The following is a 229483-nucleotide window of genomic DNA, read 5'->3' as shown; positions in this document are numbered from 1 at the left end:
CCACACATCTAAAAAAAGAAGTAAATCCAGTTTTAGCTAAAGCACACGACGTTGCACTTGCTTTATGTGGTCGTTATGCAGCAGAAATCGATATGAAAATTGCGTCTAGATTCTACAAAAAATCACTCGGTAATAAAGCAGCCGGATCACTGGTAAATCCAAGGATGATTATAGAAGAACTTCTCGTCCCGGCAATCGACACATTTTTAACCAAATAAAAAGAACGACACTATTCTGTCACTTGGACATAACAGACGCATATACACATATTTCGGGGAGAAAAGATTAACTTTTCACTTTCTGGCATCGGGAGATCAATGGCATGGATTACAGACTTGGACGGTCTTCATCAGGAAGTATCAGGTACTGGGACGCCGTGTGGTCCTCCTCAAGCCGGTAGGGGTTCCTCCAGACGATTTCGTAGTACGGCTCAAATGCGGATCGGCAACACACCGAGTTGCGCGTATGTTTGTGCTGTAGGTCCCGTGTTTGTTGACTCATACGACAGAGATGTTTCATGTCACCTTGAAATCGTATCAAACTATCGTTGGTATACGGTATAGGTGGAAGAGGGCAATTATGAGAATAAAAATTAAAAAGGGCCAGTTAAATCAGTGTATTGATAGTTTTTAGAAAGGTGTATACGAGGGACATATAGAGAAGGTCGTGGCTTGCCAGTACATCTTGAACCAGGGCATTGAGTGATTTTCATTGGGCCATTAGGGAATCCAATAGTTGAGATGTGGCAGAACAGTACTCGGTGCACGTTCAGACAATATGTTCGATATCGTGACAACCGTCGCCACAAACGTAGATACCGCCATTCGCGAGCACAATACGTCGAAGATGAGCGTTTAACGTGTAATGATTGAACATGTGCGGAGACATCACATTAATGAAATCATGACCCACATCCATTCCTCTGACCAAGGTTTCTCCTAACTCTCCATTGCTTCAAGATGCTTGCCAACTTTCTAGCGTCCTCTGACGAGAGATATTGAAAAATTCATTGAAGCAGATTGGTCTTTCGCAGATGCCACCTTCTAAAGCGCCCGTCTTAGCTGTTGAGTCTGCTTCTTCATTACCCGAGATGGAGCGGTAACTTCAATGCCTGGTTTCGAGGGAAGGTCGACTCGATTGAAAGAATAGCGCCCTTTGATCCCCTTTGAGTACTCATCCGTAAGAGTCTTTTAGATCCAAACGAATAAGATTGAAATCGTGAAACTTGAGATCTATTTCTGAAGTAAGCAATGTTTCACATAATGCAAATGTATCACATTTCAAATTATTTATTAAATTGCTTCTGCAATTCCACTGTACAGCAGTAGTTTGTTTCACGAAGCCCTTCTTATTGCCCAGTAGTAAGCCGACCCGAGTCTCTTGCTCTGTGAGCGAGCGTGTTAGGCAGAATTTGTCGCAGAAGAGATTTTAAAACATTCTATTGACTGCGCTTATTTATTAAACGGATTATTCAAACCTAATTTCATTATATTCATCTATGTTGATGTCCTCATACGAGAAGTTGCGTCAAGGGAGCGATCTTTGTTGGTCATTTTTCCATCGCTACCCTATTTGTAGGTTTGTTTAGTGTAATCTGTAATCCTTCCGGGAATCCTCGTAGATGACACGCTAGCGTTATTTCTTTGATCGTTGGTTGCGACCATATCCACTAGTTGGATGTATTGGCGATATTGTCCAAAATGCCGGGGTTGGAGGGCATGGTCCCATTGCTGGATCACATGGTCCATTGGTTGGATGCCATGAGTGATTCGGCGCTGGAGTATAACCCGTATTGCCGTAGCCGGTCGAAATCGGTGCTCCGTTATGATGGCGATGAAACGTATGATTCGGATAATGAACCCCGTTTAGGCTAGTATTGACTAGATGAACTTTGGAACTTTTGCCTACAAATAATTCACGATCGATTTTTTAAAGTATATTTAGATATGTTTATGTGTTGTTATGTCTTACCGTTATCATAGCAATAAACTGAATATAATCCCAAGACGATAACTGTTATCCACTTCATTGTCACAGCTCTGCGTCAATATTGCCGGGATCTGTTTCTCTTATACGGACAGAAAACCAATAAACCGTATTCCTGAAATGTTTTCTCTAATTACGATACATTCCTCTAGTGATTTGGTATTTTCTCATTGATATAGTAACCATTATGCACAATAGCAGATAGTATCAAATTATCCTCATTATCGTTTCGAAGCAACCAAAACAGGCGGTCACGCTATCGAGGCCTTTATCAAGTCTAAAGTGATGTTTTATATGCTGCTGAGTACACTGTCTGCCCAACAACTTTTCGAACGCAGACCAAAATTTTTTAAGTGTGGAAAGTTCACTCTATTAGCTATGATCTTCTGATTCATGTGCCCTTTTTAGGCTCAGAAACCACTGACTGGGTTGGTTCCGATAAAAGTTGGTGTGTATCTTTATTACCCACTGAATTCAGCTCGGCTATTTCCCAACAGCCGTGTAGTCAGTAAATTTAGAAGCTGATATTTCAGTAAAGTGCGATTTGTTTGCTGGATTTCGGTGAAATATTTTCCGAGTCTCAGCTATCTAATGTCACGTTTATTGAGATCTCAACAAAAAAATTGTTTACTGATATCTTAGCTGTTGAGATGTTGCGAAAAAAGCTGAGATTCGGCAGAAAAAATTAAGCGTGTGTGGTGTCTGTTGGGCGCCTAATATTGTTTGACTAATATTGGTCGCACTCTGAAAAATTTACAATCATTGGTGTCTGTCGTTTTGTCTGTCTATTTACTCCTACTTTATTCTTTTTCTCAAGAATTTCTCATTTTATTTTACCGATTTATGCTTAATCAAAAGCTGAAACTGTCTTCTGCCATACGCATTGAATTTATTTGCATTGAAATGGCGGATTCGGAGATGTTGGTTGATGTAGGTGCTCAGGCATGGAATCACTATATAATGCTTGCTTACTTAACATTTATTAATGTGACTTTAAATTTGAACATTAAAAATGTCTTGCTCCACTATCTGGGGCTAGGTTTCATTATAAAATCTAAAACATCTTCTCGAGGATAGTTATACCTTAAATACGCAATATTGTACCAAAGCTATGAACCAATTTTTATGAAATTTATGAAAAATAAATTTGCGGCTTTAATGATTAAGTATCGCTATTATATTACTCTGTCCATTCTTAGCTCTCCTATAACCCTACACTGGGATTTAAGTCCGTTCAAAAATGACTTTCTCTGACAATGATTCGCCTGAGTGTGATGAATGTCGAAATAAAATCGACTCCCCGGCTTAAACTATATGTAAGCTTCTAAACTGGGCCCTTTGTGATTTTTTTTCCGGGCAAGACACAAAATGTTTGAATCTCTCTGAATTTCTCGAGTTCTGATGGATCGACATTCGGCCGTGACAGAACTATCGAAAATTTGCCCTGATAAGCACAGGGTGGTTGTAAATATTTTGGAGCAGGGAAACGGTATTGCTGGTTATGGACCTTTTACGAATGAGTACAGAGTCTAAATACCAGCTAATCTAGTCGAAATAGATGGCGTCGTTTCCGAGTCGAGTTTGAATTGCGTGGATATGCTGAACCACGTGGTTGGCTGTTTTAAAGACCCCATGTTTCAGTCAGCGAATATACTGGACTGCAAACGATTGCATTCAGCATCAGTCGCAGCTGACGGGAGGTCCTATGTGAACTCAGATTCTTATCGTGTGATTTTCGCCGGGTCTGCTTAACTTAACTATTTTCTCTTTGACAAAGTTCATCTGCCTGTTCGCCTCTTTGTGCCGCAGGTCATAAACCGTAGTAATTGCAAACAATTGAAACACAGCACCCCATCGTAGCAATGAGGTTCGGAAATGTGGTGGGAATCACGGAGGTGATTCTTGTAGAAGGAATGTCGTTAAGTGTCTCTACTGTGGGGGAGTGCAAGGAGAAACTGAAGCTACGCCACCGGCCAAGACAAATATCTATACTAACTTGTCTATTGACGAATGGGACTCTGATGACCCCGTAAAAGCCGGAAAGTGTCTCTTCTAGGTCCTACAAATATATCAGCAACGAGGAAGTAATGGTTCAAAACTGAAGCAAATAGCTCCTGATCTTAGAAATTTGAGTTCAGAAAAGAAGTTCTTAACACTTTGACTTTCCAGGTTATCGATCATCACATCAGGAACGTTAGCAAAGTTGAATATCCATTGCAAAAAATGCAACATGCATATCAGTGCAGGAAATCGACGATCGCTCTGTTTTACGATGTTGTTTACAACATTTAAAAGGCCTTCTCGTTCAAGAAATCTAGCTTGGGGGTATTCCTAGATGTTGAGGGTGCGTTTGACAATGTGTTCTTCCAGTTTATTCTGGAAGCGACGCGTGGTTGTACAGTATTTGCATGTATCTCAGGTTGAATAAACGCAATGCTTAGTAACCGTATTTTTTGCTTATCACTGAAACAAGCAGAGATAAGGAAATTGAGCACTTGTGGCTATCCTCAGGGTGGCTTTCAGTCACCTTTGCTATGGGACCTGATTGCCGATGACTTCCACTTCCACTTCGTGACGGTAATAGTTAAAGACTGTGCCTTTGAACTACCCGACCCCCTCGACTCAATTTAAATCGAAATCGTTTCAAATATTAAGAAGTGTCGTATTACTTTATAATTCAATTATAATTTCAATGGTTTTCACGAAGAAGCGAATAACAACCGGGGTCCTTCCTTTGCTCTTCTTTGACTCTGAGCTACTGTGTGTGGATCAACTCAAATGCGTTGGAGTTATATTGGATTCTAAACTGAACTGGTCTGCTCACATTGCACAGTGGTCCAGAAGGTGAATTTATCATACTTCCCACACTTCCAATTGCAGTTCCTCCTTCTTCTCGTTTCCTTGCAATCAGGGAAATGATTAGAAGACGCGACAAGGCACAAGCTCCCGACTACATTGGGAAAGGTGCCATTAGAGCCAATAGGGGAATATGGGGAGACTTGACTAAGCACAAAATTCTATTTTTGGCTATGACGTCTTCTATTAGGTTCTTAAATTTTTTTCAAAAATATTTTTATACTTGTTTCGGTCCATTAAGGTAATTTTAAAAGATTGGAATGAAAAATACTTTCCTTACAGAAAATATTCCGTAATTAATAAATTTACATTAAATGATGTAAATTTTCATCAAAATTTCTATGGACATGTCTACTCGACTACTAATTACTATTAAATTACTCATATATCATCTTATTCCTTATGAAGCAGTGAAATGATTTTACATAAATCGGAACATTGGAATAGTTATTACTAAAAATTTGCATGACATTGAACGCAATAACTAATTTTGGGGAGACTTGACCAAGATTTTATGGGGAGACTTAACCAAGTAGCAATAAGCTGAAGAAAGTTTCAAAATTCCTGATTATTTACTACTGTCAATGTTAATCTCGCCACAAAAAAAATCCCACCTCAAACATCAGTTTATATATTTTAGTATTAGTAAACAAAGTTAGCAGTAATATAACTGATTTCGTGACGTGTGAACATGCAATGTAAGCAGTACAGTTCATGCTTAAAAAGAAATGCATTAAAAAATAACAATTTATGAAATGCAACCCTTTTATATTTTTTACTGCTTCCTAAGGACATCGACAATATGAAAAAAAAAAAATAATTGCAGCATGTTTATGTCCATATTTTTTGTTATGATTTTTCAAAATTCTTTTGGTCAAGTCTCCCCAGGCTTCGGGAGACTTAATCAAGAAAAACGATCAAACTTTTATAACTTTTGAAAAATTAAATTCGAAATTCTGCAAAAAATCACTTACACTCACAATAGATTTGCACATTATAACTCAATGACTTTTGAGGGATTGAAGGCATTTTTAGAGATTTATACAGGTTTAGCTTAAAACCTGGTCAAGTCTCCTCATGTTCCCCTATATCCGTTTTCTGATTCCTGACGGTATAGCTGCTGATAAAAATCCATACCAGTTGTGCTAAAAGAATTTCCTTCCAGGACTAGTTCAGTTGTTTGTTCCGAAACTCGTATGAACTTTCTCCTTTTAATACCTTCATGTTCATGTTTTTAATAAAAACAACTTCTTCTAATAACTATAACTTTTGGGTTCGACAATAAATGTTTGCAGAAACTAGTATGGCTGACAACAGGGGCTATTACATTTCATTTGAATATTAACAGTTACAAGTTCAGTAGAACTGAAGTTATTGCAAATAATCAGATTGGATCTCATTGGAGCTGTGTTACAAGTGATAGTTCAGTGTTAATAGTCCATGTAACTATTATGCATATCCTAGGAGAATTGTAATGAAGGTAAAAATGGATTCTTGCACTGCGCGAGAAGCACATATCTTGAACAAAACAAATTCTTGTTGTTTCTTAACCCCAAAAGTTTTCAAGAAAAATAGTTTTGGGATCCTATAGGTTTTAGAATACAAAATGGATATGAAAGGGTAAAATAAAATAGGTTATTTTGTGGAATGCGTTTATTTGAGCTGCTACGTAATCATGACTTTGTTTTTTTTATTTAGCTGTCCTCTAACTAGGAGTTGTGGCAGTGGAGGGATCTTTATCGGTCATTTTTTGTCGCAACCGTACTTGTAGGTATCCGTTGGTTTATTTGATGAAATTATTCCAGTTGAATGCTGATCATTTTTTGCGACCAGATAAACTAATTGGAAACATTGGCCATGATCCCATGGGTTGTTGCCATTGTCCCGTAGATTGATGCCATGATCCTGCGGATTGATGCTCAGCCAGTCCCATGGGTGGGTGATTCATTGATGGACCATGTGCAGCCTCACTGTCATGGCCGTTTGAAATTGCCATTCCAATTTGATGGCTAGGAATCGATTGTTTTGAATAATGATGCCCATTTATGCTAGAGGGGTCTGATCCGGTATGTAATCCATGATAGCTGTATCCTATTAAGTTAAGAGCGAAGTTTGCTTCAAGTATGTACAGATAAAAGCATTTTTTACCAAACTTACCATTATCATAGCAATAAACTGAATATAGACCTAAGACGATAACTATTATCCACTGCATTATTAGTGTTCTGTCTCAATATTGCCGTCGTCCGCTTCTTTTATTCGAACAGAAAACCCATAAACCGTCTTCGTAAAATGTTTTCCCTAATTACGGTACATTCCTCCAATGATAAGGTATTTCCTCATCATGCGTACAAGCGAGCCACAGCATCGACAGCATCGTTGTTTCTTTTCTGTCTAGAACTTTGTTTATAAACTTCGCCAGTAACGTTGAAGAATTAGTCGCAAGTCGACTTTCTTTTCAAGGCAGCTGTACAGAACACATTATGTTATTTTTGTACGACACTTCGCCTTATTAAAAATATTTTAGGCCATCAGAATCGGGAATCAGGATATACTGGCTCGAATGGAACGTATCCCGTTGGTAGTCGAGGATTTGTGCCTAACGGCAGCGTGCATTTGATGTGTTTCCGAATATTTCGACTGTACATGACTGGTATTGAAATGACTTTTTTAATTTAAATTTTTATTCATTTATGTTTAGGTTTACATTTTGTATAATATTGCAGTCTAAGTGATATAGTATTTGCTTTTCGCCTTTGATGAGCTTCATTGGTAGATGGTTGTATTTCTGCTTGTGGCTGATTATGAATGAACTGAAAATAGTTATGGTAGTGATTTATTGAAATGAATAGTTACTCATATTGATAGGTTCGAGTAATATCGATGTTCGTTTACGTTTACGTTTACCATCATCATCATGCATGCAAGAACATTATTACACTTTTATTTTTTATTTATTTTTATTTACGTGACTTTAAATTTTCTTCATTCGTCACGTAACAAGAACATTATTACACATTCTGGGGTGTCTTATATAAACAAACTAAGGGTGCCTGAATGGATATGACACTCTCTCCATTTCTTTGTGAACTATTCATGGGAAAGATGGCGTTTTAGATTTCGTGAAGGTTGGACGGTAAATTAAATATTTTGGACGTGACTCACACATAGGCGAAGATTTAACGTCAAAAAGCAAATCGAACACTCGAGTAAGATTACATTACTCAGTCTATCTGGAAGGGTATGTGGGTAGTAGCTGAGTGATCCGCCTCTCATTCTGCTTAGGGTGAGCAATGCTGAGCATGTCAGGAAAGTAATAACCCATGGCAGTCGAAAAAGTATTTCCTCCATTCTCCCGTTACATCTCGCTCGAACGTGGCTGCCTGGCGAAATTCTCCCCAGTAAATCTGATTACTTGCCCTGCTATAGCAGCGGAGCGATTTCTAGCGTCTGAACTGAGCGAGATGAGAAACCGAACTGAAATTTCTAATGTTCTAACAGGCAGAAAACTGCCAGAAAGCCTTTCGTAAGAATTCGACTACCGAGCACTATGTTGGATTTGTGCACACATGCGAAGATTTTAAACTATTCCTCAATTCAACCCTTAATTAAGCAGATTAGACGAAATATTTTTAGATCGTCTGTGAAGAATCAGACAGAAGTCTTCAGCACTACATGCAAATCATCGAAGTAAAGCAGAAACATCGACGGTCTCAAGTAGCTTCCTTGGGATATTCCTGACATTGAAGTAAAAGTGGGTGCCTGAGAATTCTCCATTTTAGTATTTGTTATATCGTGATTCACTCTATCAAATATAGATATAGATGGGTCGGTGTAATTAACATTAGTTTAAGCGCGACCGTCCACACTCCTTGTTATGTAGCATGATAGACACGACAGGTTAGTCGCTGTTCAACGTCCAAATGTGAAGCCATGTTGATCATTGAGTGCTTTCATAACCATCAGCTTAAGACAGCATTCATTAAAGCTATTCCACGATAGTTATTGATTCTACGATATTCCATGTCAGTCGTTGATTTCTCATTTTATGGAAAAGTATTCTTGAATTTTCAGCTTTGCGTTGCGTTGTATTACATAGCGTTGTGACGAGGATCGTGGTTGATTGCTCTGATTTCATCATGTTTGACTGCTGAATATCTAATAATAGTAATAATAGGAAATGGTAAGTAGGGAGTCATGCCAAACCACCCCATATCAAAACCTCTACAAGATGATAGCAACCATTTTCGACCGCCCCCATCTTCATCGTTCATGGAGACGGATAAATGATAAGATAGATGGAAAATATTGATGGTTCACCTACTTAACGGAAGGACGACGACTCATCAGACACTTCCATAGGTGTCGCGGAGTTAGAGGTTTTGAAGAGTAAAAGGTCTTGTATTCGCTCTAAGTAAGCGACCTGAAGTATGACCTGAAAATCATAGTTTATTGGGTAGATGCTAAGTTAGTCTTTGAGTACACGATGATCCTAAAGAGAAAAGATCTTGTTTAGTATTTGGTTCTTTTTAAACTCTAAGTAGCCGGCTACCAAGAGTTTTCTAAACAAAAGCAATTTGAACACACAGCCGACCGTGGAAGTGTTGCCAGGAAAAGCTAATCTTATCTGCGTAAAGGGCCGGATCACTATTTATTGTAACAGTATTTAGACACATTTCGCTATTTCTTTTCTACGATATATTTATTGGGTTGAAAACTACCGAGTGATAACACGTTATACAAAGAGTTATGATACCGTGAGATAGTATAAATCAAGGAAAGTATTTCCAATTTTTCACATCGGATTGTTTGTGAAATACACGTATACGAGTGATAATAACAAATCTTGATGGAAAATACAACGAATTGTTAACCTGATGCCCGGGATTGTTAGCAATAATGGAACTTGAAATTGGATCGAGAGAAAGAGACGCGGCGAATTCTCAGTACGTATTGACCCGTGATCATCGATACTAGTTAGATTAAAGTCATATTGGGGCTAATTTCCGATCAACTATTCATTTTTACGGTAATGTTTTCTCGACTAGATCTGTTCGCACCTTCTCATTCTGCTACTATCTGCAGAAGGCTGGTAGCACCCCGTCGTCGCCTGTCTGAGTACCAAATGCCATCAATAGACTTATACTCGTGTGGAGGCATGAGATAGAAGGTTTTGAGAGCTATGTTATCTCACCATTTGACGCCCCATCTTCAATTTTATATCACTAAAATTTATGCCTGATGATCTACCATTTTGACACCCAGTTTCAGGTTTTGGTTATTGAAACACAATATAATTTTAATCGAAATCTGGAAAGGTAATCGCGTACTATGTAGTACCCTTACGTTGAAGCACTTAACTCCGCTTAAAAATTTAACAACATATAATGGATTTCGTATATAATTGAACTGTATAAAAATGACTTCCGCAAGCTTCTGTTTCAATATCACCTTCCGATTACAGAAGGGCGGATACGACAATATTGAAAATCAACAGATAGCGTATTTAACCGAAGCTTGCTTCTCTTTTACTGCGAAGTTTCACTCATATAACAACAAACAAACAAACGATCATCGCAAAAAAAAAATCAACAGTGTTTTATTACTCACGTCAGATCGTGGCGACTTTTTATCGATTCTTAACTTTCCTATAACACTAGCTTGAGCAGAGATAGAATGTACACTGGTGTGCATTTTTGGTTGCTGCTATTGCCATATTGCATTTAAAATCGATTTATTTGCATTTATTTATTTGTTTGAATTTATTATATTACAACTGACCTATTAGAGAGTACTTCAGCTCTGAAATGACGAATTAGTGGGAAAAGTTATTAACAAGCAAATGGGAGGCTAAAAAACTGTTTGTCTCACTAAGTTTTACGGTAAATAAACTTGGAAGTATTTTCCACCGGAATATATGGAAACACTAACAACCATAATATTTATTGTTCTACGATTGTTTGTAAGGCTAATAGTATTGTTAATTTCTATCTGGTTCATTATTAAAACTTTTAGGAGTGCTTGGATTTCTGTTGTACATATTTAATCGATAGTGCAATTCTCGACAAACATATGATTATGGCGTAAAAGCCAACTGTCAAAATTCTCTTTGCAGGCAAATTCCGCTCAAACCGTTACTGGCCGAACACAGATCACAGCAGTTTAGGAAAGAGAAAACTTTTTTATTCTGTTTACTACCAACATCTGAGATTGGCGAGTGACGGTTTGTCCGGAATATTCTCTCAAAGTGGATTTTGACAGTTGGCTTTCACGCCGCAATCATACGTTTGTCGAGAATTGTAGTGAAAGTAGACTGCTATCCTATCATTTGATATTTTATCGATGTATGAGGTTAGTCCAGTTGAATGCAGCCCGGTTTTTGCGATCAAGTTAACCATGTGGAAATATTTGCGGTCAATGAAATGACCCTGTCATGTTTGATGGTTGATTCCGAGGTAGACCATGTGCAGTATGACTAGCGTGGCCGTTCGAATGTGGCATCCCGTTTTGATGATTTTGATTGGATAGCTCTGGAAACCAACACCAATTTATGGTAGTGTCATGTAAAGAAATTTTGACGCCATGTCCTATAACAAATCTACAATCCTGGAATCCTATTATGTTGAGAGTTAATTTTTCTACTCGTGAATATGTAGATGTTGTCATAACTTACCATTATCAAAACAGCAGTTTATGGTAGTGTTGTGTATAGTCTCTTTGGAGCCATGTTTTACAAATATACCGTGATCGTTGTACCCTATTATGTCGCAAATATTTTTTTCCTTTTAGAAGTATACGCATATTAAATAATAACTTACCATCATCACAGCAAATGTTTATAATCGTGTTATGTAAAGAAACTTGGGCGCCGCTTTCTATAATTAATCCGTGGTCCTTGTTACCTATTGTGTCGAGAATCAGTTTTTTAATTGTTAGTATATATACATATTTTCACATTTACTTACCTTTGTCATAACAATGAACTGATTGTAGTCCCAGGGCGATAATTATTATCCACTTCATGATCAGTGTTCTGTTTTAATTCTACCGGGATCTGCTTCTCTTATATGGTTAGAGAATTAATAAATCGTCTTTTTGAAATATTTTTCTTAATTGCGCTGCATTCCTCCAGTGATAAGGTATTTTCTCGTTCCTACTACAGACGCTTTATACACAGACTTGCGGAGAAAAAACCCGTAGAACTAGCAACAATGGATCTTAACTGGCATCACGGAAGATCCCATAAGCTTTGCATGGGTTTCCTCCTCTACTTCCCCTCACAAAACCGTCATGCTTGTTTGTCTGCACTTTTTGACAGTCCGTTTGCTTGCAATTTTTGACACTTCGCAAGTCAGTGCATAAAGTGTCTGTAGTTCCTACCATTTACCTATTTGACGTACTAGCACACAACAGTATCAAAATTGCCGTTATATCAATTCGAGCCAACCAGTACAGGTTGTCACACTGTCGAGTACTTCATATGGAGTTTAGAGTGGTGCCTGGAATGATACTGGAGTAGCTGCCCGATAACGTTTTCAGAACATTAACCAAGATTCTCGAGATTTAGGGAGAATTTGGAATTCAACGGAGATTGTTCCATATAGTTAGGTTAGTAGCGACACTGTATAGATTGATTAGTAAATTGGCTATAGTTATCGAAAAGAACCAAAGTTTTACTGTACAGTGATTAGATAGGGTTATGAGGCTATGGCTAGGGAATAGAGAAGAATATTTTAACAGCTTCGGTTTATTACAAAGAAATACACAAATATGTTTAGTCATTGTGCCCATTTTATCAACTTACAATACACCAAGTGGTTTGCAAATTTGTGAAAATGGAAATGTGATCTTATGTGTGAAAGTGAAGTGAAACTTCGAACGAGCACCCCCTCTTCTTTCGTGCTATTATTTAAGTCAAAGTATCAAACTCTAATAAATAGTCACAATAGAAGCATGACTGAAATATACTCAACGCCCTTGTTTCAAATCAATCTCATTTGTATTTAGGTATGGATAACACACATGCATGTTGCAACTGTCCAAGAATAAAATATTTACCTTGAAGAACAGAATGAGGTTGATTCTGAACCTTTAAGACCCTCCCTCTGGATCCGCCTCTGCGTAAGACAAAAATTTAAAATTCGATCCTCGTCACGTAAATGTGGCATAATTTTAAACGGTTATCGATTCAGAGAAATCCAACTTCCATCCTTAAACTGTTTGCAACTTCAATTTGGTATTTCAACTGTACACTATTCAAAAATCCGCATTATTGAAAATATATTGTAAAATGTGAGAAAACAGTCAAACTTTTCGCTTAATTTGACCACCATTCGATTCAGTCAATTTCCAATAAAAAAAGTTGTCCAGTTTATTTGTTTGTTTTAATGGTACACTTATGAAAAATCTTTAAAATTGCAAAAAAGGCAAAGCAAATACAATTTTTGCAAGACTTTTTGGTAATATCCAACGGGAAAAATTGAGCGAAATGGTGAGTTAAGCGAAAGCAATTATGTGAAAAAATCCCTCCAGAGGCAGGATTCGAACCTGCAACCCATGGGACTCCGGCACAAACTCTTATGCTATTCCTGGGATATGATGACGTTATAGAAAGAACACATGATTATCGCATTGGCGACAGCGATCGTGCCCTACCTCTAAAGCACAACACATTTGATCTATTTAATTTCCCCGCTAGGTATCAAGACCCGAATTTCTATTATCGTCTGGTGTCTAATTTTTCTAGCTCATTACCCATCGTACTTCGGTGGGTGACAGAGCTAATGAAGACTGTCGATTTTAGGTCCCTTGCCCATTTAGCATGGTTATGACAAGAACGAATCCGCCTTTAGAATTAAGCAATAATTCTTTTTTTTTGTTTTTTGACATAAGTGCCGATACCTTTTTTGAGATTTTTTTGGTGATATCGAACAATAGGATCACTGTCGCCAATGCGATAATCATGGAGTTTTTTCTGAGACGTCATCATATCCCATGGATTGCATAAAGGTTTGTGAATAGGGCCGAAGTCCCAAGGGTTGGTGGTTCGAATCCAGCCTCCGGGGGCATTTTTTCACATAATTGCTTCCACTTAACTCAACATTCCTGTATTCCTCTTTGGATACCACAAAAAAGTCTCTTGGCGTGAAAAAAAAACAAAAAAAAAGAATTATTTGTTTAATTTTTGTAAACTTGCGCAAGACTTTCCCTAACATGGACCTCATCATCTTCTTATAAGCGTCATACAAATCTCATCGCTTGATATAAATTGAATATTTCTGCCTGAATTTCTTCATTGCCATGCCTTGTTTGTTGGCAGCTTGAGCAAGGTTATTTGTGTTGCAGCTGGTAGGGGATCGTAGTGATAGCGATATGCCGACTTGTTCTTCCATCTCTCATTTGTCATGTGCTCCAGAAGAAAAACGGTTGTCAATGCGTGCTGGAAGGATTGCGCCGCTCGTAGGCCCCAGTAAAGATTGCAGATAGCGAGATGCCGATTATCTGGTTTATACCGTGCGTATGAGTCGTGTCGACAAGTTTTAAATCAGTGTCAAAGGGGAGTGGGCGTAGCGTATTGGTAAATCGATTGCCTTGTACGCAGCGCACCTGGGTTCGAGTCCCGACCCCGCACATAGGGTTAGAAATTTTTCCTAAGAGATTTTTCTAACCCGAAGAGGCGAATGACCTTAAGGTTAAAACCTCTATAATTGAAATAAAAAAAAAAAAAAAAAAAAAAAAAAAAAAAAAATCAGTGTCAAAGTGTCTTTATTAGAATGAATATGTAATGGAAAGTGAGAACTTTACGCTCGGTGCAACGAAAATTATTGACGTTCAAAAGCTGACGCAGCTCTACTTCCGATATTTTGAAACGGGGCCCCTATATTGAATGCTAAAATGCATTCTACTTTAAAAGTTGGTTGCAGCGAGGCGAGTAAAACTTTCCACCTGCTTGATCAGTGCGTCACGAATCGGAACACAGCCTGAATTCCTAGAAATTTAAGAGTACAGAGGAGTTCCCGACGAAGGGACAGTGACAACATAGAACACCAAAAAGGTTAATTTGTTCTGGACTAGAATCAAATAAAATTTAGCATGTAACCTGTAGCATGGTTCTTTATGTTCTTTAATATACACCGCTAAAGAATCGTGACTTTATGTTTCATCTTTGCGGATTTGTTGACATAAGAAGCTCTGGGTCGCTGACAAGTTTAAGGAAACGAACTCTTGTCTTTTTGCGTGAGAGCCAAACGCCTGAGAGTATACAACATTAAATTTGACCATAGGAAAAAAACCAATTGCACATAAGGGCACAACACCTGACTTATAAAAGTAGGGTTTGACTGTTTCGTAATCCACTTGTCAGTAATTGACATCACCTTGCTGCCAGTTAGACGATATATACAAACTTACACCAAATCGGCGCCGGTTGGACACTAAATCCAAACAGTTCACACAACATCACAACAATTTTTTTTTCGTTGAAAAAATTAAATGTTACATACTTTCAGGTGTTTGGCTTTATAAGTTAGGTGTTGTTGTGCCCTTATGTGCAAATGGAATGAACCAATTTTTTCCTTCGGGAAAATTGAATATTGCAAGCCGAAGCTTGATTCAGAGTCGAGGGGCTAACCCTGAATCTACAATACGTCGCAGTGCCAGAAGTTGTACTTAATTAGTTATCTTAAGTACCATTAAGTACCATAAAGTACATAAAGTACCACTTTATTAAAATTTAATTACGTAAAGATTTTCTGTTCAGCTCATTCGTACTAAAAATACCCATTTTTTATTTTATAAATCGAAGTCTGCATGTGTCTAGAACATGTTGGTAAAATGTTTTTTTGATCCGTGAATTAGTTCCGTCGCTACACGGCTTTGAATGGACCTATGTCCTGAGCGTTGATGGACGCTCAGAAACAAGTATTCCGCGCGCTCTAAAACACATTTCTATACCGACCGAAGGTAATTCTGATAGTTCACATTAATTCTATAGGTAGCAGTAGTGTTTCTTCGTGCAACCAATGTGTACAACGAGGGCTGGTTTAGTGTGCTGAAAGGAATGAACACATTGAAAATTTCCGTTGGTCTGACAGCCTACAACTACGCTGAAACCATGAACAACTATGGAATCAAGAAGGCTGAACAGCGTTAAAGCAGCGCCGCAAAAGCAGCGATCATTGCTAACCGAGAACAGCGAATCCAGGAGAACCAATGGTTTGAGGAAGAGGAAGGATTCATGTATGCACCCGGAATGACGGATTAATTGTAAGTTGATCCTTTTAATTCTTCGAAACTAATACTAAATTGTGTTCATTCTTTTAGAAAAAATATTGAATCCGACATATGAAATTTTTCAAATCTCACCTCAAATTCGTTTTCAGTGACTTCAAATATCATTATATTCAATATTTCATTGATATTAATAAAAATTCTACTTTTTAGTCCGCCAAATTGGATCTGTTATTTTGAATTTTCCAAATCTAACCTCAAATTCTTGTTTAGGGACATCAGAAACCTATAAATTATCTTATTCTTAGACAAATAGATCGAGTAACTTATATTATACTTTTTTCAAACTTTGGCACGCATTGTCTCGGAATAAGATTTTTCGAATCTACGCGCATTCTCGTTTTGAACCATTCAACAAATCAACTTCGCGTTTTGCCCGCATTAAAGAAGACAACATTCTCCGGCGCTATAACTTACAGAATCGCAATATTTTGACCATTAACATTTTTTTACAGCCGGCCAAAGTGGAGAAAAACTTACGAAAAAGTGATACTTTTCTTTCAAGTGGCCGGCATTTTGTTTTCATGTTTTTTAGGTTGGGGCGCTGTGGAATGTAATCTTCAATATCGTTTTTGGTTTTCTGCTTGTAGACGGCGAATTGCGACCTCTATCGTGCCCGAAGATGAAAGCGGTTTTCAGAACACCTTTTGCTGGAGCCGCCTTTTTGGACGCCATTTTTGGAACCTTACACTCGAAAATTTTGATTTTATAAATGAATCCTTAATAAACATTTTGCAGAATAGTGTACCAATCTAGTGAGCTTTACGTCATTTTGTATGGATAATATGTGCAAAAACTTCAAGTGAAAGCGATCACGATGGAATCACGATATCCTGATTGCCAAACTGAAAAAAACTTGGCTGCACGACTAGGTTTTTGTGAGTGGCTTTGATCGTATCTCGTTCATCGTCAAGTTGCTGTTTGTATTGGAACTGCTCAGTCTGATTACTTTTGGAACAGCACTGGAGTTCCTCAAGCTAGTACACTCGGACCGCTGCTGTTTTCGCTGTTTATTACTGACGTTGCTGGTATTTTAAATCCTGGTGGCAAAGTATTTTTCGCTGACGATGTTAAACTATATTACGTACTTACACAGTTGCGTTTCGGCTTCGCCTCATCAGAAACCGACACTAACTTTTTGTCGGAATAGATTAGCGCCGGCTTGACGCAAATCCCTTAAAACTAAAACACACTTTGTGTTTCAATCGAACGACTGATCAAACGTGATGTCCCGTCCGAGCAGAAGTTTTGTTTATGCCGATGAGACACAGTCACTGTTAAACTCATCGGCATAAACAGAACTTCTGCTCGGACGGGACATCACGTTTGATCAGTCGTTCGATTGAAACACAAAGTGTGTTTTAGTTTTGAGAGATTTGCGTCAAACCGGCGCTAATCTATTCCGACAAAAAGTTAGTGTCGGTTTCTGATGAGGCGAAGCCGAAACGCAACTGTGTAAGAAATGAGGATTTGTGCCCTCAAGTTCAAAGACTGGTTTTACCAACAAATTTTCACCCTAGTGAGAAATTTTGGTGTTTACCAAATTTTCATCCTTAGGGTGAAATATAGCATAGTATATTACGTAATTCGTGATCAGTCCGACTGTCTGGTACTGCAAGACGTTCTGGATGCTCTTAACGACTGGTGTGTGTGGAATATGATGGTTTTGTGCATTTCCAAATGCAGTGTCGCCAGCTTTCATCGCACTAGGAACTTCTTCCCTTTCGATTATAATATTTATGGAAATCAGCTACAACGTGTTGGCTACATCAAAGACCTTGAGGTAATACTGGATTTTAAGCTAACTTATCCTATGGAGACCGCTGTCGTTCGCTAGTCTTGCACACCCTTGCTGAAAGGAGAATGACATCGCATGCAGTCTTTGTGGCCAAAATACTGCTGGATGAATACGATGTTCCTGACCTACTAGCACAAATGCACTTCTATACGCCACCTCGTACTCTTTGCCAGAGTTATGTTTGTTCCTGAAATGAGACCAACTGACTATGCTGCCAACAGTCCGGTCATCGCAATGGTTCGGAAGTTCAACGAGTTCTCCGAACTATTTAATTTTAACCTCACCGCATCTGGATTTAGAAGACGAATTGAATCACACTAGTTTTAGGAAATTTCATTAAGACATTAAATGTTGGATGAATAATTTTTTTACAAATACAAAATACAAAATACATAGCTTAGTCATTTTACTTGTTCAAAAACAAATTTATCAAACAGGTACTTTTTGCACAACCATATGAGAGGACCCCGTTAAGCACTTGCACATCGGTATTAATTACATCAAATGTTTTTAAATGTATTCATCAAGTACTTTAATTACAGTTGAAATACGTCTGTATTTTCAATACGACGCACTGAAACCTGCTAAGGCATAGTCCCTTATTCAGAATTCCTTTTATGAAACCGAATCCAACTCAGAACTAATCATTTCATTAAGGCTGGAATTCTGGCGGAAATTAGTACGGATTTAATCGGGTCCTTTCTGTAGAACGATGCAAGTACCGTGTCATACAATCATTGCGAACAAGTTAAACTATTCCGTTGTATCGAACATTGCTTGCAAGCTTCAGCGGTTTATGTCCCAGTATGTATCATTGAAGGTTGAACAGCTTCGGGTACGCACTGGTTGTGGAAAACACGAGGCACGATAAGAAGGAAATCATGTAAAATACGGCTATAGTTAGCTTTTGTACGAGCGCTTCATCCAACCTATAGCCGATACTGAACATTTTTCCGACCTAATTTACAGTTTCTTTAAAATATATTGTGTGATTGGAGTTGGGGTTCTGTCTGGAACCAGCTGGAATGCCGTCCAATTTTCCGGCTGGCTTTACTGTGCTTAGGCGAACAAATGAGTAGGAAATGTGTGTATATAAACGATTGGTCGGATGATGCCCTTTTTGAACACAAGAAGTAATTACATTTTTGACCTAACTTCTAGGTAATGGTTAAGTCAACTGCCATATACCTACTGAGGCGATGGAATCGAAATGTTGAACTCAATTTAGGTATGGTATATTGTTATGGTCTCATCAGGATAAGAACTTCTGTTATAATGGGGAACCGTTCGTTACCAGTCTTTTTATGCGAATACAAGTTGTATTGTAGTTGTCTTTTTTGGACTTAACGTCTTCGTATTGGTCAAATCGGTTATCTTATACTGAAGAAATGAAACCGAATCATCTAACCCACAATATTGTACCCTTTCAGTACCGTTGGGAGAGATGTTCCTAAATCACGATTGAATTAAATTTAATATATTTTATTGGTTAATTGTACAATAATGTCGGATTATCCACTGATAAAAGATTCTCCAAGAATAATTTTTGCATCCCAAAGGATGATGAATGTTAAATGCCATTTCACGTGCCAACATGTTTTGTAATCTAGCGTATTTGGATATAGCTTAAGAGTTTTGTCATGAGTGCAAAGAAAGGCGGAAAAATAGTCTTTTTATAAGGACTTTTTTACTGAAGTAAAAATCTATGACTTTCATAGAAATTAGTCTTTTAACAGAGAAAAAATCCGTTATGATGCGGAGTTTCTGGAAACCTTTATTTTCTTATTACATTTTGACAATTTTGTACGAGTTTGGCTTCTTATCGATTTGCTAAATTGATTATAGACGGGTACAGATCAGAGGTACACACCGACATGCACCCTTCATATTGTTGGAATTGGAATCATTGTGCGGTTTGGCTCTGATCTTTCTCCAGCTGATATTGTGGGAACATTTATTAAATATTATTTGAATAAACTTTTTAAAGGAGATTTCCAGCGGAACTGAATATATAATATACTGTTTACATTATTGAGTACTAATGTGTGTATTTAAGGGGATGATCTTTTTCTTTGGGACAAACATAACGCAAAGTTTGTTATTTTTGTGGAATAACTGAAATGGGTAAGAACTTCCGATTTTAATGGTTAAATACGTTTATTATTCAAAACTTCGTAAAAATCGTAAATGTCTGGGTGTAAGTCAAAATGGCGACTTCAATATGGCGATATCCATCTGCCTCTGTGTGCGAAGCACGGATCGAAACTACGAGCCTACAGTCTCATTTATAAAACTGAAATCCAAAAATCATAATTTTTAAAAGGTAATTAAATTCTGTACGACTTATACCTAATTGGAATGAGTTTTGAAGGATAATTAATTGCATAATAAATATTTGAACCTAATAAATATTTACCTTATTTTCGTCCAAAAGAAAAATAATTTACTCTTCAAACGCATCTTATAATTACATCAGTTATATTCGCTACATTTTGCTCTCGAGTGCACTTTGCAACCGATTCGACACCAGATAATTAGTGCCATGGTTCAACTGGATTTATCAAATGCATCATCTTCATTGTACTGGAAACAAATGGTTAGTTTTCGTTATCATACAAAATGCATCGCTATCTATTCGGTTCTGGATCGGCAGGTGGAGCTTGGTCGTTGTTGTGAGTTTTTACAAATTAATTATTTAACTTTTAGACGTGGTGTTCATTACCGTTACACTATCAAACAAATAGTATTAGTTTGCAATTAGTTTTACAAATCAAAACTGATCATGAACTGCGGAGAGATTTGAACCGGTCACTTTGAAATTCTAACCACTTCAACGGTATTCTTCTGATAATCTTAATGACGAATCTTCTCTGTCATTATTGCTATTTTTCACTGTCACCAATTCCGGTAGCCCACGTGGGGAATTCCAGCAATATAAATATTGCTATTCGCACAAGAAAAAAACATTGTTCAACCAACCAGTGCCGGTCTTGTGAAAGTAGTATTATCAGCACTCGTCCCATTTTATTACAAAATGAGAAACTTCATTGCTGTTGTTTTGACCGTATTTTGTGTCATACTGCTGACGGTAAGTTTTATTGGCAATAAAACGCCTACCCTAACCCGGGTGACTTGTGTTCTCTATTCTATTCCGTCAAGGGCGTCTGTCAAGCTCACAGTGATGACCACGATGACCATGATGGAGACAACCATGATCACCATTTCAAGGAAATTGATGCAATTTTGAATCAAGCCCTAATGCACGGGCTTCACCAAAGTCCACGGTTCCGTCGCGCCGCCGATGAAGGGGGTCCCGCTGGTGAAAAAGGACATGGTGGACCCGGTAACGGTCAGGGCGGATCGGGTGGACCGGGAGGTCCGCAGGGTCATGGACACGGTCAGGGACAAGGCCAGGGAGGTGATTCGGGGCACGGTGGAAACCATTAACTTTATGCCGACAATTTGGATTTGAGAGTTCTGAGCCATAGACAGATAGAAGCACTTGGTTTGTTGCGTTTTGGATTGCTTGGCAAATAGTATCATTATGTTTCTTAATAAAAAAGTTAAACTGCAATGTTGATATTTTTCATTTTGCTGAAAAGTAAAAACCTAAATCCAATATACATTGTGGTGTGGTGCAAAACTGATCTTAATCTCAAAATTATTAGCAAATTTTCGCGTTGAGCAAAAAATAAAGTTTTTTTTGTTGTGATTGTTACTATCTCTTGTAGTTTACCAGTCTTATAAAACAATGGTATAAAGCCCGCCCAAATTTTGACCAGTTATTTTGAACGTTGATGTTAAGTTTCCAAAATATGGACAATTGTATGTATATCCAAATACATATTTTTCCGGTGTTTTTGTATTTGACTCCAACATAAACTTTAAAATAAATAGCAATTTGTTTTTGTATAGTTTGTATCTATAGGATAAGAAAAATGTGCTCAAGAAAGGATACACTCAAATTTGGCTTGGTTTGTCTGCTGAGATCATCAAACCGATTTCCATGTGAGTCAGACAAAATCGCCAGAGTTTCACCTAATTGAAATACATTGGGCAATCGTTAAGCGGAAACACAGCAAAGCTCTGAAAATGTTTCAAAGTAAATTGGACACAGCAGCGGTACAAAATCTGATGGAAAGTGTGAGACATAATGCCCGACAATTCGCAATGGGGACATTGGAAGCCCAACTACATGATATTTGTTGTCGTCATTGAATTTACAATAGAAATATAGTTAATCCATTTATGTAGCAACATAATTAGTATGAACTTATTTTTAAACTTAAACTTTGACCAATATGTGGCAGTTTCACCCTTTATCAAGCACATTATAGAACTTTTGAGAATGCATCAATTTTATGAACGGTTTATGGTTTATTTGATGACTATCTCACACTTACAGCGTATTTGGTTTTATAATAAATAGTCTTTAAATGTGTTGTTAGGATTTATGACTCGATTACTTTAACTTTAAGAGCGTATTAAACTCACCAAAGTTGTGTGGTTTGCCCTACTATAATAAATATTATCCACAGCAAATAGTAAAACGTGTTCAGTGAATTAATTTGAAGACAATCAAGAGGTTAGTCTCGCAATCTATCGTACTAACCCCACCAGAAATTGATATTAGCAGGTGTTTCACATTATTTGTTTATACATAAAAATGTTTACGAATAGTTTTGGGATGTGATAAACTTTCTTTGTAAAAAAAAAGCAAAGCATAGAATTGGTACCACCATCCGTAGTGGCCTTTTATTTAATTTTGACGGACTTCGTACTAGCGTTCAGGGCTAGTGAAACAATCCCACTGAACTCGAAATCTTTCCGGGCCGATGTCCAAAAATATTCCGTCTTTTATCTACATATGGGCAAAGGAAACGTATGGCTATTTGTGCATTTTGTGTTTATTCAGAAATACCAACTGTTTTTCGGAAACAACTCAACTGCATTTCTGGCACCGATTGTATTTAAAATAGTTCGGATTATTTATTATTATTTTTTTAACTACTCGAGATTCAAGTAGTTGACTCAATTATGGAACTTTAAGATTCAAGTTGAAGATTTATTACCTGCTTCAGCAGCTAAAAAAATAAATCCCATTGATTGCAGCACCATATTTGCCCGAACATTTTGATGACGTACGATGTCATGAAGGACGCCAAAGTGCGAGTTTGAATGAAGGCAGGGGATTTTTCTTTTTGTCTTTTCCGCACAAACAAAACCAAACATCAAGCCATCTGCGCACGAGATGCGAGGTCCAAATGTGTGACGAAGTTTGCGAGTAGTCAATTAAAAATTGCCTTTATTTTAAATACATACAGAGCCGGTCATATTGATGGTAAAAATTTGCAAAAATTAAGTACTCTGGGTTTGCCGTTGAGCAAATACAGTGAACGATAAAAGCCGGTAAATGGGTTTGGGTCAGACACGGAGACGGCGGCCGGTGAATGTGATGTGACAAGGTGCGCGAGAGTGTAAATATTATTGTTTGTCAGCCGTTTTAACGACCCGAGTGAGTAGATGGTGGGAATTCCGAGTCGGACTCTGATTTTGCGGTTGAGCAAATATTACGCGGGCGAGAGATTCCAAACAATTCGCTGGAAGAAGCAACGCGTACTGAATAATGTGCTGAGCGTTAATGATTTGTTGCGGTGAGTTGTAAAGCAGTCGAGGTGGTTTCCCTATAACGGTGATGCTGTTTAGTTTGCTCTAAATTTGGGAAAATTACTAGAACTAGTATCTGGGTATGAAAAAGCATAAACATCATAATAACTCGTGTGAGACTGATTTATGACTATGGCATGGAAATGTACGCACCAACACATTTTTAGATTACGTTTAGAGTTGTTTGCAATAGTTACAACGAGATTTAAATTGCGGGCGTTCTAGTGCTTTAGAAAAAGTTTACTTGTGTAAATAGTACGAAAAGCGCTAATCAGACAATAGGACGGTTACCCATGGGAACTAGAATGGATGCGGTGTGGGAAAATTGCACAGATGTCATTTTTAAGTTACGTACACTTGTGAAAGAACATTCACGTTTGTAGACAATTATTTCAATGTTAAATAGTAACTGCATTCTCCAGAGTTGGCACTGATCTACCTTGTGCCGTTTCGAGCTGCTACTGCTACAACACATTCTGTACCGTTGTCGGAAGCTAATTTACGGTAAAAAAGTTTTTAGCCCTTTTGAATGGAAAAGTATTGCAATTGTTCTGAAAATCGACTCCTTAACTCAGGCACGGAGGGCCGAGTGTCATGCATCTTTCGATTCAGTTCGTCGAGTACATCAAATGTTTGTGTGTGTGGTAGGTACGAAGGTACTAATTTTCGAAGACTTTTAAAGCATCCCCTTAGATCCCCTATGAGTTATACATTTATTGATAGGGCATATATTTATTGCAGAACAAAATGATAGCAAGCTTAGCTGTTACTATTTGCTACTCTGCAAACTGTAGTCCCTCAAAGATAGAGTAAAATATCCCAAAAAAGTATCAGGAATCCTTAGAACTCAGAGTCAGCGAGTTGTTTCACAAAAAAGTGACTAATATAATAAATATTATACACCAATCCCCAAGATTTTGGAAGACACAACTATTTTTGTCTATTGTTTCCCCAAAAAAATAGCTTTTGCATATTAGTGTAGTGCTACTCGCGGAAACAAATGTAATATTGCATAATACTTAGCAAAATATCTGTAGTTTTGAAGAAATTTGTCATATGTTTGTATTATGATAAAACTATAACTAATTTGTGTTCAAACCTGTAGATGAAGGAATAAGTCTTCGAAACGTTGCACTATGTGACCAAACTACAGCAACTCCAATTTAATTCAATTCCATACTGAGCGTTTATATATATTATGCTTAAGGAAATTCTTAGGTATCTCAGAAAAATATTTGACTTAACTGGGCAATAAGGATGGATATTTTGATAAGAGATATTGCACGAGTGTTTTTGAAAACTCTTTGTATTTTCAATCAAATATATGTTCAAATACGTCATTTGAAAACTAAGGATATCTGTTTTGTGATGATATTGTTGAAAATGCTTATTAATTGAATTGATATGAAATTTTATGAAAAATATCGGATATATGTCCAAAAATATCCACAAATTAGATTCAGGAGAAATGTCTGCAAAGACCAGTGAACTCTCGGTAGGGGGCGCAGGTATAATGTTCTTCTAACTTATTGCAAAGGTTTCAGTACCAATATTTGCTCTATGCTGAGAACGCTTCAATTGAAGTTTGAATGGCAGCCACTAAAAGAGAGATGGATAATTCAGTCCTAGTTTATGTATTGAATTGATAGTTTCTCTACCTACATTCTTGTCATACACACTACTATGTAGCAACAAATGACACTGATTTGTACTGAAATTAAAACTTGTAATTTGAAGAAAGTTTGCGTTTCAAAAGCAATTTTTATGTATAGGGAAACTTTCAATGGCCACTTGGTTTTACAAAAATTGAAATAATTCTTCGGATAGTTTGTACCATTTCTTTTTAATGGTATTGGTTGTATAAGACTAATTAATCCATATCTCCGGATCGAAAATTCCGAATGAAACAATTCGCAGGCTATAGAGAACACTGGAAAGAGACCACACGGTTTTTGTGCTATCGACGACACTATAATCGTAAAACATAGCCGACACACATCTTACTACCTTATTTGACCTTATCTCAGTTTACTGTTTCCAAATACACGCATTTATTCATATCTTTCACTTAACTTATTTTGTTCACTGTTTTAATTTGATTCATTTTATTCATTTTTTAAGTTCATATATTTTATTCAGTTCCTTCGTTTTAATAATATAACTAATATTTTTCAGTCATTAATTTTATTAATTTCATCCAAATTATTAATTTGACACAATTTAATTTATTCTATTAATTTTAAAAAGAATCGCTTAATGTTTCATTTTCATCTTTTAATTCTTCTATTGTTTTTCTTTCTTCTTTTTATTATTTTTAAGCAATTCTATTCATTTCGTTTGCTTTTTTCAATCTATTCATTTTATATTTTTTTATCTATTCATTGTTTTTACTAATATTTTTTTATTTTATTCATTTCATTTATTTTTTATTTTGTTCATTTAATTTGTTTTAGTCATTTTATTCGTTTTATTTTTAAGTCATTCCTTCTATTCATTTCACAAACTAACAGATTGAGTTTGTAGCAATAATTTTTTTCTATTAATTGATAACTTTTTTTAAAAAATGTCTTATTTTATTTGATAAGCTGAACTAATTTACTCATTTTATTAATCTGATTAACAGTTTTCTTTTTCTTAATTTTTCAACTTCGTTTATTTTATTAATTTTTTATAGTTTAATCAGTTTATTCGAAGTTTTCTTCATACAGGACTGGAAACTGTTCTCATTCCACCCTAGTTAGATACATACTTTGCATGAGTTCCGAAAACTAATGAATGATCCAACAGCGATATGCGTAAGAAATGTCTCATCTCACTGCTAGGTGGATTAAATCGGTTTTTGTTTAAAAGTCATGGGTAATAGAGCCAAAATTTCACGAACGGGCCACCCAAATTAAGCAAAAATACAGCTTTGATGGAAGATACAATTTTTAGGTAGTATTTGGCATTGTGATCTACTAATGTGTTTTGGACTCTTTTTTTGTTCGAAAACACCACATACACTACTTTTAGTACCTAATAAATTGCCACTGAGAAGAAAAATAGACTGAGTAGGCTTATTTAGACCATAAAAGAGAACACTATTGTTGTTTTCGGAACAGTATTAACGAGTAGACGAAAAATATGGATGTCTGAGACCATTTTTTAAAATCAAGATGGCGACTTCCGTGTTCGCGGAATTCTCTAAAATCTAATCAATATGGGTATTTTTGGAACGGGCTGGACGAGTAGACGCCAGATATCGATGTTTGTGACCTTTTTGAAAACCAAGATGGCGACTTCCGGTTCAGTGGAATTCTCCAAAAACCATCACTATGAACATTTTTGCAACGGGTTTGACAAGTAGACGCCAAATATGGATGTCTGAGGCCATTTGGAATACCAAGATGGCGACTTCCAGTCTAACGGAATTTTCTATAAACCAATCAATATGCTTATGTTCAGAGCGGGCCTTATGAGCGCGTGATAGAGATCAATATCTGACGCCATTTTGAAATACAAAATTGCAACTATAGGCTTAGCGATACTTTGTATAACTCATACAACGTGGAGTGTTTTGGATCTTGATTGACAACTATACAGTTGCCAGAAGTCTGGCGTCATTTGCTTTTAGAAGATAAGAAAAATGTGTTCATGAATGGATTTACTCGAATATGAGCAGATTCGTCTGCTAGAGCTCATTGAGCGTATATTCGAGGCTCACAATCGAATAAATAAAAATGATAAAACTAGGGGGAATAATAAAATCAGGTCTTCGTTGTATTATTAAGATGAATGAGATGTCCACTGAAATAGAAGTCATCATCTTAGATTAAGACATGGCTGGCCATCTTGGTTTTCAAAATGGCCCTAAACATCGATATCAGACTCCACTCATCAATCTCGTGCCAAAAAAAAACCCATATTGATGGGGTTTTAAAGAATTTCACTGAACCGGAAGTCGCCATCTTGATTTTCTAAATGGCTTCAGACATGCACATGGAAAACTTGATCAATAATCGTCTAAGTCTTTTGCCTTCAAGAGGACTTAGAGTACTTTTGTTAAAACCGTGTTAATTGCGAAATCAGCGCAAAAAAACTTGATGAGAAATCATCTTTTGCCTTTAAAAGGACTTAGAATCTTTTTGCGAAAATCCGTGCGAAAAAACTTGATCAAAAATCGTCTAAGTCTTTTGCCTTTAAAAGGACTTAGAACATTTTGCGAAATCCGTGCAAAAAAATGATGAGAAATCGACTAAGTCTTTTGCCTTTTAAGGAATTTTTTACGAAAAACCGCGTTGATTGCGAAGACCGTGCAGAAAAAAAACCGTGCTAATTGTGAAAACTGTTTAAAAAAGCCGTGTGAAAATATCATGCAAAAAAACCGTGAGAAAAAAAACCCTTAGTATATAAACATTGCTTTTTGTGGCTAAAACTGGGGTTTATAAATAATTTTGGGACACTAAATCCATTTCACCTATCAGTTTTTGTGATATTTTTGTGATCAATTATATGTAAATGATTTTTGAAAAATATGGTCGTTAAATGGGTAATATATTCGTCGATATTAGTGACCAATACCTGAGAGCAGAAATTGTTTCCTGAAACTATCGAAAACAAGTAATTTTCAAACATGAACCCATTAAGGTAGCTCATGTATACACAGATATATGAACGATTGGGCGCCTCCATGATGGCATTTTTAAAAACACGCATTTAATTGCGCAAGATGATGCCCAGACAACAATCAGATGGAGCAAACATATAAAAACGCTATCGTTTGTGAAGTATTTAAACTATGTATAGTGGAGCAATTTGTTGTGGAATTACAGAAAGAGCAACGGGGAATAGTTCTGCAGTGTAAGCGTATATTGGAAATGAATATCTCATTAATGATGGATGAACTTTAAATATAACATTTAGAATTCGCGTTTTTGTTGGAAAAGCCTTTGCACTCCGGAACATAACGCCAATTTTTAGTTATTTTTATCTCATGTTCAAGCTTGATTTTCCAAAAGTTCTTTTCAATGACTTTGGAGATATTTCAGCCATATGTAAAACATCAAACAGTTTCAAATTTGAAGTTGCGTGATCGTAGTTCTTGAGTGTAATTCACAAACGGTGTAAAGTAACCCCCGATGTCGGTAATTTTTATTTAGCTTTTTCGTAATGCATAGTGCACGCTAATTACTGGTGTAGGAATAATTGTAATGTATAATTTAATAAAAATATTCGCATTTTCAAACAATTCATTGTTTATTTATTGAATATATTTATACAATACCGGCATACCTGGTGTAGTGGAAGGCGCGGAAAATCATAGAATTTAGTGTCATAGAATGCCAAGGTTATGGAACGCTTCCCAGAATTGTCGAAATTAATGGCATGTCCTTCGAAATAAAAAAGGTTGGTTACCTCATATAATATATTAATACGGGTGTTCATGCGAGGTGCTCCTTGGAGGAAAAAGATTTCATACTAGATCAAGTGGTGAAAATACAAAAAAGTGCATATTCTCCGTATAAATTTATGACATGATCAGTGACAATGAACTTTGAAACGCGTTTCGATATATTTGTCTGTTACAATTAAAATGTGTGCAACTTATTATTTGGGACAGCCTACTATTGTACATATTAAAAGAGTCAATTTCAGTAAAGCGCTAACACAACTTTGGCAAGAGAAACCAATTATCAGCACGTACAGAGAAAATTTCACCCCAGCTTTTGATTTGTCAACCATGAAAACCAACAACAATTTTCTCCCAACTCTTCAGTGTCTCCTGTGCCAAAAGCCAATATGGCGTTCCTGATGTGCATAATCTCATCCACAAACATCCGGCCTCATGTAAGCCAAACAACGACTCACAGCCGAAGACTTCTCGGAATGAGATTTGAAAAAAACCAACCATCCTATGCTCTTGATAACACAACGATGCTCGCAGCAGCGATGGAATCGATCGGAACCCGAGCAATGTTTCGATGCCATCGAAACGCACGGTGATCCTCTCGTCGCCGACCGTAGCCAAATTTCGCGAAGGGATATGTTGGATGGTTATGGCTTGGTTGGCGATATTTACTTTGCCGGCATACTAATATTCGTTTCGCGTCCGTTCTTATTTTGTCCCGCTCTCGGCAGCTGTACCCACCTACCCGCACTGAACCTTTGACCATTCTGTCTGCCAGCCCGCCGGAGCCGAGCTGATAAAGTATTTAAATGAATCGAACCGCCCGATCGGCAAATCAGTAGGCCGCGTGAAGTGCTACAGTGAGGATCAGTGGTTTGTGTTACACACGAAGAAAAAGCCGGTATTGGGGCGCGAAAACTGTTGTTTTTCTTAGCTGATTGGTGACCGGGGTGGAAATACAGGAAGTTTTTCCTAACAGAAGTGGCAAAATATAGTGTGTATTGGTAAACGGGTGCAATTAGGAAGTGCAGTTGTGCTCAGATTAGACAGTTTTTATTTGTGTGTGAAGCTTCGTTGGAGTAACGAACTGTCGATGATGAGATCATTACTAATAATTACGACGTTTCTCGTCGTTGGAGGTACGATAATTGGCGTTATATATTCATGTTGCATGATTAGGGTATAGTTTGGAGTAGTTTGATAAGAGGAAGCTGGGGAGTATTCGTGAGACACGCTCACAGCACTGAATTGAATAGCGAAATATTTACCGATTAGTTTATATTTCGCAAGGGAATAATTTAATGTGGGCACATCTTGTTTTTGGAACTTTTGCATGCACCGTACCCCTTATTATTCCACTGTATTCTCCATATGAATCCATAATTTGTACGTTTAATTCAAAATTTTGGGTAAGGCTTGACTTCTTCGTACTATTATCAACAAACGTTCAGAGGAAGATGCATACTATCATTTTTCTTTCATTCCGGGAGACACTCATAGAAAAGAAAAGTTTATACCATGATTGAGGATCCACCCTCCCCATTTGGTTCCATCACATTCATATGTCAATATAAACAAAGCATTGTGCTGTTTTAAGTAAACATTTTATTTAGCAAGTAACGGATACAACGCTCCACAGATGAATCACACTTACCGAGCACATGGCATTTTGACAGAGTTAATCGTGGAATTCTCAGTGATGAAAGCATATTTTCACGCTTGCGGATTTCCATGCTCATGCTTAGAACGCATTAAATTTTTTATGACCAAACAATAGCCTGGGAAACTGTTGATTTGCATAAATGATTGTTTAGCAATGAAATGTTTATAGATCGTGACAACAAATACATAAATAGAGGGCACTTGGTTGTTTGAGGCCCGTCGGATGAGTAATTTCTGAGTGAGATAGTTTACTCGGATAGATAGTGAACTCGGGTTTTACGGCTCAAACCCGAAGATTTTGAAGCTGTAAACCGAATTTAAAAATTTGGGAAAACCGGAGGTGGCAATTGGGGCAATTCGAATAGAGCGACTATGACTTTTAGAAATTGTTTCCACATTTTGTGTCGCGTTCGACCAAGCGTTCGAGTTTCTTGGCTGGCGGCTCTAGATTTTGATTATATTTAGTGATTTAAATATTTTTAGTTATTGAGGAATTCCACGAAGATCCGTCCGAAAATATTTAAAATCGTGACCGATCATCTTAGATTCCTATGAAACTTTACACGTTTCAATGGCATGGAAGACAAAACATTTTCCACAATCAGTAACATTATTTTGATTCAGGAATATGTTTTTAAAAGAGCGTAAACATTTCTACGTGCATAAATTTCATATTTTTGACGTAGGACTACGTCTTTGTTTTCGATATGGGGGTGCACTCTGCAAATTCTACAAAAATGGTATGTAACGAAAAGTGGTCCAATTTTAAACGTATATAATTCAGCCATCTCACGATAAATTTTCAAATTTTTTGCACAAATCGCTCCGAAATACTTCTAAGAATAGATTCCAATAGATAAACCCAAAGATTTTTGATATCATAGCATTAAAAAAAAATAAATAATATACAACCTTGTCAAAATATCGCGCATTAACACACAGAAGATAGCGCTTCCCAAGCCCTGTACGACGGATTGCAGTACCTAGCGCGCAACGCTTCTATGAATGACGTCATCATCGACTATTTAAAGAACGGAATTGGCCAGACACGCTCAGTTCACTGTTGAACGGCTGGCGAAGCAGATCACTGCGCTGTGTTTTTTACAGCCAGTGTAGCTGAGCTAGAAGTCCGTTACACTGGCTGTGGAGGGACGCTACCCTGAGTCGTCCAACAGGCGACCGCTCCAACTGCTTCCTAAATGCCGCTGTAATGTTGCCAGTAAATTTTTGGTTTAACTAGCACATGTATTTGCTATTTGCGCTTGAAATTAAGTAATGTAGTGGTAGTAATAAGCTTCCCATTTTGGTTTAAACGCAAGGACAGTTTTTAAAACAGGATTTGATTAATTAGTTTAGCTCATCTAAGCAATTTTATCAATTCTGTAATTTAAAATTAATTTTACGGAACTTGGTGAATTTGGCCCCACTTGCAACTGGTATAATCAACCTGCACAAAGTGTTGCATAACGCAGGGCTGTTTTTGGAACAAAATGTGTTATCATTCAGCCCTTCGCTATGCAAAGTCACGATATTATGACAGATGGGCTAAGCGCGGCCGTTCCTTTCAATCGGGAAAGGCCGCGTGGAATTTTGGTGAAATGCGCTAATAGTGTCGTGGTGGTACTAGTTGTCTCTTTCGCTCTACCCATCATCATCAGCGTTGACTCATTTTGCATTGTGCGCTTGGGTTCAATGTTTGGGGCGAATGTGTTGGTAGGTAGGGGAACTGGCGGTAAAATGAACACGTTGAGCTAAGTCATTATTTTCTAACTAATAAGTGAATGAGATATTACAATCACCTTATATGTTTCTTGTTAGACATGTTTTGTACATATCTGGTAAAAATACTTCGTCATAAACACATTTTTTCAAACATGATTCTTGATTTCTAAACATGTCCAAAAATGAGACATGTTTATAGCGAGTGGGTAAAATGAACAGCTTCTGGTGACCTGCAAAATGGCCTGTATGTATGCAAAGCGCAGCGTTGGAAAGCATTTTCTGATCAATGCTAATATCCCAACAAATCATGAGCTTTGCATACACACAGGGCATTTTGCAGGCAAAAAAAATTGTCACGGAAGAATTGAATTTTCGTGACGTAATATTAACCATTTTACAATACTGTGGCATCGAAACACATCTAAAAACTTGGGGTTATCCATGGGTGTTTGAACTTTTAGGATCTGTTTGAGAGCAACTAGAAAGCTTGTTCTATACATGAGATGTGATTATATTGTCTAAAATTTGATTTTTCTTCACCGGTCCGGGTGTTTTTTCCCACACACTAAGTACTAAGAAAATAAATATTTCACATTAAGTAGTATAGTCCTACGTCTACAGTTCGTGCAACCCCATAGGGCTGCCTCTTGTAGTTTTTTGTTCGATTACTGTATTTTATACAGCAAAACTTTCTGAGAACGAGTTTCAGGGAATAAATATTTATGCAGTAAAAAATATACAATGAAAAAAATGTTGTGTCGCTTTTCACAAAAACAAAAATTTGTGTTAAAAATTTAAATTGCTGAAAAACCAATTTTTTGTATTTTTTTATATTTTGTCAACAAAAACCTAAGGAGAAAAGAAATATTTTGAATGTGATAGTATGACGGAGAACTTATCGGTAAAAAAGTTTTTCTAACAATAACTTTATACATGTTTTAAAATTTCACACTAATTGGCATACGAAACTGTAATTTTATTATAGAATATAATTCTAAATATCATTTTAAATCAAAATGCATTTCACAAAAATCTTCCAAAATGCGATAGTTTTCGAGATATTTGGAATTTTGTTCCAACAAAAACAGCAATTTCGTGTGATTATGCCTTTTTTAAAAGTTATTCGCGTTACCCCATCATAAAATGTCAAAAATGAAATGTTTTCGTTTTAAAGACGTGAAGGAAACTTTTTCAGTGTATGTGGATCATGGAGAAGCTTTCAATAAAAAAGTTTTCCTAACATCCTAATTCCTAACTTTTACAATTCATATTATTTGTAGTCAAAAATACAATTTTCTTTTTGAATATGATTCTAAACGTTATTTAAAATCACAATGCTAATAATAAAAAAAATCTGAAATGTGGTAGTTCTCGAGATATTTTAAATTTTGTTTTAACAACACAATTCTTTTGTTTTATTACGACCTTTTCAGAAGTTATTCGTTTCTCCATCAACAACAATACGTTTTTCGAAAGGCCCGTAATATTTCCTGTAACTTTTTCTTTGACATCAAGGTGATGTTCCAGATCAAAATCATCACAAGGTGATGATTCTTTATAAGAAAATTTTGTCGATCAATGAACGTATTTCCTGTCCATGTTGTCGAAAGTCAAATTAGCTGTGACAGCACAAATATCGCAAATTGCAGAGTTGAATATGAGACATGCGTCATTGTCATTATTCGAAAGTAAAGTAAGCGTTGAAAAGACAGTTTTTTCAACAATTTAAAAAAATAATGAAGGAAAAATCCATATTGCCAACAGTCTGCCATTTCATGCCACGTGTTCTATTTTGCAAGATCTACCCACATAAAACTGGTAACAACTGAGAGCACCGTCAATTAACCACAGTATCACCTAAACCAAATCAACTAAAAGTTAATATGGTTTAGGTGAATGATTAAACGAAGTTCATGATTTCAGGAGCTATGTCGCGATTTTCGTAATTTCTCATCCCATTTCCGTAGTATTTTATTCATGTGTTTACCATCGAATACCATGGCAGAGTATAGCGATTTATGTTCATGATTTCAGAACTTTAGTCATAAGTTTTGAAATTTACACTCACGTTATCGTGATATTTTATTCGCGAGTTTCCGATAGGTTTTTACTGGTAGAGTAGTAAAATTTATGTTCATGATTTCTCATGATAATAAATTTTTAATATCTGCTACTCGCACTTATTATTAGTAGCTAGAATCTGGACAAAACTATACGATACTTCATGAAAAAATCCAAATATTGTGAAATAGTTCCCGTGAAAAATTCACGCCCATGTGCAGAGTTTCATGAAATTGAAAATAATCCTGGATACATCCTAATAGGAACTGGACTAGGAACTAAATCATGAACTAGGATTCATGAACCAGTTCACGAATCCATGAATTATATTTTATAATTTTGCGAACTATTTAACGAGCATGAATGATCAATCGTGATAATCATACTATGAATTATGAACCAGTTCACGTTCCTAATAAGATTTCATTATTTTGTCATTTATTTTACGAGCACGAATGGTGAATTGTGACTAATATACTAGGAATCATGAACCAGCTCACGAATATATTAATATTTTATGGTTTTGTGTACTATTTCATGACTAATTTACTGAGAATCATGAACAGTTCACGTACACATTAATATTATTTTCCGATTTTGTGAAATATTTCACGAGCGCGAATGGTCAGCCATGACTATTATGCTAGAAACTATTTCACGAATACAAGAGTTACTGACTTGGATGATATTATTCGTTACTAATATATCATGAACCTGGTCACGAATATATAAATATTTTTTTTTTTTGCACTATTTCACGAGCACGGATATTGAATCGTGACTAATATAAAAGGAATAACAAACTAGTTCACGATGATTGAAAGTGTTCATGAATAATATTCCGAACTTCGTGAAATAGTTCACGAGAAAATATTGTTTGATTTTTGTTAACTATTTCACAACCACGTAAACCATGATCAAGATGTAATAAATCATGATTCACGTCGTATAGTCAGACACAGGATAATGTAGGAAGATCTAGGAATAAAATCGCGAGTGCACCTTTGGTTTAATGAAGACTTCCCATGAACATAGACAAGTTTGTACCTATGTAAAAAATTATGCGCACGCGTTCAACCTCAAACAAGCTTCGTCTCGCTGCACAGGCTCGCCTCGATTAAGGTTTGCAGTACCGACCCTTTTTGGCGAGAACCGGTACCACGGTACTGAAGCCCTCAGTATCGGTAAAGTACCGGTACTCGATTTTTTTTTAAATTCGAAAAAAACTTTAAAGTGAAATTGGATGCTCAAACTGATGACCTTATTCTCAGATGATTGATGTGTGCTGATCAAAAAAACATGTTTATAGTTTTTAATAGCTTCGAAATGGCATGACTCATTTCAACAGAAGATATTTTTTGTATGCGGCACTTTTATTTAGAAACCTAGGCCACTTTGAAATCAATAACTGCTAAGCGGTACGACTTTCGTCGACTTCAACAGGTGGCAATTGTAAGAAACCCTATTAACAACAGTAAATCACAGCAGACTGCCACTAAATCCGGGCAGGTTGCTCGCATTTCCTCTCTTGCTTTTATGTAAATTGGTTTCGACCTTTATGTCGTTTGCCTACTATTCTCTAATATATACCAAGGCTCCTTGCTTTCCTGTAAATTAGAGAGTTTTGCTGAATTTTCCGATAACCAATAATTACAAATCGTCCCATTTGAAGCTGTTCAGCAAGTGTAAAATTGTTAGTTACTAAATCGCTGTTCGTTCGTTTATAGATAAAGGTTTAAGAACAAACCAAATACAAACATGACTTAGACCATAGTCTTATTACGCGCCACCCAGTGAATAATGGAAACCAATCAGAATGTCGCTAATAAAAAAATCAGCAAATTTTTACGTCTCTTACGCTAGAAGTGAATATTTTGAAATTTAATACAAGTTCGTTAAAATCTAATTTCGACAAAATAGTGCAGGAATTTAAACATGCCGTTCAGTGCAACGGGAACTAGTAATGTTTAATTTCTAGAATTATTATGATGATGGCCCCACCTCATTTTCCCACAAAGGTGTTAGCTCAACTATTTATCTAGAAGGTAATTAATATAATTAGAAGTCATCTTGCAGACCGATATTTTGAAACAGGTTCCCCTAGAGAGTCCACATATTTTTCACAAAAAACTTGTATGGTACCGAAAATACTGGTACTGGCTTTTGTTCAGTACCGGTATTACGGTACCAAAAACGGGTCGGTATTCCCGGAATTTTCGGTACCGGTATTACCGGTACCACAACCCTAGCCTCGATCATCGAACCCAAGCGAACGATGTTCAATTTCTAGTTCAAACATCCGTGTACGTACACCGGGTGCGTACACGAGAACGATTCGCATAAGGCAACAAGAGTCAACGCTAGTGATGAGAGTGAGAAAGAGAAAACTGGTGCCACGAAACTATGTGTAGGCACACTGTGTACATACATGGGGTTCGGTTGTGCAGGTGAACGTGTGCACGAGTTTTGGTATGAAATAGCGTGTTTGAGTTTAATATGAGCACAGAACCAGAGCAAACATTGTGTACGACGTTCATTTGGTTTTATGAATTATATTCATAAATTGCGAGAGGGAAATTTGCTGACAGACAAAACAATGGTGGCTGCCAGATGGAAGGAGTATTTCCAGGTTTTGTTGAATAGCGTAAATGAAAGGGTATCTAGGAACAGGATAGGCATTGAAAATGACGGACAAGCGTGGATCCACCTACACTAGATGAGGTTAAGAACGCTATACGTGAGCTGAAAAACCAGCGAAGCTGATAGGAAGGACGACATCCCGGTTGAACTTCTCAAACACGGTAGTGAGCTGCACCAAATAATTCCCCGCATTATTCTAAGAGTATGGGCGAGCGAAGAATTGCATTCTAGTTGGCTAGATGGACCTATTTGCCCCATCTACGAGAAAGGGCACAGGCTGGAGTGCGCTAATTACAGAGGGATATCTCTCCTGAACTCGGCGTACAAAATACTGTCGCGTATCCTGTTTAGCAGACTGAGACCGCTTGAGGAGTCCTTCGTCAGCAAATACCAGGCTGGTTTTCGCTAGGGCCGATCAACGACGGATCGGATGTCCAGCCTGCGGATAATCGTAGACAAATTCCGGGAGTACAACCTGCAGACCAACCATCTGTTCATTGATTTTATGGCGGCGTACGACTCAGTGAAAAGAAATGAGCTGTGATAGATTAGGTTAGAACATGGTTTTCTGGAGAAACTGATTAGACTGGTACGTGGATCAAAATGAAGTATTCGGATTGCAAATGAGATCTCCACCTCTTTTGTGACCTTAGGTGGACTGAAGCAGGGCGATGCACTTTCAAATTTGCTGTTCAATATTGCTCTTGAAGGAGCCGTCAGGAGAGCTGGTGTGCAAAGGAACGGAACTATCATCACAAGATCGCATATGCTCCTTGGTTTTTCGGACGATATTGATGTAACTGGAATTTATCGTAGAGCAGTGGAAGAGGCCTTCGTCAATTCAGCCAAGACAAAATGCATGGTCGCAGGTAAAGAAAGAGGCAGGTCTAGTGGTGTTGGTTCCGAAGTAGTGCTTGATTGTGACGTGTTTGAAGTGGTCGAAGAATTCGTTTATTTTGGTACATTTGTGACTTGCGACAACGATGTTTCCGTCAGGTAAAAAGACATATTGTAGCTGCCAACAGGGCCTTTTACGGTCCACGTAACCAGCTTAGATTCCGCAACCTACAAAAGTCAACAAAATTCGCCTTATACAAGATACTGATCCTCCCTGTCGCTCTTTATGGCCACGAAGAGCGGACGTTAAGGGAGGCAGATAGGTGAGCTTTCGGAGTCTTCGAACGTAAAGTGCTGCGTACAATACTCGGCGGGATATTCGAAAATGGAGTGTGGCGCAGACGCACGAATCACGAGTAGTACCAAGTATACAAAACTGCAATAGGCTGGTCATGTGGAACGAATGTCGGAAGAAAGAATCGCGAAAATAATATTCAGCAGGGAGCCAGTATAATGATGCCGGTTTTGCGGGAGGCTACGAACACGTTGGTTATACGGAGTGGAAGAAGACTTGAGATCCCTGAACGTGCGGGAAAACTGGAAGGAAACCGCTCAAGACCGACAAAGATGGAGCTCTACGATATGCTCGGCATTGGCGAGATGACGCTGTAGCCAACAAGGAATAGAAGAAGGATTCATAAAGTCGTGAACTAGTTCACGTACAGAAAATCGATCTGGTAATGACATGGTGGAACACGTGACTGAAGTTCACAAAACAAAACGAAATGTTTCCGCAAATAAAAGCGGCATGTAGGCGTTGCTGAAGGGAAATTAAATTTAATTATAGAACATATGAATTTAATTCTTGGTCCAGAATTCATGGCACTTTATTCACGACTTTGGGGACATTTTTTCGTGGACGCCCATATAATGAATCTAATGATTTGTAATGAAACAAACGACCACTATGTCTAAAATGCTTATGACACATCAAGGCACGGCTCTTGATACTCTATTCGCGACCTGCATATTGTAGTTCTTCTAGCTCTTTCGTTCTTGGTTTGGAGATAAAACTTGACTTAGGGACTCCTGTTTTCGTTAATAAGTTACCATATTTTACTGATAAATGCAACATTGGGCAACGGACCATATCATGGAATATTGTGTGAATCGACGAAGGTCGTTTCCAATCGAAGTGCCCACCATCGCTCATTAACTAAAAATAGTCAAGAATCTCAGGAATCATAAGATCAGAAAGTAAATAAAACAAATTGTGAGTGTACTCCGTTGTGCTACATTTTGAACTTTGTATTTGATAATGAAAACTTGTTTCTTAAGGAGTATCGTCTTACAAGCCGGCATTCCTGTTATTTTATTTCTATACGAAATACTATTCGTCATCAAGGTCAAGGCAGCTCCGGCCCGAAAAATCACCCAAATCACTTCCGAAATGAATTAAATTAATTACAATACACTCATTCCAAATTCTGAACTGCCTTGACCAAATCCGAAGGCGGACGCATTTTGATGCGCAAATTTTCCACACACGCAGTATTGAAGCCAGCAAAGTTTTGTTCCTACCACACTACACCACATTGGCACCAAAGGGGAAGCCGGCGTGTGGTCATCGTCTTTCGGCGGGGCGATCTGGAGTGCGGCATTGCATGGTGTTAGAGGTCAAGTTCACGACTCAGTAATTGCCTCCAATCGGGCGAGTTGCTGATTGTGGTGTTCATTGAGCATTTGCAGCTGTGCTTGCGACGGCGGACGCGGATGCGGCGACGTTTGTTTCGGTAGTGGGCATGTACGTGCAGTATCTACATAGACAATGTTGTTCATCTGGGTCACTGCATATGTAACTCACAAGAGAACGCTTATCAGCTTATCACCAAACCAGTTGGCATGGTTTTCGGCTTTCGGCGTTATTGTGTCGTTCGTTTTGTACCCTGCAAGCTACTGTATAGTCTGCGATGAAGATTTTCTCGAACCGAGCATTATTTTTACAAGCTAATCTATCACAGCACAGGAGGTACCACTGAGCATATGCAAACAGAAATGAGAATCGATTTTTTTTCTTTCTGAGCTACCACCCCAGCCTATTCCCAGGCTGAACATTTGAATTTACCATAGTAACTATCGCTGATAGTGACTTAAATGACTATTTAAGCGAAAAAGAGAATCAACTTTGAAACTATTACATTTGTTTTAATATACTTTCTTTGCTTCAGAATTAATGTGTTGATAAATCTACTATTTTACCCCTTCCAGCGTTGGCACTGCAGGATGGCCAGGTGTGTGAACCGGGAAGCAACTTCAAGGTCGATTGTAACGTGTGCCGATGTTCCGCGGATGGGAAGCTGATGTCGTGCACGAGAAAATTTTGCCTGCCTGATGAGCAATCTGATGATCCCAAGGTGCAGTCCCCTGAACCCTCCAGCGACATTAGTAATGGAGCCGAGAAAGAGGAGGTACATGTACAAACCAACGGACAGGTGTGCACTCCGAATGAGGTGAAGATGGTGGTAAGTTGATTGACTTTTGATGAGAAACTGGGAAAATTATACCAGTTTTTTTCGTTCCAGGATTGCAATCGATGCAAGTGCGCTGCCAATGGTATTGGATGGTTCTGTACACGCAAGGGTTGTCAGCCAAGAGAAAAGCGGGATGCCAGTGTTCAGAGATCGACTCAGCACTGTACTCCGGGAACCTCGTTCAAAAGTGCCGACGGCTGTAATGACTGCTTCTGTACGGAAACTGGAATCGCTGCTTGTACTATGAAGTTCTGTTTTGGCAAAGGAGCTCTTCGGAAAAGGCGAGATACTCCACAGCAATGTGTGCCTGGAACTTCATTCAAGAGTGCCGACGGCTGTAACGACTGCTTTTGTACAGAAACAGGCATCGCTGCGTGTACCTTAAAGTTCTGTTTTCCCAAAAGTGCACTCCGAACAAGGCGTGAAGCACCGAAGCCATGTGTACCCGGAACTTCTTTCAAACATTCCGATGGTTGCAACGACTGCTTCTGTACGGAAACGGGTATCGCTGCATGTACCTTGAGGTTCTGCTTCCCGCAAGGTGCTCTTCGAAAAAGGCGAGAAGCTAACCAGCAGTGTGTGCCGGGTACGACGTTCAAGGACCAAGACGGATGTAACGATTGCTTTTGTACCGAGAATGGACTAGCGGCCTGTACGGAAAAATTCTGCTACAACGAACCACGAGTCAGCCGATCACCGAATGACGAGCTGCCGCATTCGCTGATAGCACCCGGATCTCCTGGATTTTCCTGCGAGCCCAGCAAGAGTTTCAAGTACCAGTGCAACACGTGTCGCTGTGATTCGAGCGGAAAGCTAGCAGCGTGCACGTTCAAATTTTGCCTACCGGATGAATATTGATGCCGAGAATGTGAACTAAGTGTGAAAACAATTTAATTGTTAGGTTATTAGGTTATGCTTGTAGGTTAACTTTTTGTGAGACATGTCAATCACCAAATAATGGAACTCTGTTTGAAAATGACAAATACGTAAACCGATTTTGAAACGGCTCAAGGACGTGTGACGTTTAGATTTATGATAAACAAAAGCACCAGATAGATAGATTCTAGGTACTGTCATAAGAATGATTTTCGTTCAATGCGTTTGCATATTATTTAATCAGTGGCGTACCCAGAAATTTGGCTAAGGGAAGTTTTGGTTCATATGTTAGATGATGAGAATGCGTAGTTTAACAACATATAATTTTGGCCAAATCAGTCGTATATGCTCGGTCATCTTAGTGAAGAAAACATAAAATGATTTTGGAGCCTTGTAGAGATGCCGAGGGGAGTTAAGATTTTTTAGTTTTATAATATAATTTTACAAAAAAAAGACGATTGATGCATTTTTTTATTTCAAACACCCTTATACCTGTTCTCCAAGAACTGAGATTGAAACGAGGATCTAGATTAAACATGGTTATAATATTTGTGTAAACATTTGAACGAATTTACGCTAAATCACTAGGTCTGTCATGCCAGCCTATCTCAACTAGAGGCATAAGTATGTCGGCCATTTTTAAATTTTGTGAACAACTTTCAATTGAGAAAAAATAAAAATAAAAGAAGAGATGCTTTTCTTTTTAATTCCTCCAGGTATTTATTAAATTGAACATATACGTATTTCGTCGACGTCTTGCCGACTTCTTCAGTGTTTGTACAGTTCAGTTAACACTGAAGAAGTCGGCAATGTTCAATTTAATAAATACCTGGTGGAATTAAAAGGAAAAGCATATCTTCATTTATTTTTATTTTTTCAGCATTCCATAAAGACGTTTCAATTCAGTCAAACTCACCTACTAAGCCACATTGCGACAGTAGATCACACTACTTTCGGGCCTTGTTTGGATTTCTAGTCCCACCTGGACTATATGCTACAAATTTTAACCAAATCGGACAAGTCTAGCAGCCTGAGCAACGTGTTCGAAGTTTGTATGGGTTTTTTTCAACACGAAGAAAACGCACTAGCTCACATTCTCAACGCTAGATGGCTGTATACGTCAGCGTAACACTGCAAGGGGCCATGCATATATGACGTACCATTTTGGGGGGTGGGGGGTATACTAAATTTGAGACGAAGTGTGACGAGGGGGAGGGTAGGGTCAGAAGTTGCGCGACGTAGAATTAAGATTTTTTTACGGGAATTAAAGCCCAGTGATTAGAAAAAACAATTTGATGTTCCTCCATTCCCAAGAGAAATAAATTTAAATTCACACAAGTTACTTTTCAGTGTGTGTGAATTTATATTTATTTCTCTTGGGAATGGAGGAACATCAAATTGTTTTTTCTAATCACTGGGCTTTAATTCCCGTAAAAAAATCTTAATTCTACGTCGCGCAACTTCTGACCCTACCCTCCCTTTCGTCACACTTCGAAAATTGTGAAATTTTTAATGTGGTAAGTTTGCGTGTATGCGGATTTAACTTGCTACATTAGTTAGCCAATCTTGCTAACTAGTAACTTCTCTTCGGATAGTATGATGTAGTTTTGTTGAATGTATGCTTCTTAGAATCATGGGCAGCTGCAGCATCGTGAACTGAGAGAGCTTTTGTTCATGTTCCATGACATATAAAACTCAAAATAAAAATATTAACGCGATATTTGTAATGAAATTAAAAGAATTGTAAAACATATTTAATTTTTTTTCTTCCCCCGGTCACGTTGGAAAGGTGGGAGGGGGGTTGTCAGAAATGCTACGTTATTTACAAGGGGGAGGTTAGAGTTTTGTGACAAAATGCTACGAGCGGGGAGGGAGGGGTCGAAAAACGCCCAAGAAAAGCCACGTCATTTGTGTACGACCCCCAATTGAAAATAAGAAAGACAATTTTATTGCCTACAATTTTGTCAAAGGGGGTTGGGCGTAGTGTAGTTGGTAAATCGATTGCCTTGTACGCAGCGCACCTGGGTTCGAGTCCCGACCCCGCACATAGGGTTAGAAATTTTTCATAAGAGATTTTTCTAACCCGAAGAGGTGAATGACCTTAAGGTTAAATCCTCTATAATCGAAATAAAAAAAATTGTCGAAGACTACAAATCAACCTAATTTCCTTGGGAGCAGTTACTAAACTTTCAACGAAGTGTTATCCGATCCAGTTTTCCCGTTCTAAATGATTTTTTAACGTGAATATCTGCCGTTGTACTGAATGAAAAAATAAGATTTATCTGATTGGAAATATGTACAGCAATTTTGTATCCAATTCCGTAGAATGTATGATTACTAAAAATAACGGAAATAATAGATTTTATGAAAGCAGTAATCAACTGATCCATGATTGGCCGGTACAATTCGCCCAAGCAACGAGCGTTGCTAGGACTGCCCCATTGTCATCCAATGAACCTCGGCACATAAGCAAAATTCGTTAGTTAGCGGTAATAGCATTTCATTCCAATGACGCACTGGCGTAGTGGTGTGCCAGTTTCATGCATACACAGAAGATGCAACGATGACACACCACAGAAAAAGCAGAAAGCTCTTTCATTCGAAGCCAAATAAATGGATTGGCGATGAGGTGGTTTGGTGCGGGAGAACCACGCTCTCTTGCTCTTTAAATTATATGAGGCGTCATGTGCGTGCACAGATAAATTCGTCACAGCGCGCGTTCCAGGGTGCACCGCGGTGTATACATCGAAGTGTGAACTGGCCTGTGCTTTTTGGTTCATTTTTCTCTGGCAAGCGGTAATACGGGTGACGATTTGATAAGCACTGGTTGTTTCGTTGTGTAAAGGAAACGGTGTTGGCTTATTGGATGCTGATATTATGATTTTCTGTTGATGATTTGATATGAGCTACTTCGTATAGCTTATCTACGAGTTTATAGAGCATTCTACACTATCCGAGTAAAAACTTAAAATATTAGGTCCTCGGGGCAAACTGGGAAAAAGTTTTACATATCATCGTGCTATACACAGTTAAACAACTATCCGTAAAACCATACTATTTGTATAACAGGCTGTTGCATGACGGGATTTTTTTAAATCCACATTAGGACTGGCTTATTTTATAAGTGAAAAGCTCTATTAAAAGTAATGTCCTGGTGCTGCATTCGTTGTCGATTGTCATACGTGACAATTGCGTTCTATTGCGAAAATTTCTCTCCAAGAAATCTCTCTCTGAGCATATTATTATTTAGGAAAAGAAGGGGTAAAACGCTTCCCCTAAGGATATACAGGGTGTTTGGTTCTCTTGAGTGGTGGTTCACTGTCATATTTGGAGAAAAAAAATCGTTCTACACATACCATCAAATCTCAACCGTTCCAGAGTCATTGAACTTTTTGTGTTAAAAACTTATTTGTCTTCTAATACCTCTAACTCAAAAAGTATACATTGTATTTCAAATCATTTAGATCCATTGGGAAGGTGAGAAAATTTCCCATTGAGTGATGCGCTCACATGTTTCAGCTAATGAGTTTAAGTAGCCTTTTCAAAGTAATTTATTTAAAATTTAACAATTTTGATCGATTTTTCGTTGATTTTTCGAAAATCTTTATACTTAATATTATCATTTTATTAATTCAGATTATTAGTTTTGAAGAGCTACATAACTCGTTCTTTGACATGATGCACTTATCTTTTCTGGTTTTCATGTGTTTGGGTTATTGAACTTGGCTATTTTTATCTCATTTTCACTAATACTAGCTCTAATTTAAAAAGTGTAGCACTTATCGTACTTTTTTTCTTTTCATTCGAAAGCCAAGAAAATTTTACAGAGGAAAATGTATTAGTACATTTCAGTTAAGTGAATTTAGCATTATTTTAGAAGTAAATTAGTTTAAAGTTAGTGTTATTATTAGCATTTTCGTCAATTTTCTTAAAATAGCAAATAATAAGGGTAACTATTATTATCATGTAAATAATGCATCTCAGCAAGTTCTACAATTCTTTATTTGACTCCATACAGTTACCTCTTTTTGTTTCGACGCAAAATCATTTTTATCACATCGTTACATATGCAAAAACGATTACGAACCCACTACATATGTGGTGAGATCATGCTGTGTTAACTATTAAATTGCAGCGAAATGAAAAGAGATATGGATAAAATGTCAAATAACAAGTTATAGAGAATGTTAAGGGGCACCAAATGAACAATAGTATCGATTAATTTTGTGAATTAATAATTAGAATAGTTACAAAACTCCTCGAAAAACGCTAATTATGATCAATTTTACTAGTAAAAAGTCATTTAGTACTAAGAGATATTCGTGCATACATCGATAGAAAATTTTCTCAGCTTTCCAATGAAACCTTGCAAATAACGATATAAAGTATATTTTTTAGATTATAGTCTTTTAAGCACTTGCAAGTCAATCACAGGAAAAGTTTAGCAATGAAATTAATAAAAGATGAGAAGAGATAGGAATATGATGTTTAAGAACAAATTATGAATCGTCCTTAAGCCCTACTTTTGGATAATAGATATTGCTATAATCATAATTCATTGTGTTAAGAAAATTAACGAAAATCGCCTCAAAACACTAACTTTTAATTACTTTACAACGAAAAGGTAATTAAAACTAATTAACTGAAAGATACGAGAACACCATTCAATAGGAAAATTTCTCACTTTTCGAATGGAACTAAAAGATTTAAAATACAAAGTATACTTTTTGAGTTAGAGGTATTTTAAGACAAATAGATTTTTTACACAAAAATTTCAATAACTCTGTAACGGTTGACATTTGATGGTATGAGTAGAACAATTTTTTCCTCCAAATATGACAGTGAATCACCCCTCGAGAGGTTCTTAACCATGAACCAAACACCCTGTATGATAATAACTTAGCTATAGAACATTAATCAGGAGAATATAATTAACTTTTAGCCTACATTTTCCCCTGTAATCGCAATCATAACGCTTTGCAAAATGTTCAAAAGCATGAAGAATATGCAATGTTTCAAAATCATTTTAAATTACATTTTGAAAAATGGGCGGGGTAAACGCACTTGTGCGGGGTTACCCGAATACAAATGTACAATAACAAAATCATGATTTTCACTGTAACAGTACAGTAATTTTACAATAATTTACAGTAAATTATAGTGTTATGCTACAAAACAAAAACAATAAACTTTAACGTTTCTACAGTAAATTTCAATTTAAAATCGACTTTTACAGTAAAAAAGGTGGGTGGTTTGGTTATATATCTTAACATTGAAAAAACCGTTTTTTCTCCATGAATTTTTTTCTCGAAAACAGTAAAATTTAATATGGATTTACTGTATCAGTTTTTTGCTGAACAGTAAAATTGATTGTTACATGAAATTTTGTTGTAAATCTACTGCGAGAACCCTGCGTCGAACAATGTTGTTATAATATTTATTGTTTTATGATTTTTGGTAGGGTAAATGCTGTTGTAAAATTCTATTCGGGTAAACGTCACCACAACAAGCGGCCATAATTTACTACAGCAACGGGACAGAAAGCACGTTGGACAAACACTTAATTTTTGTTTTCACAAAAGTGTAGCTTTAAATTGCCTTAGGTTATGCAGTTGTGAGGTTTCCAGAACAATTTTTCTATTTTAGATTAAAAAGATGGGTGGATAATGTCAGAGACATAACCGAAATGAAGTAGTATTGACTTTAGGCTTTTAATGCGAACGCTGCAATTTTTACTAATTTCTGAAAGGTTTTATTAAAATAAGTAATTTCGGTATTTATAGTGGAAATACCGAAATAATGGTCTCATTAAATGCTCTTTTTAGGGTTACCATATGGTGATACATATGTTCGAATATTTTAGACTTCGATGCACCCGTACTGTTATTTCGGTCTTTCCTTCAGAAATAACTACATTACTGGTTTTAATACAACCTACCAGAAAATAGTCAAAATTGTTGCATTCGTATTAACAGCCTAAATTGTATTCTACTTCATTCCGGTTATGTCTCTGACATTAACCACCCTTCTTTTTTGCGCCTAAATTGAAGCTTTACTTGTATTTGTAATGGTACCTTGAGTTTCGTTAAACTAAGTTCGCATGTACAACGCTTTCTGGCATTCAGTTTCTCCGAATCCATACCGGAGTTGAAAATCACCAAACTACACTGAATTTGAGAGGCTTTATCGTATATTGATATAATACACACATATCTTCAGAAAACAAATTGGCAAATATTTTCTCTCTCCGTCGGCCGTGGATTATAATTCTGAACCATTCTAGACATGAGATAATGTTTTCACATCTGGAGTTTGTCCACACTGTTATTTTCACAGAACCCCTGAAGCAAAACATAGCAATGCTACTATTCCAATCCTTTGTAAAAATTTAACTTTTTGTTTTGACAGGCCCCCAATCATACCGAATGGATGGCAGAAAACACAAAAAACTCGCTCTATGAAAACGACCATTTCAGCTTATATTAAAAGCTATGCGTAGCCACTCAAAAGTCGGTTCGTATTGCCTACCATTTATTCCGGAATTGCGGATTTATATGTAGGCACTCATTTAACATGACTCGTTACCGCTGAGGTATATATACAAACCAACGAGAAGTATCGCCGTACCTCAGTTCATTTCGTAGCACAGGACGACTGAAATTAATTGCATAATTCCATCAAATTTTCCGGCCCTCCCCTTAAAACCAATCCGAAACAGTCACAAGTTATTACTACTGAATAAAGCATTGCTCGTTCGCAATGGCGGGAGCCCTTCGCGGTAAGTACGAATGCAATATTATCAACTAATTAACTTTCAAGCAGTGAACCGCTCTTATCTTACTGCTTTTGTGCATCAAAAACGTATTCATGGATGCCTTTGCTGCGCATATCTGGGATCATAGTTTCATCGGTCATAAATTACTACGTGCCCAGTTGGAAGCATGGCTGGAGCTGATCTCTGCTGTGCTGTGGCAGAGATTTTCCGCCTGAAAAGCACACTCGTTTTTCCCGTGTTTGCACTCGCAGCTGATACCATGAACCGGCGCACATTATCCGATTGGTTGGGTGGGGGGTGGTGTGTGTTGAAGTAAAACATCGCAACAACAAAAAACAGCTGATTATTCATCGAAACGAGAGTCGAGCGAATAGCAGTAGTCTAACGAGAGTCGGAAAAGCGCGGGAAACCATTAGTTGGTGGAAAGGCCTCTCAAGCACTCTCTTGATTCTCTCGCTTGCTTCGACCGTTACGGGATTGGGGTGAAGAAATGTTGTGAATAACTTTTCTGGTGGAAATGGTTTTGCAGCAGAGGCCACGCGGTTCAACATCTGTCTGGAACTGGTGGACTCAGTCGTTTGTTGACTGTTGCCGGTGTTGGACGCGAGTTTAGGCGTGCGTTTGTCTTTACCCAATCTACGGTCTGTTGTTCAGAGAAGGTCAATACACATTGGTCATCAGAGTCTGTCGGTCTACCAAGTTCTCGAAGCTGGAAGCTGGAAATGGGGTGCACGCTTGCTGCAAATGTCATGTGCTATAAATTGTGACATCATTGTTGCCGGTGTTGGCTGTCCCGCAGCGGAACCGAAAAAAAGAACGGAAATAAACAGTTCCTCTGATCACCCACCCGCCACAGAGGGCAGTTTTACTTTACCATTGGAATTAGCTGGATCTGTGCTGCAGAGTGTAGTGTAATCCTTTGCAGAGCAAATGAATTATGTGTAAGTTTGCGAAGTTGGAATCGAAACCACAGGAGAGCGAAGAAGGCAAACGAAAAAGCTTAACTGTTGTCGGTGTCGTTTGTGTGGACGAAAGTTTTTCGGCTACCACTTCGCTTGGGTCAAACTGTTAGTGGGCGTCGGTCGTTTCCACTGGCAATGACACGTGGTACGTGGTTAGTTCTGATTGCATTCCTGCTGGTTTGATGCTATTAATGCCCTGGAGCAGAGGTGACAGTTGGCGGGTGAGAGTAGTCACTGAGGATCGTGCTAGCTGCCATCTACTTTCAAAAAGCGCTTAATTATTAGTATTCCAATGTTGCCGCCGCCGGTGTTGTTTCTGAAAAGTGGATGAAATTGAAAAGTTCCCTCTTGAAAGAGGAAATTGTGAACCAACGCCCCGAAGCGTTTGCACACGGTGACACTGAGTAGTGATGACAAATTGTGGGACATCAGTTAGTTTGTGAAGAAGTGTAAGTTGCTGGAAGGCAAAGGGGCGCTTACCGTTTAGTTCTATTTCAACGGAAGTGAAGAAAAGAGGGTGAACATAGTGCTGAAATATAACTAGGCCAGGTTCTCAGGGTGAGAGACGGTAAGTTAGAATTTTTATCGATGATATGCCATTTTATTTGCTTGTCCTGATACTAGGTGTAAACTAACACGATACCGTATTCGATAAAATTACAATTACAATTACAATTTTAGGGTAGTAAGAAATTTGAAATCTGAGATTTCTTTCTTCAAAACAACCAGGTGTGGTTTTGTTTTATCGAAAATTATGGGCAAAGCTGTGTGAATGCTTCCCAAATCGCTTATTTCGGTATAAATTCAGTGCTAGAAAAATTCGGGCCATGGAATGATTCTGCATACATATATCTCAAAATAACAAAAAAAAAAAAACAAAACAAATGTTTATGGTATTGCTGTGAGTTTGAAATGATAATTTACCCAGATCTGAATATTGATAATTTTAGCAACCTATCAGTCTTACGAGTAAGCAAAATATTCTCGAATGTTGCATTTTCTGATTTATTCCATATTGTTTTATGTTATATTTCATATGCTCAATGCATGGATTATAATGTATAGATGATTTCGTAATTCTGGATCTGTTCAATATAATATACTTTAATGAGCCATCAAAGTATTAGTTGTTACTTAGGTTTGGACTAACCTGTAGCGTAGTCTAGTCGTGAGCGGATATCTCAGTAAGAAAAATGGAATGATGAAATTTTCAAGAACTGTCTTACTTGCTCTTGATGTTCAAAATATAATGGATGCGATGACGGCTTTTCAAGAGGAGCACTGGAATACCATGCAATAGCGTTACTATGCTGTGTACCAATTTAAGGCATATAAAATTTTTTGTGGATAGTTTTTTCTATTACACCTAGCAGCATCAAATTTAGAAGTGGAATACTCGCGACGTTTCAATACGAGGGTTTCAACATTTTCTGCAGGAATAGCGTCCAGTTTTTGAATGCAATTAACTGCCGTCGTACCGAAATCCGAAATAATTGCTAGATTATTAAGCTGCAAGGTCGGAAATACACGCAGCAATTTTGTTTTCATTAAGTAAAATGTACGACTACTATAAATGACGCAAGAAAAAGGATTTTATGAAAAAGTCATCATTAGCACCGTGATTAATCCGTGCAATCAGACCGGCGTGCGAGCATATTATTGTGTTGTTAGCACCGCCCTATTGCATAACATGAATGAACGATTGCATTAAAGAAATTTCTTCTATGAACATAATTCCGCCTGTGATTTGTTGTCGTGCCGCACGGATATTGACAGCAAGAACTGGTCGGATCAGGCTATTAATAGTTTACCGGCACAAAATCACATCTGTTGTCAATAAACATATATCGACCATTTTAGGTTCTCTATAAAGAACACAAAGAGTATTTTTACGATGTTTACCATTATTAGTATAACATTTTAGGTTACTAAAAACCGATATAATTCTTCTCTTTTCCCCAATATTCTGTATCGTACATATTTTTGCGTATAAAACTGTACCTTTTAGATAAATCTGTAGGGGACGGTGGGGAGTTGTGAACATAGTTTTGTTTTCGGAGCATAACCACCTTAAATGGTCGATTTTCAATGTTAGACCTGGTATTTGTTAAGCACACCTTAATACATCCGCAGGCTGAAGCAATTCAAAAAAAATCATTGTCTTGTTTGAAATATGACAGAATGCGTAAAATGCGGGGAATCAGCACTTTTAGTTTGGTGGGGAGTTGTGCGCCATCGTAGAAGAGATGAAATATTTTTGTGATTTATTTTTATTAGTGCTATAGACGATAAATTTTAAGATATTTGTAAACTTAAAATGAAATGGAAAAGTGATCTGATTCGCAATGAGTCGGCGATAACATGATTCGCGCCAAGCCACATGAATTCGTGGTTGTGGCACGGGAAAATTAGAATTGTGGCAGAATCCTGGTCTTCTCATAAAATTGATCATTTTTATATCATAATGTGTATGATTCATCCCTGATTTTAGAATTATGATACTGTTCTACTTAAAAAATATTATAACCCACTGAAATGTACGGTTCACAACTCCCCACTAGGGGTGGTTCACAACTCCCCACTTTACATATCTTCGAAAAAAACGTATCTCCATCGATCGACACACTAAAGGTTCTTCCAATTTTTGTTGTCGATGAAAGCCAATTACCCAAAGAATGTTTTGCGCTAATTTACTTTGAAATCAATTACATAACGGGACTCCACATACCACAAATAAAACCGAGTAAAAAAAATTTTTGGTTGGTATATTTCGTCGCTAGTTACCTAAACATAAAGAACATGAACACTCGGAATACCAAGGGGGTAAAAAGTTACGCGGACTACCAAGGGGGTCTAAAAAATGGGAACGCTTACTTTGACCGGTCATATCTCAGCCGTTACATAATCGATTTTAAATCTGTCTTCACCAATAGAAAGGTATGTCTTTTGTGAATTAAAAAAAATAAAAGAATAGAGTTGTCTACCGTAAGTTAGAGTAAAAAGAGTATAACAAAGTCAGTGAGAAAAAAATGGGAACGCTTCTTTGACTTGCCATATCTTAGCTGTTTGCTCACCAATTTTAATTCTTTCTTCGCCATTGGATAGGTAAATCTTTTATAAAATCAGTGAACAAAGAATGAGGGAAAACAAATTTGTATATCTGAAGTAATTGTAAAAACAGTAATTGAGAGTCAGTATAGACGAAATGAGTTTTTCTGTTCAAACAATCGTATCACGACCATTTGTCAACCAATTTCAATTTTCCTTACACCAATGCAATCCTTAGAGTTTCTAGACTTGTAATATATGCAATAAATAGTAGATTTTCAAAAATTACTATTCTTTTTCGAGTTTTTAGGAGAAAGGATTTTTACAATGTACGTGGCATACGGTTGATTGAAATTCTTTGCGACTTGTTAGTTTTACGGTTTGAAAATTACCTGTTTACTCAATAGTCCTACATATTATACATGGATATTATTATGTCAAAATGTTTGCACAAACGTGGAGAAACACAATATTGTGTGTAAGTTACTAAATAATAGAGTGTGTTAGGACGATTCAGTAAATACGAAGAAGTTCAGAATTTTAAAATATTCGTCATATAACTTTAAATTTGAAGCGATAACCTATACATTTTAATATACCAATCGATTGTAATTGATGGCGGCTACAATTTCTGAAAAAAACACATTTTTATATTTTCTCAAAAAATACCCAAAAGTACGTAGAAGTACAGAAATTTCATTTAGTTAGCAAATAACGTTGAATTCAAAGCGATGGCCTATACCTTTTTATATACCAATCGATTATAATTGCTTTTGGTTACAATTTCTGGAAGAACAACTTTTATATTTTCTCAAAAAATAGACAAAAGTACGTACAACTACAGTAATTTCATTTAGTTGACAAATAACTTCAAGTATTCAAAGCTATCACCTATGCAATTTATACACCAATCGATTATAATTGATTTTGGCTATAATTTCTAAAAGAACAATTTTTTATATTTTCTCAAAAATAGCCAAAAATACGTAGAAGTACAGAAATTTCATTTAGTGTATTTGAGGGGAAAATCTGGACATACTGTTATCTCAGCTGTTGATAGTTAACCCTCGGGAAATCGCGCAAATGGCTCACTGAACGAGCACCCGCTGGCGCCCTAAGACGATTGTCGAACAGTAGGCAAAGAGAATCTCATCATGGGGATCGAATGCCTTGTACGTAGCTCAACTGGGATCGATTCCGTACCCCGTACATAGGCTTTGAGATCTTTTTAAAATGGAATCTTCTAACCCGGTAACAGAGGCGAATGATTCTAAAGTTAAAACCTCTATAAACAAAAAAAATCCCGCCATGAGGTTCTATTGAAAATTTAACCCAGAATCACAAAAATGGCGATGCCACAAATACAACCGAATAATTTAACATCTATGAAACGCAAGACTGCCAGGTGGCCACATTTTTCTATGTATGAGTACGATTATCATTTTCCTTCGATAAAACTGCTTTATCGGAGAACATGAAGAAGAAAAACATAAACAAATGACATAATTGGCTTTGTTACCGATCCTGATGTCAGAAATTTTTTAAACATACTCGTCCGGATGGTTATGTTTACTTCCAGGGTCCCGGACACCATGTTTAATTTAACAACTAAAAAAGCTAATACACTTAATAGTGACAAATGCTCCCATCTTTGTTTCTCTTCGTCTTGGATGAAACGCATAATTTTTCAATCCAGTTGATATGATACTTCTCATTCTCGAAGACCGAAGATCCATCGGCGACCATATGGAGGGTATTATTTCGATGAATTTTTTCCTCTTAGAAATGACTACAGTGATCAAAAATCGGAGGGAGTAAGGTCTGATGAGAATAGTGGTTAAGACAGTATTTCCCAAATTATGTTACATGAATTCAAAGTTATATGCCAACTATTTGAAATTGCTGTACTTCTTTGTATTTTGTCAATTTTTACAATTACAATCGATTGGTGTATAAAACAGTATAAATCATCCCTTAGAATTCGACGTTATTTACCCACTAAATGAAATTTCTGTGCTTATACGTATTTTTGGCTATTTTTTGAGAAAATATAAAAAATTGTTCTTTCAGAAATTGTAGCCAAAAATCAATTACAACCGATTGGTGTATAAATTGCATAGGTGATAGCTTTAAATACTTGAAGTTATTTGTCAACTAAATGAAATTACTGTAGTTGTACGTACTTTTGTCTATTTTTTGGGAAAATATAAAAATCGTTCTTCCAGAAATTGTACCCAAAATCAATTATAATCGATTGGTATATAAAAAGGTATAGTTCATCACTTTGAATTTGACGTTATTTGACGTTATTTGCCAACTAAATGAAATTTCAGTACTTCTACGTACTTTTGGCTATTTTTTGAGAAAATATAAAAATGTGTTTTTCAGAAATTGTAGCCGCTATCAATTATAATAGGTTGGTGTATACAAAAGTGTAGGTCATCCCTTTGAATTTGCATTTATGTGCCAATCAGACGAAATTTCTGTACTTCTACGTATTTTTGTCGTTTTTTAGGGAAAATATGAAAAGTTTATCTTTTTTACGTTTTAACGACATTCAATTAGCTAGAGATTACTGGGTAGGGAAAGTTATGAAACTTAGAGCCATAGTACTCAAGTGAGAGCAAGGATGTGAAGTAAACAGATCGGAAAACTAGAAGTGGCAGGGTCATTAGAACAGGCTTAATATCGTGCGGGCTTAATTTTTGCCTTCTGATAATGAGGGTCGAGCTTAGGCAGAATAACTACGAATCACCTGAGTTCACTATCATGTGTCCTTGATAAAGGTAGACGTATCTATCTTTACCGTGACAACCGGAAGAAGAAAGAAGAAAATGTGACTAACATAGTCGAAATAAAAAAAGGAAAAAATGAAAAGTTTATCTTGCAACAATTGTAGCCAAAATCAATTACAATCGATTGGTATATATAAAAGTGTATGCCATCACTTTGAATTTGACCTTATTTGCCAACTACATCAAATTTCCAAACACACTCTATTATTTAGTAACTTACATACAATATTGTGTTTCTCCACGTTTGTGCAAACATTTTGACATAATAATATCCATGTATAATATGTAGGGCTATTTAGTAAACAGGTAATTTTCAAACCGTAAAACTAACAAGTCGCAAAGAATTTCAATCAACCGTATGCCACGTACATTGTAAAAATCCTATCTCCTAAAAACTCGAAAAAGTATAGTATTTTTTGAAAATCTACTATTTATTGCATATATTACAAGTCTAGAAGCTCTAAGGATTGCATTGGTGTAAGGAAAATTGAAATTGGTTGACAAACGGTCGAGAAACGATTGTTTGAACAGAAACACTCATTTCGTCTGTACTGACTCTCAATTACTTTTTTTACAATTTCTTCGGTTATACAAATTTGTTTTCCATCATTCTTTGTTCACTGATTTTATAAAAGATTTACCTATCCAATGGTGAAGAAAGAATTAAAATTGGTGATCAAACAGCTAAGATATGGCAAGTCAAAGAAGCGTTCCCATTTTTTTTTCTCACTGACTTTGTTATACTCTTTTTAATCTAACTTACGGTAGACAACTCAATTCTTCTATTTTTTTAATTCGACGTGTTCACAAAAGATATACCTTTCTATTGGTGAAGACAGATTTGAAATCGAATTTGTAACGGCTGAGATATGTCCGGTCAAAGTAAGCGTTCCCATTTTTTTACCCCCTTGGTATTCCGAGTGTTAATGCAACATTTACTAATGAGAAAGTGACGTCATGACAGTAGCAACATTTAAAGGAAGTAACCATATTTTTATAATCTATAGCTTAGCGGGAATTGAAGGTGTTCACAACACCCCATGGTTCACAACTCCCCACCGTCCCCTACTTGTGGAAACATTGTTTGCATTAATGTTCATCAACCGAAAGATGGGTTGAGTTATGATGGAAAATCCCACAAAACAACGAAAAAATCGTGTTTTGTTTTGCCAAAATTATAGAGCAAATCTGTGTGTATGATTTCCGAATCGAATGTTTTGAGATTATTTTAAGCACCAGGCGAGCTCCAACTGATAATTTAACCGCAACAGAATATTGATAATTTGAGCAACCTAGCGGGAAAAATATCATACCTGCATTTAAACTAATGGTTGTAGTTGAAATCGTCTCATCCAGTATAGACACACGTGACCCAATAGTGTTGTTGTCGTTACAACTATTGGAACACTAGAGCGACTATAGGGGCAAAGGAGCTCACAATGAACTACAACTGACGAGCTCCAGTTGTAATCCATCGTTGCATGAAAAGCACCATTGATGTTTTATTTGGATTAACTGATAGTCCACCATAAAAACACTATTGCTCGACAACTCATAAGATTTGTTGCATCAAATCAAAAGTGTGTTTAATGCAAATACCGGTCATAATTATACGATAATCATCGGCGAAATCATATATAGGAAACCCAAACCCAATTAGTTTCCTCAAAAAGCCATTAGCGACAAGGTGTCATAAAAGTGGTGACAGCACACCGCTTTGAGGACATCCGCAGACACTCCGTTTCCTTATTTCTACAGATATTTGTTGCCAAGCATTGCGTATATCCTGTTCGTAATGCACTGAAACCTCCATTTACGAACTCTTTTTGTACGTCATATTCGATTTACGTAATTTTTTTACGAAATAAAATCGAAATAACGAACTATCTTTTTTACGAACCAAGCTTGTACAAAAGTTAGAATTCGTGCAATACAGTATGAAGCTGTATAAAATTTAACATATTCTTAACTAACTGTTTCCCTAACAAAAGTTGGGTAATTTTGGAACAGGATTGACGAGTGCATAACAGAAATATCGATACCTGAAGCTATTTTGAAATCTAAGATGGCGGGATCCGGTTGTGATAAATTCTCGATAACCTCAACAATATGAATATTTTTGGAACGGAGTGAATGAGTGCATGACGGAAATCAATGTCTGAAGCCATGTTGAAAGACGGGGACTTGCGGTTTAGATAAATTCTTGATAGCCTCAAAAATATGGGTATTTTCGGAATGGGGTTGACAAGTAGATGATGGAAACCAATGCCTGGAGCTATTTTAAAATTCAAGGTGTCGATTTTCGGTTCAGATAAATTTTCTAGAACTTCGACGATATCGATATCTTCGGAAAGGGGTTGACGAGTAGATTACGAAAATTAATGCATAAAGCCATTTTGAAATTCACGATGGTGAATTTTAAGATATCTCTATAACCTAAACATGTTGGCATTTTGGAAATGGAATAGTTATAGAGTAGATAGAGGTATAGTGATTAGTGATTCTGATGATATGGTTATAGAATTTTTTACTCAACTAGATGACGCTATCGTGGCCTTCAAAATGATGTCACTCATCGATTTTGGTTATCTATTCGTCAAGCACATTCAAAAATGCCATTTTTTGGGGTTATACAGAATTTCGTTCAATTGGAAGTCGTAATCTTGGATTTTGAAATAGCTCCAAACATCCATTTTCATCACCTGCCTCTCAAGCCCGTTCCAAAAATACTCATATTGTTAGTGTTATCGAGAAAATTGCTTAAGAAACGAGTTTTTAAAAAAAATGTGAAGCAAACTTTTTTCATGAGCTAAATCAATTTACGAACCCCCGGTTCAATGTTGTGCACAACATTGTGTAACAGGGTGGTAGTAGACTTCCCGATGTGCATGTTGCATTCATAAAATGGGTGCTCGCCCAAACTAACGACTCGAATGTAGCAGTCGATTAAACGTTGCACTGATTTGAGAAGGAAGGAGGTCAGACTCAGGTTGATAAATTATACGAGCAAATAAGTGCAGGTAAAAAAGGCAGTTGAGTACTTCTCGAGATCTTCGTCAGACGTGTATTCACCATTAGCAGTTCTAATTGAACGGACTTGAAAGAGTTCGTTGAGACTTCGAACATTTGCCCAGAAGCAACCACTTTGCCCAGAGAATCGAAGGACATTTCTGTGAGCCGTGAGGGCCCACTTAAATGCCCTCGACCCGTCTCTGTAGCAGCGATTCCAAAATCTTCAACACAACTTTTTGATTATAAGAAGTTCGGCATTCCACCAAAAGGTTTCTCTAGAAGCACGCACAACTCGAAGCGGAAAACCTTCTTTGTTGGCTGTGCTTTTTATCCACGATGTCACTCAAAACGCTTGGAGAATCAATCGTGGGAAAATACCCATAAAACCTAGTCACCAAACCCTCTTTATAGTTCGTAGCTTTGGGATTACGATACGGAACAATATCTAACGAGATATTTAAATGATTAAAGATTGTATATTCAGGATCCGATAACGACGGTTTGAGTTCGTTGAGTACATGCTAGTTTGCTAAGTCATGCGTAATACTGTGGGAGCCGAGAGTTACATCTAACATCTTTTTTTTACCAGATCGTGCAAATGTTAAGGAACTTCCTACGTCGAGAATACATATACATTCAGCTCGGTAATTTTCAAACAGTGGTTTGGTCAGTGAATTTGGAACCCAATATATCTGCCAAGGTAAAATTTGATTACTGTTTTTCTGCGAAATATTTTCCGAGCTTCTGTTATCAAACGTCACAGTTACTGAGATTTCAGCAAATAAAAATTGTTTGCAGAGATCTCGTCTGTTGATATCTCAGTAAAAGATGAATAAAAATATCAAGTTCGACAGCCAAAAATAAGTATTGCACAGTGGTTCCATTCTTCAAGAGTGTTTATCACAAATGCAATTAGGTTTTACACCAACCGACATAACCCCACAAAATGAGCCGGGTGAACTTCGTTTGACAATTCTCGGTAGTTTGTTTACATGGAAGTTACTTGAGTTCGAATGTAACAGATGAGCGCCCGTTGCACTCGCACTCATGCACCTGACAAAGTAAACAAACCACCAAGAATTCTCGAGTACTTTTTCAAATGGACGTAAGTAACATTGAGAGCCTCTCTTTGTTTACTTTCTATTTCGTTTATTACGACGTCATTACAACACTTTGTACTAATTTTCCAGTACATATCGAAAGCCGACGGTTTTTACTACAATATTATGCAAAGAGTAGAGTAGTAAATGTTGAAATGGCCGAGTAATGAACAGAAGAGAAAGACCTCAAAGAGAATCTCTCATTGTTACTTACGTCCATTTGGAAAAGTACTGGAGAATTGTCAAACATGAACTTCATTCATTATTAGTTCATTCGTGTCGTCATCTTGTAGAACTCAATAGAAAGATGAACGACCACTTTGTTTTCAGTAATGAGAGATGGCGTTTGGTCACTGGTTTCTTACAATAATATTTTATTGAATCTATCACCTACGTCTCGAAGACTTATGCCTTCATCTTTAGGGCAAAAAACACTGTTTATAAAACATAACAAAGATAATATTGTTAGTGTTTTTTGCCCTGTAGATTAAGGCATAGACCTTCGAAACGTAGGTGATAGATATAATAAAAAATTATTGTAAGAAACCCGTGACCAAACGCCATCTTTCATTACTGAAAACAAAGTGGTCGTTCATCTTTCTATCGAACTACATTTCTTTGAAAATATTTTGGGTTACTGAATTCGAATTTTACATTAAACAATTGATTATATCCACCCAACAGTGATATATAGCCTTTCTTATTACACTAATCATTCACATTTAAATATTATTTTTGCTCTAACATTTCTTAGAGTATCAAACAATACATGTTTTGATCGGCTTATAAAATAATTATAATTTTTCAATGAAAATTCTGGAAACGGCTGCTTTTGCGCTTGAACGTCAATGTTTTGATATCCTTTACTTTGAAATTATTGGTGATTTTTTCCCTAAGAGTAGTTTTTATTAATATAAAGAGTTTACCCAACCCAAAATACAAATTTTCGCTTAAATAAAAATACCCTCGTTAGGGTACCAATTATTTTAAAGAGAAGCAACAGTTCATGACTTCAAATTCATTTGTAAATTGGAACTACGGATATCGCATGAATCGCAACGAGCTTTTTTAAAAATAAATCCATGTTCGAGAACATCGTTGTGGTACGAAATGGATTGAGTTATTTGCCTCGTACATCGAATATTCCGTACCGACATGTGCTTCAAAAAGTAGCGTCCAATAAATTAATTTTACTAAAGTTGTAATGATCCGATCGAAAAGTAATTATAAGGAAATAACAATTAAGCTATATACTACACGCAGAAAAAAAGATTAAAAGTTCAATAAAGATATGGGTTAAATTCAATAAATAAAACTATTGGTCGGGAGAAAATAAATTTATTGATTGCATTCAATAAAAATTATTTATTGTTTTAATAAAAAAAACTATCGTTCCCTTTTAAATATTTTTTTTTTATAGAAATTAAAAGAAAGTTATTGAAATTAAAATATGTTTTTATTGAAAGCAAATATTTATTGCCGTTTCAATAAAGAAAGATTTTTAAACCAATAATTTAGTTAATAAATGTGATAAACAATAAATGTTTGGATTCAATAACACATTATTTTGGTTCAAATATGCTAAAGTTTCCTGCGTGTATCAAGTTCTGAAGTAGTAATAAAATAATATTTTTTTTCGTTTTGTATTATTTCGTCAAACAAATACAATATATGAAATTCTCCAGGCATTATGGGTGCAGACTTACACAGCATTTCAAGTGAGATTACGTAACGCAAAAATTGCCCAAAATTGACTCCCCCTCCCACCGTGTAACAAATTGTCACAAATTTCTCTATCCTCCCTCCCTTATTACGTAACAAATTCATTGAAAAAAAATTCTTCAGTGAAAATATGTTACGCAACGTTCGTAACCCCTTCCCCCTCCCCCATATGTAACAAGATGTCACAATTTGTCGGACCACCTCCCCCCTCCCTAAAAGCGTTACATAATTTATGAATGGTCCCCAGTCTGAAGACCATTTCAAAGAAACATTCGTGAGAGATATCGAAGGAAAATGTTAGTTAAAGTCAAGTTCAATATTTTGAGTTAAATTTTACGAATACATACACAAACATACTCATATTTCTGCATTCCATATTCACCAATACCCGATAATTATCGTTCAATTGAACTTATCGGTAGAAAACGAGCCACCCTATACATTTTTTCATATACTGAAAAAATCAGTTCATTATTGGCATAATCAAATTTTAAATAATAATGACTTATGCTGTCGGATGTCGGCTCCGACAGCATAAGTCATTAAATTGACTTTACGCTTGTCCGGACATGCCGCAGACTCAGGTGATTCGCATTTAATGCCAAAGATCCTGACACCTGCGTTGCAGAAGACAAAGAGTTAAGTACCCGGGAAACTCTAAGCTTGTTCATTGACCCTACTCCACGATTTTCTAAACTTTCTTACTTCAAATCCTTGCTCTCCCTTGAGTACTATGGCTCTTAATATTTGAAAAATACTTCACCTTCCAGTCCCTTGCTAATTATATGTCGTTACAATACTTCGCTATAACTAAATTGATTTTAATCATTTATGCACCAACCGACTTAGAAACGCCTAACTTAAATACTGGTAATAATGTAATACTGGAATAAAAGCAGTCTTTTGAAAATCGATAAAATTGAAAAGTTCACGAAAAAAGGCAAAATTGTCATTCGTGAGGCAGATTTCTCAGACAGAGCCGTTAATAGGAAGCAACTACGTGACGAACATGAAAAGTTATAAATAACTGTGCCTTTTTGAATCAGTAGTTGTTCGTGCCTATAGTGTCTCGTACGATAGATTTGAGCACCAAGCACACTACGCCTCTATGAATGACGTCATCCTCGACTATTTAAGAAATATCATTCCTCGGGAGAGTTCATTCTCCCGTCGAACGTCGGGCCGCAAAGAACAGCAATAGCAGTCAGACATGTTAAGACAATACGCTGCGATGAGTGCTGCGTTTGATCGCTTCTACCGCTGGGCGTGGGGACGACAACAGATCTAGGCATCCAGCGGCCAAGCGCTTGTGATGTCTCCTTTCCATGACTGATTGGCTGTATAGATTTTGCCGATGACGTTATTCTCGGATATATAACTTTCAGCATTGCTCGGGTGATCTCATTCTCTCGTTGAACGTCGGAGCGGAAACGAATAAACGATAGCAGTAGCCGCTATTTGCTGAAAAACTGTACATACTTTTAATATGATGACAAACGATGTAAAATGTTTGAAGTATCTGTAAAATATAACGCTGTTTTTCCATTTCATGTAGATTAATCCACGTATGATTGTATATATCCAAACACATAAAATATGTGCGCGTTTCGTTGGCATCAAATAACTTAATTGATGTTTGACAACCCAGGTGTCAACGACTACTCGATAAAATGAATACTTTGAGCGACCATATCCGTGAAGAGGGTAAACGTGCGATATTTCGATAATTGTATCGATTTCGTGGGCTATTTTCGGCAAACGAAAGAAAACGAAAGCAATGAAATTGAAAGATAGATAGGTATTCTAGGACTAGGCAGGCTCATATGGCCATGATCGAAAGGAAATGTGAAGAAACCTTTGCCTTCTGCTATGTAGGAGTTGGGCGTTGTACTCAAGTCTGCCGCATGGTCATTGAAAGAACTTAACTCATAATCATGTTTTACCGCCGACGCCGCGAATTATATTGCACACTACATTTTCAATGTCACCGTGGTCGAGATCTGCACATAACCTTTTAATTTTTTTTTGAATTTGTATATCAGTGGCGAATCCAGAGGGAGGGTCTTGGGGGTCCGGACACCCTCGGAATTTAGTTATTAGGTATTACGAATTGTACAATTCTCATTTTAAAATCGAAATTTTAGACCACTGCCGAATTTTTTTTCTGGATCCGCCCCTGTTGTATATAACCCCTTAACCATTTTGACAGTCGAATAATTTATCTTGGAATGACTCCCCTCCCAGGTCCGGATTTTCTCCCTACGGACCTGCACGCACGCGTGTTTTTATGCTAGTTACTAGAACAAGATTGGAGACAAAAAATGAAAGGAAACTAATTTACTAACTTATAACTACAATGTGCTAAAACTAGAAAATACAGAGGAAGAAGAAGAAGAAATAAAGAAGAGACTCCTAGTTTTGTCGCAAATAATAATATAATGCATATACTACTGGTTTTGAGGCAATTAACAATACAGTGCATGTATAGCTCAAAAGTACATGAAAATACTCGATACAATAAGAAAAATTATTATAATGAACATGATTTAACAGGACGCAATTTGGTAACTTGTTTTCGATATTTCTCGCAAATTGTCAATTCTCAACCCTCATCCAGGAGGAGGGTCTTGGGGGTCCGGACCCCCTCCGAAAATTAGCAACTTGTTGAGAAATTTTGAATTAGTTTCAATTTTATATTAGTTTCAAACTTAAAATCATTTCAAACCAAATTTGGCCACCAAAGCTTATTTTTATTAAATGAGGCTTTATGCATAACGTATTGTACAATGTTCATTGCAAAATTAAAATTTCGGACCCCTCCCGAAATTTTTTTCTGGATCCGCTCCTGGCCCTCATACATGGTTCAACAATCAGTTTCCACTCAGCCAACATCATGCGTATACCCCACGTTTACTTAATGCCCTGTGAATTAATTTCCTAGTGCTCAAATAAATATTAAACAATCAAAGAAACTAGTTTGCTCAGTACAAAAAATGTCAGCTTGATTTACGAACATTTAAAATTACTTGCGATAAAATATGTAAAATTTAATAATAAAATGAAGACTGCTACTTGTTTGCAATAAGCAATATGGGGAAAAAATAGTTGCGTGACATAAGTGACTCATTTTCAGAAATAGCTGCTGCGTTGCGTTGCGTTGCGTTGCGTTGTGACGATGATTTTGGCGGATTGCACACTGACTTCATCATGTTTGACTGCTGATTATCTAATAAGAGTTGCTTAGGAAATGGTAAGTAGGAATTCATACCAATTCGACCCATATTAAAACCTCAACAGCATGATAGCCATCATTGCCGGCCGCCCCCATCTCCATCGTTCACGGGGAAGGATAAAGGATAAGGTAGCCAGGAAGTGTTGATGCTCCACCTACTTAACGGAAGGACGACGATTCATCAGACTCTTCCATAGGTGTCGCGGAGTTGGTAGTTTGGAAGGGTATCAGGTCTAGGATTCGCTCCAAGCAAGCGATGCGACCTGTAAAGCATATTTTATTAAGTAGTTGTTTAGTTAGTCTTCGAGTGCACGATCACTCGAAAAAGAGATCTTCTTTAGTTTTTGGTTTTTTTTTAAACTCTGGGCAGCCGGCTACCGAGAGTATACTATGTTCCCTAAACAAAAGCAATTTGAACTCCACTCGGAGTGACACATTATACAGGCAAAAATAGCGCGAGATGTTATAAATCAAGGAAAGTATTTCTTATTTTCCATATCAGATTTGTGGAATACAAGTATACGAGCGATAATAACGAACACTGAAGGGAAATATAAAGGATTGTTAACCTGATGCACGGGCTTGTTAGCAATAACGGAGCTTGAAATTAGGTTCATAAAAACAGACGCGGCGAATTTTCAATACGTATTGACCCGTGATCATAGATACTAGTCAGATTATTCGTATTGGGGCTATTTTCCGATCAACTATTCATTTTTACGGCAATGTTTTCTCGACTAGATCTGTTCGCACCCTCTCATTCTGCTACTATCGGCAGAAGGCTGATAGCACCCAGTCGTCGCCGGTCTAAGGGCCAAATGTCATCAATAGACTTAGACTCGCGTGGAGGCATGAGATAGGAAACTTGTGAGAATTTTGTTATCCCACCGTTTGACGACCGACTCATTTTCAGAAATAGCTGTTGATGAATTACTACATATATAAAAAAGGGACAATAAGGCATACGGACGAAAATAGCTCACCACCGCCATTATTAATCTGAAATACTACCCAATTACTTCATTTAGTACGAACTTAACGCAAGTATGCAGTGGACATAACAAAGCAGGGTTTTCAATTCCATTCGAAATTCTGAGCTTATCTACATATCCGATAGTTGCCAATGTCGGGACTTTTCACCATTTTATCCATCGACACGGGGCTTCTAGAAGAATCCTTATCAAACGGAATAATTAATTAAACGTCTCCATTGGCCTCCATTCTATCCTTTTTAGCTGATCTGCCATTCGCTATTATGTACTATCCGTTGTCCGGTTCTTCCGTGAAACGGAAAATCACCGATAACGATGTCAACGGACAGAAGATGTTCCCGCTAGCCAGATGATGGTTGCCAGCTCTGCCGAACAGAGCCCCGGTGACTAACAGTCAGCCAGCCAGCCAGCCGGGTGATATCAGGATGAAGCAAAACAAGTGCACTTGGGCAAAAATGACACTCGAGTGGGATCAAGTATCACAAAAAGTGGAACGAAGAACGGCTGGAAACGCAAGCAATCCTCCTTCAGCAAATAATTGAGGATCCACAATGTTGATGCAGCTTTTCCCCTGAGGGGGTTCATTCCCCTGTTCGTGTATCCTACTTATTTTTTAAGATAAGGCTGGAGAATGTTGCTTTTTGGTCTGTTTTCCGGGCACTTGCCGAGATTACCTGTGTTTAAAAGGGATAAGTAATGGAGGTAATCCGGAATGGTCGAAATTTTGATGGTTGTTATAAGTTCAAGTCTGTAGTTTCTTAAACTTTTTTTCTGGTACGGAAAAGTTTCAGGCAATAATGTTTGCTGCCTTCTTTTAAGAGTTTTCCAACTTTTCGAAACGGTGGCCGACATTAAACAGCTTTACTATGCGACTGTTTCAATCATTCATTTTGACAACCGGTTACATTCTGGCAGGAAAGATTAAGTACTGATGTGGTTTTCAAATCGTTCCAAACATTTCTCCGTTTATCTGTCTTCCAAAAGAAGTGATGCAGATGTAGTAACCGTCACCCGTCGAGCTTCTAGTGTTGGTGCAAAAAGAGCGAAAACGAAGAATTATGGCTGACGTTGGACAGTTTCGTAATTGAATCAAGTGGTCCCATCTCCGGGAAGTCCTCAACGACCACTTGCCGCCAAATAGTGCTAAAGTCGTTCAAACTAGAGTGGCACGGAAATCTACACAGGCACAAGCGGAATGGAAGCATGGTACTGGAAAAATGCACACCCTCCCTGCTGAACGTTTACGTTGACTGCCACTAAAATTTAATTGCTCCGGTTAATTTAAATAGATACTTAAAATCTCTGTGTCGACTTTTCTTACTAATTTGTTCTGATTTTACCATCTCGTTTTCTATTTGAAGTGTGCTCCTGTTGGTGGGTCGCAAGATTGATGTGCAAATCGCCCAAAAAAATAATGACAGAACTTATAGGAAGCAGAGGATCTGACCCGATTCTTCATAAATAATTCGTCCTCAAATACGAAAGCACTGCTTAGCAACTTTAATCTTCATCGCAATATATTTGCGTAAATCTCAGAATAAATCCTTCTGGCTTGGCAAGCTTTCCCTGTGGAGCACGGCTCACCGCGTATTCCATGGTAAGTGACAATGCATGAAAAGGCAAGATAGAAAGAGAAATCTGATTTAAGCTCCCTGGGAAAATGGCGGCCGGGGAGCAGAGGAGAGATTGGCTTCCCAGAAGAAAGTGGAAAAGTGCATAAAAAGTTGAAACTGAACTTTTCATGTTGTTTCTTTCAATTGTAGTTCTGTAGCCTTGCTGTGGTGCTAGGTATCTTCTTCTATATAGGAACTATGAAGTAGATGCCACATTCCACCGTCAGCGACAGCGACTGCGGTCGAGCCTGTACAAACTCAACACCCGAGCAACAGCGGCCAGAGCAAAAAGCACGTAGACATTTTGGCAACATCCTGTAAATTAGACAGCTAGCGTAATATATTTTATCATAGGCACGCTTCGATGCTCTGGCGGGTCTCGTATACCAGTACTGGCCACTGAATCGGAACAATGGAAAACCATAACTGGAACAGCATCCGGATGCCAGATTCTATTGCATGCGTCCCTGGCCAGGAGGAGTGTTTCACATCTTTATCATCCGCACAGGCGCTACCACAGACACAGTGGCACACCATTTGATAGGTTTAATTATTGCGAAAATTAGTCTTATAGCAACTTCCGGAATTATACTTTTCCAACCATTTGCTGGCGTTGTCGGAGCGATTTGATTGACCAGTCGGGACAGATGGCGACGGAATGTGTGCTTGGTCTCGAGTATGCGAACATAATCGTGATGGAAGCGTACCATGTCATTATATGTAATGGCAGAAGACGTAGGAAACAGTTTTCAAAATTGTGTTAATCTCATTCCAAACAGACTCAGGACTCAGAACATATTGGCTCAAATGGCTCGTTTCCCGTAGGTTGTCGGATATTCTTGCCTTGCCGTGTCTTCTCATCATTTCCTGAGCGACAGCAAAGGAAAACGAAGAGGGTGGAAGTAGAATTGGAAGGGGGAAATAATGGCACAAAAACAAGCATCAGGTAATTCAAACTCACAAGTAGTTCAAATCGTCTGCGATAAGGCCTATAGCTCTTTACCACATTGGATAAGGAACTTTAGTATGTCAATCGTCCAAACATGACGTCGTCTATGTAAGGACGGCCAAAAACTCGAAATCGCAGTAACGCTACTGCTGGGCAGTTGCAAATCACATGATATGAGGTTCCGTAGTCGGATTCACAAAGATCACATGAAAATGGCTCAGCACGCTGAATAGTTGACATGTGGTAATTGAATTGGCATTGGCCGATTAAAAAGAGGTTCTCATTAAAAATTTTAAAATAATTGAATTTTTTTGAAAGGTATAAGTGTCTACAGTATTGGTTTAAACGGCTTTTTCGATCCGCGCATCAAAAAAGTTTTTACAGGCCCTTGTTCGAAGCGGTGTCCTGGCCGCCATGTGACGCTCACGGGTAGAGACGCGCGCTCCAGGTAGAAACCTTTTCATGGCATTTTGCTGCTTCCCAGAATGCTTCGCGTTGCGCTGAACATATGTACAGGGCTCGAGAACGTGTTTCAGGGTTTGCTCTAAATAGGGCACCACTGCTAGTATTCCGGTGGTTTCCATAAAAGCCTATGCGGTTAAATCGAATTTGTTGGAAAAGAGCACTCGTGGCAGTAAAAGACGCAGTAGTCTACCATTATCGAAGGCATTCAAGGGGAATCAATTTACCGCCGAAACCGACACCGAATATGTCAGCACGTCTACGAAGAAGTTGAAAACTGTGAGTTACGAGGACATTGAACTGGACCAGGGCATCAGTTATATGATTTGCAATTTCGTCACTATCTTAAATAAATGCTTAGCCTGAATATCTCTCCAGAACCAATTCGAGGTAGACAAAAGACTGTTATAAGTACCATCGAAGACTAATCGTGGGTTGTCAAACAACCACAGAGCTCGGTGAAAAACGAAAATTTTTGGTCAAAATTGTTAAAATCACATTTTAGTCCGCCATATTGCAATCGCCATTTTCTTTTTTTTATTTTGCAACATTTTAACTCAAATTAGAGTTTATAAATCACAAAATCTTTTTCTCGCCTTTGGCTGAAATACCCACGCCATGTTGGATCGGCCATTTTGGATTTCGGAAAACTAACTTCTGATTCGTAATTAGTGATGTCCAAAACTCCAAATTTCATACAATTGCTACAAGATATTGACACTGTTCCAACAAAGAATTGTTCTCAAATCTTTAAATGCATGTATCTCAAAACAATGCGTATAATCTGATTTGAAAACGGTTCAATTTAAAGATTTCATCTTATGACCTATCGAAAAAAAAAATCCCTTTTCATTGGAGGAATGACCTATAAAATTCTTTACATCCACTATTTTCAGTGAAGCCTTAAAGTGAAAAGGGGGCTAAAAATCGATCTCAAAGTTTGATATCGCACCATTACCACAGACTAACAGACATAACACTCGAAAACAATGATTCACCCGCTTTAACAGTCATTTTAAATATATTTGTAGTTGGGACGGTGGCCGCATTCGCAATGATGGCGCCACTGACATATGAACAAGCATGCGAGGGATAGACCACTAGCGAAAAATTGTCCCCAAGCCTGAGTGTTTGTAATCGTGAATAAAAGGTGCAGCTAGGGCGTTGGGAAAATTTGCAGATCGATATTTTTTGTAGGAATTTTGTCATAGTGTTATGTTTGTTAGTCTGCGCCATTCTTAGGCCTTAGACCATTCCTGCAATAAATTTAGTTCATTTTCATTATTAGTTTTGTGTTCCAAATCGATCCTAAGACAACAGGATGTATGTAGTTTTGAAATTTCACGCACAGCTATCCTTCCTCAGAACGTCACAAAGGGCGCCATTTTTTTCAATATATATTAAGTTGTGCGGGCGGTGGTCAGCTATGTGCGTCCGCGTCCCTTATTACTTATTTTTATAAAGTGATTCATCAGCAGTGCTATTTGTTAAAATGAACCCCCTCGGTTATGCAACTATTTTTTCCGATCTTATTTTAATGCAAATAATTAAGCTGTCTTCATTACGTTTTATTCAGAATTGCACATATATTTGACCAACTAGGAAACTAATCCACTGGGTATTTAATGCGCGTGGGAAATACGCATGGTCTTGTCTGAGTGAATGATGACTTTTGAATTATGTATGAAGGTTGAGAATTGACAATTCGCAAGAAGAATTCAAAACCAGTTACCAATTTTCGGCAGTCATATCAGCAAGAAAAACAATTGTTTTATTATCATATTCATTTATTTACTTTTAGCCCATTCAATCATCAATAAATTATATTAACTGTTCTTATTGTATTGAGTACTTGCATATACGCGTATGTCATCGGTTGTATATTCGACATACAAAGATAGTCCTTTCAGGTATTCCGGCAGGGCTTATTTTATACCGTTGAAAATGTGCCTTATATAGCATAACAACGCGCGCGAATAATATTAACATAAGATTCAATCGTCCACGGAGAAAGAAGCCAATATATAATTGTCATTAATAATAATTCCAAAATTCATACACGATAAAAATTCATTCAATAAGTGATAAATCGATCAGAAATTCTCAGCTGCCGGCTGCCCAGAGCAATAAACACATAACACTGCTGCAAGTTGCATAGATCGTATCACTCATCAACGTGAATCCAGATTTGTGTAACTCTTTACCCCATCCTACTAGCTAAAACTCTTTCCCGTGACAAACACTTTTTTCACGAAGTTGGGAATAATTTTTTCCTTGTAAAATTTGCAGCATCTTTTAAAATTTGTGGCTTTTGAAAAAATTTAATAAAATTGTTAATGTTATATTCTAGGAGCATGGAATAATCTGCACTTGATTTCTAATGCAATTCATTAGCCAACATGAAATAATTTGACTGTAATAATATATTCGAGAAGAAAGTTATGTATGAACATTTTTAAAATTATCGAGTCTTAGCAACATCAATTTAAACACGATTCGCGAATGTTACTGAAAGCATGTTCCGCAGCCTAATTTAATTTAGACACAAAACTGCGTAATTCTTCCAACATTAAATCCTACAACTACACTCTGCAGCAAGGCGGCATGCAATTGTTTGCCCAGTTTGACAGACCGAGGAAACACATTAACGCGAGAGGAAAACATTCCCCCAGAATGGCCACACATTTCCGGTCATGGAGACCAGCGGATGCGTTAATAATTGAATGAAAGCCGCTGGGATGCTTTGAAACTTTCTCCCCAAAGGCTCGAACGAAAGGGGGGGTCGGTACGGGCGGTAGAGAATCGCTTTACTCTAAAACGAGTGCAAAATGGTAACCACTGCTTATGGCGTACATAATGACATTTTGTAGCATGCTTTCATGTCTCTGTGCTTGGGTGTAGGGCTGCAGTGGTGCCTTTGGGCCATGCCATGCTGGGTAAAATAAATATTTTGGCAAAAATGCAGGCATTATGTCGAAAGCTAATTTATTTTGGTTTCTGGTCCGATACACTATCTAAATTAGAATTTTTCCAGTGTATTCCACGAAATGTACTTCGATTTCAAGAAGAGTAACTTCTAGTGTTTTCTAACACTGCCGAGTAGATGAGACTCTGCAAGATATTGAAAGCAATATCTGCAAATTACATAGGGTGTTGATCTCATTTACACCCAATTCTCATTGTCATAGTACCCATTTTAATCCGTTGGTTGAAGCAAAGTAATACATTGTCTCAAATTGAATAGTTTACAGTGACGACTTTCTACGTGAGAGTGATAATTTACTTCAATATACTAGTTCAAATTTACCAAAAAGTGTTTCCATTGTGTGATTTCATACTCGAAGCAAGAAAAAAAATCGATTAGTCCGCTTCCGTTTTCGGGAAAAAATTGTTTGCTTATTTTTTCCCAAAACGTTATCATTGCCTATCCACGCATGGATAACGCCAAACACTGGCATCCGCGCACGTACAATGAAATGTACCATTATTCGCCGCCGAATTGATAACAAAAAGGTTCTCGAAATTCCACACAAACGAACTCTGCCGCGGTTTGGTGGCGATATCTCCGTTGGTGCTCATCTTCGTTTCGCAACAATGTTACTCCCACAGCTCAACTCCAGCCAACAAGAAATGTTGCGATGGCTGGGATGCGATCAACGGAAGCAGTCAGGCACCCGGCTGCTATGCGCTACAAATAGGAAAAGTTCGTCGGAATTTGGTTCAAAATCTTTCTCGTCGTAGTGGAAAAGTGGCATGCGTGAAAATTTCCAGTGCGACTATTTGCCAGATTTTCCTATGTTTGGTGGGATCTTCCGACCAAGCACTTTCCGGTGGCGGAGTTTCAGTTTGTTATTATGCATCTCAACGATGCTGTCGGTGAGCTCGCAAATGACGGCGGCGGCGGTGGTTGGGTGTTTATTTGTTTACCGACCGCGTGCTTGAATTACCAAAATCGTACGGCACGAGAGGGTATCGTTCAATTTTAGTTGCAGCTGGTGAAAATTTGCAGAATTTGAGTGGATGGGCGGTATTCGGGTCATGCAGTGGGGACTGGATGCGCAATCAGCAGAGCCTTCTCGTTGGTGCCGAATATTCTTTTCTACGACATTTCCTTGTTTCGAAGCAATTGCATTTCGAGCGAAGATACAGTGAGATATGGCATACGCTGGGGACTATTTTGGGACACAACGAATGCCAGAAAGATGATTACTTCGATAGACGAAATGGGATGTTTATTGAACGGATAAGTCTTTTTTTTTCGTTTCATCGCGAAAGCAGGGAGGAGAAACTGATGTTAGGATACTGAAAGCATTCAATATAAAGCTTTGATCAATACTGTTTTAATTAACCGGGATCTTCCCAGTTTTGAAAAAATGTAAGCTAGTGATTAAATTTCTGCAATCCGACGAATTCGTTAAAGACAGAACGAGAATGAGAATGGAATATGGCTTTGTGCTATGTTGGCTTCTCAGCTTACTGAATTGAGACAATGTCAGAAAACAATTAATCACGGTCTTTTTACGACAAGGTTGCACATTTTGTTACAATAAACAGAAAGTGTCTTGAAATATTCTTCATAGCTTCAAACATGATTTAAGAGTTTAATGCTTAAGTTTTTTTTTTAAAACCATCATTGCGCGTGAGGAGTGCAACAGCTGTAACTAAATTATTGGGTATTGACTTCGCCTCATCAGAATCCGACACTAACTTAGTAACAGGACTCAACGCTAGCCCCAAAACAAATGGAGACACTATTTGTTTTTCTTGCGGAACGTTACACTTGACTAAGGGTTTGCTCAGGAACACGAATTGTGTCTCGTTTTTTTTGGATCTAGCGTTAATCCGGCGCTAGCTTAGTCCTCTCACCAAGTTAGTGTCGGATTCTGATGAGACGAAATCAAATTCCATAAATAATTAACTATTACTGTGTATTTCGGCAGCGAACAGAATATAGGAAATTATATTAGACTCAGAGTCATGAGATACGACACTTGTATCAGCGCGATCTGACGAGGACCATTACGATTGCTTTTGCCTACTCAGTACAACGATTTATCCATTTTAAACTAGAAACCAGGCATTGTAATTCTCACTCACTCATGCGAGAAGCAACATATCCGATGCCCAACTTTTTCGGGTTAAGATGAGTCGCAAAATTATCCGTCTCCACAAATAGCGTGCGAATATTTTTTCCGATAAAATTTGTCAGATTTTTCTTTCTCACCGGAGAGTGAACAAACCTGAAAAATTGAAAATGCCAAAATATATACTTCACTTCAAAGAAAACCGACTAAAAAGTACTTTAGACTTGTTTCGTCAAGTTTTGGAATAGTGTCAGCAAGGCAGCGAGCGCAAAAAGGATGCCGTGGTAAACATTCGCTCATTCTCCGGCGGTTTTACTTATACCGAGAAATAATGCGTTGAATTTATCCTAAGAAGTTGTGTGAGTGTCAATAACTTTTCGAACGTGAATGTGAGTTTTTATTGTCGGGGCGAACAGAGCAGATTTTGACGAAAGATGGACGCGTTTTCACAACACAACAATCACGTATTTTTCTTTAGTAATTTTCAGTCCTAACAGTTTTGAAAAGAAAATATCTATTACTGTGAAGGCTGAAAATCATTGTTTGGACCGAGTTTTCAGCTGTGGTTGACAGAAGCCAGCAGTGGTGACAGTAACCACATTCAGCAGTTACGTATGGTTGTCCTGGGACAGTTTGTTCAGGGATATCAGTTTTTTGCATCAGTCGAGCGAGTTGCGGGGCGTTTTTGGTGTCAGATGCGTTCTTCCTCAAAAGTCAAGATACCGGAAATCAAGATCGCTGCATATCGCTGAAAATGATTATCACCAATGCAGGAGTGGTGAGTAGTACTGTGTCTTGTGATTAAATGTAGATCCCTGAATTCCGTTGTCTGGAACAAAGGACAAAACATAGTACCATACAGTAGGGCATTGCAAAAAAATTTTTTTTTTGAATTCTCAAAGGCCCCCCCTCTCATATTGCGACAAATGTCAAAGTAAGCTCAGATGCCAAATTTCACATCATTTGGACAATTCTAGACCCCCGCCCACGTCGCTTGAAATTTTTGAAATTGGTGCTATGGGAAAATGTGGATGGAAAATATATTAAATGCTATAACTTTTGAAGCAGAAATCAGAAAATTACGATTTATATCTCTTTTAAAGGAAATAACCTAAGTATTGGAATGGAAATATTCCTGTTCCTAGAAACATATGGTATTGTGGGGTACTCGGTCATTTGGGCCCCAAAATCCCCTATTTTTTTAAATTTTTCTGCTCCGTGGTGCAAATCATACATATTTTGCAGTTTTTCTAATGTGAAAAAATTTCAGAAATCGAACGGAAACTTTTAGACCGTTGTACGAATACGAGAAGTTGGGGTTATAGGGCCTTTTGTCATCTAAATTAAATTTTATCATTTTCTCGTGCATATATCTCTATTATTCTTCATTAAATTTTAATAAATTGTACCTTGTTGAACGCGGAAAATTCTTAGAAATACAACAAAAATAGATACGTTTGCGTTAAAATTCAAAAACATCAAATTTTTTGACATTAACTCTACAAACCACATTTTTTTTCATTAAGTGTCCTAATACCTCAACTTCACCTATTTTTCCAGGTATGAAACTTTTCTCATGTTATTCATTAGAGCATTTTTCACTATAAATGGTAAATTAAATAAGAATTTTGTTGTTAAATGGAGTTAATATGTGCGATTTTATGATAAAAATGTGAAATCGAGACTATATGTCAGATAATTTGATGTTTCTGAATTTTACCGGTAACGAATCTATTTTTATTTTGTTCATAAGGAAAATTGAATGCAGAATAATAGAGATATATGCACGAGAAAATGATAAAATTTAATATAAATGACAAAACGCCCTATAACCTCAACTTCTCGTATTCGGACAACGGTCTAAAAGGTTCCGTCCGATTTCTGAGATTTTTTCACATTTGAAAAACTGAAAAATATGTATGATTTGCACAACGGAGCTGAAAAATTACAAAAAATAGGGGATTTTGGGGTCAAAATGACCCAGTATCCAAGTTTCCCGTATTTTTATAGAAACATGAATAATTTCCAGTCCAATACTAAGGTTATTTCCTTTAAAAAGAGATATAAATTGTAATTTTCTTATTGTTATTTCAAAAGTTATAGCATTTAATATATTTTTCCTCCACATTTTCCCATAGTACCAATTTCAAAAATTTCAATCGAAGTGGGCGGGGCTCTAGAATTGTTCAAATGATGTGAAATTCAGCATCTGAGCTTACTTTGACATTTGTAACAATATGAGAGTGGGGCCCTTTGAGAATTCAAAAAAAAAATTTTTTTTTGCAATGCCCTACCATACAGAATCATTGACGACCAGCTTGTTATTTGCTCACACAATGTGCACAAAGAGCGAAATACACCGATGAATTAAAGAGCAGCATAAAAACACTGCGATGTGCAGAACGACCGCACAAAGAGAAACTTGAAAACGAAAAAAAGAACAATTTGTGCATCAGGAGCTTCACAATTTCGCACAAAGAGTCACCTTGAGGTAGGTACGAGAATCAAACTATAATTCAGATAAAGATTGATCGGAAGAACTTTTTTAAACTATTTTTCGGCTGTCTTCTCTGCTTCCGTGTGCGTGAATTCACCATAACGAGCCTCTTTGTTTTTACTCTTTGAGGTGTGCAGCCATGGAGTAGAATGCACATATGGGAGCAACACATATCGGTTTATTGTGAAAGAGAAGACGGTGGTTCACATGAAAAGTACAAAGAGCGTTTTTATTCTTCTCTTTATTTGCTCTGAGGTGCATTACATCCCTGACGACCAGAGAGAGAGAGACGACGACGTTCATGATTGGATGAAGGATTCTAAGAAGCGGACAATTTTGTGAGATCTTTCTTTTTTGCAATATTTTTTCATTATTATTTTATTTTGATTATTTAACCCTCATCGTGTCTATCAGGTTGGTCAGATATCTACCAAAACAACTGATTTCGCTTGATTGTAACCACACCACAATTTGTTGGACCGTGACTTGTAAGTGTTTCAAGATTTACACTCTCTTTTTTAATTTCTTCGATGCGTCTTTACGGGAGGGTAGAGGGTATTGAAAGGTCCACGCTTGTGCATGGAGAGAAAAGCGGGTGTATGAGAATGATTCACGTACCCCTGGTTATTTTTTTTAGAAATTAGGACAAAACTTCTTCACTATCGGCATAAGCGCTTGCTTTTCATTTTTTTCATCTTTTCAAACGTTTAAATCGTCCATGCAGCTCGGTAACTGACCTCACACAATTCAGCTCTTAGAAGCACATAATTCAATCTTCGGTAATTTCGCCAATTTCCATTACATTTTTGGATTTGATAACTTGTTGCATGACCAAATTCAAGAATCCAGTTTAAAAATGGGATATACTTACAAAAGTCCAAAAAACTAACATTCTGCCGGCAAAGTATGAACAACATGCTAAACATTTTGCATCAAAGTACTCCAAATACATTCGATACATTAGAAGAACCTATAGTTTTCAGAAATTTAAAACTCTCCATGTCGATGCGGTAACCGAACGGTTTCTTTATTGTTTCCCTTCAAAGGGCCTGTTGACTACTGCTGCACTATCAATGCGCCTACGATTTAGGAAAATACTGTTATGGAGAGCGTTGTAAAATACACAAGAAATCTACATAGTACCGGTATCGAGATATGTACCGTTATTTGTGGTGTACCTCACTATATTCCTAATATTCTCGTACCTCAGCTCGCTCTGGAAAGCTGAATATGACGATCATCATTTTAAAATTGACTTGCGAACATTTACTTGATAGCACTTGTTGGGCCAACGATCTGCCTGTAAAACTATTTCGATGGCCCTCTCTTTCGACGGTTTATAAATTGTCACAGTTGTCCATTGCAAGAGGATCAATGAAATAACATCGAAGTACTAATACTAAAAGTGAATTTTTCTTTAATCTTATTTGTTTTTTCATAGAGCGAGTAAAGGCGCTATAACCTAGGCCTATTAGCCAAGGCAAGACGAAAATACCCCTGCCCCATCCTCAAGGACCAAATGAGTGACCTTAACCTTCTTAGCCAAGTCACTCCCAGTGATATATCCTAACCACCTATAAAGTGAAACGGTCGGTACGGTTGTCCCCGTTTCTTCCTTATTCAAGATTCAAAACAATTCGTTAGCTAAATTATTCATTGAATGAATAAATTAATTGTCGTATAATTTTGAAACATCTTCAAACCCTACTCTGAACAGTAGGCCTAACCGTTTTAGTATTGGCGACATATTATAATATGCTTCAAATATTAATGTTGACAAGAAAAACACTAAAGAATAACTGCAGTGTTTTACAGAATGCTTTTAAATACTGGCTGTTTAAGGGTTATAATAGAATAGAATATAATAGAATGAGAATGTGATTTTTTATTGTCGGAGTGGTAAATTATGCTGACTCATTTACTCATATGAATGATAAATGCAATGCCTGCAAGAAACTAAAATTAGACAAATGATTTAGTGGATTTTTTTTTCCAATTTCTCTCTTAAAATCGTATAATAATGATTTAAGAAAATTTCTGGTATTCATGGCTGTTAGTAGCTTACAGCCTTGATATTTTCTTTTTTTTTTTCCTTTTTTATTTCGACTATGTTATTCACATTTTATTTTTTACATTTTAACGACATTCAATTAGCTAGAGATTACTGGGTAGAGAAAGTTAAGAAAATTAGAGCTATAGTACTCAAGTGAGAGCAAGGATGTGAAGTAAACAGATCGGAAAACTAGAAGTGGCAGAGTCATTAGAACAGGCTGTATATCGTACGGGCTTAATCTTTGTCTTCTGCTAATGAAACTCGAGCTTAGGCAACATAACTACGAATAGCCCGAGTTCACTAGCATGTGTCCTGATATAGATAGACGTGTCCATCTTTACCGTGACAACTGACAGGAAAAAAGAAAAAAAATAAACCTTTTTAGCTTTCTCCTATGGAAATGTAATGCATTCACTCTGGAAATGGACATTTTACCAGAGGCCCGGAGGGATGAAACTCTTATACCTACCTACCTTGTTGGCTACAGCGTCATTTCGCCAATGCCGAGCGTATCATAGAGCTCCATCTTCGTCGGTGTTGGGGGTTTCCTTCCGGTTCCCCTGCACGTTCAGTAATCTCAGGTCCTACTATGTTCATGGTCTGAATATTGTTTTCGCAATTCTTTCTTCCGACGTTCGTACCAGTCCATTGCAGTCTGCGGTCTGTATTTTATCTGTTTAACAATGTCCGCAGTTTTGTATATACAACTCATGATTCATGCGTCTGCACTACACTCCATCAGGTTTGTTATTTGCTCACACAATGTGCCATAAAGAGCGAAATACACCGACGAAAAATAGAGCAGCACAAAAACTCTGCGATGTGCAGAACGACCGCACAAAGAGAAACTTGAAAACGAAAAAGAGAAAGATCTGTGCACCAAGAGCTGCACAATTTCATTCAAAGAGTCACCTTGAAGAGCCTCTTTTTTGTGCCTCCCCTCACTGGCAAGCAGGTAGGAAGGCGAATCAAACTACAATACAGATCAAGTTTGATCGGAAGAAAGTTTTTAAAATGTTTTTTGGTTACCTTCCCTGCTTCTGTGCGCGTGGGACCAAGATTCACACTAAAGAGCATCTTTATTTCTACTCTTTGAGGTGGTGTAGAATGCACGTATGGGAGCAACACACATCGGAGTGCAGAGGTTTATTGTGAGAGAGAAGAGCGGTCCCTGCACTCCATTTTCGTATATCCCGCCGAGTATTGGCCGCAGTAACTTACGCTCGAAGACTCCGAATGCTCTCGTATCTATCTTCCTCAACGTCCACGCTTAGTGACCATAAAGAGCGACAGGGAGAATCAGCGTCTTGTAAAAGGCGAATTTTGATGGCGTTTGCGGGTTGCGGGACCTAAGCTGGTTACGTAGCCCTAAAAGACCCTGTTAGTTGCAAAACATCTTTTTACCTCACGGAAAACATCGTTGTCGCAAGTCACAAGTGTACCCTAGGTAAACGAATTCTTCGACCATTTCAAACACGTCACCATCAAGCACTACCTCGGAACCAACACCATTAGAGGTACCTCTCTCTCTATACCTGAAACCATGTACTTTGTCTTGGCTGAGCACGAAGGCCTCTTACACCGCTCTACGATCGATTCCAATTACATCAACATCATCCACCAAACCAAGGAGCATATGCGACCTTGTGATGATAGTTCTGTTCCTTTTCTTAATCGCATTGAACACATTGGCCACCTAGGACGGTTTAATGCCCCGGAGAACTTTCACATGTTCACAATTAATTTCACATGTATTCGTCAGAAAATTTTTGATCACCATCTTCCAAATTTGAAATGATTGAAGAAATGCAACAATTGGTTGCTATTGAATTTTATCCCAATCTGATTTTCGGTTCTGTAGTTACAGGTTGGTTAGTGTGGTCACATAGAAATTTCACATTTCCCACATATCGCAAAACCATCCCTTTAATCCATCAGACTCCCCTCAGATCCCTGTCCATAACACTCCCACTCAGACTATCACCGAAGAAGCCGGCGTTGGCGGTAAAACATGATGATGAGTTATGTTCTACCATAGACCATGCGGTAGACTTGGGTGCAACGCCCAACTCCTACTTAGCAGAAGGCAAAGGATTCTTCACATTTCCTTTCCATCATGTCCATATGAGCCTGCCTAGTCCTAGTTTTTCGTTCTAAGTTAATAACTGATTCGCTCTAGAATACCTATCCGTCTTTCAATTTCATTGCTTTCGTTTCTCTTAGTCTCAAATTTACCGAAAATAACAAACAAAAATCGATACAGTTTCTTGAACTTTGCAACTGACGAAAACTGCATCGCGTTGTCATATACATCACACACCATCATACTCGAAACATTTTCAATCGGGATAACGTCCGGAGAAATCGATATTTGAATGATCTCCGATATGTATGACAACGCAAAGAAGTAATCGTCAGTTGCAAAGTTCAAGAAAGCAATCAAATCATTCTAAAACAAGCTCAGAGCAAGAAATATAGAAAATCGTAATAATTAAATGCCAAAGCGAAGGAAACTTGTATTCAAAAATGATGAGAATTCGATTGACTGATAAACGTAGTGTTGTTTAATACCGGATATTTACTTGAGTAAAGCATTTTTTGGGAACAACTTTATTTTTTCTTGGTGAACGTATAAATGCAGGAACAACTTTTTTCATTCAAACTGCTATAATAAACGAACGAAATGCACCAAAGCATCGAAATTTTCAGAAACATCATAAATTAGGTTTTAAAATAAACTTTGAAAATTTGGTGCAATAAGTTGCAATGAAAAAAAGTTATTCTGAGAAAATAGCGTGAACGGATACATAAGGGACAAATTTTTCACTTAAATTAATATAATAAACGAACAAGATGCACCAAGATTTCCAGCAGTTTTTGTGAATAGAAAAAAAAGTTATCCAAAAAATGGTAGGGTGAACGTATAAATGTGGGACACCACTATTTTACTTGAACTTCCATAACAAACGAACAAAACGTACCAGAGCTTCCAAATTTTGAGAAACAACGCTGATTAAGTTTTAAAACAAACACTGAAAATTTGGTACAGTTTGCTCGAAAGAAAAAAAAAAGTTATCCTTAAAAAAGTGGTGAACGTATAAATGTGGGACACACTGTATATACGTACGAAGCACTTACCCAATGTTTTGCTCAACAAATACTAGTTAATTTAACAACAGGACAAATTAACGAAAATTGCCAGATATACCTTAGTGAACCTTGTCCTTAAAACCCCTTGATTACAATTAAAAATCAATTTTCACATTTTTTGGACATCGATAAAACTTTTAATAGTACATGCATCATAAAAAGTATTCAGTAACGAATTTATATAATCTACGTATGTCTCATCAGAAAATAAAGTTCCTAGTATCCGATTGCTGTATCCATTTCCAAAGTAAGCTAGTAAAAAAGTAGAAAATGGCGATCTTTTATTTGGCACAATTTTCAGTATGAAGTCCTAGTCTAAACATACTCATTCACGAAGCAAATATCCAACCATTGGATAAAGTTTCATAGAAATTCGATGATTATTAATTTTTCTGAAGGAAAAAAAAAACATTTTAATAATCCGTTCCGTGATGAAAATGGTCATTCATGCTGCCTCACACTATGTTGTATTGCGATTGTTCCACAGCAATGAATAATGGTAACGATGAATCATGTCGGGGCGTCAACGTACCATAATACATATCTCTATTCAACCTAGAAATCCTGCCCATTGAATTGATAATGAGGCAAAGGCGCTAAATTCGACTGAACCGAATTGTGAATGTTATAAATCGTGTCCCAGAAGCTTTGTGTTATACAGTATAGTCATTAGTATAGAGCCACGGGAGTTTCAATTCAAAAGCATCCGTCCGTTCTTCCAACATTTAAACCGTTGTCGACTCTGTTCATACATTTTTAGGTATGAATTACATTTTTATGCTTGGATTAAATATTTCGATTTACGGTGAATATCCCAAAGAGGTGTCAATGTTACCACTTGAATAAGTAATACGTTCATCCTTTCAATGGCACGCATATTGACTGCGATTCACTAGTTGCTCTTTGCTAGTGCTGTGTAGTGGTGATGATGATGATGATGATGATGATGATTACACCCCCGATTACGCGTTGTACAGGGAAAATTCTAATGAAAAGACAGCTTACAGGATCTAAATGGAAAAGGATGGTGCGAAAGCCGCTCTTTTCGCCAACGAACAACTACGGCAAGCGTAGCCGGAAAAGAGATGATGCGGAAATTAAATTGATTAAAAAAGGATTTGTGCGATTTTCGAATCGAATACCGGTTTCCGCTTTCACAGAATGGAAATAATAAAAGGTTTCACATTTATGGCATCACAAATCGGAAAAGTTCCACTTGTACAGACTCTTCGACTTGAGAATGCATAATCTTAAAAGCTCTTTTAACAAATTTTGAAAATACTACCACCACCGGTAAAGTTTTTCCAGCGAGAAGAATCGAAACAACTAGGATAATTAAATCAAGTCGTGTTGTTCTTCATTCCGACAAGACAACTTTCCGCGCATTGTCAGGGTTGAATGATTTTCGAAGAGAATGGTAGATGATTGTTATGGCATGATCGTAGAAATTAATGAAATTTCACTTCGAAAAAGTTAACAACTTTGTTGCTAAGATTATATAGCTAGTAATAACAAATATTTTCTAATCGGTTAAATGAATCAACATAATGACATTCAATGTTATCATAATCATATTACCATAAAAGCCTATTATTTTAGAAATATAATAAATAATAGAGTAATAATAATAGCAGTCTTTCCCAGCGCGCTTGGCTGTAGCGTGGGCAACCAAACTATAGGAAGGAAACAGTACTTCGTCCCCGATAAAGCTGCAACTCTATTCAAAATCACTCGCAATTATAATTGCATCTTCAACAGTCAGACTGCGAAAAGAAAAGATTGACACGAAAAAAAATCCTGCAACAACAGAAAACTGAAACTGTTAGCAAAAGGTTTATGCTTTCATATAATTTCCACGTTGCACTTCTATAGTTGAGCTTTTATCGTTTTAATTATTGTACGTAAGCGGAAAACTTTATCGTGCCGCGTTTCTTCGAAATGCACAACAGCCAGCTTATATCCTCTGTATGCAGCAAACTATAGAACGCTTTGTTTGGCGCGGAAAAGTGTGAAGTATCACGTGGTGAAACAACAAGCAGGATCAAGTTTTGCTTCGTATTTTCTGTTTGAGAACTGAAACTGAGCACGGGTTAATTTATGATTATTTTCTACACCCGCCCACCAGACGACGGAAGATTCAATTTTGTATGAATGCTTTTTTTGTTTTCACCCGAATTCGCTGCCGAAATCAGTTTTTTAAATGACTTTGTGGCATGATATTATTTAATAATGTACAGTTGATGTTTCTGGATTTTGTTAGAGTCGGAATAATATAATATCCAAGATATGAAGACGTGATCACTTAATACAATGTATCGTATCAATCGTATCCGGGGAAGTATCGAAAGTGTCCGAAGAACTCTTGTACTGGGCGGCAAATCCGAGAAAACCCGATAAATTATTTTAATGTGAGTGCGCATAAAATTATATTCCTAACATTCTCATATTCAACATTGACTACCCATGATCACTAATTTGTCCCATTTTCTATGGGTTTTCCTATCTTTATTGGACTGTTTATCATCGGTAGTTAAGTACCTGTAAAAATTTTCAGTCAAACCGGTTTAATGCTAATTCATGAGTAAGATGACCAACCGTACGGAATTTATAATTGTATAAATTTATAATTTAATTTGGGAGGACAGTACGGATTTTCGGTCGTGTGTCCGAAAAAATACTTGTACGGATTTGTACGGATTTGCACGGAATTTTCAACCTCAGTGGAAGTGGAAGTACTCCCGGGCAACAACATTTTTTCCACAAATGGAAATAGACTAAATGATGTTGCAAACTAGTTTCACAGTTTCCAAAAATGCAATTTTGTTAGCAAAAGGAAACTAGCGAAGAAAAGTGCTATAAAATCGATTTTTGTAAAGTTTCTTGTAAGCTTGGGAACTAAGTAAGGTTTTCGATTTTTTCTAATATAAAAGAAAAAAATTAACTTTTATGTGTCCGCCTCAATTAGTTGTTTAAGCCGTTCTCCCAAGTTGGGTGGTATGTTGAAGTTCAGTGTCTAGCAGCCGCCAAGTCGTTCTAAGTCAAAACGCAATTTAACCGATTAGTTTCCGTTATGAGAAATATAGTGCTCGATGTACACATTTGGTTCAACTCAATTTGCCTCGTATGAAGGTATTTCTATTTGAAATCTTTTTCGGAGCCAAATTATTACCGCTGCAGTTCTACTGTATTCTGTAGTTCTTAGACAAAATACAATTAAAATCTGCAGTGTATTCTGAAACTCTTTCAATTTTTCCATTTTTTGAACATCCTATTGTTGTTGATGGAGAATCGCGAATAACTTATGAAAAGGTCATAATAAAACAAAATAATTGTGCTGTTTAAATAAAATTTAAAATGTCTCAAGAATCACTACATTTCAGAAAAAAAATTCTTATTAGCATTTTGAATTAAAATGGTGTTTAGAATCATATTCAAAACAGAAAATTGTACTTTTGGCTGCAAATAGTATGAATTATAAAAATATGTCAAAAGTTGTTGTTAGGAAAACTTTTTTATTGAAATCTTCTCCATGATCCAAATACACTGAAAAAGTTTCTTTCACGTCTTTAAAACGATAAACATTAGATTTTTGACATTTTATGATGGGGTAACACGAATAACTTTTAAAAAGGGCATAATCACACGAATTAACTATTTATGTTGGAACAAAATTCCAAATATCTCGAAAACTATCGCATTTTGGAAAGATTTTTGTTAAAAGCATTTTGATTCCAAACGATTCTTAGAATTCTATTCTGTAATAAAATTATAGTTTTGTATGCCAATCAGTATGGAATTTAAAAACATGCATAAAGTTATTGTAAGAAAAACTTTTTTACCGATAAGTTCTCTCTCATACAATCACATTCAAAATATTCATTTTCTCTTTAGGTTTTTGTTGACGAAGTGTAAAGAATTAGAAGAAATATTTTTTTGCAATTTAAATTTTCAACACATTTTTTTGTTTTTATGAAAAATGACACAACATTTTTTTCAGTGTATATTTTTTCTTGCAGAAATATTAATTCCCTGTAACTTGTTCTCAGAAAGTTTTGCTGTATAAAATACAGTAATCGAGCAAAATTGAAATTAATGCACGTAGAAATGTCTACGCCCTTTTAAAAAATTGCTCTTGAGTCAAAATAATCTTACTGATAGTGGAAAATATTTAGTCTTCCATACCGGTGGAATGTGTAAAGTTTCATTGGAATCTTAGATGGTCGGTCACGATTTTAAAGATTTTCGGACGGATCTTCGTGGAATTCCTCTACTTATAAATTTACAAACGCGGTCTCAAGTATGAGGCTACACACGTCCACACGTCCGTGTTCGCGCGATCATGAATTGCCTCAGCTGGACCAAGCAGAAAAAATGTGTGCAAGACACAACCACGGCGTCATTGAAAATGTAGTGTGCAATATAATTCGCGTCGTTGGCGGTAAACCATGATGATGAGTTATGTTCTATCAACGACCATGCGGTAAAATTGGGTGGAAAACCCAACTGCTACCAGCAGAAGGCAATGGATTCTTCACATTTCCTTTCGATCATGGCCATATGCGCCTGCCTGATTCGCTCTAGAATATGGTGGGTGCTCCTATAGTTGAGGTGTACCAATAGTTGCAGTAGTGGGTTATACGCCTAACTAAGGTACCAACCATCAACAAATATAACAACAATAAAACTGTTATCCTTGAAATTTGCTCAAATAACTATTGAAAAAAAAAATAATTTTCTTTGAATTTTGTGCTCCCTTGCACCTATAGTTGATATAGTGTACCTATAGTTGCAAGTCCCATAAGAAATCAATGGGATTTGCAACAATAGGAACCGAAATTAGCGATTGCACCACTATTGGTACATGTGTTCCTGTAGTGGTACAAGCGGTTTTGAATACATACATTGGTTATTAAACCATATTTATATTTTTCTTATGAAGTAGGAATTGAAAGCTTTCGTTTAATGTATTAACATTGCCCATAGGTCTATTTATCGATTGTTTGCAAAAGTTTTCCTTAAGTATGCGACTATTGGTACATCCACCCTACATATCTTTCAATTTTATTGCTTTCGTTTCTCTTAGTCTTAAATTTGCCGAAAACATCCCACTAAATCGATACAATAATTGAAATATCGCACGATTACTCTCTTCAAGGATATGGTCGGACAAAGTATTCATTTTGTCGAGTAGTCGTTGACAACCGGGTTGTCAAACTTCAATTGAGTTATTTGATGCTAACGAAACGTTTTATGTGTTTGGATATATGCAGTCATACGTGGATTAATCAACATGAAATAAAAAAAAAACAGCGTTATATTTTACGAATACTTCAAACATTTTACATCGTTTGTCATCATATTAAAAGTATGTACAGTTTTCTGCACATATTTGAAAGCTAAAAAGTACTATTTAGACAGTGCGAAACCATGCAAATGATATGCATTCATTTAAAAATTTATTTATTGCGTATTTAAACAATTGCTTTGAAACCTACTTTTATTGAATCGATAAGGTTCAAGTTCGAGACAATACATTTCATTCGTTTAGCTTAAATGACTTAAAATTAGCGAATATTTTAGTCACGCTTTGATTTTCGCTTTACCATTTCGATCAATGCATACCGTTTTAAACAACAGCCAATTCACTGCCAGGGAGCATGTATAAATGACGTAGCACTTTAGGGGGTAGAGGGGTGTAGCAAATTTGTGAAGATGTGTGACGAGGGGGGATATTGTGAGCAAATGTTACGAGGAGGAGAGAGGCGTCGAAATTCGCCAAAAAAATGGGTAGGGTTACGATATGGGTCGAGCTAACTAGGGCTCAACATTTTAGATACGAACAAATTTTAGCCATTTATGCGGAACGAGTACCATAATAAATCGAAATGAGCAAGAGAGTGTGCCGGTGTAAATACATTAAATATATCTGTCGGCTACTGCTATCGTCTCCGCACCGACGTTGGACCAGAGTATGAGCTCTCCCGAGCAATGTCAATGACGTCATCGTCAAAATCAATACAGACGATCAGAGCCATGGAAAGTAGACATCACGAGCGCTTGGCCGCTGGATGCCTAGACCTGTCGTCGTCCCCCCAGCGGTAGCAGTGATCAAATGCAACACTCATCGCAGCGCATTGTTAACATGCCTGATTGCTACTGCTGTTCTTTACGGCCCGACGTTCGACGGGAGAATGAACTCGCTCGAGGAATGATATTCTTTAAATAGTCGAGGATGACGTCATTCATAGAAGCGTAGTATGCTGGGTGCTCAAATCTGTCGTACGAGACGCTATAGGCACGATGTCACTTGTCTGGCAAAAGAGAAACAGCTGATTCAAACAGGCACGCGGCACATTTATTTATAACCTTTCATGTTCGTTTGAGTCACTAAGGTGCTCCCTGTTGACGGCTCTGTCGGGGATAGATTGACTGATGTATGGGAGTTTTCACGTTTTCCGAGATCTATTCATTTGTGCTTGATTTTCAATAGTGTGCTATTGAAATACAAAATCACTATAGCAATAAAACATAATTTCAGTAAATTCCGATTTATCTGATGATAACCAGACGGAAATCCTTTCATAAATAACAAAGTTATTAGCGTTCAAAATTTGATTTTTGGTTTTTGAATGACACCCTGCCCCAGATAGTGCAGTAAGACATTTTCAATGTCACAAAGGACGCTTATATCCACTAAACAATACGTTTCATGGCGACATGACCGGGAACTCTAGTAGCATCTTAACCATACAATGAAAATTAGGTATTAGATTCAAGGTTCGCGCGATCATCCAAGAACAACGGGCTAATAAGCAAATGGACACCCGGTTTTAAAATCGAATTTGTGCATGCGATGTGACATGCCACCACACCACAGTGGTCAGAAACGCCAAAAACGTGAACTTAATTCACTAAAGGCCAAACCATCGAATATATTCACAGGGTGTCTTTGGAGGAATTGTTCGCATGTATGTTCCCCACAATCTGATAATAATTGGAATTAGGCATGGCTTACTATGATCAAACTAAAAAAATTAACTTTTTATGCTGACGAGGTAGAAAGTTGGTGTCTTCGATAAAGTTTTAGAAATACTCATAGTGAAAATTTTTGGTGAAGAATTTGAGCTTGTAGGGTTCAAGGTTATCGATTTATAAGGCGTTTTCTATGGCAACCTAAATCTAGTTTTTTTTAATATAACTTTTTTCATTATGACTTTTCGTGCAAACTTTGTTCAAAACAAATTTGTAGGTATCAAAACTACATAATATTGTCGAAGACTGTATGTAAAAATACTCATCCGTTTCAAAGGTATTGAAGATTTTTAAATTTTTTTACACCAACTTCAACAACGTATAAGAAAGAAAGGTGCAAACCAAAATGCACAAACAGGCACGTTTTTCACTATCTAAACTATGCACAATAAAGCTAAGAAGACTTGGTGCGTGGCACTTTAGAACCCTATGAATAGGGTAAGCTTACTTTATCATGTTTTTTTACTTTTTCCATACAAAAATTAGCAAACAAATTCAAATTCAACCATTTTTTTCGATTTTTTAGTAATTAATGGTATGGCATTCTTTTGTTAGCAATAAATTCATTATTTTTGCGTCTATTTGAGTATATATCAGTTTGGGATCTCTAATGATATTAAAAACTTCACATTTTTGCTCCCACGCTTATAAAATCTGAAATATTCAAGTATAAGTAAAAATAATACTTGTAATTGAATATCAAACCAATAATTTAAAAAATTAGGGCAATAAAATTTAAAAAAAAAAATTTTTGCTGATTTTTGTATGGAAAAGGTAATGTAAGCTTACCCTATTCATAGGGTTCAGGAGTGCCACGCACCAAACCTTCTTTGCTTTATTGTGGATAGTTTGGACAGTTAAAAAAGTGCTTGTTAGTGCATTTTGGTTTGCACCTTTCTTTCTTATACGTAGTTGAAATTGGTGTAAAAGTCTTCAATAACTTTGAAACGGATGAATATTTTTACATACAGTCTTCGACAATATGATGTAGTTTTGATACCTACATATGTGTCTTGAACTTAGTTTGCACGAAAAGTCACAATGAAAAAAGTTATATTAAAAAAACTAGATTTAAGGCGGTTAAATTGATAACTTTTAGTCCTACAAGCTCAAATTCTTCAACAAAATTCTTCACTAGGAGTATTTCTAAAACTTTATTGAAGACACCAACTTTCTATCTCGTCAGTATAAAAAGTTAATTTTTTTAGTTCGATCATAGTAAGCCATGTCTAATTTCAATTGTTATCAGATTGTGGAGTATATTCATACGAACAATTCCTCCAAAGACACCCTGTGAATATATTCGATGGTTTGGCCTCTAGTGAATTAAGTTCACGTTTTTGGCGTTTCCAACTACTGTGCAGTGGTCTCTTCGGCTATCTATACTAACTTGTCTACGGAAGAAAGCGACTGAGATGAACCCCAGCAGGGAACATATTCTGCTGTGCCTAGAAGCAATAGAGAAAGGAGGAAAATTTCTTCTCACAATCTTCGTAGCAAAGGCCAGAAGGTGTCTCTTCAAGGTCCCCCAAAAATAACTACTCGAGGTAGTACTGGTTCAAAACCGAAGCAGGCCCTGGTCTTAAAAACCTGAGCTCAGAAAAGGAGTTCCCAGCACTTCATGGGACATTCCCGTATCTTAGTCAGAGAAAGAAATCAGCGCCGGTCTTACGAAATTATCTGACATTGTGGATCGAATTTTCACAGCTTTTAACATTTTTGACCATCTTAGAAGCATCCTGATAAAGTTGTTCCCTGCAGTAAAAGCATTCTTGATGCAGTTTACAATTCTTTCAACGATTGTATCCTTCGATGGCTAATACATCGAACGAGGCCACGGATTTGAGCACAATTGAATCGCAGAAGTATTATCCCGAAGATCGATTCCTTTAAAATTTAACCAATTATTTTAAATTCGAAGCGTTTGTATTATGCGAAATATGGTTTACTTTAGAAATTGATCTCAACTTTCACGATTCCAGTATTATTTGCTTGGATCGAGAAGACTCTTATGGAAAAGTATTTTTGGGGATCAAAAACTACAAGGGGCAGCCCTATGGGGTTGCACGAACTGACGTAGACGTAGGACTATACTACTTAATGCAAAATATTTATTTTCATAGTACATTTAGAGTAATAATTAATCAAATATATTTCTTGCGTATAGTTTAAGAACAACCAATCAACATCGAATGTTACATATTGAACCAAACCTTCTTGGTTATCAGGTCATTTCATTTGTAGTAGGTGTTCGAATCCGTTTAAACTTATTTGAGAAGATCTGAAGGAAGAAGACAGAAACGCGTGACCGAAGAAAAATCAAATGTTATACAATATAATCACATTTCATGTATAGACCAAGCTTTCTAGTTATATTTTGCTAATGTTGTAACTTTCCTAAAGTACGCATACAAATGTAGCGAATGCAGTGGTCTTAATCATATATCGAAACTATAAATATAATCGAAAACAATTTAATATTACTTAGAAGCATTTTTGCAACTATTTTTCGAGTGGCAGTGTATTTATTCATAAATAGGATTTGTAGTATGTACCTATTAGCAGAATAGAAATAAAATAGGCTGAGTGGAATCGAATCACGTGAAATGGAAATAAATCTCTTTGTGCAATGAAAGCACAGATTGCTATCATGCAGGTTTCGCATGTAACTGCTAACAAACACATTGTTTCATTTGTGTTTCAGTCAAAAGTATCTTTTTACCATCTGTGATAACTTAATGGCATGGGGTAGCGCACCTCCACAGCCAGTGTAACGGCTGTTTAACTCAGCTACACTGGCTGTGAAAACACACAGCGCAGTGATCTGCTCCGCCTGCCGTTCAACAGGCAACTGAGCTTGTCCGGCGAAATGCGCTCTTTAAATAGTCTATGATGACGTCATTCATCGAAGCGAAGCGCGCTAGGTACACAAATCTGTCGTTCTGGACTTGGAAAGCGCTATCTTCAGTGTGTAAAAGCGTGATATTTTGAATAGGTTGCACATTATTTAAATTTTTAATGCCTTGATATCAAACATCTTTGGGTTTATCTATTGAAATCTATTCTTAGAAGTATTTCGGGGCGATATGCGCAAAAAATTTGAAAATTTATGGCTGAATTATATGCGTTTAAAATTGGATCACTTTTTGTTACATACCATTTTTGTACAATTTGAAAAGTACCCCCCATATCAAAAACAAAGACGTAGTCCTACGTCAAAAGTGCTATTCTTTCAATCGAGTCGACCTCCTCTCGACACCAGACATTGAAGCTGTCGCCTGCCGAACTAGAATTAGAGGCAAAGACCTTTGCATTGCTTCCACTCACATTCCCCCTAGAGACTCAGTTGGTCACCGAAGGCTTTGCGACATTGCGGAACTCCTTCCCGCACCGAGGTTAGTTTTAGGTGGCTTCCACGGCATGGCATGGGGTTGCCTTCATGATGATAATGGATCTACCACACTTCACGACTTGGACATGTCCTTCTGCTCGGCATCGCTGCGGTTAGATTGCATGTGGAAGGTAATCCCTGATACCCAGGGGTTTATTCCTCAGTTAATCTATCGTTTTCGGCTACTTAACCTACGCAGACGACAGCCTATCTTAATCCGGAACAGTATCAGCTCAAGTGCAAGGAGCGCCTCGTGATTTTATTTCAAATAATTCGTTGCATCGAACCACATATGCAACGCATTCCATAATCAATATAATACTGTCATTACCTCCGAAAAATCCGAGAGTGACGATATGACTAATGAGAATACAGGTTAGTGGATTGGATCGGAAACCTAAAGGTTGCAAGAGTGAATTTTTTATGTCGCATACTGTACACTATGTTCAATCTGTTCATTGGCTTGCCTTTTCTGACACACTTTTTGATTGCAAATTACGCAGCGTCGGCGAAGCAAGAAAAAAATCCGTACAAATCGGCAGGACTAACAAAGCCGAGCAGCGTCGACGGATTATCATATATGCATAAGTACACCCAGCCGGGCGGCCATGAATAGGATTTTTATTCATACGTTATACCAGCAGCCAGCTGAAACGATATTGATACTCAGCATGTAACTAAACATAATAATATTTTGCCAGATGTTGCAGTTCCCAGACAAACTTCACAAAGAATGGAATATATTCAAAGCATTCTTTTAGCTTGAAATCTCTGTGATGGTTTTTATTCAGTCCTTGGCGAATCCGGCTTAGAGAAAAAAGGTTACTTGCGTTATGGGTCAATTCATGCTGAAATATTAATAAGAAAGGCATCTTCACACCAAGCATAGAATTATCTACTTAAACTAAAACAGTCTACATTACCAGATTTATTTCAACACTAGTAAATTTTCATAATATTTATTGAAAAACTAATTTTGGAGTTTTACTTTGTGGTATGCATCACATAATGCGAAACTTACCACTTCACTTTGATATTGGATGAAACACCTGCTGGAAACAGTTTCCGTAGCACGTTTCATGTTTAGCTAGACCATCAAATCAAAAGTAAACAGAGCTACACAAACTTTTCAAGGCGAAATAAGTTAGCAGTAGAACTTTGCTACCCAACCAAATTTTCTTCAATCCAAAAGAGGGAAAGCTGGTCACTGAAACTGACTTTTCAAGGTTGGTATTAACGGAATTGATTATTGAGCCAGATGTTTAGAATGCGATCAAGAACTGAGCATTTGCTTGTGAACTAAAACTGAAATTAGAAGAACAATTCCTCAAAAAAACCAGACTGCAATTAAAGCATAGTCTGATTGCAGAAAAGAAAGCACTTCAGCTTGACTTCCGTTGGAATGTTCATTGCTTGGTACATTCAAGTGGAATTTGAAATGCAAACAAGCCACATAATTAGGATTAAACCATGCTGCTACTTATGTACGAGAGTCGTCTGTATTTCATTAGCATAATTTGTGGCGCGAGCTTGAATACCTTCCCGGTGACAGCGAAGCACTAGGTGGTAGTTAACTCCCCCTAATACAAGTCAGCCTCGAGCAAGTGTTTGAGTCGACCGATTCCCACCGACTGTACCGTATGGCGGAGGGATAGGGAAGAAGCTGTGCTGTGCTAGTGTAAATAATTAGCTCTGCGAATTTATTCATACCGACACCAAGGTAAGAAATGATTCTGCTCTTAGCTCGCTCTCTGCCTACTCCGGTTCAGGTTGATCGTTGTTCCGGAAGGGTTCGTCAGGGACTGTCGGGACGTGACTGGAGCAGTCAATGACTAATCGTGAATTATTCATGCTAGATTAGGTTAGCCTTTTATGTGGAAAAGATTCACGAAAAGTTAACAGATTGGGTTGACACGTGTTATAGGTGATAGAGCCAGCGACTAACAAATATTGTTGACTCCTATTAATCAAGCCTCTGCGTCAATGATGAACATGAGTTCCTGATTCAGTGACTTATACAAAATATTTTTAATCGATTCAAGTCTGTGGAAAATTCATGGAAATTCAACTGTTTTAAATCATCACGCGATAATCCGTTTAGTTCTCTTAATCAGTAAGCTGAGCCAATGAAATATTTCCCCATTCAAAATATATTACCCACGGATCGTTCTGGCTCGTAGCTCTGCCTGCAAACGATTTATGCCAGATTTCTTCCCTTCCAATTTCAGTCATCATAAACTACAACAGCACTAACCGTAATTACTGTCATCAGAGCCAAACGCGGGGAGAAGAAAATCATATTTCATTCTGTGCCACAAACTTCAGCATCAACCCCTGCCGGAGCCTTTTTCTGATGGTGTCGGACGTAAGGAAAAAAAATCTCTCAGCACTGATATTGCACAACAATAAAAAAATAAATCCGCATCCTTACTGTTGTCGTTGCCAGTTGCTGTGAGTTTGTGGAGCTCAAGCAAAAAAGTGCTGCATGACGACTGGGAATTTATCAAAAGTTTGTTTGTTTCGACTTTCGGAATGTTTTATCCTTCTCACACAGTCGATCGATTGAGAAGTTTAAAAAAGGAGTCAAACTATTTTGATTGACTTCGCAGCATCAGATTTTATGTCACTTTGTGCACTGTATAATATATTTCCAGTTAGCGAACAGTTCTGCTCAAAACTGTGTTATACTTAAGATGTGATTTATCTTCTAGTTATTATCTATCAACTTGTTCTATCACCTATAATTCAAAATATAACTTTTAACCAATATTTTTAAATACTCGTCCAACCACCTGTCTTCTGTTTCTTATCTTCCCTCTTCTATCTTCTGTTTATTCTTTTCCATATCTCTTTAAAGCTTGTTAAGGTCTAAAGGTACTTGCTATTTATTCGCTTGTCACGATTTACATATGATCACAACACACAAAAGCAAACAGATTGTAAACAGGACCTGGGTCTCGCTTCCAACTGTTCGGGATCAACACACTTCATCTTTCCGAGATGGCCTTCGAACTCCAACTCTGAATAGCTCTCAGTTCAGTTCCAGACGTGCAACCCCGAGTACAATTTTGAATATCTCTGAAAGTAAAAGCTTCATATTCTCGAAACAGAAACGGCAGGTAGACAGCCAACTTTCCAAACAACTCCACTTTTACACATCATAAAGCAATCAAGCCTTTCCCGTTCTTTACCCACCACCCCGAAAGTTACTCGTTCTGCTCACGATTGGGTGATAACGCGGTGCCGAGTCGAGAGTAAGCCCCCAGTTACCCCCACCATCGGCAACGTAGCACATATTGTTGTTGCCAATGCGCTGCGATGTTTGCTGCCCCTTATGTTTTTCAATTACTGGAAGCCGGCCAAGCGCTGAATTCGTTTCCAGTGTCTAGCGGAGAGCGAGAAAAACATTGAAAACTGCACTTGGTTGGTATATCTACGCTAGGGTATGCGCTTCAAGCTTTGGCAGCGTCAACGTCGTAACCAAAATAACAAAAAAAAGTAGCTACTACTACCCAGCAATAGATCATACACGAAGCGAGCCCAACATTCCAGGGTCCGGGAGTCCATGGATGGTTTGCAAATTGATAAACAGCGTAACTTTGTTTTTCCGGCACAAGAAGCTCGGCAGCTTTTCCGGCAAAATTTACGGATTCGGTTGTGTGGTGAGACGATTGGAATAATAATAGGAAAAAAAGGATTCATCGGTGGTCGTGTGGTTGGACGGGTTCGCGATGAGCATAGCCTTTTGGTGCCGTCGAAAGAGGTCGGGGAAGAGCTTTGTTTTTTTTTTGAATGGATTTAAAAGTGTGGATAGATGGTAATGGATGAAGTTGGCGCTCAAAATTGTTCATAAATTTTTCAAAGGGTGGTAAATGCTTTGGTTAGATATTGTAAAACGTTGTTTTATTCTGTATAGAAACTAAAAATGCAACATATTTTGAAGACAGGGGTATTATGGTGACGGGCACAAGTTTGGTATTGTATTAAATGCTCGTTGAACTGAGATCTAAATGCTTGAAATATTGTAGCTGGGCAGCGAAGTTTTCCGTTCAGGTGAATCGTGAAATTGTTTAAAAGTTTGAGAGTTTTGCATTAACTGGGAAATTGGCAGGTTCCAAATGGAACTGAACTGTCGCTATCCGATCCTAAATATATATTTTTCAATCATGTTGATGTCAACCTCAATGCAATCCCAAATCTACAAGCTGGGACCTCTTTTTGGAAAACTTATCGACTAAATTTCATGGATATTATCCAACAATTAGTCAACTAGGCGACTTGGATGATGTCGTGGATACGACAAACTTATTCATACTAGCATCCTACGAAAAGGCTTGCTCACTTCGTACCGTTAAATCGATTAGGGGAATCCGGTGGTGGAAGGCTGAGCTCGAAAGAATGAATAAGTATATGAGAAGAGCTTGGAACAGGCGCCAGCGAAATGACTCCAAGACTTTCAGTTCAGCTCGTAGTGCATATAAGAAATGTCTTAGATCTGCAAAGCGGGCTGGCTGACGAAATCTATGCAATAATGTCTCTAGTCTGAACGAGGCTACCAGGTTAAATAAAATTCTCTCAAAATCGAAGAATGTTCAGATGAACTCCTTAAAACCCATAGATGGTGTTTATGTGACGGACGAAAAAGATGTTCTTAATTGTCTCATCGACGCACACTTTTCATGTTGTATCGATCCGGAGCCAAATAATGTTCACAGATCTCATTCTGGTCATTCGGGCTCGTGGGCGGTGGTTACCGCTGAATCGGTCAAGTGAGCAGTTGGCAGATTTGCTTCATACAAATATCCTGGAAAAGATGGATTCTTTCCCGTGCTACTACAAAAGGGAATTGATATTAACAAACAAGTCCTGAGAAAGATTATGCTTTCTAGTCTTGCCACCGAGTGTATCCTGAAAGCATGTTAGATTTATAAGAGGCGGGTAGTTGGTAAATCGATTGCCTTGTATGCAGCTCACGTGGGTTTAAGTCTTAACTCCGCGCATAGGGTTACAGATTGTTTAAAGAGATTTTTCTAACCCGAAAAAGAGGCGAATTACCTTAACGTTGAAACCTCTATAATCAAAACAAAAAAAACTGCGTTGCGTTGCGTTGTGACGATGATTTTGGCGGATTGCACACTGACTTCATCATGTTTGACTGCTGATTATCTAATAAGAGTTGCTTAGGAAATGGTAAGTAGGAATTCATACCAATCCGACCCACATTAAATCATGGAAAGTATTTATTATTTTCCATATCGGATTGTTTGTGAAATACAAGTATACGAGCGATAATAATGAACACTGAAGGGAAATATAAAGGATTGTTAACCTGAAGTACGGGCTTGTTAGCAATAACGGGGCTTGAAATTAGGTTCATAAAAACAGACGCGGCAAATTTTCAATACGTATTGACCCGTGATCATCGATACTAGTCAGATTAAAGTCTTATTGGGTCTAATTTCCGATCTACTATTCATTTTTACGGCAATGTTTTTCTCGACTAGATCTGTTCGCACCCTCTCATTCTGCTACTATCGGCAGAAGACTGATAGCACCCAGTCGTCGCCGGTCTAAGGACCAAATGTCATCAATAGACTTAGACTCGCGTGGAGGCATGAGATAGGAAACTTGTGAGAATTTTTTTATCCCACCGTTTGAAGACCAATCAAAACAAAAAAACTGTTAGATTTATTCCCAAAGGTTAAGCCATGAAAAATCCAAGAGTTTTAGGCCTATCAACTTAAGCTCTTTTCTTCTAAAAGCTTTGGAACGAATAATGTGGGAAATCCACAATCACTCTGCTTCATGATGTTGTTTACAATATTGAAAAGGCCTTCTCGTTCAAGCCATTTAGCTAGAGTGTATTCCTAAATATTGAAGGTGCTTTTGACTTTTGAGCTTGGATTTCCAACCTAGAAGTTTGCTGACGATTACCAAATATTAATTACTGGACTTTGTATCGGAACCATCTTCGACTTAATACAACAAGCATTAAGAGCTGTTGAAACGTGGTCGTCAAACGGTGAGATAACATAGTTCTCATAAGTCTCCTATCTCATGCCTCCACGAGAGTGTACCTCTATTGATAACATTTGTAGAGAAAATTTTCAATAGGACGTAAGTAACAATGAGAGATTCTTTTTGAGGTCTTTCTCTTCTGTGCATTACTCGGCCATTTCAACATTTACTACTCTACTCTTTGCATAATATTGTAGGAAAAACCGTCGGCTTTCGATATGTACTGGAAAATTAGTACAAAGTGTTTGTAATGACGTCGTAATAAACGAAAGAGAAAGTAAACAAAGAGAGGCTCTCAATGTTACTTACGTCCTATTGAAAATTTTCTCTAGATTTGTTCCTTAGACCGGCGACGACTGGGTGCCATCAGCCTCCTGCCCATAGTAGCAGAGTACTATAATGATGCCGTGTCAATAACGGTGGATTTCGTCCACAAAGATATCAAACCACTCAACAACCCACAATTTAGCCCAATCGAAAAATATTGGGTAATTATCAAGCGGATGTTAAATAGCAGTGGCGTAGCCAGAAATTTGATTTGGTGGGAGTTTTGATAAAAATCGATGATTTTTTGAATAGGCCAGAATTTGATGAAACTTTGATATAATAATCTACAAACAAGAATAGTCAATGTAGAACAGCTTTCAAACCTCCATCGATATCTTATGTTATGTTGTGATGGTTAAAGAATATGCACTTTTAAAGTGTAATGAATGTTGAAAAACTTTTCGTACGGTTAAAATTACATAATTAGAACACCGTCGTTTTGAACCTTTAAAAACTCAGAAGTAGTTTTTTAACATGAAACCTCGCATATTCTGATATAATAATTTTAGTAATGATTTCTTCTAGAAATCATTATGAAGAAAAAAATGGTAAGAGTTAACGTGTATTTAGAAGAGTTGTTGAAAATGTCATTTAAAACAACTTTGTTGAAGGTACCGTAAACCGGGGTGACATTGATCACTTTTCGAAGTAATCATTGCATATTTTTAGACGCAACACATTTTTTTCAAGTTTAATATTTTTAAACCATGTACTGATGTAAGGAGAACAAGATTGGATGGTTTTACCTAAAATTGTTCGCTTACAGCTATTTTTCCAAAAATGATTTCAAGTTGATGTCCGTTTTCGTATTCCGGGGTGACTTTGATAACCTGCATGTTCACCCACATTAAGTTATTGATGTCAATGTTTTTTATTCAAATGTTTGTTTAACCTAATTCTGGAAAGATGCTCATTGTTAAATAGTTGTTAATTGGTATTATACAAAGTATTCAATGTACTGTAAAATTCGAGTAACCAAAATTCGTATAATTTGTGTCCAACTAGAATAAAAGATTCTGAAAACCTTTAAATCTGCCAAAATTGTTTTATTTCAGTGCTTTATTAATGTACAAAATGTTTCATCCTATTTTAACACGTTGGAATATCAAACAATAAAAAAAAATTGCGAGTTTTAGCTTAAAATTTTTTGAAATAATTGCCAACTAGTTTCACAAAAAAAATGTGTTTAAAATAAATAAACTCTTAAAAGTAAATTTGGTACATCCCATACTAAAGGAAAATAAAATCTCGCTTGTAATTTATTACTCCTGCTCAAATCTGAGATTTATTTGTTTCATAAAAAATAGACACTTTATGAAGCTTCGTAAAAATAAGGTAAAGTAAAATTTCGGTTTTTTGTAGTTTTTGTACCCAAAAACCGAACAAAATACTCAAAAAGTATAACAAACCAGTATTTCACAAGTTTAGAGTAAAAATCATTTCAAACTAAAATGATTCGGTAGACTATTCTGGTTTAATAAGCAATCTACGAAAAAAGTTTCGAGTGATCAAAGTCACCCCGATGATCAAAGTCACCCCGGTTTACGCTACGTGAAAACCAACTTGGTGGGGTTGTTGTCCGGCATCATCACAACATGCCCCGCCCATCGTACCCTTCCAGCTTGAGCTACTTTCCGGATACTTGGTTCACCATAGAGTCGCGCAAGTTCGTGGTTCATCCTTCTCCTCCACACGCCATCTTCCTGCACACCACCGAAGATCGTTCTCAGCACCCTTCTTTCGAAGACTTCGAGTGCTCGCAGATCCTCCTCGAGCATTGTCCACGTTTCGTGCCCGTAGAGAACCACCGGTCTAATCAGTGTGTTGTACATGGTGCATTTCGTGCGGTGGTGAAGCTTCCTGGATCTAAAAGTTTTGTGGAGCCCATAGTAAGCACGACTTCCAGAGATAATACGCCTTCTGATCTCCCGGCTGGTGTTATTGTCCACAGTCACCAATGAGCCTAGATAGATGAACTCGTCAACCACCTCGAACTCGTCGCCGTCGATCGTAATACTACTGCCCAAGCGTTCCCTATCGCGATCGGTTCCGCCAGCCAGCATGTACTTCGTCTTAGACACATTTATCTTCAGTCCTACTCGTGCTGCTTCGCGTTTCAGTCGGGTATACAGATCTGTTATCGTCTTCTTGTTTCTACCGATTATGTCCACGTCGTCAGCGAAGCACACGAACTGTCCGGACCTCGTGAAAATCGTGCCCCGCATGTCGAGCCCCGCTCTCCGCATTACACCTCCCAGCGCTATATTGAACAGCAGGCAGGACAACCCATCGCTTTGTCTTAGTCCCCTGCGTGTTTCAAACAGACCCGAGAGGTGGCCCGAATTTTTGACACAACACCTTACACCATCCATCGTAGCTTTAATCAGTCTTGTCAGCTTCCCAGGAAATCCGTTCTCGTCCATCATTTTCCATAGCTCTACACGGTCCACCGTGTCATATGCGGCTTTAAAGTCGATGAACAGGTGATGTGTCGGGACCTGGTATTCACGGCATTTTTGGAGGATTTGCCGTATAGTAAAGATTTGGTCGTTTGTTGATCTGCCGTTGATGAAACCGGCCTGATAACTCCTGACAAAACCATTTATCAGCGGTGATAGGCGCCGGAACAGAACCTGGGATAGCACTTTGTAAGCGGCATTTGTCACTGTGATCGCTCTGTAGTTTTCCCTTAGTTTCCAATTCGTCACTTTTCTTGTATATCGGGGTGATGACTCCTTCCTTCAACTCCTCCGGTAGCTGTTCTCTGTCCCAGATTCTTTCGATTATTCGGTGCATGCATTCCGTCAGTTTCTCCGGACCCACCTTGAAGAGTTCCGCTCCTAGACCATCTTTACCAGCTGTCTTGTTGTTCTTGAGCCGTTGAATAGCCTCGTTAACCTCGTTCATAGTGGGCGCCGGAGCATCCCCGTCGGCTGCGACACTGACATAATAGTCCTCCTCGAACGCCCGATTGTCCGCCTGCGCACCATTCAGATGTTCATTGTAGTACTGCCTCCACCTTTCGACCACCTCACGTTCGTCCGTCAAGATGCCACCTTCCTTGTCTCTACACATTTCGGCCCGCTGCACAAAACCGTTGCGAGAATCATTCAGCTTCTTGAAGAACGCCGCGTTTCATGAGAGCGATACAGCAGCTCCATCTCCTCTCTCTCAGACTCTTCCAGGCGGCGCTTTTTGTGCTTAAAAAGACGAGTCGGCTGTTTTCGCTTCCGTCGATATGACTCCACGTTCGGACGAGTGGCTTAAAGCAACATCGCTGCGCGTGCTGTATTCTTCTCGTCCAATATCTCTTGGCACTCGCCATCGAACCAATCGTTCCCGCGACTCCTCTGTACGCATTCCAGGACGCTCTCTTCAGTGCTGCTTATGGCTGCTTTAGTCCTGGTCCAGCAGTCCTCAAGCTCCTCAACCGGTGGCAGCGCTGCTTCAAGATGATGCGCGTACGTTGTCGCGACGTTGGTTTCCCTCAGTCGGTCTAGGCTATACCGCGGCGGGCGCCGGTATCTTACACTGTTCACTACGGATAGTTGTGGACGCAGTTTAACCATCACCATCAGTCGATGTTAGCGCCCCGATAGGTCCTTACGTCGATAATGTCCGAGAAGTGCCGTCCATCAATCAGAACATGATCAATTTGCGTCTCTGTTTGTTGCGGTGATCTCCAGGTGTATCGGTGCAGAAGGGCGGTGCTGGAAGAAGGTGCTCCTTATGGCCATGTTCTTGGAGGTGGCGAAATCGATTAGTCTTAGGCCGTTCTCGTTCGTCTGCTGGTGGGCGCTGAACCTTCCAATTACCGGTCTGTATTCCACCTCCTGGCCAACCTGAGCATTAAGGTCGTCGATGACGATCTTGACATCATGTCTTGGGCAGCGAACTCATCCTTGTCGTCATGGCTACTTCCGAGGTGGGGACTATGCACGTTAATTATGCTGATGTTGAAGAACCGGCCCTTGATCCTCAACCTGCACATTCTGTCGCTGACGCCACCATCCGATCACACGCTTTTGCATCTCCCCCACCACCATAAAAGCTGTTTCTAGCTCGTGTGTATTGCCGCAGCTCTGGTGGATGGTGTGGTTCCCGCGAAAGACCCGCACCGTAGACTCCTTCCAACACACCTCCTGCAGCGCCACAATGTCGGTTTTTCACTATATCGGCAAGTATGCGAGTGCTCCCGATAAAGTTAAGCGACCTTCAGTTCCATGTCCCAAGGCAAATATCCATTCTTTTTTTTTACTTCTAGGAGGAAATAAGTACAATTTTTTTTATCAGAATACGTGCTATTTCACATTACAATTTTTTTTGAAGATTTTAAACCTTCAAAGTTGACTGTTTAGCAACGATGTGATTTTGACTTTAAATATTCTTTTCAATGATAATACAACAAAAATAAAATGCACTTAAAAATCGATACTGACAAACGGAAAACGATATTCTAATGATTTTCCTTCTACTTTCAGAAAGTGTTATTTTAGTTGTTAACCATATTAAGTTTTCGTCTCAACTCTACGCATTCTTAAAAATAACATTTTCGACGAATGTTGAAATTTATGCAATTTCATACCATTCCTTCGGCGCTACCCATTCACTTGTCCATATTTCAAAACATCCCTTTAAAAGTGAGATCAATATTATTGGAAATCTGCCGGCTGTAATTCGTTTCAAAACGCCAGATTCAGTTTTTATTGGAATCTTCTTATTTATTTATAATATTGATATGATTTGACGACTATCGGTTCAGTTACAAGATCCCTTGCCCACGATTTTCCAGAAGTATTCCAGAAGTAAATTTTAGGCGGCTATGAATTCAAACACCGTGGCCGTAATTACGTTTTTATTAAGCTCGTTCTGGGTAACCCACAAGTGCTATCACTGACATTGTTGAAGTATATGATCAATTATTGAGAGAGAGTTTACTTAAAGCGCTTAAAATACTAAGCCTGTAGACTTCTCAAGTTTGCGGGTATATTACATTCTAACAGTCGATTAGGATATCCAAAAAATAAGTGCGAATTGGATGCCGCGTTTACTCACAGTCGAGCAGCGACGCATCCGAGTCAAAAAAAATCAACAACGCGTGTTTTGAATGGTACCATGAGAATCCTAATTTTTTTATTGCGATTTGAAACTGATAATGAAACGTGAGCCCATCACCATGCACCAGAAACGCAATGACAGTCGATGCAGTGTATTAAAAAGATGGCCAACACAGTTCCATCAACGAGGAATGTAATGGTTCTTGTTTGCTGGCATAGCAATGCAATTTTCATGGTCGGTTACCTGGATGGAAGCGGAACCATCAGCAGGAAGTACTGTGCGAGTTAACTATTCCAACAATTTCCCTTATTCTATTTGAAACTTTCTATACTTGTCAAAAGTGCATATAAATCTCGAATAATTCACTTTGAGTGAAAATTCCGGACGTCACGTAACTCGTAAAGCAGAAACCACATCAGCAGATGAAAGCGATAACTTTTCTCTTTTGTCAAACGGCAAATAATGGTTCGTCAAGAATTTCCCCTTAAACCGTTTCGGACGGTTGGCTTTTACGCCATTAGCACGAGTTATTTAGTCGAGAAATGAACCGATTCAATATTAATAGCAGTAGCTGTTTAAATCAAGGCTCCTACGACCGAGCGACTGAGGACAATGTTCCCGCTGGAACGTATTGTCGAAAACATTCCATACATCAAAAACCCAGTTCCCGATTCGCCTCTTTTTTGTTTTGAGCGTTAAATCGTTTTCAGATCGCCCTTTTCTGCATCGTGCCTCCGGAAGTACATTATATTTATGTAGCTACACCAAACGATTGTGACGGGTGGCATCCGGTGGCAAACCACACCGTGCGGCTTCTGTCTGATAGCTGGTAGCAGTTTTGCGTGAAGCAGTTCGAGTTCGTAAAATACTTTTGACGAATAAACTATGAAAAGGATATCATAAAATTCTACAGCCACATCATAAGGGTAACTTTTTTCAGCCGGCTGTTCATCCGTTGCCTTTAGTGGCATATTGTGTTCGCCCGCATTGCTGGGCTTGGCGGGATCGAAACCCACCCGGCCTAATATATTATGTAGCTGCTACAATAAATTGAGGCTGAGTTAAAGACTATGTGCCTGTCTGAATAGTAGTACCAGAAAGATGGGTGACAATCTGACGTGCGAAAATGTTGCCGGCCAGGGGCAAAGATATAGTGTGGTGCGGCTAAATACATACAACACATAGATTTAGTGGGCAAACATCGGTGACAGAATCATACACGGTTGTCTTCCTTCAATAGCATCAACAGATGAGAGTGGGTTGGTCGTAAAATTTCCCCAGAATACTCAATTTCCTCTGAGTAAATGTTTGATTTTAGCTTGTTGGGGTTGTATCCCGCTGTTTGATGGTGGCTGGAGCACGCGTCTTGCTATCGTTTTGTGTTAGGGTAACCTGTGAACAAATTGTATGTATTTATGGTAAAAAGTGCTTTAGGACAGTTGTGTTTATATCCATTACAATATTTGTTCAGCTATTAACGTCATCTTGAAATATCCCTTCCTTTCCAAAAGTAATCGAAATAAACAAACAACTTTATTGGATCCACCACCGTGACCGATTTATTGAATAAGTAACCTTTCTTTTATCCACCCTATTCAAACCCACCGACAACAAACTCTGAGTGGATAGCACTTTTCCACGGCGGCGTCTCTGCAATAGTGAAGTGTGCTGGTCGGTACAAATCCGACTGGTTTATATTGTTTTGTTCGAATGCCTGTTTTTTTCTCGCTCGATTGCTCGGAATCGGAACACTGATGAAGGTTACAACGAAAGAGTGAAACGAAAATCTGTTGATCTTGCAGGAAAATTATAGTGTTACATTTTTATGTTCCCTCATCATGAATCGAATCGAACCGACATTATTGACTCTAGCTCGCTTATACGCTCTGCAATGCGAGGCAGCATGCCCGGTGGTACTGGAAGAGCGGAGTTCCCTGGTCCGTTAGCCTCTTTTCCCTGGGGAGGGAGGTTCAGGGTGAGAATCAGTGCTTCGTTTTCGACACCTTCTGCTTCTGTTCCACTACAGTACGCCTGAATGGATCTTATCGAAATTCCGTTTGCAGTGACTTTTCCTTTGCGGTGCCGTGAGAGTGTAAAGCATTTTGTATTCCTATACTCATCAAAAGTGCATCAACGTTCTGTATTGGACAAATAGGTACCGTATCGAGTGAGTGGAATAACATTAGCACTGTATTTTGCTCTATTTCAAAACAGTTGAATCGGGCAAGGTTTCTTCATTCAATAGGGTGCATTTTCTTTTTGATTGCGTACTTTGACTGTGATCAGAATGGTTTAGAACAGTGATTCTCAACCTGGGGTCCCTAGAGGGCCGCGAATTCGCTACTGGGGGTCCGCGAAAAAAAATATATTTTCCAAGTGGGTTGAAATTTCAAGTCTTGTTTCCTAACAGACTGAAAATAATATATTGATAGCATACAAAATGTTTAGCCGTGGGGGTCCGCAACAATGCAGGGTGATTACGAAGGGGTTCGTGTAACAAAAAAGATTGAGAACCGCTGGTTTCTACTTCAACACTTCTACTTCTACTTCTACTTCTACTTCTACTTCTACTTCTACTTCTACTTCTACTTCTACTTCTACTTCTACTTCTACACTTCTACTTCTACACTTCTACTTCTACACTTCTACTTCTACACTTCTACTTCTACACTTCTACTTCTACACTTCTACTTCTACACTTCTACTTCTACACTTCTACTTCTACACTTCTACTTCTACACTTCTACTTCTACACTTCTACTTCTACACTTCTACTTCTACACTTCTACTTCTACACTTCTACTTCTACACTTCTACTTCTACACTTCTACTTCTACACTTCTACTTCTACACTTCTACTTCTACACTTCTACTTCTACACTTCTACTTCTACACTTCTACTTCTACACTTCTACTTCTACACTTCTACTTCTACACTTCTACTTCTACACTTCTACTTCTACACTTCTACTTCTACACTTCTACTTCTACACTTCTACTTCTACACTTCTACTTCTACACTTCTACTTCTACACTTCTACTTCTACACTTCTACTTCTACACTTCTACTTCTACACTTCTACTTCTACACTTCTACTTCTACACTTCTACTTCTACACTTCTACTTCTACACTTCTACTTCTACACTTCTACTTCTACACTTCTACTTCTACACTTCTACTTCTACACTTCTACTTCTACACTTCTACTTCTACACTTCTACTTCTACACTTCTACTTCTACACTTCTACTTCTACACTTCTACTTCTACACTTCTACTTCTACACTTCTACTTCTACACTTCTACTTCTACACTTCTACTTCTACACTTCTACTTCTACACTTCTACTTCTACACTTCTACTTCTACACTTCTACTTCTACACTTCTACTTCTACACTTCTACTTCTACACTTCTACTTCTACACTTCTACTTCTACACTTCTACTTCTACACTTCTACTTCTACACTTCTACTTCTACACTTCTACTTCTACACTTCTACTTCTACACTTCTACTTCTACACTTCTACTTCTACACTTCTACTTCTACACTTCTACTTCTACACTTCTACTTCTACACTTCTACTTCTACACTTCTACTTCTACACTTCTACTTCTACACTTCTACTTCTACACTTCTACTTCTACACTTCTACTTCTACACTTCCACTTCTACTTCTACACTTCTACTTCTACACTTCTACTTCTACACTTCTACTTCTACACTTCTACTTCTACACTTCTACTTCTACACTTCTACTTCTACACTTCTACTTCTACACTTCTACTTCTACACTTCTACTTCTACACTTCTACTTCTACACTTCTACTTCTACACTTCTACTTCTACACTTCTACTTCTACACTTCTACTTCTACACTTCTACTTCTACACTTCTACTTCTACACTTCTACTTCTACACTTGTACTTCTACACTTCTACTTCTACACTTCTACTTCTACACTTCTACTTCTACACTTCCACTTCTACTTCTACACTTCTACTTCTACACTTCTACTTCTACACTTCTACTTCTACACTTCTACTTCTACACTTCTACTTCTACTTCTACTTCTACTTCTACTTCTACTTCTACTTCTACTTCTGCTTCTACTACTAATTTTTTCCTTTAATACAAAAGGCTGGCAACCGTAGAAAAATGTGCATACAAAGATTTACCAATTTTTGGTTAAACATGGTTGATTTCCCTGCTAGTGACAATTGAACCCTATATGAAAAAAAATCTACTCTGTATTCTTATATCCGTCCTGTGGGTGGCGCCACACGATGATAAGTGGTGCGACAAATTGTCACGGGATCACCTGCTGTTAGATGATGACAATGGGAATGGAGAAGCTTTACCTTTATATTTCACAACACTTCAAGTCAAGCTGTGAATAATTGTGAAAAATCTACCCTTCTGCTGGTATCATTTCTCGGAATCCAAATAACTGCGAATAATCGTTTCAGTATGACGACCTTTTCAGATTTCAACTCTTTAGATTTCATGGCTTTTTTCCATAGCTGATGTGGCATCTAATAATAATAACAAGCATGTGCTAAAGTTGACACTGTAGTAAGGGGCGAAGATTTTGCGTGAGAATGCCTCCTAAATTCTTATAATTTTAACAGACTGGTAGGGTACCCGTAATGTTATTAATTGCTGCAGAACAGGCTCTATTTTATCATATATGAACACAATCTGAAACAGTGTTGTGCTAATCATTAATCATGCCTGCGAAAAAAGAAAGTTTCTCCACAATCTGGCGGTTGATGTGCACGCGTGGTAGTTTACGCTTTAATTATCTGTCAAAATTTACCATGCGCTCACTTTCTATGAAAGATATGCGAATACGCACTGTACTTTAGTGATTGCGGTTGTATTAAAACTCGGGCTGCGGCACTGGGTTTAGCACTCTTTCCAATATATTGCATACCGAACACTAGATACGAAGAAAACAAACGAAAAACGCACCGCACATGTCCGAGGGGCGCAAATTAAATAGATATCTATTGGAGCGTCTGGTGTAATGTGCTCAAAACTAAAGCTATTTTGTTTTACAATTTGGAAGGCAAGGTAACAATAGATCCTTTGTGTAATGCTAGGATCGCTTTATAAATTCATTGTGTACGAAAAAAAATATTTTCAGTCACACAGAGCCACATACGAGCGTTCCAAGAATAGACGTCCAACCATTTCCAAGTCGAGAAGGACCGCGGCGAACACGAGACTACTCGATAAACCTGCCTGATACAGGAAATTCAATAAGTTTTGTAAAGCTTAGACTTGTAGTTAGTTTCTTGTAGTTTCGGAAAATGGCTTCATGAACACCTAAAAATTTCATATTTTACTGTAAAATTCACTCATTTTTCTTCAAAATAATAGGGAGAAAAAATTATTCAGTATTCTGTGGTTTATCGACAGACTACACATATTGTGCATCCTTATAAAAAAACAAGTAAATTCGTTGATTAGTTTTTGAGTTACCGTGTTCGCCAATTTGAAAGACGCGGTTCCGAGAAAAACGCTATTAAAATTGCATCACGGAAAAAACGCTGTAGAAAATGAACAATTCAGTATTTTCTCTTGAAAATTTGGGTAGAAGTAATTTCGAGTGTATTTTTTACATTGTAAAATTATTGCCGATAGATTGAAATCTGCGTGTGTTGTTATAGCAAATACGCGCGAGGAATGCATGACTGTTAAAAACAAAAGAAGTTCAGCGGCCACCGAGATTGTGGGAGACCTTTCTAGAGGTTCAATACTTATAATTAAGCGGATAATAAAGAGGTCGATTATTTTTGACCTCTGCACCAGACGCTTAATGGGAACAAGAACTGTTCGCGCACAAGAATTTTATTCTATATTAATTTACACTAATCTTTGCTGCACCTTTTTGAGAGTTCTGTTTAAATACTTTGTTCTATTTATTTCTACCAACTGATGTATTACTTGCACGTTTTAGCGTTTTTTTTTTTGTAGATGCAAATCTCTAAGAGCACCTTAAGCCGTACACTATTATTCAATTATGAGGTACAGTAACTCGGTGTAAAATCCACTATCTTACCTCTCTGGTAAGCGTAAAAGCAAACTAAAACTAACTACTTAGGCCTAAATAACAGCCTAACTAACTAACTTCCTACAAGGACATTATTATAAATGTTTTCGACGAAGGTGCACAAACGGCAACAGCGGAAAGCACATACTGCGTCAGAAAGGCCACTGGAACGTCGAGTGGCACACAGTCTGCAACTAGCCATCGGCAAAACATAGGGGACGGAATATTGAGCCCAAAAATCTGTAACCGCAAAACACCAAAACAATGAGCAGCATTCGTTGCATTCAAGTGAACCTTTATCACGCACAAGGTGTCACAAGCGTGCTTGCTCGGAGATTCACTATCGAGCGCTTATACATCGCTCATATGCTGGAGCCGTGAGGAATTAAACACAAAATCTGTGGTTACAATTCCTTAGTAAGTATGTTTTTTAAAGACCAGCCGACTCCAAAAGCAGCAAGATAAACGGAACAATAAAATTCTTTCCAATCTATAGTGGATTTTCGGCTTTCTCGGTCTAGAAATAAGAACGGCTGTTGTATACTACCCGCCGTTTCGGCCACTGGTTTTGACCTTTTTCAAGGGAAACTATGATGTGTATTAATATGTAGGTATAATCTTGCATGTAACATCGTATTAGCTAACTCTCCATATTATCATTCATCGTCAACGTCGTATGCCAACGATTTGCGGGTCTAAAATTTTTTCTTCATAAACCTTGGTTCTGAGTAGACGGAAAAATAGGTACAATGCGGACATTTAGAAGCTCAGAAAAATTTTAATCTTGTTCCTAAACTTACTGTTGGGTAAAAATTTGTTTACACATGTAACTTTTGAGCCACTGTGCACTGCACTACTTTCTCCAATATGGTGGAAAAAAGTTGAGTTATTAATTTAATTTTTGTTTGTTTTGTGTTATTCATATTTTTATTTCATTTATTTTAATCATTTTATTAAACTGCTAACATTTCCCAGCTCAAAACAGTTTGTTAGCTTGGAACAATTGAACTAACTCTCTTAATTTCTTAACTTTTTTTAATATTGTCTAATTTTCATTCGAGCTAATTTATTTATATTATTAATTTGATTTATATTGATCATTCTATCAATTTTATGAATAACTTTTTTTTTATTTTTTTTGCTTCATAATAATTTAAATTTTTTATTTGTTTTATTATTTTTCTTCAATTTATTCTGTTTATTCGAAGTGTTATTCGTGCAGGGTTCGGAACTGTGCTTATCTCACATCTAGTTGCTTGCCAACTTCGCGTGTGTTCGGCAAACTAATGACTAATACAACAGCGATATGTGTAGGAAATGTCTCATCTCACTGATAGGTGGATTAAGTCGTTTTTTCAACGAATTCAGTATTTTTTATTAAAAAACATATGTTTATTCTTCAAAAAATCGTCATTGAATATTGCGAAAAGGACCCTGGTCAGCCTTACGACGCAAATTCGTCGCGATGCTCTCACAAGAGCGCTGGACGGCACTGACGTCCATCTTCCCGATACAATGGCGGATCCTGGTAGTCAACTACTGCGTATCCTTGGCCCGCCAATTATTTTTGTACACTAGGGCACCGAGGGAGACGAAAAAATCTTCAGTGGGACGGCACTGGGGCAAGTTGGTCGGGTTCCTTTCTTTCGACACGTACGGTATCATTTTTACATTTTTATTCGTGTAATATTACATGTCATTCATTTTTCAGTAATATGCGTGTAAAAAATACATTGAAGTGCATTAGTTTTCCGTTTGAAGAAACTGTAATTTTCAATCCACGTGTAGAATTATATTAAAATTCGTCGAAGAAAGCACGACAAGTCGTGTGGATTTTTGGTGGAACTTAATTTTAAATTTATATTCATGCTCCAAATATGTGCATGAAAATAAACTTAAAATTACAAAATATTTTTTCTGTGAAGATACGCCATACTCATACATACTCTTCTTGGCGTATTGGGAAGGATTTTCTCAAGAAGAGTCCTGCTGGTACACTTGTTGATTGATGACCAGATCGCTCGGCTTGAACCACGGCTTTGAAATTCCTCTGTCCGATATGGCGATGTACAGCATAACTTTTTTACAAATTTATGCTTAAACTTATGGTTTACCTTGGGGGGATGTGGCCGACTTGTCGCTGGAATAGTAGCTGTCATTTGCTGGAATGCGGGTCTTCGAGAGCGGAAAGTTACTTTCGTCGTCCAGCACGAACGACGTCCCGCGGTAGTTTTTCGTCATCCACCGGCACTGCGATTTCACGATCGCTATCTGCTCGGGGGACCGAGTCTTCTTCCGACAGATGATCCTCCATCTTAAGGGTTCGGGGAATCAAGGTATGGGAGCAGTGATATTTTCGGACGGCGTCACGCAAACTCGTTCCGTCCTTGTAGTCAAACAGCTTTTTCAACGCTTAATTCTTCTTCTTTGTCACCGGCCTTCCGCTCCACGCTCCGGGATGCCAGGATCCGGTAAACTGTACTCACGGGCACGTTTTCGTTTCGAAAGTGGTCTACCTAAACTTTTTTCCACGATGACCATGCGTTTCGTAAAACCGTACAACACGCTCGCGGAGTGCTTGCTGTTTCGACGCCATCTTCGATTGAACTGACAGTACCCAAGCGAAAAGAAACATGCCACCCATTTCTAGGGAGTCAAGAGAGCAATTCTCTTGAAGCAAAAAAAATAATACTTTGTTTAGAGAAAGGTATTGAAATCATTCTCATTTTTATTCGTACCTCTTTGCCCTGAGGACCGGTAAAGAAGGACAAGTTTGTCTTTGCCAGGAGACATGATGTGGACTTGAATGATTCGTAGTTATGATACCTGGGCTCGACTCCCATCAGCAGAAGACAAAAGTTAAGCCCGTAAGGTATTAAACGTGTTCTAATGACCCTGCCACTTCTAGTTTTGGCTTCACATCTTTGCTCTCACTTGAGTACTATGACTCCAAATTTTCATAACTTTCCCTACCCAGTAATTTCTATCTAACTGAATGTCATAACATGTAAAAAAGAAACTACATAGTCGAAATAAAAAAGCAAAAAAGATGTAAATAACGTTTGCCAGTCTATATTGATTAGTCTATGGCTATTTTATTCATATGATTCATTTAACTTATTGTATTTGCTGTTTCCATTTTATATATTATATTCATTTATTTTCCCGTTTATTCCTTTTTTTTCAGCTTTTTTTATTTTATTAATCTGAATAATTTTTTTTGAAACAATCATATTCGAATATATTTTACAATTGTATAAATATCGCTTAAAGATTTTATTCATTGAAGTCATTTTATTCTGCTTTTTTTTTCTTGCAATTTATTTGATTTTTTCTATTTAATAAGCAAATTTTATTAATTTTATCGATTCTGTTAAGTTTAATCTTAATATTTTATGTTTTATTTAGTTTATTTTTTATCTGCTTTATTTATACCATTTTATTCAATCCATTCATTTATTTCTTTCCACCCATTAAATTCGATTTATCCATTTCATCAATTTTATTGATTTTATTTATTTTAATTGTTATTTATTTTATTAATTTTATTTGCATAATTTTTTTTACGTTTCATTCATTTTATTTATTTTGTTCATTCTATTAATTTTATTAATGTAACTAATTTCAGTAAATTTATTCCTTTTTCCTGTTCACACGTTTTATTCATTTAATTGATTTTATTGATTCTTTCAAGCAATTTATTAGTTTGAAGCAATTTAATGCATTTAATTCATTTTAAATCTTTTTTATATTATCCAATTTTTCGTTCAATCAGCTGAACTAATTTCTAAACTCTATCGGTTTGCTTTACATTAATCATTCTAAATTAGTTATTGATTTTGCGTTTCGATTTGGTCTCATCAGAATCCGACACTAACTAATTAACGGACTAAGCTAGCGCCGGATTGACGCTAGCTCCAAAAAACGGTGACACAATTTGTGTTCCTGAGCAAATCCCTAGTCAAGCGTGATGTTTCTCAAAAAAGAGGTTCATTTTAAGCTGATGAGAACTAATCAAATCGAAACAACACTTAATCATTCTACTCTTTTTATGAATTTGGAACCATTTCATCAAATTATTGCTTTAATGATTTTTAAATTGCATTTGTTTTATTGATTTTTTATAATCTATTCAGTGTATTCGAGGTATTATTCAAGCAGAACATGAAACTGTGTGCATCCCACCTCTAGTTGGGTATCTATTTCGCATGAGTTCTTCAAACTAACGAATGATCCAACAGTGGCATGTGTAAGAAATGTCTCATCCCACTGTTAGGTGGATTAAGCAGGTTTTTATCTTTTAAATGACTGCTAACCAACAATCTAAACAATGGAATCTAACAATGGAATATTTAAATATTTTGCAGTGTAAATTAAACTTGTAACTGCTCATTCTGATTTCAGCGGAATGGATATCTTCATTCCGTTTTGAAACAAGTCGTCCATCAAAACAAACTTACTCCTATCAGTAATCAGACATTTATTTATCAGCAACAATGACAGCACAGACCGGAAGCGAAGAAACACATCCTTGTTCGTGATGGACGGTGTGTTTTGCAGTTTGTTTGGTCCTTAAACTTTTGCCAGATCGCGCACGCCAGGCAGCTGACAAGGGCAAAAGATTTATGGAGTCTCGAAGCTCGAAGGTTGACCAACCATTCATAATAATCGAACGCAATAGAGGTTTCTTTATTTCACTGTTTGCTATCGCCTAGCATTCGTTACTGTAATATTTTTTTGCGAAAACCGCAGAATCGCGTTCGGTTCGGTTGTAGCGGCAGCAGGCAGCACATACCCTCCAGAAAACTCATAAATCATGCCGGACGGAATTGAGTTTTTGTTGTGACTTTTTGCACATCATGCTCTACGGATTGATTTTATCTCGGCTGTTATGTTAAAGGTGAGTTCATTTACTCATCTCTGGATGGTTGATTGATCGATTTCCGAAAGTAATGGGAGAATAATTGCTACGGTCTTACCAGTTTACTTGTAGTATTCCCATATGCAGATCCAGAATAATGAATTAAGTTTAGCAAGTTGCAGCGCTATTCTTCTGAAGTAAAAAAATGTCAAATTTCCCTATATATCACCTGAAAATCACAAAATTTAACAATTATCAGAATCATGAATCAGAATATATTGGCACGTTCCCCGTATGTAGTCGGGGATTTGTGCCTTCAAAATAACAGTACTAGCAGTACTAGGAGTTCATTTGTGGCGTCACCGTAAAATATTCTATTGTGTTCGATATAGTATATAAACAAATGAACGTGTGATGTCATCTTCCATTGCATGCACATATTGCATATATAGAAAACATTTTCTGCAACAACTTACCATTATAAGTACTATAATATTAATTAACGAGAAACAACTCGGAGCAAAATGCAATACGTTTCGGAAATCGGCATCATTATCAAAGTATGTATCCAATTCTATGAAGACACACGTGGCTTCCGGGTTTCGTTTGCGGCGGTGGTAACGCTTCGAACGAAACGATGCTCGAGTGGTTTCCGTTCCAGTGTCGTTGGTAAAAATGTTCCTTTTGCCAGCCAGACCAGACAGTTCACCGTCCTAACGGGAGGAAATCCCGTGAATTAGTGCACAGATAACAGGCTTTCCTTAATAGACCTCCAGTGAGCGCTCTATCGTTCGCTATAACGTGTGTGTTGAATTTAAGCGACCAGAAAATGGCACCGACGATGATACGAACGAATGTTAGGGTGGTCTTTTTGTTTGTTAGTTTTGTGATGCATTGAATGGGTGGAACCAATCTGATACAAACTGTTGCAAGCTTCGGGTCTTGTGCTGATTTTTCAATTTTGTCTAGAAGTGGAGCCTTCTGCCTTTCAACCTTAACTTGGAGCAGCTGAAGTGGCGTTTAAATGAACGACAGTAATTCTCTATACATAGAGGAACACCCTTAAAACAAGCATCCGTTAATGGCTCTTGTGGAAATCTCACATTGCTCCTGAAAGTTTGCTGCCGATGCGCTACCTGGTACGGCGGGCTATCTAAGTCAAAGTACTTGTTCTGGAACATACTTGAGCTGTGTGTTGGTTTTTGGCAATTCATGCCTTAAATAGGTGTACATGCCGAAGTGGAACTTTGATGTTTCTGTTGGTACATGTCCTCATTTACGTTCTAAATGATTTTTTCGCCGCCCGGTGAAATTTAAAAATGTTTTTTTCTTTTAATTTGTTTAACCCATTCAGGCACCTGTTTGAAAATAACATCGCTGACAAACAACGACAACTCTTGGTTTTGTTCACTAAAACTAGTGAGGATTCAAAATGACACTATTATTACTTTTTATTATTATTTCTATTAGTTGAGTATTGACAGATCGTAATAATATCCGTATAACTAAAGTTATGGCATTATTTCTGATTTGTGTCTGCTGAAGCAGAATTGCCAGTTTTGGTTAATGACCAGCAACGAAATTTTAATGTAGCTTCTTTGTCACTAAATATCAATGAAAATCCACTAAAGCGTATCAATTTTAGCTGCCTTCGACTACCTTTTCCCATCAATAGGACTTCTGTAAATAGATTGCGAATTTAAACTGAATCGAAATGTAAAATTTTAACAACTTCTGGTCATGGGCGGCTCCAGCCGGCTGACAAAAAGGGGACACGCCAATATGACAAACTATATCTTTTACTCGATTTAAAAATTTAATTAATTAAAGAACCGTCAAATTTGGAATCCAAATATCTAACACGGTTCATATTTAAAAAGTGGTGAATAATGAGACAAATCGAACCGTCAATGAATGCAATCACTTTTTTAATAATCCGTTTTTCTAGCATGAGTCATTGCGATGATTTAACGGAGCTGCAAATATTTTCAATATTTACCACATGTTACTAAAAATATAAATAAGTAAAAACAAGCATTACGTCCGTCGGATCTCGTTTTGCGATAGGCAAACATTTTTTTAATCGCCTACTGATTAATTGCGATGGCTGTTGAAGTTGGGGTGCTTTATGCCGCGTTTGCAGTTAACGTTTTGTCCTTAACAGCCACCACAAAGATGGCAATCGTTTGTGGTTCAGATAATGGTATTAAAGCCTGTGTTTTAAATTGGTGTGCCGTGATTGAGTGCTGCTTTTCATGGATGCATATCGTAGTTTGTTTAATAGTAGTACCGTGAGGTTTGAGTAGGCGGGAATAGATCTTTCGACCAGCATTCTCACCAAAAGGCATACCCGGGAGGAAGTTTCTGATAGTATCATGAGTAACGGATTCTACTTCTCCGAATTGCGGCATGGATTGGATCACAAGAGATTCGGGACGACAGGTCATGTAGTCTTACCTCCATATTGCCATTTTCCATATACACGAGAATCTTGCTTACATCGCTTACATCACTTTCAACTCACGAAGCCGTATAGTAGCAAATTTGATGTCAATGTCCGTGGTGTTCGGTCGAAGCAGTACTATTTCGAAAACTACTGCATTTCATTTGTTCTTGAAACAATGTACACTAGATTGAAAGACTGCTAGTTATCATTCACTTTACACTTCGTTCCACTTAGTCAAATCCAATCTGAAGAAACAGATCAGAGTACGATGGGTAGTCTGAAGGATTTCGATATAGCAGGTCTGTTAGTGCTATAACATCAGGAAATATTTTCAGTTTTCCGATCAAAATCAAACACCAGAATTACAGAGAAACGACATAACATTTTGATGTCATCTAACGAAATTTTAATTTTATTTAAGATTATAATTGTCAAATAAGGATTTGAATTTTGTTCTGATTTTATTGTTTAGCAAAACATTAATTTTAATAAACTACTAGAAAATTTTAAGATCTCAATGAGTTTACAATTTACTTTCACCGATTGCAGAAATAGTTTTCTATGTCATGTCAAGGGAATTCTTCTGGTTTTGATTTTGAACGTTAAACTTTTAAAATGACCAAATGGATGAAAACCTGATTTATCATTACCTTCATCATCACCAACAGTGTCAGCGTTAAGTTGAGTTTTAAAAGCAGCATTATGGGGTAATTGCATCGGTGCTTTTGGCGCTTTTCAAATTTATAAAAAAAACTCAGCAATACCTTCAAACGCGTTCCTTGAAGATGCGGCTGCTACTACGGTGCCTGAGTCATGTGAACTGTTCGCGCGGCTTTATACTAATGTTTTTTTCGAGCAGTTTTACATCGAGACAACAGGCAGAAGATGCTGCTTCCGGTTTTCCCTGCGGTATGATTGATTTGGGAACTTTCGACATTATTCCAGAATGGGGAAATCAGACAGCGATGAAATTGAAATGCTCGTTTGCTCCCGGGCCAAATGGTTATCCCAGGTTTTCCATTATTCGATATACCAATGCTTTGACTGGACCGCTGAGTTTAATTTTTAATCGTCTGAGCAAGCCGAATTTCCTCGCATTTGGAAGCAATGGTTTATATGCCCCATTTTTAAGGATGAAGAACGACAGAGTGTTGCGAACTATCGTGAAATTACCAGTCTGACAGCCTGCTGGAAACTATTTGAGGTTATTTTGAGTGGTGCTATTTTATACTGTGCAAAGAACTACATATCGTTTGATCAGCACGGATTCATACCAGGGAGATCAATGACAACAAATTTGTTGAGTTTCACGTCCAAGTGTGTCGCTAGCATGGAGACCAAAGCGCAGATAGACGTCTGTCTCGTCTCGGCATTTCTTTACAATTTTTGTCTTAGTTGGATTCAGATCTTTTCGGAAGAATTTTACGGGTAAAATTGGATAACAGCATTTCGTCACATTTTTCCAACAAACCTGGTGTTCCCGAATGGCAACAATACGTAAATCAAATTCCGTAAATTTGAACAAACTCAACGCAAAAAACGATAAGTCAATTTATTTAGAGTCCGTTAAATTTTCCCTGCCGATTAGACACGATATATCTATATACAACTTCATCGATTGCTTCATTTTACTTACGTTTAGTATTTTCATTTATTTCCGTCTAACCCTACAAATTTTATTGTTATTTAGGTTTAAGTTTTATAAATATTTGCTTTACCTTATTATGAGCTCGGTTACCTGCGATGCTTCAATAGCACGAACTAGCTGTAACAGTCCTGTGATAAATTTTAGGTTAAATTCATTCCTTTTTTATCTTTATAGCACATTTTACCTCTAGCTAAATAAACTCAACCGTACTATTAATTATAAGAATTCAGCAGCGTACTTTTAGCTGTTAATCCACTCCGTACTACTATATATATATATATATATATATATATATATATATATATATATATATATATATATATATATATATATATATATATATATATATATATATATATATATATATATATATATATATATATATATATATATATATATATATATATATATATATATATATATATATATATATATATATATATATATATATATATATATATATATATATATATATATATATATATATATATATATATATATATATATATAAGCAACCTTAAAACAATCCTAAACCGTACTTATAGCTATTAGAGTTTCAATTTAATTTCGCTTTAATGACTATCTCAAACCACTTTTTAATCTCGATATCTTTCTTCGTCGTCGCTATCCTTTTTTTGTTTGTTTACCACTGACTTGTCACTTACCCGCTGTCCCGCTTGCAGCTGGGGCGGCTGACCTCGTTGAGGGTAAATTGAAAACGGAGGCGCGTTCGCATGTTGCGTAACACTCCCCCCCCCAGTACACAGGCTCCGGGTTCCTGTGTATTCGCTGTTGCACCGACATCTAGAACCGCCAGCTTGACTGCTGGGCGTTCGAAAATGTTCGCTGTTGTCCTCACTGTTGCACTTCGAACTTGTCCATCCTTCAGCTTGACGTCCACAACACGTCCTTTGGGCCACGTGTTTCTTGGCAGATCTGGATCGACAATGACGACAACATCACCAATCTGGATTGGTTTAGCTGGGTAATGCCATTTTGTGCGGCGATTTATCGACGGCAAATACTCTCGTAACCATCTCTTCCAGAACAAATTCGCGTGAGTTTGTGATGTTTTCCAAGAGTTCGATAGCGTAGCGAGGCTTTCGTCGTAGGGAAGTAATGGTTTGGAACCACTGGATGAACCTAACAAAAAGTGGTTGGGTGTGATGGCTTCATGTTCGACATCCTCGATGGGTACGTAAGTTAAGGGCCGCGAATTTAGGATATTCTCCACCTCCATGAGGCTGTTCCTGAGAACTTCGTCGGTTGGCAATCTTGGAAGCTTCATATTATTCAGTACTCTCTTAACAGACTGCACCAATCTTTCCCAACTTCCACCCATGTGTGGGCTACTCGGTGGCAAGAACGTCCACTTGGTATCTGGGGTTTCGAGCTCTTGCATGAGCTTCTCCTGATCTAGAGAGCGAATTGCTTCGGTCAGTTCACGATTTGCTCCAACGAAATTAGTTCCACGATCACTGAATAGTTCTAAAGGCGATCCACGCCTGGCCATGAAGTTCCGCAACGCCATGATACAGGAACTGCTATTAAGCGTGTGGGCGATCTCTATATGGACGGCACGGACTACTAGGCACGTGATGAGTACACCCCATCTCTTCTCAACGCGTCTACCAACGACTACCTGCATCGGGCCAAAGTAGTCGACACCAGCATAGGAAAATGGTCGAGAATATGCTGCAAGCCTTGCCAGCGGAAGGTCAGCCATAATGGGCGGTCGCGGACGAGCCCTAGCATTCATACAGGTCTGACATTCTTGCCGTACCTTGTAGCAGACTCTTCGCAACTTCGGGACTCGGTACTTCTGGCGCAATTCGTTAACTGCTGTTTCATGGTTCAGGTGATGGTAGCGCTCATGAAAGAAACGTACGATAAGTGTGTTCGGGTGTTTATTCGGTAGCAGTATAGGATGAGCGGAGCCTGGCTGTATCAATTGGCAACCAGCCGCCCTTCCAAGCATGCGAAGTACCCCATTATCGTCTAGGAACGGTGAGCATGTGTAGATCGAACTGTGCTTGGGAATACGAGCTACCTTTCTTCCGTCCACATCCTTGGAACGCAATAGCAAGGACATTTCTTTACTAAACTCATCTAGCTGTGCTTGTATATAGATCAAGTTTTCGGCTTCAGATAACTCCTTGTGTTTGAGGATTCCGATCGTGGGTGTACTCTGATGTATTCTAGCCCGAATATTGCTGTAAAACCGGCGCATATAAGCAACAACTCGGACAAGCTTTCGCCAGCTCGAATATTTAGCAAAGTTAATGACTGGAACTCGAACAGCATGAAGGTTTACCGAATGGTTGATTTCTGTTGTGGTAGTTCCGTGATTCATCGGCTGAGGTGGCCACGAACTTCGCTGCTGCCACATGAAGAAAGGCCCGTTAAACCATCGGCTTGATGGCAAAATATCAGGAATTCTTTGCCACTTCGTGCCTTCATCTGCGACATTCATTTTTGTCGGAACCCAGAACCATTCCGAAAGTTCACTGTTTTCCAAAATTTCGCCAACTCTGGCGCCGACGTACTTGCTGTATTTCCTGTGATCCGAACGCAGCCAACAAAGAACATCTCTCGAATCAGTCCAAAAAAACCGTTTTTGTACTGCTATTCGATGCGTTTCTCCTATCGCCTTCGCCAGGCGTGTTCCAATCACTGCTGCTTGAAGCTCCAGTCGGGGAATCGAAACGTACTTTAGTGGCGCTACACGAGTTTTGGCAGTGACGAAGGCACACTCTATCGTGTTGCCCTCTTCGTACCGAAAGTAGGCGACTGTTGCGTATCCGTTTTCGCTTGCATCGACGAATACATGCAGTTGGATTTCATTGGATTTGGCTGACGACGTTGTCATCGTTCGATAACACCGAGGAACGGAAACTGTTTCGACGTTGTGTAACACACTGTGCCATGTTCTCCACTTCTCGAGTTGCTGATCTGCTATTGGTTCGTCCCAGCCAACATTAGAACGCCAAATATCTTGAAGTAGGACTTTCAAGAACATCAGCACATTTGCGAGAAGCCCAATCGGATCATAGACTGACATGAGGATTCGCAGCACCTCCCGTTTGGTTGGGGCTTCCTGTCCAGATAACAGCTCGTGCTTGCATCGTTGCGGAATTTTGAATGTGAACGTATCACTGACAGTATCCCACCACATGCCCAGAACTTTCTCGGTTGCTAGCTCCCCAGGCTTGTTCAAATCCTTTTGAGAAGAACTGTGATCACCCATGACATCAATAACTTTTTTCGAATTCGACAACCATCCCCGGATTTCAAACCCTCCTTCAGCGTGTATGAACCGTACATCCTGCGCCAGTTTCACCGCCTCTTCTTCCGATTCGACGCTATAAAGCATATCGTCGACGTAAGTTCCGTTACAGATCGCCTCCACTGCTTCTGGAAACTGGTTCTTAAATCGACGTGCGTTTAGATTCTTGACGTACTGTGCGCTGCTGGGAGAACAACTCGCACCGAACGTCATCACCTGCATGATGTAAACCGTTGGGGTATCGCTGAGGATTCCATCATTCCACAAAAACCTTTGGCAATGCTGATCTTCGTTGTTGATCTGCAATTGATGGAACATCTCGCGAATATCCCCTGAGACCGCTATACGATACTCACGAAATCGCTTGGCTGCTGCGTCCCAAACCATGCGAAGCTTTCCTGGTTTATTGAGATTTACAACTGGAAAGATCGGCAGGTACCACGAGCGTCCCTTATGCATTGCTTCTTCTTGCTTCGAAAGTTTTCGAATATATCCTTTCGCTTTGTAGTCCGCTATCTTCTCCTGGAGAACTCTTGCCAATTCTGGTTCCCGTACCAAGCGCTTGGCCAAACACTCATGACGCTTCAAAGCCATAGGTTTACTGTCTGGCAGCTGGATGTCATCATACCGCCACAGTAAACCGGTCTCGAATTTTCTTCCTAGTTGCTTCGTGTTCGACTGCAGTAACGTCATCGCCCGTTCATCATCTTTTGACATCAGCGACTTCCCAGTAAGCTGAACTCCGAGGCTATCCAGGGAGAAATAGTTCTTAACAGTAGAGTTCAACGCATCGCACTGGCAGATGTGATAGCTGTACGTACTATCGCTGCTGGACGTTGATGGTTTTACTACTGAGCACGGACCGTAAACTAGCCAACCTAGTCGAGTCAATACGGCGGTAGGCTGATTTTCACTCCCTTCTCTTGAGTCGAGTGGATACTCCAACCTAGTGTTGTCTACACCCAACAGGATTCGCGGTTTAACTTCAGCATAGGATGCGATAGGAAGACCAGAGAGATGTCCGTAATGTTTCACCAGATCCGAAATCGCTATCGATTGAGAAGGAAGATCTAAGCTTCGTACTGTGTGTACCTTCGACAGATGAAAGCGTTGAGTGGGAGTTTGGGAACCCGCGATGTCAATCGCAAATTTAACCGATTCTTCTTCGTATCTGCCTTGACCACCAGTCCAAGACATACACAACGGAGTTTTCTCGTCGTTAAGATTCAACTCCTCCCACAGACTATGTTCCATCAGAGTGGAGGTCGATCCTGAGTCAAGGAAGGCGTAGGTGGTAATGAATTTCTCCTTTCCATGTACCGTGATTCTAATGTACTTCAACAGTACTCCCCCAAGCGAACAGTGATGAGTGTTACAAGAGGTGTTTTGCAATGAACTGTTTGGCAGCTGTCTCGCGTGTTTGCTGTCGTCGTGCAACAACGGGTGATGAAGGTAGCTACATCCATTTTGATCACAAGGGATTTTCCTGTCACAAGTTTTAAAGTGCTTGGTCAAACATTTTCGACAAATCTTCTTTTGATTGATCAGCGTCCATCGTGCACTTGGCGTCATGTTGAGAAAACTACTACATTTGTCGAGATCTTCGCACTCTTTCGAGCATGCCAAACACGCTGTGCGGTTTTCTTCTCTAGGCGGGGTTGCAGAGTGCAGGTGGATATGCGCTTCTTCGTTTCGGCCTCTCTTCTCGAGTTTGTTCGATTTAGTCCACACGTGCGGTCTGATCACTTGACTTAAAGCCTCCACCATTTGTCCGAGCCATTCGTTAAAATCCAGCAATGTACATGCTCCACTCTGTTTCCGATAGAATGCCCAATTCATTTTTAAGGTTGACGGTAAGCTGTCCACAAGCTCTTGCAGCAAAGCAACGTTGTAGAACCGCTCATCCATTCGGCACACCTGTATTGTAGCGCACAAGTTTTGCACGGCAACACCAAAATCGACAATCGTTTCCATTTTGTCAGCCTTTGGTGGTGGCATCATCCTGACTCTATGCACCATCGTTTCCACTATGGACTCCGGATTTCCAAAAAGGGTTTTCAATCGGCTTATGATCACCGGAACGTTGTCCGGATGCAAAAGCAGACTTTTAACCGCGTTCAGGGCTTTGTCGTATAGACTCCTCTCCAGTCGATCAAGCAGTTCGTCATTTCGAAAACCACACATCCTGCACGTTCTCTCGTAGGCTGCGATGAACCGTGGCCAGTCTTCAGGATCTCCTCCGAACTTTGGTCAATCTTTCACTGTCTGTCTCGCCGCTAGATGACCATTATTCAGAGGCACGTCGTCACCGTTTGATTGCTGATAATTAAATGTCACGTTCTGACGTGGTGTAGATGTTACCACCGGTGGCAGCACGGTACCTTGATAGGTTGGAACAGGGTATTGGAAACTGGGAACTACCGGATGCGGATAGCTGGCTGTAGGACGCGAATAGCACGTTGTTGGATGTGTGGCCGTCATAATTGATTGCTGAGACACAGCTGAGTACGTTTGAAAAGGTGGTAGACTCGGCGGTACTTCTGCTGGGTGACTGGTAAACAATGGTTGATAACCAGGCACAGTTCTCGTTACAGTCACACCTGGTAAAGGACGATCGATATCACCAACACCGGAGGCATAATTGTTATGAAACTCAGGCGGAACAGAATTACCAAAAGACGTCTGCAGACCAGAGACCACTATTGGGACATAGTTACTGGGAAGACTTTCCCGAGTCGACACTACTACCGATTTTCGTAGAAGCTCATCGTATACCGGAAGGGGCGTTTCATCAAAAGGTTTAAACACTTCTTTTCCTATATTCTCCGTGTTGTTTAGCCAATCTTCGATCTTGGCGCAGGTCTCGTTTGTTGCCGATTCCGAGTCGCTCATCTCCAGCATTTCTAGATCTAGAGCTAAACGCTCCTCTAGCTGCTTTTTCTCCAGCGCTTGTCGTGCTTCTAGAGCTTTCAATTGTAGGTCGCGGAGTTTTGCTGACCGTTTTGACACATTCGAGGTCGCTTTGCTACTTGTTCTGGTTGACGTGGTGCAGTTAGCATTAGAGTTCGCTGATCGTTCTATGCTATATTGCCGATCCGCTATGTTTTCCGAGACTTCATCTTTCTGCCTTGGCTGCTTCGGAATTGCACCCTGAAAATCACTATGGAATGCCTTAGATCGTGTTGCAACAACTCCCGACAGCGAACCTTGTTGCAACTGCAACTTTCCCTTCTGCGACTGATTAAACTGATTCTGCTTTTGCTGCTGCTCAAGCCGTCTCTGATGTTCTTCAGCCTGCTCCAGGTGTTTTTGTTGCTTCTGTTGCCATTGCTTCTGCTCCCGTTCAAGATGCTCCAACTGTTCACGCAAACCACGCCTTTCCTGCTCCAACGATTTCCTTATACACCCATTACAACTCCAGTCTCGGTCCCGAATACTGTCCTCCACGTTAACGCACTCGTAGTGAAACCACACATCACAATCGTCGCACTGCACCATTCGGCTATAATCGAGTCGTCGACACGTACCACATCCGGCTCCCTCATCGCCAGGAGAATCGCTTTTTCCCTGGGTACGTTTGCCCGCACTCGCTATGCTACCGCTTGACATCCCCGAAAGTTAAACGAAAAATTTAATTTGTTCCCGAATGGCAACAATACGTAAATCAAATTCCGTAAATTTGAACAAACTCAACGCAAAAAACGATAAGTCAATTTATTTAGAGTCCGTTAAAGTTTCCCTGCCGATTAGACACGATATATCTATATACAACTTCATCGATTGCTTCATTTTACTTACGTTTAGTATTTTCATTTATTTCCGTCTAACCCTACATATTTTATTGTTATTTAGGTTTAAGTTTTATAATTATTTGCTTTACCTTATTATGAGCTCGGTTACCTGCGATGCTTCAATAGCACGAACTAGCTGTAACAGTCCTGTGATAAATTTTAGGTTAAATTCATTCCTTTTTTATCTTTATAGCACATTTTATCTCTAGCCTTTAATAAACTCAACCGTACTATTAATTATAAGAATTCAGCACCGTACTTTTAGCTGTTAATCCACTACGTACTACTATATATATAAGCAACCTTAGAACAATCCTAAACCGTACTTCTAGCTATAAGAGTTTCAATTTAATTTCGCTTTAATGACTATCTCAAACCACTTTTTAATCTCGATATCTTTCTTCGTCGTCGCTATCCTTTTTTTTTGTTTGTTTACCACTGACTTGTCAGTTACCCGCTGTCCCGCTTGCAGCTGGGGCGGCTGACCTCGTTGAGGGTAAATTGAAAACGGAGGCGCGTTCGCATGTTGCGTAACACCTGGTGATCCACAAAGCAGTAACTTGGGGCCTCTGCTGTTCGCACTATTTTTCAACGACATCGGATTTCTGCTGAGAGCCGGCTGCAAATTAATTTATTCAGACGACTTGAAGCTGTACCTTGTTGTTCGTTCTGTAGAGGACTGTTTTAGCACCTACAAGGTTTACTGCAACCTTTTTCGTGGATTGGTGTTGCAGCAATAAGTTTGTTATTAACGTGTCAAAATGTCAAGTGATTACGTTCCGTCGTATTTTATGCCCGGTGCAGTTCGAGTAAAGGATTAACGGTACAATTCGGAAATCAGTAAACAAAATCGAACGGTAAACAAATCTGTAAACACACAGACATTTTTCGATCTCGATGAAATTAATCGAGTGGAACTCCCCAGTTAACCAGGTGTCATATAACGATGACCAACAAAAATCGTATAAGCATACAACTTTAATCGGAATCGTATAATGGTACGCCGTATGTAAACGCATTATACAAAATTTATCTTAACAAGTGCATTGTGATGATTTCGTTACGATTCTTGTATATGAGTATAAACTATGTCATATAATTTTTTTTGTGGACTTGTTGGTTTTTCTCAGCCAAACAGCAAATTTTCTTATTTTTACACGTAACATTTCGGCTTATTGTTCTTCAGCCATGGTCTTCACGCATCTTCCATTTACTCATACTATCGTTCACTTTCAATTGCTATGCGGGCGATCACTCTTCAACTGTCGGCGGTCCTCGCTATTCCAACACAAAATCTTATATATAATAGTGCAGAGAGTCGAAGAGTGATCGATCGTCTAGCGGTGGAGAGTTAGCGATAGTACGAGTGAATGGAAGATGCATGTTATAAGTTTATGCGTCCGACGATACCTGACGAACAGTAAGCCGCAACGTTACGTGTAAAAATGGGAAAAATGGCTGTTGCATTTTCACCGAGAAAAATCAACCCACGTCTACATCAAGTCCACGAAATAAATATGTTGAGGTGACCATAAAATCTTATAAGTCATATAATGTTTAAAAAGGATCATTATTAGTGCAGTAATATGAAACAATTATGACTACACAAATGTGTGTCGGTAATAACCGCTTGCGGGTTCGAGACCGAGTGAATCCATTTGTAGAAACAAAATGCTAGAATCGTCTTAGGATGCGAAAATTTTGAAGTAATTCTCGTTCTTAAAAACAGGCGGTCGAAAGATGTGTCTCATTCTTAGTTTTAATTTTATATTAATATTTTCCGAATGCCTAATATAATCGTATATAGTACTGTTATGAGTCATAAGAGTGTATAAAAGGTGTCTGTTTCTTGGCACATGGAATCAGACTAACTGCCGACCACAGTCACATGTATGTACAGTTTATATCGTATATTGAAACCCAATTTTATCTCAGTGTAGATATATTGCCTCCACTTTTGTCCTTACATAGCATATTTGCACATTGTATGCGACTTAGTTGTATTGTATATTTATATGTATAACTAGGTTGAAATTTAGATATAACTACAAAATTGTTTGCTGAGGATCGACCCTCTGGGTCGGGATTAGGTTGGCGATTTTCAGAGTCATTCTAACCTTTCTATTTGAAAAGGCTAAAACGCTCAAAATTCCGGTTTACAGCTAGAAGACCTTCTTAAGTGGAGGTATTGATAGGTATTGGTTCAATTCATTAGCTCAACACCACAATATATACATACTCTAAAAAATGGCGTGGATAGTAATGTTCCAATGTTGATGTCCAAACAAATGCCCTCAGTCAGTACACTTTTCATTAAAATGTACGGATGGTTTACTAAACCGAGGCCACTTTTAAATTGATATCCTTTGCCATTCTCTGATTAAGATCAATTCATCGTTTCATGAAATGTGAATTATGAGATTAGGAAAATTTCAGCTCACTCTCTCGTGGCCAGCTTAGCTTCCCTGTGGGAGTTGGTATTTTCAGAAAAAAAACACCAAAAGAAGAATTTAGTGGATTACTAGCACAAGTCCAAGTTGACATTGCAGGTCAGCCTATTGTTAAGCGACAACGTGTTTTCCAGTCTTTGGCCAGTTGATTGAAATCCTATATTTTACGATATAGGGTTGGTTCAATCTTAGATGAAATGTCTATAGGTTCCACTCAAGGAAGTCACCTAAGACACTTGATCTTCGGTGGATTTGATATATGCCGTTATGTTTGTAAAATTGATCTATGGTGCCATCGCGATAGCCTGCAAATATTCAGTTCTAAAGGCTAGATCATTTACAAATAATAAACTTATATTTGGCGATAGCAGCGCACCCCTTAGTCGAATATGAAAGCTTTTTAACGAATGTTGTTGTTTGTAAACAGTTCCGCTCGGTCTATTTAATTTACAGTAGTTCGTAACGTATAAAAATAATACACAGTTACTCAAAAATGGATGAGCGTCAGACAAGTCGGGGGCTAGAAAAAATGTTGGTTCGAGTGATTGAAAAGTAGGAGGATATTCTCACAACTTCCCGCTAAGTGCAATTCGAGTGGAACCGTTTCCTGTCCACTTCGATCGAAGATCATTCGAAAAATCAAGGCTGATCCCAGTACCACAGATTATGATTTGACAAAAAAATTAATGTTATACTGCACACAAGTTACCGAACAAGTAAACAACCCAGCCCCAAACAGCAAGTAGCTTTCAGAACACGGGCTCGTAGGCTCAGTTTGTCTTCACATCTCGCCCTGAGCAGAAGCTAAAAATCGTCCCGCACAAGTGAAACAATCAATTCTACCTACAAACCGGTGGTGATCGGTGCCTATCGCACAAGCAGTCCATATCATATCAGTGCACAAACAATACTGTATTGTTTCCCCCGGCTGCGGAGTGAAATGAGTATGCCAAATGAAACAAAAGTGCCCGTGATACGGGATAACACGATTTCGATCAACTTTAATAAAACTCGTGTTAGATCCACAGTTCAGGAAGTGGAGCAATTAGTTAAAGTTAAAATGGAGCTTAATCTCGCTGAAGTTACGTAGGGTAGACGAGCCCTTATTCATCTCATTAGTCAGGTTGTCACACTATTTCGCTGATAACTCGGCTTACAGTGATTGGATTGCGCTTATATATGTATTAACATCTTTGCTTCGTTCATAAGAAACAGTTCCATAAAAGATCTAGTTTGGAAAATGTAAAATATTCGTGTTTGAGCGAAGTGAAAAGTTGAGTACGACGCATCCTTATTCATCCTACCATATGAGCTAATGCGCTGAATAGAGATAGCTGACACTGCTCTAACTAATGTGTTCAAATAGGTGAGATGGATAGAGGTGCTAAGATGAATTAGGGCTCAGAAACCCTACATTCAGCTACATTATGTTAAAAATTGTGTATTGATCACGTTTAGAAGTTTAGCACAGGCAGAAAACTTCATTGAAAAGAACAACATGCAACACGAGTCCGAGTTTAATAACACCAGAATCAAGATCCCGGTGCATATGGAAAACGACATGGTGGACGTGCGTATCAATGATTTGGCCCCGCGCACTAAGAAAGATTACATTAAACAAATCATGTCGCAATATGGAGAAGTAGAATCTATTACGAATGACACCTGAATATTTTTTTTTCACCGGCATTCCCAACGGCGTTCGTATTGTGAGGATGCGAGTGACTAAACCAATACCTTCTTACATGACTATCGAATGTAAATCACCGAAGGATGGCGTGACCTATAAACAAACAACGCTAATCACATATCCCGGGCAGACCCCAACATGCCAATTCTGTAACCATACAGCCCACTACGGAAAAACATGCGCCGAAGCAACTAGTCAAAACTCATCTACTACAGCCAACAAGCCTAACAAGCAGCCACCGACACCTTCAGATAAACCAAAACCAACGATTCAATTAACCAATAATGCAGGTACAACGACCACGACAACCGCTCCCAAACCAACAACTAGCATCGCCAATAAAGAAGCAAATATCGATGAAGTCGGATATACAACAGCGACCCGTAAGAACAAGAAACAAATAAGAACCTCTGATCGTGAACAGCAAGAAAGCAGTACCGATGAGAGAAGGCAGACTGAATGACCTCCAAGCGGCTTCACCGCCAAGGAAAAAGATCTCAACACGCAGCAGCAAACTGCGTCAACAAGATTTGGCAGATCGACATTCTTAGATTTTTTTGTTTTTTTTTTATTTTTACTTATTGTAAAAAAAAATAATAGACCCACGGCTCAGTTGTGCTAACGCATTCAGCCGTTTCAAATAAATCTTTGGATTTAAAAAAAACGGGCCCGTAGGCTGTACGACCACGTGTTGATAGAACTCGATGGTTGGGACTTGATCGACGATGAAATATTTGAGAATTTCAAGCAAATCGCTGGGTTCAAACTCTACAAAGCCTACTCACGGTAATGTTCCTAGAAGATTCGAGTTTATTTTTTTGAAAAAGTTCTTGAAAAAAATAGGATTTGGCAAGAAATCTATTCCTGTGGAAAGCAAACCAACTTTTTGTGACGGATAAGACAATGAACTCGGACGCATTTAAAAGGAAGCGCCTCAAGAAAGAGATTTTCCCCTATGACGGTTCAGTAACGTTTTAGCCATATCTAGCCTGGTATTTGCAAGGAAGGCCTACAATAAAACAACGACAAAAGAGGTAGTTCATCCCAAAAAAGCCGAGCCCGCCAAATTGTTACCAGTTCCATCTAATAGAGAAACCTTGGGTAACAATGAAGCGAAAACTAAAGATAAAGAGAGCAATTAACAAGGACTTTGGACGGATGAAGAATAGGTGAAATCAGCTAACATCAACGGAAAAATGCGAGCACTTTTTCGGTGGAATCAGCTAGTATCAATAAAAAAGTGTGAGAAAGTCGTCGAAATACCACCGTTAGTTTCTTGAAATGAGTTGTTCTTGCGTTTGTTTCATCCTTACAAAATTTATCGACTGAAGCAAAGTTGTTATTTTTGATTTATGAGTACTTTCAACGGAAAACGTAGTTTAAGTGTTACTGAAAGTCTTTTTCATCCTTTGAATTTCGTACTAAATAAGAAAAGAAAATAATATTTTAAGTTTCAGAAATTGTAACATGAAAAAAAAATTAATTTGCGGATCTAAAAAACATTCTGCGTCTAACAATTATGCGTTTAATAGAATTTAAAATTTTTTGAGCTTAGAATGTAAAAAGCAAATATTCTTGTAACTGCTCCTAGTTGTACTGTTCGACCCATTTTAACTACTTGCTGTATAAGGACATACCGTGGCAGTTGATGTTAAGTATTGTTGTACCCATTCTTCTGTTCGTGACGATCATCCCAGGGTACAAAAACGGTGACAGAGAACTGGGATCAGTTTCATGAGATTTGAAGTAACTGTTACACAGATGTTTGCAACGATGTTCGAGTGATGAGATTACGACATGCCTGACCAATAACTTACTACCTGACTCAATGCAACCCAAATGCTCAATTCCAAGTTTCGTACGTCAGAAGGAAATGCAAATACCTTCTCCTGGTACCTCAAAACTATTGTTTACTCACAAATATGGTGAAAACCCGGAACGATAGGTTGGGTCGTTTCAGACGATCAAATTTGCGGTGAAATTCTATTCCTATTAGCACAAATTTAGTATAGAGTTACGTTAAGTTCAAACGAGCCTGAGACTATGATTTTTACTGATTTTAATTGGTACAAATTTTACAATGAAAGCTTTTGCAACATTTTTAATTGTTTCATTTATGGCATTTTGTAAAGTTTTTATAGAACATTCATCGATCAATGAAATTACTTTATAAATACAATGAAAAGATGCAGATGCTCACGATATAAGGCACTCAATATCATTACTGCACCAGACTCGTTCCAATTGCACAACATCCGCTAAAAAATTATACCAAGAGCATAATTTGGAACTCATACGTTTTACAGACACACCTAAAGTTTCGATGCGATTGTGACGGTAATGTTAGCCGAAATTTACCATACTCGTGACCATGTTAACGAATTAATCAACAAAACTTTCTCCATCGTGCCTGACGTGGGCCGCGCCGTATCCGTGTATACATACCTATAGCGATACGTGCGGACATCAGCTGTGGACGCGGTGTTGCTCGTAGCCTGAAAGCTATTTAGACAACACAGTGGAACAAACTCGCAAGCCCGAGACGGGGGCAGCTGCTTTGTTTTTGGTAGTATGTGGCGGCCGGTGACTCCGGATGTGCTAAATTCTAGGTAGAAGTTTTGCAGGATAAACTTTCCGTGTGTTTAATTGAGCATTACAACGGATGTCTGAGTTCCAGGTGGTTGCTTATTATTAATGTTGTTGGGATCGTTGCTGGTCAGAGCATGTGCGCTGCCAAGCGAATTTTCTGTAAGAATACTTCTGACCGTTCAATATAGGTGCATCGTTACAACATTTCCGCAGAGAAGAAGCGTGGTATTTTGAAAGTTTTCAACTCCCATTGTACTGAACGGAATTATAAATTTTTGCGCCATTTGGTCGGAAATGGTTTCAATAAAATTGAATTAAAATTAAAAAGTGCGTAAATTTAGCAAAAATAACTGAAAATGGATTTCAGAAATTCTGAAAATCGCCCAGTCAGTAGCACTTGTATTCCACTAGGAAAACAAACATGAACGATAAAAATCTCATTTTAATATGATATTTTTTCGAGAAGGCATGCCCTCACCTCCTTTACCGGTGCTATACCTAGTGTCAAGTATGCAATTTTGACCTGGAAAAGGACAATCTATTATCTTATAATTTTGTTAGCAATTTCCACGAAATAGTTGATAACTTTTATTTACTTTTCTAAGCGCGTTGGCAATACTCAGTTTGGAGTAAAATTCAGTACAAATCATGTTTGATTCATGTGTGAAAAATGGAATCCTTCTACAGATTTTTTATGCCGAGAATGGACTTTTCATCACAATACCTGATCGCCAGCAGGTATTCCCAAGTTCCAATTTCCTGCTCTACTTGTCACTGCTATCGGAAGACCACGTCCTTAAATTAAAGGAACCATTCCATTAGCGCTTCTAACCTTATTACTCCTCGGGTGCTGAAGTATAGAGTCCGGGAGGTACCGGCAAAGAGAGTCCGGAAAAATGTAAAGAACGGTATGGCAAAGTCAATTTCCACTTTCTCTTCACTCAGACAACGGTGTGAACAAAACCACGTATCGCTCCGGGTAATGGAATTATTTATCTTTTTTTTCTGGAGGTGGGTGAATGCTTCGAAAACACCAACCGACTGTGCTAAAGCGTAAACAAGCAAGTCATTGTGGACAAAATTTATTTAATAAGCTTTGGCGAAGGGATTTGTTTGCGTTTTTTCAACAGAGTTTTAATCGTTACCCTCGTTTTGCTGCCTTGTAGAATTATCAACATTGCTGGCGAGTCTTTTTTCACATTCCGAACTTACCCACAGGATAAAGAGTGTCTAACTAATAGCGCTAAGTTCGTAACTCTCTACCGTTATCCTGATTGACCCTTTCGGTGAATAGGTATTTACTGGTGTTAAGGTATAGAACGGCATTCATGAAAACTTTTAAATGAGTATCCCGAGACTTTCGGTCTAATTAATTTGTGATTATAGAATCGCAACCGAATTTTGATATTCTCTGGAAACTCGAATACAGGATTCCCTATCGAAATTGATTGTTGCAAAGCATCAATGCTTATGTAAAACTAGTTGCAATTGTTTCACACCACGTCCAGTATCCAGTCCAATGGAAGTGTCCTGCTTAATCATTCAAGAAGAAATATTTTCCCAACGATTACCCTTCCTAGTTTGAAGATGAAAGGCATGTTTAATGCAGCACTGTTTTGTTATTCTTTTTGCCGACTGTGTGCAGTCACTTTCAGCTATCACATATAGTGGGACGCAGAATTGAGCAGAGCAGTAAACTGCCTGCAGCCATTGGGTGGTTCATACCATCTTGCAACAACAGATTTTCCGAGGGTTGAACAACTGGAGATCATTCATCCGAGCCAGTCAAGTACATCAACGCAAATATACACACGGCCGTACACATACACGCACGCGAGTTTTCTTTTTACCAGCCACATGATGACGCTTTCCGCCCACTTCCGGCGAGTCCTTGTGTTACTGTTACTGTGCTCCAGATTGCAACCAGCACATATAAGTGGGAGTTGAATAGAGATAGAAATTGTATCTAGTCTGTAACAAAAAACTACTTCTCCCGCGCGTTTCGTCGTTACTCCAGATCGTACAGTTACAACGTGACAGCGGCAACATCTCGAATAAATATTTAATGCCGACGAAACATGATACGTTTAGCGCAGATATTGCCAGCACGTTCTACCTGGCTTGGCTGCAGTTGCGTTTCATTGTTTATTATATAAATTATTCCGACTGCCGTTTCATGGTTGCGCTGACGCCACCGACAGGATGGCAAGCGAGCCACTCCTCAGCTACGGGAGTTCTAGGAAATATGCATTATTTTACACTCATATATTATAGCCTGGAATCACGAAATACTCCAGCGAGTGATTTTTAAAGTAAGACAGTATGTACTTATTTCGATGATAATTTGCCTAAGCTACTTGTGTCACTTGATGAGATCAACTAAAAATCGTTGATTGATTTGTAGTTGTAGTAGTCACCATTCAACCAAAGCACACATCTAGAGTAGCTTTTCAATCTTTCATAGATTACTTTCTCCTTTATAACTGAATTTGATGAAACCCTTTTCAGTTCATGCATCCTAGTAAAATTTCAATCCTGAGTATTTTTTGGTTCAATCAGGAATCAGCAATTTGAATAAATTGGCTCGATTGACCGTTTCCCATATTATTCGGAGATGTGTGCATTATATCATTGTTATTGATTGAAGGAAACGTAGAAGAAATGAAAGAATGACAGTACAATACAGTAACAATATAAGCTATTCAAAGCGTTTTGTTGATTGTAAACAGTTCCGCTCGGTCAACTTTTTTAACGTTTTAAATTAACGTTGTTCCGAGATCATGCGAGAGAAGAAAAGAAAAATAATTTTGCCCAGCTACCTTCAAAATCGATCAGCGTCGTCTCGGACTGCCAGATTATTTTAAAACTTCTGTGGCTCTGGTGATTAAAAAGTACAAGAAAACTTCAAACTGCCCGCAAAGAGCAGGCCAGGTATCGAAGCGATATCGATTATTACTAAACATTCGAAAAATCAATACTGATCCTAATATCACGGATAATGCTTCAACCGAATGATAGTCGCTTCACTGTACAGCAAATCCGTCTACGAGAAGACTACAAATGCTGCCGAGCAAGCCTTCGTGTCCCTTCGGTGATGCCAGTAAGAAGAAGCCGTGCAAGTGCAAGTAACAAAGCTGAATCTCAACCATTGCGCATCTGCCCAGCACCTGCTGTGCCAGTCGGTCTCGGAGTCGAGCACAGATGTCGCCCTCCTATCAGACCCGTACAACGTCCCTGTCGATAACGGCAGTTGGGTGACGGACGGGTCTAGGATGGCGGCAATTTGCACAACGGGACGGTTCCCGGTCCAAGAGGTAGTACACTTCTCTGCGGAGGGTGTCGCGATTGCCAAGATCAATGGTGTGTTCTATTGTAGCTGCTATGTCCCACCAAGGTGGTCTATAGCGCAGTTCAACCAGATGATCGACAGACTCTCGTCCAACCTAATGGGTCGGAAGCCGTTCGTCATAGCGGGAGATTTAAACGCTTGGGTAGGGGAGTAGTGCAGCCCTTGTACAAATAGCAGGGGCCAAGCGCTACTGGAGGCGCTTGCGAAACTCGATGCAGTGCTAGTCAATGGTGGTTCCACTAGCACATTCCGTAGGAATACGTAACGTTTGTCAGCCCGGGTCTGGTTCCAGATATGGATTGCAGGGTAGACGAGGGCTACACCTATAGTGATCACCTAGCAATACGATTTAGGATCAACTATGGTGTGCAGCATCCGAGGGCGGGTGATCCCTGCCAGGTACGCGGGTGGAAGACCAATCACTTCGACAGCGAAGTTTTCGCCGCGACCCTGGGACTGTAGGCCAACACCGACAGTTTAAGCGGCGATGAGCTGGTAGCTGAACTACCACTCGCGTGCGACGCCACCATGCCGAGTAAAACCCTGCCAAGGAATGGCAGACGCCCGGTATATTGGTGGAGTGCCGAGATTGCAGCCCTACGATTCAAATGCCTCAAAACTAGACGTAGGACGTAACGAGTCCGCACCGAGAAGGTAAGAGCGGAACGCCGTGAAGTGTTTCGAGCTGCCAAATTGGCCCTTAATAAGGCCATAAAGAGCAGCAAGAGAGCGTGTTTCGATAACCTGTGCGATGGTGCCAACGCGAATCCGTGGGGTGACACTTACAGGATCGCGATGGCTAAGACCAAAGTTACCGGACCGGTTGGCGAGGATTATCGAAGTACTCTTCCCGTCTCGAGCCACAAGTCCCCGGCTTCCTGCGTCGCAAGGCATTGTGGGTGCGGCCGAAATGGTGGCTCCGGTGACGAATGAAGAGTTACTCGCAGTGGCTAATTCCCTAGCAACGAACAAAGCTCCAGGATCTGATGGAGTTCCAAACAGCGCTCTCAAGGCAGTAATCATAGCGAACCCGAACATGTTCAGGCTAGCTATGCAGAGATGCCTTAACGAGTGCCGTTTTCCCGATAGATGAAAAAGGCAGAAGTTGGTACTGTTGCCGAAGGCCGGGAAGCCGCATGGTGATCCTTCGACGTATAGACCAATTTGCCTGATCGACACGACGGGCAAACTGCTTGAGAGGATCATCCTCAACAGGCTAATCCCGTACTCAGAAGGGACGGACGGCCTGTCAAGCAATAAGTTTGGTTTTGGAAAGGGTAAATACACGGTGGACGCTATCAACTCAGTGGTAAAGACTGCCGAGATAGCGATCCAATAGAAAAGGCGAAGTATTCAATACTGTGCGTTAGTGACATTTGTTGTGAAGAACGCATTCAACAGCGCAAGCTGGGATGCCATCGCGCTCTTGTTACGCCGGCTTAGCCTGCCAGTGGATCTGTACCGGATCTTGGAAAGCTACTTCCAGAACCGTGTACTACTATGCGAGACCGATGCCGGTCAGAGAAGCGTTCCTATTATCGCAGGAGTCCCGCAAGGCTCGATTCTGGGCCAGTATTATGGAACCTTATCTATGACGGTGTTCTGAGAATAAAGTTCCCTCCTGGTGTCAAGATCTTCGGCTTCGCCGATGATGTAACCTTTAAGGACTACGGGGAGGCAATCCTCGAGGTAGAACTGACTGCAGCTTACGCTATCAGCACTGTGGCGGAATGGATGAACGCGAGAAGCCTGGAGCTCGCTCAACATAAGACGGAGGTAGATATCGTCAACAACTGCAAGTCGGTACAACATGCAGTTATTCAAGTAGGAGAAGTCGCGGAGTCTGAAGATTCTTGGGGTCATCATAGATGACAAGCTGAACTTCAGCAGCCAAGTTGACTATGCGTGCAAGAGGGCTTCGACGGCATTATCGAGGATGATGTCCAACAGCTCTAAGGTGTGCGCCAGTAAACGTAGGCTACTGGCAGGCGTTGCCGAATCTGTCCTTAGGTACGGCGGCCCGTCCTGGGCGAAAGCACTGGAGGTAACCCGTTACCTTTGGAAACTGAAGAGCACCTACCGCTTGATGTGTCTCAGAGTGACATCTACCTACCGCACGGTATGACATGATGCATCCTGCGTGACACTAGAAAAAGATTTTCTTACTTTGGAGTGAATTTCAGAAATAAAAGTTTTTGATAACTTTTTTTGCATAGTAAATAGTACCGCCAACTTGCCTCACGTGCAGCACCGCCAACTTACCACAACCGCATATTTTATTAAAAATTATTTACACAATAACTTTTGTTTGTGGATAGATGTAATATCTATACGGATACTGAAAGCTCTTTTCATGCGCTAACGAAAAACATAATCATTCAGGAAATAGATTGAAAATCACCCTATATAACGCAAAGTATTTAGAATTTAGAAAATTTACTTGGTATGCTCGAAAACACAATATAACCCACAACTTCCACCAAACTAATCGTTTTGCAACAAAAACACATTGGATAACGGGTTTCACATAACTTGAGGTACATGAGAAGAGGCAGCGCTATATGTCTACAAGAAACAGAGAAAAAGGGATTCCGCAAACTTACCCCAACCGCCAACTAGCTCCGGGCTCCCCTATGCTGTAGCTTTTATTTGAGAAAATAGAGTAAGACATTTCTACATGTAAATTCACTGCAGGAACTTAGCCACTTTGCCGAAGATTCCGGTTCCGCCGAAGGTGTCCAAAGTGGTCAATGTAGGTTTGATTGAGACCCAGTGATTTGAAACTATAAATTCAAGCAATTTAGAACACAGTTTATGAGATTTAACAAAAAATAGACGGTAAAGGGTATTCAAGATAGGTACTTGGTGTCTTCGGCAAAGTAAGAGCGATAAATTTGCTAAAGACATCATTACCATCACTTCAAAAAAGTTCATGAAAATATTTCACTTACAGGGGGATTAATCTGCGAAAACACAATATCGAAAGAAAAGGCATATTGCATCCATCAATTTCTCCGAAAAAAAAAATTAGCTTAAAATTAGCCGTTTTGACATTAATAAGAGATTGCACGCTTTTGGTCTTATGTCTAGATAATGTAAAACGATAATAATCCTTAGTACGTATTTAATGTTAAATATCTCTTTTGGTAGTAGTCCGAATTTATTTATGTTGTCAATTTCGAGAGTTAATTGCAAAAAACTGCAAAGAACTCCTTTTTTACATATTCAAATCACAGAGAACAGACGTCCATCTGCAGCATTCAACTTGTGTAAAATCTCTAACGGTTTCGAAGGTAGTTGGGATATCCAAACCAGGTGCGCTACTGCCGTCATGTTTTTTTTGTGGCTGAGTTCAACAGAATTGACAGCGGTTATTCCTCTACCCAGTCAAACTAGTTCGGAACCGGTTCGGACTTCCAGCATGAATTTCAGCTCAAATGCATCAACCGATAGAGTCGGAATCGGTCGTTTTCTTTGAGCAAGATTCCATACTGAATCCATTCAGGATTTCGAACCGGTTCCAGAATGGATTTGACGGATAGTTGGGATAGATAGGTGTGGCGGCGCTAGTGTTTATCGTATATTAATTCAAATGTTTACACACGTTTTTTAAATATTTTTGTTCGATCATGGATGTCTGTTTTCTGTGTTCAAACATTCATATCATAGAAACTTAACATCAGAATCAAAAACAAAGTAATAGCGTTCTGTCTGGGTGTTGGACTTTTCATATGAAATTTTTTTGGATACGATCAGTTCCAGCCATTGCTGAGAAACACGCATGAGAGTTTGTCCATAATATACATTACACATACATACATTGTCCCAAATCATTGAGCTGAGTCGATTGGAATATAAGACTTGGCCCAGCGGGCCTCGGGAAAAATACTTGAAGGTTTAAACGAATTCTGTACATTTTGTACATAAAAAATGTAAAATTCAAAGTAGTGTTTTAGTTTGTTCCACATCCAAGCAGGAGAATACAGATAAGAGCGAGTGCGTGCAATTTCTGTTTTTGCATGTACATAAAATTTACCTCAAAACAAGAAACACAATCCTAATGACTTTCCAGCTGGATAAACCAAGTTGAACTGAACACCAGAGCAATTTCTGTTAACAAATCAATTTAATCAATCAGTTCTATCTTGAGCTCCAAAACCAGTAACCACAAAGGAGAGTTAATCCCGTCCAGCACTTCCCAGGCACTAGTCGACCATCAACAGTAGTTTCTACAGAATGCAAAACAAATTTGCTGTTGAACAATTTGGTTTGACTTGTGGTTTACTCTGGTTCCGAACTTATTCCGAAAGAAGACAAAACATTCGAATTAATCTCACTTCCTGGAGGGTGGGAAACTGTGAGTAGGCAAACCGCAAAAAAAGAGCCAAGATGTGTTTGTGTCTCGATGTGTGCTGGTAGGTTGCCTTGCTCGGTGTTGACCGAAAAGTGAACATTTTCAGCCCACTTTAGTTTCTAAGTGGGTCATATACCGAACGTCCATCCGTCTACAGGCCTGGGGATGAGGTTTACATCCATTCGAGAGGGCATCTTTGCCTCGACCGGCAGCAAATACTGTCGAGTGGTTTCAATGTCGCCGAGAGTGGAGGGAAAGCGAAAAGGGATATTTGAAGGATTTCTCTGGATTATGTCACCAAAACAGGGATTTGGTACGAACTTACGAAGAGAGATGCAATAATTCCAACAGAATTGAATGGAGGGCATACGATGGAATTGACTTTTAGAGGGATTATCGTCTTGACTAGAGAATAGTTTTAGGTTGTTGGTTTGCTAACAAGTTAATAGTTTCGGTATATGACTTTCTAAAAACGCATATAAGCACATATAAGTCGAATATAAGAAGCTCATTAGCAGTACTGAAGCTTTCAGTTTAAACTTACTCAGAGCCGCATTGCGGTGGCTGCGTCTCTAAGTCTGGATTTTTCTAGGCCAGTCAATGCTTCCCACTAATGAATGAGATAGCCTTTGCCTTCACTCGGTCGTAGTAGAGTTTTTGTTTACGCTGCCGAGAACTGGACAAGCTGCCAGTACGCCTGACCGAAATATGCTCGGAAATATGGCATACATTTATTCATGGTGTTGTTTTTCGCTTGGGCCACCCGTTCGGGCACTCTTCGCTAACTCTCATTTTCCTACTTTCCATTTCAGATAATGTTGTTGTTGTTGTAATGGATCTGAAAGCTGGCAAAAATCTCGTGGCACCAGCGATAAATAACATCAGTTGCTCGAGTAACCGTTTCGCCGGCAATTTCTTCGCCCAGATTGGTCCGTTGGATGTGCTGCAGGCGCTGTTCATCGTGTTCCTAACGTTTCTGGTGATTAGTGCCAATCTGATGGTGATCATCGTCATCAACAGTCGACGCTATGCGGCCTACATTCACCCGCAGCCCCGCTACCTGTTGACCTCGCTGGCCCTGAACGACCTGGCGATCGGGTTGCTGATTATTCCCCTCGGGGCACTACCTGCCTTACTACACTGCTGGCCTTACGGTGAAATATTTTGCCAAATTCAGGTGAGCCGCCTCTGTTTTGTGGGAACTTGATGCATGGTGGCGCTAATTGTAGACGTTTCTTCACGACAGGCTTTACTACGTGGAGCTTTATCACAACAAAGTGCTGTTATCCTAGTCTGTATGGCGGTCGATCGGTATCTGTGTGTCCTGCATCCTCGAATCTACTACAAGCGGTCCAGTAAAAAAGTAAGTATCACTACTTGTTAAAGGGGTGATTTTTTCATGGCCGCCAATTAGGCATACCAGATAATAGCATAACCAGTTGCTGATTGTAGCCTTTTGTGTCCAGGGGGACCGTAATTTTTTTTTCTTAAACTTAATATCACAAAAAGCATTTAATTCATCTAGTAGAGAGTTTCCGTTTCCCGAGGGTTTTCGGCTTCCCGGGATTCGGGAAATAAATAATAAATTTCCCGGGAAATCCCGGGATCCCGGGAATACAGAAGAAAAATAAAAAGGATTTTCTTGAAAACAAAAGAATAAATTGAAAAGTTTTCAAACCCGTTTGATTGCATGTATATCGGTCCTAAAGCAGTTGTCAGAAGATGACGATTTGGTGGCCTACACATCATTCAATCATTTGATAACTCGCCAATAAGTTTACGCAACATCAACTTTTTCTTGGCTATATGTATTACCTAAATTTTGGTAATTACGATTACGATTGGGACGATATACTAAACGCAGCTACTGGAGTTACTGTCCAAAATTGGATTTCGTTGTTCTGATACGATGGAATGTGATCAATTTAATGCAAAGCACCTTGTTTGGTAATTTTTAATGAAAAGATTGAGCTGTTCCAGGCTAGTGTGCAGTTACTTGCGATTAAAATCATTTCCGTCACAGTAGGATCAGCATAATTTTGAATTAAGTGTGAATCAAAATCAAACAGATAATGGACGAACTGTGCAGCGATGGATGAAGCCTACCAACGATTTCCTGTTACGGGCAGGAATCTGGATTGCTTGATCGTATCCCTTCAAAAACCTTGCCTGCATCCTTGAAAGCGACATTCAAACAGTTTGGATGCGCATGATATTGGACAGATACAACGTCATGTATATCTTTTCATACATCTAAAAATTTACAGATATTACAGTTACGGTATAACAAATAAGACGAAATGAACCGACCAAATATTGCTGCAGACGTTCTAGATACATTCCTTATTTTAAATAGCGTTTGCGTTAAGCATGATATCACTACAATCCACCCAAGTTTAGAAACAAACACACATTGAATTTTTAGGAAAGTAACGCAATTTCCATTACTAATTTGATCGCAAGCCCTTTTATTCGAGATCTAACTATTAAGATTAATTATAAAAAGAGCTGTTAAAAAATCTGATCAATCGGCTCATCGGTTACAGAGATATCGTGCGCATCACTAACGCTTCTGTAAGGAAATGTACAACGGTCAGCAAATTAATCCATTTTTGAATAAAAAAAAATCAACATTCTTTAGCAGTGTTTTGAGTATGGCTTGGACTATATACCTAAAAAAATCACGAAAACATATCAGTGAGCCTAAAAATATATAGTCCATTGATCTGCAAATCAGTTGAAAAAGCACAATCTGCATTCACTACTCACTCCAAATGTTTGCCGGTAAAGATAATTCCTACAGAATTTCATTTGCAGAACCTAAGTCTTTTGGAATAAATTAAAAATCTTTTTTCCCGGGATTCCCGAATCCCGGGAATGAGAAAACCCAATTTCCCGGGAATCGGGAATCCCGGGAAATCCAAAAATCCCGGGATTCCCGGAAAATAAATTCCCGGGATGGAAGCTTAGCGTGATAAAATATTTCTTATAAGTCTGACTGTATTCATATTCTCATTTTTATTTTACAGAAAGTATTACAAATCAATAAATTTTTTTCTAGAATTCAGTATAATTTACCTGCAATATAAAAATGGTCGAACAAAATTTTCATAATCCTCAAAGATAACAAATTTATCGCACCACATATTTTAATAAATCGTGAACATTGCCTGTCCACTCCGTCTCATCAATATCTGTCAGACTTATTTGCCCACCAGATGGGCGCTACACACAAAAGGAAACATTGTGTCCACAAGCACACAACTTGGCGTTGATGATGTCCCGCAAACACAGAAGTTCGGATTACTGATCAAATCAGCTGGAAACATGATTCGCTTCGGTAAGCAACGTATTGAAAGCTGCTATTTCTAAATAAATCCTCAAGGAGAAAACTGTAAACTAAGTAAAACATTCACTTGCTGCCGAGAAATTTAATTCGTCCATCCACGAACTTACTAAAAATAAATTGGCTACTTTTCCAATGAACTTGAAACCGACACTAACTCATTTCGACTTAATGGAGCCACGAATCACACATAACCAAAGCAAACGATCCCATATATTGCCCAACATAACGAAACCAATGAATCTCCTAGCTACCCCAATTCAGTGTCATCCCATCGACAGACACGCTTCTCGGAAATACTACTCTGCAAGATTTTCCCCACACATATCGCCACACAGCTACCAATGACGATTGCCTTGGTAGAATTCCGCTTCTGATTGACCTAGACGTCCTATGTCGAGCAGTAAAGAACGAAACCACATTATCACTTCAGCTTAATTAAACCATAAATCGTGCTGGTTTCACAAGTAGTAAACACCCGGTCACCGTACCGCGACCCCCTAAATCCTCTTCACTCTCTATTTTTGACCATTGCCAGTAGGGGTTGAAATTTCAATCAGCCCATGCTCACTGATGTATTTGAACTAGTCGTGTTTGCCTGCGGTCAGGGCGATTGAATAATTATAAGTTTGGTGCTTGAAAATTTATTTTCTTTCTTAAAACATCAATTGTAATGAGATTTGATCTTTTATTTACCAACACCATATTTAAATACCCTATTGCGAAAATAATCGAAAAATGTCCTTTTCATTTACCAAAATCATACGAAAATGACGAAATTTCGAAACTACAGGGTGTACGGAATCAAATTACTGCAACTTATTTTCTATGAGGTTTTTTTAATTAAAATTTAGGGTGAAACTAGTTAAAAGTTTCACATGTTCATCCGATGCGAAAACGGAGTCGGAAGGACAAATTTGGTCAAGTACCTAGTAAATCTGGATCTCTCTCACCGTGCCTTTAGCAAGAAGCTGGGATTGGTCCAATCTACGGTAAGTCGTGGTTTGAAACAGTACAGCGAACGTTTGACCGTCGATAAGAAGCAATACCGCAGAATAAAGTGGGAAATCATGTGCGTGCTGTGCAAGCTCTACACTCAGCTGTTGACGAAACTGCATTGTCTCGTCATTAATGGCGAGAATTATGTGAATGCAGCTTTCCGGCAGCTTCACGGATTTCTTTTCTTCACTGCTCGTGATAAATTCAATGTCCCTGAGGAAGGTAGAAGACTTAAGATGTATAAGTTTATTAAACAAACATATGATTTGGCAGGCAATTTGCTCGCGTGGAAAGCAAAAAGACCGTTCGTGACAACCGGAATAGTCAATGGGCAGGTTGCTTAAAAGGATACCTCCAATAGCTTCTACTTCCACTTTTGGGGTCTCACGATAGGACTACCATTTTCTGGGTGGCTTTAACCTCATGCTATTACTCGAAAGATGTTTTGGAGTTATACAGGGCTAAGGAAGTGAATTTCGCTGATCAGAAATTTAACTCGAACATATGATTTTTAATCATTCTCAAATTTTCACAGTCTAGGTTAGGAAGACGGTAACCTTGCCAATGCACTCTCAGCTACGTATTACTCGATCAGGGTTGTTAATGCGATGGATTCAACGTTATCATTTCAACGCGATGTCGTTGAATCGATAATTTTTTCGTTGAAATCAACAGCGTTGATTTTTGCGTTAATTTCATCGTTCATCGTCAACGCACTTCGATAAATATAACGTTAACGTTAACGAAAATTTTGCGTTGATTTCTGTTTTGAGCACGTATAGAATGGTGCTTATGCTATCTAGTAGATCTCTAGTATTTTTAATATATGTTTACATATTGTCTTTGAATAAATAATGTTTCGTACTGACTAAAATGCTACGTCAACTTAAACCTATTTTAATTTGAACATTTCTCTATTGATATTGAAGTCCAAAAGGTGAACCGCCTTGACGTACTGACACACCGGGCCACACTTATGTTAGATATAAAATAATAAGGCTGCAATTTGATTTTCCTTGGACTACCAGCCTACCAAAAGGGTCCAAACATGAGTAAAACTAAAATATTTCTAAAGAAGTCTAATTGAAGACGCATACACTAGTTTACAAAATAAAAATAAAAATCTGAACTTTAATATTCGAACACCATTTCTGATGTAAAATTTTGTACTGAATCCAAAAATGAGGTCCAAAAAATTTATAGTAGAACAGTTTTCGAGTTACAGTACAAAAATGCATTTCACCTTTAAAATTAAAAGTGCGTTCAGTAAAATCCAAATACCTTCGGTTGTGGTGCATCGATATGAAATATTATAATGTTGAATTAAAGGTAATTGAATGAACTTTCGATCGTTAGAACATTTTATTTTAGTGCTACTACTGCTGCTGGCGTTATTTACGAATCTATTGAACTTTTTATTGATTTTTCGTCATTTTTTGTAGAAAAATGAGCGTTTGGTCAATATTTTGGGCAAGATAATGCAATCCTACAAATTATATTTTTATGGGAAATTAAAGCCTAATAATAGCCAATGAAAATAAGCACTTATTAGTTTAAATCGGATGGAAATTGTGAAAGTTATTAAATTTTTGTAGAATGGAGATTTTTGAGTTTCTCTGAGAATTCTGACAGAGTCCCTCAGAGAAACTCAAAAATCTCTATTCTACAAAAATTTAATAATTTTCACAATTTCCATCCGATTTAAAATAATAAGTGCTCATTTTCATTGATTATCAGGAGGCTTTAATTTTCCATAAAAATATATTTTTAGGATTGCATTATCTTGCCCAAAATATTGACCAAACGCTCATTTTTCTTCAAAAAATGACGAAAAATCAATAAAAAGTTCAATAGATTCGTAAATAACGCCAGAATCAGTAGGCGCACTAAAACAAAATGTTTTAACGATCGAAAGTGCATTCAATTACCTTTAATTCAACATAATAATATTTCATATCGATGCACTACAACCAAATATAATTGGATTTTACTGAAGGCATTTTTAATTTTATAGGTGAAATTCATTTTTGTACTGTAACTCGAAAACTGTTCTACTGTAAATTTTTTGGACTTCATTTTCGGATTCAGCACACGATTTTACATTGAAAATGACCACCAGCTTATTTAGTTCAGAAATGCTGTAAACTAGTGATATGGGTGAGGCTCGCAAGACGAAATAATTTTATCAAGTAGACCTAAACTCCTCTAAGCCATTCGTTTTGCTGCTTGAAAATAGCAGCACCAGAGCGTCACTTCCGTCTGATTTTTTTTAATTGGAAAGAAAATGTATTACATATGTGGTCTACCATAGTCACTGAACGATACAAAGGTGTTGAAATCAACATTTTAACAGCAATCAATCTAGCTTGTGTACACTCCTGAAGCAGTAGCTTCGTCGTATTTAAACAGATTGTTGAGAATTTTGGTAGCGTCAAATATTTAATAATTTAATAATTAATTATATTAGAAATGAACAAAACTTTGGAATTCAAATTCCCAAGATAGGCTCTTCGTGAGAATTTCTGAACTATGGGAAATTTACTATGAATAACGTTTTTATGTTGCGAAATAAAGTTTTTTTTTCCTTTTTTATTAACGACTAAGAGTGAATCAATTTTCCTTTTTTATGTTTTTAACGACATTCAATTGGCAAGGGACTGGAAAGTGAAGTATATTTTTCAATATTAAGAGCCATAGTACTCAAGGGAGAGCAAGGACACTTTTCTAAACTTTTCCTTCAACTCCTTGCTCTCCCTTGAATACTATGGTTTTTAATATTGAAAAATATACTTCACTTTCGAGTCCCTTGCTAATTGAATGTCGTTAAAAACATAAGAAATAAAGAATAAAACATAGCATTCAATTCACCCATATTCATTTTATAACCTCAATTTACGGATAAACGACAATCGCTAAGACTAGCACAAAAGAGACATCTACTGGCTACCAAGATTTGGGTTTGTTTCATTAATTCTATGCCTATGTTAAGAATGTTCCAACAGCTAAACTCAGAATCTGTACTTTAAACAAAATTAAAAATATACCTTCCTACAGAAATATAGTGAAGACCCGATTTTATCAGCCCCCGATTTCATCTATCCCGGATTTCATCAGCTTCATAAGAAAGTTAATAGTTGGTAGTTTGATGGGCTCTAGCAGACGAACCAAGTTGAATTCGAGTAAATCTTTTCTTGAGCATATATTTCTTATCTTAGAGATCCGAAACATGCAAAATTTTTTTTTTTTGACTTTGCACTGGGAAGGGCAGGGGAGCTAAAATTAAGGAGGTTATGAGGTAATATCTATGGACTAAAGAAGAATATTTTAAGATCTTCGCTTTCTTAAAAAGAAAGAAAAAAAGATTTTATCAGCCTAAAATTTACCAAGGGGCTGATAAAAGCAGGTCTTTACTGTATAAACTCCATGTGAAAAAATATACAATTTCTCTGGCGAAAAAAATACTCAGAACAACAGAACTCAACACAATAATTTCCGATAACGCTAATGTTTAATTCAACAAAGTGCGATGACGATGACGATGAAATTAACGTGAAAATCAACGCCGATAATGGCGCTAAATTCATCATTATCGGCGGTAAAGTTGAATTAAACGTTAACAACCCTGTACTCGATTCTGAGAACCACCACTTTAATGTCCGTATGGACATTGTTTCTTGCGTACACGAACTTTTGAAGCTCCTGCTTCAAGCTGCCACTACTTTCGGCTTCCCAAGTCTGCTCTTGTTTTTTGCTGGTGCTGCTGTTATTGTTGCTGCGGCTGATGCTTAAGCTCCTCCCGCTTTGCTGAATACCTACCCAATACCACTAGCTCTCAGCGCACCACTTCTGACGAACGGATTCGTCACGACTACTCCGCATGTGTGGGTTTCTGGTTTGTTCTCCATTTCATGGGATCCCTTCTCCGGGCCGATATTTTTACTCGTTGTAGGTAGTCACCTCTTGTGATCCTATGGTTATCTTTGCAAGTAGGGAGGCCATACTATGGTTGATACTATCCTACATAGGGACATAGCCAAACTCCGGCAAGCCATCACCGAGCTATAGAAACATCACTCTACCCACCCCTGGGTGAATTCCAACGAAACACTTTTAAGGGAACGACAGTGAAAAAGAGCAAGTTTATCGGACCAACCCCCATAGCCGGAGCTCCGGTCGGCTCGTTCAGCCTGCTGGAGCTTTGAGGATTCAATTGCCAAAAAGAAAAAGACACTGACAACTCCAAAGCTACCCCGACATGACTCTGCTTACACCCAACAATGACCTCACCATGTCATCAATAACAATTGTTGAGTTTATTGCAACATCTCGCAATAAACTCAACAACTCGAAAACGCTTAACTCGACAATCAGAAAACAACCAAAGCAAGAAAATTCAACAGCTGAAACAAAACAAACAACCCTGCCGCGTTGATCACGACCGGGGACGTTCTGAATCCTCCCGATGCACCCCCGGCGGCTGTTGGCGTGGGCCCGGGCTTTATCTAGGCAAGTACTTCTAGACCAAATGCAACAGCACCAAGCGCACACAAAGAGCTCAACACTTTGAATTCCACCCTCAATCGCTCAGACCACAGTAATATCAACCATTATCCCCGTTACCCAAGACCAATAACCGGGTGCTCCTCACATCCAGTACGGTTTCACTACAGGAGCAGCGATACGAATGCCCCGCAACGGAACAACTATACTTATTCCACTCGTTGGTAGAATCCTTTTGCTCAGATTCACACGGAGTGAGTAATATCAAGAAACTCTGCATACCGTACATCAAACAAGTTCCCTCTCCACGTCGTCCTCCACCACCTCTGAAGGTACCAGAAACATCTAATGAGTCCATGGTGGCTGTCGGTACCCGGTTCTCCCGGGTATGTTCCTACCATCTCAAAACTCACCAGATAATTTATCTGGATTTATCACCGTGGTTCGGACACCGTTACACTTGTTTTTTCACCTAAAGGATCCAACCTCAACCAGACGGTAGGTCCAGGAACCAGAGCTGACCTGCCATCTGAGTTGGTAAAACTGGACACCGTCCTGATCGTGGTCGCCAGAAAGATCAACTTTCCAGTAAGATGCACGGTGGCATCTATATACATCCCTCAGGAAGTAAACGACGTCAAAAACGTATTGCGGAATCTCTTCAAGTAACTGCAGACTCCCCTACTTCTAATGGGCGACTTCAACGCCCATTACTCAGCGTGGTGTTCAAAAAGGTATTGCCATCGCGGTAACGCCATCATCGACGCACTGGAAGACAGCGAAGCGGTGACGCTAAATGCTGACAGCAAACGCCGATCCACATCCACTATATGTTCTAACCGACATTGGAATCTCTCATGGTCGGATGCCCCCCTCGGCGTCGCGGAGCCGCCGTAGGATCTACGATTGGGCGGATTGGCTTACCTACGAACACAACGTTTCCGCAATTACTCGCCAGAGGAACTCGAAAAAGTCATGACCCAGACCGCAAAATCATGCATGCTCCGAACTTGTGGAGCACCACTAAACCGAGCGGTTCAACCCAGAAGTAACGAAGGCAATCAAAGATCAACGAAAATCTCTTCATGCTCTTCAAAATACACCCCTACCCGGCTCCACCGGACCATCATCGATGGGATGAGAGATCGATGTATTTTCAACGTCTTACGAATCAGCCTAGGCAGGTCATCGCGAAAGCCAAGGAGACTGGGCTGCCTTCCTGGACGGGATTCGTTTCGACTCGTCGACTGCGGCACTGCGGAGAATGGTATACGCTATATGTGGCAAAAGAAGACAAAACGGCTTAGCCTTAACATTCAATGGTACCACAACAGTTTAACCGTCCGAAATTGCGAACAAAATCGGGAAACACTTCGTTTTGATTTCCGGGGACTCCTCCGTTCCACTCTCCTTCCTCTAAAACGAAAGGAGCCGTGGAAGCCACCCTTACAATATTCACGCCAGATGCGAGCCAGAATTACAACAAACCTTTCTCCGATGTCGAACTCGCCACTACGCTAAGTACAGCACAGGGACAATCTGCCGGACTCAACGACGTCGGCTATCCACTGTTAAGCCTTGGAGAAAGATTTTCTCCAAGCGAGCGCTACTAGACGGATCCAATAAGATAGCGAGCCTCTACAATACAACTGGAATACTGCACTCATGATCGTCATCGCGAAGAAACGCGAGGGAACCAGAAACCCGAATGACTTCCGACCCTTCAGTCTACTCCCTTGCATTGGGAAAACGATGGAAAGAACGGTGAACAGGCTCTACGTTAACCCTCCCCGAGGAACTTGATCATCATGACCGTCGCATTCCGAAAGGGGCTCGACACAGACATTAGTCTAGGCTGCCTCGGTGAAATATTAAGCGATGCCATAACCAACGACTTGCATGCGGATATCGCCATCCCCGATCTCGCCAAGGCCTACAACATGGTATGGTGCGATGGAGTGCTCCGTCAGTTGCACCAGTGGGGCATCGGCGAAACCTTAGCTGCTTCTTCATGCAGTACCTCAGTCACTGAAGATTCAGGGTAGGTATTGGAGGAAACCAATCAGACCTATTTTGGCAGGCAAACAAGATTCATCAAGGCTCGGCGCTGACAGTCACACTATTCCTAATCAGCATGAACTCCCTCTTCGCCATGCTCCCGAAAGGCATATTCGTGTTTATTTACGTCGATGACGTAATTCTTGTAGCTATCGGAAAAACGACCGCACTAGACTGAAGCTGCAGGCTGCCGTAAATGCCGCTATTTCGTACTGTTGCAACTCCTGTCACGTTGCCATCGACCAGCAGGCCAAACTGGAACCGCCGGAACAGTAATACCATTCCGGAAGGAGCCAAAAATTCTTGGCGTAAATGTCGACCGAAGATAACTTTACTTCCGCATTGTCGACGGGTGATAAAAGACTGCCAAAGCAGAAATGGACTTCTCCGCACCATCAGCTCGCGACTTCCGAGGTGGAATAGGCAAACTGTACTCAGCATCCGCCAGGCCCTCATCCACAGTGGTTTGTTCTACGGCCTTGAGGTAACCAGTCGTAATTGTCGTAGTTGATATCCTCGCAACGCTGTATCACGGAGCAATCAAATCGTTCTCAAACCTGGTGCCCAGCACTCCTGCAAAATCGCCTGCGTTGAAACCGTCGTGTCGTCTTTCTCTGCCGATGAGCAGTGGCGGTAGCTGTTCTACGACGAGCCACTGGGTTTCTAGAAAAAACATCTGGTGATGAGTGCTATCTGCTACACACAGCCATAAACATACATACCACGCTTGCCGATACCCCTCTTCCCACAGTCACATAGGTACTATTCATAAATAGCGCAACGCATTTAGGGGGGAAGGGTGGTCTGACAAATTGTGACATATCGTTACATAAGGGGAAGGGGGAGTAAGGTAGAACGTTACGTAGTATGTTTTTACTGAAGAAAAACATTTTTTTTTAAGAATTTGTTACGTAAAAAGGGAAGAAGGGATAGAGAAACTTGTGACAATTTGTTACATGGGGGAGGGGGGAGTCAATTTTGGGCAATTTTTGCGTTACGTAATTTATGAACGGTCCCGTAGCTACATCGGATCAACGACCGCGCCTGGCACGACCATGACCGAAACTCAAACATCCGCCTGGCTGTATCCACCAGAACAGGCGATCCTCCTCGTGCTGTCAAAGCCAAATTACTCCAGATGGTCGAACAAACATCTACACCGACGGCTCGAATAGTGGCGAGTGGGTGGGCGTGGGTGTGTGCGGAATTGGAGTGGATTTCGCCCGTCGCCTACCCTCCGTGTGCCAGTGAAACCGCCGACATCGCCATTGCTCTTACCAACAAATCTGAAGACACCCCGACAGTGATTCTCGCCGATTTCCTCTCGGTCATTAAGACTCTGGAATCAGGGCAGTCTAAACACGTCCAAGCTATACAACTATCCTGTGACCCGCTAATTACCATATGGTGGATTATCGGGCACAGATCGTAAATCTGATACGTTGGCGCAGGTATGCGAGTATGATTGCGAAGGGCTCGAGCGTTTGTATGTTAACGTTTTGTTTCGGTATATAAATTTGATTTAGTAACCCTGTGTCCGTGAATCTGATGCTTACTTTTCAGTGTACGGTTCAGATGCTAGAAGAGAGTAAGTTCTACCATTCGTCCGTCTCGCTTAAAGGCAATTTTCTTACGGTTTACGATTGATTTGATTTAGGATTCGAGATTTCTCGCATTGATGTTGTCACATACAGATTTGATCGTTTCTCTCAGTTTTGCCTGTCACATGTAGCATGTGTTATCAAAAACATTGCGAAACATCATGTTCTTAATGCTCTCAACGGATATAATCCCCGAAAAGATAAAAAAAATGTATAACAAATGTCTCATCACACTCTTGGTTGTATTGAAATCGTTTTATTTTATTCCCTGCAAATTCGAAAACGACTGGATGAAGTTTGACGAACCTTTTCTTGCGATGCAAATTGATTCTGTACTCCCATTATGAATGGAAAATATTTTTAAAGAAATTTATCTTTAAGTACACTAACGTGCCCATAACTCCAAACCACTTCACGTCCAACACTTCGATCTAAGGAATTCTTATCAATCCTGATGATAACAGAACCCTTGGGCAAAATTGATGTTCCTCCTTACCACATCAAGTAGATGACACTGATGACGGACGAAATGTTAGCAGGGATAAATTGCCAATAAATCAAATTTTAATAGCTTTGACTTAGCTTCCTATGTAGTCGCTCCTTCTTCAGTCTGTGCATCAGAATGTAACGCAAAAAACCATTTTGATCGAAAACACAAAATAACCGCCAACCATCGTCTCTTTTTTATTGAATTTACTCAAACCTATAAAAGACTAACTTGTTGTTGATTGTTTGATGATGTGATAAAGTTTAAATATGAAATTAAATCTGAAAATCATGACCACGACGATAAAAGTACACCAACGCAACGGAGGAGTGGATGAAGTGGCAGTTGTACAACTGGCGGTTACTGAAGTTGAGTGTAAATCGTTTCGATTCTAGCAGCCTAGAACCGGTGCCGCTAGGATGATGTCAAATGTACCAAACATAATATTGGAAATGGCTCAGTGAGTCAATGTTTTTGAACTCAGTTTTCGGAACTAAGGACTTATATTATGAGGTAATTCAGTGCGCAAGCTGATTAAATTTGATAGCATATTTTTATTCCAAAGGCAAATGCACCTAAACTGAGTTTCAGATTCGGGATACAAAACCGCATATAAAATGCGTAAATTTAAAACTCCAAAAAACAGTTCAAATTTCTCTCGAATTGACAAACTGCGTTGAAAGAACACATAAAAACGACATACTGCAAAAGATCCAAAACTGAAAATCCGACTTTCACCGGATGCCCCAAAGAAAATCATCCAACCGATGTTAAATAGCTCTCCACCCCCACTCGAACCTTGTCGAATCCTGCCGTACATCCGAACCGGCAATCTATTGAAAAGCGATGAAATCGACCGTAAAACGTGGTGTTCTTCCTCGAAACATGACCCGTTTATCGGAGGTACATCAGCCGTGCGAACAGACAAAGATGACTGATGCGATGTAGTTACAGTTGCTGGTGCCGATACCGTTTGAGGCGCGCTACTACTGACTGGGTCATAAAATTGAGCCGTGTAGGCAATCACGACCGTCGCGTCGTAGTCGTCGGTCGCCGTTCGTGAAAGTAACGAACTTTAGGGGGAGTTGCCTTTGTGGGTTGTAACGAAATGATGATAAGTGATCTAATTTCACCCCGATAATGTTCCATCGAACAGTTGCTTTACCGCATCAGTCAACTTTCTCGGAATGGTGGGCCAGCTCTGACATGGCATAGATGGAGCGAGTGCAAAAAAAAATCCGAAAGGCGATATTATTGTTTTATCATCAATTTCGATAAAGAGATTAGGTTGATAATGGAGCTGGATTCCGGGGTAGTAAATAATTCTATTTTATAACAAATCTCTCTGTCAAGGAATTCCAAAAAGGCGTTTATAGGGGAAATGAACAATTTTGCTTGAGGTTGAAGAATAGCTCGATTTCCCATTTTGTTTTTCAGTTAATAGAGTTAACTGGGGGTTCTGAGATTTTCAACTGCCAGCAAAATCTTTCAAAAGATTTATACTCAATTGTTCGAGGTTAGTCAATAAAACCAATCAACATGTGTGATGTGCTTCCAAATCTTCGCAATTTGTTCTTGTCACAAAAAAATAAAACATGCGAGGGGATGGACCTATTCGATTTGTGTCGATCGATTTTCATTACCAACCACTTCCATAACTCAATTCTTCAATGAAGGATAAAAAGATATCCGAAGATTGAGTGCCTATCGATAGCCTGGAAGGCTTTCAGAAGGTCGTATCGATGACGGTAAATTACCCAAATTATTAGATTATTCAGATAGCTCAATTGAGGAAAAACATTCAACACAGTTTTGATTGTAAGGTCAGTTGATATTGTCTGAGCGTCAGTTTTCGGATGGTGATTGAGTTTATTGCTTAACGAAACATGGTTCAAGTTCAGATATATAGAAAATATAACATTGCTCATGGAGTTTTTGGCACAAGACAGACGGCAGACGTTTTAATAATATTTACTTCAATCAAAATTCAGCAAAGCATTGAACCTATTACTCCAACCTGTGTCAGTCTAGATATGCCCCAACATAATGTGCCAGCTGCGGCTTCAACATACAAACCAAACGATGCCAATTTGACACCATGCAATTTGGCTCACGTTAAGAATGGGAAGATTTATACATACATACAGTAACGCCGCAAACTAAAGCACGGTTCAGATTCCGGAATCTGTCTAGCATGAAACTGTCGTGTGACAACAGGCAGGAAACCATCTGACTGATCTGGGTGCTATTATTCAGCATCGATCTATCGTCGCATACTGCGAATGGCATCACGTTGAGATACTGACATCGGCTTCCCCGTTAGCAGTGCCGCGCCGGAGTCTCGATATAAATTATAATAGGAAAACCATTCCAATATTTCCGTCGACGTCGATCCGAGAATCCCTTTAGTGCAAGACGTTGACTGCACTTTCTTTCAGGAGCTGGGATCTATTTGGGAGTTCATGAATGTATGCTTCACGACGATTCTGCATTTAGCGGGGAATATATTTACCGTTCAATCAATGTGCCCTTTTCAAACCCTAGAGGGTAAATGTTTTACGAAAACACCCACTAGAGCAGTGGAAAATTGAGTTTTTCGTTCGATTTTGCCACACCACATACGGATATTGAAGAAATAAATAGAAAAAAAGCTTAAGTTAAAATTAAAATCCCATTTGAATTGTAAAGCGCCTTTGCGAACGTTTGGCATCCGGCTGGATGTAGTATCTTAGCTAAGCATTGATTCACTTGCTTCCTGCTCCTACGATGTAGAAGGCAAAACAAACCAGAAATTTCCAAGTCAAGGTGCTACTCTGAACTGGAAACTCAAAGACTGGAGAGACTAAATTATATCAGCCGCAAAAAGAATTGAGTAGTCTAACGAATCACTGACACAAAAAAAGTTTATTTCCTCTGTAATTGTAGAATTCAAATGATGATAATGCCTCAAACAACCTTTTAGTATTTGCTATAAGCAGTTGTATACTGTATCATGGTATTCTTGATGTGGTAGTTCAAGAGGTAAGGTGCTGGTCTTTTAAACGTCTACCGTAAGTTACAGATCCAACAAGAACGCACTAGCCCTCTAATGAAAACATCTGTTCATAAAAGTTCATGGAAAAAGTTACGGTTTCGTATAATAAACTGTCTACATAAATCGTGGCCTACCTCCCGAAATCATGTGTTTGTGAATCTCTTTGCCAGGACCGTTGGCGAATTGATCGTATCGTTAAAGTTGGATAAGCTGTAAGTTCGATAATACACTGTCACAGTTGAGCAGTTGTGGCTAACTATAGTTTGCTTCCGGATTGCTGAATTTAAATGTTGTACTATTAGGGTGTACCACTGTAGTGACCTTGACCGACATTAGGTGGGTTCGCTTGTATTGACGAACGGCAGTTTGTACTGGATCTGAATATTGATGGTTGATTGTTGGCGACGAGCTAAACCTGAAATTTATTTATTTATTTATTTTCGTCAAGCATATGTAGACTACATAGAATGGTTTTACACAGGAACACTTCTTCTAGAAACTTGGAGATTTCCTTCGTTGCAGCCTTGCAGGAGCGTTTCGGATTTACGTCGCCCAGTCAGGGCCGACGCAACACTTTTTTCCCGAGTGGGTAGTAAGATTCGGAGTGATTTCTGCTCGTAGTGACGAAAGTTCAGACATGGTATATGTAAGCGAAAGTGTAATATCATCTGAATTCCGGATAATACCTGGTGGCTATTTGGAAATACCCTTTGTTAACGAGCTGTGCAACCGACGGCTCAGCGAAAATGTGTTTGTTGATTACTGATACTACAAATGTTCCACGACTAAGTACCAATTACTCTATTCTTTTAAATTTCGTTGCAATTATTTCCTGTTTCCTCCGATAAAACCTTCTTTGCGCAGGTACTGAAGCCCGCATGATAGTGTTGACTAATGGGAAGGCATCTCCGACAACAGACATTCCCTCTGGCTCAATGGAGGTCGATTTGAATATGTATCCGACGGCAAAATAATTCTGATATAAATTAAATTCATCTAATACAACATGCCCCTGGAAGGTCTACTTCCGGACCGAATATAACCCATTTAACATCACCGATATATCGCGTAAACTAACTAAACAACACTCGGCCGTGTACGAACAAGTATGTTGTCTACGTACTCGCCTGGGATGTAGAGATTGGTGGTGTAGTCTTCGACAGAAGCCTCAATTGGGGTTGGCTCCTTCCAGAACCCTTTGCTTCAGTCAGTTCTGTTCTGCAATCAAACACGCTCAGCATAAATCGAGGAGTATAAGAACTTATTTTCAATCAGTCTCATGTCGAGCCTATCACCGGATCCACTCTTTCAAACTTTGTTCTTTTGAACGGGGCTCGTCTACCTGTTCGCCTTTTTGTGCCTCAGGGTATGCCATCATTGCGAACAATTGGGCCGTATAGCTACCCAATGTAGAAACGTAGAAACCACGACTAACTTCTACGCTCCCTTGTTCACTAAAAGGCGAGAGTCTGACAATCCTATTGAGGGAACATGTTCTAATGTGCCTATGAATGTCCGAAAAAAAGAAAATCATTTCCTCTTCTAAGCTGCCTCGTGAAGACCTGAGAGTGTCTTTTGATGGGTGCTATTATAAAACCGAAGTAAGTGGCTCCTCGTCTCGGAAATCTCAGAAACTAACAGGAATTTCGTCATGGGACATTAAAAACCCCAAGTGTCCCTATATTTCATTCCTATAGTTTTCCTACACATCAAAAAAAAATCTGAATTTTATCGTTGATGTAATTCCAACCTTGTCACAATCTAACAAACCGTAAATGACAAAACGACGGAATATAACCGTATTCTTTTTAATTTTACATAAAAGATGTACTTTCCATGTGCAGTTCCAAAATTACACTTCAACATTTTAAACGAACGCCATATGTGGAGTAAAATTTCGTGACTTGCAATCGCAAAATTCAACGACATGTAAAATTAAACTCAAATGTAAAACTGTGTCATTTTTGAAGCTCGTATATGTCATGGTCAGGAGACGTAAATTTACATGAATTTTTCTAGGTATGTAGGTTTAACACGAAGTATTTAGATAACTTCCGTCTTAGATCTTTCACAATTTTAACATTATTCGCCTGCGCCGAGTTAATCCTCAGTACCAGATATTGAAGTGGTCAGTTACCAAGTCCGAATCAAAAGCAGACATTGTTCCCCTTTACATCGCACCTCAGCTGGTTCAATAAGACCAACTCCCACGGTATACCATAGGGTTGTCTTCACGTTGATAATCGATCTATCTAACTGCATGATATTAGCGACAATTTCAATATGATCGAGACTACTTCACTACCACGGCCAAGCGCGTTGGATTTATCATTGTACTCGACCTCAATTAGTGTACCTATTGATTGGATCAGCTACGCGTCCACTATATCCGAAACAATCGAATCAAAACAATAAATTCCTCCGGTGGAAGCATACAAGGTTTTAACTGGCTTGATTATCGACAATGCGATTAAAGCTCATACGAAACGAGATGCGACGCAAACAGCAGTGGACAATCTCCCACTTCGTGCTGGGTAGAGAGCACTCAGAATTATACGCGAATGGCACTTTTTGAATATTCCTTTGAACTTTAGACATGTTGAACATATCATGTTCTAACATTGACATGTTAGAATGTTGTTTGAACTTTAGAAACGCAAATGAAAAACTTAATGAATGCTGAAAACACGGTTATTGGTACCGGTTTGTCGATGGATTAACTAGAGAAATAATGTTTCATATGGTGGCTAGGTCCTACTTTGTGTATTTCATTCAACCGTTGATCCATTTTTGGCGACAACTACATTCCAAATAGATCTTCACTCAAATAATTGATGTTTCGCGATGAAATGATAATACTTTTTTTAAACGCAATGATGCATAATTGTTGAACACACAAATTTATATGACAGCATGTTGTAGTGCGCATATTACTGTAGCGTTCGTTAGATGATGACAGCTATGCATCGCTTCTATGCTAATTATTATGACAGTAGTGGTGAGGGTGTGCTGCCTACATTCTCCCCACAAAACTGATGGTTTTATATTTACCAATCAACGACCATGTCCACATCGTTACAGTTCCAAGGATGCTCTCCATTCGATGGATCATGGAAAGCACTCCTTGCATTTTCTGGGATAACTATGGGAATTCCTTATATCTTTATCTAAAAAATCATATCAGATTACCTTAGTTTGAATTCTCTTGCTCCATTCCGGGTAATGAGAAGGCGGACACTTAGATTAGAATGGTAATGAGAAAACGCGTACAGTTAGGCATTAGAAGGTGATATTCATGAAAGATCGCGTAGCTTCAAAGAGTTTTTGAGTATTTCTTGTCAGAGGACGCTCGAAAATTGGCATATTTTGTGGAACGTGAAGCTTAGGAATCCCAAAGGCACAAGCAAGCCTTGGTTCAAGGGGATGGATAAGGTTCATGATATCATTCGGATGATATCTCGGGTCATGCCCAGTCATTATATATTGGATGAGCATCTCCGGTGTAGTGTGGTCGTGGAGATCGTTGCGTCTCTGCGCTTATGGTGACAGCTATCGCAACATTAAACATGTTCTCTGGTCTTGCGCCTAATGTCCTAGCGCCAGATCTCCGTTAAACGAATCCCTTCGGCCTCGTTCCAGTCAGAGATGTACTAGCTATCCTCGATCTTCCTATCTGTTTCTCATATACAGATTTTTAAACACGATAGATAGCCAAATTTCATTATCTCTTCTCATTTGGATGATATGCTACCGGGAAATCTGGTCCCAAAAGAGTTCCCAGTGGATCCACGGCGGGCAGTCGGCGATCCGGTTCATAAAGTCCTGTAGTATTCTTCCGTTTGCCAAAAAAGCTGCAAGTTTAATTTCTTCTTTTCCCTAACGTTGTTGTTCGCCCTCTCTTCACTTTTCCTGATTCGGTCTCTGCTAGTCTGATGTTGAAATCAATTCCCCTTGTGCATGTTTTGCCTTTCATATAATAAGTCTAATAGTATTTCTCCTTGTTTCAATTGTTAATATAATAGTTCGAGCTTTAAAAAAATAACAAATTGTATATCTAGTCTTTGAAAATATTTTTAACTGTATCCTTTAGTCTGAATAAAAATGCACTAATATTTTTTCTGCATATCGATCTGAATTTCTTGTTTTAAGATGTCTCAAAATATATTCCTCTTAGTATTACTAGAAAATAAGTTTAAATTTTAAACAAATCCTAGTTATTATACCATATTTTCAAGAAATTTAAATTGTAAGTCTAAAGAAATTTGTATCTCAATAAAAATGATATTATTGTGCATCGAGAATTTCAGACGCATGCATTTTGTGCGCAAGACAAATATGCGGTTAATTTCAAGTTTTAGTTTGTTCCAAACTTTCGAGTGGGTATTTCACCTCTCGGTTATTTCCGAGTGGGAAAAACTACCTATACTACCCACGGGAACCGCCGGCCCTGATCAACGATGTTCCTCTCGTTAGTCAAGTATAAATATATGTTGCCTTCAAATAAAAAAATTGTGTGCTAGCTACTACTAAAATACTTAGCTAACTTAAACCCATTTTTAATTTGATTATTTCTCTACTTGTACTCAAGTCAAAAAGGTGAAAAATGCTATTAAAGAGCCGGCAGCAAACTTATTAAAATGGGTGCAACTGTATTTGGATTTGGACTGATGTCGCTTTGACCACATTGGCCACCAACAACCGTTCTTGATTCCATAGAAACAGGAACTGCAAAATGTTGAAAGGGGGAGTATAGGAAAATTTCCAAATTGAATTTGTAATTTTGATGCCAAATGTCTTTAAAATGAATGAAACGTCGAGATTTCATGCAATCTGAAAATGATTTGGCGTAAGTTTGACTTTCTTGGACTTGATTGATTCGGCACATTTTTGCCTCTCATATAGAAAGGTTATGCCATCACTCCGAAAATCGTCCACTTAATCTAGATCAATTGTTTTGCCTAAAATATATATTCTGGATTTTAGCAGGGGAATAACTCCATTCCCTCAACCCTCCCTCGCAGATAAAGGAAAAGGAACAAATTGATGCAGTATACACCGACTTAAAAGCAGCATTTGACCGAATCGGCCATCGAATACATTTAAAGAAAATGTCCAGGTTGGGTGCGTCGCGCAATTTTGTTAAATGGCTGAGTTCTTACTTGCGTGATAGAGTTCTACGTGTGCAGCTTGGCTCTTGTGTCTCTTCTCAGTTTACGAACAAATCTGGGGTCCCACAGGGCAGCAACATGGGGCCACTACTGTTTGTGCTATTCTTCAACGACGCAGCTTTGCTTCTTGGTTTTAGATGCAAACTGGTTTACGCTGATGACCTGAAGTTATACCTCGTAGTCCGCAATATCGACGAGTGCGTTCGGCTTCAAGAGCTTCTGGATACATTCGTCGGCTGGTGTCGTAGAAATTGGCTCATTGTTAACATCCCAAAATATCAGATAATAACTTTCCACCGCATAGTCAATCCTATACTTTACGACTACCAGATCAAGGGGCAAAGGCTCAATAGAGGCGTCTTATTGGATGCTAAGCTAACCTTCAATCTGCACCGCTCAGCTCTAATCTCGAAAGTTACTCGACAACTCGGGTTTATTTCCAAAATCGGCCGGGACTTTAAGGATTCGCACTGCTTGAAGGCGTTATACTGTTCGTTGGTTCGCCCACTACTCGAAAATGCCAGTCTGATTTGGATTCCTCACCAGTTTGTTTGGAATCTACGAATTGAACGTGTGCAGAAAAGATTTGTTCGGCTTGCTCTACGAGACCTTCCCTGGTGGAGTCCTTTGGATCTACCACCGTACCCAAATCGATGCCGACTGATCGGACTCGACCCACGCAGGAAAATTCAACAAGCAGTGTTTGTGGCGAAGGTGATCAACGCAGAAATCGACTCTCCATAGATTCTATCACTTATTAACTTCCGAGCTTCGCAACGACCTCTACGCTCCACTGGCTGGCTTCAGCCAAGGTTTCATCGCACGGTGTTTGGATTCAACGAACCGATATCAGCATGTATGCGAAATTTCGCCACAGTTGAGCCTTTGGAGAACCGTCGCACAAATTCGCGCAGAAAATATCGCGATCTTCGTTACTATAATTAGATTTTCGTTTATTCATTAAGACTGTGTTGTCAGATGAATTAATTAATTAAATAAATAAATAAATGTCACAGGATGGTGATGTGATACCACACATTAAGGGGCCATGCATAAATGACGTAGCATTTTGGGGGGTAGGGAGGGTATGCCAAATTTGTGACGAAGTGTGACGAGGGGGAGGGTAGGGTCAGAAGTTGTGCGACGTAGCATTAAGTTTAAAACCCATTGTTTAGAGAAAACAATTTAATGATCATCCATTCCCAAGAGAAATAAATTTAAATTCAAACAAGTTACTTTTGATGCGGTTTTTCATGAGGTAAATTTTACGATTCGCGGAATTGCAAGTTCGCGAAAATACAAAAAGATTTTGTATGCGGATTTAACTAGCTACATTAGTTAGCTGTTGCTAATTAGTAGACTTAGTTTGAAAGCTGAATTAAATTTTCACTTCGGATTCAACCAAACAAAATTTAGTAATTTAGATGAACGTATGCTTCTTACAATCATTGGCGGCTGCACGATTGTGAACTGAGAGAACTTCTCCTCATGCTCCCTTTGACTTATAAAATTCAAAACAAAACTATCAACACTATATTTGTCATGAAATGGGCTTATTTTACACGCAATTTGCTGTTATAATGAAAATGTTGATAAAAGTCGTCAAACATTTTGAAAGGACATGTAGGTATTTAAAATAATTGAAAAACATATGTAATTTTTTTCATCTCCCGGGCGCTTTGCATGGGATGAGGGGGAGGGGGTAGGTAAATGCTACGTTATTTACGAGGGGGAGGTTAGAATTTTGTGACCAAATGCTACGTGGGGGGAGGGAGGGGTCAAAAATCGCCGAAAAAAAGCTACGTCATTTGTGTACGGCCCCTAAGACTCCCTCAAATCCCTCTCATTCACACTTTCCTCATAGCACCATCCCATCGCACCTTTCACAGGTCAACACCTTTCTCATTCCCATCGCTTTTACCAAAATAAGGTGCGGGATGGTGGTTGTGGGTTTTTAATCCTCGTCACACACCCACCTTCGCATGCCTAAATAATTTAGCAATTTATTTTTTTGTTTCAAGTGTTACAGCGTCGACACGTAGCTTATCAAGCTCGTGACTGGCGAGCCATTGTATATAGGTGTAAGATGTACTAAGAACGAAACAGAAATTTCCACAATTACATTGATCCAGCCATGAAATTATAATTTGGAGAAATGAGAAATGCATCCACTATGTGGATTAAACCAGGTTTTTTTTTCATTAAAAATTCACAGCAGAAAACCGACTGCAAAAACAGCGTCCTACTCCAGACGAAAGCTCGCCTACTATGTTACGCGGATGGTTTCATGAATACAGTCGAAGAGGAGTTGACAGCATGACCTTCATGTTTAATTTCGCTGGCAAGAAACCAACATACATCAAAAATGTTCACACTTTTAACTTGAACGTCTGCACTGAATGTTGCTGAAGAAATTTTTTATCCAGTGCTATCATTAACCCATCTTTTGATGTTTTGTGGTTTAGTCCAGTCTGACTTAACACCGACCATCTAATCAATGTTAATTTCTGATTTTCTCCAGAATAACATCTGTACTACTAATGTTATATCTATTCGCAATGAATACTCGTCAGTATAATAAATCAAAATTAAGAACACAAATACCATTCTTTTCATTTTATTCACAGTATTTCTCTTCACGATAAATTTACTCAGATTCAATTGCATCCAACCCGGAAAGATTTCTGGCCAGCCCCAAAACCATAAGAAACGAGGCAGCAATCGTGCCGATAGCCGCCACCAATCGGCCTACACTCGAGAGATTGACCGAATACCAGAACTGCTCGAACGAAGTACGTTGTGGGAAATATTTGAAATGCAAGCACTGCATATCCGTAACGTCCTTGTATCGAACGGCCTGAGGCCGTACTTCAAGCAGGACCAGTACGGCTGCTTTGATTCCTGCGGAGTGATAAAGCGGCAATTAACGATAAGAATCTGCATTGTGAAGTGGATTTATTGCTTACCTGCTTGAACGGATCCATTGATGTATCCTCGGAACCAGCAGCTAGCATTGGAGGAAGAAAATATAATTCTTCGAGCGAAGGTCGGTGGAACTTCGAAGTGGAATGGCAAATCTTGCCGAACCGACTCAAAATTTAATGGATACAGCAAGGTGCGGCAACGCATTTTCAGACTGAGTATGCTAAGAATGGCACATCGGGTTTCATGATAACTCAAGTTTGCCGTATGGAAAAAGCTACCCTCAAGGGTTTTATCGTTCCTTTCGAAACAGATTATTCGATAAGGCGGTAGGAAAATGCTACCCGAAAATCCATGATTCCTCCACAAACAAGATTGATATTGTATCCTAAAGTTGGTCACGTGTGTGATGTTCGCATTCATGCTTGGTACTTTGAACCGCTCTGATGATGGAACGAAGTGTATCTGGACCAGGTCATTACACGAAACAGCACAAATGACGGTTCTAGCTCTCAAGCTGTGCCCTTTCTCATCGCTTACCAAGACAATATCCTCTTCAGTACTTTTCAGTCGAGTGATTTTATGCGAAAATGCTATATTTTCCACCCCAACTGTTTCGACTAGCTTCGTCACCAGTTCGCTCCACCCTCCAACTGGTACCAAATGAGTCTCACTATACGCTAGCATCTCGTACGCATTTCTCATCGACGACAGTGACCGGCAGAACTTTTGCCAATCCGTCACGGTCAGTTCCTCCGGGTAGAATCCACAGCTGATTTTGATAAGAAAACGAAAGAACTCTTTCGACACTTCCATCAACAGTTTTCGCTCGAGAAACGCATTCATATTCATCGGATCCTCGATAACAAATCGACTCGAACAGAGCGCATCGATTTCCGCCATCAACCGGTCACTTTCTATTTTGGCGAGCCGGCCAAAAACAAACCCCTTAAACGGCGTCACGTGGCGCGTCCCATCCTGTTGCGATGAAACCGTTTGTCCTAATTCCACCAACGTAACACCAAGCTCTCGGCAAAGCTCAGTGGCGTGAAAATTCTGCGATGTGATCCATCGTGACTTAAATCCATCCAGCAGGCCACCCGCTGCCTCCGACTGTTCCAGCAGCTTAATGCTAACGTTTTTACATTTCTCCCGAATATGTTTGGCTGCGCAGAGTCCGGATAGGCCGGCTCCGATGATAATTACGTCGTAGATATCGAGATTTTCTGACATAAATTTAGCGGGCGCGAAACTGTCGAAAATTGGTCGTCACGTTCAAGGAGTACTGGATTTTGGGAGCTGCCTGTTGACCTTGACAATATATGCATGGTAAATTATTCTGACTGATTTAGCAAATATCTTAGTCATTAAGATAAATTAGGCTCCAATAATAGGTCATTCATCATCCCCGAGCACAAACATGAAGTAGTAGCCTTTTTGTCACGTGTCGCATCGCTATATTTTATCCTAGGCGCAAACAAATTTGGCCAGAAGGTGCGCGATTTCCCCGAAACGAGCAATGCTACGGGAAACCAGTCCGTACCAGTCCGCTACACATGGGGACGGCTGGGTGTCACTTTGATAAATAGAAGTCACGACAATCTTGCACGCATTAACTATGATTGATGGTTTTAGTGTTTGGAAAAGACTCCCACCGAGCTGCGAGCGATTGCACTCTGACATGGATCACCGTTTACTTTGGCGGGGTAGTGGGTCACTAGCTCTGTTATCTCGTTTTTCTTAGCGGATCAGAATGGATCAATCAACATTGCCATATCACACACTTCCGGTTGACGAATTTCTATGTCTAGTCTGAGGGTCGTTATATGGATCTATTATCTGTATTTTTTCATAGACTTTCATATCTTTTTGTAGTATGAGGAATGGTTTCCAGGAAAGCAAAATTGTTTACTTATATTTTTGGTTTGTTTTTGTCCAAATCCATAGCAAAAAATAGCCGATTCGGACAGAAGGACCTCCCACTATCCATCGTGTGAGTGGGGTCTTCTATTTTTCCATGAATACGAAAACATTCCATACGCACAATAGCTTCCTAGCGATACTGTGCCGAGTGGCTCTACAGCAAATAGGACGAAGGACGCGTGCTTCATCACAATGTTGTGTGTTGTTTGTTGCTGCCGATATATGCATGTAGCATTAGCCAACGTGTCCCCAGCATATTCATCACCATCATTGCTGTGCGTCCTGGTGAAGTCATCGCCATGGAGCAGCTGCCAATGAGGGATGAACTGAAATAGTAACCGGCTTGCCAGACGAGACGACACTGTTCCCGAGACCGGCGGAATTGGGATGATGTTATATCTTTATTGTGTCTGGCTTTTCGGGCACCATCAAGTTGACGCGTGCGACGTTAAACGAGCCGTGGCTCGATTCGTTTCACTTTCATTCATCCCGTACCGTCCATTTGTCGGCACCATTAGCCGTGGCCAGGGCTTTTGTTTCGGGTGGAGGTGACATGTCACCAACTACCGTACGCCGGGTGGGGATTGGGTGTTGTCGTGTTATCGCATCAACGATCCGTGTACTGTACACAAACATGCTGATTAGGGTGTTGTCCGTTCTCGCGAATGAAGTTGACTTTGGGCAGATTAGTTCCACTAGGAGAAACCGTCAATTGGTTTGTCTATTTCCTAGTATGATTGGAATTTTGGTGTTGTGATTCGATCCTGTATTCAAAACAAATCATCGAAAAGAGCTTAGAGTGCACTTGTTGTTGTTGGAGCATACTTAACTCGTGCATAACTAACCCAACTGTGACCAATTGGAAATCCTTCATATTAAAAGTTGGAAAATAAACGGGATGAATTTTGCATTAAATTCTACTCTGTATAGATATTTCAGTATTTGTAACATATTGGACTCGATTTTCTTAATTGGTATTAACAACATGAATAATAATATGTTGCGTGAAACCATGCAGTGTCAGAGGATTCGCTAAAAGTATACATATTTTCAAGCTCTAAGTGCAATTTTTGCTTGTCCTTTTCCAATTCTAGCCATTGGGAAAAGGATCGCTCCCCGTAGCGCTGCATACTTGAATGGAATGGAATCTTACCAGGTGAATAACGGACGGCAAGGTCTTGGATGTAGTGCTGACGGTTTCGTTGCTGCTTTCAAAGAGTTATGGCCCCAAAAACACAGTTGATGAAGACGGCTTTTCTTCGCGATAGTTTTTCTTCGTAACAACACTAGGTTTCTCGTCGTGTTCGTACTTGTTTGGGATTTTTCGACAATTTACATGAAGACTTTAATGGTTATTAATTGGTGCCACTGCATGCATCAGTTTATCACTGCAAGTGAACATAACAAAGATAATTATATTGTCTACAACTTTACCGAAGACTGCAAATCAATCCAACTTTTCTGGGAAAAGTTATTAAAGTCTTAATGATGTCTGAGTTAGTTTTGTAGTCGATCCTCACGTACATTACCATGTATTAACAATACACACAACACTGACATCACCTCATTAAAAGTTTAATAAATTCTCTAAAGGGTGTTGGATTGAATCACAGTCTTCGGCAAAGTTTTGGACAATAAAATAATCTTTCTTATTTCCACTTGTCGTGATGCATTTAGTGCAACCTAGCAGTGAAAATGTACCTTCGTGCTTCGTGCGAATTGCCGAAAATATTCATATAAATTTCTAGGGCCATCCGATTTGATTCAAATTTGGAACAGTCTCTCGGTTAGGTTAGGAATCGACTCAGAGGTACGCCGATTGAGTTTTCAATAATTTTCTGCCTTTCTCACATAGAAAGATTATGCAATCACTCTGAACGTGCCCATCATAATCTGGGCCCGGAGGGCCGAGTGTCATGTACCATTCGACTCAGTTCGTCGAGATCGGAAAATGTCTGTGTGTGTATGTGTGTATGAATATATGTCAAAAAATGTCACCTCTATTTCTCAGAGATGGCTGGACCGATTCGCACAAAATTAGTCTCAAGTGAAAGGTACGACCTTTCCATCGGCTACTATTGAATGTTTTTTATTGATTTGACTTCCGGTTCCGGAATTACGGATTGAAGAGTGCTGCTACACAGCAAATTCGCATACAAACTGGAACCACCATTATTTCAATTTTTTTTAAAGTTAGGATTTGTGCACTTAACGTACAAAGACTGGTTTTACCAAAATTTTTTGCCCTTTTTCTCCATAGTGCTTTCATATAGGCCTGCTAAGCCAAGACAAGTTTCTCCTTCATTATGTCTCATCGGCATAAACAGAACTTCTGCTCGTACAGGACATCGCGTTTGACCAGTCGTTCGATTCAAACACAAAGTCTGTTCTAATCTGTCGTTAGTGTCGGTTTCTGATGAGACGAAGTCGAAAATGCATGAAACGTTGAGATGTGATAGGGTAGACGGGCCCTTATTCATCTCATTAGTCACGATGTCACACTATTTCTCTGATAACTCGGCTTACAGTGATTGGATTGCGCTTAAATAGGTAACATCTTTTTTTAATTCGTTTATTTGACACGGCTCATAGCGGTAGCTTAACGGAGCCGTGGATCTTTTATACGTTTACAATACATGTAAAAATAAAAATACAAACAAGAATTACTTAATTGGATCTCGTGCGCGCAACTTTTTATTGCGAGCGGAGACCTTTTTTCGCGATGTCTGTTGGCAAACAGTGTCAGGGGGTCATTTAATTCTCTCTTGTTTTTCACGTCCCGGTCGAAGTTGGCTTGGTGTCCGGGATCAGATGTTCTCCCTTGCTTCTTGCACTTATTGTTGATCAGTTTAAATCCGTCGTCATTGTTACTGCATTCGTTGCCGATGTTGCTTACAGTTGCTTTTGTGGTGCTGGATGATTCTTTTGCGGTTGTCATTATGGTCTGATCAGCTGCCACAAATTTGGCCACCGTTTGTGGTTCAGGCATTGGTATTGAAAACTCTGTTTTAGGTTGGTTTGCCGTAGATGAGTTGGCAATCGGTTGAGATGCATTTTCCTCTGCATCTTCCGCGCAAGGTTGTCCATGATGAGCTGTCTGATTACAATACTTGCACGTAGGAGTTTGCCCCTCATGGGTGCATAGCGTAGTTTGCATAATTGTAGTTCCGTGAGTTTTAAGTTTTATTGTCAAGTAGGAGGATATAGGCCTTTCAATCCGCATCCTCACTATAAAAACGCCGTTTGGAGTACCCTGGAAGAAGTTTCTCCAAGTATCAGGTGTAACGGATTCTACTTCTCCGTATTACGACATGTATTTTGCAATTGGCTCAGGAGGGGTACGAGGTGATAGGTCATATAACCTTACATCTATATAATCATTCTCAATGTATACGGGAATCTTAATTCCAACGTTGTCACTTTCAACCACGTGTTTTAAGTTGTTCTTCAAAACGAAACGCTCGGCTTGTGCTAACGTGTTGAATGATATTAACACTACATTGCGAAGATGATGATACTGAAGGTACAAGACTTCCGCAAGCCTAAGTTGCATTTTTACCTTCAGAAGGTATTGCACTTCACTAAAACTCGGTCGTTTTAAACAAAATTTAAAGTCAACGACCGCAGCGTTGGGTTGGAGTAGAGCTTTTTCGTCAACTTTACTCATTATGACAAGAATAATCCGATATTTCCTTTGTTCTCGAGACAATGCACACCAGATCGAGAGGCCTGTTGTTCACTTGGCTCGATTGTATGTCTGACTACGGCAGAAGTAGAAAGTAGACTATCAATATCTTTGCTTCGTTTCTAAGAAGCAGATGAATAAAAAATCTGACTTGGAAAATGTAAAATACTCGCGTTTGAACGAAATGAAAAGTCGAGTACTACGCACCCTTATTCATCCTACCATTTGAACTAATGCGTTGAATAGAGATAGCAGATACTGCTGTGTTACTAATGTGCTCAAATGGGTGGGATGAATAGAGGAGCTAAGATGAATTAGGCACAGTAACCCTATAAACTCGAAAAAAAAGCTTAAAATTTCTCGTTTAAAATTGTCGGCGGACCCTCCTCCGGGGTCCGCCTCTGGGTTCAAGTATTTCAGCGTCGACACATGTATGGGAATATTCAATATACATTTCCATCATTTTATTGAACATAACCAGCCATGGAATCGTAGTTTGGACACATGAGAAAGGCTAGGTGGTTCGAAACATGTTTTTTTTTCTGGGCAGTCGATGGACCATTGGGATTCCTAACTATAACCCGACATTTGCTTCCATTCAATTCCAGTGCTATGGACACCAGGCACTCATTAATACACTTTAAGACAGTCTCCAGACGCTTGGGTTTCTCTACAATACTGCAATTTTCATAGGCAAGAGTAATAGGACGCTTTATGTGCCCCCCTTGGTTTAGAAGAAAGATTCCCAGTTCTTCGACCGCCTTTAAAACTGCTTCTATCACAAGATTGAAAATAATAGGACTACTGGACTGGGAAAGCTCCCTCTGTCACAAGGTCTCACCGATCAAGCAGGCTATAACGCGATCAATGACGCAGTGCTGCACACCTTTCGTTAAAAAAATAATTTTTCGGAAGGACAACGTCTCAATAGGATACTGTACCTTTTAGTATCGCGGGAAGGACCTTCAAATTGACACGATCAAAAGCCTTCTCTATGTATAAGGACATCACGGTAGCAGGAATTCATCCATTCCAGCTCTCCTATATTATCCGCACTACAAATAGATGATCAATGGTAGACCTTTGACCCAAAAATGCTACTTGGTGGACTCCAATATCTCCGATAAAGCTATTTAAAACTTAAAGAACCCACAACAACGCGTACATCAGCAATCATGGATAGACAAAGGGTTGCTCTTTTTAAGTACAGGTATACCTCAATAGTCCATACCCTCGTTAGTATATACCTTCTATAGTAGGGGAAAGAGGGTAACAGTGGAACTATGAAAACAATACGTTTTCATAGTTCCACTGTTACCCTATTTCCCCTACGTACCCTCGATAGTACGTACATTTTGCTTCGATAGTACGTACACCCACCAAAAAAATTTTCGCTAGATTTTGTAAACTTCAACAAAATGCGACAAATTTTATAGAAGTTTTACGGGTTTCATGTTACTTCTGCATTCTTTAGAGAGGTTTTGTCAAGAGTTTTGTGCTACTCAGAGTAGTTCTGCATACTTCAGCAAAGTATTCCGAAGTTTAAGTAAACCACAAATGCATCATGAAAATTTATCAAGTTTGAAAAGGATCCTACAAGCTTCAAGTATCTTGAAAGTCTTATATATTTCGGGAGCTTGCTAACATACAAGGAGATCCTTAGAACTTTAGACAATTTGTACGAAATTCTGATCATTAATTTTTTTTGTCAAACTTCAGAGAATCTCAAATATCTTTAAGGTTGACAGTTCGAAGGTGGTATAAAATTTAGGAAATTACTTCAAACTTCAGAGAATTTTTATGAGCTCATACAATTTCTATAAACAACAGAGTGCTCATGATATTCACGCATATTTTACCAAACTCGGGATAATTCTGCAAACTTCAAAAAACCTCGAATTCAACCTCGAATGAAATCTTTAGAATCTCTGGAAAGCTCACGAAGCTTCAAGAACATTTAAAAGAATTCTGGAAGAACTTCCAAACATCAAGGAGTGTCTGCAAGTTTTAAAAACTCACAGTTAACTGTAATGAAGTATAACTAACAAAATCAGGAAAGTGTCAGACTTTTGCATGTACGGTATGTTCCTAAAGTATGAGAGAAATATTAATAACTTGAAGGTAAAATTTAGAGAAATTTTCCGAACATCAAACAAGTTTTTAGTAACTTTGAAGGTAATGAAAATGATAAAAAGTTTTTCGCTAATTGATTATGTCATTACATTCTAGGAGACACAATACTTTGATGGAATGGATGAGATTGGGATCAAGCACGCCTAGCTGCTTCGATGGAGGCTCGTATGACTTACAGATATAGACACCTCTTTTGTGAATCATGTGCTAGTTTCATACGATCTTCAGGAAAATTGTACATAAAAAGTATTATTTTGAAATTTATTTTTGTGATTCCATAGTACGTACGATTCGATAATACGTACACTAAACGAAGTGAATTTGTACGTACTATCGAGGTATAACTGTATCGGAATAATGAGATTCAGTATCCAAGTATCAGGAAGCTCGTTCGTGTTCTACGGTCTCGTCTGCATCAGAGTCGAAAAATATTTTTTTTTATTTACCAAAATCCGGCAAAAATGACAAGACAGCGACACTACCATCTAAAGCCCCAGAACTTTGCGAAAACCAAAATGAGACAAGGGCCTAGGACAAAGCAATTCAATTCCATTATTTCCTCCGCATACTCGTTTTCGCTTTGAGGTTGAGAGCGACATTAGTCCCTTCGATATTTGAACATGAGTGAACGAAAGCACACTATTAACGATATTTACTTGTCGTTGTTCAAATTCGTGGAATTACGAGCTAGAAATGATATTAGACGATTGAAGCATATTGGTGTGCATATTTCCCGTGTTTGCGGCGCTCTAATTGCAGGTCTATGATGAACAATATTCATTTTTTCTAGCACCACTGCTGTTGGTTGTATGAAATTTTTTTAGATCTTCTCTCTGTGTCTGAATCATTTATCTATAATGTTTGGCCACTTCGCAAGAGTTTTGAGAGATAAATTCTTTAGTCAAAATCTTTCAACTATTGACTGAACCGAATTCAGAGGGGAAAAAGACGAACGTTTCGATCCCGAAAAGACTTTATACTATCGGAACGGATGATCGTGAAAAACCATATGATAATCCATTGTTGTACAACAACAGATCTGACAACATCGCGTGATGTCTCGGCTCATGTCCAATCACTTCACGCTGGACGCACATCTCCGACGTATTGGGCTCGTGGATAGCGGTATCTGCGCTTGTGGTAACGGTTATCACGAAATCGAACATGTTGTCTGGGCATGCGCCGAGTACTGTTCTGCCAGATCTCAACTATTCGATTCCCTTCGGGCCCAAGGAAGGTCACCCAATGTCCCGGTTCGAGATGTACTAGCAAGCCGCGATATTCTCTACATGTTCCTTATATACACGTTCCTAAAAACCATCAATATCCAAATTTAAATGCCCCTATCTTTTCTCTTATCATTCCCAGAAGTGCCCTCTTCCGCCTACCGTACCCCAACGATGGTTTGATACGACTCCAAGACGAGACAAAACATCTGTCGAATGAACCAACAACACGAGATCTACAGTACAACATCACACGCGCAGCGCGGTGTGTTTCCGATCCATATCTGAGCCGTACTACGAAATCGTCTGGAGGAGCCCCTGCCGGCTCGAGGAAAACCGCCCGGCGTCCCAATACTTGATACATCCGTTCGAATCTGTAATCCTGGCCGTTTTCTTCCTGATGACGGAAACTGAAAGTTTATATCCCCCCCGTTCAGCCTTGTCCACCCTCTCTCCTATGTCTCTGATACACAGATGTATGACTTCACCACTTCTCCCCTTGAATATCTTCCCAAAACTTATGTGCCCCCCCTATATTCTAGTTTTAGTTGATCAATCCGTTCGAATCTGTAATCCTGGCCGTTAATTCCTGATGCCGGAAACTGAAAGTTTATATCTCACCCCCCCCCCCTCAGCCTTGTCCACTCTCCCTCCCATGTCTCTGATACACAGATGTATGACTTCACCCCCTTCTCCCCTTGAATATCTTCCCAAAACTTATGTGCCCCCCTATCTTCTAGTTTTAGTTGATCAATATTTAATCTCGTTAAGAAATGCACAACAGTACCACTACTATAAAATAGCCCTAATTAATTCCCCCTAATCTTGAACCACTCTCTCTAGTTATTTCTAGCTAATAAGCTTGTAAAATGTTCCGCTTAGTTAATAATTAATTTCTCCTACAATCTCCCTTCTAAAAATCATAAAGTGAATTACTATAAAAAGAACACACAAAATGACCCGTCCCACAAATCTTACGAATATTATATTATACCCTCTTCTATAAATTGCTGTTTATTAGCTGTAAAGTTTTTATTAGTTTCATTATATAAAACAAAATAATATTGAAATGTGTAACCCCCTAGTTTTAAGAAATTCAAAATGTAAAACAATGAAAAAATGGCACCTTTAAGCTAACGCATACGTGCCTTATCAAATAAACAAATTGAAAAAAAAAAATCTGACAACAAAACAACAATTATCGAATCCTTGAAAAAGATCCGAAACTTTGGATGCTTAAAAATTAGACTCCAGTTCACAGAAAAATTACAGCATGTTATTTAAATGATACACCATAATGTACAAAAGTTCTGATCAATTCGTTTCACGCAAAGTTCTAAAAAATTCGCAAAAAATGTATTTTTCACGCTGAAACCCTTACCTCCCCCTTAAGTATAAGAAACTGAGAAGGGCGTACCTGTGGATATTTTATACTGTAGAGCAATTCCATCAAGATTGATTCAAACGTTAAAAATGGTGATATAATTCAATTCTGACGAAACTTTTTACGTTTCATCTGTATGAGAGACTATCACTGTCGATTAGTTGGATAAAGCACGAGATTCGCTCTTGGGCTGCATCCGAATATGCCAACCGTTGGGGTAGGTTGCAAACTTGTTTTCAAACTAAGACTTTTCTGCCGGATGTGAGCAAGAAAATATCAAAGAATTTGCTGAATTTTTCCAAGCACAGGATTCTAGTCAGGGCACTGACTAGACATTGCAAACTCAATTATCACATGGCTACAATTCAGCGCGCTGAGTATTATTCGTGGGATCTTTGTGAATGCGATGCCCTGCAGTAATGCAATTGCGTAACCGAATTTTTAGTTCTCCATATATAGACGAACCTAAGAGTGTTGAAACTCAAGGATAAGCTATTTTCCGAACCCAGCAATAGTTTAATCCGTATTTGAATGACAGTATCTCTTCGGGGATGTTGTCGTTCTCAACAGATTTCTTTAATTCCTTGGAGAGTGAATAATGCTTCCGTAGTGTCTATGTTCTCTGTATCGTTATTTTCCTTATACCTAACCTTACCATTTCTCCAATCTTTCCCATCAGGAAATGATGAAAACACAAATCACGGTAAGGCACAAATCTCCAATCAATATGGAGATCGTGCCATTTGACCCAGTCGCCATTGATTCCTGGTAGTAGGGTCCTCTAGAGTTTTTAGTCGTGCGCTTTGGCTGCACTTTGCTGGTGTTAGTCACGATTTGGGCAGTTTTGCATCTTATACGTTTTCCATAAGGATCTTGGCCTACTAGACGAAACTTTGCGAAATATCTGGTTTTCTGGCCAAGTCCTTTGTCGAAATATTCAGATTCCGCTTGAAATGAGCAATGAGTGCCCTGTCGGAATCTTTACGCGTTGTTCCTGGTTTTCGTCCCACTCCTCTGACTTATGGTTCACTGTAATCCGTTCCAGGAACCTTGGTAGCTCAGGATTTTGCATGTGGGTGAAAAAAATTCTTTCGCGAACGGTTTGCTGATTTTCTTCCATCCCGAGCGGAGTCTCATTGACAACTGCGTTAAACTTAACGGACAATACACTCTAAAGAGAAACTGGGTAAATTTTGGCTAATTTTGGTTAATTTTGATCAAGTATGACAAATATTAAACACGCAAGTTTCGAACCATCGCAACAATTATCTACACACCCTTTATTCGTTTATTTTTTCCATCTTTAAAATTGATAAAATACCCAAGGTTCTGTTGAGCCAACGCTATCAAATAAACTATTTGTAAAAAAATGGTTTGATTTGAAAGGTTGAAACCGTACAATTGTCCTAATCGATATTCAAATAAGACGTTATCTGTTGTAGTCAGTATTTTATGTCAGTATTTTATGTCCTGGGACCCGGCGCGAATCTCGACGGCCCTGGCTACGAGTTTATTTAGAAAGATTTTCACATCAAGGGTCATTTGCTTTTTTCGGCAGTAGTCTATTTCAAATTAAAACAATTCAAAAAACGAAGTTTATTGCGGTTGTCTATCCTGGGCGCAGTGCTTGTTGTTGCACTTGATCTTTCTCAGGGGGGAGGCTTGTTACTTCCATTATTAAATTTTCCGAATGCTGGCTCGCTTTCTACCTTCATGTCGTTGTTGCTAGGGCAGTATTGGTTTTTACTGTTGGTTGGTTTTTGATTGATTTCATTCTTCCTTCGCTAGGTGCACTGGATGTTGGTTCCCTGTTATCGAGAGTTATTGTTTGAAATAGACTGGTCTATGGTCTAGCAGTGGAAGGCTGTTTGTCAATGGGTGCGATGGTAGATCGATTTTCTTCAGGAGTGCCTTCTGATTGCAAAACTGGCTGGTTGGTTGGTTCAGCGGCATACTCATCACACGAACCCTGATGAGCATGCCAAGGAAAAAATTTCTCCAGATGTCATTCGTACCAGCTTCAACTTTTTTGAATTTTGACATGCATTTTTAATGTACTAGGAGCCTAGTGGAAAATCATGTAGGCGAATTTCAGTCATATCATATTTATTCTCAATGCAACATTCGTTTTCATAACCTCGGGGAATTGTGAATGATGAAAATGTAAACAAAATCGCGAAAACCGTGTTAAACATATAGTTTGAATAAAAACCACAAAAGTGTATTAGCCTCCTTTCAGTTGTATTTATAATCGTGTCCTTCACGGATAGGTAATTTTTATCTGATTTTGGTTACGCAAGCTCCTAATTTATCCACAGATATTTGCAACATAACAAAAATTCTGTACCTCCGCCAATACCTATTGTTAGAACTTAATGATTCTTCATAGCAACCATTCTACTGCTAACACGCCATCAATTTCCATTATCGTTGTCTCACCTATTATCGGTACCACGGCGATCTAAATAGAGCGAGAGTGCCCCGACTATGCTCGATAGGCATATTGTATTACCATCAGCATCCCCAACCACTCACTCAGTCATCTGCCCGGCACCTGGTCACTAATGAGGTGTCGTTTATAATTATTCCAATTAATTTGCGAGGCCTTCGCTTTGCATCCGGGTTTGCTTGTTAAATCGATATAGACTTTGCGAGCCTCGTCAATGGACGGACGATGGATGGACGGGGTGTCCCATTAAGTATTAAGTTGTTCCTCAACGCTCCGCGGCTGCGGCGGCGGGACCGACTTAGACGTTGCGGGTTGTACAAAGGGGAAACACTGGAAACGGTCAGGTTCAGTAAATGTGCCAATGATGCTTCTGTTCGTTTGCTAGAATAAAAGTTGTATAAACGAACAATACTGGTAGCTTGCGCCTGTGTTCGAATCCGTTACAATATTCAAAACCTGCCAACTGATATGTATAAGTCTATCAGAGTTTTGTTCGATATGCAGCATGGTGGCGCCTAACTGGATTACAATTTTTTATGAGCAGAAATAATGTTATATTTTTTATGTAATGTGTCATAGTTTAGAGAAAACAATTCTGTGGCAGCAAAGTGCAACTCAAATGCTTGTACCAATAGTATAACTGCGTAACCTATCAATTCCAAGCAGGCGTTTTACTACAGCATCGCATATGCATGCACGGACTTAACACTTTGCTGAAGCCAAACATAATCGAGTAAGGCTAATATTAGCTCTTTGATATCGATCTGTAGTAAGTGAATGGATTTTTGCTAGGAAAGCGATTGCCTCGCACAGGGAATTGCTTCTGTATGCGAATGAGTTGACGACATGTTTAACATCGATCTTGAAATTTCCTTAATTCAGTTGAATAATTGCCCGTCGGCAGGTTCGCTGACACGAATAACATTTCTATTTTTCCAGGATTGTATATTTTCAGGATTTTTTTCCACCAGCTCACTCACTCGACAATGGCATTCAATGAAATAAAATGAATCCATCATCAATGGAGTGTTTCTGACAGGATGAAAGGACAAACAATAATTCAATAAGTTGCACTTCCGTGCTACTTGTTCTGTCTTCTACCAGTTGATGGGTATAAAGAATGAGTATGTAAACTTTACACAGCTTCACTTAGCAAGTAAAGTACAAAGTTTGTACTTACTATGAACTACTACTGACTGTGTTGAGTTCACATTCTAATCTTTGGCCATGATATAATGAATGTTTTTCTTTCTCGACCTGGTATCGAAGGAAATTGTAGTTGTATTCTTATTCTCACTATCGAATATAATAGCAAGATAACTTATTCTGTCAATTCTTGGCCTATGAAACGTTACGTTTAGCTTTGAAGATAACGTGGAATGTCCACAAATGGTAGTGTCTGATCCTGACGGTATTTTTAATCAGGGAAGGTCAACAAATTCTCATAAAAATGTGCTTCATCTAACCCAGGCTAAGCAGCCTATAAGTTAAACATCTTGAATTCCACCCTTTTCTAATTCGCTGATAAATAAAATTAACCCTTAAATGCATACTGTTGGCATTTGGCAACATACCGAATTCCGTGGTATAAAGCCTTAACAAGAGTTATATATCGTATCCATCCAGAAAAATGAGTACCAAGGAAAAATGAGTTTCATGCATTTAAGGGTTAAACAAGACCAAAGTCTAACAAAATACCATTACACACATAACAAGGCGCGAACGAAAAATTCCACCGTTTAGTCCGGTTCAATCAAGTAGAAAATTAATCACAACATAAAACCTGTCACATCAAATTTTTAAATTAATTCTGCAATTCTGAACGAGCAGCTCGTCAAATCCAATAATCAAATTAAAGCGGTCGGTCTTTTGTGTTTTATATTTTTTCGCCTGTTTGCTGCCGGCCGGAGACAGTTTATTGAAACAAGCACTTGGTTTGTGGGTTTTGTGACGCTAGAACCAATTGATTTTTTTTATCGTTGCTTTTCGACAAATGCCTCCCATGTCAGCAGAACTTGTACACCTGTGATTCAATCACCGTTCTGTCTGGTTGATCGATCATTTTTATTTTGGCGCCAGAAGGTAGATTTGCGCGTTTGTCGTATGATCCTTGCATAGTAAAATTAATTTACAGCGTTCTTTTTTCTTTCTTTTTCAGGGCTGTGTTGCAATTTTGAGCATAACGTGGATCCTTTGTTTGACCTTTTTCGGACTGTTGGTGCTACCGAAAGGTAAGTAGGGATCATATTCAACACTAAACTGTATAGTTTAGTGTTGAATATTTTTTTAATATTTTCAATTCATGAAGAAAAATAAATAAATAGAATATAAGATTCGGTGTACACGATTTGTTACTTATCGCCTAAATATCTTGCAAAAATCCATCCAAAATTTTTCTCCACTGTGGAGAAATATAGCATAATGTTTCGTTTGTTTGCTTCGTCATTTATTCGTTCAGTGCAGCGTATTCATTCCGTCATTTTCGGTGCAAGCTGAACTTCAGTTGCAAAATACACGCAGTATTGCCCATGGAACGATATAGAATGAAATTAGACTCCTAAAGCATCGATTGTGGAGCTTTACTTTGTTTTGATTTAAGAACGATTAAGTTAACGCTTTTTAATAAAATTCGGTATTTGTTGCACAAGTTTTGTCCAATACTGTATATTACAAATTTGAAACGTGTGTATCAATAGGCTCACTACCCTATGAACCTGCAAACCATTGAAAAAAGTTTGGTATGGCAAATTCACCCGTATCAACCCAACGCACACACAAGCAGACAAAAATAATTGATTTATCAACATGTAACTCAAAGGCAGCACACATACGTCGTACCCTGCAGTGTTGCACTCAATCCAAATTCACCCTTTCCACCAGTATTGCCTACCCGCTCGTGTACATGAAAGTTTCAAATCGCACAGCGTGATGAAGAGCGCACGATAAACTTTGCACACAGCAAAGAAACGAGTGCAGGTTTTGCACAGTTTAACTGCACGCTTAGAAAAAATGAAAATTACAACTGACGTAAACTGTGTTTCGACGTATTTCGCTATATAATAATGGAATTTTACGTGTTTTAACATGTGAAATAAAATATTGTATCTCTTTTGATGTAAAACTCGGTTGAATGGAGATGAAGAATTGTGAACAAAGCGTATTTTTACATGTTCTTGAATGTAAATTCAAGTGAATTGTGCTCTCCTTTTATGTGCATCTTGCGAGATGTAAATATTTTTAAGTGTGTGTGTGTGAGTTAACCTTCACTGCCGAAAATTCATAGTAGTTTCTAGTTAGAATTGGTTGTCATCCGAGCTGGGATACTAACGAACCAGAAAGAATTCCGGTTGCACTTTACTCGGTGGTTGCATTAACTCGCACTCAGTTAAACCATGTGAAACTTGCCCCCGATACCTTGCTGTGTGCAAAGTTTATCGTGCGCTCTTCATGAAGCTGTGCGATTTGAAATTTACCATGTGCATGCACGAATGTACTGACCGGACGATATTTATAGCCATAATGTTGCTCGTTCGATATTCAAGTGACGAATGATTAAAACGGACACGCAGTACCTCTCTTTGTAAATTACTCGTATTTGATTGAATCACTTAGGTGAGAGTGTGTGCATATTCTTACGTTGTCTAAAATCCATTGCATCTACCGCTTATTGTATCGTTTGGACAATATAGTTAACATGTTGCTCGTTTGGCAAGGGAGCATCGACTAATACAAAACGAGCACACGTGACCCGTATAAGTATCCTTCCCGTATGTGATGTAACGCTTAGGTGCTCAATTTATACGGTTCTGCCTGAAATAGGTCTGCAAATTTCGTTCAGTAGTGAAAACTCTGCGTGCTTATTTTAATGACGGACGAAGCTCACTTCACCCTTTCCGGCGAAGTAAATAAACAAAATTGTCGAATTTGGGGGACACAGAAGACACACGTTATACATGAAACACCATTGCACGACCAGAAAGTAACTGTTTGGGCCGGAGTGTGGCTCAAAACGATCATCGGTCCTTATTTTTTCAAAGAGGGAGAGACCATTAACGGTGCACGCTACCGTTGGATTTTGGAGCACTCTGTCTGTCCACAATACAAAAAGGTCTGAAATTCCCAGGACGCATTGTCTCAAGAAATGGTGATTTGGAATGCCCTCCTCGTTCTCCGGATTTAACGGTACCTGACTTTTTTCTGTGGGGTTACTTGAAAAGTAAAGTTTATTCTAGCAAACCTAAGAACCTTGTCGAACTAAATGCTAATATACGAGCTGAAATTGCTGCGATTAAGCCCGAAATGGTGTCCAATGTCATGCAAAATGCCCGCAAAAGAGCTGCTTTTGTGTATCAAATGGGGGTAGTCATATAATCGACGTTTATTCTAAACCTTGTTTATAATAAATGGCATAAAATATCCTGTAAAAACTTGTTTACTTGTGAAGATCGTCTGAAAAGTGGCGAAGTTGTTCAATTTGAAAAAGGATACATCCAGCTGGCGCACCCTGTACGCTTAATGTCATTAAACATGAATAGTTCATGAGTCTATCTTCTGACCTCGCACAAAGCAGAAGCAAAAAAAATCGCTACGCTTTAGCAGACTATAGGCACCAGTGAATCAAGCCAGCTTTTGTTCTATATCAGTACACAAACAAATTGTATCGTTGCCCTCGGCTGCCGAATGAAATAAGTTTACCAAATGAAACAAAAGTGCCCGTGCTACGGGATAGCACGATTTCGATCGACTTTAATAAAACTCGTGTTAGACCCATAGTTCAGGAAGTGGAACAGTTAGTTAAGGTTAAAATGGAGCTTAATCTCGCTGAAGTTACGTACATTCAGCTGCACCACGTTAAAAACTGTGTTTTGATCACGTTTTGAAGTTTAGCACTGGCAGAAAACTTCATTGCAAAGAACAATATGCAACACGAGGTCGAATTTAATAACACCAGAATCAAGATCCCCGTGCATATGGAAAACGACATGGTGGACGTGCGTATCCATGATTTGGTCCCGCGCACTAGGGAAGATTACATCAAACGAATCATGTCGCAATATGGAGAAGTTGAATCTATTACGAATGACCCCTGGTGAAATTTTTTCACCGGCATTCCCAACGGCATTCGTATTGTGAGGATGCGAGTGACTAAACCAATACCTTCTTACATGATTATCGAATGCAAATCACCGAAGGATGACGTGACCTATAAGCAAACAACGCCAATCACATATCCCGGGCAGACCCCAACATGCCAATTCTGTAACCATACAGCTCACTACGGAAACACATGCGTCGAAGCAACTAGTCAAAACTCATCTACTACAGCCAACTCTAACAAGCAGCCACCTCTAACAAGCAGCCACCGACACCTTCAGATAAACCAAAAACAACGATCCAATAAACCAATAATGCAGGTACAACAACCACGACAACCGCTCCCAAACCAACCACTAGCATCGCCAATAGAGAAGCAAATACCGATGAAGACGGATTTACAACAGCGACCCGTAAGAACAGGAAACAAATAAGAACCTCTGATCGTGAACAGCAAGAAAACAGTACCATGGACGGGAACGATAAGGCGAGAGAAGGCAGACTGAATGGCCCCTAAGCGGCTTCACCGCCAAGAAAAAGGATCTCAACACGCAGCAGCAAACTGCGTCATCAAGATCTGTCAGACCGACATTCTTAACATTTATTTTATTTTCACTTATTGCAAAAAAAAATAAAAGACACAAGGCTCAGTTGTGCTAACGCAAGATCCAAGTAATAAATCGAAAGTTACAGTGCTTCATCTATCAAGATCAGTGATGACTTGAAATTTTAAACTCGATTATCTCGTTTTTTTCCTTTTCCAAAAAATAGCTTTTCCGTGATCACGATTGCCGAAAAACCGCTCAACCGATTTTCTTATTTTTTTTTCTCGCACCTTAACTATTTCTTTTTATGAGTAAATTTTTGTTTAATAGATTCGGATGTTTTAATACCTACAATTTTTCGAGCTTAAAACATCGATTTTTTAGGAAAAACGTTCCCGTATGCAGAAAAAATATTATTTATTGAACTAATCGCTAAGGTACGAAGAACACGCTTATACTAATGGAATATTTTGAGTTTGGGGATTTTAGTTAATCTGTTGGACTTTCATCGTGATCACCGCAAGCATCTTAAATAAAAAAAGGTTCCGAGGAAAAAATCCACAACTTCGTCAATTATCAATGCATTTTTATAAACCATTGGTTGTTATTTTAATTCAAAATGTACTGTCAAAATACTATAACTCAGATGTAATAAAAGCATAGCTTTATGACGGTATATAAATTCCAATTTTCTTCAATTTTTTCTCGCAACAATGTATGAAACCCTATAGCATGGAACGACCAAGTAGATTTGCCCCCGGAAGATTATGAGACCCTGCATCGAAACGTCGGAATAATTACAACTTAAATTGTTTAAATAACGCAAAGACTGCTTAGCTGAAATAATTCTAGCTTAAAAATTGTTGTTTTTGAGCAGCATTTATTTGCTTCCTTGTGAATTTTGGAGTTCAAAAAAATGTTTCAACTTATCAACTTAAACGTAGTTGTAAATCCGACTTTAGAACTATAAGGGATTGTCGTATAGGTTGGGACGCTGTATAGGTTGGAACAGCTCGATATTTTCGTTCCTAGGCAGTGTTGCCATCTGTTGTTTTTAGCACATACTAGACTCGGTCGTAGCTCACTTTTTATGCCAAGTTAAAGTTATAGTTCATTCTTGTCACAGCTGCACTGAGCAGTGTCAAAAAACGAGCGAAAAATCTTTTGTTGTGCTCATATTTGGACCATCTTAAATTGAATCTTTTTCATCGAAATTGCAACGTAAATAATTTTAAAGTATTAAGAAGTAAATGAAATGTTATTACAGATCAGGGTTTTGCGGTTGCTTCATTGGATTTTTTTTCTTCGATAAATAGGTTGGGACAAGGGTGTCGTATAGGTTGGGACACCATGCAGTTACGCATGCGTACAAGATTGCATACAAGTTTTACATGTAAAAACTGAGTCAGATTTACTTTGTAAAATGGAAGTAAATAAGTCTTTCAGTTACTTATTCTTATTCTAAAATTCCAATTAACAAATAAATATTAACCAAAAAATAAATATAATGCATTAATGTTTAAATTGTCTTTAATTATTTAAATTGCTTGAAGTGTCCCAACCTATAGGACACATTTTTTTGGCCATTTTGCCGTCATGCAGAAAATTGATCCTGAATCTTATTTAAAATTGCAAGTAAACATCTTCTATTCGCAGACATCAAGCCACATAATATATCTACAAAATGGTGTACTACAAGCTAAAAAATGTTGGAATGGAAAAAGGATATCAGCCTCTAAACAAACCCGTCCCAACCTAGACTACATTCCCTTACCTACATTTAATTCCACGTTATCATTAAAAATAAAGCATTTTTCAAGGGCGTGCAATATAAGTCGCGAATAAATTTCAATTTATCAACACTATCGACTCATCTCAGGGCTACGGAAACATGATACGTCACGTTTCAGCTACCCTGCCCTCATATACAATTTGCTACACACCTTCCCCCTTAATATATAAGTTATTCATGGTCCTTTAACAGTAACAAAATTCCAAAACGAAGTACAGCACAATGCCCGTCGTCGATGAACAATTTTCGTCACCATATTAATCGCCAGAATTGATCTGTGTAAATATGGTTCCATTTTTAAACTACCAACTAATCGATCGATTTAATTGGTTGGCATACAGCGATTTCAACAAACTTCGTCGGTCATATTAAATCGGTTGTCGCGCCGGCAGACGGCCATGTTAAACTATCATAAGAGTCAGTGCAACAATCGACCGTCTAATTGGTTGCATAGTCGGTCGATTGTGCCGACACAAATCGATTTAGTCGGTGGGAAAATCGAAAGGATTTTCTATGGGGTGCTCTCTGCTATACTCTTAAACTAATCGATTATTTCAATTAATGAATTATCTCATGGTATGAATCGATTACCATAAGCAACTATGTGGATAATAATCTATTTGGTATTAATAGATCAACTGAAAAAATGACATTATTTGACTAATCCATCTAACAATCCATATTAAGGACTGTGATGAGGAATCCCACGCTCGCCAAAAGAAATATTCAGTTATTCCACGAAATGCGAAATCTTCTTGGCAGCATTTTGAAAACAAATCAAAACTGAAACTATAACACAATTCAATCTCTTCGTCCACCTAAATCTCCAATAAACCCACGCCTCCCAATTGGCGCAAATCAAATTGAACCCGCATCACGTATATTCGAAATATAAAACATGTGTGTCAAAAGGCTCATCCCCATACATACCTTCAAATCGCAGAAAAACACACCGTCAACTCAATGTACACACAAGCTTAAAACTAAATTAATTTATTCAAACTTATAAGCAACACACACAGATCGCATATCGTGTTGAATTCAACCCAAACCCACCCTACTAACCAACCCTTCCCACCCAATTTGCTAGTCATTGTGTGTACAATGTACACTCTACACATTTCAAACCTATCGCATTTCCCTTTTGCTTACAGCAAGGAAACGGGTTCAAGTTGTACACTGCTTAACTGTGTACGGGTTGCAAAAATGCCATAGCGTCAACCGCTTTATGTATGGTCTGGATGAAATAGTCATGATGTTGCTCATTTAAAACGCAAGCATCGACTGACTCAAACGGATACGCGGTACCTCTGTTTATAATCTCGTGATATTTGATTGTTTGGTAGAAAAAATATAGGAATCCATCCATAAATATCAAAGATATTAAAAATGTAAAATAGTAACGCAAAAGGGTCTATAGATGTCACCTACAGGTGTTTTAAAATGAGGCCCAGCCCCAGATAGTGAAGTAGGGTATTTTCAAAGCGCGTTTTTGGAAAAACCGTGATAACGATTTTTTATTGATAGGCATTTTGTTATGGCAGTTTAAAATTGAACATTTTCAATGTACATGGGGTTTGCTAATGTGTCAAAATGGTGTATTTTTAAGTTTTAGGGAAAGAGTTCTTAATCAAAATTCAGGCTATTGTATAACTTGGGACATTTTCGATGTACAAAAGGATCTACCAATGTTCTAAAACGAAATTTTTTTCGGAAACAAGTTTTAGTTTAAAAGTAATTTTGGCCAGTTGGAATAGTTTTTCATATTTTAAATGCACAAAGGAGTCAGTCAATGCATCCAAATGGTATTTTTTTAACTTCCCTGAAAAAAATTTATAATTAGAAATCAAGGTAGATAATGGAAATTTTGGCTCGACTTCAAATGGATGTAAACTTCCGTAACTGCAATGCACTTGGTGGCGCAGTGATCGACGCAATGCAGTTGAAGTGTAACTGTGAAACACGTGTCGTAAAAAGTGGCGTACATAGCAATAATGAAACACTGATCTCCAACGTTTACCAATTTGAAACCTCACAAAGTAAATTTGTTATGGAATTTGCATTTCGATTTCGTCTCATCAGAATTCGACACTATTTCAGTGACAGGACTAAGCTAGAGCCAGATTGACGCTAGTTCTAAAAAAAAGGAGACAGCGTCAAACCGGGCTTTGTCCTGACACTAAGCATATCAAAATCAAAATTGCAAATTTTTTAACTTTAGGCCACAAATAAGCAGTCTAACATCGACAATTTTTGACACTTCAAATGCACAAGATAGTCCTTGTATCTAAATGCTTTTGTTTTACTTTTCAGGAACCATTTGCATATTTTGTATTAAAAAAAACCAAGAAATTACAATTTTGCTGTCCCAAAAACGAACAGTATCCTTAGTAACAATTGAGATTTTAGATGTTAGCCGCTCATAAAACTTAAATTGCACTTGTAGCGTGCTATAAAACTTTAATTGCTCACAAAATAGCATAATACACCAAACCGTTTGAAGGTCTATTTTTCTTCTTCCCAGAACTGCAAAAACACATTTTCCAACACTATTTATTATCAAATGTCAGAACTAAATGCCTATCAATAAAAAAATATTTGTCGGATATATTTTTCTGCACTTTTTCTCGAAATAGCACACATTTTTTTAAACTGTTACTCGAAATAGCACTGTTTTTTGCATCATTTTTTAGCACTGGACGCATCTCCCGTACAAAAAAAAAGAATTTGGTGTACTTGAAGCAATCGAAAAAGAAGCAAAGGTTTAAGAGCCATTGAATTTCTATTGAATTACCTAATTTTTGAATTTGAAGTAACTGTATTGATGCATCTCAAAACCAAGCAAAACTTTTCTGACCCTTCTGAAGGTATTTAATTTCATTTCAGTTTTCCGTTTCAAACGATAATTAAATATTTTTAACGACATTCAATTAGCTAGTCGAGCTTAGACAGTGTTACTACGAGTCACTCAAGTCTACCAACATGTATCACAGCATAGACAGACTTGTCCCTCTTTATCATGAGAACCGGGGTAAAGCGGGACAAGTCTGTCTTTGCCGGTAGATTTGACTGATACGCAGCAATACCTAAACTCGACTCCTACCAGCAGAAGACAAAAGATTAGTCTGTAGGATTTTAAGCCTGATCCTGTCATATCTAGTTTTCCGATCTGTATATTTGACACCCTTGCTCTCACTTGAGTACTATGGCTCTAAAATTTTCATAACTTTCCCTACTTGGTAATCTCTAGTACTAAGTGAAGTTTTACAATGGTATTCCAAGATCATGAAAAAACAAAACATGTGTCCCAACCTGAGCCATTCCACTACAATGTACAAACATGTTAACACAGTTCTGCTTTTGTGAGTGTAAACCAACTGAAAACATCACTATTCTCCAGGATTACTATGCGATTAAAATGTACCCAGTCATGAGTAATATACTTCGTAATCCCTCTTAAAATCTATTAACTATGAAGTAAACCAAGTCAAGCGGTTCAATGGGTTGTGCTCGTATGAATATTATATATTTCAAATAGCATGTCCTCTCGAGCGAACGCCATCCATTCATTTATCATTGGACAGATTTTGAAACCCATTTAGTTTGTCCTACGGTGCTATGGTGGTCCTTTAATAAAATTGATGTTTTAAACAGTACCACCTATATGAAAGTGCATTTGAATAATACATTCCATCATGGGTCGGTAAGCGGTCTGTATCACACACACACTCTAGCCAAAATACCCTCTCATATCCGCGATAATATCTCTATTGGAATGCCACCGATGGTAGTTATCAAAATATATTGCTCTTGTGTTACAATTTAGTAATTGAATTTCTTCGAACCAAAATGCACGGAACCCCCACGTATATTGAAAGGATTTTCCTCCCTTTCTCATATTTTTCCCACCAGGGTACTACTTCAACAAATCCGGTCTGCTAGCGTGTGAGCCGTTTTACAGTAAATCTTCCTACCGAATTCTGTCCAGTTGTGCGCTGTACTTTCCAACGACGATGGTGCTGATGTATTGCTACGGGTCAAGTTTCCACGCCAATCGATACAGACTAACGACGCCAGCCGGTGCTGGCACGGGGACAGCCGGTACCTCGGCTGCGTCCATCCCGGGTGGACCACCGTCTGCTGCTGCTGCTGCAGCAGGAGGGCAATCGTTGATGACGACGGGTGGTGGTGGAGGAGGAGGTGGCGGCGCGACAACGACGACCACGACCGAAATCGGAACGGTCAACAATTCACCGTGTTCCGGGACGCCAACCGGTATTTCCGTCGCGACGCCCTCGTCCCTGTCGTTCACGGAGAAGGTACGTGCTCTGCAAATCGCCAAAACCCGATATAATTTAATCACATACACATTGTTAACCTCACCCGGGGCCGGTATCGTTTCATCAATAGTTATTGTTATTGAGTGAAAGCGCATTCGATAGTGATACAATTTATTTGCAATCTCCTACTACAGTTACCCAAATAACCTATTGTTGCTCAGCTGTTCTGTATGCTAGTGTGCAGCGAGCGCTGCACAGTGAATATATGGAACCCCGCAGTAACGGCAACAGCTTGGGAAACATGACCTAATATTTCTAAAGTGGGAAAAACAGCGGATAGTATTAACACACTGGACCGCGGTTAACAATTTTGCACGCATGGCGGTAGGGTGAATCACCAGAGTACAGAGGTGCAATTGATCCAAAATTTAAAATTTTATTAATTTACCTATTTATTTTATTATTTAAATTGTTTTCAATACTTCTTTGGCTGTGTGATTACGTTTCAATTGAAATTGTTTTCTTTATGAATGTGAAAATTCAAATGCAACTTTTCACGATTTGTTAAGGTTCGAGGAAGGATGCTTCACAATTTTGAAAATTGTTCAAAAACTAACTTTAGGTAGACGAGATTTGGTACAAAATCATTTTTTCTTAATAAACACCATGAACACTGATTACAGGGAGCCATGTTATTTATTAGTAACTTCTGTTGTGTGTATTAGATTGTTAGTATTAGAACAGCCACTTTTCAATGCATAATAAGATTTAAAAATATGTAAAATAGTTATGGCCATTAATTAGGTCTCGTTACTTCACTGTTCAGCGGTTGCACACGTGTCGGTTTCACACGTGTCGGTCGGGCGATAATTGCAATATAATTCATTGTTGTTTTAGCTATTGTTACTGTCAACTCCATGCGTAAATGTATACGACCATGCACCAGTCTGCACGGTGGTAAGGGCGGAAGAGTTGCGGAACGTTAATTAGTTCGCATTTCTTCAGAACTAGACCGACTGAGCCTAGGGCCAATTAAGAAATGGTCGCATATGCTTAGTAACTGTGTCAAAGAGGAATGAAATTTAACACGACATCAATCAGATTTGAGCCGTAACAGCAGGGGGCAATGCGAGTTTCCTGAAAACACAATCTAAAAAAATCGATATGAACATGAACCCCAACCCAGCAGCAATCCACTGACAGTGAATAATTACTTTTTGAATTTAGAAGGAGTTCTACTGTAAGGGGAGATACTATTCAGATACCTCTATGTAATATGAGCGGTCGAATCGGCTTCCAATTTCGCTTTCAGTATTTGATGAATTGGCTTATGTGAGGAAGTCTTTGTTGCTGTAATCTGATATAACTAATCAATCCAATGGATAGTGTTAAACGGTGTCAAGTGAGATCACAAAAAAGTATTGTGTTACTATGTTTCAATTGCCGCAAAGTTCTACTGTACATATGTATTTCATATGGTATTTAGGACATTTTTCTTTCCTATTTCTTATTAACTTTAAAACTAAGAGATACGAAAGCTATGAAATAGGTATTCAAATAGGTATTCTAGAATGAACCAGTTATAAACTTAGAACGGACAGCTAGGACTAGCACGTTCATATAGACTGTGAAGAATCTTTCGACGTCTGCTGGCAACAATTGAGTGTTCCCCACAAATCTACCACATGGTCAATTATAGAGTACAAAAGGAAAGATAGATTTCATAGTGAAGTAACACCATACCGTCGTGCGGAGCTACTTTGAATATGTGGGGCTATTTTGCACACCCCAGTTTTTCAATATTTTCTAACAGACGCACTTTTATTAGTTTTTATACTTTTGACACTTGTTGAGCCATATTTTTTAACCATGCTGCATATGTCTTTTGTCATCTTTCTACACTGTACCAAAACAAATAGAACACTTCAAGGATCGATGAAAGAGATTGGAGGCTCGTAACATGAGACTGCTCGACAAAACAGAAAATCTTTAGTGTACTGAGACCATATATTGTTTTTTGAAAAGAAGAAGAAAAACGAACAAAAATGGCGTTTTCCGTTTGATTCAGAATCGGTTTTTACGAGCATTTTAAGTTTTTTGTGACATAAAAATAGTTGTTTCTTAGCCTTCAAATAATGTTTTGAGATTATTGTCCATAATTATTTCCAGGAGGATTAATCACCAAAAATTAATTTTTTCAAGTGATGCTTTTTATTATATTGTAAAATTTCTCAACCAACTTAAGTTGCTTTTTTTACGAACAACGTTATAAATGTTAAATTAAAATAAATCCCTCATTTAAGAAAATACGATAAATGGGTGATGTTTTATTTTTGAAAAAACCTATGGTATGAGTATGAATTAATGATACTTCAATAAAAGTAAATAAAATTGGCTAATTTTCATTTTATATCGAATTTAAGAAGTGTGCAATGTAGCCCCCAGCTAGCCCATATATAATATTTTAAATCGCCACGGTAACAACTTTTGCATTTGTGAACCAATTCTGCTCATATTTGGAATAAATAATACATACACGTATACGATAAATATGTGCTAATCTGATACTAATCCATCCATTATTAAAGGAGTTATAATAGAAAAGTTGATAAAAAGGGCGCATATGAATAGGGGAAATTGGTCGGTTGTCGGCACCCCTATGTAAATTTTGACAGAAAGCAGATATGGTAATACTGACAAATTTTATTTGTGTGTTATATTCGCACGCAAACTTTTTCGTATGTTCTATTCTACAACCTAAATATTTTTTGAACAAGTTAAATTCTACTCAAAAGTTTTTTCTGAACATTTGCTTAGTGTCATAGAAAGAAGTAAATCGATCAAAAAACCGCATTGAATATTTACGAAATGAATTTAGTCTATATTGTGATTCAACTGTGAATGGCGACGAAATGATCGTCACAATTTTTTTGGCTCAGTTTTGAAATAAAGTCGGTTGTCGGCAACCCAAACATGGTCGATTGTTGGCATCCCATTTTTTGTGGCAAATTCTGAATTCTCTATAATCTAATCAATATGAGTATTTTCGGAACAAGCTTGTCGAGTAGATGCCAGAGATTGATTTTTAGCACCATTTTGAAAACCAAGATGGCGACATCCGGTTTAGCGAATTCTCTATATCCCAATCAATATGGATATTTTCGAAATGGTTTTTATGCGTCGATGCCAAAATCAGTGTCTGATGCCATTTTGAAATCCAAGATGGCGACAATTCTATTCTAAATGTACCCAGATCAAAGGTGTTCAGATTTGTCTATAGTAAAAAATCCTATAGCTTCCATATGATAACGTGCCAAGGAAAAGTCATCATTTTGAATTTTGAAGTCTCCGCCATCTTTATTTTTATAATGACGGTAAATATCCACTGTTGAGCTCATCTTGAAACCCAACATTATCCAAGTAACCACTAAGTATGTACTAGTATATGCAGTAAAGTGGCAATTTATTTGGATTTCAGATAGTTCTTACAGCATACTAGCATGCATAACTATTGTAAACTTGCTTTCAATAAACTATTTAAAAACTTTCTGTCATTAAACAGCATTTTGAAGGTAGAAAAGCCGTAAAAAATATTTTCATGACACAGCAATAATGGAGTAGTCTATTTTGCTAAAAGCGGTTTTTATAAAGCACTTTCCATGCCTATTGATTACTTGGGTAACATATTAATTTTTAATAAATAATCTAATTCAACCATGTGTGGTATAAGTTGGTCACCCTGTAAATAAGAATGCGCGATCCGCCAGTGCGTTAGTGGTGCGTACTATGCGTACCAGCTTTTCACATACACACACATTGGGCTTCTGATGAGGAATGATGTTAAAAGTAAAGTAAATTTATCTCTTCTAATGTTGGTGATTTTTATTCATATTGCGCGATTTTTACTAAATTTTGTTAAGGTGCCGTCCACATTTTTCTAAACGACATAAAATTATCATTTCACGAAATTGTCAGAAACGGTTTTCATATTGACGGAATAAATAAAATTTCTACACCAGTTATTAGCTCAGGCCTCTAGCTTTGTATTGGTATGCTTATGTCCCTGCAATTGTTATATATGTTACATATGTTATGCAATAGTAGAAATGTTATGAGCCAAAGACCAAAGGGCGCCGACAACCGACAACATTCTCCTACTTCAAAAATATTCGCGATTCGCGTTCTCTCTCTCTCTCTCTCTGTCGCTCTCTGTTTAAGGGGCTTAAAGTTTCATCGGAATATAAGATGGTCGATCACGATTTAGAAGATTTTCGGACGGATCTTCGTGGAATTCCTCAAATAGAACACGTTATTAAAATTGTTGAATTTCGCACTTGATCAAGTATCTCCATGTTCCTCTACATTTTATTCTCTTTCTTCGATTGATTAATATTATAATTTTTTTCAATCACTTCTTCTATTAATTTCATTCAACTGTTTAGTTCATTCTATAATTTTGTTATTTTTTAACTTTTCAAATTTTTCAATTAATGAGCGGAACTAATTTGGTTTATCTATTTTATTAATTTGATTTATATTAATTGTTCTACTTATTTTATGAATTCAATAATTTGTTTTGCTCCATTATTTTCCTTTGATTTCATTGATTCATTGATTTAATATAATTTTTTATGTTTAAACGGGTTTGAATTTTAGAATAATTTTGAGTGAAATGCTCAACATTTGTGATTTACGCCCGCTTCCCCCATCACGGCAGTACAGTCGTTTCCAGTACTTTTTAGGGAAGGAAATTTTATTTCTTTTTCAACCTTCACCTCTCTATTGGTCTTGCGAAGTTCGTGATTCATCATAGCCCAATTGGCTTCGATAGGATGGAGTACAGGACAGTTAGGCGAGTTTATGTCTTCCGGTACAAAATCCACAGATTTAGTTGCATAACACTCCTACACGGTTTTGGAGTAGTGGCATGATGCCTAATGGGGTCAAAGGGCGGTTTTTGATTACGATGTGTTAAAAATGACAAAAGCCGTTTTCAGTTTTGTAAATCTTACCGTTTCATGGTGCTTTTGGTCACGAATGGTTCACTGTGTTTGCCACAAGTGCATATGGCCTGCCGAATCGGATATTTCAAAGCAGGCAGTGGGGCGGTTCATGACCTTGGGTACGAAAGTGACCTCGTTGGCTTCGTACTACTCCAGGATAATAATTGAATAGTGGCACGAAGCTAGATCCGGCTAGAAGATCATAGGGCCTACGTGTTGCAACAGTGCAAGCAGACGCTTCTATACACTCCTTGAAGTAGATCTCCCCGTTTGCAATCCATATGAGTAGATCGCTTACTAAATTTATTGGCAAACTTTAAAAGGTTTTGCTTTCTTACTTCCTCCGGAACATCAAACTTGTACTGGGCGGTGAATAACAGAAACCCCGGAAGTCCGCCTTGACGTAAGTCTCATCATTCATAATAAGACAATGAGTCTTCGTCAGCATCTGAGTATACCGTTGCCGGACTTCGTCACGATTTGGAGCCCCCTGCACTTAGTACGTATGCAGGCCCTCCCGGTCCTTGCCTCTCTGAACGAAAGACTTGGACATATTCTACTTTTTTGGCCACGTCCCTGGCTAAAGCATTGGGATTCCGCTTAAACGCTTTCACTACACGCTTGAGATCCTGATCATCATCCATTCTGACCGCATTTTTTCTTCCGTTCGATGCTTGGTAGTAACGTTTAAGCACACGGCTCACCGTAGACTACTCGATTCCGAGTTGTTTTCCGATGTCCCGATGAGGGTTTCTGCTGAGAGAGTTGACGATTTTACAGGTGCTTGCGCAAAATCAATTCGCGACGTTGCCTTTCGGGTTACACAATTTTTTCCAATTTTCGAAAACTTAGCAATAATATAAATACAGTGTAAACAATACACTCTAAACTACTTTTACTCAGATTTTCAAGAGAAAAACCGAATGGGTTATTTTCTACAGCGTTTTTTCTGTCATGCAATTTGATGTGGGACACTCTTTATTATTGGTTCTTATCAACGAAGCAAACAGGCTGATTCAAATTTAGATGCACTTCATCAATTGTAGGCCGAGTAATTAATAATAAATAGTGTGGAATCTTCCCTAATATAGTCAAGATTGACGCCTTTCCCAACGTCCATTGAATCTTTGCCGCTACTCGCATTCGTAGCCAGCTGTGTGAATGTGACCAAGCTGCTTTAAGTTGAAAACGGTATACTGAGGAGACAGCTTAGAAGCTCCGATCCGGTGTTCTTGTTATAGCGATCAATGCGTTCCATTCCAATGCCTACAACAGACTCCATTTGTGGTGTCAGTTGCGGTAGCATCCTAATTTCGTAAGTCATACCCATACTCTATTCATCGCTAATAAGTTGTCTGCCATTTAATTTTCTTAGCACATTTAAAACATTCATATTGCGATTCGAACAAAGGTGGTAGGTAAAATCATGTAAGACTTTTTAGCAACAAATAGCGTACAGGGTTGACTTAACCGGGAATTAGTTTTTTCAATGTATAGAACCATTAGACTACACAATATTTAGTGTTTGTATCATCACACTATTCTCAGCGCGACCGAGCAGTACTTTACATAGCTGCAATCATCGTAATGGATGAATATTTTGATTTGATTTATGTTTCTGAAGTTTTTTTACTATTAGTATTATTATGACGTATTTGGTATATACCGTACAGATTATACTTTATGCCATTGCTAGTGTCAATGTTAAAAATTTCTAATTGCTAACTTTTAACTAGATTTAGTGGAATGCATGTGATGTGATGTGTTTTAAAACCACCATTAGCTCAAGGTTTTTCCAATGTATGCGGATAGACTTATAGTAGCCCCGAAATAGTTTATCGTGCAACCTTCGCTTTATGGCTGTTTTGAAGGAGAGTAAATGGGGTTGAGCGGATCCGTAAACAGAGACACGTACGCGCATTCCGCGAGAAAAATGAGTTCCTTCCAACAATAATATTCAGTCAAGAGGTAAACAATTTCGCTTTACGTGCTTAATCCACCTGATGGTTAGTTTTGAAAAGGGTGCGTCAAACTCATATTGACCCTTCTAAAGTTTTTTTCAAGTTACATAGGCTGATTACCCACGTTCCTTCGTCCAGTCCTCAATTCGTATGATTGCCATAAGGTGCTTAATGAAATGAAAATATAAAGGAGATATATTGAATAGTGATCCTGAAAATAAATAATAAATGATGAATGTAGAATGAATTTAATTGGACAAATGCCGCTGCGATAATCGTTGGATGTGTGTTTTCTGCCCCATTTTCGAACAACTCGGGTGTTCCTCAAGGAAGTAATTTGGGCCCACTCGCACTCACACTCTTTATCAATGATCTAGCTACAGTATTACCACCGGTATATCGTACATTCTACGCTGATGACGTTAAATTATGCATGATCGTAAAGTGCATCAAGGATTACTTAGCTTTACAGCAGCTCTTGGACACTATCAGTGATTGGTGCTCCTTAAACTCGCTTACAATTAGTATTCACAAGTGCCGTGTAATCTCGTATCATCGCAAGCACAAGCCAATTTCATACGACTACTGTATTGGAGATCAGAACCTTGAGCGTGTACTACAAGTGCCTGTCATTAGAGTCACTTTGGATTCTGCACTCACTTTCTGACCTCATTTCGACTATATTATTAACAAGGCAAACCGCCAGATGGGATTCATGTCTAAAATTCGCTCGCTGTACTGCGCATTGATACAGTCGATATTAGAATCTAACTGCGTAATACGGTGTCCGTATCAAGCAACATGGATAGCAAGAAATGAAGCTATTCGAAGAAAATTCGTTCGTTATGCACTAAGACGCCTTCCGTGACAGGACCTTATTAATCTTCCGCAATAGGAAGACCGCTGTAGAATACTAGGTTTACACACGCTTGAAACGAGAAAAAGAGTAGCCCAAGCTGTTTTCGTCGCTAAGATTCTTCTAGGAGAGTTAGATACGCCGGAATTATTGAGTCAACTCCACATCTATGCATCGAAACGTGTGCTCCGTCAACGAAGCTTTTTGCTGTTGGAACATAGGAACTTTTTGCTGTTGGAACATAGGAACTAACTGAAAAGATGGGTTCATTGAGAAAAGTTTATGTTTCACTCAAATTCGTTTTTCCCCATTCCTCGTATTCATTAAGGCCAACTAGGTCAGATGAAAATAAATAAATAACATAAATAACGCACTTAGTTCAATTTGCACATGTTATGAAATATAGTATATTAGCTACCGATTTGGGGATGGATGTCCTGCCCTCGTGAGCCAAGCTATGTTGTACATGCAGTTCCGGTTTTGTCCAACTCGTCTTATGCAGCCTCCTACATTATAGCTCAACACTGCGAACTCAGAAGCGTAAATAAAGGATTATGAATATTTGATGGCCATAGTTTAGTAAACAACAAAGTCTATATTTTATATAACTAAAGCATTACTAATGCATTTGAATTTAATAAAAGGAATAATTATACCTGTACAATTGGAGCAGCGTTGTGAGCATAAAAACAAAAGTGTGCTGACAACCGACCAACTTACCCTGCTGTAATATAATATAATATAATATAATATAATATAATATAATATAATATAATATAATATAATATAATATAATATAATATAATATAATATAATATAATATAATATAATATAATATAATATAATATAATATAATATAATATAATATAATATAATATAATATAATATAATATAATATAATATAATATAATATAATATAATATAATATAATATAATATAATATAATATAAGACTGAGGCAATTGAACGAAAGATTTTCATATCATCAGCATAGAGTAGTTTTTCAGACTTCATGCGGGTGCAGAGATCATTGATGAATAAGAGAAAGATCAGTGTCTCTAGATGACTTCCTTGAGGTACACCGGTTGGTGTTTCTAATGCGCTTGAGCCGATTCTAACGAAGGCGGATCGTTGTGAGAGGTAAGAATGCAGCCATCTGGTTACCCATCCAGGAAAACCTAGTCGCTCCAGTTACAAAACAGTAATGTTTTGGGACACCTTGTCGAATGCTTTCGCGAAATCAAAATATATAGCGTCCACTTGTTGACGCTTATGTACAGCTGGAACTAGAAGCTTGTGCACGTCATCAAATTGGAAGTGGCGAAATGTTTTTGTTTTACAAATCCGTGTTGACACTCGTGAATCGTGTTGAAAGAAGCTGCGTACATGGCATCGTAGACAAACTTTTCCAAAACTTTAGCTAGACAGTTCAGCAGCGAGATTCTTCTGTAATTTTCAACATTGTGCGTTTCACCAGCCTTATGAATAGTAATTTTCAACATTGTGCGTTTCTCCAGCCTTATGAATAGCAGCTTCTTGTCATACAATTGGGAAAATATTTTCCGAGATTGAACGCTGGAAAATAATAATTACTGGTGCAGAAAGTGCTCGGGCACAATGTTTTTTAAACCCAGGAGGCAAGCAATCCGGAGCATCCCCTTTCAACGGATCAACGCTGGACAGAGCGCTAAGTACATTGGAATCATCTAGGTTAGGAAGAGGAAGGTTGATATTATTCGTTGGCAATGTTTCAATGTACTATTACGACGGATAGACATGAGGACTAGTAAATACATCTCGGAGACGAAGATAGACATTTTCTGGTATACCCCCGGAACGTTTTCTGCTATTTATCAAGGGACCATTCATAAATTACGTAACGCAAAAATTGCCCATAATTGACTCCCCCCTCCCCCCATGTAACAAATTGTCACAAATTTCTTCATCCCCCCCTCCCCTGTTACGTAACAAATTCCTAGAAATTTTTTTTTTCTTCGGTGAAAACATGTTACGTAACGATCTAGCTGACTCCTCCTCCCCCCTATGTCACAACATGTCACAACTTGTTGTACCCCCTCCCCCCCCCCTAAAAGCGTTACGTAATTTATGAATGGTCCCCAACGTCCAGAATGATGAAGGATTATTTCGAAGGCTACATTGAACTTGGTTCGGATATTCACCGAATGCACTGTTCCGGGCTGTTTCATATTGCAGTTCAGTTTGACGAGAACTAGTTTTGTTGTTGTCGGTCCTATGATGTAAGTATCGCTTTCGTTGTTTTCGGAGTACGTTGCGTAGGCGATCAAGCTCAGCCTTCCACCACGGAATGTTATGATCTGCTTTTCTGCAGACACGTTTTTTAGGAATATTACTTCTAAGAATCTCACAAATGGTGTCATAGAGCGCCGCAACTGCCTGATCTAAATCGTTTCCAACCAGCATCTCACGCCAATTGAGTACACCAGCGACCACTGAGACTTCATCGAAGTTGCATCGAAGTCGTCGTTAATTGTGTCAAAAGCTTCACCATCATCAGAACGCACATCAAATCTTAAAACGAAGGGTTTATGGTGAGGGTCTACTTTCAGTATACATGTCGGAGGCTCAATCAGTTCGAACACGTCCGTTTCATTAACGAAAGCTAAATCGAGGGTCCGTCAATTCACGTTGCTAAGAGAGCAGTTTTGACATTAGCCACCAGTGACCAACGTTTCTGTGAAGGCCGTCTATTCTTCCGATTTTCAGGAAGGTAACACTTATAATCGTCATCAAAAATCCATCGAAGATGAGTAAGATTGCAATCACCTACAACAAGTACATTGTGGCGCCTATTAAATTTGTCCAGGGTGCTTTGAACTGCAGAGGAGTGAATGTTGTACAAGTCAGGATCACTGTTCGGTCTTAAATATAAATTCAGCAAATATATAACAATCGACCTGGCAGTGAAACGCGTACGACAACTTGCTTCAAACATTCACGTCCAGGAATTTTTAGTACAGTCCTAGTTAGATATTTCTTTATCGCTATAAGAACATCACCTTCGCGACGTAGATGACTGGTAGAAGAGTTGCAATCGCAAAGCTAGCTTGCATAGTTCGTCGATGGACATAATTTAAATTGTCATTACAAAGGAAAACATGCTTTATAACAGAAGCGACATTACCACAGCTAATATTGAAGAGGTCTGTTAAAGTCCCTTGCAAAGCTTGATTGCAGTTTTAAACGTATCCATTTGTAAAACACTTTCCTTTTATTAACAAGCATCATTCCAAATAGTTCATGGCACTGGGGATGATGTGTATTAAAGAGCCTTCAATTAGCACCTGGCAATTCATAAGATACAAATGCAATAGCAAATATAATAGCATTGGAAAGCCCATAACATATATGCCGGAAAACGACCTGGTCAATTTGTTATTTTACAAATTCATACCATACAGCAGCAAGCCTTGTTCAATATTAAACCTTCGATATGACTGCTAACCATGGAGGCAAACGGATCCGATGTCAATATTCTTCCTGTTCTGTTGCTGCTCAGTACAACGAATTACAAGTGAGAACATAGCCACAGCTATTAGCATAGACTATGGATTCCAATTCATAGACTCTGTTCTGTCTCTGTTTACTAAATGTAAAAGAGCCGTTTGTGTGTTTGTGGGTGCTATTACGTTTGAGTGCCTCAATATTCCGCATTCCGAGTGTTAAATTCCATATCAAGTTTTCACAGCAGATCCGCATTTGATGTTTGTTTTCTTCCTGAGGAAACTAGTAAAAGTATATTGTATGTACTCTTCGGTACTGTCTGTATGATTCTCGTCGTAGAATAATACAGATTTTGTCTAAAGATTTTATGGTTTGAAATGTTTAGCGAACATCTATTCGAATTGCTCTCCATTTGACTACATTTCGTAATACCTTTAATGTTGATTAACAAGCTGTTGGCACTCAAGCCATATGTTACAATTTTCCAATAAATGCATTATTATTACTACCTTACATCGCAGTAACGAGCAATTCATGGACACAGAATTGGAAGACCTTTTATTATGAGGCAATATTTTCTAATTCAATAGCGTACCTGGCAAATGACAATTTTCCAAGCACCCAGAAATGCAGATCACGTTTTCCTTCTATGAGTAACCACAACGAACAACAGACAGAATTCTGCAAAAAAAACACTTCCATTCCGTACGGAAAGAATACACTAAATTTATAGCCATACGAAATCATTGCTTTCATGCTCTGCTCTCCCGTATCCTGAAATGCCGACTGGCATCGACGGGAGGTCCTTTTCTAGAGCACCGCCACCATGCCTAACCCGGGCCGGGTGGTCACATTTTCTATCTGCCCAACATTGCCCTATGGATATTTGAATACACATCCGTACACAGGCCGGGCCCAGCACAGAAGCAGTTGGTGGTCGAAAAAACTGTCGTCACATCTTTATGGGCTCCCGTTTCCACACCTACAACATCGTTGTTAACAACGAAACTCGAAGTTTAAGTTGTACCCACTTTACGAGGCGACCGCCCTTTGTCACTTTCCGCCCGAATCGAGCATAACTTTAAACGGTTAGTTTTATCCTTTTCATTTTTTTGTTGCTTGTACTTACCAGCACAATAGTCGATACTATCAGCGAGGACCACCAAACCCGATGGTGATTATTCACTGTAATCGACTTTTGATTGCTGAAATCTCACTTGGAAAATTTCCGGGCGATGGATTCGCAACCGCCCAGCTGATATTGCGTGACAATTTATACTCTGCTTGAACGAGTTTTTCGTAGCTTTTCCTTAAACCCTGGTCTGCTGTCGTGTGTCTTTTTGCCAGCGTGTCCAGCATTCCCGGTTTTCGACAGTAATGAATGGTGAATCATTTCCTGTTGCCAATGAGGACGACGGCAATTTCTTGGAATCTATTCTTGCCCCATCGCCCGCCATTGCTTGGATGGTAGTGTGGAAAGTGCGTCCTGCTTGAAAAAAGAAGACGAACGAGTGTGAAAGATGGATGTGGCAATTCCGGAAGCGACGAGGATGTGCGAGATTAGTGGTTTGAATGAGACTGAATTGTGATTTCGGCGCTTGAATTCGTGGTGATTGACAGCTGCTTTTAGCAGCCGTTCGCAGAGCATTCACTTATTTTTAATTTCTGACATACTTCACATATCATTGATGGATGTTGCCGAGTATAAAAAAACTATTGTGACAAATGAACAGATTTATCTCCTGTAATAGGCACTAAAACAAACGTAAAGTAGTGCTTCCATAAATGCGTTATGCTCACCATTGCCCATCGTTTGGTCAGTTTTATTGGATCGTTCATAAATTCATACGTGAAAGAGATAACTCATCACCGTCCCAGACTGCTTGGCACAAGTGGTGGCTCTGGCTGTGCTGCTAAAATATGGTAGATACGCTCAATTTTAATACTAGTCGCGTTTGAGTGAATTAATTTATTATATGTTATTGCAGACTTTCCGTTATTTGTGTCGTTTTTTGTGAAGTTCGTTATGACTGGATTATACAGCTATTGCAACGCTACGGCAAATTATGACTGCATGATGCCGATAACGTTTCCAAAATATTTTAAAACATGAGTGAAAATCGTTCACACATTTCACTAGCTACCGAAGAGCTAAATCATTCAATCATTTAAATTTAACGAGTATTAAATATGATGTTATATTTCGTGGGTTACTGTCGTGAGTTGAGACTACAGTGATTTATTTAGGAATTTGGTACAGATTTTCTTCAAACTTAATTTGTACAATTATGTCGGTAATAAATGTTTACAAAATTCCAATGCAGTACGCATTGGTTATCCCGAAACGAGCCGATAAGTTAGTAGTCCGAGGGGCATCAGCAGTTATTTCGGGCTTGAATCTCGAAATGGCACATTCCAAAAGTGAAAGATTTGAGCGTGAACTCTAGCGAAATGGCAGATCCATGTCGTGTGGCAAACATCGACGAAAACGAAATACCTTTGTGGATTTCAAGACGGTGTTTGATTCAATGAAACGAAACAAATTGCGCTAAATCGTATTCAGAGTTGGCAGCACCCTCTCAGATTTTAATGAAACTTTCTGTACATGAAGGCTTTGTCACAAAAAGCCACATACTTTGTTTTTCCAATAATGATCTAGACTGTCTTTTGAAAAGGGTCAAACAAACTTTTTTTACATTTTTTTTCAAATTGCTCTAGTCTAAAAATGACAAATCCTACAAAAAAATGTTGTAGGAGTGATTTTTACAAAATTAGTCAAACTTTCGAATAAAAATATTGAAAGAATTCCTAATCGACTGCTGCACTGGAAAAAATCGATTTTAAAAATTTAAAGCCGATTTACAAAAAAAAAACTCATCTTTGATTTAGATGATATTTTGTTCCAACATAGGTAATTATGTTCCCTACCTACCGTTAAAATTTCAAGTTGGGCACTTTCAAAAAAAAGTTATTCGATAAAAACTTTTCCTTGTCCCAACTGAATTTTTTATCAGTGTATTTTTATCGAAAACTAAACAAATGAGAGTCATAATCATCTCAGAATCCAATAAAACTTAGTTTGTGAGGTGAGAAGATATTGTTTAGCAACTAACTATATTTTTATTAATCAAGAATCCCATTGAAATGAGTTTTTGCCATTAAACGAATATTCGATTATTACTTCTATATTTTCTTTTTTAGTTCTGAGGAAGCATCAGGTAAAGAAATAACCACCACAATATTATATATTCAATTTTACATAATTATTTATTTATTTTATACATTTATCTTGAAACTTTCTCCATGCATGCTATTTTGTATTATATCTATACAACGAAAATATTTTTGGTTCATCTTCTGAATTAGAATACCTTACCTTTACTTTGCCACCAGGAATAAGCACAAAACTGTGGAATTTCTGAGTGCCAGATATTGTTTTGGCGTTATTATACATTCTGACATTTTGTTGTGCTGTTCACTTTTTTTTTTAATTCATTTCGTTTATTTGATAGGCACAAATGCGTTAGCTTGGCGGTGCCGAATTCTTTTGTTTTTACATTTTGAATATCTTAAAACTAGGAGGTTATAATGTTGAAATATTTTTTTTATAACAGAGAAAAAATTTACAGCTATCTTAAGACTAGAAAAAAAAATTCTATATATAAGAGAGGGGGCAAAAGATTTTTTTTTATGAAAAATTTTAAAACAAGGAATTCAATAGTAATAGTTTTTTAGGAAATATTTACAGTTATCTTAAAACTAACAATATAGTTTGGTACACAAAAGGGGGAACAAATATTTATGAAAAATTTCACAGATGTTTTAAAACTAGGGATACAATTCTATTTACAAGATGGGGGACAATAGTTTTAACAAAGAGTAGAAATTACAACTATCTTAAAACTAGGAATACGGAATACAAATTTGATTTTTTATCGGATACTTATGCTTGGTCATTTCCAAAATCGGTGTAGAAGTAGTTGTATCAAGGACAGGGGAGAGAAGGCGTAGATGGTGACCGGTAGAGAAGAGCAAAACTTGCAACTTTCGGGCAAACGGGAGATCAGCGAAACAAATTTGCGCCTCAGTCTAGTAGGTCGGATTGGCGGATGGTATTCTTCGGACCCGCGGGGAATCCTTCAAAGGGGATCCTTCGGACCTCGAGTCGCTCTCGCTTCAGATTCCGTAGTGATAAGGGCGACGGCGGTTACATAGTGGCAGTCTGAAGCTTATCGGTTCCACACGGCAAGAGGAAACTTCTAAAAACGAGAAATAAAAAGAGAGGGGCTAAATTGGGATATTTATCGTTTTTATGAAAGTATAAATAAGGGACATATAGGGGAAATCACGATTTGCCAGCATATCTCGGACTGGGACATTGGGTGGTCTACCTCGGGCCCGAAGGGAATCCTTTAACTGAGACCTGGCGTCCAAATACCCGGCGCATACCCAGACAACGTGCTCGATGTCATGATAGCCCTCGTCACAAGCGCACAGACTACTCTCCGCAAGCCCAATACGCCGCAAATGTGCATCTAGGGTGTAGTGGTTGGACATAAGTCGGGACATTACACGAATAAAATCCCGACCCACATCCATCCCCCTGAACCAAGGTTTCGTTGATACCTTTGGGATAATCGAATGTAGCAATCGTCCAAGTTCACTATTGCTCCACGAGGTTTGCCAACTGTTGAGTGTCCTCTGACGACAAATACTAAAAAATTCGTTGAAGCAGATTGGTCTTTCGTATATGTCACCATTTAATGCGCCCACCTTTGCTAATGAGTCGGCCTTTTCATTGCCCGGGATAGAACAATGAGAGGGGACCCAAACAAAGGTAATCTGATAAGATTTTTCAGATAACGTACACAAGGACTCCTGTATCTTCCCCAGAAAATACGGGAATTGCTTTTTAGGCTTCACCGCACGAAGAGCCTCGATAGAGCTGAGGCTGTCCGAAATGATGAAGTAGTGATCTGTGGGCAGAGTGTCGATGATCCCAAGGGTGTACTGAATTGCAGCTAACTCTGCGACGTAAACTGAAGCGGGATCATTGAGCTTGAATGAAGCGGTGATAGTATTGTTGAAGATACCGAAGCCAGTGGACCCATCGAGATTTGATCCGTCAGTGTAGAACATTTTGTCACAGTCGACTTCTCGGAATTTATTATAAAATATATTGGGGATCACTTGAGGGCGTATATGGTCCGGGATTCCACGAATATCTTCCTTCATGGATGTGTCGAAGAATACAGTAGAATCAGAAGTATCTAGGAAACGAACACGGTTGGGAGTATACGTAGAAGGATTAATGCTCTGTGCCATGTAGTCGAAGTACAAGGACATAAATCGGGTTTGAGAATTAAGCTCGACGAGCCTCTCGAAGTTTTCAATCACCAACGGGTTCAGAATGTCGCATCGGATGAGCAATCGATATGAGAGTTCCCAAAATCGATTTTTTAGCGGAAGAACGCCCGCCAGCACTTCGAGACTCATCGTATGGGTCGAATGCATGCAACCCAAGGCAATGCGCAAGCAACGATACTGGATTCTCTCCAGTTTGATGAAGTGTATTTTCGCAGCGGAGCGGAAACAGAAACACCCGTACTCCATCACCGACAATATCGTTGTTTGGTACAACCTGATCAGGTCTCCTGGGTGAGCACCCCACCATGTTCCAGTTATTGTTCGGAGAAAATTGATCCTTTGTTGGCATTTCTGTTTCAGATACCTAATGTGACATCCCCAGGTACCTTTAGAGTCGAACCAGACCCCGAGATATTTAAATGTGAAAACCTGGTTGATCGTTGCACCCATTAATAAAAGCTGGAGTTGCGCCGGCTCACGCTTCCTAGAAAAAACAACCAACTCAGTTTTCTCCGTGGAGAACTCAATACCCAGCTGAAGAGCCCAAGCAGACAAATTGTCCAAGGTATTTTGTAATGGTCCTTGCAAGTCGGCAGCTTTGGGCCCTGTAACAGAGACCACCCCGTCGTCTGCAAGTTGCCTTAGCGTGCATGAATTGGCAAGACAATCGTCAATGTCATTCACGTAAAAATTGTAGAGCAGGGGACTTAGACATGAGCCCTGGGGAAGACCCATGTAGCTAAATCGCGATGTTGTTAAATCGCCATGCGAAAAGTGCATGTGCTTTTCAGACAACAGGTTTAGCAAAAAGTTATTTAAAATAGGTGAAAGACCATGCTGGTGCAGCTTCTCTGACAGAATGTTGATAGAAACTGAGTCAAAAGCCCCCTTAATATCCAAGAAGACTGATGCCATCTGCTCTTTGTTAGCATAGGCCATTTGGATTTCTGTAGAAAGCAACGCAAGGCAATCGTTCGTCCCTTTGCCTTTGCGGAAGCCAAATTGTGTATCTGACAGTAAGCCATTTGCTTCAACCCAATTGTCGAGGCGAAACAAGATCATTTTCTCGAACAACTTCCGAATACAGGACAGCATTGCAATCGGCCGATACGAGTTGTGGTCGGAGGCTGGTTTTCCTGGTTTTTGAATGGCGATGACCTTCACTTGCCTCCAGTCATGAGGGACAATGTTACCCTCAAGAAACTTGTTAAATAAGTTCAGCAAGCGCCTTTTTGCAGTGTCAGGCAGATTCTTCAGCAAGTTAAATTTGATTCTGTCTAACCCTGGGGCGTTATTGTTGCATGATAAGAGAGCAAGTGAGAACTCCACCATCGAAAACGGTGTTTCGTTCGCGGTATCGGGAGGAGACGCGGCGCGGCACGTTTTCTGTACCGGGACAGAGTCCGGACAGATCTTCTTGGCGAAAGCGAATATCCAACGGTTTGAATATTCCACGCTCTCGTTGGTACTATTACGGTTACGCATACGTCGAGCCGTACCCCAAAGAGTGCTCATCGCTGTTTCTCTCGTTAACCCGTCGACGAACCGGCGCCAATAACTGCGTTTTTTGGCTTTCATTAGACTCTTCATTCGCTTTTCTAACGACGCGTACTGTTGATAGCTAGCGGGTAACCCGTCTTCCCGGAAGGCCTTATATGCAGTGGACTTCTCCGCGTACAGCTCTGAGCACTCTTTATCCCACCACAGGGTGGGAGACCGTCCATGGGTATTCGCGCTGGGTACTGGTTTAGTCTGAGCTTGATTCGCACTGTCGAGAATCAAGCCAGCCAAAAACCTGTACTCTTCCTCCGGAGGAAGTTCTTGAGTGGATTCGATTTTAACGGATATCGCGGTCGCGTAACTCTTCCAATCAATGTTCCGTGTGAGGTCATACGAGACATTGATTGTTTCCGATGGTCTTGAACCGTTAGCAATTAAAATCACGATAGGCAAATGATCGCTACCGTGGGGATCAGGGATCACCTTCCACATGCAATCTAACTGTAGCGATGTCGAGCAAAGCGATAAATCCAACGCGCTTGCGCGTGCTGGTGGTGTAGGAATCCGCGTCATTTCTCCCGTGTTTAAGATGGTCATGTTGAAATTGTCGCAAAGATCTTGGATTAATGTTGATCTATTATCATCATGAAGACAGCCCCATACCGTACCGTGCGAGTTAAAGTCTCCCAGAACTAGCCGCGGTGCCGGTAAGGATTCCGTGATATTACAAAGCGTTCGGTGCCCTACCGAGGCTCTAGGAGGAATGTAGATGGAAGCAATGCAAAGGTCTTTACCTTTGATTAAAACTTGACAAGCGACAATTTCAATGCCTGGTGTTGAAGGGAGGTTAATTCGGTTGAAAGAATAGCACTTTTTGATCCCCAAAAGTACTCCTCCATAAGGGTTTTCTCGATCCAGACGGATTATATTAAAGTCGTGGAAGTTGAGATTTATATCAGAAGTTAACCAGGTTTCACATAATGCGAAAGCATCACATTTTAAACTGTTTAGTAAGAATTTGAAGGAATCGATTTTCGGGAGGATACTTCTGCAATTCCACTGTAGAACAGTGATCGAATCGGTGACCTCGTTCGATGACTTAGCCATCGAAGGATACGATCGCTGCAAGGAGGGGCCATTTAGTAGTCAACTGCTTCAAAAATGTTTGCACTATAGGGAGAAAACGTACCAGAAGGCTTTTAAGAGGATCAGTAACATTGAAAGCTGTGAAAATTAAGTCCACTATGTCAGAAAATTTCATTAGTCCGTTACTGGACTGAGTATCTGTTTGAAAAACGGGGACACTTGGGGTTTTTGGTGTCCCTGGAAGTGGTGGGTACTCCTTGTTAGAATTAAAATTTCCAAGTCCTGGAGCAAATTGCTTCGGCTTTTGTGCATCACTTCCGTTGGATTTATTGGTTGTAGATGGCGCACTCTGAGTGGACGACACCTTGGCACCCTTACGAGGCAATGTAGGGGAGGCTAGATTTCTCCTCTTCCTGGATTCCCCTGGGTTAACCAATGATGTTCCCTCTTGTGGGTCGTCAGATTCTTGCTCAACGCCAGCCAAAAGAGCAAAGGAATTTTCGGAAGGGACAGATGGCGAAGCATTCTTTAGCATTTCTGCATAAGAGTGCCTCGAGCGATCCTTAAGGGAGCGCTTAATTTTATCCCCGCGCTGCTTGTACGCCGGACATGACTTAAGAGCATGCGGAGGGCCCCCGCAGTAAATACACTTCTCAGTTTCTCCACCGCAAGCGTCATCCTCATGCTCTCCCTCGCATTTGCCGCACCGTTTTTTATTGCCACAATAAGTGGCTGTGTGGCCCAGTTGCTTGCAATTGCTGCAGTTCATTACCCGCGGTACAAACAGGCGAACGGGTAAGCGAACCCTATCCAGGAGGACATAGTTGGGAAGAGCAGACCCGGAGAAAGTCACCCGAATCGAGTCTGACGGAGAATAAGTTGTTTTATCATTTTCTGTTTTTGCGGAATACAATTGCTTGCATTCCAGAATCTTCACCTTTTGAAGTGAAGGGTCCTTAAAGCAGCCAACCCCGTACTTCAACAGGTCTTCGCACTTTAGACCCGGTTCGGCGACTATTCCATCGATCTCCACTGCCCTACAAGGCACATACACTCTGAATTGTTTCGTAAAACGCTCGCTGCGAGCAATCTGGTTTGCCTGATCGAGGTCATTTACTATAACGCGTATCTTATTAGCTCGAACACGTGTTATCTGAGCTACGGCCGGGTAGTTAGCAGTCAGCTCCCGTGATATTTCTAGAATATTGGGCGATTTCGTGTTGGGCCGGAAATACACCACCCAGGGTCCATTTGAACTGGCTGGGTATGTTTTAATACGGGGAGGACTGGGGGAATCAGGGGAGGGAGTAATATCGGGTTTATCCGGTAAATCCATGGGAATATCATTCCCATCCAATGTTCCTTCGCCCTCGGCCATTTAGGCACGAGGATAGCACGTGGTGTAAACGAGAGATGAAACTTGTATTCAGGGGAAAGGGAAAAGTAGACCGATCGGGGAAAGGGAAACGAAAGAAAGAAAAATAATACTTAGCTTATATAGCGGCGTGTCCGGCAATTCTGGTATTCACTTCACCAGCCTAGGCACCGGCGAACAAAGACTGCCTCAAACAATAGTTGACCTTCACTGACAATATATATTCTTGTTCACTTTATGCACAGCACCAGAAAACGAACTGCTTCGATCGAGAGCTCGGAGAGTTATGTGCTGTTCACTTGATATGTAGCAGAAATTTTATTTTGTGACATTTCTATCAGTTTGTTCAACTGCCAAGCAAATTAGAGATTTTTTGTGGGCCAATAAAAAAACATAGAACGAAACAGTTTTAGGATTCAAAAAGCTTTAATTTTCGTCAAAATGGCGCCCATGGTGACGTTCAATCGTAAATTAGGTTCGCGTGGAATTCCAAGTAAACTAAATTTTTTGAAGGTATGTCCTAAGAACATGTGAATATCTTCAAATTTGACGTTATAGTGCAATCTCAAAATTTGAGATTGATTAGCTCTTTTTACACTTTACGGCTTCACTAATAGGGCCATCTTAAGACTAAGCGGAGCCCCTGGGCACTCTTGAGCTAGGGGGCCCCTATAATTGAACAGGTATAAAAAGTTGTAATAGTAGGATGATCCAAAAAAAAAAGATTCCCAGCATTACGAAACCATGTCCACCCCATGCCACCCCGAGACTCTTTTCAAAATTTGAGTCAAATCAGTCAACATTGTTCAAATTATTTAAAAAAAGAGGGATACAAAATATACGGAGAACAAAGATGATTTCAAATTTCCTCAACCACGGATCGTTGCCGATGTCCAAATATCGCCAAAAACACAAGATGAACTGAGTATCTTGAAAGATTGTTTGTTTTTCTTGCCTATCTGCCAGATGATGGTAAACGGCCTAACACACTATATGCGGTGGTGCGAGTTCGAGCTCAGGTGAGCTGTGTACCGTGAAATGGACTTATAAACTACGCTATAGTATTCCCATACGGTGCACAGTGGCGGATCTTCGAACACAAGTTTAACAATACCTAGAATGATGCCTATTTTTGCTTAAAATAACAAATTAGGCTAATTTTGGGATGCTGAGCTCATTTTTCTATACTGTGTCATTAAATCTTTCTAATGACTACGATCCTATTTTTATTATAGATTTTCCGTTACTGTTCAATATCATAAAAATTAAGAACACTTCTTCAAATTCATTGCATAAAGTGTTGGTTTACTGTGGATTGTCACATTATCTTGCACAAACTACCATGCGTCTCCATATCAGTAACATATCTTTAAAATCTCACTAAACCCGTTTGCGCACCTAGGCGCAGAGCGAAGCCATTATATTCGAAAAGTAGAGATAATTTCCCATGGAATATATAATATGTACGAGGCAAAAAGAGTCAACGCTTGTCATGAAGAGGGTGAGAAAGAGAAAACTAGTACCTAGAACCTACGTGTACGCACACCGTGTACGTACATTGGGTTCGGTTGTGCAGGTGAACATGTGCACGTGTTTAGATACAAAATAGCGTGTTTGAGTTCGTACACGTAGTGTGGGTTTAATATGAGCACAGAACCAGAGTGAGCATTGTCTGCGATATGCATATGGGAAGACTGCTGTACGCAACAGATGGATTAGAAAGGCCACCGTGGTCATCGGTCAATTTGCTACCTCTCCTGAGGCGTCAACATCTGACAAGGACTAGAAAAGCTTCCGAAAATAGGAAGGGAAGCGATAAAGGCTGTAACGTGGACCTGTGCCGGTCATAAGCACAGGTAACGTCACGAATGCTTAACCTAATTTTCCATATTATTGTACGTTTACATTTACGTTTTTCTCTGTAATTACAACGTATGCGTCGCATACGCAACTGAGTCTCATCTCGTCTATCAATTTAGTCCATACATTTTTACAAAATTCAAAACTTTTTGAGCAACTTAGTAGAATGTTACAATTAATCCGGTTAAGACAGATGTCTTCCGATTAATTCCACTATAATAATAATAGTCCAATTTAGTAAAAACCACCCCACAACGTACTTAACTTAATCTGCGACAATAATTTCAAAGCCAAAATACTGCAACGGACGAGCTCCAGTTGAAGCATTTGTTGCGTGAAAAGCACCGTTGATGTTTTATTTGGATTAACTGATAGTCCAACATGAAGACACCATTGCTCTGCATCTCCACGTTTGCCACGGGAACGAGTTTTCGTCAGTAGGATGGAGTAGAGTTACACAAATCTGGATTCACCTTGATGAGTGATATGATCAATGCACTCTCAGTAGTATTCTCATATGTTTATTGCTCTGGGCAGCCCGCTGCCGAGAATTTATGATAAATTTATCGCTCATTGAAATAATTTAGAAATGATCGGTTTGTAAAAAAAGCAACTTCAACTCCGGACAGCTGACAATAATGTAATAATGTTGAAAAACTAAATATGAAAATTAAATGCATTTCAAGTAACCAGAGGTTCCCCATTCCGACCTGCTATGATTTGCACTCGACAGTCCTACTCTATTACACCAATTCCCACATACTACAACTTCTGTTTCAATTGTTATTTCCCATAATTTATCATCTAGAACTGAGGTACACTTTTTCCACCACTAATCTACCGAATAAATTTCCAGCTGGCAGAGCACGAGCAGAGACTGAACGGATCAACTTCACGCACAATGGCTGCTATATCATTAGGTTTTATAGTAATTGTTACCCCCTGGACGATACAGGAAATAGTGGCAACCTGTACAGGATCAAAGGTAAGCGGGGGTTCGGCAGACGCATAAATTTGTGTTATACGTATGTACGCATCTGTAAGCCACTCAAGGTAGGGACATTAGAGTCAGAACCAGGCAGTTACTCTGCAGCACTGACATGCACCTAACGCTCTTGAGAATAATTTAAATTCATTTGGTGCGAAATATGGCGTGCGATATTTGCAATGCATGCACACTTGAGTGCACTTTTACTGCACTGCTTCGGTCGGTTTGCTAGCCCGACCGGGTTCAATTGTGGTTCCCCTTTTGCGGTGCGACTGAAATGCTGGGGTAGCAGATTAATTGATAGTTCGTTGAACTGTAAATGGTACCGAGTGGAAGGACAGAATGTGAGATACCATTGAATTGGATTGTTTTTTTTCAGTTTGATGGCAGAGAAATGTCATGCAAGTTCGAATACTTTCAAAACAATTCGCACCCCTGACTGCACGATGTGAACCACTTTTCGCTATCGATGCGCACATTTGCATAGACAAGTGTTTTCCGGAACATTTCGTTCGATGCGATGGTTATCGGTGGCATAGCTGCAATAATGAAATTCGTGGAATTATAGATTTCATCAAATTTATTCTCCTTTCATTTCCTTTCAGATACCACCATCGATTGACTTCTGTGTCACATGGATAGCACTAAGTAGTAGTTTTTGGAATCCGTTTCTATACTGGCTGCTGAATGCCCGATTTCGAAAGATCTGCCGGGATATGTTGGCGTCAAAGGTAGGTTTAATCCTTATCGGAATTGGTTGTCTCAAGTGCTGGAAGAAGGAAACCTTGAACGGCAAAATTTGCTTTCTGTGTAATTTTACGAAGATGCAGTTAATGAGCCATCCCGACCCTTGAGGAATCGAATGATATTTTATGATGCGTTCCTCTGGAACATAACAAACAACGTCATAAAATCAGCTGAGTCCGCACATAATTTTCCATAAAGTAAATGGAGACTTTTAGGATTTTTAATATCTTGTCTTGAAAATAGAAATTCTTCGCCGTTGCTGATATTTGTGATTATTGGACAGTGAACCAAAAATGTTGAATAAAAATTTGGTGCCGTTAAACTATTTGTAAATATGTGACATTTCAAACACCTGCGTAAAGCTTAACCCGCAAAGAGCTCCCTGAAGACATTCTTTAAATTTGGCTAAAGTTTTAAGCTCTTATACCGCAAACTTTACTGACTATTAATAACGTGTCTTATGAAGCTTAAAGATTTTTTGTGCTTGTCGGAAATGCATCTCGAACAAAATTTTCACAGTATTTTAAAATACCTTTCTCCAACAACGCTACTAAGGAGTATTGTCAATGACGCTATTTAGCCGTCAATATTTAATTATTTTAATAAGAATGGTACAGCGATTGAATGTCGTTTTCTAGAAAAATTTCGACTTTGCAACTTCAACACTTGCACCGATAGTGAACAATGTATTTTAGATTTACAGGTTGCTCGATTTTAGACCACTATTCTCCAGTCTTTTTGAACGGCCGATGCCCGCGCATCTTCCTCGATTGCACTCAACCAAAGTGTGGGTCTGTCACGAAACCGATGATATGGTTCTCTGCTGAGCATAGCTTCAGCTGAATTCACTTCCGGCATTCGCGATACATGTCAGGTGTCAGTATGCTTGTATACTTTGTACAGCTCATAATTAATACTTATGAGCTATTCTCCGTTTTCCGTTTTTAACGCAGAATTCTGCTCTTAAACACACCAAGTACTAGAAGATCTACTTCGCATTACGCTCACACCTCATGGCCCTAAAGCAACTTTTGTGCGCATCAGTAGAGTACACAAACCATAAAAAAATCTATTCACAGCCGCCACACGTCTTTTTACCTCGTGGTTTACATCGTTAATATATGTCTCGATTACCTTGTCAGAGTTTGTGGACCGCACAATTCGCGCAGCGTCCCTTTTAAAAGACGCAAATGCCACTCAACTGTTCTGCAATCAACGCTAATGATGTCAATGTCGTCTGCGAAGTAAATAAACGTGATGATGAACCGTGCATATCAGATCTTCGTGTCGCACCTACGAGCGCTATGTTGAACAATTGATTGGAGAATGCATTGCCCTGCTTCAATCCTTCTAACGAGTCGGATGTTTCTCCGGCTGTTTCAACACTTAAATTTGATCCATCCAGCGTCACATAATTGAGCATAATCAGTTTTATTTGGAAACCCATGCTCAAGCATTATCAACACAGTTCGTTTCGTTTCACCAAACCGGACGCCTCTTTAAAATTAACAAGCAGGTGGTGTCCACAAGTTATATTTCTTGAATTTATCCAAAATTTGTCACAGGGCACACATCTGATTCGTCGTCGTTCGTCCTTCTCGAAACCCGCTCAGGGATTCGCCGACAAAGAATTCAGTCGATGGATGCAGTTTGCTAAATTGAACACGAGAGGGTACCTTGTAGGCGGCATTGAGGACCGTTATGCGTCAATAGTTATTTCACTCGACCAACCAATCCAAACACATTTCTTCATCCACCAAGATCATCCCGATCACACCGCGGATTACATCGAACAGCTGAATACTCCCGACCTTTAAAAGGTTGGTCGAGATTCCGTATTTCCCAACAGTCTTACTTATCTCAAAATGCCTTCCACTTGGTGTTCAACATCTGAAAGTGCTCCTTCCAACTGTACGTGCTGTCTTCGAACAGAAGTGGTCAATTTCCAACTTTCAGGTTACGTCTCTAGCTATGCAGTCTTATTTTTTATCAAAACCAAACTATTTTGTCTTCATCTGACGTTCGGATCCATTCGGGAACTTTTTAAAGAATTCGATAATTGTCGAAACTTTGAAAAGTGTCCCAAACGGGTCGAAATGTCGTATGAAGACAAATAGTTTGTTTTCGATTAAATTCGTTGTGTTTGCAGTTCTGAACCCATTTTTAAGTTCCGTATTGACAACTAGTTTGCGATCTCACATATCAATTTCTCGCAATGCCCTTCGATCATACCGCATTTTCTAAAACTTTTCTTGATTAATCCTCCTATAAGTCAGATGCAAAATAGTCCTTATTATGAATCCACAAAAATATTAAAAATGATTATGTGCGTCCAATTGCATCGCGGAATATCAAAAATTTTCAGTACTGCATTGAAATTTATTTTTTTTTTTAATTGTGCGATTTCTTTTTTGGTAAATAATATATCAGTTGAATAATTGAGATCTTTTAGAAGGCATCTATAATTTCAGAGGAAAATGTACTCGTGCGGCATCTTTCCCCTATAATTGGGATAGATGCCGCATCAAAATTGCAAGTGAGATGCCGCACTCGATGGCGGAGAATGCGTAGCTAAAATATACACGTTCTTAAAAAGTCATTTCGACAAATTAATGGACTTAATACCGTGACATATTTGTTTATGAGTCTATTTATCTATAAATTTAAATGAGCGATATTTATGTAAGTATAGGTTACTTCGGTTTATTCTTTAAAGTTCAATGCTCTGGCCTCCGGTTACCAGAAAATAGAAAGAACCATCATCAATATGCTTGACATTCGAAGAGGGTGGTCAGTAGACACCAAAAATTTATGATTAACGCAATTTTGAAACCCAAGATGGTGACTCATAGTTACCACAAAACAGTGAAAACCAATGAGTGTCATTTGAAATGGGGTGGTCAGTCAACAACGGAAATTGATGATTACGCCATTTTGAAATTTAAGATGGCGACTTCCAGGTACCAGCAAATATGGAGAATTATCATTTGAGAGAGGTTTGACAGTAGACACCAGAAATTGATGATTACGCCATTTTAAAATCCAAGATGGCGACTTGCGGTTAGCATTTTGTTGTGAAAACCATCATCAATATGGGTATCATTTAAAAGCGAGTGGTCAGCAGAAAGTAGTATTGACATATGTTGAAGTACAGATGTAATTTAACCCTTGTGAAGGCAAGCTAAAATCCTAACATTAAAGGGCAAGCCGGGCCTCTCAGGCCCGTTTAACTTCAAGCTCCTTTTTACCTTTCCCATATAGAAAGGTTATGAAATCGGTCGAAATTTCGACTTTTTAGCCAAGCTCCGCAGGGCCAAATCACTTATACCATTCGACTCAGTTCGTCGAGATCGTAAAATGTCTGTATGTGTGTATGTATGTATGTATGGATGTATGTATGTGGCAAACAATCTCACCCATTTTTCTCAGAGATGGCTGGGCCGATTTGCACAAATTTCTCAAATGAAAGGTACAGCCTTCCCATCGGTCGCTAGTGATTTTTTTATTGATCTGACTTTCGGTTCTGGAGTTACGGATTGAAGAGTACGATCACACAGCAAATTTCCATATAAACTGGTACCACCATGATGTCCAAATGATGCAATATATATATTAAAATATGTGCAACATTACTTGTTTTTGCATATCTAGATCATTATTGACCCACCGAAGGCGCTTCGACCACATTGGCCAGCTATGACGGTTCTTGATGCCCCGGGGGAACTTACCAAGTTCCTAAGATAATGTCATACCTATTCCTCAGCGAATTCTTTACCGATTTTTACAAACTTGGTTTCAAATGAAAGGTACAGCATTCCCATTGGCTGCTGTTGAATTTCTAATTGATACGACTTCCGGATCCGGAATTACAGGATGATGAGTACGAACACGCAGCAAATCCCGATTTCAGCGTATAAGGCGATGGATGTAAAAAGGTGATTTTTTTTTCGAAAAGGTGAGTATTCGGAAGATCACGTCGACCGTCGATTGGTTCTGAGTTCCATTTCGTTTGAACACAACCAATAAATGTTTCTGGGTTGGTATTAATTTCTTCTGATGCATAACCGGAGTACATATTCAGATTCTTCTTCCGAGTCTGCATCAAATTCATTGTCGGAGGTAATATCATTCGCATCTTCTTCCTCGCTTTGCAAATCAGTTTCGGAATCGTCTGCTGTTGAATTTGTTCGAATTTCTTCCATTATTTCAGATTCCTTGAGACAATTGAAAACATGGGCAGATCGTCTTATAGCCATTCTAATTTTTGTTGCTTCTAGATCCTGCAATTTGAATAATTACGATAACTATAACACAAATAATAGACAACAAGAATTGACAATAACGACAAAGTTAGGTTATGTTGCATCCAAATAATTGTCAAGTAGACCACAGTGGGTGAAATAAAAGTATTTACCCAAAAAAATATGACATACGTCATTATCGTATGCTATTTTTCTTATAAGAAAGAGTAAAAACATAAAATCAATCAAAACTTGAAAAAGATACTTGCTAATATGAAGATGAACCCATCGAAATGTTTTTTTAGATAAATATTAATGTATAAAACCCGTGGTATTCCTAATAAATATTGCATGCACACCGGGCCTGCCAGGCAGAATTAAAAATAATCGAAGCGCTTTTTTGACGGTTGAAAATGAACCTGATGCGACTCGCGGTGAATAGAAAAAATATTCATTCAAATATCCATGTTATTCATTCAGTTGAATATTGTACAATATATTCATTTCACTAATTATATAGGAAAATGTTTTCAAATGCCGGAAAGGTATATGAAACAACAATCATCATCGCTTACATTGTACCAGGGCATACTTTGATACGTTTGATTCGTTGCTGCACGGCCGCTTCGTGTTATAATCGGAGGCGAATGAAAATCTGCATGGATGAATGGGCGGTTTATTCATTTGACGTTTTCAGCTGCGTCACTGAATATTGAAAATGAATGCGGCTGAATTTGATCAATTTTCATTCAATGAATTTGAATATTTTTAACTCTGCTGCCAGGCCCAGCTAGACTTTTTGTGCATGTAAAAAATTCGAACATAGCTGCGCATCACTCCATAGATGAAAATTTCACAATTCTTTATTTTTGTTATAGATTTTAAAGCTACTTATCAAAATTTCCATGCCCAAGTTTATACTGCATACACATTTTTTTGTAACTAAAAAATTATAACGTACCGGGCCTCTGAGACCCGCATGCCTTTTTGAGGGTTAATAATTCAATACATATTGTGACATGTGGGGGAGGGGCAGTAAGCTAGACCTTGACGTAATATGTTCTTACTGAAGAAAAATGTTTTTGAATAATTAGTTTTGTAATAAGGGAGGGGGAGGGGGTAGATAAAATCGTAACAATTTGTTGCATGAGGGGAATGGGAGTCAATTTGGGGCAACTTTTGCGGTAGGTAATTTGTGAATGGTTCTTTAGAGCGCAGTAAATGCACAATGCTTCAGTTTTCCAATACCACTGCTAGCTTAAAAATGCACGGAATCGAAGAGCGACAAATGAATACCATTACTAGTGGATTTTTGTTTCCCCATTATTTAGTTCAATATCATCGGTATCAATGTCTTTCTCAATCTCAAAGCAAAAACGAGTGTGCGGAGAAAAGAATGAAAATGGTCTGTTTTGGATTTACACGCATGCTTTTCCTGAGGCCAAAGTCTCATTTTCGTATTCGCAAATTTCTGGCTGCTAGGGAAGTTTCGTCACTCTTTCATCATTTTCGCCAGAATTTGGTGGACGAAAAAGACACTTTGACACGACTCTGACACAGATATTCAGACTAGATAAATAGGGGTAAAATGTTAAGTCCAGTAACTCTTGATGTGACATGAATTTTAAATTAGGAGGAACACCTTCCTCTAACCGTAACTGGGAAGAGTAAGTTCAAGTAGTGAAATTTTTATTTTTATATTATAGAACTGTCAAAATTATGCATATATAGCTGAACCACTCCTGAACATGACGTTAGGTCGTTTCCTGAGAACTCTTATATCTTTATATATTTAAAACGCAATTCTAAACGTGTTTCAAATGAAGCAACAAGTTTATCAAGCTTTGTTACTTTTCCGCATAAAGAACATAATCAGATAATTTTTCAATACACCGTAAACAATCGGGGTCGACCATCAAAATCTCCACCCCGGACAGATCCTTTATGCAATCGGTGATTGTCCCGAATATCCACCATTTCCGATAATACTCAGTAAGGCTTCTCACGCCTAACGAACACATCGAAATTAACACGTTCTACAGCGGAAAGTGACGAGCCTAGGTTTTAAAATTATTCACATGATTCTGACCATAATTCATAATGATGGTTTTCACTGTTTAATTGTAACTGGAAGTCACCATCTAGAATTTCAAAAACACATTAGCAATCAATTTCCGTTGTCAGCTGACCAACCGCTTTCAAAGGATACCCATATTGACGATGCGTCTCCCTATTTTATTTGTAAGGCAACCCATTTCATATGACATGCATCTTGATTATGGTTCTTTCTATTTTCTGGTAGCCAAAATTCGCCATCTTGGATCTTAAAATGACGTTAATCATCAATTTCTAATGTCTACCGATTACCTTCTTTCAAATGACACTCATATGAGGGATCATCCATAAATGACGTAGCATTATATGGGGGAGGGGGGAGTTTTGCATTTTGTGATGATGTGTCACGACGGGGGGGAGGGTAGGAGGTCATGTCAGGCTACGCAGCTTTTTAAAGGGGAATAACTAACATCGTCTTTTATTTTCAAAAAAATTACGGGAAAGGGGGGGGGGGAGAGTTGCCGTCAAACTACGTAATTACCAGGGGGTATTTAGAGGTTTGTGACGAAATGCTTCGATGGGGGAGGGGGTGTTAAAAATTACTCAAAAAATGCTACGTCATTTATGGATGGTCCCTTAATGACAGTTTCACTGTTTTGTGGTATCCGGAACTCGCCATCTTGGGTTTCAAAATGGCGTCAATCATCTATTTCCGCTGTCTGCTGACCACAGTCTTTCAAATGACATCCGTATTGATAGTTTAGACGGTTTTGTGGTAGCCAGAAGTCGCCATCTTAAATTTCAAAATAGCGTTAGCCATTTTGATTCCCCTTTCAAATAACTTCCGTATTGATGATGGTTTTCATAGTTTGGTGATAAGCGGAAGTCGCCATCTTGAATTTCAAAATGGTGTCAATCATCAATTTCCGATGCCTACTCACCACTAGACATGATCGGGTTTGTGTTTTTTGGACCCGAAACCCGGACCCGATTAAATTCAAACCTCTTAGTTTTGGGCCGGGTTCTGGGTGTTCGAATTTGAAATTGTCGAATTCGGGTCGGGTTCGGGCTTTTGAAGTTTTAAACGTGTGAAACTTGGCCAGAACGTACGGAAAAAGAATATAGAAATCTACGGGGTGTCATGAACAACGATGGCACTCATATAGCGATGGTATACTAGCGCCAATATCAAATCAGTGGTACATATAAGAAGAAAAAGAAGCAGTTTCTGATAGATTATCCCCGAGCTGGGCCGTTGCATGATTTGGATTCTTTCACAAAAATATATGAACTTCGACGATTTTAAGAAATTGATTGCAAAAATATTGTGTATTCTGTTCAAGGCATTAGCGGATTTGAAGAAGTTTGGAGTCGTTTGGAGAACTCCATTGGAGATTTCAAAGCATCTCTACTGGCGTACATACCATACTATTTGAAGCATAAAAGAAATTATGTACCCCATAATATACAGTTGTTGTAACGCTAATGGTCGGGTTCGGTATTTTTTATTTTCAAGCTTTCGGGTTCGGGTCGGGTTCGGGTTGGAAGAAATTGAAACCCGACCATCTCTAGTTCATATGCAACCTGCGAAACATTGCTCTACCAACACCCTAAAATGTTTTATACTTTTTCTCTTCAGTGCTTCAGCAGCCAAACATCGCTGGAGGAAAAATGTAGCATAAGCCTAGAGTATGACCATCACATGACAGTACTGCCGCTTCCGCCGGGTCCACCACCACCAACGATCTGCCGCTCGACCAATCACACACCACGCCCCGATATCGAGTGCTCGGAGAAGTACTGGGGTGACATCCTGGAACGAACCTTCAGTACCGGCAGCATGAATGCCATTCACCGCAGTACCTCCTCGGGTGCTGTTCCTTATCATCTGCACCGACATCACCATCGGGCGCACCAGTATCACCATCATCATCAGAACGGCAGCAGTAATCATCACAGTAGCAACAGCATTCACAAATTTCCTCAAGATTCGATTGGTAGCGATCGGTATCACTACGACGGTAGCGGGGGAAGTGCCAAAGAAGGTGAGTTCACCGTGATCTTCCCTACGACCAACTCGGATCCGCAGATGTCCGGTGAGCACGAACTGCACGACATCAACTGTGCCAAGAATCGGGCATTCTTCGTTGGTTTCAACCATCATCAAACACTACCTGATATCTAGTATTGTAGGAATCGTGTCGGACTGTGGAGTAGAATTAGGGCGATAGTTGCGCAACTTTTTTAGAACACCATTGATTAGGATGCGAAAATATTTTTTTCGTCGGGAACAGAAAACTGTAATCCAAAACAATTTGTACAGTAGATAAAACAAAACGAACACGTGGCTCTGCAAATAGTCTTTCTATGTTTAGATATATGTGCAAAAAAACGGAAACCCACTAGTTTCAACGTTCCGATTTTCCCATTGTGTGTTCAGTTTAGGTTTATCGATCAATCGATTTCGAAGGCTGGCCCTTCTTTCCTTAGTTTGAAACATTACATTCCTAACTAGTGAAAGTATTAACATTTCAATTACTCACACATTTTATTCCACTCGAAACCATGTAACTGTTAACCGGATTGTGATAGTTATCTGATTAACGATAAAGCCAAATCGTATCTCGAACAATGTCAGATTAATTAAGAGATGAAAGAAATAAATTGATATGATTTTTAAAAATTAAACTTCATTTTTTGCAGGAAAGAAAATCCCCGTTTTGTAATTTACAGAAGACTTACGCCTGCCCGGGACCTGACAGTAATTTCATGCAAATTAATTGCACAAGTGACTAGCTCGGATTACACACGTACAATCAGGGATGATGAAATATTCGTTCATCTCTGCTGTGCAGCCAACATACAGACAACAGCCCGGGTGGTCGTGGTGGAAAAGACGGTTTGCGACAACAGCGATTATAGTTGGCGATTTAATCGTATATTCAATATTTGATGCAACCGTCGCTGGTTGTGCTTTTTGAGGTCCTGCTGTACGGTTTGTGGCATAATCCGTAACGCTGATCAATGATGGCAGAGAACGAGAGCGGATATGGACAGAGTAGACGATAAAAATTAATTCAGTGATTAAAGGTGATTAATTGAGATTTGCTTTATTATCGCATTATTTGCTACACATATACGAGCGAATGAAATATCGTTGATGGTGGCTCCCGATTACATGGTTGACTGAGAGTTAACTTGAAAAGGAGTTTTCATCCGGGATTTTTGTGTAGCATAATAGCTGGAAGCGTACATCCTGAATACAAGAGAAGCAAAAATAGGTAACATGTTGATGTTATATTTACTGTTCAGCCCTTGAGAAGAGTCGTTATTCGCATAGATCTATTGACAATTAATTCCCCATCCGGCCAACCAGATTTATCTGTTTTTATCAATTTTGCATGCCGTTTATTAAATATGAATGAATATCAAATAATATGGATATAATATCCAAAGAACAAAACCCAATTACACTTTCCAACCGGAATCTGGGGCATTTTCTCAAAACAACCAAACGATGATTCTTCCATTCTGAAGACGATTCCATATTCAGGAGATGATTTTAATTACTCTTCCAATCGTCTATGATGTGATATGCAATTAAACCTATACCAGCACGTACAAAAACCGCATCTGTTACAGCTAGCACATCGCCTGCAGCGTTCGCTCTCTACAGCACTGCACATCCGACACTGAATCAAATTTTAAGTCTCAATTTTCTTCCGAAAAACATTCCAATCATTTGCACTTTTCTTGCTTCCTGTCTGGAGTGCATCCAAAAAGTGGAGAGTGTGTGATATTGTATTCCTCATTGCAGAGAATTCAGCACTTAATAATTGCGATCAAAAGTAAGGAAACTCTAACCAAAGTGAGTTCTAACGTTTAATCGTCTTTGTGTTTTATGCGGGTTAAGAAATAAGTGCACCACAGGCACCAAAACAATTCAATTTGAAACAGCACTTCTATTATCGAATGCACACTTTCTCTGAGTCAAGTTTTAAATGCAATTAATAATGCACAGATTGTGATCATCTCCTACGTACACTGCATTTCCAAGGATAGCAACTATAACGGTGGTGGGTCTTATTCTCGTCTGTTACACAATCCCCACCCAAAGCTTTCGCCGTTTTACCCACAAACGGGCGCGCCTGCTGAATGAAGTAATGGTCCGTGAAAATGGTTCTATCCGGTCTATTTCGGCTTCCTTGCGATTCGACAGGCACTCACTCTCTTTTGCACTAATAATCTTTGCTTGCAGGGTGCAAATTCCAGTGCCTGTGTGTGTGCATGCAGGAGGAGATCGTAAAAGTTTCAGGACTTTTAGTAATGCGCTGCATGGATGGTAAAAAGATGCATTCAAGTGGACTGGCGAGCTGAGATGGATGAGGCGTTATGTTTTCATTGTTGTTTTACTGGTGAAGCCTTTCTTTTCTATACTATCTTGTCAAATTTGCACCGAACGGGTTTCTAAAATTGCGTCTAGTTTGGAATTACATCAACGGTAAAATTCAGATTTTGTTGGTGTGTAAATTTTCGCAAAATATTGAAAACTCGGCGATTGACGGTGAATCTTTGGAGGCACTTTGGAAAAAAAGGCTTTGCGATGTACATCATAACTCAAAATCTAATGGTCCAATCAATTTGAAATTTTGCACAGTACTTGGTCTGCGTTAAGAAAAAAAGGGATTGAGCGATAAATTTTTTCCTAAGTATTTTGCATTTTAAAATGAATTTTTCGATGACTTTCCATTAACATAGCAAGTTAAGGAACACTTATTTACTTTCGCTTGCTATTTGTGTTCCCAAATATAAATAGATGTGGGTATTGCTAGTGCTATGTTGGATGTGATAGCGTTTTAGAGCATGTATGTTAAAATGGCGTTTGGTCCTCTTTGACTTAAAACATTTTTGAATTTTTATTGCCGCTCGTTGAAGCCAAAAACCCAATTTTCCTTTTTTAGAGTTGTCCAACTGGAGCTGTAGAGCTTGGGTCTCGGAAGAGCTCCTTGTCAGAATCACTCAATAGAATTGCAGACGAAACGAGAAATTTTACCCACTAAAACACTGCTTAAGGCTTGTTGCATTGAGCCGTGATTCTGATTGTGATATTCAGTGTACGGATCAGATGTGTGAGCGCAGGGACTTTACGATCGTGAAGTAATGAGGGTTTATTTGTTCACGCTTGAGACCGCGTTGATCGGATTAGAAGTGCTACAGCGTTCACTTAATCATCGAGATGTTTTTGTGTTTGCGAAATTTTGGATATAGTTGTGAGTGGATGATCGCGATTGCATTTTAATGTTTGTGAATCATCGCGAAGGGCTTGAGCATGTTTATGTTAACGTGTCCGACCGCTTGGACATTTGTAAGCCGCATGCACTAGCGTGTAAGTAGCTTCGCGTGTATAAATCCGATTTTATTTATTGTTTATTTTATCGGAATATTCATCAGACAATTGTTGTTCTAATGAAAAATATAATTAACCTTGTTATTAATCGACGATCAACATTTTTTAAAAGGTGTTTTTGGCACGGCTCAACGGGTTAGTACAACTGAGCCGTGGAACTTTTATGTTTTCACAAAAAGTAAAAATAAAGAGGTACAAAGATTGTCTGTCTGCCAGATCTTGTTGACGCAGTTTGCTGCTGTGTGTTGAGATCCCTTTCCTTGGCGGTGAAGCCGCTTGGGGGTCATTCAGTCTGCCTTCTCTCGCGTTATCGTTCTCGCCCATGTCATCATCGGAACTGCTTTCTTGCTATTCACGATCAGAGGTGGCATTAGGTTTGCTGAGACTTTCGGCTGATGCTAGGTCGATGAAGTTTTTCTGGGTTTCGGTAATCAAATTTCGATGTGTACAGAATTTAGCCACTGGATTCCTGCTCTCATGTCATGGGAGATGACTGAAAACTGGAGTCCCTAAGTCAAGGTGAAGTGCCAAGGAATTAATGACTAGAGCGATTGGAGCTTTGCCCTTACTGTGTTATGCGAATCTCTGTCAAAGTGCACCGTTATTTTCTTCGCAAATCGTGGAAATCAAATGATCGTGTCCTATTTAAACCTGATATAGCTCGCTACATGTGTTTACATCCCAACTTGGTTAAAATAGCACAAATAAATTTCCAGCATAAACGTACAGCAAATATGAGTGACTTTGTAGGAAGGCAAAGCTACCATAGCATTGGTTCAAGAACCGTACTTCCACTGCCTTCATTACTTACAACAAGACAGGCATGACTAACCCACGTGTAATGTTGATAAGAAATGCCGAGGATATTGATACATTCCAAAACGAAATTCTAGTTTTCCACACGTGGTGTCAAAAAAGCCTCCTACAGCTAAACGTGAAAAAATGCAATTCAATCACTTTTAGTCGAAAACGACAAACACCGAATGTTGTGATTACCTTAGGAAGACAGACTGTAGCAAAATGTGAAAGAATTAGGGATTTAGGCGTTATTTTAGATTCCAAGTTAAATTTTATTGATCATTATAACACAATTATTCACAAAGCTAACAACATGCTCAGTTTTATAAAACGCTTTAGTTATCATTTTGTAGATCCGTATACAATCAAAACATTATATATTGCTTATGTTAGGTCGATATTGGAATATTGCAGCATCATTTGGTGCCCTTTTTCAAGCACACATGAAGAACGAATAGAATCTGTACAAAAACAATTCATATTATTTGCCCTTCGTAAACTAGGTCGGATAGCATTTCCTCTGCCATCTTATGAAGCACGCTGCATGCTTATCAATATACAAACATTGAAGGAACGTCGTGAATTTGCAATGCTTTCGTTCATTAATAATATCGTCTCGCATCGTATTGATTCAGCCGAAATTTTATCCAAATTGAACTTTTATGCACCTTCTCGACAGCTACGAAATCGAAGCATATTTTCAATAACTCCATATCGCACAAATTATGCAAAATATGGCCCTATAAATCGAATGATGGCTGTTTATAACCGCTATTGCGAATCAATTGATTTTACAATGTCCAAACTAAAACTCACACAATATTTTATACATAAAAGAAATTCTAACGCATAAGAAAATGATTCTGTAAAATCTGAAATTGTTTTATTTATAATAAAATTACGTATATATATATATATATATATATATATATATATATATATATATATATATATATATATATATATATATATATATATATATATATATATATATATATATATATATATATATATATATATATATATATATATATATATATATATATATATATATATATATATATATATATATATATATATATATATATATATATATATATATATATATATATATATATATATATATATATATATATATATATATTAGTAAATAAGAAAAATGTAAACATTACTGTAACTATACCAGTCTACATCGATTGACGAAATAAATAAATAAATGCCTCTTACATGCATTCTTGAAAATAAGGCTGCTAGAGCTGTGCAGGTACAACTACTCTGACTGTTGCTAAATTAGACAAAAGTATATATTTTTTGCTCAGTATATCTACCGCATAACGAGTCATCTCCTTCAGATGATTTCGAAAGCGTTGTATCTTATTGTAGCAGAAATGGACTGAGAGGCTCTGTATCGATCCTCTTAATACCACCCTTAATGTGGTAACATATCGTAATCCTAAATCTAGAAACTGGAACCTATTTTTGGAAAACTCGGCTACTAAATTTCATGGATAATTAGTCAACTAGACGACTTGGATCACATAGCATCCTACGAAGAAACTTGCCCGCGTCTTACTGCTAAATAGACTAGGGGAACCCCGTGGTTGAGGGTTTAGCTTAAAAGAATGAAGAAGAAAATGAGAAAAGCTCGGAACCGGCGTCAGCGTGATGACTCCAGGACTTTCAGGTCAGCTCGTAGTGCATATGAGAAATTTCTTAGATCTGCAGAGGGGGCTGGCGGGCAAAACCTATGCACTAATGTCATTAGTCTAAACGAGGCAAGCAGGTTAAATAAAATTCAAAATCGAATGATTTTCAAACGAACTTCTCGCGTACGTGACGTCTCAAAAACCAGAGAAGGACGGACGAAAAAGATGTTCTTAATTGCCTCTTCGACGCACACTTGCCAGGTTGTATCGATCCGGAGATTAACAATGTTCACAGATCTCATTCTGGCGTAAGCATGCACATTTGTTAAACTGAATCGGTCAAGAGGGCAGTTGACAGCTTTGCACCATTCAAATCGCCTGGAAAATATGGAATCTTTCCCGTGCTGCTACACAAGGGATTTTATATTCTCAAGCATGTCTTGAAAACGATTATTATGGCTAGAAAGAACTGCTATATTTATTCCCAAAGGGGGGCACTCAAGCTATGAAGAAGCCAAGAGTTTCAAGCCTATCAGCTTAAGTTCTTTTCTTCTCAAAAGTTTTGGAACGGATCATCGATCATCACATCAGGAACGTTAGTTTAGTTGGATATCCATTGAAAAAATCGTAACATGCACATCAGTGTGGGAAATCCACGATCGTTCTGTTTCACGATGTTGTTTACAACATTGAAAAGGCCTTCTCGCTAAGCCATTTGGCTTGGGTTTACTCCTAGATATTGAAGGTATTTTTGACGATGTCAATTCTGGAATCGACGCGTGGTCATGGGGTATCTGTATCTCGGGTAGGATAAACGTATGCTTAGTAACCGCATTCTTTGCTCGAAACTGAGACAGACAGAGATAAAAATTGGAAATTGAGTATTTGCGGCTATCCTCAGGGTGGCTATGGAATCTCACTGCCGACGGCTTGTTGATGAAACTAAATGAACTTGGATTTCCAACTCACGGTTTTGCTGACGATTACCAAATACTAATTACTGGACTTTGCATCGGAACAATCTTTGACTTAATGCAACAAGCATTAAGAGCTGTCGAACAGTGGTGTCGACAAGTTAAATTATCAATTAACCCAAGCAAAACTCCAATGGTTCCTTTCACGAAGAAGCGAATAACAACCGGGGTTCGTCCCTTGCAGTTCTTTGATTCTGATCTACTGTGTGCGGATCAAGTCAAATTCGTTGGAGTTATATTGGATTCCAAACTGAATTGGTCTACTTACATTGAGTTCAGAGTCAAAAAAGCATGCATGGCCTTCGGGCAGTGCGGACAAACTTTTAGAAAGACCTGGGGTCTCAAACCTAAATACATCTATTGGATTTACACGACAATTGTACGTCCGATACTGTCATACGGATGGCTTTTGTTGTAACAGAGGGGAGAAGTGATGACGGTCCAGTCAAAGCTAAATCATCTGCAAAGAACGCTCATGGTGTTGACTGACTGGTGCTTCTACCACAACTCCGGCTGCTACCCTTGAGACCTTTCTAAATATCAATCAATTACAAATACACTAATAGGCACCGTCGTGTGCATACCAACCCGGGGACACCTTGACAGATAGTGCTTGTTTCATATATGTACCACCGATTTGATGGTGGCGCTAGTATGCCTTCTACGTACGAGTACCACGAACAACGAAACGAAAAAGTTTCAAGAGAAAAGCGTGTTTCGTTACGTGTGTTATGTACGTCGTCAATGCGGCTAGAACAACATTTAGAAAAAGCGTATTCCAAAATGTGGATAAAGAAAACTATTATTAGAGAATAAATTTATCCTTAACTGGCAACCGTCAGCAAAGATACATAAATCTTATTATAAATTTAGCTGTAAGTCGTTGTTTTTAGCAACCGTCTCTCTTCCTTCCTAAAAATGTTTTGGTTTTCTTGTTGTGTGAAGTTTGTATTCGTTAATTCATTGGTGCTTTTTTCTCGAAAAATATAAACGATAAACATTTTGGCTAATGAAAGTGAATCACCAAGTTTAACAATTCGTGAACCTACGACATCTTGTTTCAAGTTCATTAAGAACGTCAAGAATTCTAGGATATTAATAGGGAAAATAAACAATATATGTATGATTTTCTACCTATTTAGCAAAATTGGTTTTGAATAGAATTTGTGCGTTTTTAGCAGAATTCTGGCTGCAAACCGGTAGTGCTCGGTTTCAGCAAGAATGCTGCCAGGAAAGTACAATTTTGTTCGACTCCTGCCAGAATTTTGTTCGACTTTTGCAATAATTGTGTCCGGAAGATATTGCGATGGTTTTGGTACGGATCCCTTCAGAATTACTCTGGCATTTTACTCCAGTCTGATAGAAACCTAACGGAACGGCATCTACCGGAGGATTCCATGCCTGAGGAGATGTTGATTCGATCCAGAAGATTTTCGGCAATTCCAATATAAGTGGAAGTGGCTTGATTTTGAAAGTTATCTTCTTGTATTTCCGAAAACCGAATTTGTTTTATTTTGGATTTTTAAAATTCAAAATGAAATCTATGTTTCTGTTTAGCTATGGCGGAATGAGGACAGCTTCTAATTTGAGCAGCGAAATAAATTTGATGATAGAAATGCTCAAAGTGTTTATTTTTTACAGATATGGAAAATAATAAATGAGATGCGCCTTTTTCAAATTTTGCGCCATTCGAGCCGCCATGACATCACCAAATCACCACAAAATTTGCTTATGAGCTCAATATATGGGAGCTGTCAAGTTGTCCCCGGGCTGGTGCATACAGACTGTAGGTTACTGGGCTTTGGAACAGTAACCTTGTATATGTTGCTACCAGTCATGCACGACCGTGGTCACAAATGATTACATGGGGTGAATCTATTCTTGTTTCCAGTGATATTACACTAACATGTAGTTTTCTTTACAGGATATTCCACGTGACTCCTCTCGAGAGGTGTCGTTGTCAAGCTATATGGAGACAACAAACGCAAGAGGCCTTTTACACTGACGGTTCTCTAATGAAGGGACGTGCTGGTGCTGGTGTCTACTGTAATGAAATGAGATTGGAACAATCTTACTCACTAGGTAGATACTGTACTGTATTCCAAGCAGCAATCTTTGCGATTATGTGCGGGGTACAATAGGCCATTCAAAAGAGCTTTTCCGGCAAAGTTATAAACTTTTGCTCCGATAGTCAGGTTGCAATCAAAGCGCTCAAGGCTCAAACAAATCAACACATCTAGACTACCTACATTGTCTGGGTTCTCGGACATTCCGGTTTTACTGGAAATAAATGGGCTGACGAATTGGCCAGGGCAAGTTCAGCGATTAATTTCGTTGGTTCTGAGCCCGCCCTGCCAATTTCGACAAGTTGGATAAAAAAGTACCACAATTGATCTAAATACTT

General features: G+C 38.7%; 5 protein-coding genes and 2 long non-coding RNA genes across 7 annotated transcripts; 3 read left to right on the top strand and 4 right to left on the bottom strand.

Moving 5' to 3' along the window:
- Positions 1–1436: 1436 nt before the first annotated feature.
- Positions 1437–2054, bottom strand: LOC131691261 (uncharacterized). The gene is made up of 2 exons (XR_009305746.1): positions 1972–2054; positions 1437–1904 (listed from the first exon to the last, which is right to left on the bottom strand). It is a non-coding gene; the product is annotated as an uncharacterized LOC131691261 (long non-coding RNA).
- Positions 2055–10466: 8412 nt separating this feature from the next.
- Positions 10467–11941, bottom strand: LOC131691872 (uncharacterized). Its single transcript, XR_009305872.1, has 4 exons — positions 11808–11941; positions 11661–11744; positions 11516–11599; positions 10467–11456 (listed from the first exon to the last, which is right to left on the bottom strand). It is a non-coding gene; the product is annotated as an uncharacterized LOC131691872 (long non-coding RNA).
- An 8966-nt stretch (positions 11942–20907) lies between these two features.
- On the top strand, positions 20908–21503 carry LOC131692666 (tenecin-3-like). Its single transcript, XM_058979830.1, has 2 exons — positions 20908–21017; positions 21089–21503. Exons 1-2 carry the CDS (start codon positions 20964–20966, stop codon positions 21374–21376), a joined length of 342 nt encoding a protein of 113 aa, XP_058835813.1. The 5' UTR covers positions 20908–20963; the 3' UTR covers positions 21377–21503.
- Positions 21504–29821: 8318 nt separating this feature from the next.
- Positions 29822–41940, top strand: LOC131690546 (uncharacterized). Its single transcript, XM_058976411.1, has 3 exons — positions 29822–30121; positions 40173–40426; positions 40487–41940. Exons 1-3 carry the CDS (start codon positions 30076–30078, stop codon positions 41291–41293), a joined length of 1107 nt encoding a protein of 368 aa, XP_058832394.1. The 5' UTR covers positions 29822–30075; the 3' UTR covers positions 41294–41940.
- A 6736-nt stretch (positions 41941–48676) lies between these two features.
- Positions 48677–220908, top strand: LOC131689655 (5-hydroxytryptamine receptor 1A). The gene is made up of 8 exons (XM_058974896.1): positions 48677–49616; positions 139920–140284; positions 140354–140470; positions 178181–178253; positions 187366–187772; positions 211080–211208; positions 211817–211942; positions 219894–220908. Exons 2-8 carry the CDS (start codon positions 139940–139942, stop codon positions 220437–220439), a joined length of 1743 nt encoding a protein of 580 aa, XP_058830879.1. The 5' UTR covers positions 48677–49616; positions 139920–139939; the 3' UTR covers positions 220440–220908.
- LOC131686872 (uncharacterized) lies at positions 118260–123068 on the bottom strand. Its single transcript, XM_058970873.1, has one exon. It carries the CDS (start codon positions 123066–123068, stop codon positions 118260–118262), a length of 4809 nt encoding a protein of 1602 aa, XP_058826856.1.
- LOC131689656 (amine oxidase [flavin-containing] A) lies at positions 162931–164455 on the bottom strand. The gene is made up of 2 exons (XM_058974897.1): positions 163267–164455; positions 162931–163201 (listed from the first exon to the last, which is right to left on the bottom strand). The coding sequence occupies exons 1-2, from the start codon at positions 164453–164455 to the stop codon at positions 162948–162950; spliced, it is 1443 nt and encodes a 480-aa protein (XP_058830880.1). The 3' UTR covers positions 162931–162947.
- Positions 220909–229483: the final 8575 nt, after the last annotated feature.

Source organism: Topomyia yanbarensis, chromosome 3 (genome assembly GCF_030247195.1).
Source record: "Topomyia yanbarensis strain Yona2022 chromosome 3, ASM3024719v1, whole genome shotgun sequence".
Taxonomy (NCBI): domain Eukaryota; kingdom Metazoa; phylum Arthropoda; class Insecta; order Diptera; family Culicidae; genus Topomyia; species Topomyia yanbarensis.
The sequence above is the reverse complement of the archived record's forward strand: the minus strand, read 5'-3'. Positions and strand labels throughout refer to the sequence as shown.

Coding starts and splice junctions, on each gene's coding strand:
- LOC131692666 (XM_058979830.1), top strand. CDS start 20,964: ATGAGAAACTTCATTGCTGTTGTTTTGACCGTATTTTGTGTCATACTG. Junction 21,018..21,088: donor TTTGTGTCATACTGCTGACG/GTAAGTTTTATT, acceptor TATTCCGTCAAG/GGCGTCTGTCAAGCTCACAG.
- LOC131690546 (XM_058976411.1), top strand. CDS start 30,076: ATGATGAGATCATTACTAATAATTACGACGTTTCTCGTCGTTGGAG. Junction 30,122..40,172: donor GACGTTTCTCGTCGTTGGAG/GTACGATAATTG, acceptor TACCCCTTCCAG/CGTTGGCACTGCAGGATGGC. Junction 40,427..40,486: donor CGAATGAGGTGAAGATGGTG/GTAAGTTGATTG, acceptor TTTTCGTTCCAG/GATTGCAATCGATGCAAGTG.
- LOC131686872 (XM_058970873.1), bottom strand. CDS start 123,068: ATGTGTGGTTTTCGAAATGACGAACTGCTTGATCGACTGGAGAGGAGT.
- LOC131689655 (XM_058974896.1), top strand. CDS start 139,940: ATGGATCTGAAAGCTGGCAAAAATCTCGTGGCACCAGCGATAAATAAC. Junction 187,773..211,079: donor CCCTGTCGTTCACGGAGAAG/GTACGTGCTCTG, acceptor ATAAATTTCCAG/CTGGCAGAGCACGAGCAGAG. Junction 211,209..211,816: donor CAACCTGTACAGGATCAAAG/GTAAGCGGGGGT, acceptor ATTTCCTTTCAG/ATACCACCATCGATTGACTT.
- LOC131689656 (XM_058974897.1), bottom strand. CDS start 164,455: ATGTCAGAAAATCTCGATATCTACGACGTAATTATCATCGGAGCCGGC. Junction 163,202..163,266: donor CAATGGATCCGTTCAAGCAG/GTAAGCAATAAA, acceptor ATCACTCCGCAG/GAATCAAAGCAGCCGTACTG.